At 45.2% G+C, this 288,358-nt stretch overlaps 5 protein-coding genes and 1 pseudogene across 6 annotated transcripts; 2 read left to right on the top strand and 4 right to left on the bottom strand.

Moving 5' to 3' along the window:
* Positions 1-18,769: 18,769 nt before the first annotated feature.
* LOC101539294 (olfactory receptor 2AT4) lies at positions 18,770-19,735 on the top strand. The gene has a single exon (XM_004620665.1). The coding sequence runs from the start codon at positions 18,770-18,772 to the stop codon at positions 19,733-19,735; it is 966 nt and encodes a 321-aa protein (XP_004620722.1).
* Positions 19,736-64,581: 44,846 nt separating this feature from the next.
* On the bottom strand, positions 64,582-82,209 carry NEU3 (neuraminidase 3). 2 transcript variants are annotated; one of them, XR_008627438.1, is made up of 4 exons: positions 81,972-82,209; positions 76,904-77,115; positions 68,911-70,418; positions 64,582-65,038 (listed from the first exon to the last, which is right to left on the bottom strand). XR_008627438.1 is itself a non-coding variant. In XM_055123336.1 (3 exons), exons 1-3 carry the CDS (start codon positions 81,994-81,996, stop codon positions 69,282-69,284), a joined length of 1,374 nt encoding a protein of 457 aa, XP_054979311.1. In that variant the 5' UTR covers positions 81,997-82,209; the 3' UTR covers positions 64,582-69,281. The 2 variants fall into 2 exon arrangements, 1 of the variants encoding a protein (XP_054979311.1); XM_055123336.1 differs by having other exon boundaries at positions 64,582-70,418.
* Positions 82,210-85,342: 3,133 nt separating this feature from the next.
* Positions 85,343-103,913, bottom strand: SPCS2 (signal peptidase complex subunit 2). Its single transcript, XM_055121976.1, has 5 exons — positions 103,755-103,913; positions 93,304-93,387; positions 92,109-92,268; positions 89,065-89,200; positions 85,343-86,207 (listed from the first exon to the last, which is right to left on the bottom strand). The coding sequence occupies exons 1-5, from the start codon at positions 103,848-103,850 to the stop codon at positions 86,021-86,023; spliced, it is 663 nt and encodes a 220-aa protein (XP_054977951.1). The 5' UTR covers positions 103,851-103,913; the 3' UTR covers positions 85,343-86,020.
* Positions 103,914-104,081: 168 nt separating this feature from the next.
* XRRA1 (X-ray radiation resistance associated 1) lies at positions 104,082-200,378 on the top strand. Its single transcript, XM_055121974.1, has 19 exons — positions 104,082-104,200; positions 107,378-107,445; positions 110,153-110,250; positions 114,872-115,056; positions 119,345-119,416; positions 122,698-122,770; positions 127,783-127,880; positions 131,926-132,059; positions 165,058-165,186; positions 166,014-166,231; positions 173,135-173,175; positions 175,460-175,585; positions 181,704-181,797; positions 182,377-182,492; positions 184,782-185,126; positions 196,240-196,414; positions 197,026-197,141; positions 197,312-197,417; positions 197,794-200,378. Exons 3-19 carry the CDS (start codon positions 110,157-110,159, stop codon positions 198,039-198,041), a joined length of 2,370 nt encoding a protein of 789 aa, XP_054977949.1. The 5' UTR covers positions 104,082-104,200; positions 107,378-107,445; positions 110,153-110,156; the 3' UTR covers positions 198,042-200,378.
* A 2,619-nt stretch (positions 200,379-202,997) lies between these two features.
* Positions 202,998-287,773, bottom strand: RNF169 (ring finger protein 169). The gene is made up of 6 exons (XM_055121975.1): positions 287,422-287,773; positions 251,818-251,891; positions 235,657-235,803; positions 228,099-228,217; positions 210,751-210,850; positions 202,998-209,746 (listed from the first exon to the last, which is right to left on the bottom strand). The coding sequence occupies exons 1-6, from the start codon at positions 287,771-287,773 to the stop codon at positions 208,754-208,756; spliced, it is 1,785 nt and encodes a 594-aa protein (XP_054977950.1). The 3' UTR covers positions 202,998-208,753.
* Positions 276,651-276,772, bottom strand: LOC129400713 (small nucleolar RNA SNORA51; annotated as a pseudogene).
* Positions 287,774-288,358: the final 585 nt, after the last annotated feature.

Here is a 288,358-nt window from a genome sequence, read left to right as displayed (position 1 = left end):
TCCAAGGGAGACACAGCCGCCGCCAGCTGATCCCAGACCTTGGGCCACTCCGTGAACCGCCCCGAGAGCTCAGCCTTGGTGGCTGTCCCTGCGTGTTCGAGGCCACTGCCCCAGGGGCCCCGCAGCTGGAAACAGGGCCGAGTGTGATTCCCCCTCCCGCTGCAGAACCACGCGAGTTGCTGCTGCGCGGAGGGGTCTGGAGGGCATGGCACTGTGTTGAGGGGGACAGATGCACTGTTATCTCTCTCCTTTGTGGGGCATCAATAACCATAGAAGGGGAATGAATGACAAAGGGCCGTGGAAGCAGAACCAGAGCCGAGCTTTAGTAGGAAGCAGGCAGTCCTGGGTAGGGTGTGGTGCTGGAATGCTGTTCGCATGAAACCCTATAAATATTGGGGGAAGAAGGGGGGAGGGAGAGGGGAGAAAGAGGGAGGGAGAGAGAGGGAGGGACAGAGGGCAGAGAGAAGGAGAGAGAAGGAGAGAGAGGGAGGGAGAGAGCAGGAGAGAGAGAGGGGGAGAGAGGGAGGGAAAGGGGCAGAGAGCAGGAGGGAGATAGAGTGAGAGGGATAGAGAGAGGGAGAAAGGGAGAAAGAGGGATAGGGAGAGATACACATAGGGAGAAAGAGGGTTAGGGAGAGGGGGTATAAGGAGAGAGAGACGGGGAAAGGATTTGGAGAGAGAAGGATAGGGAGATAGAGAAGGATAGGGAGAGAGAGGGAGAGAAAGGAAGAAAAGAGGAGAGAGAGGGATAGGGAGAGGAAGAGAGGGAAGGAGAGAGGGGGAGAGAGGAGAGAAAGGGAGGGGATAGGGAACGAAGGAGAGAGAAAGAGAGGGTGAGAGAGATAAGGAAGCGTGGGAGAGAGGTGAGAGGGGAGAGGGAGAAAGAAGTCCCCCCAAACCTTTGGCATTTAATAACTCAACAGCCCTTGTCATCTCCTGCAGACACCGGTATGTGACAGTTGGGCGCCTGCAGGCTTCACTGACACTGGCTTCAGTTGAAGAAATTGCTGGAACCCAAGCCCGGGTCCTGCCTGGGAGCCAGAAGCCCAAGGTCCTGGGCGGACGCCTCGACACTGCCACCCAGCGGCAGGGCGAGTCGGTGTCCGCCAACCCCAGCCCCTAAAGGAAGCGGCGTCGCCCCTCCAAGGCTACGCCAGGGCAAAGCTGCAGGGGACAGAAAAGGGCCGGGGGAAGTGCTTCGAAAGGCAAGAGGCATGGACTTGCCAGAAGTGACCCCTGAGGACGGTCTGATGTGGCCCCGCGCTTTTGTTTTCTTAAGTAAGAGCGAGGCGGCTGCAGATGCACAGCCCAAGAGCTAAGGTGTCTGTCTGGCTTGCACGCGCCTGCCGCAGCCGCGCCCCTGATGCACCTCCCCGGCACTCCGCAGGGCCCCTGCGCTTCGCTGGGGGTCATCCCGAGCACAGGAGTCAAAAATAGCCCCTGACTTCATCCGACTGTAGCCCCAAAGCCCCAAATTAAAAATAATTTTTTAAAAATTAAAGAAAGTAGAAGAGGGGCTGGAGAGGTAGCACAGCGGGTAAGGTATTTGCCTAGCATGTGCCCTCCCTGGGTTCCACACCCAATCCCCACCAGGAGTGATCCCTGAGCACAGAACGAGGAGTCCTGAGCACTTCAGGGTGTGGGCCAAACTTTCCCTCTCCCCTTGCTTTCCCCCTGCACAAAAAAAAAAAGGGGGAAAAAAAAAAGAAACCGAAAGGACCAAAGAATTTGTTGAAATATTATTGGAGGTTTTGCATTTTTTCAATAAATAAATATATATAACTAAATAAAACAGCTGAAGGGAGCAGGGGCTTGAGAGCCGCCACAGATTCTAGGAGGGCACTTACAGCTTCAGTTCAACTTTATAAACTATTTAAGATTACTTTTTGTACACACCATGAGGTGAGAACACAGTCTTACTTTTTTCCTATAAGGATATACGAAACACCATTTAGCATGTGTCCACCCACATCTGGTTCTTTTATTCAGATTGCTTATGGTCTTCCAGGTTCTTTGCATTTTCTTATAAATTTCACATCAGCTAAATTACAATAAACTCATATTCTACCACCCCAAATGGCCAATTTGATGGAGATTAAATTGATTCTATAGGACAAGCTGGGTTTATTTGACATCTATATAATAGTAAATATTGCAGTCCATAATAATATAGTCCCCCTTTAAAACTAATTTATTTTCTCAGCAGTGTTTTACAATTTTGAGGGTTGGTCTTGCATATTTTGTTAAATTTATATCCATAAATTTTATTCATAACTTTATATTGTGGTTTTGATGCCATGATATGTGTTCATTTAAAAAAATCTCTTTACCTATAGAAATAAAATTACTATTTTACATGGTGGGTATATATATTGTTATCTTGTCAAACTAATTTATTAATTTAGGTAGTTATTTTATATTTCTTAGGATTCTCAACCTATATGGCCACGTCATTTATGAACGATGGCTTGACTGTATATGTCTTTTATTCCTAGTTCTTGTCTTTTTGCACTGTCTGTGACCTTTAGCAGTGTTACATAAAAGGGAAAGAGATAGTGGAGAAGTTCTGGGTTTCAGAAAAAGGCATTTGGTTTTATACCACTAAATATGAAGTGAGCTGTGGATTTTTCAGAGCTTTTTTTTATCATCTTGAAGAAATTCTTTCATATCCTGTACTTTGCTAAGAGGATCATGAATCCTATTTTATAGGATATTTCAGGGAATATAGAATTTGAGGTTAGGGAACTTTTACTTTAAGCACCATAAAAATGTCAGCCCAGAGTCTGTTGCCACCACGTTTCCTCTTGGGCAGATAGTCATCAGTTCTATTGCTACATGCAAAGAAAAGCCGCTTTCTCTGACTTCCTTTAAAGTCACTTAACTAGAAAGTCACTTGACTATGATGTGACATGGAACTTCTTTTTGCTTTTTGGCCAGGGATTTGCTGAGCTTCATAAATCTGTGGATTGATTTTTATTCATCTTGGAAATCTCTCAGACATTATCTTAGTACAAATTGTTCCTGCAGCATTCTCTCTCAGGCTTCTGGGCAGTCGAATTGCAATCATGCCAGATCTTTGGAGCAAGTCCCACACTTTGTTATGTTCTTTAATTATTATTCATCTCTGGATGTGCCTTCCAGTTTGGGCATTCTATCTTACTATACCCATCCCCACAGTTCTGTGGGGATGAGGTAAGTGGATTTTGGCGTCCTGGGGACCACACCTGACAGCACTCAGGGGCTGCTTCGGGTTCTGTGTATGGGATCACTCCCAGGGGTGCTTAGGGGAACATGAATGTCAGGGATAAACTTAGGGATTATGCGTGCAAAGTACGGCCTCAGTTCTTTGAGTTATCTTGCAGCCCATATCCCCAAAGATCTTACTTTTTCGAGGAGGTGCTCCCAAAAGTTACTCAGGATGCAGGGGGATCCCAATGAGATTTCCAGCCTTCCAAGCCTTTGCTTCGATGCAAAGCCCTGTGGATATAGAACTGCTCATGCCTTGAAGTGCCTGGATTTCCTCAGGTCACCCTAGCAGTGCTAAGAGGGCCTTCCAGGCTGCCCCTGTGATGAACCACGTAGAGCTGGGGACCGAGATGGGGTTGCTAACATGCAAGGCTTAACCCTTCTACTGTCTCATCGGCTTCATTAAAAAATATATTCCCACCGTCTTGAAGTTCTCCGTTTCTTATATTTTACTTACCTTCCCTTCTATTTTTGAATATACAAATCATAGTTAACTTAAGGTCCCTGTGTGATAAGTATGATATCTCAGTCATCTGGGTCTGTTTCTAATCTTTTCCCCCTCCTTATTTGGTCACTGTCATCCCATTGCTCATCCTTCTTTGGTACTTTTTAAAACTTTGTTTCTTAATTTTTGACAGGTACTAGGTATTAAATATGAAAAAATTAGGGGGGGTTGTAGAATTAATACACCAAGTAAAGGACTTGCTTTGCATGTGGAAGTCTGAGGTTTGATCCCTGATATCACATATGACCCCACAATTGCCACCTGGAGTGATCCCTGAGCACAGATCCAGGAATAAACCTGAGCACAGCCCAAAAAGAGATGAACAAAAATTAAAAGCCTGGATAATGCCGTCCTCCTCACAAATGCGATATTGTTCTAGTAGGATGCCAATGGGTCATCCTCGTTGTGTCTTGGTTACATGACATGATACACCTCATCTAGTTCAATTCGGGTTTTAGGATTTAGTCCTTACTCTGAGGACCTGGCCTTTCTGGCCACACCCATTCATGTGGATAAAGTTTGAATTCCATTTCCAACTCTCCAACATCATACAACAGCTGAAATCTCTCTATAGCCTTGTTACTTCTCAGGGGCTGTATTCCTTAGGATTCTCCAAATCTCCCTCTGTGTATGCATGCATGCAAGTGGCTTGTTTGTGTGTCCCACATCAGATTTTGATGTCCTTTTCCACAATATTCTCCTCTCCAGGATTTATTCCTTAAATTCCAGTCTTAAATTTTCATAAATTTTCAACGCAAATTACTATCAGTATCTCCTTAGCCTACTAGGATTTTTTTTCTTAGTTGGGCTTTATTTGCCTACTTTGCAAATGAGAGATTTATACCCTTGGGTATAAATTTAAACCCTCAGGCGAAAAGCTGGAGTTCTGTGAAACTCATTTTTTCCCTTTTTTTAAAATTAAAGAACTGTGATTTACAAGCTATTGATAGTTGTGTTTTAGGCATCTATTTTAACACCAATCCCACCACCAACATCAACTTCCGTCCACCAGTGTTCCCATATTCCCTCCAACACCCACACAATCCCTGCCTGACAGTTTGACAGACACATTACAAAATGTAAATGGTTGCCGTTTAGAACTCATGTTTTCAATTGTGTTGAGTCTGTGTTTTGTATATATGGCTATTCAGCTATATCACTGGTATAACTGAAGCCATATTGCCTATTCACCCATTACTTCCAGTTCTCTTTTTCCCACCTTGCTTTCTTTCCTTCTCTGTCCTCCTCTCTAAACACTGGGATCAAAGGTGATCTAGGCATCCTCCTTTGGCTACATTTTTTTATTCAGTAGCAACTCATTTCTTTAGCTTTCTTTTCTCACAGATTTCAGTCCTTCATGGTTTCTCATTGTTTACTCTCTGAAGTCTTTGAAAAATTATACTACATATTTTGTCGTTTTTATGATTCTTTGGCTGAAAGATTAATCCCAAACAAGCTGTCTCTCATAAAACTTAAATGTCCTCTTTGAATTTTGAGGTAATATATACTATTGATAGGAGAACGAGAGTGCAGTTTGCAGGATTTTTAGAGTAAATCCAGGCATTTTTCTTTGGCTAACTAGTCTCCCGAGCAATATTGGCCATGAAACAAACCAAATACTTGACCAGGGATCCCTAAATGACTATCTCAGTCATGCTCTTAGGAGTTGGTATTATTTTGAAAAAACAGAATAGAAAAATTGGATGTGTACATAAAATAATCAAGTCTAACACTGTTCTATTCACCCAAGCAGATCCTGAAGACACAGTTGCATGAACGGGGGGTTCTGACACTCATGACAGAGTCTGGTCACCTTGACACCTTTCTGTCAACTCAAAGAGACTCATGGGACATTTTCTGTGATAAGCTCCATCAAGAAGAAAAATGATCACGCCTGGTTTATAAATAGTTCTTATAAAGATTCTGGGACCACCTAAAAAGAACTGTTGTAATACTAGAGTCCCACTCAGGAAGACTTCGAAGAATCCACAAAAAGGTAAACCTCTCAGTGGACAGTACCATTGGCAATGCATCTAGTCTTTCACCTAGCACCTTTATCTCACCTGGGAGAAAAAATGGCAAGAAGTCTATTAAAGTGTTTAATTTTTCTTACTTGTTTATAATATTTAAGTTGTATTATCACTCCATGGTCATGAAAAATTGATTGGAAAGAATCCACAGCTACAAGTCTGGTGAATCTATACTCAGAATCTAGCACTTATTCTTCTGATATTTTCCTTTTGATAAAGTTATGTCCATTGAAAATCCGTTCGGTAAAAAAATTCATAAATTTTTCATCAAGAAAATAACTGTATGGGTAGTGTATTTAATGGTACTTTACTAAAATGGACTTTTTATCTTGTTTTCCCCTCAGAGAGTTCTTCCCTCAGGTGCTTAAGATCAAATAGACTATTATCCTCAATATTTCAATCAGAGAGTTTTCTCTTCAGGGTATTCATACCCTGTAATTTTTCTACTCAGACATTTTTCAAGAAAAAAATTTTCCTTAAGGTTCTTAATACCGAGCACCCGATATATATTTTTATTTATAATTTGCTCCTCAGAGTTTTCATCTCAGATTATTTATATTCAGTGTATTTCTGATCTAAATTTTTTTCTGAATTTTTTTCATGTGAGTTTTCTCCTCAGGATTTTTATATCCCGAAGTAATTTCCTCCCAGAATTTGTTCCTCAGGTGATCTTCTCAGTTTCTTTATACCAAGTAAACATAATTTTCTAACTTAGATCTCAGAGTATTTTTCTCTTCAGGTTCTTTACACACATACACCAAAAAAAAAAAAACAAAAAAAAAACAAAAAAAAAACGCATCTACCTCAGGTTTTTCTCCCGGAAAATCCTTGGCGTTTTTTTCTCAATATTTAGACTCAAAATCAATTTTGCTCAGAATTTGATCATCAGAGAGTTTTCTCCTCACTTTATTTACAACCAATAGACATTTCCCCCCCATCAGAACCTGATATTTTACCCAGAATTACTTGAGATACTTTTTCTTCTATGATCTTTACACACAGCCGGTATTGTTCTCATATTTTTCTCCTCAGAAAATTTTCTTCTCAAGGTTCTGTTTTCTTTTTAAAATTAGTATTATAGTTTAAGTAGCATTTTTCCCACCTGTGTTAACATATAAGGTTTTGATGTACAAAGTTATTGCACCTTCACCACCCCAAAGTGCCCAAGACCCTTCATCATTATATCACTCGTACTTTACCTCTTCCTTCTCCCTACCACCTGCCTGATGAACTCAGTTTTGCAATCAAAAGCCAAGGAATTTTTCAATCAAAAATATTCAATGAATATTTTCCATTCCCTTATTTTATTTCTCTTTTCAACAGGTGTATGATATGATCCAGCATTTGTTCTTCTCTCTCTGACTTATTTCATGCAATGTGGTGCTTTCCCATTCCATTTGATGCAAAGGTTTCAACAAAGTCTTAGTGAACCAAATATTTCAAAAGAATCACAAGCCATAATCAAGTGGGATTTATTTCAGGGATGCAAGAATAGGTCAATACACAAAATGACTAACAAAATACCCATATCCACAAAAGAAAGGCTAAAAATCATATTACTATTTGAATAGATGCAGATAAAATGATTGCAAAATTAAACATTATTGAATAATTTCAAACCATAAATAATATATGAATAGAGAGAGCCTACCTCAAGACAATAATGGTCATATATATGTATATACATATATATATATATATGCACTGCAGAGCCTGGCAAGCTACCCGTGGCATACTCAATATGCCTATAACATTAACAATGATGGTCCTTATTCCCCTGACCATAAAAGAGCCCCCAATATGCCATCGGGCTACACTAGCATTCGACAGGGATGAATGGAGATGTTACCAATGCCCACTCGAACAAATCAATGAACAATGGGATGACAGTGACGACAGTGATGAGATATAGACATATATATAATATATCTAATATATATATATATATATAAAACAAACCCACAGTCATACTCAATGGTTTTATTTATTTATTTTTTTTTTACAGATTTATACACTTTTGTGCTTATACTTCCCTCATACAAAGTTTGGGAACCCATCCCTTCACCAGTGCCCATTCTCCACCACCCGTAAACCCAGTGTCCCTCCCACCCTCCCCAAACCCATCTCCCCCCCACCCCACCCTGCCACTGTGGCAAGGCATTCCCTTCTGTTTTCTCTCTCTAATTAGCTGTTGTGGTTTGCAATAAAGGTGTTGAGTGGCCGCTGTGCTCAGTCTCTAGCCCTCATTCAGCCCGCAACTCCCTTCCCCCACATGGCCTTCGACTACAATGTAGTTGGTGATCGCTTCTCTGAGTTGACCTTTCCCCGGAACGTGAGGCCAGCCTCGAAGCCATGGAGTCAACCTCCTGGTACTTATTTCTACAGTTCTTGGGTGTTAGTCTCCCACTCTGTTATTCTATATACCATAGATGAGTGCAATCTTTCTATGTCTGTCTCTCTCTTTCTGACTCATTTCACTCAGCATGAAACTTTTCATGCCCATCCACTTGACTACAAAATTCTTGACCTCCTTTTTTCTAACAGCTGCATAGTATTCCATTGTATAGATGTACCAAAGTTTCCTCAACCAGTCATCCGTTCTGGGGCATTCGGGTTTTTTCCAGATTCTGGCTATTGTAAACAGTGCTGCGATGAACATACATGTGCAGATGTTGTTTCGATTGTACTTTTTTGCCTCTCTGGGATATATTCCCAGCAGTGGTATTGCTGGGTCAAATGGGAATTCAATATCTAATTTTTTGACATACTCAATGGTTTTAAATCTAAAACTTTTCCCTCTGAGATCAGGCACAAGGAAGGAATATTTGTTTTCTCATAAGTATGCTGTTTAATATGAATTTGAAAGTCCTCACCAGAGCAATCAAGCAAGAAAAGAAATTATGTACAACCAAATTAGAAAAAATTTAACCTATCACTATTTGCAGATTACATATAGAATACCCTAAAATGCCACCAAAATGTCTTTAAACAATAAAACAATGCATCAAAGTAGCCGGATACAAAATCAATAGACAAAAATTTATTGCATTTCTATATGCAGACAGCAAACTAGAAAAGAAAGGAAACAGACAGCTCCTCTTAAAATAGTGTCCCAAAACATCAAGTCCCTATCAACTTAACAAAGGATGTGAATCATAGTGCCTAAAATTAAAAAACAATTTTTTTTCTTAAACCGAAAAAACAAAAGATGCAAAAGACTTATATATTGAAAGCCCTAAGTCACTACCGAGAAAAGCAAAACAGAGCACCAGGAAGTTAAAAGATATTCCATGCCTATTCTGTATGCACATCATCAGAATGATCGTCCCATCATGCCTCTGGCTAGACTCCACTGCTTCACAACTGAGCCCCACAGAGATGCCAAACTCCCAAAAATTTCAGGTACACTGAGTTTTTTTCTTTTGATTGAAAATTCGGGGCTTTCTCAGAGTCAGTGTAGGTGACCTTCCACCACCTCCTCATTTTTGGGGAAGCTCCCGAAACCACACCCGTGTTCCACCACCACAGCCAAGTAAGCTCACTGCCCAGGTAAATAGTCTAGATTTTCTGGAGCACATGGCCGCTACATCTCCAAACTACAACACTAACAACTCAGTAGGAGCACACCAGACTGGATGGGAATGTAAAGTAGAAACCAATTAAACTCGACTTACAAAAACATTAACACAGAAGTCTTACCTAACAACAAAAGTTTAGTAAATCCTCACGCAAAACCTTGATGTCCCCATGGTGAGATACAAGAAGTTTCACAAATTGTTGTTGACTGGAGCATTTTAAAAAATAATTTCATTAGCCGTTTAGTGGTAATGAACAATATAAATAAGTTATTGTCATCTTGCTATGGGAACAGGGTTGAGGGGTGGTAGGGAAAGTGAGGACAAAGATGGAGGGAAGGTGAGAGCGGTGGTGGGACTGGTGCTGGAATATTGAATGCCCAGAACAAATGTACCAGGAACAACTTTGTAAGTCATGATGTTTAAATGAAGTGTGTGTGTGAGGAGGGGGAAATGAACGATCATCCTACTAAAGCATTACACAGATTCAATGCAATTCGCATCATAATATCTATGACACTCTTCAAGGACTTGGAACAAATGCTTCTAACATTTGTATGGGATCATAAAATGCCTTGAGTAGCCAGAGCAATTCTGAGAAATAATGGATATGTGAAGCATTACATTTTCTGACTTTACTATAGAGACAGTGTAATAAAAACTGTGTGGTGCTGAAATGTAGACAGAGTCTCAGACCAATGACAAAGATTCAAGAGACTAGAGATAAAGCCTCAGGTCTATGAACAGTCAATCTCTGATTGTGTATGAAGTATAGTAAGAAAAGCCTCTTCCACAAATTGTTATTAGGAAAACTGGATAGCCACATGCGAAAAGCAACCAGGTGGATCACAGAGATCATACATCAGTTAAGGTACTTGCCTTGTACTTGGCAGACCTAGGTTTGACTTCGGGTACCACATAAAATGCCCTGAGAAGGAGTGATCCCTTATCCAACAGTCGGGAGTGAGTCCCAAACACAGATGGGTGTGACTCAACACCCCTCCCCAAAGCAACTGGATCCCCATCTTACACCATGCATAATAATTAATTTAAGCCAGATTTTAAACATTGAGATTGGATCAAATTCCAAAATATATCAAAGAAAACATGTATAGAACTTTTGAGGATATGGACCTGAGAAGTTTTTTTCAATGATGTCACTCCACTGGTAGGGACACAAACCTAAGAATAAACAAATGGGACTGCATTAAATTAAAAAGGGTTTTCATGGCAAAAGTAACTCAGGCTAAAAAATAAAAACACACCATACTGATATCTGCCTACTGCTCATCTGACAAAGATTCACTATCACTGTCATACAGTTGTTCATCGATTGGCTCGAGCAGACACCAGTAACGTCTCCTTTTTTTTTTCTTGAGACTTGTTGTTACTGTTTTTGGCATATTGAAGATGCCACGGGTGGTTTGCCAGGCTCTGCCATGGGGGCAAAATTCTCTCGGTAGCTTGCTGGGCTCTCCAAGAGGGGCGGAGGAATCGAACCTGGCTCGGCTGCATGCAAGGCAAACGCCCTACTGCTGTGCTATCGCTCCAGCCCCTGACAAAGGTATATGCTAGATATATATCAAAGATATATAGAGAAAGATATATAAAGCACATATAAAATTGAACAACAAAAATCACCCCTCCCCATCAAAAAATGGGGAGAAGAGATGAACAGAAACTTCTTCAAAGGAGACATACAGGTGGCAAAACGGTGTTTGAAAAAGTGTTCTTCATTGTTTATCATCAGGGAAATGCAAATCAAGACTACAGTGAGATACCTTCCCACACCAGTGAGACTGGCACACATCACAAAGAACAAAAACAACCAGTGCTGATATGAATGTGGAGGAAAAGGAACACTCATCCACTGCCAGAGGGAATGTTGACTAGTTAAACTTATATGGAAAACAAGATAGATACTTCCCCCCCAAAAAAAACCCTCAAACCTAAGAACTAAGTTTCCACATGATCTAACAATTACACTTCTTGGCATATGATCCATGGGCCCCAAAACTCTATTGTGAAAAGGTATTTGAGCTTCTGTGTTTGTTGCGCACTATTGACAATAGCCAAAATCTGTAAACAACCCAAGTGTCCAAAAATGGATGACTGAATGGAAAACAGTGGTACATATACACAGTGGAATACAAGTCAGATATAAGAAAAGAAGAAATTGTGCCACTGTGATGGGGTGGGAGCAGGGCGCACCGGGACAGGGTGCAAAAAAGTCGGTGCTCTGGTGGCGGATGTGGTGTTGGTATGTTTTTTTGCATAAAACCAGTGTCAATATCATAAACCATAGTGCCTAAAACAAAAAATTTTAAAGAAACCATACAGTTTTCTGTTACCTGGATATACCTGAAGAGTATCATGCTAAAAGAAGTCAGTCAAAGGAGAGACTCTCATGTGGTACATAAGGAAATATAGTATGGAAAGAGTAAATGGCCAAAGGCAACAGAATCTGAGAACTGTTCTACAGAACTGAGCTTACCACAGCTGTGGCACAGGCATAGGGGTGTGAGGAGGGATCTGAGACAATAGTGGGGGGGAAGTGGACACTCTGGTGGCAGTTGCAGTGTTGGCATATATGCATGAAGCCCCATTGTCAACAGTACTGTAAATCATAGCGCCTAAAATTTAAAATATAACAAACAACAAGGCAGAAAATATTTGAATGGGATTTTTTTGAATTGAGAATTACTGGCACCGAGTACATATGAAAAAGGGCTGATATCCAAAATGTATAAATACAGCACTTACTGATCTCAATAGCATCAAAACAAATAACCCCACCCCAAAATGGGGAGAGGAGATGCATAGACACTTCCTCAAAGAAGATATATGAATAATCAGTAGATATATTAAAAGTGTTTGTCATCATTTAATATTTGGAAAACATAAATGAAAATGGCTGCACCATTCTCATACCAGTGACACAAATAAGAAAAACTAGAAACAAACAGTGTTGGTAGAAATGTGGTGAAAAAATGTGGAGAAAACTCTCATTGACTATTAGTGGGAATGTCACCTTGTTCAGCCTCTATGGAAAACAGTTTAGAAACTTCTCAAAAAGTAAAAATAAAAGTCTAAGTCAAAGACTGGAAAACAATTTTTCAAGCAAAAAATTTCTTCCAAAAGGTCTGGGTGATACTAGTAATCCAACAACATAGATATCAGGCTGAAAAAGGTTGGAAAGAACCATGAAGGTCATTTCTTAATAATCAAGGGATATGTACATCAGGAAGAAAGTACACCCCTAAACATAATACGCACCCAACAAGTAGCCAGAAAAAATACCTAGTACAACTAACAGACTTCAAGGAACACAATAATAGTTGGAGATTTCAACACTGTCTTCTCATCTCTTGATAGACCAACAGGACTAAAACTCAGCAAGAAAATACTGGCTTTGAAGGAATAAGTGAAAGAAAGAGAGCACTGGTAGATACATACGGGGCTTTGCATCCCCCCCAAAGCTGGATACACATTCTTCTCCAGTGCACCTGGGACATTCTCCAGGACAGACCACGTGCTGGGCCACAAAACATACCTGCAGAAAATCAAGAAGATAGAAATTGTTTCAACTATTTTTTTAGGCCATGATGCACTGAAAATAGATGTTAATCACACATAGAAATAACACCTGTAAATGAAACAGTTCACTACGAAACAAGTGGGTTAGAGAGAAAATCAAATCAAAGAAGAAATCAAAAGATTCCTGGAAACAAACAAGAATGAGCACATGACCTACGAGAACTTGTGGGACCGGCAAAAGATGTGTTAAGAGGAAAGTTTATAGCTCTGCAAGCACTCATCAGGAAGGAAGAAAGGGCCCACATAAATAACTTTATTTTACAGCATAAGGTCTTAGAAAATGTAGCCAAGAAAAAGGAGCCCAAACCAGGCAGGAGGAACGAAATAATAAAACTTAGTGCAGAAATGAAAAGAAAATAGCACTAAACTTTTTCAGGGAGTGGGGCGTCAGTGCTGAACATTTACTTGTGGCTCTGTTCTCAGGGATCACTCCTGGCAGGGGTTGGGGGACCCTACAGAGTGCTGGGGATTGAATTTCAGTCACCTGAGAACAAGGAAAGTGCCCTATCTGCTGTGCTTTCTCTCTGGCCCTGTAAGAATAGAACTTTTATATGAATCAGTCATTCCACTTCTTGGTATCTTTGCCAAGAACACAAGAACATTAACTCTAAATGAGATATGACCACCTATGTTTATTGCAGTTCTAAGTATGGTACCCAGAAGAATATGGAAATAACCCAAATATCCAACCATGATTGGACAGATAAAGAAGTTATGTGATATATATAGAGATAATCACATATGAATCACATATTCTACATATGAATATGTAGAATAGAATACTATACAGCTATAAAAAAGATGAGATCTTGGGGCTGGAGTGATAGCACAGTGGGTAGGGCATTTGCCTTGCATGTGGCTGACCCGGGTTCGATTCCCAGCATTCCATATAGTCCCCTGAGCACCGCCAGGGGTAATTTCTGAGTGCAGAGCCAGGAGTGACCCCTGTGCATTGCTGGGTGTGACCCAAAAAGCAAAAAAAAAAGGTGAGATCTTACCATTTGCTTCAACTTGGATGAACCTATATAAGCTTATGAGAAATGGCCAATGGCTTTTCTAAGATATGAAAGGACTTAGAAAGAATAAGAATAGAGGATTATTGAAAAAGAGACCAGGACACAAATTCAGGAGACAGACCCGTAGAATAGGTATGAATTGTGAAAATATTTGTGTTCTGTACAACTCTTTTTCAAAGTATATTTCTGGTAGGAATAAAGCTCCCACTAAATCAGCAAGAGCTGGAAAAGCTAGGTGAACAAGATGATCCATGCCCTAACTTAAGTCAGACTCACAATGAGAATGAAAGCTACATCACTGGCATAAAGTGCTGAGCCCTTGAGGATGGTTAATGAGTTTCCTCTCATTATGAAAAAAATACAGGGACAAACTCTACCCTCATCCCATCCCCACCCCCAAGTTATATGCTCTAGGCGATGCCAAGTTGTTGATCTCTGAGGCATTGTGGGTGTAATGCCCCGTAGGAGCACCGTCTTGGTATCTGAGGAAAATGCCCCAGGAGGCCTGCTGAAAGGTGGCACTTGGGTTGAAGAAACCATGGCTCAGTCTCCAATAACCCTTTGCAGGGAGGCAGCACAGGAGACACCAGTGTGGACCGGCCCACCAGGTGAGCAGAGCTAAGGGTGAACCAAGGCAGAGTGAGCCAGGATGGGGACCCAGGGACAGGGAAGCAAGGGATCAAGAATACCGACTGGGTATGCAAAAATGGCAGCAGCCCAGGGTAAAGATTGGCTGGGGACCTTGGCCTGTGGATGCAGATGGGTCCTGGGAACAGCAAGGCAGGATTCAGAGAATCTGGGTAGGCTTTCCACAGGAAAGCCAGGCTGATGCCAACGGGAAAGATGGGAAACAGCTGGAGCTTTTCCATCAGCCAGACTCTGGGTAAGCTGTATCTTGGCATTCTCCATAAAGACTCACAATCACCCAGGGCACGTGACCTTTCCAGAGTCCACAGATAGAGACAGGAGGACAGGGCAGGGGAATCCCGTCTTTAGTGCTTACAGGCCCAAACATTTAACCACTACGGCCCGCCTGATGGAGTAAAGGGGAGATCCTGGCCTGCCACGGGAGCTCGTTAGGTGAGAAACCGGTTCCCTGCTCCTGAGGATCTGCGACCATGTGACACCCACTCCATCTTCAGACCTGGAGGGGACATTATGAAACAGGTTCTTTGCGTTAGAAACCACTCACTGCTCCTTTTCTCCAAGCGCCTCACCACACGGAGGAAACCAAGGCTCAGGGACCAGAGTCAGGCCAGCAGGGGCTGGGCTGGGGCTGGCATCGGGACGTGGGTGTCCAGGTGGGTGCAGCCTCTGCTCTCCCCATCACCAGCTGTGCCCAGGGTGGGCACTGTTTCTCGTTTTTCGGAAGTGGGGAGTGCAGGTGAGGAAGCGGGTGGCATGTTGGGGTGATAATGATGATTTTCCTCCTTGTCTGTCCCTCCCCCAGTCCTCTAGCTGTCACAGGGACTGGCCTCCATGAAGAGGCTGCAGGGCTGGTTATGACCCCTGGGAAACAGTAGTCCAGGGCTGCATTGCACACATGTAGTATGAAATTTGAAATAAAACAAGAATCCTAAGCTATAAAATAAACGCAAGCAGGAAGAGCCGTCCTTGGCGCTTCCCCATGATGGCTATTTGGAGGAGTTTGAAGTAGCTGATGTTCAATTCTTTCAGAAAACGTTTCCAGTGTGTTTGATCTGCAGAGACCCAGGATATGCACAGTCACCTGTGATAATCCAGCTCTAGCATGGGCCACTTCTCCCTCTGTCTGTCAGAGAAGGAAAGGGCTGGAGACAGCTTGACTCGTGACCAAAAGGTCCTCTGCCTCTGTCCCTCAAACCTTATTTGGCCTCATCCAGAACTGTCCTGCATAAATACCTCTCTGAGAGCAGAAATCTTCAGTTAGGGTTTTTTGTTCTTTTGTTTTCTTTTAAAGTTATACTTGGCAATGCTCAGGGCTTACTCCTGCCTCTGCCTCAAGGATAACTCCTGGTGGGGCTTGGGGGAACTCTAGAGGGTGCCAGGAATGGAGCCCAGGCTGGGTGCATGCAAGGCAAGTCCCCTACCCTCTGTGCCATCAATCCAGCCCAGAATTCCTATGAGGAAAAATCCTCTGAGAAAACTTGTAGGAATGAAGTTCAGTTATACTAAGACATATGCCTCTCAATTTTGCACAAAAGTTACTCTCTTCTGTTAGGTGCTAGGGACATATTTCAAAGGCAGGTTAACATGGTCAAGTGTCAGTTCTTAATATGGTACTCACCAAGTAGAGACTTAGATGAAATATCTACTATGTAGAATTGTCGGTGTTATTAATGAAAATGAAGGGAATTAGAAAACCTTTGCTGTTTTCTCTTCTGGACATAAAGTCCTGGATCCTTCAGAGGGCTGGAGTGATAGCACAAGGGGTAGGGCGCTTGCCTTGCACACAGCTGACCCGGGTTCGATACCTCCGCCCCTCTCGGAGAGCCTGGCAAGCTACCGAGAGTATCCCGTCCGCACGGCAGAGCCTGGCAAGCTACCCGTGGCATATTGGATATGCCAAAAACCAGTAACAACAAGTCTTACAATGGAGACGTTACTGGTGGCTGCTCGAGCAAATAGATGACAGTGACAGTTACAGTGACAGGATCCTTCAGTAGACAGGGACAAGGATAAAGGGTTGAGTAAACAAGAATTAGAATAAAGGACTCTGGGTTAGCCTTGTAACGAACCCCCACAACATCTGGGAAACCTTGATCTTTCTGGGTGCAGTCTCTCCTCTTTGGGGGATGTTGGCTTGCAGTTAAATACTAGAGCCTTTTCTCCCAACCTTTACGTTGGTCATTTTGTGTGTAAGAGGAAGTATGGGAAGGGAGAAAGGTTGGAGGCACTCTAGGGATCTCATGAGCAACCGCTCATGGAATCATCCACTCGCCGAAGCACCTGGAGCTCTCCCATGGGCCAGACTCCCGGGGAAGCTGTGTCTTGGCATTCTCCATAAAGTCTCACAATCACCCAGGGCACATGACCTTCCCAGGGTACACAGCCTGAGACAGGAGGACAGAGCAGGGAATCCTGTCTTTAGTGCTCACGGGTCCAGCATGAACTTGCTGGGAGTCTTAGGGACTTGTTCACACTGAAGGGTGAGCAGTATTTCTCCCAGGTCTGATCTCTTACTCTCTTGGTTTGTTTGCTTGTTTTTGGATTTTGTTAATTGGAGACCACTTCCTGTAGGATCAGAGAGCTACCAGAGCCGAGCTTGGGGGTTATATGTGTGGCCCCGCAGTAGAAGGAGGTTTTTTGTTTTGTTTTGTTTTGTTTTGTTTTGTTTTGCTTTTTGGGTCACACCTGGTGATGCTCAGGGGTTACTCCTGGCTCTGCACTCAGGAATCACTCCCGGCGGTGCTCAGGGAACCATATGGGATGCTGGGAATCGAATCCGAGTTGGCCCCGTGCAAGGCAAACGCCCTACCCACTGTGCTATCACTCTGGCCCCTAGAAGGAGCTCTTTACTTTTAGGTAGTAAACTGACTGCAAGTTAGTTTCCAGAAAATTCCTCTCTATCAACAACGCCCCCAAGCCTTCCCAGGTCACTTCTAATTAAGGAGTAGGGGGGCCTTCTGTGTTGTGGGTTTCAGAGGCCAAAAAGGAGCCCCATCAGAGCGAGCCCCAGCCCCTGCAGGGATGTGGGCCCAGTGGGGTAACCATCACATTGTCTTGGATTCTTTCTTGCTACCGAATGTGCAAAATCCCCTGGGCATTGGGACTCTAATAGGAAATGACTGACTCTTCCCACCAAAAGCATTTTTGGTGTGATGTGACACACTGGAAAGAGCTTCTAGCCCAGAGACAGGAGACAAGGGTCTCTGCTTAGAGGAGGCAACCATGGTGCCAAGTAAACCAGAGAAAGGAGCCATTTCTTGGTTAATAATTGATAGTGTGGGGGTGGGTGGTGTGTAAGCCTTGGAGAAATCAGCCCTCTCTAGCAATGTGATGACAAAGATGTCACTTGTGGAAACTTTAAGAAAAATTATTTAATTTTTAAAAAATTATTATTTTAGTGAATCACCATGATTCACCAGTTACAGACTTAAATTTTTGTGATTACATTTCAATCAAACAATGTCCGAGTACCCATCCCTCCATCAGTGCCTTTTTCTCCACCACCAATGTTCCGAGTGTTCCTCCCACCACCCCTATCCCTACCTTCCCACTGCCACTGTGACAGACACATTCCCTCTTACTCTCTGTCTGTCCTTTGGCTGTTATGGTTTGCAATATAGGCACTAAGTAGCCATCATGTTTGGTCCATTGTCTACTTTCAGCACGCACCTACTGTCTCGAGCAATCCCTCCAACCCTCATTTACTTATTTAAATTAAATGTTAAAAGAACATAGGGGCCTGGTTTAAGAAATCTGATTAGCGTGCATTCCCCACTGCCGCCTGAGATGTCCTGGGGCATGGGGAAGCCCACCCACAGGAATTCTTCCAGATCACCCGGCAATGGCCATGAAATCTGTACATGAGCCATTGCTGGGCCTTTTCCTCACTGCTAGCATTTCCACGCCTGAGGCTGGCAACCTTCTCTGTCTTGTTCAGTTTGCCTACCCAGCATATGTTATGAGCACTCGGTCCGTGCTTTGTTAAGAAAGGAAAGAAGGAGTTCTAGGATGAAATTAAGAAGACAAAGCCCAGTTTGGTTGCAAGTGAATGCCCTTATACTAATTATGTGGTGCCTATTGTGTGACTTCCATCCTGACTTGTTCTGTTCTCCAGGTATGCCTGGTCCCCAGATGTGCCCAGCCTAACTGATGATGGAGACAACAGCCTGTAATGAATCCAAAGACACCTCAACCACCTTCTATCTGGTGGGCCTCCCCTCTCTGCCTTCATCCTTCTATCTCCCTGTCTTCTTCATTTTCCTCTTCCTCTACCTGCTCATCCTGGTAGGCAATGCCCTCATCCTGGTGGCCGTGGTGGCAAAGCCCAGCCTCCACAAACCCATGTACTTCTTCCTGCTCAACCTCTCAGCCATGGACATTCTTTTTACCACGACTACTGTCCCCAAGATGCTGTCCCTTCTCTTGCTGGGGGACCGCTTTCTCAGCTTCCCTGCCTGCTTCCTGCAGATGTACCTCTTCCATAGCTTCCCCTGCTCTGAAGCCTTCATCCTGGTGGTCATGGCCTACGACCGCTATGTGGCTATCTGCCGCCCACTGCACTACCCTGTCCACATGACCCCCCACAACAACACTGCTCTGGCGGCCAGCGCCTGGCTCACAGCCCTCCTCCTGCCCATCCCCGCCGTGGTGCAGACCTCCCACATGGCTTTTGACAACATCACCCACGTCTACCACTGCTTCTGTGACCACCTGGCTGTGGTCCAAGCCTCCTGCTCAGACACCACACCACAGACCTTCATGGGCTTCTGCATTGCCATGACCGTGTCCTTCCTGCCCCTTCTCCTGGTGCTTCTCTCCTACGCCCGCATCCTGGCCTCAGTGCTTCGCATCAGCTCCCAAGAAGGACGCTCCAAAGCCTTCTCCACCTGCACCTCTCACCTCCTGGTGGTAGGCACCTACTACTCATCCATTGCTATCGCATACGTGGCCTACAGGGCTGACCTGCTGCTCGACTTCCACATCCTGGGCAACGTGGTGTATGCCATTCTCACGCCTGTCCTCAACCCACTCATCTACACCCTGAAGAACAAAGACGTCAAAGCAGCCATCACCAAAATGGCATGTCCCTGGGACCTGGGACCGTCTGGGAAACCCTGAATTATGGGTTTGGATGATTTGGTTTTGTTGTTGGGCTTCTACTTTTATATTAAAATTGGCTTATCTTTTATTTATATTGTTGGGGGGTGGTGAGGTTGGGGACACATCTGGCCATGATCAGGACTTACTCCTGGCTCTGTCCTCAGTGATCATCCTGGCAATACTCGGGGATCCCTGTGCTATCACTCAGGATGAATTCAGGATCAGCCATGTGCGAGTCAAATGCTTTACCCCATGTATTGTTTCTCGGGCCCTAACATTTTTTTTGAGAGAATTTCAAAAAGGTTAGAAATTCACCTTAATTGGGTTTAACTTAATCTACTCACTAATACAATAACAGTAGAGAGAAAAGGGAGTGAGTCAGAGTTACAACAGTGATTCTCAAAATACTGTCCCAGACATTCTCCCATAAACAGTACTTTTCTTTCCTTAGTTACAAAAGAGAATTTTCTATTCAAATTCTATGCTGTGAATACTTAATTTACAGGGCTGAATACAACTGTGGTCTTAGTTCCATTAATTCAATGGAAATAATTTTCACCTTTTTTTTACTTGGTTTGTCAATGCCAGGGGTGAAACCCAGGCCCACACACATGCAAGGCAGGTGTTCTGTCACCGAGCCACATTCCTGGTCCTAATTTAAGTAATTTTAAAAAATCACTAATTCTCAGAAAGTCGAAGTGTTTGACTTGGAAATTCTATCTTTTCCCGTGCATCTCATCTTCCAAAATTTCAAACCATGCCCAGGCCTACTGATGTGTTGATGTGAGCCTACCCATTGCTCTGCTAGGATAGAGTTTAGAAATCAGCTTCAAAGAAAACATCTAAAATGTCAACTATCTTAATCTTTGTTTCCTGAAAAGTCATTGAAACGACCAACAGTTCAACACCAACCGCTCAGGAAATTTGCCTTTGGTATTTAGGTCCAAACATTGATAATCATTGGGATCATGAAAGTATACAAGGGATTGGGGATGTGGCTCCATGCTAACCCTGCGTTCACCCGAGTACCACCAAGTGTGGTGTCTCACAACAATTTATCTTTTAAAAGGGCATGGGTTACCGTTCTAAGCATTTTAAGAAATAACAACAATTTTTCCTCCCCCCCCCCCGCAGGGAGCTTAGGTTTATTGAGTGACTCCCACCACAGTGCTCCCGAGGCACACCCAGTTCCAGCAGGCTCTTTCAATCCTCTGTGTTTATCTTTAACCTCAGCTTTGTCCTCTACTCCCCCTATCTGTTAATCACTTTTATCTCCAAATCAGACTCTGTGACTTGTGAAGTCAAATTCTTCTGAGGGCTCTGGATTTTGTAAATGTAAGTGAAATATTGCTTTTCTCTTTCCTTTATGTCCTTTATGTACTTTGCAGCAATGTCTTTTTTTTGTATAGACACAGGAATACAGTTAAAGCTATGCTTTTATAACTTGGGAGTTAACTGACTCCGAATAATATTTATTCCTGGGCATCTGTCATATTTACTTAAATGTGAGACTTAAGCCTCATTTGCCCTTTGTTCCTGACTCCCCAAAAGGGAGGTCCTGGTGAGAGACAAGGACAGACCCAGGGCATGCCACAAGCTACCCTGGCATTGAGAAGGGACAGGCTAAGCGCTACAAAAAGTATAATAACTTAAGTGCATGATCATGGAGCAAACTCTGTCATAACTCAAAAAAGAAGTAACTGAATAAGGTCCCTGCTACAGTTAGGGAAGACTAATCTGGCCTGAGGACTGTAGTTTGGGATATATAGTGAGATATTCCCAGGAAGAGTGGCCTTTTAGGCTTAATATCTCTTACTGTGTCCATACAAAATGACTAAAATGTTACTAAGAAGTAAACTTAAGATGACTGTTTAAATGAATACTAGCTAAGGAAAGGAGAAAGCAATAGACACTTAGATGGAATTCCACTCATGGGTGGATTTCCTAGCAGAAATCTAGAGTACTGAGCCCTTAGATGAGATTTTTCCTTGAGTATATCCTAGAAAAACTTCCCCTGAAGGAAGTTTCCATCTATTCATTGCTTATGAAATTGTTCAACCACACTTATGTGTAATTGATACCCCCAACCCTTCATGATTTCTCTATAACTAACACTGTGAGACTTGAATAAATGGCCACTGATTACCAATGGTCTGGTTGCCCCTGTTCCTTTGTCTGTCATCCTCAGCTGGCCGGTGACTGCCCACCCAGGAATGGTGACAGGCATGCTCTTTCTTTAGCTTATGTTTAGACCAGGGTTTCCCTTCCCAAGTCCATGTTGGCACCAAAGCGTTCCAGTCCACTCTCAGCAACACCATAGGATGGCCACTCATGCCAAATAGGAGCTAAGCAGAGAAGTGTGTCCTTACCCACAGCAGAATCTCTATACTTTAGAATACAGGGCCTCTCGGGCTCAGCAGACCATATGGGATGCTAGGGATTGAACCCATATCAGCAGCATGTAAGGAAATGCCTTACCCACTATATAATCACTCTGCCCCCAACATATCTTTTTTTTCTAACCCAAACTTAGTTTTTTAGCCAGTAAACATTAAAAAAAATTATTGTTCATTGTCATGTGTCTTGAGAAATATGAGATCACCGCCATTTATGAAGTATAAGTGATCTTTAGGCTTTATTTCTAATTTCTTCTCCTTTTTCTAAAATTTAAATATTAACTTATTTTAGATTAATATGTATCTTTTCTTCTAAAATGTAGAGAATGTTTCAAGTAACTTATTGCTTTGAAAAACAACATTTAGATATGGATGGAGTTACATTTTCTGAAATTATAAGGGGGCAAATTTCCAATAATTGTTGGCATGAGATAACTATATTTAATGACTTAAAAGTTATCAGAATATTTGGTCTTTCTCTCTTTACTATATTTCAAAACCCAAACTCTCAGTTTTTGTTTCACTACAAGAAATTCTAATTTCTATTACATTAAAAATAAATGGCTCCCTGCTTAAATTACTCTTTACTTCAAGGCCATATTTTAAAAAAATCTAAAGGCACTATGACTTCTTTTTGGAAAAGATACAACTTCATATATATATAAAAGGGTCTCTTATGATGCTAGAAACAATCTACAGTCACACATTGACTTTATGGTGTTACCTATTAGATTATCCAAATAATCTTTTACATGTCTTGTGTGAACTAATGACAGTAGAAGATTTTGCCATCTGTTTTCAGTCTAGCAAAATTTCTGTGTATTCCCTGTGGAAATGCAGCTATGTGAGTTTCAAAATCTGTCAGTGTTGAAAGATTTCTGCTTTTGCTTCTTTTTGGATACCTTGGAAAACATTAACTGTGAATATGAAAAGTATAAAATAAAACCACAGAATAGTCCTCTATAAAAAAAAAAAAGAATACAGGGCCTCTACTCTTTACCCCAAACAGTCCAAGATACTCTTCCTTTAGATTTCAATGACCGGCCCAGTCTCAAGTCCCTTTTCCTTTGCCAAACTTCCTCCGAAAGACTGCTCAGATTTGTCCAGGTGGGAATATATTGAATATATGTAGTGACAGATTATTATTATTATTATTATTTTATCTCTGGCTCATCACCAAAAGTCCTTTTTCTACTTCTAGGATTTTTTTTTGTAGTCTTTAAAAAAAACATTTTTTTATTTAGGGAATAACAATGAGGTAGAGAATTACAAAGCTGTTCATTATTGGTCTTCATCATATAATGTGATTTCAACACCCATCCCTCCACCAGTATAATTTCCTAGCACCGGTATCCACAGTTTCCCTCTCACCCCTCTCACCCGCCTTTATGGCAGGCACCACTCTTCTTTCTCTCTCTTTCTATTTCTCTCATTTTAGGCATTATGGTTTACAATACCAATGCTGAAAGGTTATTGTGTAGCACTGTAGCACTGTCATCCAGTTGTTCATCGATTTGCTCAAGCGGGCACCAGTAATGTCTCCATTGTAAGACTTGTTGTTACTGTTTTCGGCATATTGAATACGCCACGGGTAGCTTGCCAGGCTTGGCCATGCAGGTGGAATACTCTCGGCAGCTTGCTGGGCTCTTTGAGAGGGATGAAGAAATCCAACCCAGGTAGGCTGCGTGCAAGGCAAACGTCCTAACTGCTGTGCTATCACTCCAGTCCTCCAAAAATGAATTTGACTTAGATGTCATAAAAACTATACAGATCCTCAATCTTACTCCTGCTGTACATTGGCAATGGAGATTCTGCGATATAGACACACTTAAACATATACATAGGTACTTGACTAAAACTGAGAAATATTGAGCTATCACCTTACTGTATTTGTATGGGACTCATGCCTTTGAAAGAATAATAAAAGTTTGTTAGCAACCATGAAATGATTTTGTTTTTGTCTAGCTATGCCATGGCTCACAGGAAGGTAAAACTACCATAATAGTAAGTTCCCAAACCAAAACAAATTTTTAGTTTAATGACTTTCAGAAAAGCCTATAATTATTTATCGCTCTGAATAGTTAAGTTCTATGGTAAAAGTGTTTTTTTTTAAGTTTTTATTTTATTGAATCACCGTGAAAAAATATCAAAGCTTTCTGCTTTAAGTTTCAGTCATATAATGACTGAACCCCCATCCCTTCACCAGTGCACATGTTCCACCACCAAGAACCCCAAAATAGCCCCCTCCCACCCAGCCCCCACCTAAGTAGCTAATGATGTTCACTTTATTCTCTCTATACTTTGAATACATTCAATATTTCAATAGAGAACTCACTATTATTATTTGTAATTTTCCCCCAACAATCAGGCCTGCTGAAAAGGCCTCATTTAAATATTTCTTTTCATTGCTGAGAATGAAGACTATGAGCTTGTGCGGCCGCTGTTGCGGCCGTGTGGTTTTGGATTTCTGATATTTTAGCTCAGTTCACAGTCTAGATGCATTTCTGTAAGAAGCCGCTCTGGGAGCCAAAATGGGTTAGAAGACCTCTCGGATCACAATCTTTAGGATCAGAGGGTCCGTTTTGCGCTCGGCAGCTCTGGATCTTACCTGAGCTGAGGGCATGCCGGTAACGCCCCCTTCCCATGATCACCTATGAGCCACAAAACTGCAAAATTTATACCTCTGGGTTGGGAGTCTTAGAAGGTGGCTCTCACCACGTGGATGTTGCTGCCGCCGCCATTTTCCTCGCAGAAAAACAGGGTGAAGAGGAAAAATCCATCCCCAGGCAGCACAGAGTTATAGCACAACTCACAGTCTAGATGCATTTCTGTAAGAAGCCGCTCTCAGTGCCAAAATGGGTTAGAAGACCTCTTGGATCATAGTCTTTAGGAGCGAGCGTCCCTACTTCTAGGATTCAAGATTTTGTCAATGAAGTTACAAACTCAATCCACTTTCTCATTGCCTAAACACCCAAATGGATGGATAAATGGTTTTATGATGTCATTCAACATAGGAAACAATTTGCTCCTGGATTCAGCTTCCATCGGTCATAGAGTTCCTGTTCCAAATAGAAAGGAATTCTTGGGGTTGAATGATGTAAGGGGTCTGAGTTCCTTGCTTACTTTAGTTGAGTCTCCTGCTTTTATTTCTTGAAACCTTATCCAACCAGCAACACTTCTATTCCACGGCCCTTGAAACTGACATCTAGACCTCAATGGAACCCAAAATCTAAGTTAATTTTTTTCCTTAATTTTTATTCTCTTTTTAAAATTTTATTATTATAAATTTGTTCACAACAACTTATTAGATTCAATATTTCTACACCAATCCCACCACCATTACATCTTTGCATGTTATTTTACATTTTCCCACCACCAACAAAGCCTTTCCGAAAGGCAGATGCTAAATGATTTATTTTGCAATGTTTGTTATTAATAATCCACTAAAAATTATCCAAAAAGGTTTTCATAGAGGGAAGTGTGTAAAAATTGTTATATCTCACCTTGAAGACTTTAAAACTCTGTATGAGATCACTAACATGTTGTTACAGGTTGACCTTATGTGCTAAATATATATATGTATATATAATCAAGATTGGTTACCTTCTACTTTACACCCACCAAATGTGGTATGCTACTCTTGGTGGCATATATATTTATATATGCCATAAATATATATGTATATACATATATATATATGTTTAGCTTTTTGGGTCACACCCGGCTATGCACAGGGGTTACTCCTGGCTCATGCACTCATGGCTCATGCACTCAGAAATTACTCCTGGTGGTGCTCAGTGGACCATATGGGATGCCGGGAGTCAAACCCAGGTTGGCTGCGTGCAAGGCAAATGCCCTTTCTGCTGTGCTATCACTCCAGCCCTCAGTGGTATAAAGTATGAGATGTTGTATGGCTGCAAAAGTGACCACACACTCCAGGAATTCTAAAATTTTAAATAGAGTGCTGGAGCTGGAGTTAAATTTTAAACTAGATGGTGATTTTGGGGTCCAAACACATCTCTGCAGTGTGTTGCTCTCTTCCAAGATTTATTTGTGAGTCTCTGATCATTGCTATTAATGAGTTTATATGATTAGAGGCAGTTCCGGTCTAGGTTAATTTAATTGGTGGGGTTAAGGGCATGGTGTGTCATGCCTGAGGATCCTGGGATGCTATTCCAGAGGGAGCTCGGAGAACCATGTTGTACAAGGGATACAGCCAGGTCAAGGTCTATGTTTTGAACTCAAAGCTGCATTGCCTCTGAGTTCAATTATTAGGATTTAACCGAATGTGGTTGCACTGCTACTGAGTTCAATATGCTATTAGAATTAATCCTAAAGATGTACATTATTTTTGCACTTTACACCCCAACACCACTCAGTAAACTTCTGAAGTATACCCTTATTACTACAAATCTTCTCTTTTATGCACCTTCTCTTTAAAACTGTCTCATTTTCAGTTCAAGGGCTTCAGTTTCCTGAATCCCTGGAGAGGTCTCATACTTTCTTTTCTCTTCAGTTACTTTTGTAGGTGGAACCTTGAATGTTCCACATGGAGATTGACTGCAATGAGATGAAATCCTAGATTAATTCTATCCCTGCTCCTTACTCCCTTGTGACTCCTTCTGAGTTTTCTCATAAGTATACATGCAATAAAAACAATAACAATATTACTGCTTTTATTTTGGAGCACTCTGGGGGCCAGACCATCAGTTCTCAGGGCTTGCTCCTGGATCAGTGTTCAGGAATTACTCCTGGAGGGGTTTGAGGGTTTGAACCCGGGTCAGTCACATGAAAGGCAAATGCCCTACCCATGGTACTATCACTCTGGCCTAATATTACTGATTTTCACCTGGAGATTCACTTGCTCATTGTCTCTGTATTTCCCAAATTTTTAAAAAGTTTTAATTTTTATGCATCAAAGAGAGAAAAAAGCCAAAGCATAAAAAGAAAATACTTACAAAACATATAGCTGATAAGGGATTCCTGCAGAACATATAAAGTTCTACAACTTCAAAATAACCAAATAGCCCAACTTGAATCAAATGAGAAAAGAGATTTAGAATATTTAGAAATTTTTTTAAAGAAGATATACAAATGGTGAATAAGGACATAACAAAATGCTAAACCTATTTTAACTATCAGGGAAAACAAATTAAATAGCTATGAAAATAGCTATTATAAAAAACTGGTAAAATAAAAAGGACTGGTCAAAATATTGAAAAAATAAATGCACTTTAAAAAATGGCATTGCCTCTGTGAAAAAACAATGTGGTTAATCCTAATAAAATTTAATCTAGAATTCTCACTTGATTCATCAATTCCACTTTACGAGTTGAAAGCAGGCTCGCAAGATATATTTATGTACCTATGTTCAGAGAAACTTTATTCACTATTACCAAAAACCTTTAAAAAAATCCAAAACTAGAATCCACTGGCAATAGATGATAAAAAAAAGTTTTACATGTATAGTGAGTGCTCAGGGCTGACTCCTGGCTCTGTGCTCAGGGTTTATTCCTGGAGGACTTTGGGGATCATATGGGATTGAACCCAGGTAGGTTGCATGCAAGGCAAATGGCCTGCCCACTGTACTATAACTTTGGCCCCCTAATCTGCTTTTTATTGCTATTTTTGGGGATTGCTCCCAGCAGTGCTCGGACCATGTAGTGCCAGAGATCTAACCCAGGGCTCCTTCATACAAAGAACACGCTCCAGCCCAAAAGATGCTACTTTTGCCGTTCACACACTATAAGCACTGTAAACTAGTGTCCTGGATGTGGTCTATATAGTCTATTTTTTTCACATTTGTGCTGTCTTGGCTAATTTGACTATTTAAAATGGAATCCTTTCCATTTCAATTTACCAAAGAGCTCAAGAACTATCTAGGGTTCTAAAGCATAGGGTTGGTGGATATAGCTCATGTTTGAGGCCTTGGGTTCAATCACCAACAGTGAAAACAAAAATCCTTTTAGAGGACCTTGGCACAAAACATCTGATATGCCTGTTAAGAAAAGATCTATGTGCTCGGCAAGTGCACTCAAGTAGAAGTTGACCAGAAGTTCCCAATGTTGCCGAGGAATTTAATGGAACTCAACTATATACATCAAATAAGGTGTCTCTAAACAGAAATACACATAAAACAAGACTCACAAATGATCAGCAGATAAAAATGTGACTAGAACCTTGTGGGGAAGTATTTCCCCTAGAAAAGTGACTTAGTGTTGTGTTCTTCAATTCAGCATTCTCAGAGGTCTTATAGAATATAATGAACCACAAACAATGAGAATGGACTGTATTCTGATATTGTTTCCTGGAATGGTTTACGGGAAACCATTTATATTTCCCATGGCAATAGACTAAATATCTCCACATCCTCTTTGGTATTATCCAACTTTGTCCATTTTTAACATGTATTTGGCTACTGTGGCACCTTTGTAAGTCTGCACCATCAGTTACTAATGATTCATCACTGTTAACAACTAGTATTTTCATTTACATGAATGCAAATTTGAACATTTCTTCATTTCTTTGGTTTGTTTTCTTCAGGTTTCCTGAATTATTGCATTGCTTTCAGTACTTGCCATGCTTCTGTGGACATTATATGCAAAAATAAACTAATCAAAGTTTATAATATTTTCATTAGTTCTAAATTTTGATATAGGAATCATCAAAGATTATGCCCTTGTTTTATTTATCATTTTTCCTTATGAACACATATTTGAATATTTTAAACACATATATCTTTTTACCTGAGTTAGGATGACCTTTCTCCCTTTCCTGTTTTTCAGAGTTTTGATTTACTTATTTGTTTACATTTATTTCTTCATTAGAATTTTTCATTTAAATATGTTTGCAGGACCAGGGAGATAGTTAAGTAGGGTGGAGCATGTGGGAGACCCAAGTTCAATCCCCAGAACCAAATAGTTCCCAGAGCATTGCCAGGAGTAACCTCAGAGCACAGAGCTGGAAGTAGCGCCTGAGCACCACCAGTTGTGACCCCAGAATGAAGTAAATAAATTAAAAAGTGTTTGCAATGTAGGCTTTTTTTTTTTTTGCTTTTTGGGTCACACCCCGAGATGCACAGGGGTTACTCCTGGCTCTCTACTCCGGAATTACCCTTGGCGGTGCTCAGGGGACCATAAGTGATGCTGGGAATCAAACCTGTGTCGGCCGCGAGCAAGGCAAACACCCTACCCGCTGTGCTATTGCTCCAGCCCCAGCATAATTTTTTTTGAGACTGAATTCTAGTGTTTTTTTTTTTAATTCTAGTTGTATAATAGGAAAATAACACTAATTTCTAGTTAGAGGTCCCTACCAACAGCTCTTGTTTTACTGAACAGCAATTAAGCTGCTATTACTTCTCTGTACTCTTCATTGGGGCTGGAGTGATAGCACAGTGGTAGGGCATTCGCCTTTCACCCGGCTGACCCGTGTTCAATTCCTCCACCCCTCTCGGAGAGCCCGGCAAGCAACCGAGAGTATCCCGCCCGCACAGCAGAGCCTGGCAAGCTACCCGTGGCATACTGGATATGCCAAAAACAGTAACAATAAGTCTCACAATGAGAGACGTTACTGGTGCCTACTCGGACAAATTGATGAGCAACGGGATGACAGTGACAGTGACTCTTCATTGGACACCAAGCTTTGCGAGATTAGACTCTGGCTCTGCCTTTTCATATTTGTCCACCCAGAAACTGGAAGAGTCTGACACCCAGGGGAGACGTTGTCTCTTAGTTCTTGGCACACACAGAATCATTCAGCCTTCACTCTTCGCTGAACAGACCCCACATTGTACAGATAGGCTTACTCACACCAAACAGAAAACGCGTGTTTTCCAAGAACTCAGAAAAAAATCAAAGAAAAAACTGGAGCCACAGGCCATCACTCATGGCAGAGATCCATTTTAATTCCATTAAGCTCATCAATGCCTCTCCTCCTAACCTCATAGAGAAACAGATGGCTCCATAAGTAAAATGAGAGTCAAGGGTCAAATTTCTTCAAGGGCCAGAGACCTGAAAGGTCATTATTCATGGTGACACAAAATCTCTTCCATTGTTTTGCAATCTTGGACAGAAAAGTATTATGCTGCCTCTCTATTCACATGTGATATGATATTATATGTGGAAAATACATGCAAAACAATTGAGTGTTAATAAGTTAATTTGGCAAATTTGCAGACTGCAAGATCAACACACAAAGATCCTTGTATTGTATTTTTTTTTTTTGCTTTTTGGGTCACAACCGGCGATGCTCAGGGGTTACTCCTGGATTTGCACTCAAGAATTACTCCTGGCGGTGCTCGGGGGACCATATGGGATGCCGGGGATCGAACCCGGGTCGGCCGCGTGCAAGGCAAACGCCCTACCCGCTGTGCTATCGCTCCGGCCCCTGTATTTTTACACTACAGGAATGAAAACTGTGAAGAGGAACTAAGAAAACAACTCAATTTATAATAGCATTCAAAAGGGATGATGGGGCCAGAGTGTTAGTATGGAGGGAAGTGTACTTGCTCCTGAGCACAGAGCCAGGAAGTCCTGAGTACTGTATGTGTGATTCGGCACTCCCCCTCCCCAAAAATACAAAACAAAACATGTGTACCCTTCCAAAATTAATGAAACATTTACAAGTAAATATAATCAAAGCTGTGCAAGTTGTATACACGAAACAGGCACACCTAAATAAATGTAAAGACATTTCATGTTTATAGATTATAAAACTTAACATCATGAGAAGACTTTACCTCATAAAGCAATCTATCAGTTTGTTGAAATTCTACCAAAATTCCAATAGCTATTTTCCCCATAGTAGAAAATATAATCCTAAAATTTGTATACAGCTATGAGACCTTGAATAACAGGAACAATCTTGAAAATCAGAATTGGAGGTTTCACAGGATACAATTTCAAAATCTACTACTTATAGAAGAGCCTGGAAAGCTCCCTGTGGCATATTCGAAATGTCAAATACAGTAACAATAACAGGTCTCATTCCCCTAACCCTGAAAAGAGCCTCCAATTGTTTGGGAAAATGAGTAAAGAGAGGCTGTTAAAATCTCAGGGCTGGGACGAATGGAGACGTTACTGGCGCCGGCTCAAGTAAATCAATGAACAATGGGATGACAGTGATACAGTGAAACTATAATACTTACCTGTCAGGGAAGATATCATGATCCCAAAACCTACTACAAAGCTATAGTAATCAGTGAGGTACTGGGCAAAGGATGATGTGTAATTCGGGAGCCTCCCAAAAGCTTTGCTCAAGGGCCCTGAAAACCAGAGAGATTCTTGGTCAACCAAGCCAGTGGTTCTAAGTGAGGGTCTGAGAGGGTGGGCAGTGGTGTTTCGGCCCCACCATGCCAGGGACTGCCCAGGCTACAATGGTGGTATTTAGGGGCCTCCAGGGCTGCATTCAGTCATGATTGAAGACCATTTGGTCCTGGGGACTACTGGACTGGAGTTGGCCGCATGTAAGGTATGTGCGAACCTCTGTACTATCTCTCCATCCACTGGACATATAATTTAAAGACATTAACCTATGAAAAGTCACCTTCTGACAAGGGTGACCTTTTCAAAAATTTTTGTTTTGCTTGCTTTGGGGGCCACACATGGTGATGCTCAGGGATTACTCCTGGCTCTAACTCTGCACTCTTGGTGGTGCTTGGGAGACCATATAGGATGCTGGAAATGAAACCTTGGTACAAGGTAAATGTCCAACCCACTGTACTCTCTCTCCAGCCCCAAGTCAAGACCTTTTAGTGAGGAAAAATTGCCTTTTCAATAAGACGAAACAACTGGATAACCACTTGCTAATGGGTGAAATAGGGCACTTACATCAGAATATATATAAAAATAAATTTTAAATGTCTCAAGTACATAAATACAGTAATTTAAACACTTAGGAAAAACCCACAGGTAGAGTTTCATGATCTTGGGATTAGCTGTGGTTTCTTAATATGACACAAAAACAAAAACAATAAATATTCTGATTTCATCAAATTTATTTTGTGTTTCAAGGGACACCATTAAGAAGATAATAGACAACTTACTAAAGGAGAAAAATATTTGTCATTAATATATCTGATAATCGATTACTATCTTCAATCTATCAAGAACTCCTCTGACAAATAAAAAACAAAAGACTACAGCACAAATATAAAATAGGGCAAAGGACTTAAATAGACATTTCTCCAGAGAAGATATATTAGTGGACAATAAGTACATGAAAATATACTCAATAGTATTAGTCATTAGGAAAAAAATGTAAATCAATGAAAAAATCATTTTATATTCACAAGGAAGGGTATAATTTTAGCAAAAAGATAATAAGCAAAACCAATGTTGAGGAGAATTTGAAGAAACTGAAATCCTTGTATAGTTGCAGATGACAATATGAAAGGTGAGCTGCTGCAGAAAACAACTGAGTTTACCAACAAGTTCCCACAGAATCACAGCATGATGGGATAGACGTGGAGAAGGAACGGTCCCGTGAGTGCTGCTGGCATGAACACAGGCCTAACAACTGAGAGGGAGGCTGGAGAGATAGTACAAGGGTGGAGGGGATAGTACAAGGGGCTGACCACATGTGCCTGGCATATGGTCAGCCCCAGTGAGATCCCTGTCACCACTTGGCGCCCTGACCATCTCTGATGCAGCCCTGGAGCCTCCTAAGCACTGCTGGGTGTGACCCTGAAGGCCCCCAGCACTTCTATGTTGACCAAGGTAATCAGTCCCTGTGTGGCAGGACCTTCAAACTGAATCCCCAGACCAGTTGGCTGAGAATGGCTGGGGGGGGGGTGCTCCAGACACTCTGAGGACCACTTTAAAGGCCACGCACTAAACATACTCCCCCACCCAGTGTGTGTATGTGTGTGTGTGTGTGTGTGTGTGTGTGTGTTGAATGGAACACAGCATTTTGTGAAGGGGACTCTGAGAAAATTCACTGGAGAAAAGGGCTCAGAGGAACATATGGGTGCCAAGGATCAAATCCAGTTCTGCCATGTGCAAGGCAAATGTCCTACCCACCATATTATCTTTCCTACCTTCCAGAGAAAACTCGGGTCTAAGGAACACAGAACTACAAATAAGTTCAGAGTCAAGGAGTGTCTCCCCTACATGGAGGAGAGGAGATGCTGAGACTGAATGGGGAAAGGATGGGGAAGATAGTACCAGACATACGCCACCAACCTAGAGTGCTGAACGCAAAGGACGTGCAAAACACGAGCCTTATACCAGCACTCGCTTTTGAAAGTTGAAAGCACACCCAAGGTCTTACTGAACCCAACAAATGGGCTGCAGCTACAGGGTTGAACTGGACCAGCCATTACAGAGGAAACCAGGCCCAGTAGGGTTGAGTCCTGGTTCTTCCCAGACAGACCCACCGAGCTGCCAGGGTCCTGCTGGGCCCTCTGTACATTTTCACAGTTGTACATGGATAAAGAGTCTCTGAAGATGTTCAACCCAACAAAGGGTGCAGATACACCTCGCCTGACCGGGGAGCAGCCATTATCCAGAGGGGTCCTGACAGCAAAGCCAGTTTTGATTTCACTCCAACAGCGTTAAAACCAGCCCTGCCCCCAAGAGGGTTGCAGCCTCGGCCCCCACCAAACAAGCTGAAGTGTGTGCCATGAAATCTGACAGAATTGGAGCTTAGAGCCAAAGGAAGTTTCCTCATTGTGGGCACAGCAGGTTATCTCCAATATAAAGGCAGAGGATAGTGAATGAAAAGGTTCCAGACTTAATTTTGTCCAAAGAGACTGGGGACTGGCCTTGCCCAGCAGTGACCAGCCACAGTTGTACTCCTGCCATAGTTAGGAAGTTCCATTCTTTTTTTTTTCTTTCTTTTTGGGTCACACCTGATGATGCATAGTGGTTACTCCTGGCTCTGCAGTCAGGAATTACTCCTGGCGGAGCTCAGGGGACCATATGGGATGCTGGGAATCGAACCTGGGTCGACCTCATGCAAGGCAAACGCCCTACCCACTGTGCTATTGTTACAGCTCCAGGAAGTGCCATTCTTTAAGCTGCAACTTGGAGTTGCCATTTTAGAGGCTGAAGCAAGTATCAGATACCACAAAGGTAATCACCCATCAGATTGTAGTTTGGAGCAGCCAGTCCCAATCTAGAAATGGGAAATGCGGCTATCTCTCCATAACTGTGCAGGTTGAACTGGTACTGCCAATGCAGAAATAGCCCCATGGCAATAACAGCTCACTGGACACATGTGACCTCAGTATCCAGTGACAGTCCAAGTCAGTTGGACTGTGATTCCCCATCCACTGCCAAACACCAATAACTCTGAACTCTCTGCCAGAGTCCAGACATGCTAGACATAGTTGTTATATATAGCAGCTAAAGGTTATGGTGCCACAAATTCTTTTCTGTTTTCGGGTGCCACAACTCAGAGATAAAGACAGTGGTTTGATCTTGCAAGCATTAAAAAAAATCATTACAAGGCATTTATTGATGCCATAAATCATTAGAATTACAGGAACAAGCCTGATATTGACAACAGGGGCACCAGATTGCTGCTCGGGCCAGTTGGAACTTAAGAGTTTCATCCTGCAAAGCCCCAAAAATAATGCAAAAAAATGAAAGAGGTCAGTCACATCACCAGATGGGGACAGAAGACCAGGAGATTTCTCAACTACATCACTACATTCTACTCTGCCCAAGGATGACGTTGTCTTGTTCACTGAACTGAGGAAGTCATTGGAAGAGAGGATCAATAAGCTTGAAGTAAAGTTGATGGAAAAAAATGAAAGAACTCACTCAAACAGAAATAATGGCAATACAGAGTACAATAACAGAACTCAGCTTCGAAGTGGAAGAAGTCAAAATCACTAAATCACTGACCTTGAAAACATGACACGCAGCATCATTAGTAAATAAATAATATATGTAGTTAGATTTTGGGCTCCACCCAGCGATATTTAGGGGTTGCTCCTGGCTCTGCACTCAGGAATCACTCCTGGCAGTGCTCAGGAAGCCATGGATTGAACCTGAGTTGGTTGCATGCAAGGCCAGCATCTTATCTGCTGTATTGATTCTTCAGCCCCAGAATAAATATTTTTAAATGAAGAAAACTTAAGATATATAACTGAGATAAAATATATAAATTATAGGAATTCCAGAAGGGAAGGAAATAGAGACTGGGGAAGAGTGAATGGGGAAGAGATAATAGTTGAGAATTTCTCCAGGATGAGAAGGGGAACTTGCATACAGATTCAAGAGGTCCAAGGAGTGCCAAACAAAATCAACACCAAAAGAACAACATGTACTACACACTTTTTAATCAAAATGGAAGGAACTAAAGAGAGAGAGAGAGAGAGAGAGATTCCTTAGAGTGACAAGAGAGAAACAAAGCCTCATATACAAGGGAAACAACGTAAAATTCACCTGAAATTTATCAAATGAAATTACAGTCAAGAAGAAAATGGATGATATATTCAAAGTACCGGATGAAAGCACCTCCAATCAAGATCCTCTACCCTGCAAGTTTATCACTCAGATTTAAGGGAATGGCAAAAACATTCTCAGACAAACAACAATTAAGGCATTTGGTGCTTCTTCACCAGCTTTGCAGGGAGTCCAGAATGGCCTCCTATAAAAAGTAAACAAAAATGACAAAAATGATCAAAATCCTCTTAGGAAAATGGCAAAAGTATACTTCATATCGATAGTCTATCTAAATATCAATGTGCTAAACTGTTTTTTGTTGTTGACTTGGGGCCACACTCAGTAGTTCTCAGGACTTAACTCCTGACTCTGTGCTCAGGGATCACTCCTGGTGGTGCTCGGGGGATCATCAGGGGTGTTTGGAATTTAACCCAGGTTGGCTGTGAGCATGGCAAACACTGCGTCTACTGCACCATCTCTCCAGCCCCACAATGGACTAAAAGACAGCATGATTGGTAGGACCAGGAAACAATCCAACCTTCTGTTGCTTATAAGATGAACTATCATAATAATACAAGTAAAAGGTTTAAACACAATAAGAGATTGAAAAACAGTCACATTGGCTAATAGTAGACTAAAGCAATCAGGTCTGGCAATGCTTGATACCTAATAACATTCGAGTCAAAGAAGGTGATAAACGATAGGGATGATCATCCCACACTGGTAAGTGATTAGTGTCAAGAGTACATAGCTGTTTTCAGTATGTATTGATGAATAAAAGGGCAGCAAAGTTTATAAAGCAACTGCTAATAGATCTCAGGAGTTAAATTGATGGCAACAAAATAGTAGTGGAGACTTTACATCCCACCTTTGTCTTTAGGCAGATCAACCAAACAGAACATCAATACAGAAACAAAAGGCCTAAATGAGGAATTGGGAGACCTGGGATTAATAGAAATGTACAGGACCTTCTACCCCTAAGAACTGAATATACATTCTTCTCTGGTGCACATAGAACATTCTTTAGGATAAATCGCATGCTGGGGAATCATTAGAGTTCCCATAAGTCACAACAATGAAAATCACATCAAGTACATTTTCAGGTCATGATGCCATGAAGATAGATGTTGACCATAAAAAGAAATGTTGGAGAGAGAGGGAAGAAATGTTGAAAAAGTTCCAATCTTTGAAAACTGAACAACTTACTGTTAAATAATAATTGGGTGAGAGAGTAAATCAAAGAAGAAATCTAAATACTCCATGAGACAAATGAGAATGGAGACATAAACTATCAGAACCTCTGAGACACAGCAAAAGTAGCACTAAGTGTGAAGGTCACAGAAATACTGGCTTACATCAGCAAATAGGGAAAAGCTCAAGCAAATAACCTAACCTCACAGATTTAAAAAGAGACTGGTTCACTACTAAATTTCTGGGGAAATGCAAGCAAAACTTCATGAACACACTGGTCTCTGGCTGAAAACTCTGGGGTGCCTTGAGAGGTGGGTGCGCCAAGGCCCTGTCCTGCAGAGCCCTGGCAGTCACACTGACCCCACCATTGCCACCATGCCAGTGGCCCAACTCAGCCGTTCCACTAATAATCTCTCCATAGACGTTTGACTACAAAAATTTCAGCTACTTGGTACTCAGACTAAGAGCTCTGGGGACTTCTCAGAGTGGGGGCAGGCAGCCTCCCCTGCCCAGCCCTGTACTTAGGGAAACCCGGGCAGACACACCCACCTCCCACAGTTGCAGCCATGCCAATTCATTGGCCAGTTCAACAGATCATACAGCTTTTAGACGTCATTGCAAGACATCTCCAAATCCTATAGTATTGACATTCCACTAAGAGCACAACAAACTAGATGGAAAAGTAGCATAGAAGCCAACTAAATTCAAAAAACAAAAACAATAACACAGAAGGCTCAACTAGCAACTGACAACTTAATAATCCTCAAATAAGAACTTGACAAACCTGTGGTGAGATATAACGATGCTCACACATTTTCTTTTACTGAGTATTTTTGATAAGTTCACTAGTCATTTAGTTGTAACAAGCAATTTAAAATAAATTTTTGTGTGCGTGCTAAGGGGTCAGGCTTGAGGGTGGTTGGGAAAGTAGGGAAAATAGTAGAAGGAAGGTCACCCTGATGGAGGGAATGGTGTTGGAGCATTGAAAACCTGTAACAACTTTATTATGAACAACTTTGTAAGTCATGATGTTTAAATACAGAATTTTATTTAAAAAAAATAGAAAAAACAATAAATTCATCTTAAAGGGCAAAGATAATAAAAACCAGTGCAGAAATCAATGCTATAGAAATGAAGAAATTAATACAAAGAATATAATATAAAGAAATTAATAAAAATTGAACCAGAATTGTTTTTTTCAAAAGACAAACTAGATTGACAAAACTCTTAGCCAAAAAGAGTCCTCATGAAAAAAATAAGAGAGAAAACCCAAATAAATAATTCAGAGATGAAAGGATAAAAATTGTAACAGATACCCTAGAAGTGCAAAAGATCTTAAGAGGAAACTATGAACAATTCGGTGCCATTGAACTGGAAAACCCAGGGAAAAATGAATGCATTCTTTTTTAATTATTATTTTAATGAATAACTATGATGTGGGGAGAAAGGGACTCTCCTCCACTGCTGGTGGGAATATATTCTTAGACTCAGACAACCTCCCAAGACTCCCTCCCCGCCCTGGCAGCTGAAAACCTCCACGAACACTCTCCACAAGCTCAGGCCGAACCTCACTCATGAGTGAAGCTATTCCTGGACATCTCATACCTCACACCACTCATACTCCAAGAGTAGTGCACCACATTTGATGGAGTTTAAAGTAGGAGGCAACCAACCGTCGAGGGAAATATATTTTTACAGACATATATATGTAGGGCGTTTGCCTTGCACTCGGCCAATGCAGGTTCGATTCCTCCGCCCCTCTCGGAGAGCCTGGCAAGCTACCCATGACATATTCGAAATGCCAAAAACAGTAACAAGTCTCACAATGGAGACGTTACTGGTGCCTGCTCGAGCAAATCGATGAGCAGTGGGATGACAGTGATACAGTGACAGTGATATATATATCACACAAGGCTCAACCTTTACCAACATGTTAGTGATCTCTTATAGTAGGGCCTAATGGTCCCTGGGTGAAATACTACAGTCTTCACACACTTTCCTCTAAGAAACTTTTTTGGAACATTATTAGCAGTTTATTCATAACAAACAATACAAAATAAATTATTTCGGTTTTGCTTTGGGGCAGGGGTTGGGGTTCGGGATGGAAACATCCAAAATATGGTGGTGGGAAGGTATAATGGTGGTGGGATTGGTACTCAAATATTAAATGTAGTGAAATATTGTGAACTATTTTATAAAAATAAAATTAAAAATAGAAAAACAAAACAAACAAACAAAAAAACCTTACTGCCTAAAAAACAAACAAAAAAAAACAACCTTCCAAGACTGAATCTGAATTAGGGGGAATTAGAAAACATGAATAAACCAATTACAAGTAAGAAACTGAAACAGTAATTTAAAATTCTAAGGGGCCCGAAGGGGTTATACAAGATAGTTATGACCATATATAACAAATCCAATAATGTCATACTCCATAGCAAAAACTGAAGATATTTTTCCTAAGATCAGGCATAAGGCAAAAATATTCACTTGTTCCATTGTTATTTAATAAATTTTGGAAGTCCTCACCATAGTAATCAAGCAAGATAAAGAAATCAAATGTATAAAAGTTGGAAAAGAAGATAAATTATCAGTATTTTCAGCTTTCATCAGAATAAAAGATTCTGAAGACTTCATTAAAAACAATAATCAACAGGGAAAAGTATCAAGCTACAAAATGAATCCATGAAAGCATTTATTGCATTTTTATATGCAAACAACAATCTAAAAGAGAAATAAAGACAATTCCCTTAAATATAGTGTCACAAAACATCAAGTACTTAAGAATAAACAAAGATGTGAGAAGTAGTTACATACTGAAACCCATAAACCCTATTGTGAGAAGTAGAAAACAACACTTAGAAATACTTAAAATATTCCTACTGTCAAAAGACAAAATTTCTGCTTTTTTTTTCAGAGTCTGATAAATTAGAATAAAGTACAAAGAGCAAAAAAGAGTCCATGTTTACAGATTGGAAGAGTTAATATTGTCAAAATAACATCCAAACAAATCATTACACAGATTCATTGGAATCCCCATTAAAACTCTGATGGCGTAGGGCTAGAGAGATAGTACAGCAGACTGGATGCTTTCCTTGCATGCAGCCAACCCCACATGGTCCTTGGAGGTTGCCAGGGACACAAAACAAACAAAAATTCTCAGATGGCATCTTCAAGAAGTTGGAACAAGTGCTACTAACATTTGAAGAGAGCCATAAAGTATCCCAAACAGCCAAAGAAATTCTGAGAAATAAAGAGCATGGGAAGCATTGTCCTCTCTGACTTTAAAACATAATATAAAAGTATGGATATCATTGTGTGATACTGAAATAAAGGCAGACTCCCAGATCAATAGAATTGAGAGGAATTGATAGGCTCTTAAATATATGGACAGTTAAATCTATGAAAAAGGTGCTGAGTACATAAAGCAGAGCATGAAAGCCTCTTTAGCAAATAGTATTGGGAAAACTGGATAGCGACTGCAAAAAGTGAAACTGGATTCATACCTCATACCATGCCCAAAAGTTAACAAAATGGATTAAAGACCTCTAGTTGAGACTAGAATCCATAAAACACTCTGAGGAAAACATGTGAGGCAGAATTCTCCAGGATATGGATTCGAGGTATCTCTGTAGATATGATTCTGTTGGGGGAAAATAATAAATGAATTGTACTACATCAAACTAAAAGTTTTGGGATGGTAGAAGAAACAGGCTAAAATTTTTAAAAAATGGGAGAAAGTATTTGGACACAACAGAAAAACGGGCTAATCTCTAAAATATTTAAAGCATTCACAAACCTCAACAACAAAATTGCCCCATGAAAAAATGGGAAGAGAAGATGAACAAATGCTTCTCTGAAAAGAACATATGCCCAGCCCGTTGGCAAATGAAAAAGTGTTTACCCTCAGTTATTAATAAGGAAATGAAAATTAAAACAATATGAAGTATCCTCTCATCCCAGTGAGAATGGCGGATCTCAGAAAGACTGGAAACAACCAGTGTCAGCGGGGATGTGTTAAGAAGAAACCTCACTCACTGTTGGTGTGAGTTCATCTGGTTCAGTCTCTTGGAAAGCAGCTTGGAGACATCTCACGAGCATAAGGATAGAGCTTCCATGGGATCCAATAAGTCCACTTTTTGGCATCAACCTCAAGAATGCAGAAGCAGTTACTCTAAACACTGCATGCACACCTGTGATCGCAGCTCTAAGGACAGGAACTAGGATAACAACCCAAATGTCCAACAGATGAAAGGATAAAAAAAAAAGTCATGGATTAAAGCAATACAAAATAAATAATCTAGCATCTGCCTTTTGGGCAGGCTTGAGTGGCAGTGGGAAAATTTGAAATAATGGTGGTGGGAAGGTGTAATGGCAATGGGATTGGTGTTGAAATATTGAATGTAATCCATTATTGTGAACAACTTTATGGAAATAAGATTTAAAAAATATATATTGTGGTTTATATACACAGCATAATGCCATGCGGCTCTAAGAAAAAATGAAATCTTGCACTTGGTGCAGCTTGAATAGAACTGGAGGATATGGTGTTAAGTAAAATAAATCAGCCTGAGAAGTACAAATACCGAATGATCTCAAGTTTGTCAAGAGACAAACTTGAAATGACAAGAATAACGGGGCCAGAGCAATAGTACAGTGGGTAGGGCAGCTTGCCTTGCAAGAGACCTGGGTTTGATCCCCGGAATCCCATATGGGCCCCTCCAGGAGTGAATCCTGAGTGCAAAGCCAGGAGTAACCCCTGAGCACCAGGTGTTTGGCCTCCAAACCAAAAATAAATAAATAATAGTGAAGGATCTTGGGCACTTTGATGTTGGTAACTGAGAACATCCAAATCAGAAACATTCACATTATTATAACCATGTTCCTTAAATTATAACTTTTAAAAATTGCATCATGATTGCTTTCACTATTTGGAGAACATGCATAAAATAGTGCAAACATGTGTTCAAACAGAAATCAGCACGTGAGCATTCCTATCAGGCCTGTCAGAAGCATGAGCTGCTGTAGGACCAGGGAAGGGGACGTGGCCTGTCTGGGTTCCTGCCGAGATGTCCCAGAGGAGTGTGGCGGGGGCCATCATGGATGTGCAGACACGTGTGATGCAGCGGCTCTTGTGAGGGCCGCACCTGCAGAGGCCACCCAGGCCAGAGCCAGGACTGCACGGAGGCATCTGAGTGGACATGTCCTCAAGGAAGCCAGGTAGGGACAAACATGCCTGTCGTGTGGCTCAGCTGGCAGCAGAAACAGTCTCGCCTCCACCCCTTGCCAGCCCCAGAGGCGGGCTCTCCCGGGGCCTCGTTAGGCCCGTCCACACGCGCGTGTGCCACCTCCTCCCAAGGCTTCTCTTCCCTTGGAGAGTCTGCCAAGCTCTTGTCTTGTCTGGAACAAGTCACTGGGGACTTGTGAGGGGAGTGAGAAGAGGATGTGGGGCCCTGGATTCCTAGGGATTAATTAGGGCCTGACAAGGAGATCTACTTCCCCTCTGGAGGCCAATTAAGGAGCTGGAAGTTTGGGAGGTGGGAAGGGAAGGGGGAAGTGTGTGTTTGTATGTGTGTGTGTGTGTGGGGGGTACACTCTTGAGGCAGGCCTTAGCACCCTCTTTCAGCTTGGGTGCCTCTGATGCTTGGTACACCTCAGAGGGGCCTGGCTAAGCACAGGAAAAGTCCAAGGGTAAGGGTCACCACAGAGGCCTCTGGTGCTGCTGAGTAAGACGTGCCCAAATTGCCTCATCTCTGAAGTGTCGTCTGTGCTGAGCTTTGAGGGGACCGAGCCTTGGTTAAGCCTTTCCACTCATGGTTTCATGTTTGGAAGCATTTTGTTGAGATTTGCTTCCCATGCCTCACTAGTGGACCATGGAGATGACGTCACACCATCACAAACTGTGCCTGCCACCCCCTGCACCACCCCCACCCCCCACTGTCCCACGACCTGTAGGGAATTTTCATCAAAAAGGAAATATCATAGTCACAGGGAGTCACCACCCCTTTCTCCCCAGCTCTAGGCAACCACTAATCTATCTCCTATCCCTAGATATGCCCATTCTGGATATTTCATATAAATGGACTTGTAACTGTAAGTGATCTTTTGGAATTTGCCTACTGGACTTACCACAATGGTGTTAAGTTTCACATATACACCATATAACATACTCATCTAAGTGGATAATTAGACTGCTTTATTTAAGGCTATGGTACAGTACAATTTTTAAAACTTGTAGAAAAATACAGCCCCATTTTAAGTCTATAAATCAGTGGCATTAAATGACATAATATTGTGTGAGATCACTACTCTCTGTAGCCTTTTTCACGAACTCTTCCTTCTCCCTCTCTCTGACCCCTGGCAACCTTTAATGATCTTTTGGTCGCTATGAGATTGCTATTTTAGGGACCTCATAAAGTGAAGCTAATATTTTCTCTTTTGTGTCTGGCTTCCTTCACTTTTACTACTGTCATGGTTTCATCTATGCTGTGCCATATATCAGAATTTTCCCCAGACTAATATTTCAGTTTATGACACACATCACACCTTCTTGATCCATTCGCTTGTCAGTGGCTCTTCAGGTTTGCCATACCTGGGGTGCCACCCTGGCCAGATCCGGGCTGGGAAAATGAGTGGCACTAAAGGGAGGCAGAGGAGGTCTCTTTCCTGGTTCTAAGCTGGGCCTGTCTTGCGCCACGGCAATGTGTTATGTTTCTCACTGTTGTTCCGAAGTGGGGCCTGTGTTCAAATGAAATCAGGAGGGAGGACCTGAAGGTTTTCTTGCTACAGGATGTGTTGGAATCCTTTTCTCTAGTCAGGCCTTCACGCCCGGAGAAGGTTCTGGGCGTGGAACAGTTCCTGAACTTCTTGGACTGTAGAATGTTCTGGACTGCTGGGCATTGGTAGACGAGGTAGATTCTGTGCATCTGAAGACTTGCTCTGGGCAGACCTAGTGGTAGCTCCCAAGCGCTCAGTCTGAACAGGGCCGGGGCAGCGCCTTAGAGATTCTCCTCAGACCACAAGGCCAAGCAGACTGTGGACGTGTGGAAAGGTGAAATGTGAAGCACCACAGTGGCCTCCGTGTGGCCCGAGGCCCACTAGGCCAGTCTCCAGGGTCTCTGAAGTCTGGGCCAGCAGGTACTATGTGATTTTGCTCTTGAAAAGGCTGTGTCGGCTGAGACTCAGGTTCCATTTTGGCCGTTTACCTCTGACAAAGTGGTAAACAGCATCACAGGTGGAAGCGCTGCCTCAAAGAGTCACTCAGTGCGACCATTCCCAGTGTGTCTGCAGCAAATAGAATTGTCAAGATCAGAGGCTTTAGTCCTGAGTTAAGGTTCCCTGGAAGGCAGACAGTGACAACCTGGGGAGAGCCCCTGGTCCGGGCCAGTCCTTCTGAGCAGGACTCATGTCCCTGCAGGCCTGTGGACGGGACCCTGGAAACAGCTGAATGGGGCAGATGCATTCTTACGCCCTACTGGTCACACTCAGCCCCCGGGCCCACACTACCTCTCTGCATCCTTCTCTGTGTCTCCACACACAACCACTGCAGTTCTTTTGCTCTCCCTTCAAGAGGCCCTGTCTCCCAGGAGAAAGGGAGAGGCAAGGGCAAGGACCAAGCGTGTAAGATGCTGAGCAGAGGGCTCCAAAGGAGGGGCTCAGAGATAAGTCTCAATCAGAGTTGGAAGTCAGCCCCTTCCCAGGGTCCACGTTTCCTGCAGCGTCATGGAGCCATCAATGACTTGGACTTACAACTTGAACACTGGTGTCCGAGCAGGAGGAGACTCTCCTCCTAAGCCCAAGTCTATGTGACTGGGAACTGTCTGAGACCATAACCGAGACAAGCATCTCCCTCACCCTCCACATGCACAGGGATCAGCAACGAGAGGTGCTGGCTGAGGTCAGGCAGAGAGAGAGGTCTAATACTCTGGTTCCACGGGAGTCGAAGTCATCACTTTTTAGCTCTCAACATATAAAGGTTTGACAAAGGAGAAGGCGGAAGGAAGGAAGGAAGGAAGGAAGGAAGGAAGGAAGGAAGGAAGGAAGGAAGGAAGGAAGGAAGGAAGGAAGGAAGGAAGGAAGGAAGGAAGGAAGGAAGGAAGGAAGGAAGGAAGGGAATAAGGGAGGGTTTTTTTGGGGGGGTTGTTGGGCCCACACCCAGTGGTTTTCAGGGATTACTCCTGACCTCATGAGGTGCTGGAGCTCAGACCCAGGTTGGCTGTATGCAAGGCAAACTGCCGTAGCCACTGTATTATCATGCTGGTCTTTATCTTGCTTGTTTCACATCTGTGATACTTTTAGAACTCAAGTGGCTGGGCCAGACCCTTCTGGAAAACTTGCATTGTGAGTCCATCTGCAATAGAAGAAAGCCTCGGTCTGTCCTGGCACTCTGGGACCCCTAGCCTGGCTGCAAACTACTAACCTAGTTATTGCATGATGCAAATTCCCACGTGGATTACTAAAAAGCCTTCATCCCTGTGGACTGAGAAAGAGCATTCAGAGGAGCCAAGTGTAGTGAGATCTCTCTCTGACCACACACACAGACACAGACACACAGACACAGACACACACACACACACACACACACACACACACACACAGAGGAGTGGTGCAGGGACTAGGGCTCTGTGGGCCGTACTTTGCAAGATATTGCAGGCCGCCAGGCACAGTGCATTGTCCCATGGGGAGAGACTGGGAGTGTCCTTGTGTCTCGCTGTACCCTGAGCTCCTGCTGGGCAGGCAGCACCACACCTTTTGAGTGAACACAGTTCCACTCGGGGGCACCTGGCTCAGAGAGAGCCCCCCCACCCCGACCCTGTGCTGCTCTGGATGGCTCCGGGGAGTTCCAGGGTTTCGGGTTCTGGGTCCTGGTCCAGGCCTAATATCCAGAAGCCTCGGGGCAAATCCTACCCTCCTCTGTGTCTTAATCTCCCCATTCTCAGGATGGGATATTCGGATGGGTTTAGTAGACTCCTGAGATCCCCCCTAATACGTCCTGAGAAGGCCCTTGTGTGCTGGGAGGGGCCGGAAGCCACATCCTGGGATGGCTGAGCTCAGAGCTCTGTCTCTCTCCCGAAATTACATAGAACACAGAGGTATATGCTGCAGGGAAGCCTAATTCCACCTGTGACCTCCTCGGGCTTTAGCTTAGGGAGAGCAAGGCCTTCGGTCCGGGCATGAGCTGTCTGGGAGGTAGAGGGGCTCCCTGTCACCGGGGGCCAGGCAGGCATGAGGGAAGGAGTCTCCACAGCTCTCTGATGGTGTCACCCAAAAAGCTGGCTGGCTGGCCTGAGTCCCCTCCTCCACCTTCCCAATCCATAGACTTGGCCTGAGGTGGGGTGAAGGCCCTGCAGGCCCTTGGACAGAAGCAGCCATGCAGAAGGACAGAGGGTGGGCCTCAATCCTCAGGACTGAGCCTCTTCCCCTCCCCGCTCTGCACCTTGGGAGCGGGGCTAGGAAGGGCTGAAGCCTCCTCCAGCCTCCTAACCGGAGTGTCTGCCCACTGCCCAGGGAGAAGCCCTGGCCTTGGCCCAGGGAGGGGAAGGGCCAGGGAGAACAGGCTGCCAAAGACCCTGAGGAGGGTATGAGACGACCCGCTCCCCAGCGAGGTGGACAGGTCAGGCAGAACCCCTGATGCCAAGTGAAGGATCGGGACTGGGGCAGCAGCTGGGAGCTGAGTGATGAAGGGGCTGAGGAATGGAGGGGCTGAGGGATGGAGGGGTTGAGGGATGGAGGGGCTGAGGGATGGAGGGGCTGAGGGATGGAGGGGCTGAGGAATGGAGGGGCTGAGGGATGGAGGGGCTGAGGGATGGAGGGGCTGAGGGATGGAGGGGCTGAGGGATGGAGGGGCTGAGGGATGGAGGGTTGAGGGATGGAGGGGCTGAGGAATAGAGGGGCTAAGAGATGGAGGGTTAAGGGATGGAGGGTTGAGGGATGGAGGGTTGAAGGATGGAGGGGCTGATAAATGGGAGGGACTTATGAATGAAAGGGCTGATAAGGGAGAGGAGCTTAGAAAGGGGAGGGGCTGAGAGGAACTGGAAAGGGGCGGGGCACTGTGGAGGAGCAGGGCTTTGCAGGGGAGGAGCCATGAAGGGGAGTTGCTGGGGAGGGGAGGGCAGTGAAGAAGAGGAGGGCAGCCAGAGAGGCTTCTAAAAGGGTCCCAGAGCTGGGCTGTGAGACGGGAAGTTGGTTCTGCAGGCAGGGACTGGGGTCTGTGGGACTGGGAAGCACCAGAGGACGGGCTCTGGGCCTGCCTTGGCGCCTCCTTGTTGTAGCTCACATGCAGAAATCTCTGCCCTGGGGAAACTGAGTCCCACAGAAGGTCAAGGTCACACGACCACGGGTTGCCAGAGCTCGGGCACCTGCCTTCCCGCCTAGACTGTCTCTCACCAAGGGGAACAAATGAGAGGCGGGCAGGCGGGCTCCCAGCACCTGTGGCTGGGGTGCGGGGGGGTGCCCAGGCCGTCCCCAGAGTGCTGGTAGTGTTGTGACCAGGCGTTCGCTTCACCAAGCACATAGAGGGGCCTCGTCGGGAAAGCAAGGCTAACCAGACCCGGGGGTCTAGCCTCCGGAAGCACCTGGAACCGTAGACAAAGCTCAGGGGTCCTGGGGCATGTGTTTGTAGGGCTTTACTGCAGACTCAGCGTTACTTTGCTTCAGGTTCAAGGAACACCGGCGTCTTATCAGTCTGGCTGCAGGGACTTCCTAAAATCAGCATTTTCCTAGCGTGGAACAGGGAAGTTCATCCCGAGTGCAGACAGGGTGGGTATCCTGTTAAAAAAAAAACAACTTTCCATCCACAAGCAAAACCATCTCTTGAAAGTACATTCTATAAATGTAATAAAAACCAATAATACTAAATTTCCATTATAACAGCAGCACCTCTTATTCCTTTGCCTTTCCCGACAGGGACACTTGCAGGGCTGTTGTGACCCTCGCTGCTTTACCTGTCTTCACCTGTCTTCAAAACTACATGAAAGTCACGCACTCCTCTTTAGAAGGAGAAAGCAGGAAGCCCAGAGAGGTAAGCAGGCTCGCCTAAAGCCACACAGCATCTGAGTAGCTTAGATTCCCCCCAGCCCCAGGACTCTGTTGGAAATGGGACCCAGAGCACTGAAGTAAGGTCTGACGAAGGTACCATGAGTGGGGGTGAACAAGCAGGACCTTGAACTTCACACACACCCTGCCCTCTCTCATCCCTCAGCAGTGCCCTGAGGCAGTCAGTTCCTCCCTGCCCCCCTCAGCCCACGTTGTCCCCCATCTGTCTTGCCGGGGGCTGGGCCCGGGACAGCTCCAGGCTGCTTCCAGTTATGAGCCAATAAATATGAGATGTGCTTCTCAGAGCGGCAGCACGGGGGCTGCGAGCCCTCCCCCCAGCCTCTGCGCCAAGGAAGATTGGATTTCCTGGCGTTCATTTTTTATCTCCAGCCCATGTCTGATGGGGAGCCACAGGATGTGGGCAGCTGACGGTTGTGTCTGTTCCCCAGCTTAGCCAGAGCAGCTTGAAGAGGGGAGGGTCGCTGAGAGGAGGGCTTGGGGTTCGAGAGTTACCTTTTGCCCTCCTGTTTGGGAGGTTGCCCACCTCAAACTACCAGCTCGAGACGAAAGGCCAGAGGCAGAGGCAGAGTCCAGGCGGGAAGGGGAATGAGCTTGCCAGGAGGCTTGGCGAGTGCAGGAAGAGAGGGCTGGGGGTTCCTTTCATAGGACACACCCTGAGCAGGAAGGCCCCCGAGAGAGCCAGTCCCCCCCAATCACCCCGCTGACTTAGCCAAGTCTGAGGGCCACTCCAGGGGCATGGCGTGGGCACAAAGTAGAAGGCAGGCAGGAGTGAGCAGAGGAGGATAGGAGACAGCCAGGCTACGGCAGAGGGTCCAGAGCAGGCAGGCAGGGTAGCAAGTGTCTGGGGAGGGCAGCTAGGCCGGAGGGAGTGGGCAACAAGCAGAGAAGGACTTTCAGGTGTCGCGAAAGAATTCCATCTTAGAGCAATCTCTCCAGCCAGCCTGTCTTGGCAGCGCGGATTTTAGGAGAGTCAAGGCAGTGGGTTTGGGGAGGAAGAAGACCATTGCTAGATCACCACGGTAATAGTTCATCCAGAAATAGGCATCATCATCATCATCGTGATGACGAATGGTACCCTGATGGTTACTGTGGAACCTTAGCCCGTCTGTCAGGTGTCTACATCATTGCCTCTAACCTTCAGAGGAGGTGATTCCTCCCATTCGGCTGATAAGATGATGAAGTGTTGGGTGAATGACGAGTCGGTCAAAGTCAGACCGCCAATAAGTGACGGAGGCAGCGCTGGGACCCAGGGCCATCTAACCCAGTGTGCTTACTCTTTCTACTCTGCACTTCTGGGAAGAAGGCGCAATCCCGAGACAACCCAACAGGCACAGTCGCTCGTCAGATTTCCATGACTGTTTGGCACTGGGAAGCAAAGGACTGAGAGAATTCGAGGATGACCATGGGCTCTGGCCAGTGGACAGAGGCGAGGACCCAGGAAGAGGACAAAATATGGGTGCAGAGAATGGGTCTGGCTTGGGGCCAGCTGAACTAGAGATCGGCCAACTGGAGGGAATGGAGCCAAGCTCCAAGCTGCAGACAGATTTGGGATTTGCTGACAAACGGTAGTTATGTGACTTGCCGAGGTCTTTCAAGGGAATGAGCCCAAGGAAGGTGGACAGCCCGACTTTAGCAGGAATGCTATTGGGGAAATCGGAGGGCTGGGGAGATAGCTCAGGGCTTGGGAATGCAGGCCTGGGGGTGCACAGACCCAGGTTTAATCTCAAGCACTGCATACCACCCTTCCCAGTGCCCTAAGGAAAAATGCTCTGACACCAGACCCTGGTGTTGAATTGTCGGCCCATCTGGTTGGTTATCACCAGGATAATCAGTGTTCCCTGAACACTGCTTGGGAGCACCCCACCTCCAAGATAGATCATTTGGGTGCTGTGGTTCATCAGGAAGGACTGAATTGCTTTAGGGAGGCCAAGGAGAAAGTGACCTCATGCTACTGCAGAATGGCCAAGTATGGGGAAAACAGGAAATGAGGATCAGTGCTAGCTGGCTGTGGTGCAGCCAAGGGCTTCAAGCAAAGGGGTTCAAGGTCACGGAGAAGCTTGGCAAAGGAGTCCTGATGGGCACAGGGCTCCCGAGTGACCGAAAGGCAGGTTCACCTGTCATCGCCCTGAACTATCTCCCTGCATGAGGCTTGTGGGGCCCAGGGGGCATGTGAGTGACTCCGATCCAGTCTTGGCCCCAGATCCTGAGTCACACAAGGAAAGTGGAGACTTAGGAAGAGGGAGATGGGGAGATATTACAAGGGAAGAGATTCCTGATGAAGACTGAAAGAGAGTGAGGGTGGAAGGTAGCTGGGAAGTAACCGGGATGGAAAGGAGATTCATTCTGATGGTCTTCTAATAATAGGAGATTCAGGGAGAAGCCACCCCACCCCTACGAGTGTGAGTTCGAATGGGTGGAGAGGGAGAGCTGTGTGTGCCCGGCCAAACAGAACAGTCCCGGGTGGGGGCATGTCTGGGTCTGGCCCCCAAGGGCAGCCCTGCTGCTTTGCACTGAGGGACACGTCAGCTGGGTATAATACGGAGTGTGTGAGCACAAAAGCAAAACACACTGGAGCATGAAGACTCAAGCGTCCTCGCCAGCTGGCTTATACCAAAGGACAGTGTCCTTCGCTTCTCTTGTTCACGTCGACAAACTGTCAGTTGCAGATGGGACCGTGCTTACAATTCACACAGCTAGTTTCATGTTTGATGGATGGGATTTCTTTTTTTAAGTCTGCTGGTGAGGATAGGTTTCTTTCCTTGGGAAAGTGGATGCAGTCTCTGCATGCCTACGAAAGCTTCGGGAGAGTGTGGAAACCAGCTGGGTGAGGAGTGAAGGAGAGTCGATAGCGAGGAGATGTTCCAGAAAATGGTGAGGGAGGATGAGAGGCTGGGGGCGGGCTGGGATTGAGGATCCTGAATGCTAAGGAGCCAGGCAGAGGAGACTTGAGAAGAGGAGAGGGAAGGGCACAACCTGTTTAAGGTAGAAGCAGGCAGGACATGGACAGGACTCTGTGGCCATCCAGCACCGCAGCATTGTGGGTAAGTCTGTAGGCTGTGGGCCTGGCCTGGAAAGGATCCTGTGACTTTGGTGAAGGGACCAAAGTGAAGGCAGAGCCCAGAGACTCAGAGCAGGGCGATGCTTGTAATTCCACCAGGCCATGTCACACATCTGCTCAAAGCTGTGAGGGCCAGACACACACACACACAGAGAGAGAGAGAGAGAGAGAGAGAGAGAGAGAGAGAGAGAGAGAGAGAGAGAGAGAGAGAGAGAGAGAGAGACAGACAGACAGACAGACAGACAGACAGACAGACAGACAGAGGGAGGGAGAGAGAGAGCAGGGGGTACTCCCGCTTGCACGCAGCCAACCCCAGTTCCATCCACAGTGCCCCACAGGGTCCTCGAGCCTCACTGGGTATAGCCCTGAGCACAGTGCCAGGAACTGCTTCCGAGGGGCCAGTCACAGAAGCACAGCCATTTCCAGTTTGCAGTTGCAGAAACTGAGGCATCTCCCCAGGGCTAACCAGTGAGAGGCACATCGGGGACCCGCCTCAGGCTCAGGACTCCCAGTGTGAGCTGCCCTGCCCGGGGAAAGCTCCCGACCTGCTTTAGGGACAGCAGGCATCTAGGGACCCCCTCAGAACAGGAGGCCCACTGTGGGGGAGAGGTTGAGAGCACGGACTGTGTTTACCAATGGACTCTGCTATAGCATGTTTATTTTAATGTGCATCGGGAGGAAAGGTATCAAACCCACGTTTTCCTGATTTGTGGTACTTAAGGGACTGTGAAACTAGGTATACTTAGAAGAGATGAAAAATGACAGGCTGGAGAGATAGTATAGTGTGGAGGGTGCTTGCCTTGCAGGCTGCTGACCTGGGTTCCATCTCCTGAGACCCTCCAGGAGTGATCCTTGAGCACAAAGCCAGGAGGAAGCCCTGAACAAAGCCCCGTGTGCCTCCCCGCAAAAAAGAAGTGAACGTGCCAGAGTCAAGTTCGCATAACACCAATGTGGATTCAGCGAAAACCTGTAGGCTCCATGGGAACGGACCCTGGAAACCCCGGGGTGACACGGAGCAATGCTTCTGGGATTGGGGTCTGTCAGGGCCACCCCGCAGCTCTGGGTGAAGGCTATTGGTGGTGGTGGGTGACAGAGCGAGTACAGCCCTTCTGCCGAGAGCTCGCGTGGTCATGATCTGGCCCCTCCCCGAGGAGCAGCGGCCTTCAGCCTGGACGTTGGTGATAAGTCAGAGGCAGAGATCACAGCGGAGCCCGGCCACCCAGGGAACCGGCGGGTTAGATGGATGCCCAGGATCCAGGAGGAACCCCTGAGCACCGAGGGGTGCGGCCCCAAAGAGGAAAAGAGGAAAAAGAAAATGCTCCTCTCTGCGGGCTCAGTAGACACAGAGGATTGGAGTCGCCCCTGTGCTCGGGAACACACACAGATTGGTCTCTGCCGAATGCCCCAGCTCCGCTCAGGGCATCACTGTCACCCGCCCCAGCCCCCGGGGAAGCCGGAGTTATTAAGTGATGCTCACCAGCGGGTTTGAAGGACCCCGCCCTTCTCTTGAGGGTTCCAAGCTGCAGGAACAGGCCCGCGGCGAGTTGGGGGACACTGCCACCTGGTGGCGGGTGTTGGCAGTGCCGCGGAGCTAGCGCCCAAGCCTGGTCGCAGCAACTGAGCCTCAAGTTAAAAAAAATTTTATATTACTTTGGTTTTCTATTGGGGGGGTCACACCCAGCAATACTTAGGGGTGACTCCTGGCTCTGAACTCTGGAACTATTCCTGGCGGTGCTGGAGGGACCATATGGGATGCTAGGGATCGAACCCAGGTCCGTGCAAGGCAAGCACCCTCCCCGCTGTTCTCTCTCGAGCCCCAGCCACACTTTTCTCACCTGAGCTACGGAACGATGGTGATGGTTTCGTGGGTCCTCAGGGAGCAACTGGCAGGCCCTGAGTTGAGGTTCCACTCACCTGGGTCTCGTTTCTGCAGAGTTAGGGTCAAGGTCAGTCACCCAGGCAGCTGGCAAGGGGGTGCAACTGACTCTGGGAGCACCCCATCCATTCTGTCTGTCTGTGGGCGAGGGTCAGGGACTGTCCGAACCCAGATCTCAGCTCCTGGGGTGACGTAGTTCAGAAGTTGACCTCCATGCAGTTCTGGCGCTCTCGCTGGTGCCTGTCACAGAGGCGAGATGCAGAGGAGGCGGAAACGTCCCTTCACAATTCCGAGGTTCTCAGTATTTTCAAGAGTGAAAATATTGGATAATAAAGATGCTCAGAGTTGCAAAGTAGAGAAGTTCATTGCAAAGTAGAAAAGAAAAGAAGGGGGCTGGAGCAATAGCACAGCGGGTAGGGCGTTTGCCTTGCACGTGGCCAACCCGGATTTGATTCCCAGCATCCCATAGGGTCCCCTGAGCACCACCAGGAGTGATTCCTGAGTGCAAAGCCAGGAGTAAACCCTGAGCATCGCCAGGCATGACCCAAATAAAACAAAAATAAATAAATAAAATTTAAAAAAGGAAAAAAAGAAAAGAAGGTCCCCAAGTAGGTGTTAGGTGACTCCAACCCTGAGTTCAGCTGCTGACGGAGACACAGAGACAGATATTTCAAGGTTTGCTTCACACATCAAACTCTCATACAAGGAACTCGGCACTGAAGGTTCGCAAGCCAGGACGGCTGCCTAGACTTGAATCACGAATCATCTTCAAAGAGAGGTTTTAAAGCCTTGTGTCCTCTTGCCTATGCACCTGGGTGCATGCCTGTGTGTCTGGGTGGCCTCCACCCGGTGCACTCTCACAGCCTTGGGCAAGGAAGAGGAAGCGCAAAAGCACAGAGCAGTTAACACAACTTGTTATGTTTGTGTGAATCATCCTTGTTACCTGTGGTCAGATGTCTGGGCATTTACGTCCAGGCCATTGGGGTCTGTCATGTTTTTCTTACTAGGTTGTAAAATTCAGGACAGAGGCACCAAATGGAGTCGGGCTTTCTGTCTCACCAGCAAGGGGAAACTGAGGCTTCCTCTCTCAGGCGCCTCGGTACTGTCTTCTTTATGCAGGGCGGAATCTCTCTTTCCTGAGAGCAGCAGTGAGTAGTGGCAGATGGTGGTGATGGTATGGGGAGAGGGTCCCATAGTCTTTTCTAGCATCACATCCCTCCTTTGGGAAGGGAGGGGGACTCCCAAAAGTGCTCAAAGGCCCCGGGACCACACCTGGTGAAACTCAGCCAACAGGCCAGACAGTTGAATGCTTGGACCTAGTGAAGTGCTTACTCGGGCCCAGCAGTACTGGGGACTGCCAGGGCTCCACCCAGAGGTGCTGGGTGGAGGTGTGTGTGCAGTACTGGAGCTAGGACTGGGGATGCCGTGCATCACTCTGATCCTTCGAGCTCTCCCCACCCTCTCAGTTTCCTCGTGTCAGTAGCTGGGCCTCCTCGGAGCATCACTGTGGTTCTCTGGGACAGAAGAGGGAGACCTTGTGGCCCCCCAGTCTCAGTACACTCCACTTTCTGCTGGCCCCGTCCAGACCTGAGAACTGAAGCAAGCAGGGCAGGGGAGGGGCGTCTGGCTGCCTGTCCCTCGGCGTCACACTCTCAGTTCTGACTTCAACTTCAACCAACCAGCGGGCTCCAAGTCTCATCCTGACCTCACCTACCTAGAGTTGTTTTCTTGAAGGGGGATAAGAGGAAAGAGGAGGAGAGGCAGGAGGGGGAGCTATGAAGCAGCTAGTGTTCAATTAAAATGAGGCCCTTTACTCCTGCTCCAAGTTCCCTCCTGATTCCCTCGCATACTAATTTCCTACCATTCCGCTTTAGTCAATGAATGACAAAGCTCCTCAATGCCATTGGCCTTACCCTCTCTCCCTCTCAGTCTTTTCCCAGAAAGAAAGAGTTTACTAATCCTCCCGAAGCCAGAGGTCTTCTTTTGAGGGGAATCAAAAGACCCCATATTTAGATGCAGGGGAGGTAGAGGCTGGGCCCAGCTTGGCCTCTCTCGGACATTCTGAAGTGCAGAGCATGCCTGTACTTCAGCAAGCGGAAGAAGCCAGAGAAGCTGGATACACGCTTCCCAGGCCAAAAACCCGGGCAGCACCTCAGATACAGAAACTCAGGGTGCCCCTGGCCCCCTCTCGTCATCATCTCTCAAAGAGACGCCCTCAGCCACCTTGCAGGCAGGAAAATGGCTCAGTGACGCATCTCCAAGACTGGTCCAGGTGGAGGACTCCTCAGAGTGGGGGCGGACAGATTTCCCTCGTAGCCTGAAGGCACAGCAGCCCCCAGTCTCACCCGAAACCCTCTAACTTAGAAACAGCCCAGCTCCACAGCTCATCAGACTGCCAAGCCGCCAAACTGTTCCAGATCTATTTACACCTCAAAATCTGACAGTACTGTCAGCCTGGTAGGATCACAGCACACAGAAGCCCACGGAGCTCAGTGAATAATGCACAGGAGGCTCGGCTAGCACCAGCTGGCACAGGAGATGCTCAGGAAATGGCTTTGATAACACCACCGTGAGAGAACAGTCATTACACATTTTCTTTTACTAAACTATATATTTATTTGATGATTCTATCGGCCAACATGCAATATAAGGCAAATTATTTTGTGCCTGTTCTGGGCGACCGCTTGGGGGGGCGGTGGAAAATGGGGACACTGGTGAAGGGAAGGGCACAATGGTGATGGGATTGGTGCTGTAATATTTAATGACTGAAATAATTGTATTATGAACAACTTGGTAAATCATGGTGTTACTATATATATATCTATATATATACACACATATACATATATCATCATCATCATCATCATCATCATCATCCCGTTGATTGTTGAATTTCTCAAGTGGTCTCAGTAACGTCTCCATTCATCCTAGCCCTGAGATTTTAGAAGCCTCTCTTTACTCGTCCTTCCCAACGATGCTGCATTGGAGGCTTTTTCAGGGTCAGGGGAATGAGACCCAGCATTGTTACTGGTGGTTTTGGCATATGAATACACCACAGGGAGCTTGCCAGGCTCTCCCATGTGGGCAGGAAACTCTCAGTAGCCCGCTGGTTCTCCCAGAGGGAGAACTAGGCTATAAGATGTCTTCTGGGAGCTTGGTTTGGCCGTTGGTGGGATTACATGGTGCTGGGGGCAGTCCCTGGGTGTGACTGCCTAGCTACTGGAGAATGGGGAATCTGGGCAGAAGAGGCCCAGTCCCGATCCAAGATCCGAGCAGGCTTGGAGGTCTCAGCCCCAGGTCCCACACACCTGGGTTCCTCTGCCGGTACCTTCATGCGTGAGGCTCCTCCAAACGTGTGGAGAGGGGCCTTGAGCATGGCTGTGGCTGGGCTCTGGAGGTCTTCAGCCGCGGGGTCTTCCCCTGCTCGGGGCGGGGAGGGAAGCTGGAGCCCACCCCCTCTGAGGAGCCCCAGGGAAGACAGCCAGGCATGCGGGCCACAGACTCTCTATAATTTTTTTTATAATTTTTTAAAAGACACACCCTCTGTCTGGGTGATTGCTGCCTTAATCCGTAGCTTGGTGAGCACCACATTGACTGGACTTCATCCCCAAACTTGCCCTTGCCCAGACTCATTATCTACCCAAGTGTCCCATCATTTGCTCCTGGGATCCACCTCCCTCTCAGTGAACATAAGTGTGTGGGACACTACAAATCTGTCAGGACCCCTGGACCCATGCCTGTGACCTCCCACTGAAGGCTGAAGAGAGTCCCGGGACGGAGAGCAAGCCCTACCTTTTCACCCCAGCCCTGCTGTCCTGAGAGCTATAAGGGCACCTTTACCTTCCTGCCAAGGGACTGGTTTCTAGAAGGTGAAGGCCAGTGGCCACCCCAACCTGGGCCTCCAGGTTCCATTTCCCCCTTAAGTCTCACCTTCCTGTTGCCCCTTCACACTGGTCCATGGGATCCCTGCTCTGCCCATTCCAGGGGTCAGCCCACGGGTGCTCACCCAGCTGTAGCTGAGCCGGCGACACAGCCAGGGTGCCAACCAGCCTTGGCAGAGGACTTCAATAGCAGCCCAGGGGTTCCTCAGTGCTGGCCGGGCACTCTGCTCACATCACTGCCTCAAATGTGGGTCCATCTACCCCAGGCCAACAGGGATCATCCCCTGCAGTGCTGAGATGCCATCAGATCTGAATGGAAGGAGAGAGGGTAGCAGTATAGGCGTGCCACCCTCCGAAGCCCGGCCGCAGTTAGTGTGGAATAAGGCGAGTGAAGGAGTCAAATGTTCCCTCAAATGTTATACTTGCCCATAGAACTTGGCCTTAATCCAAATCCATGGCCAGGAAGCATCATTTTTATAATAAATTTTTTATTATAATAAAGTGATTTGGACTGGAGCGATAGCACAGTGGGTAGGGCGTTTGCCTTACACGCAGCCAACCCGGGTTTGATTACTCCATCCCTCTCAGAGAGCCTGGCAAGCTACTGAGAGTATCCCACCACACGACAGAGCCCGGCAAGCTACTCATGGTGTATTCAATATGCCAAAAACAGTAACAACAAGTCTCACCATGGAGATGTTACTGGTGCCCCTCGAGCAAATCGATGAACAACAGGATGACAGTGCTAACAGTCTGCTAACAAAGTGATTTATCAAGTTGTTCTAATACAGTGGTTTCAGGAATTAAAAACACCTGAAAGTAGGTAAAAAGGATATACCTGATAACCTTTAAGTATTTATATTGCAAACCATAATGCCCAAGAGGAGAGAGAGAGAGAGAGAATATCTGCCATAGAGGCAGGTAAGGGCTAGGGGGTGGTGGGAAATGTAAAGTGGTGAAAGGATGGTGTTGGAACATTATGTAACTGAGACCCAATCATGACCAGCTTTGTAATTTTTTTTTTTTTTTTTTTGCTTTTTGGGTCACACCCGGCGATGCACAGGGGTCACTCCTGGCTCATGCACTCAGGAATCACCCCTGGCGGTGCTCAGGGGACCATATGGGATGCTGGGATTCGAACCTGGGTCGGCCGCGTGCAAGGCAAACGCCCTACCCGCTGTGCTATCGCTCCAGCCCTGTAATTTTATCTCACTGTGATTCAATTAAAAAATTAATTAAAAAAGTATTCCAACATCAATCCCTCCACCAGTGTTCCCTTCCCTCCACCAATGTCCTCAGTCTCTCAGCCTCCCCCCTCCCCCGACTGCCCCCTTAGGAGGCACAAGGAAATTTACTCCATATGGTTGCATCATTCCATTTGGAATCAGAAAATCAGAAACTTTCACGCCAGACCCAGAGAGTAGCAGGAAAGGACTTGATAATTTTCTGATGCTTCTGACTGCTGAGAAATCCGGACCTGGAGACCCCAGGGGCGGGAGCTAAGGAGGCTGACAGCAGGAGACAGTGAGGGACACCTTCAACTTAAGGTCACACCCCAGAGGCAGATTGTCACCATCTGGACCAAGCTCTGGGTCGGGTTTCTTCTGCTTGATTGATGGGTATCGTGGAGCTCCACCCTCCCCACCCCTGGATCTCACATTTGACCTCAAACCAACAGGGGTTAGTAATTTCTCTTTGACAAGCTGGGTGCTGCTCTGTGCTGAGACTCGCTCTTTCTCTGGCAGACACAGACAAATCTCTCTCCTCTGAGACCTGCATTCCTGGCAGCCCGGATAACCACGGTCTCTGCGCCCATTGCCTCTCCAGTCCTGGTACACCATCTAGGCCCGATCTGTGGCTCTCACCTTTGCTGTCCAAGTCTCAGGAGAAATCTCAGGCCATCGGTATACCGTGGGAAACTGAACTTCTGACCCAAGCAAGAGACAGACAACCAGCACACGTGTTGGAGTGTGACAGTTGGTTTCTCGTGGTCCATGCGGTCATACCCTTCCTACCTCGTGAGGCCAGGAAGTGAGTGAGTCAGAGGAAAGTAAGGGATTGGGCGGAGAACTGATTACAGCGGAGAACTGCTCAGGCCCAGGCCCAGGCTTCTGGAACATCAGCACGGCTTGGCAGCTTGTTACTAATAATGCATGTTCTCAGGCTCCACACCAGACCTGATTCTTGGGACATTTGATTCTTGGGGAAGGAGGGAGGAAAAAATGTTTTCCAAGTGAGCTGGCCTCACATGCTAGGTGAAGAAGCAGCTCTGATAGAGAAGGGATCAACAAGCAAAGGGTGCTAGGTGGGTCAACTAGGGATGGGAAATGTGGGCTGAAAATAGACTATAGAACATGATGAACATGATGCCTGAACAAGATGCCTACTTAATACCTCTGTAGCAAACCACAACACCCAAAGAGAGAGAGAGAGAGCAAAAGGGAATGCCCTGCCACAGAGGCAGGGTGGGGTGAAGGGGACAGGGTGGGGGTGGTGGGAGGGATGCTGGGACACTGGTGGTGGAGAATGGGCACTGGTGGAGGGATGGGCACTCGATCATTGTATGACTGAAATGTAAGCATGAAAACCTGTAAGTCTGTAACTTTACCCCACAGCGACTCACTAATAAAAAAAAAAATGTTTTCCAAGTGATTCCTAGGCTCATCTCAGCCTGAAAAGTACTATCACAGTGTATGTGCCAGGCTAATAGAAGTACTATAAGAAAAAAAGAATCGTCACAATTCTGGCAACCCCCAAGTTTTAAATATCTATTATATGCCAGGAATTTCTTCACTTTTATCTAAGTTTCAATATATTCGCTCACACAATCCTGATAACCCCAGTGATCCTAGTTACATTTTCATTTTACAGATTGAGAAATTATAGCATAGCTCCTGGCCCAAGGCATTAATTATATCCTTTCCTAAGTTCAGTCTCCTTGTCAGTAGATCAGGGAACATAATGTCTTGCTTTTCTAGTTGTCGTGAACATTAAAATCAGTCTCTGGGGGCGAAAGCCATAGTACTGGGGTAAAGTGCTTACCCTGAGCGTGGGTAACGTGGGTTCAAACCCAGCACCCATATGATCCCTGCACCCTGCCAGTAGTGATTCCTGAGTGCAGAGCCAGGAGGAAGCCCTGAGCACTGTCGAGTGTGGCCCCCAAACCAAAATAAACAAATACATATTTTTAAAGATCAGTCTGTGGTGATCCTGTACCACGGGGGATCAGGTCAGAGCTGGCCACCGGGAGACCACAGGAGCGAAGGCAGGGGCAGAATTGTGCCAGCCTGACCCCAGGGCCTGCAGTCCCCTCTCACTGGGGAGTATGTCAGCTTCACCTGCTGTCAAGTTCTATGTTTACCCCTCTCGTTCTGATTCTATTCCTAGTTGATGACAGCGAAATCTATGTTTAGGATGACACTGGGCCTGGGAGGAAGCTGCTCTGAAGGGTGAGGGACTAGAGAATCGTTTCCAGCCAGAACCCCACAAACAGGAGGGAGAGGAGTGCATGTCTCTGGGATGTTTGAGAGGCTACTCTAGTGCAGTTTTCTCCCCAATGGTGGCAATACCCACCCCCTGGGGATACTGAAATGACGGTGGGGGTGGAAGCCGTGGGTGAAATTTCTATTTGCTAGGAGGAGGAGGATTTCCAGGAGAGGGCTGAATACGTTTATTTTTCTAAAAGTGGTACAGTAGGTCCAAGAAGTTTTGGGACCTCTATATCTAGTGCAGCTGACCATCGTATTGCCATAGGGGTCATCTTCACATGCCTCCAGCTACTGGACATTCTCCATGTTCGAAGGCCTTAAGAGGCATCACATCCACTGGAAGGCAAGCATCACCCAGTCCTTTGCTCTCTGACCAAAGTACAGGTGTGGAATCTGACTCCATCGCTTTGAGGCGTGGGGCTATGCGACCTCTCCCCCCAACTCTCCTTCTCTAAGACAGACTGCTGGCTTCAGTGCAGGGCCACCTCAGTGCACACAGGAGGGACCTTCCAAGGGTTACTCTTTCTTTCCTGTGCTTTCCGGGTTCCAGAGTGAGCACAGAGAACAAGTGACACCCCACACACCTTCCCACTTGGGACTGAGGTATCCTTCTCTCTATCCAGATTGGGTCATTCCCTATAGGAAAGGGACAAATGACCTGGGACAAAGGCAGAGGTGGAGTAAAAGCCACAAGACCTACCATTTGCGAGATAAGATTAGTGTGCAGCCTTCCTCGGTGGACCCCGTCTTCCTCCTCTGCCCTTCCTCAACCTCAGCATTCAAGAGTTACACAAATTAACAGGAGAGTTGATCCACAGATTTTCCGAGGAACGGTCAAAAGGGAGGCGCCTGCAGACGTTGGGGGAGGGAAGTAGGCACTCTGTGAGGAGTTTGGTGCTGAAATGACATACGTATGAAACCATCATGGCCTTTTTGCAACTTTTAATAAATACTTCAACCAATAAAAATATTTCTTAGAAGTCAAACATCATCAGGGCTGGAGCAATAGCACAGCGGGTAGGGTGTTTGCCTTGCATGTGGCCGACCTGGGTTCAATTCCCAGCATCCCATATGGTCCCCTGAGCACCGCCAAGGGTGACTCCTGAGTGCAGAGCCAGGAAGAAACCCCTGTGCATTGCCGGGTGTGACCCAAAAAGAAAAAAAAAAGAAGTCAAACATCATCAATGCTGATGTGTAATGGACCCCAAGGATTGAAAAGTGAGTCATCTACTTAGACTACACTGTACCACTTGCCCAATCCTTCTGAGGATTCACTAGCTCATCAGAGCCGCACAACAATCAGGTAACAGCTTCAAATCAGGTCAGGGCCAACTTTGGGTCAAGGGCCCTAAATGCCTGAGTCTTCAGCTCATGTCTTCTCTCCATTTCCCCAATGTCTCTTGGCACTGTGCCCTCTGGGTAATTCCCTCTAGGAGAATCAAACATCACTAGACTGTACTGAAAGTTAATTTCTTCTGCAATTCAGCTGCAGGTAATCCAGTAGGCTGGGACACCAACCAAGCTTTTCTGTAAGGATGAGTAGGCTCTTTGGGTTGCAAGAGATATAAATTCAATGGAAATTCATTTAAAAAACACCACTTGGGGGCCAGGGAGACTGTTTAACAGGTGAGCTCGGGCACTGCATGAGGCAGCCTGGGCTCGATCCCCAGTGCTCGATCTCCTGAGCAGCCCTGGAAGCAGCCTCCAAGCAGGAAGCATATCCGTCAGGTGTGTCCCCATACCTACTTCCCAAATTCAGCAACAGGAAGAAACAAAACTCAAGTTGGTGGGGCTTCTAAGTTTGGATCTTACCGTCAGGACTGTCTCTGCCAAGCTCATGCTTCCCAGCTTCTACTGACCCTAAGATAAAGTGACCGTGGCTGCAGGATCCAACATCCCAGTTAGTGGTCCCAGGAGAGAAGGGGTTTGTCTGAGTCATTTTCTTTTTGATCTATTACTAAATCCCCAGGAAGGTGGGGAGGCGAAATCTGAAAGTGACCCACATTCTAGAGAGGTTTAAGTCAGATTTTTTTTTTTTTTTTTTGCTTTTTGGGTCACACTCAACGATGCTCAGGGGTTACTCCTGGCAGTGCTCTGGGGACCATATGGGAATCTGGGTTGGCCACGTGCAAGGCAAATGCCCTACCTGCTGTGCTATCACTCCAGCCCCTTAAAAGTCAGATTTATCAAAAGGTGTAATGAGTATAATAATTGGGAAATCTGTGCCATTCACTCATTCATGCTTCATTGTAGAATAATAATATATTTTTACAGTCACTGGATATACTTAATAGTGATGTTTGTAAAGTTCAAAAGAATCAGCAATACACAATGTGTCAAGGCAATTTAATATTATTGTTGCTGTTGAAATGTTCAGGAAGTTTTGAGGGGCTGGATGTAAAGCACAGCCTTACCTGTGGCTGACCCAGGTTCAGTTTTCTGCACCACATAAGGTCACCCCACCCGGGCCCTGCCAGGAGTGATTCATGAGCAGAGTCAGGAGTAAGCCCCAAACACTGCCAGGTGTGACCCCAATAAAAGTTTTCAATGTTTTATTGGGTATGAGTTTAATAAATGAAGCACAAAGGATTGGTTAGTAGCACATATTCCAAAAGGCCCACAGAAAGCAAACAATCCAAAAAAAAGCAGATAACTAGATTTAAAAATTATATAACTATAATAAAGCTACTTTTAAGAGGTAAACGTTCAATTCTCTGAACTTTATTCTTTCATCATTATGGCTTTTTATCTTTATTGAATCACAGTGTGATATAGTTACAAAGTTGTTCATGATTTTCCATCCTACAATGTCCAACATCCATTCCTTTACCAGTGTACATTTCCCACAACCTGTCCCCAGTTTACCTCACCCCCACCTGCCTCTATGGCAGAAAATCTTCTCTCTCTCTCTTTCTCTCCTCTCCCTTTCCTCCCTCCCTTCCTCTCTTCCTCTTCCTCTCCCTCTTGTTATGGCTTTTTCAATAGTCACTTTGTCTTAAGCAGATCTGACCTTGACAATTTATGTTGAAACCATCTGTCAATTATCATTATTGCCCTGAGCACATCAGTGCAATGAAGGGAAAGGTAAATAGAACTCAGGTGGTTGTCACCTACTTCCCTGAGGTAAACACTCATTGCCTCATAATTTGACAATACTGTCAAGCTATTTTGTTAACTTTTTTTTTTTTTTAGTTAAAAAGATGAGACAGAGTGACAGAGGTTGGTTCTGGGCAATATGTCTCCACTGACATCTGGAGGGCAAATCTAGGCTCCCCATCCTTGAATTCAAGCAACCTGCATCCATCCTAGGGAAAGCCAGCTTCATTTCTTTCTGTAAAAACACAAAGAGGAACCGGAGCAATAGTACAGCAGGTGAGGTGCCGGTCTTGTATGCAACCGACCCAAGTCTGATGCCCGGCATGCCTTTTGGTTTCCTCAGCCCAAGTGATTCCTGAGCAGAGAGCCAGGAGTGACCCCTAAGCACCACTCAGGTATGCACCCCCCAATAAAACCACAAAGAGAGTTTTCTGAAAATAAACATTCTTATAAGAAGCAAGACAATGCCTGTTTGAACATTTCTTGAAAGAAACTCTGTACAAATGATGAGTCATCTCAGTTTCCTTAACCAAAAACATCAAATTCACGAAGTGTCCCAAGTTCTTCATTCCCCATTTCCAAGATTCATGGAGCCTTGTGGCGAGAGAGTGCCTCTCCAGCCCTAATTAGCATAGCTTCAAGTCACCCTCCTCGGAACATCAGGCATCCCAGAAGCTCCCCCGGGGCCTAGAGGAGTAGTAGTAAGAGAAAGTCCAAATCAGAGACACAAAGGAGATGTGAGGGAAGGGCTTGGGCTACGGTATTGGGACACTTGTGAAGGAACAAATTCAAGTAAGAGAAAAGTTTTCTGGACATAAGATGACCTGGAAGTGGTCGGAATGGAGAAGACTTGGTTAGGGTGCAGGTGCAGTGGGTCTGGGGGATTGCAACCTGCTCTTCTGTGGAGGAACTGCTTTGGCCCCCCCTCAATTGGTTCCAGGGGGCCCAAGGACTTGGACCCCTTTATCCATTCAGTTTACTTTACTGCTGCCAAGTGTATACCAGGCCACGCCCTGGGTGCAGAGGATAAAGAGAGAAATCAGACACAGTCCTTCCTACCTTCCAGGAATCAAGAAGGCAGACAGAAATGCAGAAAGCACATGTTTATATAGATATGTGGATTTATTTTTAAGAAAGCTATTGTGATTCGAGGTTAAAAAGGACAGAGATACGAGTCAGGCAGACTCAGCCTCCAAGGAGTTTGAAGCCTAACAGACACAGACAATACAACAGACCGTGCACTCTGGCGATCCTGGGAAAGGAGAGATGCTATCTGGCAAATAAGCAGTGAGAAGAGGCGCCCCACACCTAAAGACTGAGCAGCCAGCTCTGAGCTGCGTAGAAGGTCCCACATTGGGAGGCTGTATGACCTCACCCATTGCCCCTCTCTGATCCCCCCACTCCAAACCCCCACCCCTGTACATGAGAGGCAGAGCTCCTGGTCTCGTCTCTAAGGCTGTGGTTTTCTTCTAGATATCTTGAGACCTGGTGACCAGGAAAAACCAGTCCAAATACTGATGCAAAGAACAAGGACAGGACAAACTTGGTAGGGGCGGACTTCATGCAACCGTGTCTGCGGGCGTGTGCAGGCATCTGTCCCTGCCCAGGGCTCAGGGAACTGCTCCAGCCTGTTCATTTCTTCTTCACAGCGACCACCACCTACACCATCTCTCCCGGCTGAGACTCATTCTCTTCCGAATGGTGCCGGCACCCTTCTCTTCTGCTATTCCTTTTCTTCACAGCTGCCATCACCTTCCCCTTCCCCTCCGGGACTCTCACCACCTGAAGCCTGGATGCTCACCCACACGCCAATGAGGCAGAGGTCTTCTCTGGCTGTTGGCTTTGTGTGAAGATCAGTTACTTATTATTTTACCCAATAAGTGAAGGCCCTACAAACCAGGATAAAGGTAAATGCTAGTTAGTAGGCAATGGGAAACCACAAGTTATTTCCAACCAGGCAATGGCAATAAAAAGTAGTTTACATTATCCCTGGGCACTTGAGAAATATTTCAAGTATAAGGATGATTGAACGTTCCTAACTGGATAGTGGGAAGGTAACATGGGCAAATACAGAAGTGCAAAAGCAAATGTTAAAAGTCACTTTAGGCTCCCGGTTTTCTCCCTCTCCCAGGTCAGTCAATAGACCCAGACCGCCGTTTACCCCACGTCTGTGCCCCAGGCGTCCTCTCGGACCCTGAGCCACCCAACCTCCCAGAGCGTCATCCCATCCGCCCCCTCGCCATCCTCCAGGGCTGCTCAAGGTTTTCTCCCTCTCCTACGTTTGTGCCCCCCCCCCACCTGGCACCCCACCCACATCATTGTAGGGGCATGGCCTCCACAGAAGTGGGCGTAGCCTCTTTGGGGGCCAGCTGCCAGTCACGAGGCCGCAGTTATTTTCCCCTTTCCTGGCACTCTGGACTCACATCTTCATTTCCATCACCTAATTCTGTGGAGAATATTCTGACTATCTCAAACACATTAGGCCAATAGTCCAGTAGCCTATTCCTGTTGCACCATAATACTGGCATCACAAGAAGTTCTACAAATCCAATATAAAAGAACACATCCTCCGAAGCGTCACTAGAGACCTCACCTAAGCCACTGAGGAGCACCTGAGAGGAAGGTGAAACTCTAGAAAGGGGAAAAGGTGACTACCATCCATCGAGCTCACCCAGAACCCTTTCTTGCAATCAGAGAGGAATACTGATAGTGAAGTGGAAGGTCCCACCACCATACTACTACAAAAACATGAAGAAACAATGAAAATCCCCACCATGAGGAGAAGATGATGAAAAGGGTCCAGACGCCTCAACAAGCGTTACCCACAAATACGAGCCCTCTGATAAAGAATTCAGAGATGAAATGTTTAAGATGTTCAATGAACTCAAAGAAACGGTTCAACAGACATCCAGTAAATTGAAGGAGGACATGAAAGAAACAATGGAACGGACAGCCAAGAAAATACAGGAAGAAATGAGAGCAGAAATAAAAAAAGTTACAAAAAGAAGTGTCACAAATAAAGGATTCTGTAGATGAAATTAAAAACTCAGTGGGTGCCCTCAATAGTAGAATGGCTACAGTTGAAGACAGAATCAGCGAGCTTGAAGATGAGCTGCAGGAAGCTTAATAAAATGAAATGAAATGAAATGAAATGAAAAAAAATCAATGAAATGAACGCCCACCAAGAATACTTTATTCAGCTAAACTCTCACTCAAACTCAAAGGAACGGTACACTATTTCATGGATAAACAATAGCTCAGGAACTTCACAGACTAAAAACCAAACTTAAAAAAAGGACTAAAGGGGCTACTATAAGACAAGGAAAAAACCCTACAAGCACAACAAACCCTTACAGAAAGATGGCACAAAACCCCATGACAATAATCTCCCTCAATGTCAATGGTCTAAATGCACCAATTAAGAGACACAGAGCGGCAAAATGGATTTGGAAACTAAACCCAATTTTCTGCTACCTACAAGAAACACATCTGAACAGTCAGAGCAAACACAGACTCAAAGTCAAAGGATGAAAAACAATCCTGCAAGCAAACAATTCCCTCAAAAAATCCGGGGTGGCCATAGTAGTATCCAACAACATAGATTTCAGGTTGAAAAAGATTAGAAGGGACAGCGAAGGCCATTTTTTACTAACCAAGGGATATGTACAGCAGGAAGAAATCACACTCCTAAACGTGTACACAACTAATGAGGGACCAGCTAAATACTTAAAATAACTGCTAAAAGATTTTAACAAGGACATTGCTAGTAATACAATAGTAGTTGGAGACTTCAACACTGCCCTATCACTTCTAAATAGTTAAACAAGATTAAAACTCAGCAAGGAAACACTGGCTTTGAAGGAAGAGATAGAAGAGAGAGGGCAAATAGGTCTATAGAGGGCTTTGCAACCCAAAAAGAAAGAATACACATATTTTTTCAGTGCACACCGAATATTTTCCAAAAATGACATCTGCACTTGAATGTTCATTGCAGCACTGTTTACAATAGCCAGAATCTGGGAAAAAAACCCCAAGTGCCCAAGAACAGATGACTGGTTAAAGAAACTTTGGTACATCTACACAATGGAATACTATGCAGCTGTTAGAAAAGATGAAGTCATGAAATTTGCATAAGGGGATTAACATGAAGAGTATCATGTTAAGTGAAATGAGTCAGAAAGAGAGGGACAGACATAGAAAGATTGCACTCATCTGTGGAATATACAGTAACAGAATGGGAGACTTACACCCAAGAGTAGTAAAGATAAGTACCAGGAGGAGTACTCCACAGCTTAGAAGCCGGCTTCACATGCTGGGGGAAAAGGCAGCTCAGATAGAGAAAGGACCACCAAGTAAAGGTGCTAGGAGGGCCCACTTGAGATGGGAGATGCGGGCTGAAACATGATGGCTACTTAATACCTCTACTGCAAAACGCAACACCCAAAAGGAGAGAGAGAGCACAAAAGGGAATGCCCTGCCACAGAGGCGGGGGGTGGTGGGTGAGGACGGGGGTGGGGAGGTAGTGGGAGGGATGCTGGGACCGTTGATGGTAGAAAATGGGCACTGGTACTTTGATGGGTACTTGACCATTGTATGACTGAAACACAAGCATGAAAGTTTGTAAGTCTGTAACTGTACCTCACGGTGATTCACTAATAAAAAAAATTTTTTTTAAAGTCATTCTAAGCCATGGACTTCTGTCACATGCAGAAGTGGGGTCACATAAGCTCCACCTTCATTTTGGGGGACATAAGCTCTCTTTTCATTCTGTGGCTGTCCCCACTCTTGGGGGGAAACGAACAACTTCAAGCCTCTTGAGCCACCTGCCATGACAAAGAGGTGCTTTCCAGGGGCATCACTCAACATGAATTATATTTACCGACACTAAGTTAAGGCATGATCCTCCTTAACAGGGGCAAAACAAAACCCCCATATGTTTCCCACTGTATACCCAGCTACAGAAGAAATGGAGATAAAAGAGTCAGTGATCTCTCAGGCATCACGTAAGAACTCCAGGCCTAGCAGAGTTCAGCCCCCAAACCATTAAGATAGTGACCTCCCTACTTCATACTGATTTCAGAAAACTGGGGGTTGAGAGATTTTCCTAGAGGGTTGGGAAGCAGCTGAGGACAGCCAGGATAGTACCAGCAGCCTGAACAAGCTACAGAGATGCCAGGAAGACAGTGGCCGAAAGCTGCTGACAAACTTTCCCCTAGTCATGCTCATTTCTTGCATCTTCTCTCTTCCAGTCTCACAAACTGCGAGCAACCTGAGGCAGGGACAATGAACGTTTCGTCCAGTGTTTGAAAGTTCTAACCCATATCCTTTCCCCATCAGAAACTACCTTAGCAGGAGCGATAGGACAGTGGGAAGTGTGTATGCCTTGCATGAGGTCGATTCAGGTTCAATCCCCAGCACCCCATATGGTCCGTCAATCATCACCAGGAATGAGCCCTGAGTATCGCTGGGTATGGCCAAAGAAAAGTGACAAAACCCACCCACATTAATAGATGGCCCTTCAAGTCTGTCGCAGGAGAAATAGTGAGTTGCATTATTAAGAATCTCTGTCCCTAGCTTCTCCTTTTCTCCCAAGGCCATCATGCTTTCCTGGGGTAAGGAAAGGGTGAGCAAAGCTATAGAGCTTGAGAAGGTAGGTGACCTCATGATTTTGTTCTGTCTGGTTCTCTAGGATCCAGAGCCTGTGAAGCTCTGGACAGGATTAGAAGGATGTTGCATGTTAGGTGTGAACAACAGAACCAACCATTCAGGTCTTTCTTCAATGGTACACTTGGATGAGCTGCTGAGTCATTGGGAAGATGAGTCTTCTGATGTCCACTTGGAGATGAGGGTCCCAGGTGTAGGTGGCCTTGTTGACCTCGGAGCAGAAAGAGGAAAGCAAAGTCCTGAGGATATCCTGTCATCTCCCGAACGGACACTTGAGAGCTCAGAAGACATGTCCACAGTTCAGAGCCGGCTGGTGGCACAGTCAGGGCCACCTCGGGGCCTGCCACCCCCACTTGAGTGATGTTTTCCCTGCAGTAGCTATAACAAATTTTTTCCCTTCGCTTTTTGGAAAAGGAGAAGCCACAGCAGGAACAGAGCCAAAGTACTGATGTTGGTTCTCTGTGGGTGTCAGCAACCCCTGCTGCACTCATCTCCTTTCCCCGAGCCTTCCCCAGGTCCCCGCCAAGTTGGTGGGCTCTGAACCAGTGTGGGGATCCTGCCAGGGTCGATGCAGTGCTCTTGCATGTGACTCAGGATCTCTTGATCCGTGAACAGGCAAAACACAATCTGTTCACACTCCTGCTCTATCCCACACTCAAACAGACACCCAAATAAGCCCTCCTTCTCCACAGCAGCCAGATCAGAGTAGCCGCAGGGTCCCCAGTGCAGGACCCAGGGGTGGGACCAGCAGGCAGCCTCCAGAGGCGAGTGGTTGAGGAAGATGCCCAAGTTGACCCTCTGTTTCTTGCTGGTTGGGTGTGAGTACAAAAGCCATGATTCACTCCCTGCTTCCTGCTGCAGTCTCCGAGAGTTGTCAAGCTGAGGGTGTGGTGTCTTGGGAGGAGAGTCTTTGCCTCTCGGGGCCTGGTACCCACGTAGGAGCTCCCGGGGCTGGAAACTCACGACACTGCCTTGGCAGCCATGCGGGGGCTCCAAGAGCTGTTGGTTTAGGGCTGATCTCTGAAAGCATTCGCCGCTGTCCGTGCTGACTGCTTCTGCCCTGTACCTCTTGGGTGTCCGGGCACTGCAGTACAACACAGGGTGATCGGTTCTCCCTGTCACCTCTGCCACCTGGCACTCCCCTGAGACCAGGGGCTGAATGAGTCGGCCGTGGTGCCAGGTCGTGCCTAGATCATCACTGTAGATCATCAGGGAGTGAGGCTTGGAGGCACAGGGCAGCGGGAAGCCAAAGCAGCAGTGAGGGACATAGTAGGCATAGGCAGGGATGACCAGCCTCCCTGACTGCAGCTGGACACCGTGACCTGGGCCTACGGCAAATGTGGCCCAACGCTTCACCTCGGGCCCAATGACCTCCTCCGTCAGATCCCTCACCTCGCCCCACGAGCGGCCAGCATCCTCACTGCAGATAACACAGAGGCGGGCTGCGTTCCGGCCTGACACAATCTGATGCTTCTCAGTCACGTGATCCCGCACACAGATGAAGAAGAGGTACACGAGGCCATGCTTCTCCTCCCACACGGGACAGGGGTTCATGGTCCGATGCTGAGGTAACGTGGCTTCCATCAGAGGTGTCATGGGTCCCCACTAGACAAGAGGAAGAAAGAGAGAACAGAGGTGAGACTCTCGTGGGAAGATGTAAGTTTCATTTAACAGCATTAGCACTGGACACGAGGTCAGCTCAGGTCCTGCGAGAGCACCGGGCATCGTTGCCGGAAAGACTTAGGTGAGGAGAATTCCATGATGTCAGCCCAGGCTCCAAGGTAGAGGGAGGGAGTGAAGCAGAAGAAATGGCCATCAATTCAGGAGGGGATGAAAGCTAGGAAAGAAGCGAGGTGAGACCTGGCCTTCCAGGATCTTCTCACAAGGGAAGAGGCTCTTGAAGTGGCAGAAATGGCCACAACAGACGAAGGTCTGACCCTGGGCCAAACAGCCTACCACGTGCAGAGGGCAGTGTGAGCAGGCGCCCCACCAGGGGCAGGTATTGCATTAGTGACGACTGAAAGGCTATCAGATGCCTAAGGAACTCAAACAAGGACAACGGAAGAAAAACTCTACCTTCCTGACCAGAAATTAGACCTCGTAATCAGGAAGGTTCCTGATACAGAAGAACAGATCAATTGGTTGATTGACATTTCTCATCTTAGGTGTGCCCCAACAGGGCAAAATTGGTCTGGCATTACGCCGACAAAGAAGTTTTTAAGCATGAAGTGCGGTCTCAAACAAATGCAATATCCGCTTTCCATTCATTAGGAGTCAGTTACTTGCACAATATCACCCTGTGGGAGAGCCTTAAAGACTTCTATATAATCTATAATATAATATTTTCTCGGTTCAGTGGATTTTTCACCTGCACTTATCTCCACTTACTGACTGCTGCTCAATGGCCTATGTTTGTGACAACAGGTTGATTTTCAAAGGCCCTCTAGAGAGCACCGAGAACTATTTAGAAAAATAAATAAGTAAAATCATTGGCATTTCCTCAAGATCATAAACAGTCCTCAAAACTAGTCAACTGTGACGGCCAAAATTTTCAACTTGGAAAGTGGCAGTGCTGGGTGTTGTACCTGCCCTCCTCTCTGCCTGCAATGTTCTTCCTTACTTGGTCTAGATACTTAATTCATCCACCAACACCTAGCCCCAAAATCCTCATGAAACTCTCTCTCCTCCCCATCAAAGCAATTAAGTGACTTTCTCTTTGTAAATTAAATAAAAACAAATTTGTAACAGTTGTTACAATAGAAAAATTGCAATGTGGTATGTGAAGGGCTTCTTCCTAATATTAAGTCTTTTCTGGTAGAAATCAAATGATTGAGAATTCATCTCCACTGCCTCATCTTGAAAAGAGCTAAATATTTTTGTAAGATAGAACATAAGTAATTTTTTAAGCAGCAAGGCAGGAAGAACTCAGAGAGAAGGTGTTGAAGGGCTGGAGACTCATACTCTGCATGCAGGAGGCCTGGGCATGATCCCTGGCACTGCACTGACCCCGCACACTTCCAGGGAAGCAACTGCCAAGCATCATGCCAGGGTAGTTCCTGAGCGCTGTCAGATGTGGCTCACCAAAATAAAAATAAAAGGAAAATAAAAGCAAACACAAATATGAAAGTTATAGGCAAATAAAGGGAAATTTATACAAACATTCCTCTTTTCCTATTACCCAAGGGGAGGCAATTAAAACTATTTTATTAAGATCTCAAGGGTCACCTCTCATACCGGGTCCCCATAGGGTCCAGGAGGTCACACCCACAAACTGCCTCAGGCTGCTACTTAAGCTTCTTAAAGGCCATGATCCAGAGACACACAAAAGAATCTCTAAACCGAGCAGCTACTGCAGAGATGCCTTGGGACTTTGAGCCAGGCCGACTTCACTAGGGTGCCTCAGACGGGGGCAGGCGTTGTCCCTCCACCTGCCCCCAGAAAACCCCAGCAGTTGCCAACTTCCAGAACCCAATGAGAAGTGCAGGTACAGGAGTTCAGTGACTGAAAACTCCAGGCCTCAGGGGATAGGGGATGGGCCGGTCCCTCTCTTCCCCCCACCCCACACCCTGTCCCCATAGGACCCTGGAGGTCACACCTACAAACTGCCTCCAGATTTTACTTAAACTCCTTAACGGCCATGAACCAAGACACACAAAAGAATCTTGGAACCAAGCAGCTTGCTGCAGAGATTTCTTCAGACCTTAATTATCTAAAATTTTAGAATTCCAGGAGCACGTGGCCACTTTTGCAGCCACGCACAATCTTAGGCTATTCATAACAAGCGATACAAAAGACAGTGTGGGGGGAGATTGTCTGCCAGAGGGGCATGGGGAGGGGTGGGATGAGGGGAGGATACTGGGGACCTTGGTGGTAGAAGATGTGCACTGGTGGAGGGTTGGGTGATTGATCATTATGTGGCTGAAACTCAAACAGGAAAGCTTTGTAACTGTATCTCACGGTGACTAAAAAATAGTAATAATAAACATAATAAAATAAAATTAACATTCTGAATAATTTTTAAAAAAGTATTGTGGAATGCAGGCCCAATTCAATCAGCTTAAATAAATAGCAGTACTCCTATATTAAAAAAAAAGAAAAGGAAAGGAAAGGAAAGAAAAGAAAAAGAAAGATCTCAAGGGCCAGGAGATAGCTCAAAGGGCTAGTACACATGCTTTGCATTCTGGAGACCCAGTTCGGTCCCTGACGTCTCTGGTCCTGGAGTCCCCAGCTGGAAGCAGTCCCCCAGCCCCACGGGACGAACAAACTGAACAAAATCAAACTTCAAGTATGGAATCAGAGATACCAAGTTTAAACTCTGTCTTCATCAGTCATTGAGTAACCTTGGGTAGTTACCCCTAATTTTATTTTACCTCGATTCTTTCACTGGAGGATGTAATAACATGTAAAGAGGAAGAGTTATAAAGCTAGGCTGGGATAATATCTGATCAGACTTGTCACAAAGAAAGCAAATACAATCTTAATATATTTGAAAAATATTAGAAGCATAAGGAAATTTCCAGAAATTAAATAGAAATAGGCAAAGAGCAAGATCAGAAAACTCCCAACAGAGAAAAATTCAAAATATTCAGTGTCTTTTTGTGTCTCTTCTCCAGAGAAGTCCACGGTGTCTCTTAAACACTTACCTCTCTCCTCTCCTTTTTCCCTTTAGCCTTTATTTAGGGACTACCCATTTCCTAAATAAAACTACTTACTTTACTATCCTTCCCCTCCGGAAATTCTTTCCAGCAAGGAAAGATGACAAGCCTGGAGATGTGGCCAGAGGCTAGGACTGACTTTCCTCTCCTGCAAAGGGCAGTTCCTTTCTCCAGCTTGAGCCCTCATTTCTCCAAGAACTTGGGTGATGGGAAAAGTTGCCATGCCATGGGGATCACATAGCCTCAGGCATAGCTTGAGGGCTGCCTTGTGGGGCTGGTGCAGTGTTCCCAGGCCGTGGGGATCAAGCACTATGACACTGATACTATGCAGGGCTCCTGGCTGACCTCACCAAACCGAACTGTCCCAGGGAGGCCAAGGCAAGTCTAGCTGAGAGGCACTAGCATAGTTCCTCACTGTAAGGACAAATGTGAAAAAGATCTGAGGATTTTAGTTGTGTCATCAACCTAATATTATAACTGCATCACTATTAAGCAGCCACAGGAGTAAAACCTATATTAGAATGCAGTTAAAGGAATAAAGAGGGGATAACGCCTTTGATGAAACTGTCAATTCAGGGGCCAGAGAGATAATATATAGGGTAGGACTCTTGCCTTGCATGCAGCTGACCAGGGTTCAATCCATGGCATGCCTTATAGTTCCCTAGAAACTGAATGTAAAGCCAGTAGTAATCCCTGAGCACTAGCAGGTGTGGCCCCAAAACCAAAAAGAAAAGAAAGAAATTGTCGATCTAACCTTGCAGTTCTAAGCTCAATTTTGAGTACCATTCCTTGACAAAAGGACACAAGGTTCCAAAACAGATTTTAAAGGACTAGAAGCCAAATCAGGACAATCAGACCCAAGGAATCACTGACAGAATTAAACTGTTGAGAACAGGAAACAAAAGACAACATGAAAACATACTTTTTCAGAAAGAGGCTTCTGAAATGTGTTCGCTGAGGCACGAGAAGACCAAGGGAGAGTACAGACAAGTATAGACTGTCTCGTTCCTAAAAACAAGTTAAAAGCTATCATCACAGGATTAGATTCATCTGAGAATATTAGTCAGTCTAGGTTAGACAGTCAATAAATGGTAGGTCTTGTTTGAGTCCGAGTCCAAAGTCATTTTCTTAAGAGTACAGCGGGGAGGGCATTTGCCTTGCCTGTGGTCAATCTGGGTTTGATCCCTGAGCACCCCATATGGTCCCCCAAGCCCACCAGGAGTAATTACTGAATGCAGAGCCAGGAGTAACCCCTGAGCACTGCCAGGTGTGGTCTTCCAAAAAGAATACAAGCAAAGTCATGTTCTAAAAACATGGATATTAATAGCTACAAAAGGAATACAGATTTCTGTACTAGGATTAAAAAGTTGGGTTGATGATTCTTCTTATCTTAAGATTCTCCCATTGAGGGCATTTGCCTTGCATGCTGCCAACTGAGTTCGATCCCTGGCATCCCATATGGTCCCCTAAGCACTGCCAAGAGTAAATCCTGAGTGCAGAGCCTGGAATAAACCCTGAGCATAGCCAGGCTTTGCCAAAAAAGTGTGTGTGTGGGGGGAAACACCAAAAAGAATAAAGTAAGCAGAAAAACAAGCCAAAAAGAGAATGAGTAAGGTGGACATGCTTGGTGTGTGACTATTGGATGGGATGATCTGATAAAAACACTGAACAACCCAAGTACTTGTGATAGAAAGCAGATAATGACCATTCTGGAACAAACAAAGGAGCTGTAACTCTATGCCTCCAAGCTGCATTCCAAGCTAAGCTGCAGGATTGTCTACTTATTTATTTATTTATTTATTATGGTGCTGGTGAGGCAAGGGGGGTAGTGATATAAACAAAGGTTTAGTTCAAAGAAGTTATAGAGCAGGGACTGAACAGAACCAGAATTAGTCATTTCACAACAGGGAAATGTGAGCAAGTCATCAAAAATAGACATGAGTTGGGCCGGAGCGATAGTACAGCAGGGAGGGTATATGTCCTTGTGCGCGAACAACCTGGGGGTCTATCCCTGGCATCACATATGGTTCCCTGAGCACTGCCAGGAGTGATTCCTGAGTGCAGAATCAGGAGTAACCCCTGAGCATTGCTGGGTGTGACCCAAACATTAAAAAAAAAAAAAAAGAAAAATTGACGTTGAGTTGCTGGCAAGACCCACCGTTAGCAGAAAATCATTATTTGAAGTTTTTTGTTTTTAGTTAGGCCACACCTGGTGGTGCTCTGGGCTTACTCCTGGCTCTGCACTCAGGAATTACTTCTGGTAGGCTCAGGGGACCACATTAGGTACTTGGGATTGAACCCAGGTCAGTCACATGCAAAGCAACTGCCCTACTCACTGTACTAGCTCTCTAACCCAGAAAAGCATTTAACAGCAAGTGTCATATGATAAATTTAATTCCAGACCTACCATGGACGTAAGAGCTTCAATGATTAGAGCAGATTAGAATGGTTGCAGTCTCCTACCAGACACTGGGATGTGCTCAGTGTTGGAGCGACACAGACTCCTTGTGTATGAAACCCTAGGTTTGACTGTCCCAATCCCAATAAAGCATCTAATAGGAAAGATACTGATCCTCACTTTAGCCAGTTCTGGAAGCTAGAGGCCGGCAATGAGAAAAATCAGTATTTGAAATACCCCAGAACCATTCTATTATACTCCCTATTAAAAAATGCAGTAAAAGTGTATTACTTAAAGAGTCAAGGGTTCCAACCTTCAGTCCTGCCACTTATTAGCAAAGTGCTTGAGGTGAGTCACTTTGATATTCAACCAATTTCCTCCTGTAAAAGCGTGTACTGACAGGAGAAGCAGAAGCAGGAGGAGGTACTGGCAGTACTGTCAGCCCCCACATCCTCTGCTAAGAACAGTCTCCAAGGGGTGACCTCTGCCTTTGAGTATCACTTCCTTTTCTGGGTGACTTCTGAGAATCAAAGGACAGGGAGGGGCTGGAGTAGTAGCACAGTGGATTGGGCATTTGCCTTGCACACCACCAATCTGGGTTCGATCCTCAGCATCCCATATGGTCCCCCCAGCACTGCCCTGAGTAATTCCTGAGTGCAGAGCCAGGAGAAACCCTTGAGTATGACAGGGTGTGGCCCCAAATACAAAATAAACAAGAAGAATGAGAAGGAAAGCATACCCATGGGTCAGAGACCAGATTGGAGGCCTGACTCTAAATTTTATCTTGAGCTAGCAGTGAGATAGAAATATAAATATATAAATATGCCTATGCCTGTGCCTCAGTTTCCTCTGCAAAATGTGGCTGGCAGGTTTTTTGTTTGTTTTGATGTGTGAGTAGCTAAGAAAATCCAGTGAGTTCCTGATAAAAGCCCCCTCACCCCCAGCTTTTGCTCTTTTCCCAGCTCTCCCTAGGGCCCTCCCTCCCCTCAGGAGACAAGGCAAGATCCAGAAGCACCCTGGCCGGGCTGAGGCATTACCTGCACTGAGCGTCCCGTCCTCAGCCCTCGCCTCAGCACCAGGTGGAGCGCATCAACATCCTTGCTCGTGGACCGCTTCTCTGCAAAGGCCAGGAAGGTGTCTGCAGGGGCCACATAGAGCAGGGCAGGGATCCGGTAGGTGACCCCTTGCTTGTCTTCCTGCTGGAACAGAGGGCGGCTGAGGGGGCATGGCATCACTCCTTTCAGGGCATCTGCAAGGACAGGAGCAGCTAAACACAGGTCCCCACTCCCAGACAAGACAGCTGCACACACATTCTGCTCCGCCACTCCCCCTGGGACGACAGGGAGGCTAAATTCTGGTTTTAGAGGTAATGTCGCCCACTCAACAGCACTTGGAACACATGGACCCTCCAGCCCCATGCAAATCCTACATCAGTCTGTCTTCTGTAGATCTTTCCAGAGGGGAAAGACCCGCATGTGTTTCTGGCCAGGTGTCCAGGGTCTCACCCACCCAAAGACATTTGGATGGACTTAAACATAAGCTTCTTGGCTGGCCTTTTCAGGCCACTCGGGTAATAAATGTAAATCCAGGAGAGAGTTCAAAGGGCTTAAGGGAACTCGTGCCCGGCATGCAGAGGACCCAGATTTGATTCCTGATACCGCATGGTTTTCTGAGCACTAAGGGGGGCCTGTGGTGGCTCCCTGAGCACGATATGGTAGCCTTCAATTTACTAACAATAGACCCCAAACCACATGAAAGACTGTTTGTGATCCAGAATTTTCCATGACCTGGGAACCTTGCATATGTGAGGCCCTAGGTCCGATTTCCAGCACTGAAAAAAAAATCTCTAGAGCAGACTAGAGAGTGCTCAAAGGGTACAGTGCTCCTAAGTAGCACCCAGAACTATCCCCAAGCACCATGCTACAAGTAGATATGAAGTACCACTGGGTGTGGTACTTCATGTGTGTGTGTGTGTGCAATGTGTGTATGTATGTTTGTATAAAAGAAGCATGTGTGTGTTTATCTTATATATGTATATGTATCTTACATACATATATATATGTATATAATAAATTAAAAATAAAAGTCCAGGGACACTTATTTCTCTATGGGAAACTTGGGTAAGATGTAATCTTCTTAGGTTATTAATGTCAGTAGTAAGAACTGTGTCTTGTTAGGTCATCCTGTCAATGAGTATACAGCTGAGAGTTTATAAATTTTGCTAGAGATGACAATAACTTCATTCACAGCCATAACACTCAACTTCTAGGTAAACCCAATAAACAGGCAGGACAGTGGAAGTGAGGTTAAGAACAAAAGACTGCTTTTTGGTTTTAAGACACTTGGCAGCTTCTCTTTCTTGCATAATTCAACAATAAAGGACTTTGTTGTATTTTAACACATGGTTTTGTGAGTTAGCTTGCCCTACTGCTGAAAAATGGAAATCTACAGGTAAACATTTGATTTTTTGGGGGTGGGGAGAGGGGGCCATACCTGCTAGGGGCTGGCTGCTTCCTGCTCCCAGTAGGACTGGGGAGAACACACAGAGCCAGGTGCTGACCCAGGGCTGACTGCATGCCAGGCAAGTGCTTTACCTCCTTTACTCTCTTCCCAGCCCTCCAGAAAAGCAGGTATTCTACTTTTCAGAGGTGCAACAGAATCAATCCAGATGGAATAAAGTTCAGAATTCTTTTCCCTCTCACTGTCATCCATGTCCTACCTAATAAACTAATCGTAAAATTTATTAGGCTGTAAGAATGAATTCAGCCCTTAAGGACTTAGTTCATAAATATTTCAGGTGCCTACCAGGAGCCAGGTCATAAAGTAGGTGCTGAGGAGAACAGAAGAAAATCAAAAGTCCCTGTCACCAATAATCCACAACAAAAGCCAGGAAAACAGACATAGCCAGAGACAATGTGATGACGCACTAGTGCCACTTTAGAAGTAAACACAAGTGTGTGTCCAAACCAGAATCAGGCAGATAGAAGCAGTGCTATTGGGGGAGGTGATGTCTCATTCCCACAGTACTCTGCTTGGAAGAGCTTTCTTTCAGAGAGCCACAGATGCCCTCACCTCCTTGGTTCTGTTCCAACCTCCCACTATTGATGACAACTCCCTGACAGTCTATCAATGACTTCCTACTGGTGACAATTCCCAGCTACCTCTGCTGGCCCCCTGCTACCTCCTTTACCTGCTCTAGTCTCCAAATTCTCTTCTCATCCACCGAGTAGATGTTCCAGAGGTGCAGGGAGGTGTCTATTTTCTTCACTGCTCTTATCTCTGCACCTCATAATTGCCTCATAATTGTTAGGCTCGCAAATATCTGTTAATGATTGAGCAATCGAACTGGATCTTAAAAGGAGGAAGAATGGATTAAGAGGTGTGAGGAGTAAAAGGAGAAGGGTTAATGTGTTTGAAAAGTCTGACAGTGATAATAACATATATGATAATGACTATATGTCATGAGAGATAACTAGTGTCAATATGATTAGGATGGAATGTAAAGGCCTGGGCAGAGACAGGACTGAAGGGTTGCAGCACAGTCCAGGTTGAGAAAGGCTCCTTACCTTGCTAAGGAAGGCAGAGAGGGAGCCACTCGAGAGTTTATGAAGCACAGAGATGGTATGATCAAGTTCACATTTTTAATCAATCTTTCTGACAGTCTGTGGGCAAAGAACTGAAGGGAAAAATTATAATACTTTGGACCCTTCATGTTTTTCCCCTGCTTTTACTTGTTTCAGGATCACACCTGGCTGGCTGTGCTCAGGGCCTACTCCTGGCTCTGCACTCAGGAATCACTCCTAAAGGTGCTCAGGGGGATCGAACTAGGGACAGCCACATGCAAGGCAAATGCCCTACCCACTGTATTATTGCTCTGGTCCTCCTGTTTGATTTTTTTAAAAGATGATCTTCAGAGTATTTTGCAAGTTCATGTGGAGGCTATTTAAATATAAGTGGGGGTTACTTAAAATGCCAGTTTATTGGAATCTTCTGCATAGGTAACTATGTTATCTGCAAATAAGAGTTTTATTGCTTCTTTTCCAATCTGTTATGCCTTTTATTTCATTTTCTTGCTTCACTACAATGGCTAACACTTCCAGCATCATGCTTGGTTAGAAGTGAAGACAGGCAGTCTTGTCTTGCTCTCTATCTTGAAGGGATAAACATTCAACTTCACATCAGAAATTTTAAAGAAGTCTAAGTAGCTGCTAGAGGCCCCACACATAATATGAGCTCAATCAATTGGTGACAGTCTTAGTCTGTCCATTACTGCAGGTTCTAGTCTTATTCCTGGGAGCCTGTTGAGGGTAATGAAAAAAACAATCACCACTAAGAAATTCCTTGCTTAAAATGAAATCCCACTACACCTCTTGGAGAGATATAATCTAGACTTTCATAAACTAGCTTGTATTGTTTGAATTGGGAATTAATATTGCTTATCAGCCAACATGTACTTATCATCAACATCTAAATAGGATATCCCTGGATGACAGGGAAACAATGGAGCACAGGAGAGAGCGGGAAGAAGAACAAGGATAAAGAAAATGGGGGGAAGGGGAAGAACATGGGAGGAAAGGCCCAATTTGTCATATGAAACTGGACTCGCATCCCATCCCAACTTCTCGGCATGTGACCTTATGCTAGAGACTTCAATTCCCAGCTTGTAAAGGGGACAAAAAAATATCCCTCAGATAATCAGTATGGACTGGAGTGATAGCACAGTGGATAGGATGTTTGCCTTGCACACTGTCAACCTGGTGCAATTCCTCCATCCCTCTCAGAGAGCCCGACAAGCTACCGAGAGTAGCCTGCCAATACGGCAGAGCCTGGCAAGCTCCCAATGGTGTATTCGATATGCCAGAAACAGTAACAAGCTTCACAATGGATATATTACTGGTGCCCACTCCAGCAAATCGATGAACAATAGGACGACAGTGCTACAGTGCAGTGCTATGATCAATATGAAGAATGACTTTCAAGTGCCCTATGAACTTTAAAACACAATGTAAGTACAAGTGTCTTACAAATTCTGATGCCTTCCCAATTTCAGTTCCTGCCTTGCTATTGATTTCATGGCCAGAGATGCTGTCATTACCGTTCAGTACTAACCAAGCTGGCCCAGCTGCTGGCAGGAGCAGCACAGACAAGTGACTCTGGCACTGAATCCACAACCAGGTAAATCAGACATAGTTCCACCTGGAAACTTCTTTTTCAGCAGAGAATTCAAATTTCTGCTCTGTATCATCACCTTTTAATCTAGGTTCCAGTCCTTCTGGGAGAGTACAATGTTACATAGCTTTTGAAGTTCTTAGCTTTGATATTTGCAAGTCACTTTATCACTTTACTTTTGAGCCTTATATAGAGAGGGGACTAATATTAGAATTTCTTTTGAAGTGGGGGGCATACCCAGCTGTGTCCAGGGGTTACTCCTGGCTTTGCATTCAGGAATCACTCCTGGCCCTGCTCCAGGCACCAAATGGGATGCTGGGAATTAAACCCGGGTGGGTCTCAAGCAAAGCAAGCGCCCTACCCACTGTACTATCTGTCCGGCCTCTAATATCAGCTATGTTTCAGGCTATGGGAAGTGTTAGGTCCATGCTTCACCCACACCAGGGCCACAGACAGCCTCAAGGGCCGGCCTGTGGGGTTCCCATACCGCTTACTCTGAACCCTCCAGAAACACACAGTCGCCTGCGCACGCCACCGGTGGCTCCCACTTGGCTGGGGCTTGCCTGCGTGAACGTGATAAGGAGCTTCCATCGTGTGCCAAGCTTTCAGGGAGTGCAGAGGAGAAAAGCTCGGGCCCACAAAGGAGAGTAAATATACATCAAGCCTCCTGGCAAATCCGTGGCAAAAGCCCCAGAGGGCCCTAGATTCCACTCGGCGTCCTGCCACTCGCAGGAAACCGTCCCTGGAAGCGCTTTCCTAGTGGCAGCTCCCGGCACCTCTACACGGCCAGCGGTAAAGTTCAGGTGTGGCGTCAGATGCAGAATACAGGCTAAAGCAAACCCAAGTGCAGGCTCCTGCCCACCAGCGAGGCTGACTCAGGATTCCTAGGCTCCTGCCCACGTCCCGCGGTGTCCCCGCGGAGTCCCCGGCGCTCACCTGCCCTGGACCCGGGCTCCTCCATGGCCGGCACAGCTCTGGACAGAGTGGCAGGCTCTCTGCCCCGGGACGCCGAGGCCAGGGACAAACCCCCCGGGGCCAAGGCCGACTGCGGACGTCCACACAAACCACGCCGAGAGCGGGAGAGCCGGGCCACAGCCGCTCGGGGGAGGAACCGAAGGCGGCTACGAAGCGTGAAAACGGCTGCAGGTGCCGGTTGGGACCCGCCGTTGGAGCGGCGGAGTCAGCTCCACCCCCCTGGCGGGCCGCAGTCAGGCCCCGCCTCCAGAAATCCCCGCCCTTTTCAACCTCAAGCGAAGCTCCGCCTCCTTAATACCCCGCCTGCAGCCCCCAAGACGCCCCGCCCCTCCCCGCCCGCAGCCGAGGCTCCACCCCTGAGACGTCCCGCCCGCAGGCGGGGCCCCGCCTCCTAGACGCCCTGCCCCTTTCCCCACCCGCAACTGAAGCTCCGCCTCCTTAATGCCCCCCTTTTCCCCGCCCGCAACACCCAAGACGCCCCGCCCCTCTCCGCCCGCAGTCGAGGCTCCACCCCTGAGACGTCCCGCCCGCAGGCGGGGCCCCGCCTCCTAGACGCCCTGCCCCTTTTCCCGCCCGCAGCTGAGGCCCTGCCCGCTCCCCGCCACAGCTAAAAGCCCGCACCCGGGACGCCCCGCTGTGCCAGCAGCCGGGTGCCGGTTTCCGGGTTCGATCTCGTCTGCCTCTTCCTCTCCAATCAGTTCCAAATTCTGTCCAGGCCATGGGCCTATCGGGTTCCCAGCAGGAGCACAGCTTGCTGGCTTCGCGCCCCGTTTTCCTGGTCCTCTTACCCTTCTCTTTCGTCCGCACATTCTTTTCCATTTGTTTTCATACTATTGACCGGTATCACCGTATAAAACTTCCCCGGGGAGCCTATGAGCCAAGCTAAGGTTCCCGGTCTCAGAGGGGACAGCCAGAGCATTGGGCCACACACACTCTAAACTCTATTATATGGCACATCTGTGTGCATGGATAGTCTGAGAAAGTAGGAGTATTGTATTTAAGGGAATAGATAAAAGTGAAAACCAATGCCTGTGTTTAAATGTTTACAAGTCAATTGTCTCATCATGCTAATGAGAATGTTTGATGCCTGTGTCGTAAATAGTAAAATATAACGGCCTAAAAGCACCTTTCTCTAAAGGCGATGTGATGTTCGAACTGTGAAGTACATATGTAAAGGAAAAGTAAATGTTATTCGTTAGAGGTTTAAAAATAAAATTAGATGTCAACCCATGAGCCCATATTGATAGGTATAAATGGAAAAACAGGAAAGCTCTTCAATATAGTAAGATACCAATGAATAAATTTAGACTGTATGCCAACCACTTGAAAATAGTGTGGTTTATGTTGAATATCTCATTTCCTTTCAGGAATCTAGAATATTATTAAATGGGAGACAGGGGGTGGCCACATGACAAGCCCCTAATAAAAACTGCAGTTTGAGTCTCTAAGGTTCTGATGTAAACAGCAGATAGAGTAGGGAGTGAGTAGGAAGTGCGGCCTCAACCACACATCTTACTGTGATGTTATATGCATCACTTCAGAAGGAAAGGCCTAGAGAATATTGCTGTGCATGTTACAGGAGGATGTTACTGAAAAGGAACTGAACTAACCCAGTTTGTCCTAAGACAGACGAAATCCATTGTTGAGGCTTCAATAACCACCTCCCTTCATTTTACTCTTAAAAAACAAACCTGGCCTAGTAGAGATTTGGCATGCTAACAGGACATGCATCCCATGACTTAGATCTTAAAAACTTAGATCATTTGGGCTGGAGCAATAGCATAGCAGGTAGGGCATTTGCCTTGCATGCAGCCGACCCAGGTTTGATTCCCAGCATCCCATATGGCCCCCTGAGCACCACCAGGAGTAATTCCTGAGTGCAGAGCCAGGAGTAACCACTATGCATCGCCAGGTGTGACCCCCAAAAGCAAAAAAAAAAAAAAAAAAGCTCTAAGTCAGTCTCACTCACACACACACACACACACACACACACACACACACACACACACACAGAGTTACAAGTCATAATTAAAAGAAGAGAGCACCAGGAAATGAAAAAATATCCCATGTTCATGGGTTGGCTCATCTCAGAGATCACTCCTGGTGGGCTTAGGGGACTATGCTGGAGATCAAGATTCCTTGTATTGGCTGCATCAAGGAAAGTGCCCAACCTGCTGTGTCGGGTGTGGTCCGCAAAACAGAATTAACTAAAATGATTATCTGATTATATACTTTCCAATTACATAGTTGGCTTCCAGAATATGATTATTACCTGAAGAAGGTATGGGAGTGAGAAGGGCAATGAACTAGAAGATTGCAGAATCGCAAAACTTACCCAAGTGTTTACAGGAATAGACTACAAGGCTTTAATTTCTCCCAAAATCTATCTACAACCTACAAGGCCTGTGTGACAATATCTAGGATAAGTCTCACAGTAGAGAGAATGCAATAAGCATCATTCCTATAAGCTCACTATAGCTGTAGGTACTAGATGCAGCTGTAACGTGCTTCTGTAAGGCTACAGGAATAACATTCTTTAGGTCACAGGATATGGGCAAATAGTGCTTTTTTGACCACACAGGAAAAAGACTGTTCATAACACTGGAGCCAGACTACCCCAGTTTAAAGCCGAGTTCTATCAACTTGCTAAGTGATAAATTTGGGGAGACAGAGGGCGCACCTAGTGGTGCTCAAGGCTTACTCCTGCCAGGGCTATGTTAACTACATGGGGTGCTGCAGATTGAACCCAGGTCAGCCATATGCAAGATAGGAGCTCCGACTGCTGTCCTTTCTCAGGCCCTGCTACATGACAAATTTTTAACGTTCAGTGCCTCCGCTTCGTTTCCTCATCTATGAAATGAGGATAACAGCTCGGGATTGTTGTACACATTTGTGAGTTAATTCATGTAAAGAACCCAGAATACTACCTGGCACAAGTTGTTCTGTATTTTAATTGTTATCACTAGTAGCTATCATATTCTTACAAACAGTTTCTTAGGAGTCTTTGAACCATCATGTATCACTATCCTGTTGCTCATCAATTTGCTTGAGTGGGCACCAATAACGTCTCCATTGTGAGACTTGTTGTTACTGTTTTTGGCATATCGAATACACCATGGGTAGCTTGCCAGGCTCTGCCGTGCGGGCGAGATACTCTCAGTAGCTTGCTGGGCTCTCCAACAGGGACGGAGGAATCAAACCCAGGTTGGCCGCATGTAAGGCAAATGCCCTACCCGCTGTGCTATCGCTCATAAGAGAGCAAAAACCTCAAAGGAACCTTTGGTAATAAGACTTAAAAATTCACTGCTCCATTCTTTCATCGAGACTATGACTCCATTTTTTCACATCTTTTCTTTTATTGAAAAAAAGTTTAGAAAATGGCAGTTAATAAAGGGCACAAACAAATCAATAGGGATATTACTAGTGGAAAACAGACAATATAAAACTGAAAATGCCATTGGCTTCTTTAATTGGTTAAGAGCACAAAATCTAACAGGCAGAGATCTGTTTTAAACAAATTAAAAAGCTATGTTACTCCCACCCAGTTCTCCCCAAGTCAGATATACACACCCACAAAAACGGTGTGTGTGAAGGAAAGCTGTCATACACAAAAAGATGTGTCCTGAATTAAGGGAAACAGCTATTGAAATAGGAAGTAACACAATGAAACCAGCAAGAGATTGATTTTAAAAGTCAAGTCTTCAAATGTTGCATGGCACAAAGCTATAAAGTACTGCTACGTAATAAGGAAGAACTCTGTACAGCTTTAGCAAAAATGCTTTTCTAGAAAAGCAAATTAAAACAATGCAATCAGCAGACCAAGGAGGCTAGAGCTAGATAGCATAGCTAAATTTCTCATGTCTGGGCTAGAAAATCCTACTTATCCATAATGGTCTAAAAACTCAGGACAAACAGGGACTTTTTTTTTTTTTTAAACATTTCTTACTTTAACCATTTTATGTTCTGCTTTTCCCCCTCTCAGCCTGTAATTCAGCTGCTATAAGCATCGACTATTTTATTTTCCTTTCTGTGGCGAGACTGTCATGAAGCCTGGATATTTCAGGCTCGTACGCATCCATGACCAGTGTCCCGCTATGGTCAAAGAACTTAGCAATGGACTTGGTGAATTCAGCTTCTCGCTGCTGCTTTGTTCTCCCACTGATAAAGGTCAGCTTCAGGGTGTACTTGTCATCGAACCTATGCAAAGACAATAAATCAAAATCAAACGGCGATCCAGCCAGTAGTAACAGTGCACCAAATGTTTTCAAAGAACAAGATCAATTTGGTTACTGGTGATGCAGGGAACTCACAGCCCACTCTGTAAAAACAAAACCGGAAGCAAGCACTCCTACCAAGTTTCAAGATCTAGCTCAAAGGATTTGCCATATCTTCCTCAATTTGAATAACGAAACTTGGTGACCTTGTCATAATGCTTGATGCTCTCTTACCCATGGACCTCACAGTTGTGCTAAAACTTCTTTCCCATCTCTCCTGATTAGTTCCTGGTCAATACTGTATTTGGACAGCAACTATCCTGGGAAAGCTTCCCCCAAAGCAGTCCCCAAATGGACCAGATGTTTCTTTGTCTTTCAAGGCAACATCAATCAAGAGTATTCTCAAACACTGAATGCTTAGACTATTCCAGGTCTATTGATCAGACTGTTCTACTATCAATTTCCCATGACATCATCCACTGAAGTGCAGTTTATATATTTGAGTTCTTCACTAGACTGGGGGATTTTCTGGCGGAGGGGAGGACTGGGCCATGCCCATGCTCAGGGGCTATTCCTGATTTCTATTCAGGAGTGACCTCAGCAGTGCTGAGGAAACCAGATACAGTGCAAGGCGTGTACTTCACCTCCTATACTATCTCTCTGGCTCCACACTGGCAAATCCTTGAGTGTAAACATTTTGTCTTCTATGTTTTAACAAGATTAACACTTGTTAGGCAATTAAGCTTTTTTGCAATGAATGAAAAGGCCTTTGTTTTCCAGACGTTCTCTAGTCCCAGGCTGCTTAGTCCTTGTTCTGTGATCAGTCTGGTTTTACTATCAAGATCCTAACAAGATGTCAATGACCTTCCTACATGAACTTAAAGAAATTCCTCAGGTACATCAAGAGAGCCTTTACCATATCCATCTGGTTCAATAATGCTGCCCTCTGGCAGGCTGACATTCTTTTCCCAATACCAAGGGTTTCTTTCTGCATATAACTAGGAGATAGCCAATGAACTACCAGCTGGTATTATCATCAGAGAAAGCCCCAAATGCTGCCATATATGGCCCCAAACAACACAAAATTTAAAAGTATTAACAAGGAGAAAGTGACTCACCTGTCAAAAATTGTTGAAACTTAAAGTTCAATGAAGAAAGAAAAGTGAATAGAGGAGGAAAAAGAGGATAATGGAAGAAGGCAAGCAGAGAAAAGGTGAGACCAAGAGAAATAGGGAAAAGAAAACACTTAAAAAAAAACCATTTGGAGACATTACAGCACATCTGTATGTCAAAACTAATCATCCCACAGAAGAAAATATGAAGAAATGATAGGATCCAGTGGATAAATGGAAAGGACGCTTGAGATAGGACTTTGGAAGGGAGGTGGAATAAGATGAGCACTGTAAAACTGACCGCTTCTCTCACTACAAAAGCAGCTTACAGTGAAGATGGGGGAAAATGCAAGAGAAACAGGGGTAAAGCAGAAGGTCCGAAAACCCTCTTGGATAGCAGACAAGTAATACATGAACTTTTGAAATGCCAAGGAAGCTGGGAAAGAAGCAAACTAGAGAAAGGGACAGTGAAAATGAGGTAAAAGGACTATGGACCCCACCAAGGCTAAAAAACTGTTGAGACAAGAGAAACAGGGTCATGGAGACATAGGAGCTAATGAGGTTCATATCTTTGCCCTGTATACCTATATTCTGACTGGCTCAATTAACTGGCCACAAGGTCAAATAAAAAAAAAATCCCATTCCCATCAAAGTTCTTTCTATCTCAGTTTATCCTGTGAGCACTGCTGTGATAATGCAATCTCAGAGGTGCAGAGCTAGAAAAGCACTTTAAGATTATTCACAACCATGCCAACCGGTTCAGCCCTTTTGGAAAAAAGTACGAGTGATTCTCAAAAAATTAGATATTGAGCTCCCATTTGGCCCAGCAATACCACTTCTGGGAATATATCCTGGAGAGGCAAAAAAAGTATAGTAGAAATGACATCTGCACTTGAATGTTCATTGCAGCACTGTTTACAATAGTCAAAATCTGGAAAAAACCTGAATGCCCACGAACAGATGATTGGTTAAAGAAACTTTAGTACATCTACACAATGGAATATTATGCAGCTGTTAAAAAAGATGAAGTCGCGAAATTTGCATATAAGTGGATCAACAGTATCATGTTAAGTGAAATGAGTCAGAAAGAGAGGGATAGACATAAAAAGATTATGTTCACTTGTGGAATATAAAGTAACAGAATATGAGACTAACACCCAAGAATAGTAGAGATAAGGACCAGGAGGTTTGACCCATGGCTTGGAAGCTGGCTTCACATGCTATGGGAAAAGACAACTCAGATAGAGAAGGAACCACCAAGTAAAGGGTGTTTGGAGGACCCGCTCGGGTTGGGAGATGCATGCCAAATGTAGACTATAGATCGAACACAATGGCCACTCAATGTCTCTATTGCAAACCACAACACCCAAAAGGAGAGAGAGAACAAAAAGGAATGTCCTGGTACAGGGGCAGGGTGGGGTGGGAGGGGAAGGGGTGGGGTGGTAGGAGGGGTTCTGGGACCATTGATGGTGAAAAATGGGCACTGGTGGAGGTACTCGATCATTGTATGACTGAAACACAAGCACGAAAGTTTGTAAGTCTGTGATTGTACCTCTTGGTGATTCACTAATAAAAAATGTTTTTAAAAAATTATTCACACCCTCTTCTTCATTTTGCACGACTGGCAATATCAACCGTACAGAATAGTACATAACAGTCTTGTTGACAATGGCTCAATGCCCTGGTAAATCAACACTGAGATAGATGGACCTATAAAGGTACCCATACCTTTTGAGGCTAGAGGACAGCTGCCAAATATCATCAGGATCCATCCCTGTGGGATCTTTCCTGTGGGCCACGAGGAAGATGCTCTTCTCTTTATATGAGGTATAAATGGTCAGAATTCCCATCATCACAAAATAGGTTCAAATAAAGTTAAGGGAAAACGCACATGAACATATACATAAAAGAGAAATAACACAAACTGACAAGCCAGGGTCATACAAACTTTCCTAACCCCGGTCCTAAAGGAGAGTTCTGTTGTCCAATAAAAACACTAAAATTTAGCTACCTCATGTCATTCTTATATGTATGTATCAAGAGAAGCAAATTCTCTGGATAGTTCTCCAAAGAGTATCACAAAGAGGTACAGAGGGAAAATCAGCTTGTCTTTCTGTTCAAGGAAAATAGACAAGATCCTCATTTACCTACTTTGTCAAGACTTGCAGCTGATACTCACTTGACCATACTCACCAATTTTAACCCTTTTTTTCCCTTTTTGGGTCACACTCGGTGATGTTCAGGGGCTACTCCTGGCTCTGCACTCAACTATTCCTGGTGGTGCTCAGGAGACCATATAGGATGCTGGGGATCGAACCTGGGTCGGCCATGTGCAAGGCAAACACCCTACCCACTGTTCTATCACTTCGGCCCCAATTTTAAGGATCAGAATTAGATGGGGGGAAAAAGAGGTTTCATGTTAGTATACCACATGAATATCTCCCACATGCACACTGGCTTATTATTGTCTTTGGCTTTTGAAAATAACTACTACATTTTTTTTTTCTTTTTGGGTCATACCCGGCGATGCACAAGGGTCACTCCTGGCTCTGCACTCAGGAATTACCCCTGGTGGTACTCAGGGGACCATATGGGATGCTGGGAATCGAACTCGGGTTGGCTGCGTGCAAGGCAAATGCCCTACCTGCTGTGCTATCACTCCAGCCCCATCTTGAGTTCCTACCATGTGACATAAACTTCCTTACGAGGTTTGTGCACATCTGTCCTTGAAATGTTATAAAAGGGAGGGGCAGGAAAATAGAGTGCACAGTGTATGATTTCTGGAGTAAGGCAGACCAAGATCTGAATTCTGATTTTTCATTTGTTTCTGAGTCACACCCAGCAGCACTCAGGATTTACTCCTGGCTCTGCACTAAGGGATCACTCCTGGATGGCTTGGACAACCATCTGGAGTGCTGGGATTTGAACCCGGCCAACTGTGTGCCAAGGCAAGCACCTTACCTGCTGAGCTATCTCTCTTGGGCCCTTAAATTCTGGTCTGTAACTAATGTAACCTTGACAAAATCATTTCCTTTCCCAAGTCTTTAAGAGTCAACACTAAAATCATCACCACTGAAAACAACCATGACTTTTGGAAATACGTCTCTCATGTTCTATTACCTGTATAAGTGATTCTTCATTTTTGTTTTGGGGACATTCCTGGGGGTACTCAGGGCTGAACCCTGGCTTGGTGCTCAGGGATCAGTGGTGGGGTGATGCTCAGGGGAGCTATATGGTGCCAGAGAGCAAGCCAAGCTTTGTGCAAGGCAAGCATTAACCTTTGGTCCTCCATCTCTAGCACTAAAATGTTTTGTTTGAAGGAAACTAAATCCATCAAGGCAGTATTCTTATGAGGCCATATCTTGGCAATAACATTGCTCTCACAGTTCAGCGATCCCTGGAACTCCTGTGGGAACTGTCTCCAGAACTTATGGGATACTCCTTTGAATTACAATAACAAAAAAAGAAAAAAAACCCGCAATACTTTCCGTGATTATTGAGTCAAATATTACTGAATAGGGCTAGGATTAGGATTTAATTTAGTTATACCAGTTTAGGTGAGGACTGCTTTACTAAATAGCATGCTAATATACCTGCCCCTGGAGAAAATGTCCAAAGTGGAGTTTTCAGAAATATTTCAGGTAGCAACAACACTATTAAAAGAAGTAAACTGCCTACCAAAATTATGTTTTAATAACTAATACAATGCGGGCACACATTAATCACTCAAAAGCACTATGACTTTTAATAAGCTTTTGGCGGAACGACAGTACAGCAGGTAGGGCATTTGGCTTACAGACGGCAATCTGGGTTTGATCCCCCATATCCAATGGTCCTCTGAACACCGCCAGGAGTAATTCCTGAGTGCAGAGCCAGGAGTAACCCTTGAGCTTTGTCGGGTGTGACCCAAAAAACCAAATAAAAAATTTAAAAAAAATTTTAAAATAAGCTATTAAGCCTTTATAGTCTCGAATGAAAAGATACTCAATATGAAAGAAAGTGTAATACAGTAAAGGGAATGGCAGAGTGGGGAATGGGAACCGCCAGCAAACTGGAGCCATGAACATGTAGCAGTAAAATAATTTTTGTTTTTACTTCATTTTCTGAGAAATCACTGAGTAAATAACAAATATGATTCCATACTATTAAAAAAAGGAGGAAAGGAAACATTCCAGGCTGACTATATACCAAACACTTTATAAAACCTTTCACTCTGTTCTGAGTACGTATAATTCATACTGATGAACACTAAACAGCTTTCCAGAAAAATTAAGTTCGTATTAGTACAAGACGACCAAACACCCTTGATTTCAAAACCAGGTTCTCAACCTTCTCAACTGTACAGCCACACAAGCCATACCATTATCTCTTGCCTAGTCCTTTGCAAAACCACTCTCAACTCCAGGGAAATCTGAATTGCCAAGATCTGATGTTTTTCTAATATCCTTGAATCAATGCTCATAAATAGCCCGTCTAATAGGAAAAGTTCTGGGCTAGAAATAAGAGCTAAAGTCTATTACTGCATGTTCTGCTAGTAGGTGCTTAAACATGGATTATCATAGCCTCTGTACTAACATCTAAATACCAAATGCAAATAAACCAAAGAAATCCAAAACATCACTACATAAATTTATAGATGCCCACAGCTCATACTGTTCAAGTCTGTCATTAGTAGACTCCAAGATCAGTCTGGTTGGGTTTTTTTTTGGGTAGGGAGCACAGAAAATTAGCAGTAGTCACTAGAAAACAACCTGCACATAATAAAGGATATGATATAACGCACAAAGCCAAAACAGGTTTGGACTCTGGGAAGGGGTGCATATAATCCCAAATCAAAGCTACTATGGCAAAGAAACAAGAGATGGTACAGATGGTGAGGCGCCCGTCAATTAGACCAAAATTCTCCACATACTTGTACTTTTCCAGAAGTACCTAAGGAGAAGAAAAGAAATCAGTTCAATAAGAATGCTTCCCTCCAATTTCCTGCTTTTTTCCTTAATTTCTATGATAAAGCTAAAGAATTATGAAGTTTGCTCCAATCAAAATTTTACCACTAGGGCTGGAGTGATAGCACAGCGGGTAGGGCGTCTGCCTTGCACGCAGCCGACCCGGGTTCGATTCCCAGCATCCCACATGGTCCCCTGAGCACCACTAGGAGTAATTCCTGAGTGCAGAGCCAGGAGTGACCCCTGTGCATCGCCGGGTGTGACCCAAAAAGAAAAAAAAAATTACCACATAATCAAAAAGTACACCATTTACAAGGAACTCCAGGGGAAAAGATTATCTAGTTTTCACAATTTCTCCAAAGGAAGAGAAACATTCTTTGCTTTTTAAACTGAGAGACAGGGACCAGAATGATTGTACAGTGGGTAGGGCATCTGCCTTGCACAAGGCTGACAGTTTCGATCCCTGGCATCCAATATGGTCCCCAAGCACCACCAGAAGTAATTCCTGAGTGCAGAGCCACTGGGCATCAGCAGATGTGGCTCAAAAATCAAAAAATAAATAAAACTGAGAAACAATCAATAATGAAAGAATGTTCTACATTCCCTCAATCTTCTCAACTCCTAGAAAATTAAACTCAAAAACAATAGCTTATATCAGCTTTCTGTAATTACAAACAATGCACAGCTAACATTCCCTACTTTTACTCATTCATTACTTTTTTTTAATTTTGGGATCCCATTTCATGGTTCCCAGGAGACCATAGGATGAAAGGGATTGAACCCAAATCTCTAGCATGTAAAGCATGCATGCCAGTCTGATACCAGCCTGTTGAGCTATCTGTTCAGTACTAAATTTATATATTTTAACACACTGTAAGTTTTAGAAACTGCCATCTGGCTCAGTTGCTAACACTGAAAACTAAGGTCATTCCAAGTCACAGAAGAAAAAGATCCTGTAGCAGATGGGCCATCAGCTGTATAGGGGCTAATAGATCCCTCCAGAGTAAAAGCAACAAAGTACCTTTTTAGCAGAATCATCCAAAGAATTTTTCACAGCTGATCCATCCCATTTGTCAATTTTCACAGGCTTGTCATCAATCTTCCACTGTAAAACAAACAGAAGAGTAGAAGAGTTGTAACGTTGTGACACCTTACTCAAAGTAAACAAATGACTTTCTTAAGGGCATCCTCAAGAATACAGGACACTGATTCTATCTTTGATGCTGCACAGCTGAAAGTAACTTAGAAATGAGATGGAAGGAAACCAGGTCACATCAATAATACACTATGTTGAGACCTCTGCCGAGATGTGACCCCGGGGGCCGCACGCGCGTTCGGCTTCTCCACAGCTGCACGAGCGTGAATCCAGACCCAGCTGAACCAACTTCAACATGGACTGCTCCTTGCAGATTGTCTCCAGCCAGAGAACTAAGCCGAGACCCCATGCCTGCCCAGGAGGGGAAAGGTATTTCCCTCTCTCGCCTGTCCCTTCCCGGGGATGAAGGGCGTGGGGACCGCCACATTATGATGACCACAGATGGGGTTTACCAGCTTGCAATGATCCGGAAGAAATCTCCCTGGATTTAGTTGTTAAAGTACAGAAATCCAAAACCGCGCGGCCTCGCATCCTCATTTCCCTTCACAACAGGTCTGACTCTAGTGGGGTGCTCCTAATAATAATGGTGAGGTTTGTGTTGAAATATTGAATGTAACCAAAGTAAACAGAAAGTAAAGTGAAATTTATCAGTTACAAGGGGGGGGGGGCGGGATGGGAGGTGTACTGTGGTTTTTTTTTTTTTTGTCTTCGGTGGTGGGATATGGGCACTGGTGAAGGGATGGTTGTTTCAGCATTTTATGACTAAGACTTAAGCCTGAAATCATTGTAATTTTCCACATGGTGATTCAATAAAATAAAATTAGAAAAAAATAATACACTATGTTGATAAGTGAAAAACCTAATGAGCCCCAAAACACACATGGGCTGCAGCCTAAGTGTGAACTTGCAAATCCCACCCCCATTTACCCAAACAGGGATTACAGAAAGAAATGCAATGCACTTGTTCCTTCTTTCATTCTGTAACCACAAAACTCAGGAAGTACCCATTCATAAACATTCAGATATTAATAACCCTATAGGGGCCTTTGAACAAAGAGAGTACAGTGTGTTCGGCAACTGCTTTGTATGCAGCCCACCCAGGTTCGATGCCCAGCATCCCATACTGTCCCCTGAGCCCACCAGGAGCGATTCCTGGGTGCCGAACCAGGAATAATTTCTGAGTAATGCTGGGTGCCACTGTATCACAGTATCACTGTCATCCTTTTGTTCATCGATTTACTCAATCAGGCACCAGTAATGTCTCTATTCCTCCCAGCCCTGAGATTTTAGCAGCCTCTCCTTATTCGTCTTTTCAACAATTGGAGGATCTTTCAGGGTCAGGGGAATGAGACCTATCGTTACTGTTTTTAGCATTTTGAATACACCATGGGTAGCTTGCCAGGCTCTGCCCGTGCGGGCGGGATACAAAATCAAAAACAGGAAAAAATGAACCAAGAAAACAACAACAAAACCCCCACAAAAACAAAAGAATGAGAAGGGATCTCCTTTTTTTTTTTTAAATTTATTTATTTTTAGTTAGTGAATCACCGTGAGGGTACAGTTACAGATTTATACACTTTTGTGCTTATGCTTCCCTCATACAAAGTTTGGGAACCCATCTCTTCACCAGTGCCCATTCTCCACCACCAGTAAACCCAGCATCCCTCCCACCCTCCCCATTCCCATCTCCCCCAACCCCACCCTGCCACTGTGGCAGAGCATTCCCTTCTGTTCTCTCTCTCTAATTAGCTGTTGTGGTTTGCAATAAAGGTGTTGAGTGGCCACTGTGCTCAGTCTCTAGCCCTCATTCAGTCCGCAACACTCTTCCCCCGCATGGCCTTCGACTACATTATAGTTGGTGATCCCTTCTCTGAGTTGCCCTTTCCCCAGAATGTGAGGCCGGCCTCCAAACCATGGAGTCAACCTCTTGGTACTTATTTCTACAATTCTTGGGTGTTAGTCTCCCACTCTGTTATTCTATATACCACAGATGAGTGCAATCTTTCTATGTCTGTCTCTCTCTTTCTGACTCATTTCACTCAGCATGAAACTTTCCATGCTGATCCACTTATATGCAAAATTCATGATTTCCTTTTTTCTAACAGCTGCATAGTATTCCATTGTATAAATGTACCAAAGTTTCCTCAACCAGTCATCCGTTCTAGGGCATTCGGGTTTTTTCCAGATTCTGGCTATTGTAAACAGTGCTGCGATGAACATATAAGTGCAGATGTCGTTTCAACTATACTTTTTTGCCTCTCTGGGATATATTCCCAGCAGTGGTATTGCTGGGTCAAATGGGAGCTCAATATCTAATTTTTTGAGAATCGTCCATATTGTTTTCCAGAAGGGCTGAACCAGTCGGCATTCCCACCAGCAGTGTAGAAGGGTCCCTTTCTCCCCACATCCTCTCCAACAGCGGTTGCTTTTGTTCTTTTGGATGTGTGCTAGTCTCTGTGGTGTGAGGTGGTATCTCGTGGTTGTTTTGATCTGCATCTCTCTGATGATTAGTGATGTAGAGCACTTTTTCATGTGCCTTTTGGCCATTCGTATTTCTTCCTTGGTAAAGTTTCTGTTCATTTCGAGAAGGGATCTCCTTTAACACATCTTTGTTAGCTAAAAACTTTCACCCACAACTACTCACCTAAATCCAATGCTGTTTTTGGAAGTAACAATTTGAATAGAAATCTAAGTCCTTTATATGTGTTGAGACTGAAGAAAAAGTGCTTCAGCTTCCCTCCTCTCCAAAGGTTTCAAAAATCCCCATCACTGTGCTCATAAGAAGTGGTTCTCTGAAACTGCTGACAGATGCTCAAAATGATACAATACCCATCCAAAAAAACTGGCACCTGGGAATTAATTTTGTATTTCTGGGAATTTCCCCACACTTGCCTAAACAAGAAATAACATATAAGACCACTCACTGCAGCACACTTGTAACAATATCAAATTTGTAAGGAACTCAAAGGCTCATCTCCTGGGGCTGGTGGAAGACTCTAGTACAGCGGACAGCAGGAGTAAGGCAGGACAGGGATGGGGATGAGGTTTCTCAATGGATATTTACATTTCTAAACTGAAGTCATTATGCAGTAAAAAAAACTCTCAAATGCAAGTGATTGTATTGAATATAGCTTAAGATGAGCAGGATGCTAAAAATAATCTGAGAAACTTTCTTTCTAGAGAGAGCATAATGCCCAACTTATTTTGGTTTCAGAGTGTATCTTACTGAAGGACATGGAAGAAAGCTTCCCATTTATCATTTATATTGAGTACCAATTCAAAGATATAGCCTACAAAAAAATTTAAAAAACTAAACACCTACAAAAGGTAATTGAGGGAATTTTAAAGGTAGAAATATAATTCACTGAAAGTGATTCCCTTCACGTCTGGTTTTTTTTTTTTTTTTGGGGGGGGGGGAGACGGCCATACCCAGTGAGGCTCAGGGCTTAACTCAGGTGGGATTTGGTGGACTATATGGGGTACCAGGGATTGAATAAGAGTTGGTCATGTGCAAGGCAAAAGCCTCACCCATTGTACCATCTTTGCAGGCCCCTGAAGTTTTTTTCTTAAACTGTGGTTTAAGAAACCACAGTTGTATATGTGACACAAAAGATACACTGTTGAGAGGAAAATCTAAAATAAAACTGGTCATATTAAAAATCTCATGGGGTCAGAGTGACAGTATAGTGGGTATTTGCTTTACATGCAGCCAACATGGGTTCGATCAAAAGCATCCCATACCCCCAAGAACTGCCAGGAGTAACCCCTGAGCATCGCTGGTCTGGGCCAAACGCATCCTGCCAAATATGTAAAACACATCCTGCCAAATATGTAAAATCTAATCGTGGTCTATTCCCGCCCTCCACGGCAGCACCTCAGAAAAACAAGATTTTCTCCAAGAAAACGACTCATGGGGTCTGAAAGAATACAGGGGTTAAGGTGTATGTCTGGTGTGCAACTAATCCAAGCACCACAGGGCACCCTAAGCATTGCCTGGGGCAGTCCTGGAGGGCAAGCAGAGTGGGTCGCCTGGGTAATCCTGGCACTGCAAGGCAGAGTGGCACCACATCCTCAGGTGAGCGCTCACGATGAGCTTCTGGCCAGGCTGGTGAACTGCCAAAGGGGCGTTGGGGCATGCCCTGTGTCTCCGGGACAGAATGCACTGAGAAGTCTCCCGCACCCCTCCGAAGAAAAAAGGAAAATTACTGGTAACAGTATGTTGTAATACTGAACCTCACAGCCTCTAAGAAGTCTATAAATCAAACAGGAGGACTAAAATAAAAGTTTTTTTTTTTTGATTGAGAAAGACCTTTGTAGGCAACAAACTGGAAGGTCTGGAATACAATGGACTCATTTCTGGGTTATATCTATCTGGTTCCCAGAGACCACTCCTCAGATCTGTGCTCAGGAAATCAGGCAATGCAGGATCAAACAAGGTCTTTCCACATGCAAAGCAGGCGCCCTTTGAGTGATCTCTCTGGCCCTGTGACACCTAATTCCAAAATGGTAACCTGAACCACGAAAGAAAAAGCTTTTTAGCTAAACCACTTATTTATACCGAAATCTCATCTTTAAAACATGCACACACAAAAAAACTTATACAGACAGAATCCACAGCAAAATCTTACTTATTCATTACAAAACCGGGGGTCATTGCAAAAAGGAAAGCCTTATTCTCACAGCCACACATCACTACCTGCCCAGCCTGAAAGAATCTTGTACAGACAATTCCGAGGACAATTTCGTGGCTATTTCCAGGAATGAAGCACAGAAGCTATTACTGCATGTGCTGAAAGAACTCGGCTCTCACCCCAAAGCCTCGTACCTAAAATCAATCTTCAGTAAGCGGAACAGGAACATTTTCAGTGAACTACATAAACCACAAATTTATAATCTGATTTCTAAGAAGATGTATCACTCTTTTTGTCTGAATGATAACTTGAGCTTATTTTCAAGGTTAAGAGCATCTCACATACAACACAGAGATTCATCTAGAGAGGAGGCAGTACGTGCTTATTTTTTCTAATCTATTTTCCTTCATTCTCAAAAACCCCTCTTCAACCAAAATGGATGCTACTCTCTGTGTTCTCCACTGCTTTTCAGAGGAGCTTAGAAATTATCCCCCCACCCATACCTTTCCCTTTCATGACTCTTAGTGCCAAAATCTTTTGGGGGCTTGGGGGGGGGTACAGCAAAAGATAAGGCAAAGGATGGTTTCCTTCCTGTGGTATCTTGCAGGTTACAAAAAAATGCTCTGTGCAGAAAGGGGTTCACAGCCTGGGAGAACGCCACCCTTGGGAAAGGCTGCTTAAAATAATGGTCCTTGGCTGGCAGCTGGGAAGGCAGCTGGCAAAGTCTCCCACAACTTCACTGTGCTAAAAATGGTTCACTGTGTCCCAACTGTTTGTTAGCAATATGGTTTATGGGAGAACATAGGGTCTCCTTCCAGAAGCCTGGAATCTGGGAACCAACAATGCTAAGGGCACCTACCAGTCCCTTAAAAAGAGTGGGCATTGTGTTTCTACTGAGCCTGCAGTCAGTGTGTTAGAGCCAACAAAATTCTTTAGGGTTAGTTTACAAACACAGAGCTCATAAGAAAATGTCCCTTCCGAAGCGACAAATTTATTCTTGCCTTCATCTGAACTCACCTCAAGGACTATATTATTGTGCCCGTAAGTACACTATACTTTAAACCAAAACCAAAGAGAATTTAGACCAAATATAAGAGGTAGGTAAAATGCTTTTTGTCCTTATTCAATAAAATGAGCACTTATTTATGCAAGAGAGCATAGTATAATAGCTAATGGTTTATGTTTTAAAGTCAGATATGGTTTGATAAACACACATTTCCAAAATGAAATAAATGAAAGTTTATTTTGTGAAAAATGAGAAGCCCTGAACCCCCCAAGCACCACCAAGGGTGGCCCCAGAACCAAAATATAATAATAATATTGACAATAATAATAGAAACTAGGTTAGTTTTCATTACTGAGTTGTAGTATTTCTTACAGTGTCTAGATATATTATCAGATATGTGATTTGCAAATTATCTTCTCATTCTATGAATTTTTTTCATCTTAAAGTTTGTCATTTTGAAGTAAAAAAGCCTATTTTGGAATATTAAATTTTGGTTTGAAACTACAGTATGAAGGCCTAGTACCTTGCTAGTATGAATAGAAATGCACACAATTCCAGGAATGTCACAAAACTGCCCATCATTTTTGTCATAGCTAGGTCACAAGGCACACACAAGCCACTCAGAAGTCTGCAAGGCAAGACAGTCAAAGACAGATGGTCGGTCCAGCTAAGGATCATGAGGCTTTTCAGTCTCTCAGCCCACTGTTACATTAGTTAGTACGTGGTCTTCTCCAAATGTAAGAGTGGGTTCAGTGCTGGGAAAACCAGATCCTAGAACTGTTACTAACTCACTGTGTTGAAGCCAAGTTGCTTTATCTTTTGCTTGAGATTAAGTTCATTATCTATGAAGGAGGAAGCTGGAACAGCGAACTTCAAGGTCTCTTCATCATAAACATTTTAGAAAAGCATTGACTGATAAAGCAGAACATACATACAAATATACACAACCTTAAAATACCAGAAAGCACAACACCCTTTGTCTTAAAATATCAGAACCAAAAGGGATTTAAATTCATCTAAGACAATAGCTTTCAACCAGAAGTAACTATAAGTGCTGAGGAAACAAACACAGAGATATCCCCAGCTAGGTAGCTCTATTTCAAAACATGCAGTTGTCAGGGTCCCCACCTCCACAGAATCAAGTGACTTAGGCTCAGGATGAAGTCCAGAAATCTGTATTTTCAACTAAAACCCCAGGAAAAGTTGATGGAGAATCTTCCCAACATGTTATGAAAAAAACTGTTTAGGGCCAGAGTACAGCAGGTAGGGTGCTTGCCTTACATACAGCTGACCTAGGTTGATCCCCAGTACCCCAGATAGTCCCCTAAGCCCTGCCAGAAGCTATCGCTGAGTGAAGGAGTAGTCCCAGAGCACTGCCAGGTGTGGCCCAAAATAACCTGGGTGGGGGGAGGGAGTTTAAGAAACTGAAATGCTGAGTAAGCAGCCAGTCAGTAGTAGCACGCTGGGGGGCAGCCACACTCCACATCTGGGGAGACACTACAACTCTACGCCTAGGGGAACATGCAGTGCCAGGACTGAGCTCTCATCTCTTACACGCAAAGCCAGGAGTGAGTTTTTACCAGCACATGCTACTCTTATTCGAGAAAAAACAAAGAGATTTACTTACTTGCACAAGAATCTACATCTTTCAAGAGACGTAAGCCAAACCTCGTTTCAATGGCCTTGTATTCTCAACTGAGACAGAAATGCTATATTTTTAAATCACTGACACCAGTAAAGAGATGGGAATCCAAGAATGAGGCTAAGTAGTAAACAAGTCTAGATACAACATCTAGAAATGGCTTTTTTAAAAAAGTATATATACTGCAGGCCATCCATACCTGGCTAGACTTACTACTCCTGGAGCGAGGTACAGGGACCACACGGGGTGCCGGGATCAAACCTGGGTCACTGGCAAGGCAAGAGCTCTACTCACTATACTATCACTCTAACCCCGGTTTAACACAATTTAATAACCAAAGCAGTTTCAAAAATTCAGCCGGAAACAGATATTTAGGTTATAAGGTTAACAGCCTCTGAAAGCATGGTAAATAGCATATGTTAGTTTTTAAAAGCCAAAAAAAAAAAATCAAGCAATTATTTTTTTGCTACCAAGAACAAAACATTTTTTACTGTATTTTGACCAGATAGATAACATAGCAGTGATCTAAGTTATTTAGTATAGGAGGTTGGAAGATTGTATCTGCCCATCTATTTTTAAGAACTGTTTTACTCTTAAAGCCAGTTTCATACAACAAATTCATATCTGTTTAGGGAAAGCTAAAATTACATCTGCCTCTTTTTAATGCATTTTTTAAAGCAAATGAAACTACATCCACTGGAAATAAAGTTTCTAAAACTAGTCCCAAAGATAGACACAAATCAAATTAAACTGTAAGATTACATCTCTCATTCCCGAGAGCAGGAGGCTCTCGTCACTCAGCTCCCGCTCCAACGGAGAGTGACATGTATCCCAGTAACACGTATCTGCGGCAGAGCACCCTGTTTTCAGATCATCTGAGCCACATCCTCAAAGGCTGCCTCTGAAGACTGTAGTGGCAGACCTGACTTTTCCTCTACTAAAATCAATGCTACAAATACTTAAAAGATTTTTTTTTTTTTGTGCCAGACCTGGCAGTGCTCTGGGGTTACTCCTGGTTACTCCTGGCTCTGGACTCAGGAATTACTCCTGGCATTGGGGGGGGTGGGGGGAGGACCATATGGGATGCCATAGGGATAGATCGGTGCATGCAAGTGCCATGGTACTATCTCTCTGGCCATACAAATACTTATTTTGTGTTGTTCCCTGTAGAGAATTTAAGAACCCCTCGCGAAGAATTAACTGGTCAAGCTGGCTCCGGGCTGAGAAGCGTGCTCTAGAATAAGTTCAACCTCTTTATCCTAAACCGCGAAACCAGGATGGGGTAAGGCCTCACAGGAAGTCTTCTACTTTCTGCCTCTCCATATTCCGAGTCGTTTTCCTCGAGTCACTTGAGAGTCAAAAAACGATCACCAGTTTCCTAATCCTACCTAAAATGATCCAAGCCGTCTCTACTCCTCGCTACTGCTCTATTCAAGAGACATTCAGGCAACTCGCTGCAGAACTCGGCCCAACTCCGGGGTCCTGCCCGGGCTGCCCTCCTCCCCTCCCCTTCCCCAAAGGACTGGCTCCGTTCTCAGAGGTGAGGCCTGCTCCTGGCACTCGGCCTTCAGCAAACGGGTGCCAGGGCCCCTTCTACTCCTCACTCACACCCCAGTAACAGCACCTGTACGAAGACACCATGCAACTTTTCTATTGGCTCCTATACTCAAACTGTATGGGGTATATTTGTGTGTGTGTGTGTGTGTGTGTGTGTCCATTTTATTTTTTACTTATTTTTTCAAATTTTGAAAAAAAAAATTCTACAAAGCTATTCATGACTGGATTTCAGTCATACAGTATCCCAGCACCCATCCCTCCACCAGCACACATTTCCCAGCACCTGTGTTGTATGGGGCATACTGACATGTAGAATCTCGCTTGGTTCTCCCTAAAAGGCCAGCATTTCCCATGAAGGGAAGCTAAATGAGGGTACATGACAGGTCAGTGGCCATACAATTTCGAAGCAGCAGCTACTTTTAAGACAAAATGTTAGTGATGCCCAAATCCTGGTTCTTTCGATCAGGGCAGGGTGCTACAGACCACTGAGCAACACTGCCTTCCTTCCCAGCCGCCCAGCCGTGCCCGAAATTACTGCTGAGGAGCAAAGCGAAGAGAAAAAACAAAGAGAATGGCTGGGCTAGGAGAAGCATGGGTGGGAGGCAGGCTCCCGGCAGGAAGGCAGGGCTCCCAAGACCCTCGCCAACATTCTGGCGCAACCCGACGGTGTTCCAAATCTCAGCAGAGCCATGCAAAACCCAAGAGACCCGAGAAGAAAGGCCACGGTGCCCGCCTCTCCGGCCTTCAACGTGAGCGGGCGTCCAGTCTGAAAGCGCCTATCAGCGCCTATCAGCAAAGCAGAGCTGTTTCCAATTAAAAAGCGAGACATTGTGACTAATCACCACATTAACAAATAATGATAAAATTAAAAATAAGTAAAACATGTTCAACGTTTCTCATCAGACTCGTCCCCGGCCCTGCAACTGAGAGACGAAAGAACCTCGGGGGTACCAACGAAGGCTCCAATCAACCCCTTCCGCGGGCGCGCCAGCGGGCATCTGCAGAGTCCGAGCACGCCAACGGCGGCAGAGCCGGCGGGAGACTCCGGCTTCGAGGCAGAGACGGCCGTCGGGAAGCCGGGCACGGCGGGCAGGGCCACCCAGGGGCAGGGTATGCTCTGCTGGTCCCTTGCCCGCGCCCTGCCTGCTGGGGCGGCGGGGGCAGGGGCAGCGCGAGCGGGTACCCCTCGCAGGGAGCGGCGGGTGGACTGCCAGGGGGTCCGCGAGCAGGCTGGGAAGGGAGGCCAGTGCCCGGGGATCCTGACGAGGACTGGGGCAAACGCCCAGGCACATGGCGAGCGGGGGGGCAACGAGCGCTCTGGAGCCGCGGGCAGGCAAGACCAACACCGCTTCCGAGCGGAGCGCCCGTGCGGGACGCGGCTCCGCAGTGCCCGGGCCGAACGTCCGGCTGCGGCCACAGCCGCGGGAGCCGCGGGAGGATGGGGGGGGCGGAGACGGCTTGGGGGGCTCGCCGCCTCCCGGGGCGTTCCGAGGCCGTCCCGCACCCCCGAGCCCGGCCGGGGCGCACGCCGATTCCTCACCTTATCCAGCAAGCCCCCTCGGCTACTGCCGGTCCCGCAGCCACCGCCAGAGCCGCCGCCGCCAGACCGGCCGCCCTGTGCAGCCGCCGCCGCCATCTTCTCTGCCTCGGCGGTTCCCGGCCCTCCGACTTGGCGGAAGGCGATTGGCTGGAGAGGACGGCGTGACGCGCCGCGCGGAGCCCGGCGGGACCCGTAGTGGGCGGGCCGATGGGAGGGGGCAGCGGAAGTGGCCGCGGAGCTTGCCGGGACTTGTAGTACAGAGCAGTCGGTTGCCGAGAGACCGCCCGCCACCGCTTCGCGGTTACTAAGGGGCGGAGAAGACTGTGGCAGGCGCCACCGTGGAGCGGCTCAAAGAAAGTCGAGAGGATCGCAGGCGTGCGTCCCGCCTGGCCGGGACGTCGCTTCTGCGGACGCCTCGGAAGCGGCGGAAGCGACGCCGGAGACAGGTGCCGCCGGACACTGGGGTAGGGGTCCCCCAGCCCCGGAGAGAGCGAGCACTCCCGGGCGGCGGGAGCTGGTCCTCCCCGCTCCCCTAGACCGTTACCGCGCTTTCGGGCCGCGTGGTTCTCCCTGGTGATGGTCGATTCGTTGTCATGTTTCGGGACGATCGAGTGTCCGCTGGCTGCTGGACAGCGTCCAGCGTGCGTGTCCAGCCGTCCTCTCCCATCGGCCCCCGACAGGACAGCCCCGTCCAGGGCGGGAAGGCGCCTCCTGGCACCGCGTCTCTTGGATCGATTTGCCTGGCGGGTTCTGCTGCTCCGCTTTCAGAATGTAATCGCATTCTAGAGTTCACTCTTCCATCTTTTCTTCCCCTCGTTACTGACTGAGCATCAACGCTGGCCGGGGATGCGGGGCGCTCAGAGGAGCCGCGCTCTTTCCTCTCCTGGAGCGCTGAGCCAGCGACCTAGGCTTCCCGCGGCGCGTTGGCTTGTACCGCGGGGTGTTACAGAGCGGTACTTGTTCTTTGACACCCCCACCCCCACCCCCACCCCCACCCCCCACACAAATCCTTTTACGTGAACAAATCACTGAACCAATACTGGGTGCTTGCTCCGGAGTTCCGATCCCTGATGCTGTATCCTTGAGTAAATGGACAAAATGACTGTCTGGATGAAGCTGGCATCCATGTGTTACTGACGCTAAATAATATTATAGGAAACAATCCAAAGGCCCCTGTAACTTTTTGTTGTGCATGTTATCTTTTAAATTTTTTGTTTCCTTTTCCAAGCACTAGCATTAATGTCACCAGTTCTGGGAAGCCTTTCCTAATTATTCTTTCCTTCTCTCCCAACTGCATAGCATTGAGTTCATTTATGGTTCTATTTCATCCCAAAGATGTTCCACCTCTTGAAAGGGCTGGTGCCTGGAAGAGGTACTGAAGCCAGAGAAAGAGGCAGGGGCCAGAGACATAACACAGAGGACAGGGCCCGGGTACTTGCCTTGCACACAGCCAACCCAGGTTTGATTCCCTGGCACCTTATATAGACCCGGGACCCTGCCAGGAGTGATCCCTGAGTGCAGACCCAGGAGTAAGCACCCCAGAGGTTTGTTTTGTTTTTGTTTTTGTTTCAAAGATAGAGATAGGGAGAGGGGTAGGAGCCAGGCCTCGTCTTTGAATCGTCCCAGACTGGGGTTGTGAGTATGAAGAGTGGGGAGCAGATTGGAGAAGAGGTCATTATAATACAAGTGATAGAAACTGTCTCCTTCAAGAGGTGACCTGAGGCAGTGACACAGAGTGAGGAGGGAGTCACTGTGAGGAGGCTGAGATACAGGATTGCTCTTTGCATGAGCCAAAGAAGAGAAACAGAAGAGTGACAGGCAAAAAGAGAGAGCGAGAGGGAGGGAGGGAGGGAGGGAGGGAGGGAGGAAGGAAGGAAGGAAGGAAGGAAGGAAGGAAGGAAGGAAGAAGGAAGGAAGAAAGAGAGAAGAAAAGAAAGTAAAGGAAAGGAAAGAAGAAAGAAAGAAAGAAAGAAAGAAAGGAAGGAAGGAAGGAAGGAAGAAAGAAAGAAAGAAAGAAAGAAAGAAAGAAAGAAAGAAAGAAAGAAAGAAAGAAAGAAAGAAAGAAAGAAAGAAAGAAAAAGAAGAGAACTAAGCGAAAGTATGACGAGAAGAATCTCTTGCTCTTCTCCCTCCTTTTGGGCCTGGGAAGCTCTGCCGTCAGGTGGAGATGTGCCTGCTTCAAGTTTGAGATGAAGACTGGAAGGATTTAGATGAAGACTCTAAATTTGGAGGTTAAGAGTGTTTTTTTTACCTACTGTGAATAAAGCTTGGAGCTACTTTCTAGACAGTGACCCCTGGTGTTAGAGACTCTTCTTGGCTCATTTGTTATAAACCCACACTTGCTCTGCACTTCAGCATCCTTAGGTAAATATTTTTTATACTCCCTCGGACTATTGGTTTCTCTCCTTCTACACCAATATTCCTCGTAGAGAACTAGACTTCCTTTGCATTGATTTTTACTGCTCTCCCTCTCCCTCTTCCCTTTGATGTTATATGATTGTGCTGTGCCAACTGGCAGTTGATGCACCATTGCCTGACTGTTGTCCTTCGACAGTGTTCACTGTGGTGCCCGCCGTGACCCACCACTGGGTTGTGTTGCTCTCTGAGGTTTTCCCTCCTTTAGTGGTGGTGTCTGCACATGTGCTCACATTTCCTGGGGATCGTGCTTGCGTGTCTTTGCATGTCTTTTCTGCTGTGGCACTCTCCTGGCTGTGATATAGCTGGGAAATTATTTGCAGAGCCAGGGATCACTGCCAGGCTCAAGTAGCAGAGCTTCCAGGACCACGCTCAGTGCATGTGGGACCCCAGGATTTGAACGCAACATCTTACACTTGCAAGGTAGTTATTCTCAATCACTACATTATTCCTCCAGGCTGAGAACTTGGCTTTCTTTTCATTTTTTCTTTTTGCAGTCCTAGGGCCTTACACATGCGAGACAAATGCTTTGCTGCTAAGCTTCATCCTTAACTCTAGGGGTCTAGAATTTCTACTTGTATCTGGGTTGTATCTGGGTCTGTGTCCATCCCATGAATGTGAATGATTCATCCCTTGTGTTTTATGTCTAGCAAATATCTTTTACCAGATTGTTTCTTCTCTTTCAACTTTGTCTTTACTACTTTCACTGTGCATAAATGTATTTTGTATAGATGGTCATACCAACAGTCCTTTTTTATTTGAGATTTGCACATTTTACTTATGCATTTTAGCCCTACCTCATTTCCCTGAAATTGTTCTCCTACATTTCCATCAATGTCTTTTTCTATATATACCTTCATATGTAAATATATCCCTATAAGCATTTATGTCTTTATCTTGGAATTTTAGTTCTGTGATACTTTGTGGGTCCCATATGAGTATGTTTCGGAGCAGAGGATCATAGTAGGAGGAAAATTAATGAGAAAGTTCAAGAGCTCTTTTATAGAGGGAATGGCTCTTGCCTTGCACGCTGACAACCACAATTCAATCCCCGGCACCCATATGTTCCCCTGAGCCTCACCAGGAGTGATCCCTAAGCACAGAACAAAGAGTAAGCCCCGAGCACCACTTGATGCGACCCAAAAATAAAATAAAAGCAAGGAGCTGTGACTAGCAGGTTAAGAAGGAATATAATATCTACTTTACAGGTGAAAAAGAAAGTGAAGAAACAAAAAAAAAAGGAATTCAAGAAGTCCATATCAAAAACAAAGATCAAGTAAGTACTACAGTGACCAGAAGTTCTCAAATTATATAAAATACTGAAGCCTACAACAGTTTTTACCTCTAATATTTCCCTACCAGCTATTAACTCACTGCTTGGCCATTAACCTGTCTAGCAGATAGGTGTCACAAGAGAGATAATCTAAAAGACAAACTGATTAAATTATTATTTTTATATCCCCATCCAAACATATTCCTATTTCTCTTCCCAGCACATTTTTGTTGCTGTTGCTATGTTGACCTTAGGGATTACATAGGTAAATAATGTATCATATGCACTGTGGGAGGAGGGAAATTGGTAAGGAGAGCAAACTTTTTTTTTTGCCTTTGTTTTTTGGGGCCATATCCAGCGGTACTCAGGGCTTATTCCTGGCTCTGAATTTGGAGGTCACTCCTGACAGGGCTTGAAGGACCACATGGGGCCCTGAGGATTGAACCTGAGTTGGTCTTGCATGCCAGGTATGAATCCTACCCATTGGACTGTCTCTGCAGCCCCAGAGAGCAAGCTTTTTAACAAAATGATAAGTATTAGGAGGAGTATTAGGTATCATGGGTGCAATATAAGGGACTTCTAACACTTTTCATTGTAGCCAGTGATCTGGAAATTATCCCTGCTGTGTGTTGGACCAAAAAATATACCAACATCATTCATTCATTACACAGATAATTATGGAATCTTTTCTGTCCAGGTGCTATGTTAAGTTGTGAGAATAGAGGAGAGAACATCATAGATACCATTCTTCCTCTGGAGAAGCTTAGAGTCCAATTAGGGAGATCAGAAATATGTATAAAACCAGAAGGATCTGGAAACACCATCATGATCTTCCTATGTTTATTGGGTGTTTCCTATGGGTGTTCTAAGGATGGAAGAGAGATGGTGAATTGCATGGGCATTCAAACCTGAAGGTCCATAGACCAGATGAATGGAGCTTCTTAAGATTAATAATCTTAAGACATGGGAAGAACTCCAGCTGTAAAAGAGATACCAAACAAATGCTCCAGCAACAATGATCTTCCGTTGCAAAATTTAGTAAAGGTTTCATGGAAGGGATGCCCTCTGGACTGTGCCTAGAGAGAAGCCTTGTTTTCTCTCTGTAACTTCATTTAATTATGTGCATACATGTATGAGTATATGTGCATGTATGTGGATGCATGTGTGCACACATGCACATGTGTGTGTGCGCATGCGTGTGTGCGCACACGTGTGTCTGAACACTGCTGAATACTGCTAAGAATCAGAGTCAAGGCTTCTCACATTTGAAACTTAAGGTCTATTGCTGGGTTGCGTTACCAGTCCTCAATTAATTCTTACAATAATTCTCCAAGGTACAGGTTCAATTAAGTAAAAATAAAATTATTAAAAGGGTAGAGAGGGGGTTGGAGAGATGGTTCACAGCTGATAAGTTGCTTGCATTGTATGCAGTTGTCCCAGGTTTGATTCTTGTCACCACATATTGTCTACTAAGCCCCTCAGAAGTGATCCCTCAGCACTGCCAGGTATAAATTAACTCCCCCGAATTAACTCCCTGCACCTCCTGCACCACACACGCAAAGAGAAAAGAGAAAAGGTAACGCATTTATCATAGAATCCAGACTTCTCAAGAGGAAGGAGAGAGTCCCATGACATAGAAGGAAAAGAAATTATTTCCAGGAGGCCATAGAGATAGCATAGCAGGTATTTCCTTTGCATGTGGCTAACCCAGGTTCAGTCCCATGAACATCATATATGGTCCCCTGAACCCCACAGGAGGGATTCCTGAGTGCAGAACCAGAAGTAACACCTAGTCATAGCTGGATATGACCCCAAAACAAAACAAATAAAGAAGGTCCTAGCTTCAGGCTGGGCCATTGGTGATTCCAGAGTTAAATGTGCCAAGTCACTGGTCTTTATCCTCATTTTGTATGAGAGAAATCTGAGCTCAAAGAAGCACAAATGATTTGCCCAAAGTCGCATTGCTGAGTGAGATTATAAACCAGGTTGTGGACTAAAAGCATTGGGTGCATTGATTATACAGTGAAAGTTGGGATTTATTTCGTTCAAATCTCTATTTGCACACGCTCTTGTCTATCATGTGAGGCTTTCTTTCTCTGAACTCTGAAAACAAAGTTTCTGGGACCAGAGAGAAAGAGCAGGGCACTTTCCTTGTGTGTGGTGTTCTTGGATTCAACCCCTGGCATTCCATATTTTCCCCAGAGCCCATCCAGGAGTAATCCCTGAGTGCAGAATGAGGAGTAAGTCCTGAGCATTTCCTGTAAGGTCCCCAAACAAACAAACTTTCTGCTGAGCAATTCCTATAAAGCTTTCTAACTTGATCAGCAACTCCATCTATAAAGGTGTAACCACGCCCATTCTACAGATAGGACACTGGGGCACACAGGGGTAGAGTCACTTTCCAACCATTAAGTGTGAGACAATAGAGTCAGACTTGCAGCCAGGTCTGTCTGAGCCCACAGGTGGTGCTTTGCATGTGTTGCACTGAGTCGAATGAATTTGAACCCTAAATCCCAAGACATGTTTCTCTTCTGAAGCTGGACAGTAGGCAGGGGCGGGGGGGGGGGGGGCGGGGGCGGGGAGGCGGCGCACTTCAGGGGACAGGGGGCTTGTGTGTGCTAACAGCTTGGGGTCCAGAGCACTGTGTCGGGATGAGAGTGCAGCATGTCATTGCCTCACGTTTCTTCCCCTCTTCCCTTGCCTGGCTCAGGGAGATGGCCTCCTCAGGAATCTACAAGCTGGACGAAGGGAAGCCTTCCATGAGTAACAGCTTTCCGGCCAAACATCTGGTGCGACCCCTGGAGGAAGGTCAGGTGACTTCTCAAATTGATGCCCTTACTTCACTCCAGCTCCTGCTTTTGTATATCTTATATATCTCTTCGTCCCCTCATTAAACCTCCCCGCCTCCCCAGGGAAACTTCCAAGGGGAACCTATCGCCCTGAAACCTAGCCTAATGGTTCCTTCTATTCAAGAACTTTTTCCAAGCTCCTTTAGGGTTCAAGTCTAACATGCCCTCAGCCTCCGCAGCTTGGCCATATCTTTGTATGTGGTCTCTCCCTTCATACGCTCTTTCCAGACAGTTCTTCCCTCTCCCCAGAATGTTCTAACCCTCATTCCAGTGGTCCAAACTCCTCCCATCCCGCAAAGCTCATGTTTGCCCCACTTTTCCCAATAAACCATGCCTAGCTACCCCAGCCTCCACCTCCACCCGCCCCCCAACTCACTAGCTGTCCTCCTTTCTCTGTTGCTCATTTGATTAATAATAATAAAATGACTTCAACTTGACTCTGCTCCACGGAGTAATCACTCATCACATGGAGTAGAGCCTTAGAGAGGGAATACAACTAAGAAGTACGAGTTCACTAGATTTTATTTGTGATCTTGAAAGGGTCTGAAAAGGTAGAATTAATTTGATACTGTGTTGACTCTGGATTTTTCTGGCTACTCTATATGTGAAATCTTGGAGAGCATCTTCTTGGGTTGGCGCTCCCACTTCTCTAGCATGATGATAGTTTTTACATAGAGAACTTTTTGTTTCTTCAGTATTTTGTTCGGGACCACACCTGGCAGGGGTCAAGTCTTACACCTGACTCTGTGTTTGGAGATCACTCCTGGCAGGGTTTGGGGGACCATATGGGGTGCCAGAGATCAAACCTGGGTAGTTCGTGTGCAAAACAAGCTCCCTACTCATTGTACTATTTGTCTGGCCTCATAGAGACTTTCTTAAATCCATCTTCATGTTTAAAATCTTTCTAGGGAACTCTCAGCATGAGCTCATCATCATGTCATATTCACCACCATACCCCCCACACATACATAAGTGGATAGAGAGATATATAAGTACCTCTGTGTGTATCTTTGTGTATTAACATCTGTATGAATTATATGTGTGAAAATTTTTCTTGGCCTTGGAGAGCATACCTTCCACTTAGATCTGAGTTTCTAAATGCCATTCTCAAATTAAAGTAATCAGGGATTCTCTAAGAAAAAGTTGTCTCCAGGACTATTGCAGAAAAAACACAAATTGAGTTCAGAACAGCTGTGGTGATAGAAAGTGAAGGCTTAGAAAATTGATGGAGGGTGTTAAAAGGTCACAGAGCTCCCAATAGCCAATTAGGACTATCTGGGCAGCAAAATAAATCAAGGTTCACTGTAAGATAAAGGTGCATTTTAGCCATAAAAAAAATGTCCACAGTCCATAACACAGTTAAATAAACATCTGAATATATAAATAAGTGGAGAGTGAATAACTCCTCCTCAGAATAGAATTCCTTGGCCTGGAGTGATGGTAAAGCAATGCCTTGGGCAGGGCATTTGCCTTGTATGTTTGATTCTCAGCATGCCATATGGTCCCTCCAAGCAACCCCCAGGAGTCATTCCTGAGTGCAGACCAGGAGTAACCTCTGAGCATCACTGAGTGTGATGCAAAAACAAAAAATATATAATTCCTCTTAATAAATGAGGAAGAAATGAGAGAAATAGAGAATCACTAGTAAAACTTCAAAATAATAACTTTTGTGATGAGAAAATTCTCTGGCTCTTTATCAGTCAGAGTTATATAATGTATGCCAAGGGATTGGCTTCAGAATTAACAGGTTCTGAAATTTGAGGGACTTTATAGGCTAAAAATTGAGGGAAGAACTGTATGATCAGGCAAAGTATTTTCAGCCTTTGGGAAACCTCAGATTTTGCATTTAAGATCTTTTAGCTGCTGGTCAGACTCATGCAAGCTATCAAGAGGACACTTCAAGCCAAATGGGACTCGATATTAGTCAGAGCTGAGAAACACCACAGCACCACCTCCAGCAGAGTGTGAGGAGCCTGGCCGAGTTGACATATAAAGTTGCCTCTCACCAGTGCTAGAATCAGTATGTAAACACAGGATGAGAAACAGGATGCTTGCATAATTGTAAGGCATCCTGTTACTTACGAAGGGGTAACCTCTCAGGGAGACTCCAGGTAGACACTTTCTTGAGGGAATGATGAAAACTGCTATCATCAGTAATAAGAGAAATGCACACATGTACCCCTGCTGAGATGGACTGAATGGGATACAGCTTTGCTTCGGCATTTTGTCCAAGAGCAAAGCCTTAGCTCATAGTTTATGTTAAGGGATTTTTTATTTTTTGGTTTTGGTTTTGTGCCACACCCGTCTATGCTGAGGAGTTACGCCTGGATCTGCACTGAGGAATCACTCCTGGTGATGCTCAGGGGACCGTAGGGGCTGCTGGGGATTGTACCTAGGTTTGGCCACATGCACGGCAAATGCCCTACTTGTTGTATATAACTCTGCCCCCCCCCCCCACTAAGAGATATTCTTCAGGATTATTTTACAAAATAATTGACTTGTCCTCTTCAAAAATGTCAAGAACGCACAAAGCAGAAAAATCTGAAGAACTGTCTTAGATTTGGGGAGACTAGGAACCATAAAAACAAAATGAAATGTGAGGTTCTGGATTGGTTCCTGGATCAGAAAGAGGACATTAAAGAGAAAATTGGAGAAATTCAACAATGGCTCTGTATGAGTTACAGCTATTGTAGAGTGTTCATTTCTCTTTCATTTCATCATATTAGCAGTCTCTGAGGCTAACATTAAAGAAACTGGGTGAAGGCTATAGAATAACTGTACTTCTCCTCCTCCTCTTCCTCCTCCTCTACCTCTTCCTTCTTCTTCTTGTTATCATTATTATTATTATTATTATTATTATTATTATTATTATCTGGAAGCCTAAAATTATCTTGAGAAGCTATAGTTTGGAATAAAAAGCCCCTGGTACTAATGGCATCTTCCTACTAACTGCCCACCCATCCAACCTGTGCTCTTGAATCTGGTCCTCCAGACCGTTGCGGACCTGACTCTTGTCCTTGGCAGCCCTTTCTTGCCCCCCACCCCCCGCAAGTCATCTCTTGGCACACTCTAGACCTTCCTTTCTTATTGGGAGTTTGGATACCAACTCCAGCTGGTGCCTCCGAGATCCAGGACGATAGGACAGAGGGGAATGAATGTCCATGTCCCTTGAGTGTTGGACCCAGACCGGAAATGGGAAATGACTCACAGAGAGCAGATTTTCATCCAAGAAGCAGGAGAGATCAACCAGCACTCACCCCTGAAGCAGGGCCAGCGGGTTGTGCAGGCACGGGGCTGGGTGCAGGCTGGTTCCCATGACTCTGGCGTGCATGGTGCCAGTCCTTCATCCCTTTGGGTACTTTGTGGGCTGTTTTCTGTTCCTCCCCCAGTATGATTTTTTTGTTTGGTTTTTGGACCACATCTGGCATTGCTCAAGGGTTATTCCTGGCTCTGCACTCAGGGATCACTCCTGGCTCTGTGCTCAGAAATCACTGCTGGAGTCACTCGGGAACCATAAGGGGTGCTCAGGATTAAACCTGGGTTGGCCACAGGCAAGGCAAATGCCCTACCTGCTGTACTATCATTCTAGCACCAGACTGATCATTTTTTTTCTATTTACTAATGACTTTTCAATTTAATAGATCTAGTTCATGTCCTAAGCTGGTAGCTACCCCCTCTGGGCACCTGCAGGCCCCTTATACTATTGAATCCCTATGAGTCAGGGCTTCAGTCTTGCCCATCCTTGGATCTCCAGCTCCCAGCACAGAATTTATTCTCAGAAAATATATGAATGCATGATTGTAGACAGGGATTGAGGCTCGAGGTTTTGTCAGCAACACTCACCCTGTGGCAAGCTCTGCAGGCCTTGATGAAACAGTCAGGTAACCAACATCCACTCGCATGGAGCTTTCACCTCAGACAGCAAGACACAGTGAGCAAAGGAACAGAAAATATTATTAGAGGTTGTAGTGGATGCCTTGTACTACATTGTCAACATAGGAGAAAGCAAATTCTAGAACACTGAGCTCATTTTTTGCTATGTGGGCTTCCTGGCAAACCTAATATTCTTTGTGCTTCCACATATTTTCTCATTCTTGTAACAGCAAACATGCGTTTTAAAAATAGAATTATTTTCTGACCCTGAACTTCCAACACAGCCTTTCTTCCTATAATGATTAAACCCAGGCTGAGAGGTCTGAGAAGACAGAGCCTGTTGAGTTGATGTGGCACATTGGCCCTTACTCGAGAGGTGACAGAGGGGGCCTAACAAGCTGATACAGCAAAGAAGGATCCTCCCTGTGGGTAGGCGCAGGGGAAGGAAAGCTTCATCAAAGAACAGGGCATATGTGATCTGGGATCTTGAGAGATCCCCATTCAAATCTAGGGACAAAAACAAACACAGAGGAAGTCATCAGTCCGTTCTCTCTGGGTCTTCCGTTTTAATCTGTACGTGTGGGCAGAAACACAGCAGCACCGTGGTGTGTGCAAGGGAGCCAGGAGCAGAGGGTTGAGGGTTATGGGGAGTGATGCTATAACTGAGGGAGTTTTGCCCCTTCTCACTCTTCCCATCTCCTCAACAGGCCGAGGACACTGGGTTGTGGCTCGGAAATGCAACATCAAGAAGAAGCCCAAGCGAGTGCTTGAAGCACCAGCAGAAGAGCAGGAGAGCCAGAAGGTTTCTTTTGAGAACTTGGGAAAGAAAGGGGCTCGATGGGAAAACCGAGGAGAGAGTCTAGAGCGTCGAGTCCTGGATCGGGATTTTCTGGTGAGAAGCTGTGCACGGTGCTGTCCTTGGTGGCTGCAGCTAGTGATTATCCTTGACAGGGAGCGTGGGGGGAGAACTTGCGGTGTTCTCTCTGGTCCTGCTACCCCAAGCTTATCCCAGATTCTCAGAGCTGGCAGGTTAAATATAGTCATGGACGATATACAGCCAAAGTTTACTCTGTAAAACTTTCTTTTTTTTTTTTTTTGTTATTGAATCACTGTGAGATACAGTTACAAGCTTTCATGTTTGAGTTTCAATCATACAATGATAAAACACCCATCCCTCCACCAGCGCACATTCTCCACCACCAATGTCCCCAGTATATCCCCCCTTTCCAACCCTTCCCCTGCCTCCATGGCAGACAATTTCCCCTATACTTTCTCTCTACTTTGGGGCATTATGGTTTGTAATACAGATACTGAAAGGTTAGCATGTTTGGTCCTTTATCTACTTTCAGAACACATCTCCCATCCCAACCGATTCCTCCAACCATTGTTTACTTAGTGATCCCTTCTTGATTCCAGCTGCCTTCTCCCCCAGCTCATGAGGCAGGCTTCCAACTATGGGGCAATATTCCTGGCCCTTGTGTCAACTGCCCTTGGGTATCCATCTCATATTATGTTATTTTATATTCCACAAATGAGTGCAGTCCTTCTATGTCTGTCTCTCTCTTTCTGACTCAGTAAAACTTTCTTTAGATCCGTCTGTGTGATGGGTTTTCTCATCCTTCTTTGTTGCTGCCATTATGCAGATGGGAAAACTGAGGAATCCACAGGTGATTTGCTTTGGCCAAAGGCCAAGTTTGTAATTAGAACCCTGATATTCTCAGAATTAGAACTACTCAGTTTGGAATTCTGATCTACTGACCCTAGAACCTGTTTTTACATTACATCAGGCAAGACCTTTTGAGCTGAGTGGAAGAGGCAAAGGAGCAGGCTGAGGGGGAACCCACGCATTGCAAAGTCCATCTGGGCCCTAAATTGGATCCAAAGATTCCTGCTCCAGCCTAGGGAGATTTCGAGAGGAGGGCCAGAGATTTCTGTACTCCCTGACCTTTGTCCTTTGGCCTTCATGGCTGGCTGGAAACCAGGGAGCCAACCGTATAGTGCCCTGTTCCCGAGGAAGCCTTACAAAGAGCACTAGAGGAACTGTCCTGGAGGCCATCAGGTCATTTCCCATCTTCTCGGTGACTGTGCCAGGAAAGACACATTTTGTGAACCAATATTCCTGTGCAGTCCGGTTCTCAAGGCTCCTGAGGAAAAGTCGCTGTAGCCCAACTGTCCCGGGTTTGCTTGCAGTTCCCAGGAGATGGTGTCTGCAGAGAACAGAGGTTGTGCATCTCCTCTGGAGTCACTGGTATAAGCTTTTCCTCCCAGCTTCCTGTCTGCTTCCTCTCCTCAAGAAGTTCACGTCCTGGGGTTGAGGAAAATGGGAATATCGTAGGGAGGAGAGGCAGAAAGACTTTGCACAGGGCCCTCCCTTTCCCCATCTTCCAACAGCAGGTTGTGTGTTCATAGAGGTGGCGTATTACCCCTTCTGGATGCAGCAAGAGCTTCTAAGAGCAACCAGAACCTTACTGGCCTGTTTATCGGATGTTCTTCTGGCACCTTGTGTTGACCTATTGCACAGTATCTCACTCCAAGTCCCCTGTCCTCTTTTCTAATGTTTGCTGTGCATTCTCTGTGCTGGCATCAACTGTGTACATACTTACCAAGCCAGGGACCTGGGTGATCCTTCACGCCTCTCCCTCATCACCCCCACCACTGCCATCATTACCAAGCCCTGGGCTAAGTAGTTGACAAATCTGTCTTCTCATCTCTGGTTGTCATTACCTTAATCTAGGCTGTCATTATAGTTTGCTTAACTATTTCAGTAACTTTCTAACTAGCTTCAATTAGCTAGGAGGCTTTCATTTCACATAAAAAAAGAAGCTAGAAGCATTTGTATTTTAGACTAGCCTAACTTGCTGATTTAATATCTTCCAAGGCCTTGATCCCTCCTAGGAAGTTCCATTTTTCTGAAGCTTCTGTCATCATTGTATTAACTTGTTCTCTTTGGGCTGATTGGCTGCATGAGCCTAAGATGGCTGCAGAAGCTCCAGTCAACACATATGACATCCATAGTCATAAAGGGATTATCATAATATATGTATATTTCTAAAAATAAGAACTGTAACCAGACCTATATCCCAAGTCCAAAATAAGTGGTGAGAGTAACTTGACCTCTAAGACCTGTCCTTGGAACAAGAATTTGAGGACAATCGAAGCCTCTCTCTTTGAGTGAGTCTTGAAGAACTCTTATCAACATCAGGACTCTTTGACAGGGAAGGGGAAACGTGACTCTGAGAACATCAGCTAACAATGGCTGGTCCATTGGGGTCTTCCTTCTCCCTCTCATCTTCTCATCCTTTCTATATGTACTTATTGTTCCTAGAGGTTTTTATAAAATTGTAAATATCAGTTTGCTACTTGGCTTTTCATGTAAGTTGTGTGAAGGTACGACTGCTTCTGCCTCTTTATCATTATCTTTCCAATGCCTAGTTGTATACTTTAAGCATGATAGGCACTGTAAATAAATGACTGTCAGGAAAAAATTTTAAAAAACACGGAGATTTGATTAAATATAAATAGAGGCAGAGATTTTTGTCTTTTTCATTAAGTGGTAAGTAGGGATAGAGTAATATATTGTAATCAAAAGAGCACAGGAGGGACTGGAGCAATAGCACAGCAGGTAGGGTGTTTGCCTTGCACGCGGCTGACCCGGGTTCGATTCCCAGCATCCCATATGGTTCCCCGAGCACCACCAGGGGTAATTCCTGAGTGCAGAGCCAGGAGTAACCCCTGTGCATCGCAAAAAAAGCAAAAAAGCAAAAAAAAAAAAAAAGCACAGGATTTAGTGATCATGGGTGATCACTAAATTTAGTGATATTCACTATTTTGAATATCATAATTCATATTTTGAAAATCACAATTTAGTGATTTTCAAAATATGGGTAGGTCACTGCTGTGGGATTGAAGGCATGGCCTCTTCTAATCTTTCATTTCCTCTCTCACTCTCTCTGTCTTCTCTCTTTCTCTGTCTCTGTCTCTCTCTTCTTTGTCTCTGTCTCTGTCTCTCTCTCTCGGCTTTTGGCCCACACTGCAAGTTCTCACGGCTTATTCTTCTCATGACTTATTCTTGGCTCTGTACTTAGGGATCACTACTGGCAGTGCTTGGGGGACCAAATGAGATACCAAGGATCAAACCCAGGTTAGCTGCGTGGAAGGCAAACACACTCTATCCACTGTATTTTCACTCCGGCCTCTCTATTTCTCTCATTTCCAGAGTAGTAGGGGCAGGGAGAAAGCTCAGAGCTCAGGACCACATGCCTTGCATCCATGTGCAAGTACCCAAGTTTGATCTCCAGCATTATGCGGCTCCCTGAGCACCTGCAAGTATGACTCTAATAGCCCCAGTGGTGCTGAGACCACGTGTTGAACTGGCAGGCCTGGTTGACCCAAGGATCACCAGAAGCCACTTGTTGGCCCATTTGAGCATTGCTTGGGAAAGCCCCCACCATAAAAGAATAAATAGATAAATAGGGTGACAACCATATTCATATCACAGGGTATAGTTAGTTGGAAGTAGAAGATAATTTGTTGCTGTACTTAACACATTATATAGCCCATAAGTTCTACTCAGTATATATTTGGTGAGGCAATAACCCCAAAACTGAGTAAATGTAACAATGGTATATTACCCAATAAGATAAAAAAGAAAAGAAGATAAAGTCCCAGGGATGCTGTTTTTTTTTTTTTTTAGTCAACTATAAGAAGGTTAGCTCATTCAACAAAAGGAGGATGGATTCTACCCCAAAACACTATTATCTCCATCTTGTATCACTTGTCATCCCGTTGATCTACGATTTACTCGAGCGGGCACCAGTAACGTATCCATTTGTCCCTTTTGTGTGCTAGTGTAGCCCAATGATATCTGCTCACTCCAGGAATAGAAAGAGCCTTTCATTCAGGGTTTTGATGAAGAAGTCTGACCATCTCATTGGTGGGCAGCCACGCAGTCTTTTGACGTCCATGGAATCCAGTCGGTAACAGCTCTAGTCCCCATCTTACAATATGGGAAAAGGAGAGGCAGGTGGTAGAGACTGCAGCTTATTTCTGAGCAATTCCAGAGCCCCCCAGGACAGATTTCCTCTGGCTTCGGCCAATCCTCAGCAGGGCGTCACTGGGTGACTTGGCCAGCCGTGTGGGCTGTGTTGCATGTTGAGCCCTGACTCTGCCCTGTGTTCCAGCTGAAGCACCACTGTGTCTCGAAGCCTTCAGATCTGTGCACCATCAACGTGAGTGGGCTGAAGATTTCCAAGGTAAGCCCAGCCGGCAGGGGTGAGACTGGGTTGAGCCAGACCTGTGGGCGTATTCGATAGTGTCCACTAGTGTCCACTGCAGTGCTGAAGTCTTTGGGAACTGGAAATTTGGCTGGAAGGGAGTCACAGATGGTAAGGTAAGGACTGACTGGACGGAAATAATATGGGGACACCAAGTTACGTGTTACTTAAGGCGTTGCTAGTGTCCGCATAAGGTAGGAGGTAAGGAAAGTGACCTCATGAATCTGGGTTTGAATCGACCATAGAATTGTGTCACAGCATGATTTGTTGTGTGATGAAGAGGTCCCATCAAAAGAGCCTCAAGGAGAAACCTGTTTCAGCTGGGGTGACATGATTCTCCCCTTGTAGCCACCGTGGCTCATGAAATGAATCGTGGTTCTTTGTGGAGACTAACAAGTAGCTCACAGTCAGATTTGTGACCTTCACTTAGCCAATATAAATGCAGGGTATTAGGTCAGAAAACTTGGTTCTCTTGGCCTTCCACGGCATCTGACGGCAAACTATCTCAGCCGGTCCAGGGAGTTCTGGCCCAGCATGGCCATAGATATGGTCGAGCCCTCTGCTTCCTAACCGCCCGCTTCACTGCACTTAGCATTCATATTTTCCAAATTGAATTAGGTGGGGATGATAACTCAATTTACTCAGTTCCTTAGGAAGGCTTTCAGCTGGGGGCGGAGAGTTCCTCCCGAACAGGCCAGGACACTGATGATCCCCAGGGTTATTAATGTATAGTTTACATGTCATTGTGAGACAAAGCAGACCCTGGCAGGGAACTCTCTCAGTGTAACTTTGGAGGGCTCCAGCCAGACCTCAGTGTCTCCTTGCCCTGCACCCCCAGCTATGGACTAAATTCTTCCCTTAATCACCAGTTGACCCTCTCCTCCCTCCAGACATCTTTGTAGCCCCATCGGATTCTTTCCTATTCACTGGAGGACACAGCGGCGTCACTCACACCCACACCCCTCTAGAGCATCTTTTTTTTTTCTTTTTGGGTCACACCCAAAGGCGATGCACAGGGGTCACTCCTGGCTCTGCACTCAGCAATTACCTCTGGCGGTGCTCAGGGGATCGTATGGGATGCTGGGAATCAAACCCGGATCAGCCGTGTGCGAGGCAAATGCCCTACCTGCTGTGCTATCACTCCAGCCCTGCCTCTAGAGCATCTTGTCCAAAATGGTGGAAACGAAGGAGATAGACATGAGACAGACATGTATTTCCATAGACAAGGGCAGGCTGGGCTAGGTCAGTCAGTGACTGAGGGAAGCATGAGAGTACTGAGCACTAACCCAGCCAATGAGCCTCTCATGCACCATTACACCCAGGAAAGGCGCCTTCACAGGTGGGCTTAGCTGAGCTGAGCCCCAGTAACTAAGATCCTACATTATTTAACTGAGTTTTCATGCTGCTCTTTCTCCTCTAAGCAGTTGCTGAACATGAGGAGGTTGAAAGAATACTTAAAGGCATGTGTAGAATGTAGATCTACACATTGGGTAGATCTACACACCGGGTTTGATTCCTCTGTTCCTCTCGGAGAGCCCAGCAAGCTACCGAGAGTATCCCGCCCACACAGCAGAGCCTGGCTAGCTCCCCGTGGCATATTTGATATGCCAAAAACAGTAACAACAAGTCTCACAATGGAGATGTTACTGGTGCCTGCTCGAGCAAATCAATGAACAACGGGACGACAGTGCTACAGTAGAATGTAAATCAAGGTTAGCTCTTCGTTGTATGAAAAGGGGGCTCAGTCACCAGAGGCGGCACATTTTGGGGGGCAGTGGCATTCTGGTTGGGAGGGGTGAGTACCTTAAGGTCTAAATGGCTTATCCCAGGCCTCAAGAACTGAATTGATTCTGATGGAAGAAGTCCTTTGTAGAAAGGATGGCGTCTTACACAAGACACAAAAGACTTAAACCATAAAGAGAGTGTCTATAGAATTTAGTAAAAGGTTTTCGTGAAAGGTACCAAATCTAAATGTGAAGCTGTAGGCCTGGGGAAATGATTGCAACTCAGACAGCTAAAAGGAATCAGGACCCACAATGTGCTGACAAGCTCTCACAAACTAATTCATAGAAAATAATTAATAAATAAGCTGATACACATATATTAGATCATAGATGAGAAACCCCAAAGGCTAATAAGTTTAGGATGGCTTGTTCAGCCTCACAAGGAATCAGGAAAGATAGAAATGCAATGATTTAGCAGCCATCAGATGGCAAATAGAGTTTTTTTAAATAATGCTTTTTGCAAGGGGGACTGGAGCTGTAGTCCAATGGTAGTGCATTTGCCTTACATGTGGCCAACCCAGGTTTGATCCCAGGTAGTTCATATAGTACCCAAGGACTGCCAGGAGTAATTTCTGTATGCAGAGCCAGGAATAACCCCTGAGCATTGCTGGGTGTGACACAGTGATAAATAAAAATAATGCTTTTTGCAAGGATTTGAAGTAATAAGAATTATTACCCATGGTATTGGGGCTGTCAGTTGGCTTAGCTCTTTGGAGAGGAGGAGAGGTGCATTGCCTTCAGCCCAGCAGCAGATGTCATTAGAAATGGGAGGAGCGGGTGTATATACGAATGCTCACAGCATCGTTATTTGGAATAAATGAAAACTTGGAAACAGACGAAACGTGTATCCAAAGGAACCAATAACTGGTGGTATATGTAAACGATGGGATGCTGTGCAGCGATTCACATGAAGTGGAGCTACATATGTCACAATAACTAGGTCTCAGAAGCCAGTGTGGAGTGAAAAGGGCAGGCTGTGGAATGCTATCTACAGCATAATTGCTTCTGATGGAAAGGTTAACATAGGCAAATTACCTGTGATTTATGGGTATGCACATATGTATACATTCAAGTATAAAACAGTCCTGAGAATGGCCATCACTAACTCAGGACAGATGTTATCTGGGGAGAGGGTGAAGGATGATGGGAAGGAGTGGGTGGTTTTGTTACCTTTAAGGGATCATGTTTTATTTCTCAGAAATATTTGAAGCAAAGAGAGCAAAATGCTGGTTTGTTAGAGCTGGCAGAGTGGTCCCGCCCCAGTTTCATTTGTTCTGCTTTTCTGTCCACTTGAACTTGTGTGTAGCAAACAGGAAACAGAAAAGCCCTTCCAGCGAGCAGCTACTTTGGCACTCAGGGTGTGTCCTGGGTCGTGGGGGTCTTGGATCCTGGCTGCACCCCTGCAGCCTCTGCAGCTAACCTGCCTAGTTTTTGTTTGTTTGTTTACTTGTTTGTCTTTGAAATGTCTGCCCACAGGCTAAGGAAAAGGATTTCAAGCATTTTCAGTCCGTGATTTACATCAATGCCTCTGAAAACCACCTGCCTCTAGGTAAGCTTTTCCTTCCTTCTCCCAGTCCCTGTGGTTAGGGCTTGTCCACCCTGGGCTGACCCCACATCTTTCTTTTGTTGTGCACTGGCCTCAATTCCAGCCCAGACCTGGCACGACCTAATTAGAACATTTCTCGGTGAGCTGCTGCCTCTATAAATGGAGATAATTCCCTTCCTTTCTTCCTCCCCAAAGCAGGAAGCCTTGTAGGCTCAGATGAGATAGGTATATAAAAACGTTGCTAAGCCCTTAAGAGCGCCGGGCCCGCGGAGACCCTTCTTGTGTAGCCAGCGAGTCCACAGCGACCCCTGCTGGGCACGGGGACTATGCGCAGGCGTGGCTTTCCTCGTGGACTGCTGCTGACTGGAGAGAGAGCCCGGCCCGCCAGGGGTCCCCGCAGGAGACTTACCGTAAGGACTGTGAGAGAGGGAATCAGAAAAGTCCACACGAACAGAAAAATGAATTTCAACCAGGAGAGGGAGAGGAGGGCGGGGGGTTAGGAGAGGGAGAGAGGAGGCGTTTCTGGGCAGCGTTTTGGATTGTCCAGGGGCGAAGAGGTGAGGCTTGAACTAAGCCTGTGGCAATAAGGTGGAAATCACTGGACTTGTGGGAGTGTGGAGAGAGGGAGAGGCCAAGGCATTCCCGGGCGGGCGGGGAGGCCGGGTTAGGTTCCGGAAAGAGGGTGAGGGGAATGTGAGTGTGATGGGCTGGAGAGGGGATTGTGCCCGGCATGGCTGAGCCACTGCCCTGGAGGAAGTGGTAAGCAGGTTGGTCAGGGGCCTGGGTGTGAAGGACAAGGGCGAGTGCTCAGCCTCGCTGCTCAGTGAAACAGCGTCACAATGCGATGTTCTGCCTGAGCGTGTTGACCAGAATGAGAAGGATTTATGCTGGTCCGTGTTGGCAGAGCGAGGAGCTGGCACAGGTGTGACGAGGCAGTGCGGCATCTCTGAAAGGCAACTGGCGAGTCTCTAAAAGACTCATTGCCTTTGATTTACTAGTTCTGCTTTCGGGAACATATTCTCCAGGCACGCAGTTATACAGAGGTATTTGCTGGAAATGTCCTGATAGCGCTCACCAACAGTCTGTCAGTCTTGACTCTATTTTGATTGGCGGGGAGCTTCAATAATAGTTCAGTGGTTAAGATGCAATGGTTAGCATGTTCCTGATGGAGGTTGCGTCCCACGTGGTCTCCCAAACACTGCCAGGCACAACCCTGGAGGCTCCCAGACCCGCCAGGGGGTGGCTCTGGAGGCCCCAGCACTGCAGGGCCAGGCAGCATTGCTTCCTGGGGCTTGGCTGCCTGAGAATTGCCCATCGGGCCCCTAGACCAGTCGAGGACAGCTTGGGAGGCTCAAAGTAATCAGTAAGCTGGGGGCCCAGAGCCATAGTACAGTGGGTAGGGCATCTGCCCGGCATGCAGCCTCCCTGGGTTAGATACTCAGCATCCCTTATGGTCCTCTGAGCCCACCAGGAGTGATCCCTGAGCACAGATCCAGGAGTAAGCCCTGAGCACTGCCAGGCACAGCCCAAAAAACAGAAAGAAAAAAAAAGCAGTCAGCAAGCAAAAACCTTCTGGTTCACAAGACCACGAGGTATGGCACGTGACACCCTGTTCATTGAAGGGCACTAAGATACAGCACCCCAGCCGCACACATTGGTATATCCTCCTCAGCTGAGCCTTCTCAGAAGAGCGGTGGCCAGAGGTCAGCTCAGGTCGAGACAGACTCACTGGGAGGATGCAGCAGCCATCTGAGTTAGAAACCTTGTGCCCCAGGGTCAGAGAGATGCTAAGATGGGCTGGAGCATGTGCTTAGCATGGCCCGGATTCTATCCTCAGCACCACATGGTGCCCTGAGCACCACTAAGTGGCCTCCCCAACACACTGGGGTCTAGCCCCTTTCAGAAAAGAAAATCTCATTCCTCCTAAGAGTACCTTGTGACATGCCAGTGGTTTCTAGAGTTTTTAACAAACAATGTGTCCAATTGAAAAAGGCAGCACAAAGAGGGGAGCCCCAAATTCTGGTCCCTTCCCCTCAGATGTAATAGAGTTCATTTATTGAATCCTAGTTCAGGTAGAATTTGCCCACATGAAGTTATTTTTACCACAAGTAGTATTGCTTAGTAACCTCACGTCATTTGTCTTAGGTTCCCAGGAAAAGAGGGCCAGAAGGTTAATCCATGGGTAAATTAGTGTACAGAAGTAGAAAAGTGTTCTTTTAAGAATAATTGACTGGGGCTGGAGTAGTAGCACAGCGGGTAGGGCGTTTGCCTTGCACACGGCCGACCAGGGTTTGATTCCCAGCATCCCATATGGTCCCCCAGCACTAGCAGGAGTAATTCCTGAGTGCAGAACTAGGAGTAAACCCTGTGCGTCACTGGGTGTGACCCAAAAAGAAAAATAAAAGAATAATTGCCTGACCCAGGTTCCATCCCCGGCATCCCTTATGGTCCACCAGGCACCGCCAGGAATAATTCCTGAGCACAGAGCCAAGAGTAACCCCTGAGCACTGCTGGGTGTGGCCCCCAAACAAAACAAAACAAAACAAAACAGAAAGAATAATTGAATGGAAGTCAGTAAGGCTTTGGTTAAACAGAGATGCCTGTGCTATACAACATAGTTCAGACATTATGAAGATCTATATGATTTTGTTTTTGATTCGGGGGCACCTCCATCCAGCATTACTCAGAGCCTACTCCCAGCTCAGTGCTTGGGATGGGGCAGGGTGGGTTGGGGGGGTATTACACCGGAGTTTGGAATCTACGGCTCCGACAGGCAAAACATGTGCACCAGCCCTTAGAGCAGTCTTCCTGATCCAATTCTGTGTTCGGAATTGGGACAGTTTGTGCGAGTCCTCCCCGGCAGTGCTGGAGAGGCCCGGTAGTGCCAGGATTGAGGCTGGAACTCTGCATTCCAAAGACACGCTCCAGCCTTTGAGCTACCTCCCCAGCCCCCTCGGATTGTCTTTGTGTAAAACACAAAAATAAAAAGAAAGGGCGCGCAGGCGGCGAGGCAGTCGAAGGAAGGAAGAAGGCCAAACTGGTTGCTCGATCGGTTTATTTCATGTCCATCTCCATTCTCCTCTGATTCTCCTCCTGCTTCTTTCTCCCCCATCCTACTTCATTCTCTCTCTCTCTGCCTCTCTCCCGGCTCTCGGTCTCTCTCTCGATCTGTGGATCTGGCCCCCGTGGATTTGGCCCCCGTGGATCTGGCCCCCATGGATCTCGCCCCGTGGATCTGGCCCCGAACCCACTCTTACAGCCTAGTTAAATCTCCCCAGCATGAGGGGGTTGGGGCATACACATAGGTGTGGTCAGCAATAGGGTAAGGTTCTTTTCCCTCAGGGGATGCTTCTCCTAGGACTTAATTCTCTTTCAGCAGGAGGATCCACCCAAGGGCAGAGTCCCATGAATGTGTTTCTCTTCTCCTCAGCCAGCAAACATATAAGAATTCATAATATTAATTATTTTGTATGGACACAATAAGAGATGCATTAAAGCTTATAGAATTGCTCTCCTGGGGCCATCTCAATCTCAGACTACAGTGCTCAGGCCAGATCAGTCTTTCCTATCCCTGGCAGGGTCCCAGTCTCATAATTACTATTGGATCATGACAGCATTTGTCTATGATCAAGCTCTTAACTTACAGTTAAGAATTAGGCACTTTGGCCAGGCCCATCTCGATGCCAGGGTAGCACATAACTCACCGCTTGCCCTGGATCCTTCCCGTCCCACGTCGGGGACCCTACTTTGGGGTGATAGGAATTGAGGGCAACTGAGGCTTAAGTGGAGAAAGCAGATGCCCAGGAGGGAATAATATTCGAGGCCAATTAAGTCTTAAGTTATAAAAACATAATATTGTCTTCTTGTGTCTATACAAAAAAGACATAGCTTTAAAGTAAATTATTCAAAAGGCATAAAGAGGAGAGAAAGGCAATGTTATAATATTCAGTGTCCTAGGAAGTTCTGACCTTACCAATTAACAGAGTTTGATTAAGGGAAGAGCAGATAAACTGGTAGAAATGGTTACAGATAAAGGAATGGGAGTGACTCGGGAGCACTTTGATGGGTGTGACTGATAAACCTAAGCTCCTAGTGGCAAGGGGGAAAGGACAAACCAATGATATCCAACAGTCTTAAGGCATATAGTTAAGGGGAAAAGCAAATCACAATGTGTGTGGTATAATTCCTTTGTTAGGAAAAAAGAACTCTTGAGCATTACACATGCAACTTTTTCTTTTTTTCTGGGCCACGTCCAGGGTGCTCAGGACTTACTCCTGGTTCTGCACTCAGGGGTCATTCCTAGCTCGGGAGACCATATGTAATGATTGAACAAGGCTTGGCTGCATGCAAGGCAAACCCTCTGCCCTCTATACTATCATTCAACCCCTAGCAACTTTTAATAGTTACTCCAGAAGAATAAATATTGAGGAGATTTTTTTGGAGGGGTAGTAGTTTGTTTTGTTTTTATTATTTGCTTTTTGATTTTGGTGTCACACCTGGTGGTGCTAGGGCTTAGTCCTGGCTCATTGCTCAGGGATCACTCCTGGTAGGCTTGGAGGAACAAGTAAGGTACTGGGGATTAAACCTGGGTTTGCTTTATGTCAGGCAAGTGCCCTACCTATTGTACTATTGCTCCAGCCTCTAAGTACTGGGGCTTAAGGGAACATTTTTTGTGTTGCTTGGCTTTTGGGTGAATGTTTTACTTTTGTGATCAGAATAATAATCTTTAATAGGACTTTGGGATTTAAGAAATTTAGATTCAATTCTTGGCTCTCCTACCTACCAGCTCTTTTATTTCTAGAAAATCACTTAGCATGACTCAGTTTGCTCAGCTGCAGAGTGGGAGTAGCGATCCCTGTATTCCAGGGTTGTTAGAGATTTAGAAGCCTTATAGAAGCCCCTGGGATAGTGCCTGCTGCAACCCACACTGGGCGCCCCAGAGTGGACACTGTTAGTATCCTTTTCTTAAGACCTTCACAGATTTCAGAGTCTCCCTTTCTCTCTTACCCCTGTAGAGGCATTTCACACCTTTCCGACCTTAAAGGAATTGGAGCTCGCATTTAATGGCATCAAAACAGTCTACGTGAAATATGGAGACTTTAGGTTCTTGGAAGTAAGTTGGAGGTAGGGAGTGTTTGGTACCGTCTATTCTCCTGTAAGAAACGGGGGTGGAGTTCCCTGCTGATGGTCACTGTGGGAAGGGGCCCTCCGGGTCTTGCCAGCCACACCTTTGTGTCAGAGTTATCCTCTAAGGAGGGTTATGGACTTGGTGGTGGTGATGGTGGTGGTGGTGGCAGCAAAAAGACGATACATCTATTGCCAAGGTGCATGGTCCTGAAAATGAATGGCCCCAAGATCCCCATGAGGCAAAGTGGGTTTAAACTGTGGATTAGCAAAAGAAAGTTTGAATGGAGATCTGGATCCAGTGGGGGCTGAGGGGCCATGGAGGGCAAGTGGTAGACACAGAAGGGTGGATCAACTGAAGGCTAAGCACTCAGGGCTGGTTCCAGAGACCCATCCTGGTTGTCTGGGCAAGTCTGATTGGTTCCAGAGGGCTGGATCAGGCAGGATGCAGGTCTAGTTAACAGGCCCAGACATGAGTGTGAAATGAAATCATATTCCTGTAAATGTTGCAACAGACTCTTGGCCTATCTTCCTCCAGAGCTCTTCACCAAGGCACAGATTTGAAAAAATAAAATAACAAAACACCTGGCATCTGGCTAGGTTCACTCAATAGAAATGACCTCATCGCCACACACAACAGAGGTGATTCCAACTGAAACCTCAGCAAAGTGTCTGCATACATGAACCTTGGGCATGACCCCAAAGAATTAGTAACTTAAAACTTAATTTTTTACCTTGAGAAATCAAGGACTGGTGATTCTTTATGATAGCCCCCTGCCCTTCTTCTCCTCCCCACCCCCCCCCCCCCGCCACCTTGAAGGTGGGGACTGGTAGGGTTGGAGAAGAAAAGAGAGGGAGAAAGGAAGAGAGGAGAGGAGGGAGCAAGAGAGTTCCAAGATAATGCCCTTTAAATACCAGAATTTGAAAAAACTTCAAATGATTTGAGATGACAACTTTCATAAAATCCTGTGGTCTTGCATTTTTGAGGCTTGCTGGGGGTGAAACAGTGCTTTTTCTCAATGGGTTCAGGTCATTCCAGCCAAGTGGAGAACAACAGTGATTTAAGATGATTTGGGACAAGAGGGATCTTTCCCGGGAGGCAAAGGTCTCAAAGCTTAATAAGTAACAAGGGAGTAACTTTATAACAGGTGATGCATTTTGTGCTATTAAAAACTTTTTCTTAGCTGAATTTTGTGTAGAGAGCAGGAAACAGATTCCGAATGCTCCAGAGATGAAAGGAGGCATTTTCTGACTGGGAACTTATGGCAAATTTACATTTATTTGATTTTAGGGTTCCTTTCTTCCTTTCTTTCTTTCTTTCTTTCTTTCTTTCTTTCTTTCTTTCTTTCTTTCTTTCTTTCTTTCTTTCTTTCTTTCTTTCTTTCTTTCTTTCTTTTCTTTCTTTCCTTTCTTTCCTTCCTTCCTTCCTCTCTTTCCTTCTTTCTTTCTCTTTCCTTCTTTCTCTTTTTCCTTCCTTCTTTCTTTTCTTTCTTTCTCTCTTTCTTTCTTTCTTCCTTTCTTTCTTTCCTCCTTTCTTTCTTTCTCTTTCCTTCTTTCTTTCTCTCTTTCTTTTTCTCTCTTTCTTTCTTTCTCTCTTTCCTTCTTTCTTTCCTCCTTTCTTTCTCTCTTTCCTTCTTTCTTTCTCTCTCTTTCTCTCTTTCTCTCTCTTTCTTTCTTTCTTTCTTTCTTTCTTTCTTTCTTTCTTTCTTTCTTTCTTTCTTTCTTTCTTTCTTTCTTTCTTTCTTTCTTTCTTCTTTCTCTCTTTCCTTCTTTCTTTCTTTCTTTTTTTCTTTCTTTCCTTCTTTCCTTCTCTCTTTCTTTCTTTCCTTCTTTCTTTCTCTCTCTCTCTTTCTTTCTTTCTTTCGTTTTGTTTTTTCTTAAAATAATTACTTATTTGGACTTTTGTGTATTTTGTACCAGGCATTCTTGTCTTCCTCACCTAAAACTCCAGGAGAGGGAGACCCAGTCACAGGATCTGACTGACCCCAAATTACCAGTTTGTAGTCTCCAATTGTTATTAACTTTTAGGAGGCTTCGCTTCATCATTTGATAGTAATGGATGAAGATTTTTTAGTCCAACAGACCTAGCCTTACCTGAAGTAATTTATTTCTACGAAACAGCAGGCCAGGGCTGGAGAGATAGTGCAAGGAAGGTCCTCGCCTTACAGGTGGCTGACTCCAGTTTGATCCCTGGTGTCATATCTGGTTCCCTGAGCACTGCCAGGGGTCACTTATAAGCACAGAGCCAGGAATAGCCCCTGGACACTGCCAGGTATGTCCAGAAAATGAGAGAGAAAAAGAGCAAAGTCCAGAATGAGAGAGAGAGAAAGAGAGAGAGAGAGAGAGAGAGAGAGAGAGAGAGAGAGAGCGTGGGCAAGCAAAGTCAGTGTAGAATATAAATAAGAAGGGGAAAATATATCTCTCTTGGGAAGTCATTTGTTTTCATTTCTATATGATGTACAAGGACTCTCAAAGGAAAAGGCTAACCCTGTCAAGTACCTAGAATTTGCAGCCCACACTAGTGAATACTTGGATATGTAGTAAAACTTGGTGTGACTCAGCAGAGGGACTAGCTAGCTTAGGGACTCTTCTGTCCTTGTTTGCCAGGAAGGCTGCCACCTTGAGGAGAATTCTTCAAGTCAAGAAAAAGTTGACTGTGCCATATTTTTATATTCTGCAAAAGTTGGGGACCCTGCTGAAAAGAGGGAACCCTGCGAGAGTCAGGAGACCTGGTTCTTCATCTTGGTCCTGTCCCTGATATGTCATACTTTGGGGGCCAAGTAACTTAAAGTTCCCTTTAGGAAATTCTGGGCCAGCTGTGAAATTCCTGTGACTTTCAGCCTCTTCATACCTCTGAATTGTCAATTCTATGGAAAGCACATTTGGACCCAGTAGTCAACAGCTAGAACAGCCAGGACAAGGGTCAGCAAACTCTGTCTATGAGAGAGATTATTTTCTACATGGTAATCTATTTTTGGTTTTCTGATCCCTAACTAACCCTCCTGTCATACCCAGACACTCTGATGATGTGGAAGGAAATCGGGCATAGGTAGTATGCAAGCAAATGAGTCCAACTGCATTCTAAAACTGTGAATATGCTACAGTGCTCTCTTTTGTATTCGCCCATGTAAAAAAAAAAATCATTTTTAGCTGATGGACCATACAAAACAAGCTGCAAGCTGGACTCATCTTGTTGGCCTTTGCTTGCCAGGTCCCAGCTAGAACACTGGTGATATGGTTCAATATGGCAGGAAAGTGAGTGAGACACAGCCAAGAGTAGTGACAGATGAACCTGGAGAGGTAGCAGAAATGAGATTACAGAGCACTGGCCACCTTGTATAGTTTAGAGCTACAGTTAAATAAGCTGCTCTTTGGAGAGTGGATCGGAGGGAACAACTGTAAGAGATAGTAAGGAGGTAGAATTGATAGATCTGTTGATAGCCCACATATAGGTATGAGGGAGGGAATTTTTCCTACCCTTTTATTCAAGCTAGCTTTCTAAGTTTTCTTCCTTGAACTTTAATCCACAGAATCACAGGGGATTAGTGTGGAAGTGATAAACCCTCATCCCCCAGGGGAATTCCCCTATCCCCCCCCCCTAGAAAGTTGTTTTGTTTTTAGTCTTTTGGGTCACACTCATCGATGCTCAGGGCTTACTCCTAGCCCTGTGCTCAGGAATTACTCCTGCCTGTGCTCAGGGGATCATATAGGTTGCTGGGAATCAAATGCATGCAAGACACCCTACCCACTGTACTATTGTTCTTGTCTCCTCCCAAGAAAGTTTTTAAAAAGAAGAAGCTGGGGGCCAGAGAGATTATATAGAAGTCAAACTATTGCCTTGCATGTGGCTAACAGTACTTCAACCCTGGAGTTCTATCCCTGGTACCCCACATGCTCCCCTGACCGCTGCCTGGAGTGAGTCTTGAGCACTGACAGGTGTGGTCCCCAAAACAAAGTAGCTGACTGCCTGCGCGGGTACGGTGTCATGGTCACAAGCAGTGCCTCTGCCGGCATCTTTTCTCTTTGCACCACAGTTTCTGGACCTTTCCTTCAACAGCCTGACAGGGGAGGCGATCTGTGACCTGGGGATCCTGCCACACCTCCGCGTTCTGCTGCTCACGGGAAATGGGCTCACCTCCCTGCCTGCCAACCTGGCTGTCGCGGAACAGTAAGTTCTCCATCGCGTCCCCCAGGTTCCATCCCCGGCCTCTGTCTGGGGAAGACTGAGAGTCCAGGGAAGCAGGGCAGAGCAGCTCGCAGGGCTGTAAGCAGCGGGGATGCCACCCAGGCTCCCAGGAGAGGCTGATCAGGAGCAAGGTGCCAGCCTGGAGACCGAGTGGCCTCTGCTGGGGTTTCCTCACCTCTCCCTGGTGTTAGGGGACCTTCCCTGCCACTCAGGGGCCACTGGTAAATTGTGGCCAATGTTCCTGCCAGACTCTTCTCCTTCTAAGTCCCCCTAAATAACCTGCATGTTCCCATTCTGCCTCCTGGCTGGCTGGACTACTTGGTCCCTTCTCTTGTAAAAGTAACATAGTGACCCCAGAGTTTAGAAAGGAGACAGAGTGTTAAGAAATCAAGGGGGGGGGGCGGGGGCAAGAAGCAATGGTGAGCCGGCTTCAGGGCTTCAGTTATCCCAGAGATTGAGTGAGGGGTATAGTCATATATCTGAAGCACAAACTCAACAGAACTGAAAACATGAGATCTAAGCGGCTGCAACTACTGAAATGTGGTTTTTGTAATGTGCTTGACAAGGTGACAGGAGGGTAGGGTTGGGGTGGGGAGGGAATCCGGAAACACTGATGGAGGGAAGTTGATACTGGTGAAGGGATTGGTGTTGAATTATTATATGGCTAAAATGCAACTATTAGTAACCTTGTAAAGCATAGCTCTTTAACTTGAAATAACAATAATAAAACATTTTTTTAAAAAATAACACAGTGAAGGACTGGAGAGATAGTAGAGTGAGGCACTTGCCTTACATGTGGCTGACCTGGGTTCGATCCCTGGCACCCCATATGGTCAGGAGTGTTGCCAGGAGTGATCCCTGAGTATGGAGCCAGAAGTAAGCCCTGAGCACACCTAGTATGATCTGACCACCCCCAACCCCCACCCCATCCCTAAATAAAAGAAGAGTAACAGACTAATAATGTTTGCTCATGCCAGGACTTTTTTTTTTTGGTAGTTAGAGACTATTCTTCTCATAGCATTAGTTATATACAAATCATGAAGGGTGGGGCACACATAGGTGTGGTTGAACAGATGTAAAGCCCCTTCAAGGGAAGTTCTTCTAAAAGATTAACTCAAGGACAAAATCTCATCTGGGGTCAGCATTCTTGATTACTAGGAGATCCACTCAAGGGTGGGATTCTTCATCTATTAAGGGCAGAATTCTCCATCTCTTTTGTAAAAAAAAAAAAATAATGTAGAAGTACTGCTATTTGTTCAGCCATTGATTAAACTGATTAAATTGGGCATGAAGTCCACATTGCTTTTTTTTTTTATTTTATTGTATCACCATGAGATAGAGTTGCAAAGCTTTTATGTTTGAGATTCAGCCATATAATGATGGGACACCCATCCCTCCACCATGCACATTTTCCACCATCACTGTCCCCAGTATCCCCACCCCTGTATCGCCCCCATCCCAGTCCTCACCCTGCCTCTATGGCAGACAATTTCCCCAATACTCTCTCTCTAATTTTGGGCATTATGTTTTGCTCGAATTTTACCACCACCATTCATCTGCCAGGGGCAGATGCTAGATAATTTATTTTCCATTGCTCATTTTGAATATCATGAAAGCTCGTGTAGCTGGGATTGTGAATGTAAATTTCTAGATTGTAAATTGTTGGGTTCCGAAGACATCTCTGTATGGCACTAATCCATTTTGGGATTCAATTGGGAGTCTCTGGACCAGGGCTGTTGGTGTGCACCTGGAGGCAAATTGTGGGCATGACAGCCAGAGCTGGGTGGGCAGGACCAGGGGAGGGACAGCCTGGGTCCTCTGCTGCCATGTGGCCTGGGAATTTAGTCCTGGAACCCGCATACCTGGGCCTTGCTTGTGGAAGCTCTTGGTCACCAGGATTCCATCTGGAGTAGGCGGGGAGACTGCACCTGCTCCATCTGGGGTGCCCCAGTGAAACTGGCCCAGTATGGGACCCAGAGAGATCTCCGGCGCTGTGGTGTTTTCCAGGACTTGCTGCTGTGTCTCTGGACACAGAGCCAGGGCTGTTGGCGCGCTAAGATCCACATTACAAAATTTCCAGCAGGTATCTTGGTGAGGACCATCCTGAGACAGTGGAGTCAGCTGGAAATCCGGAGGTGATTTTGGATTGTGGAAGCAAGTGGCTGCCAGGGGCTCTGGTTGGGCGGGCACAAGCCAACCCACCCCCCTCCAATTTGCCCTGGTCTGTTCAGCCATGCACAAGTCTGAGCTTAACCATGGCTTTTTTTATTTTGCTTTTTGGGTCACACCCAGCCATGCACAGGGGTTACTCCTGGCTCTGCACTCAGGAATTACTCCTGGCGGTGTTCGGGGGACCATATGGGATGCTGGGATTTGAACCCGGGTTGGCCCTGTGCAAGGCAAAGACCCTATCCTCTGTGCTATCGCTCCAGCCCCTTAACTGTGGCTTTTGATTTCTTTCGAGATTTACTTAGGGGTCTCTGAAGCAAGGCCAGTAGTAGAGCTTACAGAGTGGCGCTGGAGTTGGTTCGTGAGGGTGACGGCCAGTGCTTCCATGTGTATTGGGAAGTAGGGGGAGGTAGCCCATCCCAGCTCTGAGAAAGCCTGGAGACTTCAGTCTCAAAACCTGCATATCAGAATTTTCAGCAGATTATATCTTGGTGAGGTCCATCCTGAGATGGTGGAGTCAGGCCAGGGGTATGGCGGCGATTTTGGATTGTGGAAGCAAGTGGCTGCTGGGGGCTCTGCTTGAGTGGGCCACATGGCCAACCTGCCCCCCTCCGATTTACCCCAGTCTGTCCAGTCATGCGCACGTCTGAGCTTATGTGCGGCTTTTGATCTTTTTTGAGATTTATCTATGGGTCTCTGAAATAAGGCAGATAAATGAGCTTGTATAAGCTGAGCCAGAGGTGCTTTGTGGGTGTGGTTCCCACATACCTAGCTTTTGGCCGTTTGATTTCTTGGTAAACTTGGTCCCAAGTTGTTGGGGTCTGGCCAAAGGTACAGCAGCAATTTTGGGGTAACAGGAAGCCTGAAGGCACCACAGGTACAGGTTGACCTGTTGGCGGCACCATACCCCCAGAATTCTCCATCTAAGGGCGTATTGGTTTCTCCTTTGCTTAGCTAGTAATCCATTTAAACAATCATATTGTATTTACTTCTTACTAATACTTCTAGTCATTTTGTATGAATACAGTAAGAGATATATTAAGCTTAAAGTGTGGCTCTTCCTGGGGAGCTCTCACTATATATCCCAGACCACAGTTAGTTTTTCCTAACCCAGCAGGGTCCTTATTCGGTTACTTCTTTTTGGGTAATGATAGAGTTTGTCCCATGACCATGCTCTTATTATACTTCTTATGGTGCTTAGCCTGTCCCTTTTCAATGCCAGGGTAGCTTACAGCTTGCCCTGGGTCCATCCAAGTCCCTCACAGGGACCCTCCTTTTGTGAGTGTTAGGAAGTAAGGGCAATTGAGGCTTAAGTCAAGTAAATATGATGGATGTCCAGCAGCAAATTTTATTTGCAGTCAATTAACTTGCATGTTATCGAAAGCATAGCATCATCAGTCTTCCTGTGTCTATACAAAAAGAACATTGCCAAACAATGCAAAGGACATACAGGAAAGAGAAAAGCAATATAGGATTAGAAGTGCCTGATGCAATTCGATATGCCTCAGGAGCACTGTGATGGGAGTAACTCAATAAACCTAAGCTTCCTGCGTGAGGAGCAAGGACAAGCTAATGTTATCCAACAGAACTTGAGAGGCCATACGGATCACACCCAGGTTGGCCTTTTGTAAGGCGAGAGAGCCCTGCCTGAGGTACTGTCTCTCTGGCCCCTCAGTTGTCAAGGGGGTTATTGATTTGTTGTTGTTGGATTTTGTGATTACTTTATCTGGCTTGGATATTTATTTAATGTATGGTGTGACTTTTTCCCATTCGGGGAGGGTATATTTTTATTTTATCCCAGTTTCTTTTGGCATGTAAGAACTTTTATTTATTTAAGATTTTATTATTGAATCACTGTGAGATAGATCTTTACAAACCTGTTCATAATTTGGTTTCAGTCATTCAGTGTTCTAACACCCATCCCTCCCAGCACATTCCCCTCCCCCCACCAGCCTGCCTCTATGGCAGGCATTTTTCTTCCCTCTCTCTCTCTCTCTCTCTCTCTCTCTCTCTCTCTCTCTCTCTCTCTCTCTCTCTCTCTCTCTCTCTCTCTCTCACACACACACACACACACACACACTCCTTTTGGGCATTGTGGTTTGCAGTAGAGATACTAAAAGGTTATTCAGTATATCCTTTTATCTCCTTTTAATACTCAGTTCAGCGTGATCATTCCCAGCTATTATTGTCATCCTGGTCCCTTCACTATCTCACCTACCCTCCGCCCCACACACACTGTGCTAGATTCCATCCATTGACCAGCCCTCCTGTAGGTCCTGTAGCACTGTCGTCCCATTGTTCATCGATTTGCTCAAGTGGGCACCAGTAACGTCTCCATTGTGAGACTTGTTTCTGTTTTTGGCATATTGAATACACTGTGGGTAGCTTGCAGGCTCTGCTGTACAGGCGGGATACTCTCGGTAGCTTGCTGGGCTCTCGGAAAGGGACAGAGGAATTTAACCAGGGTCGGCCATGTGCAAGGCAAATGCCCTACCCACTGTGCCATTGCTCCAGTCCAATAATTTATGTAAGAGAAGCAAAATTTAAACTAACATTACAGGACCAACATCACAGAAACGGAAGAAATAGACTAGCCCTCCTAGCTCCTGTTTTCCCTGGCCATGGGTGGATATGTCTTCTACTATATATAAGTGTTTTGACACTTTCTGAACACCTTAGCTTTTATGTATATTTTATATACCACAAATGAATACAGTCACCTTATATGTCCCTTTCTTTTTGACTTATTTCACTCAGCATGATACTCTCTATGTCCATTGATTTATAAGTAAATTTCATGGCTTCATTGTTCCTAATAGCTGAGTAGTATTCCATAGTGCGTGTGCCATAGTTTCTTTGTCCATTCGTCTGTTCTCAGGCACTCAGGCTGTTTCCAGATTCTGGCTATTGTGAATAGTGCTGCAATGAACACAGGGGTGCAGACGGTGTTTCTGCTGTGTGTTTTTGGGTCCCCAGGGTATTGTCCTAAGAGTGGTATTGCTGGGTCAAATAGGAGGTCAATTTCTAATTTTTTGAGTAATGTTCATATTGTTTTCCAAAAGGTTGGACCAGTCGGCATTCCCACCAACAATGAAGGAAAGTCCCTTTCTCCCCACATCACACCAGCACTGGTTGTTCTTATCCTTTTGCATGTGTGCCAGTCTCTGTGGTATGAGATTATATCTCACTGTCCTTTTGATTTGCATCTCCCTGATGATTAGTGATGAAGAGCATTTTTTCATGTGACTTTTGACCATTTGAATCTCTTCTTTGAGAAAGTTTCTGTTCATTTCTTCTCCCCCTTTTTTGGATGAGGTTGGATGATATTTTTCTTGCAAAGTTCAACCAGTGCCTTGTGTATCTTTGATATTAACCCCTTATCAGAAGGGTTTTTTGGCAAATAACCTTTCCCATGGCTATTTTTGTATCTGGGTCATTTTTTCTTTTGAGGTACAGAAGCTTCTTAGTTTAATGTAGTCCCATTTGTTTATCTTTGCTCTCACTTGCTTGGTCAGTGGTGTTTCATCTTTGAAGATAACTTTAGTTTCAATATCGTGGAGGGTTTTACCTACCTTTTCTTCCATGTACTTTATGGATTCAGGTCTGATGTTGAAATCTTCAATTTACTTTGATCTGATTTTTGTGCATGGTATTAGAGGTCTGAGTCCATTTTTTTCTTTTTTTGCATGAAGCTGTCCAGTTTTGCCAGCACCACTTGTTAAAGAGGCTTTCTTGCTCCACTTCACATTTCTTATCCCTTATCAAAGGTTAAATGATCATATATATGAGGGTGTGTATCAGGATATTCAGCCCTATTCCATTGGTCTTCAGGTCTGTTTTTATTCTAATACCATACTGTTTTAATTACCACTGCTTTGCAGTACAGTTTGAAGTTGGGGAAAGTGATGACTCCTATCTTCTTTTTTCCCAGGAAAATTGCTTTAGCTATTCATGGGGGTTTATTGTTCCATATGAATTGCTTTAGCTATTCATGGGGGTTTATTGTTCCATATGAATTTCAAAAGTGTTTTGTCTATTTCTTTGAAAAATGTCATGGGTATTCTTATAGGGACTGCATTGAATCTGTATAATGCTTTGGGAAGTATTGCCATTTTGACAATATTAATTCTCCCAATCCATGAGAAGCGTATGTGTCTCCATTTCCTTATGTCTTGTCTTATTTCATGAAGCAACATTCTGTAGTTTTCTTTGTACAGGTCCTTTACCTTCATAGTTAAATTGATTCCAAGGTACTTGATTTTCTGAGGCACAATTGTGAACAGGATTGTTTTTTAATATCACTTTCTTCTCTTTCATTATTTGAATATAGGAAAGCCACGGACTTTTGTCTATTGATTTTTTTCACTTGCCACTTTGCTATACAAATCTTTTGTTTCTAGGAGTTTTTTACTAGCTGCTTTAGGATTTTTCTAAGTATAGTATCATGTCATCTGCAAACAGTGAGAGCTTGACTTTTTCCTTTCCTATCTCTATGCTCTTAATGTCTTTTTCTTCCCTAACTGTTATGACAAGTACTTCCAGTACTATATTGAATAGAAGTGGCAAGAATGGGCATCCTTATTTTGTCCCTGATCTTAGAGGGAAGGCTTTTAGCTTTTCCCCATTGAGAATAAGACTTGTCATGGGCTTGTGGTAGATGGCTTTGACTATATTGAGGAAAGTTCCTCAATTCCCATCTTGTTGAGAGTTTTCATCATAAACAGTTGCTGAATCTTGTCAAATGCTTTCTCTGCATCTATTGATATGGTCATGTGGTTTTTAATCTTTTCTTTTGATGATGAATTGGACTGGAGCAATAGCACAGGGGGTAGGGCAATAGCAATAGCACAGCCTTGCATGTGGCTGACCCGGGTTTGATTCCTCTGTCCCTCTCAGAGAGCCCAGCAAGCTACCGAGAGTATCCCACCCACACGGCAGAGCCTGGCAAGCTACCCCTGGTGTATTTGATATGCCAAAAATAGTAACAAGTTTCACGATAGAGACATTACTGGTGCCTGCTTGAGCAAATCCATGAACAATAGGAAGACAGTGCTTTACAGTGACAGTGATATGATGAATTATGTTGATTGACTTGCTTAAACAATCCTTGCATCCCCAGGATGAATCCCACTTAGTCATGGTGTATGATTCTTTTGATGAGACATTGGATACTATTTACTAATATTTTGTTGAGGATCTTTGTATCTGTGTTCATCAGGGATATTGGCCTGTAATTTTCTTGTTTCATGTAATATCTCTGTCTGCTTTTGGTATTGGGGTGATATGTGCCTCATAGAAACTGGGAGTGTTTCTGTTTCTTCAATTTCCTGGAAAAGCTTGAAAAGGACTGACAATAGGTCCTCTATAAAGATTTGGAAGAATTCATTAGTGAATCCATCTGGACCTGGGCTTTTGTTTCTGGGAAGACTTCTGATTACCATTTCAATTTCCTTGATAGTGGTAGATCTTTTCAGGTATTCCAAATCTTCTTGGTTTAGCCTTGGCAGGTTATAGGAATCCAGGAATTTATCCATTTTTTCTAGGTTCTCTTGTTTCATGGCATATAGCTTCTCAAAGTAATCTCTGATGATCTTTTGAATTTCTATGGTTTCTATGGGGAATGTTCCCCTTTTCATTTCTGATTCAGTTTTTTTTAATTTAATTTTTTTTTGGGTCACACCTGGTGATGCACAGGGCTCATTCCTGGCTTTGCAGTCAGAAATTACTCCTGTTGGTGCTCAGGGTACCATATGGGATGCTGGGAATCAAACTCGGGTTGGCTGCATGCAAAGCAAACACCCTACCCGCTGTGTTATCACTCCGGCCCTCTCTAATTCAGTTTATTAGGATTCTCTCTCTCTCTATTTCTTTATGAAACTTGCTAGTGTTTTGTTGAGCTTGTTAATTTTTTTGAAGAACCAGCTCTTAGTTTCATTGATCTTTTGGATTGATTTTTATTTTTGGGATTCTAACTCGCTGACTTCTGCTCTAAGTTCAACTATTTCTTTCCTCCTGCCTTGCATGGGCTTCTTTTGTTGGTCACTTTCTAAGATCTTAAGTTATGATGTCAAGCTATTTATGTGGGCCCTTTCTTCCTTCCTGATAAATGCTTGCAGAGCTATGAATTTTCCTCTTTACACTACTCTAGCTGTGTTCCATAAGTCTGGTAGCTCATGTCTTCATTCTCATTTGTTTCCAAGAATCTTTTGATTTCTTCCTTGATTTCCTCTCTAACCCACTGATTGTTCAGCATGATCTGTTTAATTTTCACGTGTTTGATTTGATTCTCCACTTCTGTATGTGATTAACTTCTATTTTCAGTGCATTGCGATCTGATAAGATAGTTGATACAATGTTTATCTTCTTGATTTTATTGAGGTATGTTTTGTGTCCCAGCATGTGGTCTGTCTTGGAAAATGTTCCATGTGCATTGGAGAAGAACATGTATCAGGCTTTTGGGGAATGAAAAGCCCTGTATATATCTAACTATCCCTCTCTCTTCCATTTCTTCCTTCACAGCCAGTACTTCCTTGGTGAGTTTTAGTCTTGTTGATATATCAAGAGGTGATAAGGTGGTGTTGAAGTCTCTAACTACTACTGTGTTGCTGCCAGTATCCTCCTTGAAGTCTATTAGCAGACTTCAAAAAATTGTTTTATTTTATAAGGTAGTTCACAATATTTGATTACATTTAATATTCAAACACCAATCTCACCACCATTACACCTTCCCACTACCAAATTTGGGATGTTTCCATCCCAAGCCCCAGTCCCTGTCCCAAAGCACAACCAAAAGAATATATTTTGTATTGTCTGTTATGACAAACTGCTGAAAATGCTGCAAAAAAGTATCCATAGAGGAAACAGTGTGAAGATTGTTCTATTTTGGTAGGGGCTATTAAGACATTCTTTAGTGTAAAAAACTAAGGCTCACCGAGGGGCGCGTGCACTCGTGGGCTTTCTGGGTGGCTCTGTCTCACCGCCCGCGTTCGGTGCTCTGGAACTGCAGTGTGTGGACTGGATCGGGACGGCCGGTGGTCAAGGAAAGGCGAAGGAAGAACGAGGACCAAGCTAGTTGCTGATTAGTTACCATTTATTCAGTCTTCCATCTTTCTCATCTCCCACACTCCCAGCTCCGTCCTCTCTCTGGATCAACTGTCACCTCTCTCCATCTCCTCCCTTTTTCCTCTCTTGCCCTTGCCCTTAGGTTACACCCAGCCAGGTAGCAAAATCAACATAATAAAGCCCTTCCTGAGGGCTGTCAGGTTTAAAGGGAACATAACCTAGGGGCGTTTTAAAGCCCTTCCTGACTGCCAATAGGCAAAATACCTCTTAAGGGTTTTTTTCTCCTCTACCCATTCCAAACACTCATTAACATCTTAATACTAGTTATTTTTGCATGGACATAGCAAGAGATACAGGTTTGCAAGGCAGCTCTCCTAGCAACATCTTGCCACAGGCTCAGACCACAGCACTCAGGCCAGATTAATCATTCCTCACCCTAGCAGGGTCCGAATCTAGTTATCACTGTTTGGATCATGACAACATTTGTCCATGATCAAGCTCTTAACTTATAATTAAGCATTAGGCACTTTGGCCAGGCCCATCTCGATGCCAGGGTAGCATACAACTCACCGCTTGCCGTGGGTCCATCTCGTCCCTCGTCAGGACCCTGCTTTTGGGGGTGCTAGGAAGTAAGGGCAGCTTAGGCTTAGGTCAAGAGAACAGATGCCCTGGAGGAAAATATCATGTAGAGTGAAATGACTCCCGGGTTACAAAAGCATATAACATTTGCTAAGTCTTCCTGTGTCCATACAAAAAGGACTTGCTCTGAATAAACTCAAGAAGAAGAGAAAAATATTATTTACAAGTCAACAGAACACTAAGAAAGAAGCTACAAATAAACAAAGAGGAATAGGAGCATTGTAACGGGAGTAACCCAATAAACCTAAACTACCTGAGGCTATGTTATCCTACACTTTAGGACATCACTAACATGTCATTAAAGGTTGAGTGATGTGAGCTTTCATATATATATATCTGAAAATATGTATATATGCATATATATATTTCCCTCTATGATTTGTTGCCTACTATTTGAACCCCATCAAATGTGGTGTGGTCCTTAGGTAGAATGGGTAGGGAGTCTCTTTTTTTTTAAATTTTTTTTTTTAAGAATTTTATTTTATTGAATCACCATGTGGAAAATTACAATGCTTTCAGGCTTAAGTCTTAGTTATACAATGCTGAAACAACCATCCCTTCACCAGTGCCCATATCCCATCGCCAAAAAAAAAAAATACACAGTACACCTCCCATCCTGCCCCCCAATCCCCCCGCCTTGTAACTGATAAATTTCACTTTACTTTCTATTTACTTTGGTTACATTCAATATTTCAACACAAACCTCACTATTATTGTTAGGAGTAGCTCACTAGAGTCAGACCTGTTGTGAAGAGATATGAGGTTGCGCGGCCGCAGTAACAGCCACGCGGTTTTGAATTTCTGTACTTTAGCAACTAAGTCCAGGGAGATTTCTTCCAGATATTGGATCATTGCAAGCTTGTAAACCCCATCTGTGGTCGTCATAATATGGTGGACATTTTGCGAGGAGCTGCCCTTGCCGAAAAATTTAGCTGGCGTCTGGAGTCACGCTCGTGCAGCTGCGGAGAGGCCACACACACATGTAGTCCCCGGGATCACATCTTGGCGGCAGGTGGGGCTGGTGCCACCCACCTTCCCAAGAGCCCCCTCGCGTCCTATTGCTGCAGTTCGTAAATCCCATCTGTCATAATATGGTGGTCACCACGCCCTTCATCCCCGGCAAGGAAGAGGCGAGAGAGAGAGAAATACCTTTCCCCTCCTGGGCGGGCATGGGGCCACGGCTTAGTTCTCAGTCTGGAGACATTCTGCAAGGAGCTGCCCATGCCGAAAAATTTAGCTGGCTTCTGGAGTCACGCTCATGCAGCTGCGGAGAGGCCGCACACACGTGCGGCCCCCCGGGATCACATCTTGGCGGCAGCGGGAGTGTCTTATGATGTTTTTTTTTTTTTTTGCACAAATGTGTTTATTTTCGGCTGTATGGTCCAGGAATACATTCATTCGTACGTGAGGCTCGGCCCAAGCATGTGGGGACAGCCTTGAGCATGGCAGCGGTTGGGTTCTGGAGGGTTTTGGCTGCTGGATCTGGGTCTCTTGGGGTGGGGAGGGCTCTCACCCACCCCCCTCTGGGGTGCCCTAAATAGCAGATGTTTTAAGTATTTTGCTGGCTCCTCATTGGATGTGTATCTGTTTAGGCATGTAATTTATTCCTGATATACATATCCCTTGATTATTAAGAAGTGTCCTTCGCTGTCCCTACTAACTTTTTTCAGTCTGAAATCTATGTTGTCAGATACTAGTGTGGTCACTCCGACTCTTTTGAAGGAGTTGTTTGCTTGAAGAATTGTTTTCCATCCTTTGACTTTGAGTCTGTGTTTGCACTGACTGTTCAGATGTTTCTTTTTTTAAAAAAATTTAATTAATTTATTTATTTAAAGCTTTAAATTGAATCACTGTGAGATAGATACACAGTTACAAAGTTGTTCTTGATTGGGTTTCAGTCACACAATGAAATCAAACACCTATCTCTTTCTTGCAAACCATGTCCTCAGTTTCCCTCCCCCTGTTGACCTGAAGCCTGCCTCTATGGCAGACATTTTTCTTCTCTCTTTCATCCTCTCCTCTCTTTCTCTTTCTTCTCTGTCTCTTATTAGGCATCTTTTAGGCACTGATATTTGCAATACTGTTACTGAAAGGGCATCACGCATGTCACTTTTACTTCCTTTAGCACTTAACTCTTGTCCAGAATGATCATTTTATGCTGAGACCAAAATAGTGCATGCCACTTTCTGTGCAGATGTGTCTCTTGTAGGCAGCAAAATGCTGGATTCAGTTTTTAATTCATTTTTGCCACTCTGTGTCTCTTAATTGGTTGTTTAGACCATTGACATTGATAGAGATTATCGTCATGGGGTTTGGTGCCATATTTCTGTAGAAGCTTGTTGTGTTTGCAGGGTTTGTCTTGTCTTAACAGTAGCCCCTTCGGTCCTTCTATAAAGGTTGGTTTTGAGTCTATAAAGTTCCTGAGCTATTGTTTATCCGTGAAGTAGTGTTTTGTTCCTTCGAGTCTTAATGAGAGTCTTGCCAGATAAAGTATTCTTGGTGAGACACTCATTTTATTGAGGTTTTTTCACTATATCCCACCACTGTCCTTGGGTCCAGATGGTTTCATCTGATAAGTCTGCTGTAAATCTTGTAGAGTTCAACCAATGCCTTATATACCCTTGATATCAACCCCTTATCAGTTGGGTACTGGATGACTACCCAACTGTACAGTCAGAAATATACTTTTCCATTCTGTAGATTGTCTTTGTATTCTGGTCACTGTATCTTTTGCAGTGCAGAAGCTTCTTAGTTTAATATAGTCCCATTTGTTTATCTCTGTTTCCACTTGGTTGATCAGTTGCGTGTCATCTTTGAAGATACCTTTAGCTTCAATATCGTGGAGGGTTTTGCTGACCTTGTCTTCAGTGTACCTTATGGATTGTGGTCTGATGTTGAGGTCTTTAATCCATTTTTATCTGACTTTTGTGCATGGTGTTAGGTCGAGGTCTGAGACCATTCTTTTGCATGTGGTTGTCCAGTTATGCCAGCACCATTTGTTAAAGAGGCTTTCCTTGCTCCACTTCACATTTCTTGGTCCCTTATTAAAGATTGGATGATCATACATTTGGGGTTGTGTGTAGGAATATTCCACCCTGTTCTATTGGTCTGTGGCTCTGCCTTTGTTCCAGTACCACGCTGTTTTGTTACTGCTTTGCAGTAGAGTTTAAGGTTGGGGAGGGTGATGCCTCCCATCATCTTTTCCCCATGAATTGCTATTTGTGGGTACTTGTTCCATATGAATTTCATGATTGCTTGATCCATTTCTTGGAAGCCCGCCTCACATGCTGGGGGAAAGGCAGCTCACATAGAGAAGGGAACACCAACTAAAGTGTGGTTGGAGGACCCGCTCGAGATGGGTGAGGTGTGCTGAAAGTAGACTATAGATTGAACACGATGGCCACCCAATATCTCTGTTGCAAACCACAACACCCAAAAGAGAGAACAAAAGGGAATGCCCTGCCACAGAGGCAGGGAAGGGGAGGGGGCGAATGGGATAGGAAGATAGAGAGGGATACTGGGGTCATCGGTGGAGGAGAATGGGCACTGGTGGAGGGATGGGTACTCGAGCATTGTATGACTGAAACACAAGCACAAAAATACGTAAATCTGTAATTGTACCCTCACGGTGATGCCGCGCGACATTTTATCTCTTCATTCTCATCAGTGAAAACTTATTATCAAATATTTCCTTGTTAATAGAGCTGTATTCTTGGGGGATAAATTCCAACAAAAATAGTGAGTCTGTTTTGAAACTCTAACAACAATAGTGAGTTGTGTGTTGAAATCTGGAATGTAATCAAGGTAAAGAGAAAAGGAAGTGAAATTATCACTCACGCACGGGGTGGGGGGTTGGGGGGTGAGGTGTGGGATGTATACTGTTTTTTTTGTTTGTTTTTGTTTTTGTTTTTTTTGGTGGTGGAATATGGGCACTGGTGAAGGGATGGGTGTTTGAGCGTTGTATAACTGAGATATAAGCCTGAGAACTTTGTAACTTTCCACTTGGTGACTCAATAAAATAAATTAAAAAAAAGAAAAAGAAAAGAAAAATAAACTTCATATTTCATTATCATGAGTAGCCATATATATTATAAACACCAAGTTTCATACTTAGGCAAAATAACACATTGAGTAATTATAAAATTTTATTATATAAAAGAGCATGTCATGATTCTTCATAAAATAACACAGTATCAAAAAGTTGTCAGTTTTTAACCAAATTAAACTATAAATTCTATGCAATTTAACTACTACCCAAATATACTTTAATAGGACTATTTTGAAATCCTTATGAAATCCATGTTACCAAGAATGGTCAAGATAAATACACAGATGATAATAAAATAGAGAAAATTACAAGTCTGCTTGTTGTGGGCTAGAGGAAGTAGTATTCCTCACTGCATTTAAGAGGAAGTTGCAGGAATCATGACTCTTCACCTTAAATACTTTTCTTACCAAACCACTGAACAAAGATAAATGTGATGTGGATATGATAATATCATGCAATAAAGATTGTATTCACTTTACAATAAATAAATAAATAAATAAATTTTTAAAAGATTAAAAATAAAAAAGCATTTCTTTAAATATAAAAATTAATTAAGTAAACCATAGACCAAATTAATAGACTTTTTTATATATATATAAAAAAAAGTCTGCTGTAAATCTAAAGGCTGCTCCTTTTTCTTTTTTCCTGGTTTCTTGGGTCATATCTGGTGATGCACAGGGGTTACTCCTGGCTTTTCACTCAGGAATTATTTCTAACGGTGTTCTGGGAACCATATGGGATGGATGCTGGGAGTCAAACCCAGGTGGCCTGCATGCAAGGCAAATGCCCTACCTGCTGTGCTATCCCTCCAGCCCCAGGGATGCTCGTTTGTATGTGAATTTCTTCTTTGACTTGCTGCTTGCAGTATTGTGTCTCTGTGGCACTCATCATTCTGGTTATTATATATCTTGCAGTCTTTTTATAGGGTCTCTGTTAGCTTGTACCCTTTGGGCTTCTTGGATCTGGATGCCTGCACTTTCCAGCTCTGGGATCTTGTCAGCAACGATGTCTTTAACTGTTACTACCTCACTGGGGTTGCCTCCCTGTCCTTCTGGTACTGTGACGATTCTTATCTTGTTCCTCTGGAATTCACCACAGACATCTCTTACTCGCCCTTGTGCTATTTTGAGGTCTTTTTCCATCTTCTGTTGTTTCCTGCATGCTTTCTGCAGCTCGTCTTCAAGCTCACTGACTCTATCTTTGGCTGTTGTCACTCTACTTGTGTAAAACACAAAAATAAAAAGAAAAGGCACGCGCGGCGAGGCAGGTGAAGGAACGGACAGAGGCCAAATTGGTTGCTCGATCGGTTTATTTCATTCTCTCTCCCTGCCTCTCTCCCGGCTCTCGGTCTCTCTCTCTCGATCTGTGGATCTGGCCCCCGTGGATAGGGCCCCCCAACCCACTCTTACAGCCTAGTTAAATCTCCACAGCATGAGGGGGTTGGGGCATACACATAGGTGTGGTCAGCAATAGGGTAAGGTTCTTTTCCCTCAGGGGATGCTTCTCCTAGGACTTAATTCTCTTTCAGCAGGAGGATCCACCCAAGGGCAGAGTCCCATGAATGTGTTTCTCTTCTCCTCAGCCAGCAAACATATAAGAATTCATAATATTAATCATTTTGTATGGACACAATAAGAGATGCATTAAAGCTTATAGAATTGCTCTCCTGGGGCCATCTCAATCTCAGACTACAGTGCTCAGGCCAGATCAGTCTTTCCTATCCCTGGCAGGGTCCCAGTCTCATAATTACTATTGGATCATGACAGCATTTGTCTATGATCAAGCTCTTAACTTATAGTTAAGAATTAGGCACTTTGGCCAGGCCCATCTCGATGCCAGGGTAGCACATAACTCACCGCTTGCCCTGGATCCTTCCCGTCCCACGTCGGGGACCCTACTTTGGGGTGCTAGGAACTGAGGGCAACTGAGGCTTAAGTGGAGAAAGCAGATGCCCGGGAGGGAATAATATTAGAGGCCAATTAAGTCCTAAGTTATAAAAACATAATATTGTCTTCTTGTGTCTATACAAAAAAGACATAGCTTTAAAGTAAATTATTCAAAAGGCATAAGGAGGAGAGAAAGGCAATCTTACAATATTCAGTGTCCTAGGAAGTTCTGACCTTACCAATTAACAGAGTTTGATTAGAGGAAGAGCAGATAAACTGGTAGAAGTGGTTACAGATAAACAAAGGAATGGGAGTGACTTGGGAGCACTTTGATGGGTGTGACTGATAAACCTAAGCTCCTAGTGGCAAGGGGGAAAGGACAAACCAGTGATATCCAACACTACTATCACAGGCCCCACTGAGTTTTTAATTTTCATCTACCAAATTTTTTATTAGTGACATTTCTGTTTATGGTTCTCATTTCTGCTCTCATTTCTTCTTGTATTTTATTGGCTGACCGCTCCACTGTTTCTTTCATGTCCTCCTGTATTTTATTGGATGTCCGTTCCACTGTTTCTTTGAGCTCATTAAGCATCCTCACCATTTCATCTCTGGATTCTTTATCAGAGAGATTACATATGTGGGTATTCCGTCAGGCTTCAGGGCTCTTTTCTTCATCCACGCCTCCTGGTGGGGATCTGTGCTCTTTCTCCACGATGCTGTAGTAGTGAGGAGGTGGATCCCTCCAGTTCACTATCAGTGTCCCCCTCTCACTGCCAGGGAGGACTCTGATGAGCATTGTCGACAGTGATCTCCCCTTACCCCTTCATGGAATTACCTTCCTCTTTGGTGCTCCTGTGTGACTTCTGTGGGGCCTCTAGTGCTGATTTGGGTGACTTATTCTTTTCGGTTGGGTTTGTACAGATTCTTGTGTTCACCATTATTTTGGTGAGTTTGGGGGATATTTTTACTGGAGTAGGCTAGCAGACTATTAACCTAATGTGATTGGGGTGGGCAGGCTGCCCTCCTAAGACTTCAGTAGAGGAGACTAAGATATGGGTCCAGTGCACTCTGAAAGGGGAAATTAACTGGCCGCTGTGAATGACAGCTGCCCTGAAAACCACACCCCCTGCTGCCGCATACCTGTAGGGGGAGGGGTCCACCTTGGCACAGATTCTAAGGTGCAGTTCTGAGTCTCACTTCGGGTGATCTAGAACCACCCAGGTCCCTCTTTTCGCCTAGACCCCAGTGTGGGCACCTGTGGTTCTGCAGGGACCTTCCTGTCTGATGTCACTGTTCAACACGCTGCCCGCCAGACCCTTCTTGCCATGGTGCCTCTGCCAACCCACGTGGCCCTCTCAGTCACCCTGTGAGTAAGTGCTTTATCATCCTGGCTTACCCCAGGAGGACACTGAGCCGCTGATTACGGTTGCCCTGAGTCACAGAGCTAGTGAATGGCAATCCAAATTTGAGCCAGGCCTGTCCACTCCAGAGACTCTGCTTGGACCCTTTCCTTCTTTTGTTAGGTTAATTCTACACTTTTCTCCAAAAGGCTCAGACCCTCCCCCTTTCCCTGCCAGAAACTCCCCTTACTGCTCTAGCCCAGACCTCTGCCGTCCCCACAAAGCTTCTATAGAACTTAGTGTTCATCATTTCCTTAGGAGCAGACCACTTTTGACTGAAGAGTGTCCCAGAATACATATGTAACTATAATAGAGATGAATGGGGGGTGTACTTGGAGTCTCCCCAAGTGAGCTCTGGGAAGACAGGTGGTGTGTTGCCCATTTTTGATCTGTAGCACTGAGATGAGGATCCGGGTGCTTTTCACAGGGAGGTACACAGAAGGTGTCACCCAGAGTGAAGGCGAGAGACCCTGGGATGGGGGATGGGGGGGCATGGTTCCCTGCAAGTGTAATGGAGATTACCACACAGGGGCTGGCTCACTTGCTGCTCAAGGCTTGGGCATAGTAATGATGATCATTAGTGGTTTTATTAGTTATTTTATTCTCAAGCTCAATTCAAAGAAATGAAAAAGAGAGCGCATTGGTTCAGATGTCTAAAAATAGCAACAGTGAACAGGCCTGGTTCCTCTATGGCTTGATGCGGGCATCAGGGTGTTGTCAGGGCCCGGTGAGCCTCCAGTGATTTCAAGGGCCTGTGTGTGGCCTCTCTCCTCTCTCACCCGCATCTTCAGGCACTCACACACCTTATTGGCGTCAGTGTCGGCTTCATTTAGGCATTCTCTGTGGCAAGGCACACAGGAGCCAGTCTCAGGAACACAGTGATGCAGATGATGGGCATTGCTGATTTATTTTCAGGGGTGAGAAATCAGAGTTAGCACTCTAACAGTTTTGGTTTGTTGATTTGGAGCCACACCCGACAGTGCTCCCAAGTGGTTCTTAGGGTACTTGGCTGGTCCTGAGACCATGTAGGGCCAGGCCTGGAACCCAGGTCATCTCTGTGCAGGGCGTGCACTTCAGTCCTTTGTGCCTCTGTCTTTGCCTCGATTATTATTATTATTTTAAATATTACTTTAGGGGCCATGGTTTATGGTACTGATAACCTTAGGGTTTCACGAATAACAATTCCAGCATAGCACTCTGCACCAGAATGTCCCCTTCCCTCTGTCAATGTCCTAGTGGTGCCCTGCCCCCTCAGTTTCTTTCCTTCTCTGTCCTTCTCCTCCATATTCCCTGGGGTCGAGGCTGATCTAGACAGTACTGCCCCCCCCCCACCCACCCAGTTGTTCTATGTACCATGGATAATGGATTCTGTGTTCTTCCTTCTTTTTCTGTCGTATTCAATATGTCTTCCCAGTTCCACCCATGTTGCTACAAATTGCATGATTTCATTATTCCTTGCAGCTGCACAGTATTCTATTGTGTATATGTGCCAAATCTATATAATCCCTTCATCTGTTGTTGGATATCTAGGTTGATTCCATATCTTTAGCTTAGATTATTTCTGTTTGATTTTTGTTTGGAGGCCACACACGGTGAGGATCAGAGCTTTCTCCTGGCTCTGCACTCCAAAATGACTCCTGACAGTGCTCAGGGGACCATGTGGGATGCCGGGGATGTTGGATCCCCGACATCTGACAACTGAGTTGTCAGTTGGCCTCATGCAAGGCAGGTGCCTTAGCCACTCTATTATCACTCTGGTCCCAAGCTTAGATTATTTTTAAGAAAAAGCTGAAGCTAGATTCAGTCATAAATAAGCCTAAAAGAGATATATACTTTGGTCCTAAATAGCCCTTATATCTAAGAGATACACAATGAGTAGAATACCTTTCGTACACCTCCATAGCACCAGTAATAAATGGAGGGAATTGATTATAGAGATGACAAAGGGTTAGAAGAACAAAATGGAGAAGCAGGGTGGGGGAAGAAGGCAAAGGGAAGAAGGACTGATCACCAGAAATCAGAAGCCATCAAACTGCCTTCTGGGGGCCCACAGCCCACCCCTGCCTCTGTGCTTTGAGAGAGGTCATTTGTGTGATTCTGGATCTGCTGGAAACGGGCAGGCACCTCTGCTGACAGGCTCCATTAGTCACTAGTGGTATCTTTGCAGCATTGCTGCTGCCAGAAATGCTTTCAGAAACCAAATCAGAAAGGTGCTCCTGGGACCTTGGGATGGCTCAGTGGCAAAAACATCTGCCTTGTAAGCATGAGGTCATGAGTTCAGTCCCCCTGGACACCTGCATGCACCCATCACAGTCTTGTATTTCTGCCATCTGGGGCCCCTTTACACACACACACACACACACACACACACACAACATACACACACATACTCGCGCGCGCGCACACACACACACACACACACACACACACATACACACACACACTACAGGACATGCAGTATTTATAGCACCAGAGATAAAGTGTTCGGCCTAGTGATTGCAGCTAGAAATGAGCAAACACCGTGGCATGAGTGTGTCCTTCTCTCAGCAAGCACATGTGTGCACCACATAGATAAGGCAAACACCCCCCACACATGCAGGCCTGAGCTCCAGTTACCACAGCAACAGTAAAGGGGAAAGGTGGGCAAAAGACATGGTCCCTGGTCTGCCATTCTGGTCTCTCACCGGTGGCTTCCATTGGCTATTTCTATGATTTTTGTTTATTTGTTTGTGTTTGGGAGGCCATGCCCACAGAGCTCAGATATGACTCCTGGCTCTGAACTCAGAGTCACTCCTGGCAGGTTCAGGGGACCATATATGGTGCTGCGGATTGAACCTGATTGGAGGGTGCAAGGCACGTGCCCTACCTGCTGACCTGCTGCACTGTTGCTCCATTGGCAGGTTTTGTTTGTTTGTTTGTTTTGGTTTTCAAGGCCACACACAGCAGTGCTCAGGACTCACTTCCGGCTTGTGCTCAGGGATCATCACTCCTGGCAGTCCTGGGGGACCCTCTGGGGGGCTGAGGATCAAATCCATTCACTGTTTCTGGCTGGCACCTGTTAGAAAGTCAGTCTGGGCAATGTTGCCTCGTGGGTGACTCCAACCCCCAACACACAGTAGATCTGGCACAGCAGAAGGAGTAGAGGCTACAAGCAAGTCCGTGATGACCAGCACTGTCATCTTGGAGACATGCCGTCTCTCCTTCCCATATTGCATTTCTACCCAATAGCACTCCCAGTCTTGTCTCCCCTACAACAAAATCCTCTTTCCTATGAAGATCTGTTCACTTTCTGTAAAGAAAGGGAACTTTCCATGAGTCAATGTAGCCCGCTATGGTGAGGATCATTTTTCTCTCAAGTCCCAGTCCCACCTGGGTATTTTATAACCTAAAAATAAATTGCAAAACCATATACCCCTGCATTCTACACACATATTCATCTACACCTCCACCCTCCTCATATATATATACTTATATACAAACACATAGAACAAGCAAGGAAGAAAATTAACATGAAAATACTCATGTGCTACAATTGCCTTAACTGATCCAGAAGCCATGGAATATGTGTATGAATTCTTCTTCCCCTCCCTATTTATGTTCCCTTGGCCCATGGCCAGCACCACAGCTGCCCAGGGTTCTTTGGCTGATGTGAGATCCTGCGCGTCCACCCAGAAGAGTCTTGCGTCCATAAAGATGGCTTTGATTGGGTTGCTGCAGTCTTCCTTAGACTTCTGAAAACTAATAAAATACATCATGTTGCTTATAATAAAATTTGCCATCATAGCCATTTCCAAGCGCATAGTTCGGTGGCATTAAATACGCTCTTCTTATCATTCAGCTGTCCCTCCCCAACCACCCCCCAGCCAGAACTTTTCTCATCTTGTAAAAATTTCATTAGCTTTGAATAATGGAATGGACCTGACACTTCTAAGAGGAACATCAGCCAATTCCCTAGATTTCAGGTACACTCATTTTTGTCTTCAGGGTGTAGCAGCAACCAGATCCTCTTTTGATAACCAGTCACCCCGCCAATATCTTAAATAGCACTTTTCCTGCCTATTGGTTTAGTGCGGGGAGGGGGAGTGTGGGAGGGAGGGTGGAACATCCAGCCTGCACACTGTTGAGGCACAGTCTGAGCCTCGTCTGTGATAGGACAGACATGGATGCTTCTCGATGGCCATGGTTCACAGACGATGTTATAAATATAAATGTCCTTTGGCAGGAAAAGTGCCCTGCACCCCAGTTTAGTAGAATAAGGACCTCAAGTGGCCAGTGGAAATAGCAACTTCCAATTAAATGCCATCATTCTGTGTTCACTGTGGAACTATTCTGCCTGAGGAGCCTCAGAGTTACAGGAGTGAAGTTCAAAAAATAATACCAGTGGATTGTGGGGTAAATCACAAGAGAATCTGTTCTTATTTCCATTCATTAATTCTTATACTCTTATGCACTAGTCTTGAGAAAAACAGCAGTAATTGTCATTGGGTTATACAATACCCCATCCTACAAATCAATACCCCAGCCTCACAGGCTTAATCTCCTAACTAGTATAATAAATAAGTTGTCAGAAGCCCCTTGCTGGCCTTTTTCTTTTTCTTTTTGTGCCATATCCAGCAGTGCTCAGGAGTCATTCCTAACTCTGCACTTAGGAATCATTCCTGGAATGCTCAGAAGACCATATGGGATCCTGGGAATTAATTCCGGGTCAGCTGTGCTCAAAGCAAGCTCCCTACCTGCTGTACTATCTCTTAAACCCTGCGTTAGCAGTCTTTTGTGTGCGCTATTTCTGCACAATAAGTGTAAAAAATGTGCCATGGTGGAGGGGAAAAGATGGGTCCCAGATCTGTGAGCCTGAATTGCACCTTTTTTTTTTTTTTTTTGCTTTTTGTGTCACACCTGGCAATGCACAGGGGTTACTCCTGGCTCTGCACTCAGGAATCACCCCTGGCGGTGCTCAGAGGACCATATGGGATGCTGGGAATCGAACCCAGGTTGGCCGCGTGCAAGGCAAACGCCCTACCTGCTGTGCTATTGCTCCAGCCCCATGAATCGCACCTTTTTTGCATGAACTGTGCTTCAGGGTATGTGAAATGTACAGGATATTTGTGTGAGGTACCCAGGATAAAGGAATAAGGCATTCTGTAACCCCACTGATACAACATTGTGGTAAGGAAATGCAACTCTATAGTTAAAAAACAAATCATGTAAGGAGCTAAAGCACCGCTACTTCTAGGAAGGAGGTGTCCCCAGGAGTCAGTCTCCCAGCTGGGACCGGCCCTTCAACTCCTTCCCAGGCTGGGGCTCAGCAGGAGTGGAAGTGGGTATGCTTTAGGGAAGGAAGTATATTGCTTCCATCTCTGTCGCTAAGGCCTTCTCTCTGTCTCTCTCTGTCTCTCTGTCTCTCTCTGTCTCTCTCTTTCTCTCTGTCTCCCTGCCATTATGTGCCAAGGCCTTTTCACAAGCACCGGGGGCTCCAAGGAAAGAGACGTAAGAGGCGTAATGACACAGCACATGTCATTCTGTCCATGTCACCACTGAGTGTCCTCTGTCAGTGGCTAGGGCATGTTACCCTCACACTCTCCACCCATTCTGAGAGGCCCATTCATAAACAGTTTCCCTCAGACTTACATGGCAGTAACTTTATAGTATTTTTTCTGCCAGCTTTGACTAGTGAGTGAAACTGTCAGCCACTGCTCATGAATCAGCATAAGGCTTTCTTTCCTTCTGGGTCTCTCTCCAAGCGAGATGGATTGCTCTGAGTTTTCTCTCTCAGGTGCATTTCTCTTCCCCTCTTCCAGAGTCTTCTCCCAGGTGAAGGTATAACACAGCAAGTCTGTTTCTGGTTAGTGTCAGCATGTCACACACAGTCATTCATAAACACGGATGGAGTTTACCCTACATCCGATGCTCACGGGACCTCAGCTGAGGATTGATGGAGAGAGAGTTTAGTAAAGAAGAGGCATATTTGAAGTATATGTCATCTTTGCTCACACCATTTTCCTAGCCTGATCTCAGAGCTACACATTTCATTCATGCTAAGCAGAGACACTTGGTGTCCTGTGGTCACATTTCAGACCCTACAGTGGTTCCCTCGGAAGCCAGAAATTGTTCCTCCAAAGAAAAGGAGTCCTCTGTAGAGCAGACACACCTTTGTTCTAAAGTGATTTTATAACTGGTGTCCACAACAGGCTTCCCCCACATGCACCCGGGGCCATTTAATTTATCATCCCAACCAGGACATGATTGTGTAGGACTGAATTTAAAATAATCTATGATCATTTCTTCAAGGCTTGCCTTCTACACAAGCCAAATACACAAGCTAATCAGGGATGTCATAGGACTCATCATCCCTGGAGCCTTCTAGAAGGTCTTTACCACAGTGGAATTCCTGCAATTAACCTCAGGGATGCAGACTTCTCTTTTGGGGGGAGGGGAACACACCCAGCAACTCTTAGGGCTTACTCCTTGCTCTGAACTCAGGGATCGCTTCTGATAGGGCTTGGGGGACCCTATGGAGTGCCAGGGATTAAACCCAAGTCTGCCACAGGCAAGACAAGCATACTACCCTCTGCACTAGCTCTCAGGCTTCTGCAGTTTTTAAATTTTTTTGTATTCTCTTCTGACAGCAAATTTTCTAGAGATCCATTTGGCCCTTCCACTATATGAGCCCTCACATTGTCAGTGAACAAATGTGGTTATTCTGTCTGTTGCTTGGCCTATCTATTCTAATTATATATTTAGGAATTGGTGAGAACTACAAAATAGTTGTTGACCTCCCCGAGGCCTTTCATTGGTTAAAAGGGAGTACAGGAAGTCACTTTCATTTTAAGGACATTTGCTGGTCTTATTAAATCAGTAGGTGAGGCATCTATTGGGAGATTCTACAGAATCAATCAGCAGAAACTCCTGGTCTAAGGAGATGTACCCTCAGGATTGTGCGGACCAGTATGAACCCCAGCTCCTTCATTGGTCTTCAGGGGGTGGGAGGAGTACATTAGGGTAGTGGAGGGGGGCACCAGGAGCATCTGGAGAAGAGGGGACAGGAGGAGGACAGACTGGTCCTCTTGTAAACTGCAGCCCAAATCTGCGTCACCAGAGCCCAAATGAACAAAATATCTAGTTCATTTAATTTAGTGTAAAAATGGTTTCATACTGAGAATAACAAGGCACCTGGCCAAAATAAGTGGAAAGGTTTACCATGCAGCAGACTAAATAACAGAGACCAACGCTCCCCTGAGTGTAGACTAGAAAATCCAGACAATATATATATATATATCACAAGGAATCTTCTTTAAGGCATCTGGAAACTAACATGCTGTGAAAAATTGAGGGGAGAAGATTAGAAAGAAGGAAATGCAGATGTTCACACATCATTTGGAACCACTTTCCCCCCAAGACTCAGAAGTGGCAGAGGCTGAGGAACAGAGCCGAGAGTCCTTCACCCTCGCTAGGATACGGGCCAAAGCCATGCGGGGTCTTGTCAAAGGCAAGGGGGGACCTGCTTGAAAGGAACCCAGAGGACCAGTGTGAGTGGAGACTGTGGCTCTAGCACTGACCGAGCACTAGCTTCAGATGGCTTCAGTGTCCGGAACAGCAGAATGATCTGGAATTATTATATCTATACCTATATCTATCTATGCATCTGTCTTTTAGCAACAGTGAAAACTCCTCGAGATCCAGCAAGGACAAAGTGACTTAAACTACCCCAAGGAAAAGTCTTGAGCTTTCATCCTGTTTCCCGACTACTAATATTTAGATTAAAACCAATCCAGTTGTAGACATACATCACACAGAAGTCAGTTGCCTCTGTCCATAGCTTGGGGTCACTGTATTACTGTATCACTGTTATCCCGTTACTCATCGATTTCCTCGAGTGGGCACCAGTAACGTCTCCATTGTGAGACTCGTTGTTACTGTTTTTGGCATATCGAATACGCCACGGGGAGCTTGCCAGGCTCTGCCTTGTGGGAGAGATATTCTTGTAGCTTGCTGGGCTCTCTGAGAGGGGTGGAGGAATCGAACTCCGATTGGCCTTGTGCAAGGCAAACGCCCTACCCACTGTGCTATCACTCCAGGCCCAAATCTGAAAACTAATCAAAACTAATCAAAAATTTAAAATTAGGGCTGGGGGGTAAAGCAAATGCTTTGCAGGTGGGAAGCCTGAGTTGGATCTCTTGTACCTCACAGTCCCCAAAGCAGGGAGCTAGAAGTAGCCCCTGGGTATTGCTTGGTTGAGCCAACACTCCAAATAATCTTTTTTAAATTTTAAATTCTCTGCCTCACTTCTGTCTTCTGAAATATTTGCCTACATACCCTGTTTATGCTAAATGCATTACACAGTGGCCGTGCCAAGATCTCTTGCTCCTGAGTTCCTGGCCTGCGTGATGGGCCCTCCTCCTTCCCGGCAGGAACCCTTGGGACCAGCTTGAACTCTTCCTCCCTTCTCCCTACACATCCACTCAGATTTACTCGATGTTGTGAACTGTTCTTTCATCCTCTTTACTCAAACTTGGCCCTTGTCTGTTGCCCACCATGCCAAGGCTCAGCCTTTATCTTATCAGGGCCTCACGTGCCCTCCCATCATCCAGAACAGGAAATGTGAAATGCACGCCTGATTCTATCACTGCCCTGTCTCGCCTCATCTTTCAGCAGCTTCCCCAGGTTCTAAAGATAAACCCATTAGCCTTGAGCTCAGGTCTGTGTAACCCGACTCTGCCGGCTTCTCCCAGCTAAACCTCATCTATGCTGAACTGTTTGTCACTCCAATCCGGGCCTGATCGTACTATTAGATTGTTGTCTGTGAGTCAGGCCATTGTGCTGATGTGCATCTTAGATTGCTCTCCTCTTGGTTCTGTGACATCTGACACTTTGACTTTCTCATGAGGCCTGTTCCTTCCCCTCTGGGACCACACAAGTCATCTCTCTCAGGCTTGATGTTGGGGAGCAGAGGGAGATGGCCACCTCCCCTTTCCTAATCACTGTTCTACTAATACACGTAAAGAGGCATTCTCTTTTGAATAGGCACCTAGTTCAGGACCGGAGAGTCAGTACAGCGGGTAAGGAGCTCTCCTAGTACGCAGCTGACCAGGGCTTGATCCCCAGTACCACATGATTCTCCGAGCCCTGTCGGGAATGATCCCTCAGCAGAGAGCCAAGAGTAAGCCCTGAGCACCGACAGGCACATCCTGTGTTTGCATAATGGCCTCTCTGTCCCTTGTCACAGAATCTTGATCTTCCATCTGAACAGAAAGGCTGCTGGCCTTCCCCGTTTGCTGTAAGCCTGGGTCTGCTCTGGGGAACCATGGTTTTTGTTGTTGTTTGTTTTATTTTTTTGTTTGTTTTAAAATTTTTTTTATTTGATAAGTTAGTTCACAGTATTTGAGTGCACTTCATATTCAAACACCCACAACCATTACACCTTCCCACCACCAGATTCAGGATGTTTCCATCCCAAGCCCCAATTCCTGTCCCAAAACACAACCGAAAGAATATATTTTGTATTGTCTGTTATGAAGAACTGCTGAACATGCTTACAAAACAGTGTTCATATGGGAAACAGTGTGAAGATTGTTCTATTTTGGCAGGAGCCATTAAGACATTCTATAGGATATCACTAACATGTTGTTAAAGTTTGAGTGATGTGACTTTGAAAGTCTTTACGCCACAAAAAAGGAGAACCTAAAAGAAATGGATGGATTCCTTGATTCCTACAATCTCCCAAGACTGAAGAAAGAAGACCTGGAATACCTGAATAGACCCATCAATGTTAAGGAAATTGAAACGGTAATCAAAAACCTCCCCAAAAACAAAAGCCCAGGCCCAGATGGTTTCACTGGCGAATTCTTCCAAACATTTAAAGAAGACCTATTGCCTGTTTTCCTCAAACTTTTCCAGGAAATTGAAAAAACAGGAACTCTCCCAAACAGTTTCTATGAAGCACATATCTCCCTAATACCAAAAGCAAACAAAGACACCACTAAGAAAGAAAATTACAGACCAATTTCCCTGATGAACACCGATGCGAAGATCCTCAACAAAATACTAGCAAATAGGATCCAACAACTCATCAAAAAGATCATACATCACGACCAAGTGAGATTCATCCCAGGGATGCAAGGATGGTTTAACATTCGGAAATCAATCAACATAATCCAGCATATCAACAAAAGTAAAGATAAAAACCATATGATCATATCAATAGATGCAGAGAAAGCATTTGACAAGATCCAACATCCTTTCATGATGAAAACCCTCGCCAAAATGGGGTTTGGAGGAACTTTCCTCAAGATAGTCGAAGCCATCTATCACAAGCCTACGGCAAGCATTATCCTCAACGGGGAAAAACTAAGGGCCTTTCCTCTGAGATCAGGCACAAGACAAGGATGCCCACTCTCACCACTCCTCTTCAATATAGTACTGGAAGTACTTGCGATAGCTATTAGACAAGAAAAAGAGATTAAGGGCATCCAGATAGGAAGGGAAGAAATCAAACTCTCACTATTTGCAGACGACATGATACTATATCTAGAGAAGCCTAAAACCTCTACTAAGAAACTCTTAGAAACAATAGACTTATACAGTAAAGTTGCAGGCTACAAAATCAATACCCAAAAATCCATGGCCTTCATATATGCAAACAATGAGACAGAGGAAAGGGACATGAAAAAAGCAATCCCATTCACAATCGTGCCCCAGAAAATCAGGTACCTCGGAATCAGCTTAACCAAGGAAGTAAAAGACCTTTACAAAGAAAACTACATAACGCTACTCCATGAAATCAAAGAGGACATGAGGAAATGGAAACATATACCCTGCTCGTGGATAGGGAGAATCAATGTTGTCAAAATGGCAATACTCCCTAAAGCATTATACAGATTCAATGCGATCCCTATAAATATACCCATGACATTCTTCAAAGAAATGGATCAAGCAATCCTAAAATTCATATGGAATAACAAACGTCCAAGGATAGCTAAAACAATTCTTGGGAAAAAGATGATGGGAGGCATCACCATCCCCAACCTCAAACTTTACTACAAAGCAGTAACAATTAAAACAGCATGGTACTGGAACAAAGGCAGAGCCGTAGACCAATGGAACAGGGTGGAATATCCCTACACACAACCCCAAATGTATGACCATCTAATCTTTGATAAGGGAGCAAGAGATGTGAAGTGGAGCAAGGAAAGCCTCTTTAACAAATGGTGCTGGCACAACTGGACAACCACATGCAAAAAAATGGGTTTAGACCTTGACCTGACACCATGCACAAAAGTCAGATCAAAATGGATTAAAGACCTCAACATTAGACCACAAACCATAAGGTACATTGAAGACAAGGTCGGCGAAACCCTCCACGATATTGAAGATAAAGGTATCTTCAAAGGTGACACGGAACTAAGCAATCTATTAAAAACAGAGATCAACAAATGGGACTACATTAAACTAAAAAGCTTCTGCACCGCAAGAGATACAGTGACCAGAATACAAAGACTATCCACAGAATGGGAAAGGATATTTACACAATACCCATCAGATAAGGGGTTGATATCAATGGTATATAAAGCACTGGTTGAGCTCTACAAGAAGAAAACATCCAACCCCATCAAAAAATGGGGCAAAGAAATGAACAGAAACTTTACCAAGGAAGAAATACGAATGGCCAAAAGGCACATGAAAAAGTGCTCTACATCACTAATCATCAGAGAGATGCAGATCAAAACAACCATGAGATACCACCTCACACCACAGAGACTAGCACACATCCAAAAGAACAAAAGCAACCGCTGTTGGAGAGGATGTGGGGAGAAAGGGACCCTTCTTCACTGCTGGTGGGAATGCCGACTGGTTCAGCCCTTCTGGAAAACAATTTGGACGACTCTCAAAAAATTAGATATTGAATTCCCATATGACCCAGCAATACCACTGCTGGGAATATATCCCAGAGAGGCAAAAAAGTACAATCGAAACAACATCTGCACATGTATGTTCATCGCAGCACTGTTTACAATAGCCAGAATCTGGAAAAAACCCGAATGCCCCAGAACGGATGACTGGTTGAGGAAACTTTGGTACATCTATACAATGGAATACTATGCAGCTGTTAGAAAAAAGGAGGTCAAGAATTTTGTAGTTAAGTGGATGGGCATGAAAAGTTTCATGCTGAGTGAAATGAGTCAGAAAGAGAGAGACAGACATAGAAAGATTGCACTCATCTATGGTATATAGAATAACAGAGTGGGAGACTAACACCCAAGAACTGTAGAAATAAGTACCAGGAGGTTGACTCCATGGCTTCGAGGCTGGCCTCACGTTCCGGGGAAAGGTCAACTCAGAGAAGCGATCACCAACTACATTGTAGTCGAAGGCCATGTGGGGGAAGGGAGTTGCGGGCTGAATGAGGGCTAGAGACTGAGCACAGCGGCCACTCAACACCTTTATTGCAAACCACAACAGCTAATTAGAGAGAGAAAACAGAAGGGAATGCCTTGCCACAGTGGCAGGGTGGGGTGGGGGGGAGATGGGATTGGGGAGGGTGGGAGGGACACTGGGTTTACGGGTGGTGGAGAATGGGCACTGGTGAAGGGATGGGTTCCCAAACTTTGTATGAGGGAAGTATAAGCACAAAAGTGTATAAATCTGTAACTGTACCCTCACGGTGATTCTCTAATTAAAAATAAATAAATTAAAAAAAAAAGTTTGAGTGATGTGAGTTTTGGTATATATATCTGAAAATATGTATATATGCATATATATATTATACATATATATTTCCCTCTGATTTGTTGCCTACTCTCTGAACCCCATCAAACATGGTGTGGTAATTATGGAGAATGGATAGGGAGTGTCTTATGAAGTGTCTCACTGCCGCTTTTGCAGCCATGAGGTCTAGGAATATGTTCACTCATATGTGAGGCTTGGCCTGAGTGTGTGGGGAGCAGCCTGGAGCATGGCAGATGTTGGGTTGTGGGGGTCGGCTGCCAGGGTCCTTGGGGTGGGGAGGGCTCTCACCCGCCTCCCTCTGGGGCACCCAGAATGAAGCAGCCTGGTGCAGAGTTTGGTGGCCTGGCTATGGGGGCCTCATGTTATGCTTCCTTCCGGGATCTGGGTGGTGGCTGATGACCAGAACCATGTTTTTAACCCCACCCAAGCAGCACCATGTAAAATTAAATATATATATATATATATATATATATATATATATATATATATATATATATATGTTCTTTCAGCGCAGCGAAAGTCCAGAGTCTCTGAGCGCCAGCTAGCATTCACAGAGGAAGGCTGGCCGTGGCCGCACCAGAACCCAAGGCCCGAGCACTGCATCTCTTGCTCTTGCTCTTCCCAATTTGGGCCACAACACCCCATTCCTGATTCCAGGCACTCGAACACACTCTCGTCTTCTGAAAGAACAAGTTAAACTGGTCCTATTTTAGATGGGACTAATTCCTTCTGCCAAGAGAAGGTGTAATAAAAATAGCACCTCTGAACAGCTGGAAACCTCAGCCTCTCCGCTCCTGACAGACTCGCGGTCTCTTCAAAGTGCATTCTCCCCAGACAGCCGCGGAAGGGGCTCTCTGGGCAGGCTGCCGCCTCCCCCTGCCCTGCCGCTGTCCTCACCCCTACTGACTGCCCCTCTATTTTAAGACCTCTTTTCCAGCAGCCAACATGAAACTCTATTTTGTCATTAGTTTGACATATTTCGATGGCGAAGTAGTGCGACTTGTCACCAGAGACAGGACGGAGCCAGCCTAGCCATGATGGAGTCTGAGAGAAATTTGCTAAGGGCTTGTTCCGTAGCTGTTTCACTGGAGTCAAGAAAGACTGGCCCATTAATTATAAATCAGATCTTCCCTTCTCTAATGACTCAGAAATTTTTCAAATCCAAGTATCGGTTCTTTTAGGTGGAGGAAGAAAGTCGTTCATTGGCAGTAAAGATGAAGGACCAAAGGCTTTGTGCTTTTCTGGAGAGAGTTTCTAGCCGTTGGACTTGGAACCTCACACCTCCCACACTGCCAAGGTCCTTTCTGAAAGTGGAGCTTATCTCTGTCATTTTCAGTCAGGACTCTTATGACTGTCATCTACAGAAGTCCAGGCATATGACCGCAGAGAGATACACCCAAGAGGGCATTTATGCTGAGTGCTCGGGAGTCTCACAGCTCTGGAGGGCACAGCCTGCCCTGGAGCGTGTCTCTAGCCTGGGCACCCTGGCTGTGAGCGTCCCCATGTGTCGTTCTCTTGACTTGCCCATTTTCCTTTAGGTGAGAGCAGCCTGTGTCTCTCTGGGCCCTGTGAGGGGAAACATGATTTCCCCAGAACTTCTACATCTGTAATCCACAAAGAGAGGATTTCTCTCCCTCTTTTGCCCCCCCCCCCCTTAGTTGCCTCTCTGTTCTTTGTGGAATAGTTTATGCCTTCTCTTTTTGGAACCTTCTCCCTCTGAGTAAGTAACTCTAGCGAGCTCTGCACCTGCCTCCATGATAGCGTTGTTCCCTCTGTGGGGCCCCCCTGCGTGCCGACCTCTTTCCTCAGGATTGTAAGCACCTCAGGGGGTGAGGGGAGGTGTTCTTTCCACTTTGGAGTCAGTTCTCCTGGGAGGGTAACTGACTGACCTCTGCATCTCCTCTCTGAGATGAAGCGCTCCTGGCTCTGGGTGAGCTATTAACATGCCATCTGGACTTTTGAATGACTTTTGTCTACCTTTCCCAGTTCTTTCTCAACCCAGGTAAAAAGCTCCCACCCATTCACTCGTGGGGCTTGAAGCTAGGGAGAGAGGTGGGTGCTGCAAATGGCCTTTGGGAGCTGTTTGAGCTCTGCCACTTTGCCTCGGGGAGAGTGCAGGCAAGTCATTTTCCTGCTGGCCATGATTTTCCTCCACTGGCTGGCTACCACCTGTCCTCCGTGCTGTTCCAGGATGACCTATGTCAGGCCTCTCAGCCAGTGTGACCGGTTCTGGACTGCAGTGGGCTCCGGGGACATGTTGCTTCCTCCTATTTTGTGCACACCTCTTTGCTTGTACTGGTGTTTGGGGTTCACTGTCCCTGTATGTTTATCCTGCTGTCTGGAGGTTTGGAGTTGGAAAGAGGAATGAAAATCTGACTCAGGTCACTTGCTTCCCTGGGCTTGAAACGCATGACCTCATCCACCCGTAGATGTCCATGAAGTCACCTTAGTGTTGGTTGATGAGATATCACAGCTTTCCGGAAATTTCGTCTCAGTCTCAGAGCTGTGCCAGCGCCTGCGTCTCAGTCTCAGAGCTGTGCCAGCGCCTCACTGATGTACATGTAGTGCAAGAACTCACCGCAGCAGAGAGTCGCACCCGGGCCGGCTACCTTACCCGTCACAGCACAAAGCTGTGACCCAGGCCTTTGTCTCCAGATGTGCCGAGGCTTGTTGATCCTGGGAGCCTGCCCTGACCCCAAATTGTGCCGAGAGCTGTGGAATGATTGCACAGAGTGATTCCCCCGTCCGGTCCCACCTGGTTCATAGTAGTATTTTCCATGAGCGCTGCAGCGACCCGTCCTGCCCCATCCTGGACAGACTCAGGTCTGTCCGCAGATATATCTATCGACTCTCCAGGGAGCAGACTAGCCATGTGAGTGGAGTTGGGGGCCTGGGTCGGCTGGGGAGGAAATAATGTACCTGGCCCTTCTCTGCAGGGACCTCAGTGACAGTCCTTCTCTGGGCAGGCCCCTTGGTTGGACACCTGTTCCCCAGTGCTCCCTGGGGATGGCAGAGCCCTGGCTTACTACTCAGGGTCTTTGCACTTGCAGGGAGGCTTCCGTAACTTCGCTGACAAACAAGAGGTACATCCTGAGGTTCCCAGCGCTGGAGACACTAATGCTGGACGACAACAAACTCTCCAACCCCAACTGCTTTTCCAGCCTAGCCGGGCTCAGGAGGTAAGGCCACCAGCCTCTCTCCGGAGGGCCCCGCTAAGCCCCAGCTTTGCTCGCACACTCAGACCTACTCTAGAAGCCCAGAGGCCCCAACACTTACTTCTTCCCTGTGGCCATGGGTCAGTCTTTTCCTCCCTTTGAGCTCCAGCTCGGCATCCAAGCAGGGACTCAGGGATGACATTTTTGGTCACGTGATTTCAGATTGGAAGTTGCAAAGAGAGACGAGGGTCAAGGTCAGAGGAGGTATCAGTTTTAGATAGTACAGTGCTCAAGGGTTAACTCCTGGCTCTGTGCCCAGGGATCATTCCTGGCCTGCTCTGGGGGCCATATTTGATTGATATTGGGTTGAACTGGGGTAGGCCACATGCAAGGCAAGTGCCCTAACCACTGGACGATTGCAGGCCCTTAGATCATAGTCTGATTGAGATACGGGATGATCAATAACAGAAACAAATAAACAAACCCCGAGTCTGAAAGAGAGACCTGCTGCACTCTGCCTGTTTGGTAAAAGAAACTTTAGTCCTGGCATTAAATGCCTTGGTTCCCCAGAAAATTTACTTTGATTCGTTTACTGCACACTACTTTGTGCAAGGCCATTTAAAATAGAGTCTCATCCAACCTTCTTGAAAACCTCGAGAGTTACAAAAACGCCCCAGTTTACTGACAGGGATAGTGAGGCCCTTCGAGGCTAAGTCATTGGCCAGGATCACCTAAGGGGGGGCGGTAGGGGGGGACAGGTTCAAGCCGAATTCCGTGTTCTTGCCCTAAAGTTGTTTGCCCCTGAGGTATTGTTACTGCTGTGATCCTGTATTCACTTTCCTTCATTGAAGACTGAAGAAGTTAAGCCTAGAGCAAAACAGGATCTCCCGGATCCCGTACCTGCAGCAGGTCCAGATCCGCAGCAGCCCAGTGGACTGGGTGGACGTCAGGGGCAGTGCCCACAGTGGGTCCCAGTCCATGCTGCACTCCAAGTCGTGGAGGTACGAGGCTGAAGATGAGCAGCCAGATTACACTGTACTGCCCATGAAAAAAGATGTTGACAGGACAGGTGAGTGATGTCCCTCTCCCAGGACGGTAGCTCAGTGGTGGGAATCGACTTTAGCGTTATTTTGAGTCCTGGCTCCCTGGAGAGCTGCTGTCCTTAAACTGTGAAGCTGGTGGGCGGAGTCACATTAAAAAAAAATTAATTCCAGGGGTTGGAGCAATAGCACAGCGGGTAGGGTGTTTGCCTTGCACTCGGCCAACCCGTGTTCGATTCCCAGCATCCCATATGGTCCCCTGAGCACCACCAGGAGTAATTCCTGAGTGCAGAGCCAGGAGTAACCCCTGTGCATCGCCAGGTGTGACCCAAAAAACAAATAATAATAATAATAATAATAATAATAATAATAATAATTCTTCCAGTGATTCTCTGATGGGTCCTGCCTTCACAAACTGGTTTAAAGTGGGTTTAGTTGTTTGTTTTTTTCCCACTTCATCAAAACCAAGGAACTCAGAAGTAAGGTTTTCCAAAGATAGTTAAATTGAACTTTTTTCATTCTAACCTCTTTCCTTCCCTCCTTGGCCTGCTTGTCCTCTAAAACTGGTTCCCACTGAATCTCTAGCTCCACATCCACATGACTCCATTTAGAGGCAGGAAATGAAAGAAATGTCACCTTTTATCAACCAAAATACGTCTCATACTTGGGCCTATTCATAGAGACTATTTTTTTCAGTGGGCAGGATGGGGAAGTCAGGGGGTGGTTTGGGGCCACACCAAGTACTACTCACGACTTACTTCTGGCTCTGTGCTCAGGGATCACTCCTGGCAATGTTTGGGGGACCATATGTGATGCCAGGAGTCGAACCCAGGCCAGGCAGGTGCAAGGCAAGTGCCTTACCTGCTATACTATCTCTCTGGTCCAAGTGCTAAGTTTATTTTCATTTAAAATTTTTTTTCTTTGGGGGCCATACATGGTGGTGCTCAGGGGCTATTCCTAGCTCTGTGCTCGGAGCTTGCTCCGGGAGGTACTAGAAGACCACATGGAATGGGGGACTGAACACAGGCCTCTTGCGTGTGGAGCTACTGCTCGTATATATATATATATATATGAGAGAGAGATGTCCTTTAACCACTGTGCTATTACAAACAGAACATTCATAGTGTCCCTCATTATATCCTCCTAATCTCTTGTTTTTTTTAATTAATAGTTTATTTTTAATTAGTGAGTCAACGTGAGGGTACAGTTACAGATTTATACATTTTTGTGCTCATGTTTCTCCCTTACAAAGTTTGATAACCCATCCCTTCACCAGTGCCCATTCTCCACCACCAGTAAACCCAACATCCCTCCCCGCCTCCCCAGTCCCGTCTCCCCCCACCCCACCCTGCCACTATGGCAGGGTATTCCCTTTTGTTCTCTCTCTCTCTGATTAGGTGTTGTGGTTTGCAACAAAGGTGCTGAGTGGCCATTGTGTTCAGTCTCTAGTCTATATTCGGCCCGTATCATCTTTCCCCCACATGACCTCCAACCACATTTTACTTGGTGTTCCCTTCTCTGAGTTGCCCAGAATGAGAGAACAGCCTCCAAGCCATGGTGACAACCTCCTGGTACTTATTTCTACTATTCTTGGGTGTTAGTCTTATAGTCTATTATTCTATATTCCACAGATGAGTGCAATCTTTCTATGTCTGTCTCTCTCTTTCTGACTCATTTCACTTAGCATGATACTTTCCATGCTGATCCACTTATATGCAAACGTCATGACCTCATTCTTTCTAACAGCTGCATAGTATTCCATTGTATAGATGTACCAGAGTTTCTTCAACCAGTCATCTGTTCTAGGGCACTCGGGTTTTTTCCAGATTCTGGCTATTGTAAACAGTGCTGCGATGAACATATAAGTGCAGATGTCATTTCGACTATACTTTTTGGCTTTTCTGGGATATATTCCCAGCAGTGGTATTGCTGGGTCAAATGGGAGCTCAACCTCTAGTTTTTTGAGAATCGTCCATATTGTTTTCCAAAAGGGCTGAACTAGCCGACATTCCCACCAGCAGTGTAGAAGGGTCCCTTTCTCCCCACATCCTCTCCAACAGCGGTTGCTTTTGTTCTTTTGGATGTGTGGTGTGAAGTGGTATCTCATGGTTGTTTTGATCTGCATCTCTCTGATGATTAGTGATGTAGAGCACTTTTTCATGTGTCTTTTGGCCATTCGTATCTCTTCCTTGGTAAAGTTTCTGTTCATTTCTTCATTCCATTTTTTGATGGGGTTGGATGTTTTCTTCTTGTAGAGTTCAACCAGTGCTTTATATACCCTTGATATCAACCCCTTATCTGATGGGTATTGTGTAAATATCCTTTCCCATTCTGTAGATAGTCTTTGTATTCTGGTCGCTGTATCTTTTGCGGTGCAGAAGCTTTTTAGTTTAATGTAGTCCCATTTGTTGATCTCTGTTTTTACTAGATTGCTTAGTTCCGTGTCATCTTTGAAGATACCTTTATCTTCAATATCCTGGAGGGTTTTGCCTACCTTGTCTTCAATGTACCTTATGGTTTGTGGTCTGATGTTGAGGTCTTTAATCCGTTTTGATCTGACTTTTGTGCATGGTGTCAGATCGAGTTCTAAGCCCATTTTTTTGCATGTGGTTGTCCAGTTGTGCCAGCACCATTTGTTAAAGAGACTTTCCTTGCTCCACTTCACATCTCTTGCACCTTTATCAAAGATTAGATGATCATACATTTGGGGTTGTGTGTGGGGATATTCCACCCTGTTCCATTGGTCTGCAGTTCTGCTTTTGTTCCAGTACCATGCTGTTTTAATTGTTACCACTTTGTAGTAGAGTTTAAGGTTGGGGGGGGTGATGCCTCCCATCATCTTTTTCCCAAGAATTGTTTTAGCTATCCGTGGGCATTTATTGTTCCATATAAATTTCAGGATTGCTTGCTCCGTTTCTTTGAAGAATGCCATGGGTATCCCTATAGGGATTGCGTTAAATCTGTATAATGCTTTTGGGAGTATTGCCATTTTGACAATGTTTATTCTCCCTATCCATGAGCAGGGTATATTTTTCCATTTCCTCATGTCCTCTTTTATTTCATGAAGTAGCGTTTTATAGTTTTCTTTGTAGAGGTCCTTTACTTCTTTAGTTAAGCTGATTCCAAGGTATTTGATTTTCTGGGGCACAATTGTGAACGGGATTGCTTTTTTCATGTCCCTTTCCTGTGTCTCATTGTTTGCATATACCTCCTAATCTCTTGTTAGAATAACCAGCATTCTCACTAATGTTGCCACTGGTTGCCTTTTGCCTGATCTGAAATCCATGTTGTATAGAATCAGTCAGTGTGTGCTCTTTTGTGTCTGATTTATTTCTTTCAGCATGAAGTCTGTGAGGCTCTTTCATGTTGCACAGATCAGTAGATCCTTCTCTTGTTCTGACTTAAGCCCATTTGTACCTCAGTTTAAAAATATCTACTTTACATTGCTAAATATTTTAGTTATTTCTGGTTTAGGACTGTGATGGATAACACTGCTGTGAAGGTTTCTTTGTCTTTTGAAGGCTCTCATTTCTGTTGGGTCTGGGCAAGGCATGGAATAGATCAGTCATCAAGTATCAAAGTACATTTAGATTTAGCAGAGAGCTAAACATTTTGTGAGTGTGGTTGTACCAATTTTTTTTATTCCACTATTAATGTAAGATGTTTATTTTATTCTCTGGATCCCACATCTTCACTTTCAGTCTTTCAAATGTTTTCTATTTTGGAGGTTGGTATCTCTTTGCTGTTTTAATTTGCATTCATCAGTTATCATTTTGTATATTTATTGGTTGCTTTGGTATCCTTTTTGGAAGTGCCTATTAGTCTTTTATTTTTTGGTGCTGTTATTAATTTGAGTTTTTTTAATATATCCTGGACATAATATTTTGTCTATCTGTATATCACAAAATAAATTCTTTCCAGCCTATAGTTTATTATTATTGATAGTAAATGTTTATGAACAGAAACTCTTAAATGTAATGAGATGTAATTAATCAATCTTTTATTAATATTTTTTGTTTGTTTGGAGTGGCCACACTTATTCCTGGCTCAAGGATTACATCTTTTCTTATAGCTGAGTCATATTCCACATTTAACACAATTTCTTCATTCATTCATTTGCCGTTTAATATTTGGGTTGTCGCTAGATCTGTTATTGTGACTCATGCTATAGTGAGCAATAGGTGTGTGTGTGTCTCTTTTCAAATTAACGTTTTTGTGTTCCTCGCGTAGATGCCCAGGAGTGGAATCACAGGGTCATGTGGGAGCTCTGTTCTTATCCCCTTTAAAAATAAAAACAACACTTTGGTTTGCTAAACAACACTTTAGCATCACTACACCCAGTGATGTTCAGGGGTTATTCCTGGCTCTGCACTCAGGAATCACTCCTGGCCGTGCTCAGGGAACCTTATGAGATTCTGGGAACAAACCCAGATTGGCCAAATACAAGTCAGTTTCTCAGGCCCATTCTTTTTAAAGCTGTCTCCAGCCTGGTTCTTCTGAGGCCTCCCCAGATGACTTTCCACCGCCAGTGAATGAGGATCTGGACTCTGATTTCTCTCTTATCCTTCAGAATCTTGTATCTGCATGAACCTAAGTATAAAATTTGTCCACTTTTATTTTTTAGGGATTTGAAGGATTCATTCAGTCAAAGCCATGATTTTCTTCATCTTGGATAAAATGTCCCCCTTCTGCTTCTCTCTGTAGTAACTATCTGAAATTCCATCAGATACGGGAAGTTTGTGTCTCTCTTCTAGTCCTCTTTTCCATTCTACTATATAGTTCTCTGAGCTTTTTGGTAGATATTCTGAAAGTCAGCTTCATCTTCTACTTATGTATGACCTCTTATAGCTAACATATGGATTGTCTTGGTTTGGTAATATTTTACTTTTGTGTGAGACACTATTATATTTTAACTATAGAATATTAGTAAACATAACAAATCACGTTTCTTCAGATGTCCAATGAGGCTAAGAATAATCTTTCTTCTTGATTCCAGAGAACTTCAGTCTCATGGCTGGAGGGTCTAGTGTCTTTTTGTTTTGGGCCACACCAGCTGTGCTCAGGCCTTACTCCTGGATCTGTGCTCAGGGATCATTCCTGGCAGGCTCAGAAGATCACATGGGGTTCCAGGGGCTGAACCTGATTCAGCCACATGCAGAGCAAGTTCCCTACCCACTGCACTATCTCTCTGGTCCCTGGATGGTCCAGTTCTTGGAATACTTATGGTACTGTCTGAAAATACCAACAATGCTTGGTTATAAAGAACATTTTTCTAAGTTGTTCCATAGTGGGGCCTTTCTTGAAGCATTCTTATAATCTGGTTCGCAGCACCCGGTCATGTGTTTCTTCATTATGATCCTGAAGGTCTGGTCAGGGGGAGGATTTATGTGCTCATAAGAAATGTCTGTAGAAGGGTGGTCACATGCTATCATCCTCCCATTTGATGTCAAAGAAAACTCAGCTTTGCAGCGATAGTCACCTGGAAGAGAAAAAAACAAATTTTATGATAACAAGCATAATTCAAAAGTCCATTTTGAAGTGGAAATAAATGTTGCAACAAAACCTGTGCTTGATTGGTAAATCAAGAACACTTATGCATCTCTTGACAGCCATTCACTGAGGGCTGCCATGTTGCCTCCTGGTGATTATATTTTAAAATCACAAAATTTTTGATAGTTTATTTTCCATCATAATATGCTTTGGGGTCAGAAGTATAGCTTAGATGTAGACATATTATGCATGTATGATGCCCTGGGTTAGATTCACACACACACACACACACACACACACACACACACACACACACCTGTTTTTATTTTAAGAGTGAAGTAGTGTTTATATTCCTCAGAGAATCCAAATGATTCATTTTTGTTCACATTTTTTTTCAGTTCTAGTTCTCCTGTTTTTGATATTTCATATTTTTTATCCTGTTAATTTTCCTCAGCTATTTGGAGATCCTTGACTGTTCTTTTTGTTGAAAACTCCCCAATCAGAAACAGGTTCTGGTTTCTGAAACTGCTTCCTGCAAGTGTGGGGACAGTAGGCCAGGCCTCAGACAGGGTCCTAATGTTTGTCTTCTAGATATGGGGGCTCCCCAGATCCTGACAGTGTCGCTGTTTAGCACCCATGCTTGCAGCCATGGTCCTTCTTGCTCTGGACTCTTCCTGTGTTCTTTGCATAAACCTTGCCAAACTCCTTCCCAGACCAGCACCACAGACATTATTTACATCATGGGGTGCGCCCCCCTATTGTTGTTTCCTTCACTTTCGTGTACCCCCTGCTTGGCGAGGGGCTCCCACCAGCCAGAGAAAAGTGACTTGTCGGCACAGGATGGAGTTTCCGCACCGGCTCTGCTTTGGGGGCCCACCTCCACTACTGGTGGGCTCTGAGAGTGGCATCGCCCTCTAGCCTCGCATGCTGCTGCTCCTTCTCGCCAGCTGTTCAAATTCCCTGTCTTGAACACACTATTTCCACTAATATGGCAGAGGTCTTTTCTTACCCTCTGACAAAATCTTGTCTCTAATCATTTCTCTTGTTTAATCAGTTGGTTTGCCCTTTGACTTAACTCCTGACATCGCCCCTGCCCCAACCACCTGAAGAAGAGAAAGAGCTGGCGTGTTGCCAAGTCAGAAAGAAGGTCCCCAGTCAGGGCTCGGATGCAGTGAGGTGGAAGATAGCAGGAATAGTGCAAAGTGAGCTGGGCCAGATCATGCCAGGACCTCAAGCATGGTCAAAGGGGCTGGGTTTTATTCGGAGAGCAGAAGGCTAGCGGGTGTCCCAGTCAGCTCCTTCCCAGTTCACTGGGAGCTGACAGGCAGCGAGGCCCCATCTGGGAAAACCCCACTGTGCCCCAGTGGAGCGGCAGAGGGGGGCGGACCTGGCTCCAGCTCTCCAGGCTCTCACCAAGCTCCGTTCTGTTCCTCTCATTCCAGAGGTGGTGTTCACATCTTACCCTGGATTCTCAACCTCGGAGGTAAGCGTGACGATTTTATTTTATTTAGTTTCCCCTCTTTCAAAATTTTATTTGATTAAAACACCGTGAGTCACAGTTATTCATAATTAGGTTTTTGACCTACAATGTTCCATCACCAATCTCACCACCAAGGTCAGCTTCCCTCCACCTGTGTTCCAGGTTCCCTCTTACCACACCACCCCCGCCCCAGCCTACCGTCTTGACAGGCGCCCTTTAAATTTGGTTATTCAAGTTTGGGTCTCATGATTTCAGTGCTGTCGACTCAGGTTTGGATCGTTAGCTGCATCCTTCCGTAACAGCACCTGTGATGTCCCTGTGTCCCTTTGCCCCCTGTGTGGTTGCTCTCCTCTCTTCTCCCCTTCCCCTTCACCCAGGGGCTATCTAGGCACCCCGCCTTCTTAGAGCACCTGTTTTATCCTTGGGCCCTGGGATTAGCATGCTCCTCGTCATGAGCGAAAATAAGTTCTTGGAGCTGGGAGAGGCATCGCACTCCGTCCCCCTGAGGGCCCGTTCATGGTGTCAGGGTTGAGTGCCTGCTGCCTCTGAGTCCTTGTGTGCCTCTGCAGGTGACTGGACAGGCAGGCCCTGCCTCATAGGGCCCACAGGCTCACCCTTGTTTTCTCAGATGCTATTGAGTAATAATGATGTAATAATGGTGGCTGCCTCAAGTGAGGAAGAAAGGCTCTAGGGGCCAGGAAGAGAGCCCAGTGGTTAAGCACATGCCTGGTGGGTGCAGGATCCCTAGCATTGCTTGCCTCTCTGAACATCACCTGGTCTGTCCCCAGTGGTCCCCAAGTACCCCTGTCCTAAGCACCATTGACCTTGTAGCTGAGCTCTGCTGGGAGAGGCCTGGGCCTCTGAGTACTGCCGGTTATGGCCCTTATTATGCATATATTATTACATATTATATATTATTATATATATTATTGAATCATCCTGAGATACAGTTACAAAGCTTTCATGTTTGAGTTTCAGTAATACAATGATCAAACCATTCCCCCACCAGTGTACATTTTGGCGCCCTTACCCCATCAGTCCCAGTCAGGCCCTCCCAATGCCCTGAGTGTGAGTGTGAGCGTGACTGGCTTTTTACTCTGGGCTCCAGCCAGCGTATCCACTTCAGCTCACCAAGCCTTGCTCCAGGCAGGGAAGAGCCATGTGGGGAGACTGCCTTGCCAGCTGCCACACATTCCACTCCAGCCTCTCAGAGCTGACACAGGAACAGCGAGAGGGAACAGACCTAGGGTCCCAGAACACTGCCACTGGTTCTTGTTTTCATTTTGGGTCACACCTGGCGATGCTCAGGGGTTACTCCTGGCTCATGCACTCAGGAATTACCCCTGGTGGTGCTTGGGGGACCATATGGGATGCTCAGAGGGGCATATGGGATGCTGGGAATCGAACCCGGGTCGGCCATGTGCAAGGCAAATGCCCTACCTGCTGTACTGTCGCTCCGGCCCCTGCCACTGGTTCTTGATTAACGCTCCCCGTGATCAACCCGTATGGCTTCACACATTGAACGCCAGGGAGCATGTCCTTGAAGGGCCAAAGAGCAGTGCTCTGTAAATGCTCAAATGCTCATCGAGTGAAACCTAAGGGACTTGCTCAAGATTACACAGGGGTTAACACAACTTGGAATAGAATCTAGTTTCATCTAGTTGGATTAATATTATCCCAACTACCCTGTAAATCCCTTGTGTTCATCCCATCTAATTCAAGGAGTCAGAGAGAGCCAAGCTAAGGACATTGGGCAGATTTTCTCTTTTCTGCTTGATCAAATAGCTGACCCCAAGGTCAGTCTCACACTGACCCCTCAATAACTCAGTGGCACCTGCAGCCATGAGAATGCCTCTCTGCCTAACTCGTAGCCACTAGGAAAAGTGCCCATAACTATGCAGACACCCTGTGCCTTTGCCCTCTGGGAAAATGCTAGCTTGACTGTGGCAAGGAGCCCGTTTGGGAGAAACACTTGTCCAGTAGAGGTGGGCGCTTGTACATAGAACCACTGATATCTGTATCCCTGCCGTGTTAGCCTTTGGCATCAGAGGCCTGGGCTGGAACTTTGGGTGCTGGAGAATTAGCTCCCCTGTGTGGCCTCAGAGAACTTGGAAGCAGAACTCTGGACCCTTGGTGACTCCTGTGTGGCAGAGATGCCTCTTTCAGCCAGGCCTCTCGAAGGGGCGTTTTTCTCACCACCCTCCAGGATGGGTCTATGGGCCCTTGGCAGCATCTACACTTTTTACCACCATGGCACTTTGAGTTTAACTTGTGTTTCCCTTCAAAGACAGCCAAAGTATGTGCACTTCCTCCTATATTCGAGATTCTCCCTGTGAAGTCGCTGAAGGCCAGGAACCAAACACTGGCCCCGCCCTTCCCGGAGCTGAGGTATCTGAGCCTGGCCTACAACAAGGTGATTCTCCCTCTCTGTACCTAGCCTCTCCGGGGCAGAAAAGGGCGGGTGGGGTGCAGGTTGCTCTGTCCTGGAGGCCGATCGCCCCAGGTCCCAGCATCCCCGGCACACGGGCTCAGGACTTGTCTGGGTAGGGAAGGGGAGAGAGTGCAGGCCCGCCACTGGAGGCCACCCTTGCTGTCACGGCTGTTTATGCCACGTGGGTACACAGTCGGCAGCCATGTGCAGGAAGACCCAGCCTCTACCCTGCCCAGAAACCCGATCCTGGACAAATAGCCACAAGCAGAAGCTTTTCCCGGTTGTGGAGGGACACACTGTGCCGTGCAGTGGGTGACCGGCAGGAGGCACACTGGGGAAGTGACTGGGAGAGGTTTTGGCCAAGAATCAAATCAATGGGTTTCACCTGCTGAAGAGTGAAGGGCGAAATGTTCCAGTGGGAATAGCAGATAGCAAGTCCATGGAAGAGTTTCCACTTTCTCTTCCTGTATTTTTCCAAGATCTGCGTCTTGTTTTATTTTCTAAAATCCCCACTAGTTGAGTTCTGGTAAAGGATGAAATACTTAAGGTATTGGAATCTATACTTTTAGTCTTTTCTATATCTACTTTCTTTTTCTAAAATAAAAATGTGTATGGAATTCTGCTTCCTCTCCTGCTGAGGCAGGCCGTTGGGACAGCTGAGTTCCCCAAATGCCATCTTCTACGCACTTTGTCGGTTTAGCTCCCATATCCAGGTTTCTGAGCCATTGTGAACCTCGTGTGTGCTGTGATTAGGGATCCACTCTCAGTCATGCACATGGGTATTCAGCATCCTAACACCACTGGGAAGACTCTCCGTGGCCCGCTGAATGGGAGTCTCACCCTCTGGAGAAAATCAGTGACTTGGCTGCCTCTTCCATTCTTGAGATTTGGGAATTTGTGTATTTTTCTGTTTTTAATTTTTTTGTGACAGCACCATGACTGACAAAGTGTCCTATCTTTCTAGCCCCTCATTTAAGGGGTTTTTTTTTTGCAACTTAATTTAAATGTGGTAATTTTCAAAGTTGCTCATACAAGTCATTTGAGGCATTTAATGTTCCGACACCAATCACTGCACCACTGTGACCTTCCTGCCACCACTCCCAAGTTCCCCACCCACACCTCCCAGCACACCCCCTCAGCAGGCACAAAATATCACTGTATCACTGTCATCCTGTTGCTCGAGTGGGCACCAGTAACGTCTCCATTGTGAGATTTGTTGTTACAGTTTTTGGCACATTGAATATGCCACGGGTAGTTTGCCAGGTTCTACTGTGCGGATGGGATACTCTCAGTAGCTTGCCGGGCTCTCCGAGAGGGATGGAGGAATTGAACCTGGGTTGGCCGCATGCAAGGCAAACGCCCTACCTGCTGTGCTATCGCTCCAGCTGGCACAAAATAAAGTATTTTATATTGCTTGTTACAACATGCATCTCATGATGGCGTTACTAAAGTCATTATCTGAGCGTTTAGATGCTAGCTGGGCCTTCTATGTTAACTGTTTTCACTCACTGAGCTTAGGGGGCTGCTGCACAACCTTCCCATCTAAGTTACTGGGCTGTCAGTACTTTGAAATTTGGGAGAGTGGAACTGGAATAGTACAGCAGCTGGCATCTCACCTCGACGTCTTGCAGGCCAGTAGAAGTCTGGTGTGGGTGGGGATTTGTGCCTGCCAGTAGGGCTGGGGGTGGCGGGTTCTCAGCGCGAGACTTGGCCCCCCTCCAGAGAAGGCTCCAGAGATCTGGGCTCAGAGGCGGGGCTTACCTGGCTTGGCTTAGCTGTAGTGCTTCTTCGAGTTCAATGGTGGAACCAGGCCGTTTGGAAGTCAGGTGTGGGCGGGAGGCTGGGCCTTCCACAGGGTGGGGACTTGCCTCCATTTTTGAAGGATATTTTTCTTCATGACGGTTACCACCCAGCGTCTTCGGTGTCTTTGTAGGTATTACCAGTTGTTCTCTGCCAGATAGAGTCTTTCTAGTGTTGTGACTTTGTTTTGCTTATGTCTATATTCTCACCCTCTAGAACTGCGCCTGGAATATGATAGGTGCTCAGAGAGTTGGTGCAATCAATGAGTGATGCATCATCGTGTCGAAGAATCTGCAGAGCCACTGTGCTGGAATGAACGTTCAGTGTATTAATGTTACAAAATGTAAAGTCAACTTTGCCTTCAAACAGAAGGTTCACATTTAAAGTATTCACTCAAATCAAGTAATTTTTGTGTTAGAGTATAAAATCACTTTATTCCATCCTTAATATTTATTTCTTTCATCCATTTGACAGATTACAGGTTAGAGTCGCCTGAGCCCAATAAAATGGGGCAGACGTTTGAAGTAGTTACAGGAAATCATGTTTCCGTTCCTGCTGTTGGGAGTGGGTTTGCCCGATGGCCGAGCGCTCTGCGCCCTCTGCCAGGATCCTCACCCACAGCCTAGCAGGGAATTAACTGCACCGAGAGCATGAAAACGCGTGCTCTGCGCGCCCTGCAACGTGCTGCCAATTTTGGTTGTAACTGTTTTTTCTGCTGTGTTGAATTGTGGTTTGTTGTTGTTGTCTTGGGGGGTTCACACTCAGTGTGTGGGGCTGCTGCCCCGCTCTGTGCTTAGGGGCCATGGAAGTCTGGGATCAGACCCCACCTCCTGCAGCACAACCGCACTCACACAGCCCTGTGAGCGCATGCGCTCTCGCAGGCTCTCTCCATCTCTCTTTCTGTCTCTCTTTTCTCTTTCCCCCTCTCCCTCCCTCTTCTTTCCTCTCCCCCTCTCTCTTTCCCCCTCTCTCCCTCTCCCTCCCTCTCTCCCTCTCTCTTTTTCCCTCTCTTACCCCCTCTCCACCCCTCTCCCCCTCTTTCTCTCTCTTTGCCTCTCTTTCTCTCCTTTCTCTCTCTCTCTCCTTCTTCCTCTCTTTTCTGGCCCTTCCTCTGTTATTTTTAACCACCCGACTTGGGTGTATAGATAGAATTCTGCAGAGTTCTGCAGCTTAACAAATTACACCAAAATCCTACTTTGGGACAGGACTGCTGCTTTTTCTTTTTCCCTCTGAAACTTTATTGAACCATTACAAAGTTGTTCATATGTCTCAGGTATTCAGTCATGCTGCTGTAGCATCCGATTTGCACTTCAGAGACACACCAGCCCCACTGCCAATGTGCCCTCCCTTCCACCATTGTCCCCAGTTTCCCACCCCCCCCCGCCCTTAGCAGGCATGAAATAATTTACTGTGTATTGATTGTTACAACATGTGTCTCATAATGGCATTGCTAGTCATGGCCTGAGGATTTTCTGAGCTGTTCAGTGCAAGTTGAGCCTTCCGTGTTAGTATTTTTCCCTTGCGGAACTCAATGGACTTCTACTCAATTTCCCCATCTAATTTTCTGTGCTTTTCCTGGCTGTCAGCTCTGTGAAGCTTGGAGGTGTTGCTTCAGGAGCTTTGGTGCTGGGGCAGTCAGCTGCCGGCATCTCTCTGGCACCTCTCCGAGATGAGTCGTGAAGCTGGGCTATTTCTCTGGCAACAGTGGGAACCGGATGTGGGTGGGTGGATCACCAGGCCTCTGGCAGGTGGGTTCTAGGACTCCAGAGATCTGGGCCCGCGGGCAGCTGTGCCTGCCTGGAATAATTCAGCTCCCGGCATCTCTCCAAAATCAGTCATGAAACTTAGCTGTTTCTCTGGCCTTGGCCAGGACTGCCGCGGGAGCATCCCATTCGCACTTCAGAGACACTCTCCTTTAACCACCGGCGTGCAGTTATCTGTGCGTATTAGACTCTTTTGTAACCTCACCCCCCTTCCCTCCTCGTTAGTATCTTGGTAAGAAGTCAGCCAATATTGTCCCTCCAGGCCAGAAGTTAATGCAGTACTCTGTCGCCCTTTGCTCAATGCTGCCCTTGTAGCACTAAAGGAGAGGTGGGATGAAGACCATGTCTGTGTTCCCACAGAACATTATGGAACGAGGGAGTGGCCAGATTTGGCCCCTAAACTCTGTCTGCAGATCCTGGGTTTTTTTTTTTTTACAGCTTTTGAGCTAATAATTTTTACGTTTGTAAATGATTGGGGGCAAAAAAGAATGATGCTTCCTGACACGGTAAAATGATATGAAGTTCCAATTCTAGGGCCTGTGAGTGCAGTTTTGTTGGCATTGAGCCGCTGCACCTGTTGGTGAATGCTCTCAGACGGCTGTTGCGCTCCAGCAGCAAGGCGAAGTAGCAGTGGCACAGACTGCCAGGCTGGCACGGCTGAAAAGCACCTGGTGGTCTGTGGCCTCACAGGTTTTTCTGAGCTTTGGTCATGATGATGGGCTGTGAGTGTCCCTCCAGGCCTGTTCCCCATCCCCTCCCCCTAACTCTTCTCCTTCCCCCCCCTCTCTCCCCGGAGCAGCGGCTTCCTGAGCCAGGGCCCCCAGTGACCCCCAGGCTTGGTGCACGTCGACCCGCTCCTCTACTCCGTGGCACTGAGGCCACTGTCCGCCTGACGTCACTCCTGGCTCTGTAAAGACATCCCCAAAGCACACATCAGCAGTCTTTCTCTCAAGTGTGGTGATATTCCTCATGCTCTAGATCCTAGCAAAGGGCCCCACCATGCATCCAAGTCCTCAAGCCAAAGTCTGGTGATCATCCCTGATATCCTCTCTCTCCCGTCCCCCCTCACCACCCATACCTGATCCATCACCATGACCCTTGTCAAGTAGTAATCACTATTGCCAAGTCGTATCCAACGTGAGCTCTCATATTTGTAAAAAGATCTATCTTAGCAGTTCCCAAAGGATGAGAATCTTGAGCTTCCTTGGGCCTGGCCCCTGTTTGGTCTAAGTCCCATTCTGCCCCTCTGTGGCCTTTGGAATCTCCCGGCAGGCTTTTCTCCTTGCTATGAGGCCTCTCACGTGTCCTTCTTGCACGGATATTTCCTTCTCTCATTGGGGGCAGGAGCCCTTGCTGCAGCAGCAAACTGAGCTTTCTCTGTGACTTAGCACGGCAAAATGGACAGGCGCCTCTTTTGTTGGCAGAGAGCCGCCACACTTGCTTATGAATTACCTTATTGGCAGCCAGAAAGCAAATGATAGTGAGAACCACGTTGGGTTTCCCAATGTATGAGAGAGTTCTGGTTATAATATATATATGTATATATATTATATTTCATTATACACACATATATGTATACAACATATATATGTGTGTGTGTTATGGTTAATACAACACTATACCCATCTTGATTCAAGACTGAAATGAGCACTTGCTGTTGGAAAAGGCTTCCTACATGCGTTTTGGGGTTTTGTTTTGTTTGGATTGGGGGCAGAGCCAACAGTGCTCAGGGCCTACTCCTGGCTTTGCACTCGGGGAACACTCCTGGTGAACTTGGGCTACTACTATGGGGTGCTGGGGCTCAAACTCGGGTCTGCCCTGTGTGAGGCAAGTGCCTTACCCGCTGTACTGTCTCTCCGGCCCCCAGGTGACCTACACACTTGCCCAATGAAAGGTTGCTACAAACCTTCAGTTTGTTGTTTGAGGGTTTTGTTTTTGTTTTTAAAACAAAACAGTGAGTGAGTGGTGGCTGTATGTTTTGCTTGTACAAGATTCAAGCTGGCCAGCGAGTTTCCACACTCCCTTTCTGACTGTGGCTCTAGCGTCTCATAGGGATTTAGGGGGGCTTGGCTGGTTTCTTCCCCGTATGCCAGGAGGAGGGTTGAGTGGAGGAAGGATGAGGAGAGATGCAGGAGTTTTGATGGCCCCCGGGGCTGCCTCCCTCCCACTGTCCTGCTTAGTCCAGGCCAGACTGCCTGGCTCCGTCCCTGCAGCGACCAGGACCTGGCAGGGCCAGTGACAGGCTGCAGGAAGCAGGGAGCAGGGAGACGGCGCTGCAGAAGGGGACGGAGCGGAGAACTGTACCCTGATGGCAAGCAAAGGCTGCCGGTCCCCAGTCTGCGGGACAGGCCGCTGCACCCCGGCTGTGTGAGCTGTCGGCACCCACAGGCCCAGCCCGCGGTGTAGGCTCAGCCCCCGCGGGATTTCAGCCGCAAGGGGCCAGGTGGGACCCAGGGATGGAGGGAGGCGACAGTGCACCAGCTGAGGTGAGGATGGGGAGAATGGGGCAGGCCCGACCCTCGCTCCCTTCCTTGCAGATCAGCAAGGAAGACGCCATCCTGCCCGCGGCTCTCTTCCCGTCTCTCTGTGAGCTGGTCTTTCACAACAACCCGCTAGTGGCCCATACTCGAGGTAGAGGGCCTGCTCCCCCGCCCCCAGTGCCCAGGAAGCAGGGTGGGCACCCTCACCCCTGTTGCTGCCAGAGCCTGGGGCCCTGGGGAATGGAGAAACGGCAGCTTCCTGGTTTCCGGGCACAGAGGGGAAACTGAGGCTCAGAGAGGTTCATCATGGTGGCTCCGCAGGAGAGGGGGCACTGGAATGGACTCAGGGCTATCTCAGTCCCGGGGGAGGTCAGCCTCGCAGCCAGACCTGGCAAGACCCTCACTCCCACTGCCATCAAAGAGGGTGCGGGGCCTCCCTCCAGAGCATCCCACGTGCCGTGTCAGGAGGCTCCTGGGAGTCCGGGCCCTGCATGGACCCTGCATGGGCCTCCCCGGGGGGTTCTGACCCGGGACCACCTGCCTTTGTGGCCTTCACTTCTCTGGTCTTGTTCTTCCTCCCTCGGGCCTAGGGGTGGCCCCGTCCCTGGAGGGTGTGAGGTCCACACATTGACACATCCGGGGTTTGAACCCATTCTGGGCTCTGACCCAAGCAACAGAAAACGAGAGGGAACATCCCTCAACCGTGGCCTCGTTTCCCCCGTGGCTCCAGGCGCCCCTCCGTTGCTCAAAAGCTTCCTGCAGGAGCGTCTGGGGATCCACCTGGTTCGAAGGAAGGTAGTGAAGAGCAAGCACCGCATGACGATGCCCCGGAAGAAGTCGCGGAAGGTGAGGCGTCCCCGGGGAGGTGCGGGCAGGGCCAGGGCAGCCAGGTCCCACTCGGCTGGGAGCCAATGCTCCTTGCCTTGCTCCGTGACTATGGATGTACCCCGGAGCGACAGGGCAGTTAGAGTGGGAGAGGACCCCGAGGGCATCAAGCTTCCCCTGTTCCCCCAGTTTTACAGAGAAACCAAGGCCCTGAGGAGCTGGGGGGAATCAGATGGCTGAGTGCCAGCCTGCTCTGCACATGGCCGCTACATAGTGGTAGTTTCACTCTGTTTTGGTTTTTTTTTCCTTTTTGGGTCACACCCAGCGATGCACAGGGGTTACTCCTGGTTCTGCACTCAGGAATTACTCCTGGCGGTGCTCGGGGGACCATATGGGATGCTGGGAATTGAACCCGGGTCAGCCGCATGCAAGGCAAATGCTTTACCCGCCTGCTATCGCTCCAGCCCCAGGAGTTTCACTCTTGGATTCAAGGTTTTCCTCTGTTGAGAGAACTAGCCGAGACTTCAGGGCCAAAAGTCCCTCCCAGCCTCCCTCTCCCTCCTCGCGGCCCTGAGCACTTCGAATCCCCCTCCTGCCTGAATGGCCAGAAGGAGCAGCTCTCTCGGCCTCGCCCCTGACCCTGCCTGCTGAGCCTCCACCTGCCAGGACGTGGCATATCCCTGACCCCTCCCCTCTGTGCTCGGGGCTGGCCTGGCCATCCATTGCCCTTCCCAGAGGCCAGAGCACTTCCTGCCTGCCTGCCTCTGTCTGCCACGCACCCCCGAGACCTCAGGGCAGCAACGATGCTGGAAGCAAAACTCCAGACCTCAGGGCAGCAAAGCGTTTCCTTCCCCATTCTCCGGCTCTCTCTCCATCTGAGACCTGTGCTCAGTCGCCCAAGGACCCCGTTAGCCAGCTGGGAGGGGGCTGGCTGAGGGTGCAGACTGAGCACCCACTCCCTGCGCCCCCCAGAGCATCTCTGCTCAGCACTGTGCTGGTGCAGAGGAGCCCCCGGGCACAGAGGGATGCGACTGCGTGGAGAGCCACGGCGGGCAGCTGGGAACCCCAGGCTCCGGCTCCCAGGGAGAAGCAGGCCCAGTGGCGCAGCTCTGCCGTCCTGAGGATGGGAGCTGGGCTCGCTCCTGCCAGGCAGACGCCTCCCTCTGAGCGGCACCTGCTCCCATGTGGGGTGCCTCCAGGCCCCGGTGTGCAGAGGAGGATGGGGTGCGTGGCTCGGGGCCCCTGGCAGAGGCAGGGGCCTGGACAAGGAGAGGAAGTCAGAGACGCTGCCCCAGCCCCCTGCCCCACTCCTTGGCCGTCCCCAGCATGACCTAGGTGGACTCAGGGACAATAAATGCTCCTCTCCAGGGAGGTGAGCCCGGTGATCTCAGCTGCACCCGCAGGAGGCCCCACACCCTCGAGATGAGGCCACGCTGCCCCCTCCCGCAGGTGCAGATGATGGCGCTGGACTGGTGTTTCGGACATTGGGACTCGACAGAGCCCAGCAGGGTCCCTGGGCTGGCAGTGTGGCCGCTGCCAGGAGCCTTGTTCTCACACTGTCCGCTCACCTCTGGCTGTTGGCTCGCAGCCCCCAGGACGCGCCTGTGTGCTTGGCCCAGGCCACCAGGAGGACACAGACACTCACAAGGCCCAATGCCTTCTCCTAGACACAGTGCTCAGAATCTCCCCATGACACGGCATGACCTGTGAAAGGAAGGCTATGTGCGGGCCACGCACCTCTGACGTAGAGTAGAGCCCCCCGCCCCCTCCCCACACTCAGTGGCGTCAGACTAGGGAGGGCAGGAACTGAGCCCCGCTGAGGTGGAACACGGGAGGAGGGTGGCAGGATCTGTCCGTGAAGGAAGTTGGGTCCGACAGACCAATTCCCTGCACCTGACCCCCGAGGGAGAGACTGACTGGGTGCTTTAGAAGGTGCTGGAACCAGCATCCAGACCAGCCTGGCCCTCTGAACCCCCTGAAGGGCCCGGGCACTCTAGGGACAAGGGTGGAGGCTGGTGCCGGAGCAGGAATGAGAATTATTCAGCAGGAAGTGCTGGGGTGTCAGTGGAACAACCCGGAGCAGGGGTCTTGGAGCCGGTGATGTGGAAAGGCTGAAAACCATGCAGCTGCTGCTTTCGAGCAGTGGCTCACGGCCAGTCTGCGGAACAGGTGCCAGCGAGTAGGTGTTGAAAGGTGGAAGGGCGCCGCCCTCAGGCACGCAAGGGCCATCTCGCCGAAGCCCAGGTGCTATCTCTCTCTGTAGGAGAGATGGCGCTGAGGCCGCCCCCTCCTGCCCTTCTCCCCGGACAGGTGAAAACCCAGATCCCGAAGGTGCCGAAGCAGCAGGTGGTCCTCCATCACCAGGCCACGACGGACGGTTCCCCCTCTAAGGAGCTGCTGAGGCTACCGGAGGCGGGGCAGCCCGAGGAGCTGGGCAGGACCCGAAGCATCTCCCCGAAAGCAGAGATGCCCACCGAGGGTATGAGCATCTGCATGAGCCACCGGACCTTCGTGCCTCTGCCGCCCATCTGCTCCGACTCCACCGTGCAGAGTGAAGAGACCACGTCCCCCCAGAGTGACGCCGCCGGCCGCGCCAGCCCCGAGCACATCTCAGAGGACGACACCAAGAGCACCGAGTCCTTCTTCCTGACCCAGGTGCCGGGCCCCACCTCCCACAGACTGCACAAGCATAGAGCTGCCCTGTGGCTGGAGACTCCAGGGTCCATCCCCCCTGCCCCCTCCCCCCATCACCTGCAGCATTCTGGGAAATTCTCGGATCCAAGGCATGTTGGGGAGACACTCTGGGTGGGGAGGGGACTTGCTCAGTCATGGGCGTGGGGTGCAGGCATCAGGGCACTGGCCAGGAAGTATTCTGACCAGTTCTTTGGAAGGTTCATTAGCTGCTGCCTCTAGTGGCCTGCTCAAAGTCACCTCTCTTCCGACGCCACCTGTGAATCTGGGGAACAGGGGCCCCAGTCCAAGCTGCCCTCAATCCAATGGGGGGACCTAGACACAAGTGGTCAGGCAGTTCAGTGCTGAGACTGGGTAAAGCTCAGGGCTGGGAGCCATACAAGGGATGCTGCTGCCTCAGACCAGGAGGACTTCCTGGAGAGGTTCAAATGAGTTGATCTTTGAGGCTGAGTTCACAGGGAGCACTTGTAGACAGCAAAGGCATTCTGGGAAGAGCAAGTAGGATGAGCAGAGTTGAGAGGGAAGACATGAAGCTAATAAGAGCAGGCACCTCCACTGATTCAATGTCTGCACAGCAGAAGAATGACAAGCAGGGAAGGAAAGTGTGAGCCCAGAGGGCATGGCAGGGCCTCTGGAACTTGATGATTCTACCTCTCTCCCCATATCTGATCCTGCCCCTTCCATCTGCCCACCAACAGATCTTTTCAAAGTAAACTGCTGTCCAAACATTCTTTTTGTTTGTTTGGGGGGGCACACTCATCAATGTTCAAGGCTTACTCCTGCCTCTGCACTCAGGGATCATTCCTGGCAGGTTTGGGGGACCATACGGGATGCTGGCAATCAAACTTGGGTCATCTGCATGCATGGCAACTACCCTACCTTCTGTACTATCTCTGACTCCTCCTGTCCAAACATTCTCCCCGACAATTCCTATCTTTCTTTTCCCCTAGGAATGACTTACAGTGACCCACAAATTCATAGACTATAAAAAAGCATCAGTTTGAGCTACTATATCAGATCCTTTTTAGAACAGAGGAAAAACAATGAAAATAAAAAATCAATAAGTGAGAATATAATAAAAGGAAATATAGACAGGAAAGGAAGTGAGCCCAAGGTCTTTCTCTCACTCGTGTGCTCAGCACTAAGGACTCTTATTAGAGAGGTATATTCCCAAGATGCAATTCTGAGCTTCCTAGTAAGCACACAGTACAGTCAAATATGAGTCACCGAGACCAGAAAATGATCTTTTCCTTCTCTGATTTCCCAGGCTATGCCCTCAGAACAGTGTTGGCTAGAAGTGGCAAGAGCAAACACTATTGTTGTCACTCTGGATCTTAGAGGGAAAGCTTCCCGTCTTTCACCACTGAGTGATGGTTTCTCATAAATGTCCTCTATCGGGTTGAGGCGTTTTCTTTCTACTCATTTGTTGGGTGATTGTTTTATAAGATCATGAATGCGTACTTGATTTTGTTCAATCTTTTCCTATATTGATTTAGATGATCCAAGTGGGTTTGGTGCTTTATAGTTAGGGTATTAACTGACTTCCAGATGTGAAGCCTTATATACTGGGGATAAATCCCACGTTAATCATGGTTTGCTAGGGAGGAGTTTTGGAAGGAGCTTTGGGAGGAGTTTTGTGTTTGTATTCATAAGAGGGTAATAGGCTATAGTCATCCTTTTTTGTGGTACCTTTCTCTAGCTGGGTTCCAGGGTGCTTTGTCTCAGAGAATTAGTTGGAAAGGGTAGAGTTGTTCCTTCTTCTAGATTTTTTGGACGTTGGGGCCACACCAACGGTGTTCAGCACTTACTCCTGGCTCTGCACTCTAGGATTACCCCCAGTCATGCTCAGGGAACCATGGGTTGGCCAGGTGTCCACTGTACTATCTCTCCAGTGTCCCCTCTTCTAGATTTTGAAAAAGTGTGAAGAGTTGGTGTTTACACTTCCTGAAATATTAGGTGGAATTTTCTGCCTAAGTAGCACATCCTTGGATTAAAAACTTCTTTGTGGGGAGTGTTTGAAAGACGAATGCAGTCTCATTTCTTACAGGTGTACTTCTATTTTCTACTTCCTCCTTAGTCAGTCCTCAGTTTCCATAAAGGAAACTACTTCCGTCCATGAAATACAGGCTCCTTAAGAAGGTTTCTTACCGGGTCCTAAGGGAGGCTGAAAATGTGAGAGCAGACTGTTGGCTCAGACCCTGCAAACTCTCTGGCTTGCTCTCATGGCAAAGGAAAAGAAAATACAACTTGAGCCAAGTCACCTAAGCTTGGAGGCACTTGAAAGTGCTTATTGTGACTGGAGCCACAGTACAGCGGGTAGGGCATTGCCTTGCATGCGGCCAGCCCGGGTTCAGCCTCCAGCATCCCATTCTAGTCCTCACCAGGAGTGATCCCTGAGCACGGAACAGCATGGAACAAGGAGTAAGGCTGTTAATCGCGTTGTCGCAGTTTCCCTTTGCCAGCAAAGAGAGACGACACCGGTTGAGGGTCCTTCTGCAGCAGTTTATTGGAGATCTCCACACTTACACAAATGGGGGAGGAAGGCCCCGACCCTCAGAGCGATACCCTTTTTATAGAGAAGACCCCTCACTTCTGACGTGTTGCTCGCCAGTTGGCTGCCTTCCAATCACCCCATGGGGGGCGATGCCGGGGCCCGCGCTCTGGAGGTTATTTATTACCTAGGGCAGCCGGAGTCGGCGCCATCTTTACTTTGTTTTACCACCTAGGGCAGCCGGACGTCGGCGCCATCTTTGCTCCACGTGCTCTGGCTCCCTACAACTCCCCCTTATCTCTTTACTAAGGAGCCGGTCTCTGCGAGAAAGGGGGCGACGGACACCACTGCCTGTAAAAATATCAGGGACTGAGGTGGCCTCAACGGGTCCCTCTTCAGGATCCGATGAGGCTCCTCCTGTCCCGCCGTCCGCTTTTCCAGGCAGGGCAAAATTTCGACGGCGGCCCTATGCAAGCGGCTCGTCGCCCTGGGTCAGGGAGGAGAGAGACCCAGTGCAGTACCATCTAGTCTGACACCCTTCCCTGAGACCATTGCCGGTGCACCCAAACTCGTGCAATGGATCCACAGATCCCGAGTGTGCAGGGGCTACACTCAGCATAAAAAAAAAAAAGCACGGAGCAGCTTGATTTAAAGCGGCGATGCCTCCGGCGGGGGAACAGACCACCTAGGCTGAGCAACCATTGGGACTAAACGATCTAAAAAGACTAGGCGTCATCACCTACGCCAGCTTACACTCTGCCAAGATTCAATCAAAAACAAGGCACGGTATTATACGCAATCAAAAACAAGGCACGGTATTATACGCAATCAAAAACAAGGCACGGTATAATGCGGAGGTGCAGAGCAGAATGTTGTACAAATATCATTCAGAGTCTTCCCCTGGGTAGGCTTGCACCAGGCGGTGATAGTACACTTCCACCTTACGTGAGGTCATGGCATTCACCTGATCTTTAATAAACTGAGTTAGGCGTTGGAATGCCCAAGGACCAAAGGAGATCAGTAATAATGCTCCAACAAGGGGCCCCAAAAGGGGGAGGAGATAGGGCAACACACCCCCCCACGCCGACCAAAACGGGCGCTCATAAAACTCATGTCTCCTTTTTTCTAATTCTTCTTGGTGTTTTCTAACCCGGTCCCTCACTATACCCGACTTGTTGGCATAAAAACAGCATTTCTCCTGAAGTGTCAGGCAAATTCCCCCTTATTTATAAAAGTAGGCTTGGGCACGCACTGCCAAAACTGGGTTAGTCCGCCCCGAGCACTGGGCCGAGTGACGAGATATATAGTAAGAGTCCCTCAGTCCACGGTTTTCGTGTAGCTCGTTGGGGTCATTGAAGATTGTCCTCCCTGACAGTTGCACGGGGTCCCATACAGCTGTTGTAGGAGGCGTGTAGGGTGAGCCGGTCGGCCCAATCCGGCCTCCATGGGTTGCACAGTCAGCAGCAGGATCATCATTGCAAACCCGCAGGGTCGGCACCGGACGACGAGCCGCATGTTCTCTGTAAGAAGAAAAGAGAGAATCCCTCTCAGGGGTTCCCCCTGGAGCATTCTGCGGACTCGGAAATCTTTAAAAACTCTCACTCCTTATGACCCTGAGCTAAGTAGCTTAAATTTTTTTTTTTTTTTTTTTTTTTTGAAGTAACAGACTTTATTTAGAAGGTCTTAGGGAAGGAGGAAGAGATAAGTGGAAAAGGAGAAAGCAGTAGGAGTAACATGCTCAAGAAAGAACGCGGGCTCCTCCAAAGATAGAGAGAGCCTTGAATGGACTATTGGGCTGTTTTTTATAGGTTCTTTACAGCCTGCCCCCACCCACATGCGGTTTCTTTTCAAGTATACCAGGGAGGTTGAGAGTGGTGATAGCCTTCTTTGGGGAACCTCCTGGGGAGGGGTCTACTATCCTCAGAGTCTGCTGAAGGTCTTATCGGGTGCGGTTTCACAGGGGGGAGGGGTCTCAGGATTCTCTTCCCCGGAGACTTTGATGATCTAAGTTTCATTGCCAGGGGCCTTTCCCTATCTATCTGCCTACATCATATTCCCCCCTAGAGATTTCACCACCTTAAATCTTTAAGGGGAAAATGGCTGAAGGTCCATCTTCTGGAGCTGCTTCATGCTGACAAAGGGGCGCTGGCCCTGCCTGCACAAGGGGTGAAACCTCATGCTACCTTAGTTTTAGTGGGCCCCAGGCAATGAACTGGTTGGGATCCTGAAGTTATCTGAAAGAAGAGATCAGATCAATTAGACTGAGGGATGGCACTTTGAAATGATTAGACCCAGGAGATGTGGAAGGTCCTTTCTGACCTAGTAAGGACAAAATAGTTTGCTGTCTTAGAAAACATAAGAGTTAAAGCAACAGAAATCAAAGCAACGTAATGCCATACCCATTTCTATTATAAATACAATGAAAAAGGAATAACTGCTTCACCCATGGTTGATAGAAAATGACTTCTCATGTCCAGATTTTTCTAGTGGCATAGAAACACCAAGCTACTTCTCAGACTGGAAAAGCTATCCATCCACTAAAGCTATCAATTGGAACCAGTAGATATTTGTATCTTGAATATGAGCGTTTGATCATTTGCATGTCAATCTGCCAATCCTTTCCTCAGCAAGTTCCTTGAAGTTACAAGTGTTTGGAAAGGAGGCCCACAATTCATTAATGAAACAGAAAGCACAGTTCTGAGTTCCTTCCCATGAAAGATGGCTTTCACTAGTGTTGGAAGCTTAGTGTAACCCTTTATCTATCAATTTCCTTTTGAAAACATTGTTCCAATGCCTATTGTCCTCTTTTGCAGAGTATCTTAGATGAGTATTCTCTGGATGGGGTATTAATCCCTTGATGGAACGAGAATTAAGAGCTGTTAAAATTCTAGTTCTCTCCAAATGACTGTGTTCATAGAACTAAAAGTGAATACTTAGAACCAGTTTAAATGTCCACACTTGGCACTGTAGCCAATTGACAGGTTGGGGGAAAGCATTAATTCTGCACTTTGAGCTGAGGTTCCCCCCACTAAAGCTCTGGCTTCCAATACCCTGGTCAGACTAGTGACAGCATCTTCAACATTGAGTCCCAAAGACTAGGCTGCTTACTTTACAGTCAGCAAAACACATTATACCTGAATTACCCAAAAGGGATACCTTTTAGATCCAGATTAGAATACATTTACTAGATTACTCTGTAGAATTTGAATCTGATTCTTTAAAAAGCAAGTTACAGAAACATGGTTTTCTCTCCACCTTCATTTTAAAATTTGCCTGATGGCTTAACAAATCTGACTTGTTCTTTTGCATAAATACAGCAAGATTGGAGAACTCTCCATTTGGGGTACCCCATTATTTACTGAGAAGTCCTGGGGGTTGGCTAAAGACAGGAGGCATACCAATAACGGCATTAATCTTATGTGGCACGTCAGAGTTACCCAGGCCTGGCCATAAATGTCCCACGATGAACTGGATGGCTTCAGGTCTTCAGGTTGAACTGGAGGTGACCTTGAGCCTCATTTGCCATAGAGGCATCCTGGCAGAAAGGAGTCCCTCCCCTCCCTTCTTCAGGGCTGGGAGAGATCCTAGTTTCCAGGGTTTTTCTTGATGCTGAGAGTAGGCCAGGCCATGTCAGTCACATAGATTTCCGGATTCCTCATTCTCCATAGCAGTGATGATTTCCATTCTTTCCTTGAGCCGGCCTGCCTCTAGGGTCTCCCTGAGGTTTGTAGGGTACTTGAAACAGTACCTGTTAAATACATGCTCCTGTCATTTAAACCAATCCCTTGCTGTTTCCCTGGAAGAGGGTTTTGGGGCCCCATAACTGATTTTCCTGTCTGCATGAGGGGTGGACCCTATTACAGAGAGGAAAGACTTTTATCTGGATTTATGCAAACCAACATAGTGCCATGAAGCATCAAAACATACTGAAGGTACAAAAGAAGAGAAAAGCAAACATTTCACTTTACTCACAGTGAGATGCAACACACCCATTTGTTGTGGGTCCTAGTCAAAGGAGCTAAAATCTGTAGAGGAAAAGTGTACAATTTAACATCGTATTTAACCCATTCAATTCCATGTTGAAAACCTTGACTTCCCATTAATAAGAGCACTGTACTGGGAGTCCAGTGTACAGTTAAACATGTCTAATTCATTTAATCCCATTTAAAAAAAAACACTTGATTTTCCACAACTTTTGAAGAATTCAATAATCTAAGAGCACTGTAACAGGAGTTCCAGACAATCCATCCAATATCTTTTTCATAGATCCTACCAAAAACATACTAGAACAATTCTGCATGTGATTTACAGAGTTTCTTAAAACAGTGATCAGTTTCTTTCCTTTTTCCAACTGATGATATCTGCATCCATTATCTTTCTGACTTAAGACATACATCTATATTCTTTATAGTCCCACAAGTCTAAACTCTTATTTTTACTGAACTTAGTACAACATGATCTTCCAAGTTTGGGCACAAATTACCAATCATTTCATTTAACATGACAAAACTACTTTCAGTGTTATTTCAAAAGCATTAGGTCAGTTCTATAGATATTCAACAAATTTAAAGATGCTCACAACTAAAGTTCTTACAACATATTCATTGGGCAAAGGTTCACTCCACATAGAAATTAACCAGGAGACATCTTAGAATTCTGATTTCTAGGAAAACACAAATATAAAGATTAAAACACTCATAGATTACCATAAAACATTAAGGATCTCACACTTGCATACAAAGTTCTCTAGGTTCAGGATAAGGTTGGTACCGTAAAACCCAGACTAAGTCCTCAGGCCAATTCGGCCTGTTCTTTCTTCCTCAGATTTCCTTGTGACTTCCAGCTGAGGTCTGTTTGAGGTGGTTTGGGGTCTTTATCAGGAAAATGAAGTTTACTCCAGATGAAGCCAAGCCATAGCAGGACCCAGAGTACATTAGTAGGTGTTATCTGTTAAAATATAAGCATAGACTTTTTCTCCTACAAGGGGTTTCACACTATTTCTTTTTTGTGTGTTTGTCAGATTTTAATGCGAACATAAGAATCAATTGTTTTCCCAGACCCTTTCTCATTCACAAAGTTGCAAGGACCAGATACCTGGAAGAGTTAAGAAACCCGATTAGCAAGTCTTATTTGCTGGGCAAACCTGTAATTAGAATTCATTGTTGAGGGAGGGTCTGCATATCCAGTCCGACTGAGGCAGAGCCTGCTGAGCTGGAAAAGCAGGGGGATGGGTAGACCCAGGGAAAATCTTAAAAAAAAAAATCTCTCAAACTGACATCTAAGATTAACCCTTCATTACCCTGAGCTAAGTAGCTCTAAAAAGTTTTGTTACTGGAAATCTCAGAGATCTAATAAAACACAGGTACGATAAGTTTTTCAACCAATATTGCAACTCTAGAAAATAATATTTTAAACCTAAGCATTACTCTTTGAGCCTGTTTTCATATATCAGTTATTTCGTGGTCGCCACATTCTGATTAGAAATCTTTCTTTAAACCTGATCTAACAAGTTCCAAAGATACCTAAATCTTTTAAATTGCTGGACTACATATCACTCTGACTCCCTTGATTTTGTTTGCTCAGTTCTAAGAATTAATGACTTCAAACTAGCTCTAACACTCGAGTGTTCCACAGACAGACAGACAGACAGACAGACAGTCAGACAGACAGACAGACAATGAACTGACTAAAAAACACCACTACACATGCACACATTTGCAGTTGATCGATCGATCTGACCCTTCAAAAACGGCAGGGAGAAAAACTGATAGACAGAGAAAGGAAAGAGCAGTCCCCAGGGCAAATTGAGCCCTGTCGGCCGATTGGGAACATTGCTCCCCGTTTCTCTGTCTGACCAGCCAGTTTCCTGCTTGTTAAAAACGGGTCAAGAAAGCGCTTTTGTTGATATAAGCCGGCAAAACAATCCATGACAAAGTTGTTGAAACCTAAGTTGTCAGATGTTACAATTTTAAGATCAAGACTACTTCTGAGGTGGATAGACCACCTTAGCGACACTCTTTTTCATTCCTGATATTATTAAACACTCAACCACATGATCTTGCATTTTCCTGACTTCTCTGCTGATAATAATAAGCATAACTAAGAGAAATATAATGAGACAAATATACACACACACTAGAGGCACTCGCGCAAATCACACTCCTGCACTCATTCGGACCGGTCCTCTTTCATTCCGGTGCGCACCCAACGCAGTACATTCACACAGAAATTCTTAAACCTGCTAGTCTCATCTGCTTATGTAGTTCAGCAGAAAGTAACGATGTTTGGGATGCATGGGCTCCTTCCGTCCCCCGTGCGTACGGCGGGGGCGGGGGAGCCGAGGGTACGGGGCGCGGTAAGTGCGCTCTGCTGCTTCGGTTTCGATTACAGAGGTCAGGGGGGCGATAGCGTGCCGCTTCGTAGCGGTGTGCCGCTTTGTAGCGTGCCGCTTCCTGGTCTAGAATTTGCTCTTCTTCAGAGCTCGAAAGGGAGTCTTCTGAAGAGCTCTCTTTGGGTTTCAGGCTGGCTGCAGCCATATCCCCCCAAGGATAGATTTTCCTTGGCCCACCCGGCCTAGAGCAAGTTGTGTAAACTGTGGGGGGAGGTGTGGCCTCCTCCTCTCCCGCCTCATTCTCGCCCTCTCCGGGCGGTCTTTTTTCCTTTGTTGCAAGTACGCAAACTGTGGGGGGAGGTGTGGCCTCCTCCTCTCCCGTCTCATTCTCGCCCCCTCCGGGCGGTCCTTTTTCCTTTGTTACAAATGCGAGGGGTGAGGACTTTCCCCTCCCCCTTCCCTCGCCCTTGCCTCTATCATCGGGCAATTTTTTTCTCTTAATCCCGGGTACCCTTTCATGCGCGCTTAATCTTTCCGACCGCTCGGTTTCTGACAGACTATCCTGGACCTTTTCTAAAATTTGCCGAGTCTCACTGACGACCAGGGAACAAGCCTCATCCTCTAAACAGTTTTTGACCATCTTCCATATAGCCTTAGTGCCATTTCTTAACGTGCCCTTCTTATGTTCTGCATCTAGGTCCTTCCCTAGCTTGTTCCAACAACGGAGGGTAAGGGACCCGGAGACCGCATACCATGGAGCAACACGGTCTACTTCCTTAACAAAACTGTGCAGTGTCCGGCGGGCAATACGAATGTCCCTCTGACGGAGGAGATCGTTAAGCGTCTCCTGCACAGATTGCACGGTCCCCATGATGGTTGGGACCTTATTCCCGAGCCCTCAGTCCGCCAAGCACGGCTGCTTATCTACGTCAGGCTGACGTGCGGCGGCAGCGTCCCAACAGCAGAAGCAGAACAAAAGCACAATACTCAGAAAGAGGACAAGGAATGCTGCCACCCCCTAGGTCTCAGGCATACCTCTGGCAACGAAATCAGGCCGTAGTCTGCCTCTCCGAGCCACCCCTCGGTTTCTGACAGACTTATAGTCTGCCTCTCCGAGTCACCCCTCGGTCTCTGACAGACTTGTAGTCTGCCTCTCCGAGTCACCCCTCGGTTTCTGACAGACTTATAGTCTGCCTCTCCGAGTCACCCCTCGGTCTCTGACAGACTTGTAGTCTGCCTCTCCGAGTCACCCCTCGGTTTCTGACAGACTTATAGTCTGCCTCTCCGAGGCACCCCTCGGTTTCTGACAGACTTATAGTCTGCCTCTCCGAGGCACCCCTCGGTTTCTGACAGACTTATAGTCTGCCTCTCCGAGGCACCCCTCGGTTTCTGACAGACTTATAGTCTGCCTCTCCGAGGCATCCCGTGCTGCAGTTCTGAACCCTCCCTTCGGAACGAAGGGGCCTTCCCCAAGGTGCGAATGAAACTTACCCGGCGTCCCGGGTTTCGGCACCAGTTGTTAATCGCGTTGTCGCAGTTTCCCTTTGCCAGCAAAGAGAGACGACACCGGTTGAGGGTCCTTCTGCAGCAGTTTATTGGAGATCTCCACACTTACACAAATGGGGGAGGAAGGCCCCGACCCTCAGAGCGATACCCTTTTTATAGAGAAGACCCCTCACTTCTGACGTGTTGCTCGCCAGTTGGCTGCCTTCCAATCACCCCATGGGGGGCGATGCCGGGGCCCGCGCTCTGGAGGTTATTTATTACCTAGGGCAGCCGGAGTCGGCGCCATCTTTACTTTGTTTTACCACCTAGGGCAGCCGGACGTCGGCGCCATCTTTGCTCCACGTGCTCTGGCTCCCTACATAAGGCCCAAGCCTTGTCAGATGTGACCCCCAAACAAAGTGCTCACTGATGTGGGCCCCGTTTTCTACCCCAGCAGCCTCTCCCTCAGTGGGGTGCTCTGACCAGACCAGTGTTGGGCACCCCCACATCTCCCTGCTATCTCCCCTGTGCCCCGAGCCCATGCCCCTCCTTGCCCACCACCATCCTTTCTCACCGTGAGCAGCCCACCCCTCACCCCACCTCTGCCTGTGCCACCCCATGTTTTTCAAACTCAGGCTCAGGTGCCCCGAGCTGGGGCAGAAGGTTCCTGCTGCCTCACCCAGAACCACCCTCCAGGGGCCCGGGGCCGATGCAGCTGTGTGGTCCCGGCCTCCTCCTGGAGGGATGAAGGTGGTCCTCTTCCCGCACAGGTGAGCAGGCTGCCTTCCTCTATTCTCCGGAGGGGGACCTCAGAGAGCACCTCCCCCAAATCACCCCAAGAGCTAAAGACAAAGAAGGCTTCGTCTGCCTCCCTCCCCAGCAAGTACCGGGGCTACGAGGAGCTGCTTTCAGCCAAGTCGGATCCCACCTTCCCGGAGCCCAAGGGTGCGTGAGGAGAAGGGCAGGCGCCCGGGGACCTCTCCTCGCTTGCCGCCCCGCCAGGGGAGCGCTGCCCAGGTCTGGGAAGTCACTGCCAGATTCTGTAGGCTGGAGCCCCTGCGAGGGCTGCACCAATCTCCAGGAGGGACTGGGTTTGGAATTCCCTCCAGCCCAGAGAAGCCCCCGACACCCGGGTTCTGCCCGGGCTGCTCCTGCTGCCTCCGGCGTGGCCCTCAACGGGGCTGATGGAGTCATGTGGGGGCCCTTTCCGCACTCCCAGAGCCTTTCCCTTCCGTGTTTTTCTTGTTTGGGTCACACCCGCTCAGGGCTTACTCCTTGCTCTGCACTCAGGGATCCCTCCTGGTAGTGTGTGGGGGACTCTGGGGTGCTGGGGATCGAGGCAGGTTAGCCACGCACGAGGCAGACGCCCTCCCCGCGGGACTATGGCCCTGTCCTCCGCCGCTTTCCCTTTGCATCTGTGCTCAGAGAGGGGAAGCACCACCGGCAGTAGAAGTGCAGGCACTGGGTGGGAAGGGCCACTACTGCGCTGGAGGCGTGGGGGTGAACCAGGAGGCACACAGCGTGGCCTCGGTCACACAGCTTCGCCCCCCCTGCAGGCATCCAGAAGAACACGCAGGCGCTGCAGCGCATGCTGAAACACCCCGCCGTGTACCGCTCCAACAGGCCCAAGCTGGACCCCCTCCAGAAGCCCTTTGTCCCCAAGGAGAGAAAGGTAACCCCACTTTTGCCGCGGCCGGCCGGCCCCAGGGCACCCGGGCCATGAGCCCTACAAAAGGGTGCACGTTTCCCACACCTCCAGGGGCCCCGCCATCACTTAGAAAGGGGGAGTCCTGGGCAGCTTGAGCAGATGGGGTGACCCTCTCTCCCTCCACTTCCTGTCAGGCCCAGAGGGTCCCTTTGCCGCCCCCCCGGAAGACTCGGGCGCAGCTGCTGGATGAGCTCCTCATCCGCATGCGGGACCCCCGGAACATCACAGAAGCTCCACTAGGTACTGCTGGGCCCAAGATCTGCCCTCCCTGGGTGCAGGTGGGGAACCTGAGGCCCGGGGCGTGCAGGGCCTGCTGGCATCACAGCAGAGCAGGAAGCGTGCAGAAGGGCCCCTGCAGGTGGGCTTCCTAGGCCCAGTCTGGAGAGGCCGCTTGGGTTTTGTCTGTTTGTTTAATTGGGGGCCACACCCGGCAGTGCTCTGCGCTCAGGGTCACTCCTGGTGGGGCTTGGCGGACCATGCCGGGTCCGGTCGTGCAAGGCCAGCGCCCTTCCGGCTTTATGAGCTTGGAGAGTCGGCTCTGGGTTCCAACCCTCACCGTCCATCCCGGGGGGAGGGGCGCAGGCTGAGCACCCCGGGCGTCCGCCTGTCTCTGCAGGAGCGATCCTGCGGCGGCGCACGGAGCAGCGGCTGATGAACCAGAAGCAGTTCCAGGAGGCCAAGCGGCTGCTGAAGGAGTTCCGGGCCCGCTACCAGCGCCTGGTGCACACCTCGCTGCGCACCGTGTTCCAGAACAGCCAGCCGCAGGCCCGGCACGGGCTGGGCGACGGCCGCAAGTTCGGCCGCTTCCTCGAGTTCATGGATGAGTTCTGCCCAGAGGCCCCGGCCGGCGACACCAAAGGCTAAGCACTGCGCACCGGGCCGTGCGTGCTGCCCAGCCTGCGCCCCGACGCCCTCCTAGGGCTCCGCGCCCCCCCACCACCCCCCCCCGGCCGCCGCTGCTGCGGGCCCTGACCTCGCGGGAGCTCGCTGAGGCCTTGCTCGCTGGCCGTAGAGAGTGGGGAGCTCGCCAGGACCACCCTCCCCCGGCCAGGCGGGCCCTGGGCCTGGGCTAACGGCAATAAAGAGTGGGTGCCTAGCGCTAGAGTCCTTGTGTTTTTCTTGGTCTGGCTGCCGCCCCAGAACCCATCCCTGCCCAAAGCCTGTCCCCAGAGTCCGGCGGAGAACCTTTGGCAAAGGTGGGGGTAGGGGAGCGCAGTTGCTCCCACTTCCTGGGGAGCAGGGCAGGCCCGGGATTGGGTAGAAAACGGGGGTGGGTGGAACCAAGAAGTAGCTGGGTTCCAAGGGCGCCCGTTCTCAAGGGTGGCCGGGGGTGGGGGCCCAGTGTAGGCTCCAGACAAGGGGTGTCCAGGCCCCAGCAGGGCCGCTTTCCTGTTGGATGTCCCTCCCTGTGAGGGCAGGTGGGACGGGAGGGGGCGTTTCTCCGTGCTGCCGGGAATCAGTTAGCAGACGCCTGACTGTAGGGTCAGCCTACAGGGCAGCCCCATGCCTGTGTGAGGAACCGTCGACCCTGGGGCGGGGCTCAGGATGTGTCTGTGGGGGCGGGGCTGCTGTGACCTGGTGGCCTGGGTGTGGCAGGAAGATTATGGATCCTCAGCAAGGCACAGACCCCCACCACCTAGCGGCCACTTGGGTGAGCATAGAAATGGAAGTCCGTGGCCACAGTGATTGCCTGCTACTCTCCACAGCCCCCCAGACTCACGTGGCCTGCCCAGTGTCCCCACTTGTACCAAGGAGCTCGGCCCCCCAAGAAACATTGACTCTTGTGGGGACAGCTATTGGCAGTTCTTTTTCCGAGCAGACAAAATTGCTTGATAAGTTCCTTGGTCTTAGCTCTGCTGCTTTATGGCTCCGCGTGCACCTGCTCAGCCTAGGCCCACCATACCGCCACCCGAGGAGGAGCATCCTGGGAAAGTGGCCCCCGCCAGCTTTTGGCTGGTTTATTTTGAGCCACACCAGTTGGTGCTCAGCTGCTGTTGGTGGTGGTGCTTGGGGAGGCAGGCATGCCCGAATGGGTTCAGGGCCTCCCCCGGACAAAGCGTGCTCCCTGCCCGGCCCTTTGAGCTCTGTCCTCAGCCTCCATGGAGCTCTGACCCGCACACAAGTGTCACCAGAACTGCTTTCCCTTCTTATCTGGAAACTGCCCTGGTGTCTGATGCAGGATTCTCACATTCATCACCGGAGTTTCAGACCCGAGCTCCAGGCTGCCGGGATCCTGTGGAACTCGTTTTCCCTTCCTGGAGGCTGCTGACAGTGAGAGAGGGGCTGAAAACCCCCAGAGGGCTGGCCCAGGCCCCTCGCAGACCTCCAAATCACGGACACGTCAAAATCCCAGAAAGCAACTGAAAGGCTCCCCAGTGCCAGCAACTCTGCTGCTTCGCTGCTCGGTGGGGGACTCAGCCTCCCTCCGGGCCCTGTTTTAGCAACGGGTGGATTTCCCATTTGATGCTCCAGGGCCCAGGGGTTCTTCCCCTGCAGTTCTCAGCCCAGCAGACCAGAGGCGCACTGTGAGGGTCCTCGCCGCAAGGGATCCCCCAGGGTGTGCCTGGCCTGCTCCAGGGACGGGGACTGTGTGATGCTGGGATCACACTGACTCTGCCATGCCACATTCCCATCACTCCCCACTCCCTTTCCAGGTCTTACTGAGAAGACCTCGATAAAACTACAGAGACTTGACCAGCTTTTGTTTTGCCTCAGCTATGCCCTGGGACTCTCTTCCCACAGAATGGGGGTGTTCTTTCCCCATGATGCTCTATGACCCTCGGGGCCTGCATCCCTCCAAGATCTGATGGTACCCTGTCACGGGGTCAAAAAGTCAAGTGTACTGAATGAATGAATGAATGAATGAATGAATGAATGAATGGAATGGAAATAGGTCGGGCCAGCTGTCGGAATGCACACAGCGCTGGTTTAGGGCATTAGAAGCCAGTCCTGGCATGTTCCAACAGGCACTGTCCGGGCACTGCCTTAAAACCACCACATCTCTGGGCTGGCGTGTTGGCCTGGCATCCAGCTGACCCTGGCTGGACACCCAGTCTTCTGGGCACCTCCAGGACCCTAAGGTCTGTAAGGTATGCCCCCCTCCAAAATAAACAAAACCACTGTGTTCCTATCAAACAGAAACCCACTCTGGCCTGCACACCTTTGAGGTGGTGCTGCAGCCTGGACTCCCCATCTGCCCCGTGGAGGCCAACTGTGTCCCTGGAAACCAGTCACCGGACAAAATTTGTCCCATTTTCTCTCTAGCAGCCATTTGGCATTATATATATATATATATATATATATATATATATATATATATATGTTTGGTATGCCCAAAACAATAAGTCTCACAATGGAGATGTTACTGGTGCCCACTCGAGCAAATTGATGAACAACGGGACGACAGTGCTATTATTATTTTCAGTCACTTGGCTTTAGATGACCAGGTTTGGCTTATTTTTTCTCCCATTTTAAAATCCTATACCCTAGTCTCTGTGTCATCCAGGACAGTGTTAGACCTTTTTTACACTCCAGAGCAGCACCTGTCCCCGTGCTGGCAGTTCTCCCCGAGGTGGTGGGCCTGGGGTTTCCCACCTGGTCCTTTCACAGCAATGGGGTTTGCCATTGAGTTGTACTGGGGTTAAACACAGGACACGTTCAAGTCACTGTTTTCTGGGATTTGCACATTTGAAGAAAGGACCAGCTCCTTAATTTGGTAAGGCCTTAGACTAGATTTGTCAGATGCATGAATTCACGACTAATCACAGACACTTTTTGGATGGTGGCTGTGGTGCTGCAGCCAGCACTGTCTTTCCCTCTCTCCCAGCACCTCTGATCCATCTGCACTCATGCTGCCAGGTTGGTGTTCACCTGTCCCCGTCCCTCACTCGGAACCTGGCTGCAAGGAACCATCTCCCACCCCAGCTCTCGGGAGTGGCCGGCCCTGCTTGTTTCTCTCACCAGTAACCCAGTTCTCTCCCACAGCACACTGTAGCTCAAAACCTTTCCTGTCGCAGTAGGGTGCTCGCAGCTGACCTGGTTTGATCCTTGGCATCATTCGTGGTCCCCCAGGAGTAATCCCTGGGCACAGCCAGGTGTGGGCCCAAACCAAAAACCAACAGCCCCCCTGCCCAAACCAAACCTTCCTGCCTTGAGTTACTTCCCACCCCTCTAGAGGGAGGTAAAGGCAGCCTTTAAGTTGTCCAGCTCCATAGGTTTAGACAAGGAGATCTAACACAGAAAGAAATGGGATCCATTCCTTTAGCCAACGCTCTAGGAGAGAGCTGGGGGCACCAGCCTCTGGTGATTTGAGCCTAGGAAGCAAAAGAAGGCCGTAGGTGTTTCCAGGTTTTGGCTATTGTGAACCGTGCTGCAATTAATATAGAAGTGCAGATGGCATTTGTGCTGTGTGTTTTGGGGCGCCCATGTGGTAATTCCAAGAAGTAGTATTGTTGGGTTGTCTGGAAGCTCAATTTCTAGCTTTGAGGAATGCCCATATTGTTTACCAAAAAGGCTAATTAATTGGCATTCCCACTAACAATTAGCAATTTCTCCCAGCATCCATGCAGCTTTGGTTGCTGTTCTTTTTGATATGTGCCAGTCTCTGTGGGAACAACCGAGTGCCTGAGAACAGACGACTGGTTAAAGAAACTATGGTACATCTACACAATGGAATACTATGCAGTTGTTAGGAAAAATGAAGTTATGAAATCTGCTCATAAATGGATGGATGTGGAGAATATCATGCTGAAAGAGTCAGGAGGGGGATAGACACAATGATTGGACTCATTTGTGGGATTAAAAAAAAAAACATACTATGAGACTAATACTCAAGGACAGTAGGAACAAGGAGGATCGGTCCAAAGTTGGAAGCAAGTGCTGGGGGGGAAGGCAGTTAGTTGGGATAGAGAAGGGGCCACTACGGTCGCTCTGGATAAGAACTGCATACTGAAAATTGGTAAAGGAACAAACATGACAACCACTCAGTATCTGTATTGCAAAGCATAACGCCCAAGAGAGGGGTGGGAGAGAAAGAAGGGGAGAGGGTGGCAGAAGAGAAACTGGCGGGAAGCGGACATGGACAGTGGGAAATATACATTGGTGGAGAAATGGCTGTTGAAACTTGACCATGAAAAACTCTGTATCTCATGGTGATTTAATTTTTTTTTTTTTTTAAAAAGGGTTGTAGGTGGAGGTGGCCTCCAGGCCATAGATAACTTATCAAGGCTCCCATCTTGCATCCAGGCCTGAAGATCACTCTCCAAGGCCAACTCGGAAAGAATGAGAGCCCTGTGGAACCTTGTGTGTCACAAAGGTGCCAGGGACAGGAAGTTCGGTTCTTTTATCTCCACCTGGCTCCTAGATTCTTGCTAATATTTTTACCACCCTTCTTCTGAAGAGGCTCGCAGATGACTGGAGGTGTCCTCCAGTCAGGGGAGACTGGGAGATGACTGTTCTCCAAGATGAGAAACTGGCTTTAAGCACATTCAGGGAATCCCTGAGTCATGATTTCAAACAAAGATCTTTTGAAACATCAGATTTTGTGTCTAACCCTAATGTGTAAGGACTATGATTCTCTGTGCCTTGGGAGTATGAACTGTTGAATATGTAAGCTGGAAATAACTTCGAATTTAAAAGGCATAGTCATACACCCTGGCATGCAGACTTCAGTTCTTTCCATCGTTCTGAGTGCCAAAGAGAGACAAGCCAACATGAGGCATCTCCGGGGCAAAGACAGCACCAAACATTAGTGCCCATGCAGTGGCAGCCCAACTTTGGTTGTTCTGAGATGGATCTCCAAAGACTGACTAGAAACAGATAATTCATGAGTTAGTTTTACTGTATTTGCAACGTGGGCCTGTCCTCAAGCAGGCAAATAGACATTAAAGAATGCATTTTGGTACTGTTTAAACGACACACGATCCCAGTTGATTCTGGGCCATTTCCTATTGGCAGAAGAACCCTTGAGGGGGCATGCCCTGTTCTCAGTCCTCTTTGTCAAAATGTTTCTTGATGATGCCGAGACGAAGCAGTTGGGCAGGTATGATGGGGTTGGGGGCAGCCTACCAGGATCCAGGCCCTTTACCCACCCTAGTGGAGACAGCAATAGAACGAAACCTTCACACCAACACATCTGTCTCTGGCATGAAGGGGGGTGGAAGGCCCTGGGGACAAATGAGTGTGGAGAAAGACCACCTGGCTGCATTCCCACCATTTCCCCTCGTTCTCCTTTCTCATACTAGGACTCTCAATGCTCAGCTGTCAGCTTAGGGTTGACCCCACACATGGCCCTGAGGCCACTGGTGGCCCTGCTTGGAGGACAGGCAGGGCCCATCTGGAGGTTGTGCCCGCTGCAGCTGAGAATGGCTGATCTTGGCTGTACCCTGACTTTGTCCAGCTGGTTTTTGACTTACAACACCCCTCGCTGCCCCCACACTGCCAACGCATTAAGGAAGCATGTACTCACAAAGTGTGTGGTTTTTTTTTTTTCTTAGGAAAAAATACTGATAATACATAGAACAGTGTAACATTCAGCCTTGGCACTTTTCCCTCAGCCAAATGAAGGACCCCTGCATGTCTGCCATGTCCCTCCCTGCGGAACAGTCTTCTTCGGAGAGATGGTGTGGGGACATGCATTTCCAGATCTTTGGAGGAACATCTATTCAGCCCTTTCTACTCCCTACTAAGCCCTGCCCCCCACACACAAGAAAAGCAATCCTGCTTTGCTATGGTCACAAGAATTCATAGGCAGTTATGCTCAGTTATAAATTGAGGCCTAAAGTTTAACACTCTAAACAGGTGACCAACAGGCTGGCGGAGAAAGATTCCAGTCCTCTAGGGGTTGCAATTTTCAAAGAAAAACCGAGTTGGCTGGCTGGCAGTGGTACTTATAAATGTGGATACACCAATAAAAATCTGTCACTTCCCAAGAGTCTTTGTTTATTCACATGACATGTTTCCTCCAGGAATGTATTAAGGGGACATAGAGTTATTTTAATTATGTGGGAAAAAAATCAGGAAGAAAAGCCTGATTAAAAAAAAAAAAACACCCAGCAGCTCGCTGGAGATGCAGGACAGAGGTAAGGTGCTTGTGTTGCATGCAGCTGATCCAAGCTCAATCCCCAGCTCTGAACATGGTCCCCCACACCTCACCAGGAGTAAGCCCTGAGCACTGCTGGGTGTGGCCAAAATCCAAAAAATAATATAAAAAAAGTCCTCTTAAAACATTTAGGTTTCCCACTCATTAGCAAGCAGAATGTTGTGTTTGTATATATGTATATGTACATACAAAAGACTGAGTTTATTTGGACTGTTGAAAATCAGTCAAAAAGAGGGCACAGGGCATTGGAGGAACTCTTGTTCCTCAATTTTTGTTTTTGGTCGGGGGCACATGCGGGGTGCTCCTGGCTCTGAACTCAGGGGTCACTCCTGGCAGGTTCAGGGGACCATATGGGATGCCAGAGATCAAACCTGGTTCATCCTGGTGCGAGGCAAATGCCCTATGTGTTATACTACTGCTCTGGGCCCTTGTTCTTCGATTCTTAAAAAAAAGAGGGGCTGGGGCTAAGGTTCAAGAGGAAGAGCACATGCGGGCCTGCCTAAAACAAGGGGAAGAGGAAGTACCCGGGATGATTCCACGCCCACTCCAGCCGCAGCACTTTTATTATCTCCAGCCTTTAATTCTGTCCTTTCCCTCCCGAGGACCTCCCATCCCAATGCAAAATCAGGCAAGACAAAGACAGGAAGCCTATGCTGTACCACTTCTGTCTGGGAAGGTGTCTGGGGAGGAGGTGAGGCCACCAGGGGCTGACTAGGGGCCTTCTCATAACCTGTGAGGGAGCCGTGAACCTGCCTCGTGTCTTGGGACTCAGGCTAAAAGCAGCTCCGAGAGAGACGTTCTCGAACTACAGACACTGGAGAGAGTTTGTGTCTTCGGATGGCTGAGGAAATGGAAAGCAGGGTTGCACCCACACTCCCAAATACTGACAGGGTATCTAGAATGGTCAAGGCGCCTGCTGGGGCGTGGACATGTCCAGGAGGGGGACGGTCCGAGAGGCTCCCTAGGAAAGAACAGTCCTTAAGACCATTAACAAACTGGCCGCACATACATTCAAATACACCCCCTTGGACACGGGCTCAAGAGGGAGGCCTGTCCTTTTATTCTGTGTTTCTCTGTGGCCCAGCACAGGTTGGCACAAGTCCGAAGCTCAGGAAACGCCTGTCAAATGGAACGGGGAGGGCGGAGAGCGGGCCCGGGTGGGCGGGTCGCCAGGCAGGCAGGCGCAGCCACGGCTTCTTGGAGTAGCAGTTTGTTCATGTGGAATCACACAGCAATGAATCGAGCAGCTTTAATCTCTTAAGGGCATTTTTTTTTTCCCTTTAGGGAACGTGAACCCCAACAACCAAAAAGACACAGCGAGAAGGTATTCATCACCAGTGCGTCCTCCAGGCAAAGAACTGAAACTTTAAAGATAATTAAAAAAACAAACAAACAAACAAACAAACAACCCAAAATGAAGCCACTTGCGAAAAGTTTTCCCAGGAAGCCTCAATTGGAAGAGTTCATTTTTTAAAAAAGGAGGCAATTCTAGGAGAGAGGCTGGAGGCTGGTCCCTGATCTGACACGGCCCCAGCGAGACCCGGGAGACTTCTTCCAGCAGGTCCCCACTCGGCGAAACAAGGACAGAGCGTGACCCCCACCCCGTAAGAACCCACATTTCCCGGGTTACCTATCAGAATAACCTCCATCCTCCAACCTCGCATAATGTCCCCGTTAATCAGAAGAAACAAACCAAAACGACAATGCGTATACAAAAGGAACCAAGTTAGTAAAACAAAGGAAATAGGGGAAATTAGAGTCCACTGACTTCTGAAAACTATGTTGGCTTGGTGAAAGTGTTTCTCTCATTCTAGCTCACACCCCCTCATCATCCTGTTCGCCTTCCTTGCCTTTTTCTCCGAAGAATTCCTGTCACCAACTCCATTTGTGATCAACTTCACAAGCAACTGGAGAGGAAGATAGTCCAGAAAGAGAAACTTCTTTGTTTCAGGTATTAAGTATGGGAAGCATTTTAAAAGACATAATACTGCAGTGGTTTTCTCTTTCCTCCTCCAACATCTTAAAGATTAAGCTTTGTTCTTCTTCAGCCTGGATTTCTTTATCTGTACTTGAAAAACGACTGCTTAGCAAAAAATATGAAAACTACTGTCCGAACCATTCTAAGCGTCACCACGCAGGTGCCCGGGGAAGCCAGTAAGCTGAACCCAGCAGTGGGAATATTTGCGTAACAGGAGTAGCTTTCCACCCTGAACCTGAAGCTAAAGCCTGTTGCTACTGCTATTTCTTAAAATGAAAGTCTTACTTAGGGGAATATTTAAAATATATATCTTTGTCTATTAAAAATATTTCTCTTTCTTCCAAAGCCCCCAAATCAGCTCCAACTGAAAAGCGTTTTTAAAACTATTGGGAGAGATAGAAAAAGGTGGCGAGTGGAAAAATAAGCATCTTTGCTACTACCAATGAGACTAGCCTTCCAATAATATTTACCAAGATGAAAAAGGAATCTGTGAGGTGGCACGAATCAACGTTTCCCTCCCTGTCCGCCCCAGACCAGTGCCAGCTCTATGGTCTGGGCACTGAGAAGCCCCGAGCAGCCTGGAGGAATCTCAACTGAAATGGGGTGAATGGAAAGAGCTCCATGTATGATTTCTAACTGCACATGTGTGTGCCCCGACACCTAGAAGACAGAATACATACATTCAAGTGAGTGCCACGCTACCCAGGTGGTCACTGGGGGGGTTCCACTTATCCCCATGATGACTACAATGCTTACGACACCTCTGCAGTCCCTTTGAGACTTCCATTAGCTGGGACAAGGAAATGGCCTTTCTGGCTTTGCAGTTAACCACCTCCCTATGACTCCAACCCTCTAGATAACCACCTTTTCATCCAGAGGCATGGAATATCTTCTTAGTCCACATGGAAAAGTCCCTCTCCTATAACCCCCAAAGATGGAAGATTAGCCCAGAAGAAGAGGAGAGACAATCTCCTGAGAAGAATCAAAAGAAGGTGGCATTGGCAAATGCCTAGTGACCTTGATCATTGGGGCATCGTTCTGGATCGTAGCTTTTACCTTACTCAGAGGAGGTGGTTGGAGCAGATCTGAGAGCCCTTTCCAGTTCTAGTCTTTTAAGAATCTGTTTCTAGATATAACTAGACTTTTGGGGGCAGTTCTACCAACAGCAACATCATTGGGAAAACTCTGCAGAATCTGCTGGGGCCACTTAAAAGTGTAACAGACAATGGAATATAGAAGCACGGGGAGGTTTGTAAAAGTGCCAATCACGTGACTATAGTAACAGCTCACATGCACAGGGAGTGGCGGGCCTTCTTAGAGTCCCTAAAAATCAAGCCTGCATCCCTACTCTCAATGAGCCCAGACGGGCAGAAGCACCAAGCACCACGGGGATGCAAAAGACACACGGTGCCAGCTGCAACGGGAATAAGCCCCATGGTGCCAACTGCTATGGGGAGTAAGTCCCACAGGGCCGTGGGGCTGCGCCTGCCGACTGTATCCAGCTAGATGCCTGATTTCCATAGGACGGAGTTTCAGCAGGATTCTGGCCTGACTACTGGGCAAACTGATTTTGATCAACACTGCAGAGACCTCTTGGCCATGTGGAGAGCAAGTGTAACTGTCTCCTGGGGAGGAGCGCCCAGAAGATACCAGCTGAAGGGTGGGGAGAACTGTGTAGTGTGACTTCTTCCTGGCAGCGGCCTTACTGCATGTTTCACCCTATCGGCGTCCAGACCCAGCAGCTCTCCCTGCTCTCCCAGCTCTCCCAGCTCTCCCACACGGCCACCCTGGGCTGGCGGTCCATGATGGCAAGCTGTGTGTGTGAAAATCCATAGAACTCATGTTCGGGAGACTCAGCAGTCAGTGTGAGCTGGGCCACACAGTACCTGAGAGAACCCCAACACCTCACTGCAGTTTTATCACCCTAACACGGGGCTCACACACCGACAGGACAAGTCTCTTGGGAAGACCAAGACTGCCCTGGGAACTCTCACTAACCAGCGCTGTTTCCAAACGGGAATGGGAGTTGGCTAGGTGTACCTGTTTGTGGCAAGGGGGAGGAAGGGGGAAACATAACAACCTGTCATTCTGGGTCTGCTCAAGAATTACACCCGTCAGCTTCTTTGAAGAGGGACTTTTGCTTTTTTTTTAATCTGCAAGGCCGATCCCTGCTGGAAGAAGTCGGGAGGCCTGATCCGGTTGGGAAGGCAACCCCGCTTTCCTCTATGCTTCTAGCTCTGACCTCTGGGCTGGCGAGTCTCATCCCAGGCGGGTGCTGTCTGGTGGGACTCCGGAGGGAGTGGGGGAGGGGAGGAAGTGCTTCTGTCCCCTGGGGTTCCCTGGGCTAGAGCCCCGGGGGGCCCTCAGAACCCTGTGAGTGCTTCCTTGCCATGAAAAGAAACCCGAAGTGCGAAGACGTGGCTTTTCAGGGGAAATGATCAAGCCCAAGGTCCGTCTTTTTCCAAAGGGCAACAACACTCCAAAGAAGCAGGTGGGGCGCTACTTGGCCCCGGCCACGCTGGAACGCAGGAGGTACTGGTCGCCGCTGCCTTTGCGGCGACTCACGGTCCGCCTCTGGCTGTCGAAGAGGCGCTGCAGGCGCAGGGCCAGGCGCCGGTCCTCCTCCTCCTGCTGCAGCCGCTGTCCCCGGCGGCCGCGTGGGCGTTTCAGGGGCCCGTTCTGCTCCTCGGGCTTGGCCTTGGCGCGCCGCTTGCGGCCCCGGCGCGGTGGCTCGGCGGCCCCCAGCCCGTTGGGCAGGTCGAGGGGCGGCGCCGGCTGCTTCCTGGTTCTCGGGGTCCCGACGCCTCCGCCGCCGCTGGGGGGCCCGGCGCTGGCCGCCAGGACTTTCCTGGCCGTGCTGGGGCAGGTCTTGTGGAAGTGGGCCTCGGGGGTGGCTCGCTCCGGCGCCGGCGTCCCCAGGGGCGCCGGGGGGCGCGGGTTCGGGTCGCCTTCGGGTAGGGCCTGCCTGCCGGGCAGCCTGGCCGGGAGGGCCAGCGGGGGCTTCTCGGCGTTGACCGCTGGAGCGAGGCCCGGGCCCAGGACGACGTCCTCTGCCGGGGGCTCGGGCGCCAGGGACGTGAGGGTGGCTTTGCAAAGGGTCTTCTTGATCTGCCGCTCCTGGAAGATCTGCTCCCACTTCTTGAGGATGCGCGGGCTGGCCTCGTAGGACGTCTGCTTCTGCAGGCTCCGGCTGAGGTTGCGCGGCGTGGATTTGATGATGAGCGGGCTGAGCACGCGCCCGTCCGGGAGCCGCTTGGGCGGGGTGCAGGGCGAGCAGACGATCGGCTTGAAGTGGTTCAGCTCCTCCGAGATGCTGTCGTTGCTCTCGGGGCTGATGGAGCGCTCGGGCTTGTGCAGGGCCGCCACGGACGAGAGCGAGCTGAAGGGCAGGCGCTTCTCCAGGGCCAGGTCGGGCGCCGACAGGCAGCGGCTGTTCTGGGTGGACAGGAGGACGCCGATGATGGGGGTGGAGGCCAACGTCAGAGACGCGCCCTGCGGGGAGGAAGAAGAGTCTCCAGACACATACATTCGAGTTTCACAGTGCACGCTGGTAGGGGGGCGAGCAGGGGCCGGTAAGAAACTCGATGAAGGCGGCATGAGCAGTGACTCCCCGAGAATCACATCTGCTAAAGAATCACCTTTAGCAGAACTTCCTACACTCCAACTAATAAAGCTGAAAAATTTCTCTCTGTCTCTGTCTCTCTTTCTCTCTCTGTACACATGACCCATCTGGGACTTATAAAAAAGTCCCTCTAATAGCCTTTGTCCCACCCGCCTGTTACTAAATCTGAATCTCTGCTTTCACATGTGTTTGTAGAACTCTCTGGCATAACTCCTATGCTTTGAGAACTCTGGGGTCTTCTTGGAGTGGGGACGAACAGCCTGGCCCACTCCCTACTTCAGAAGCCACACCACTTCTCACAACCACAGCCAAGTAAATTCACTGCCCAATTACACATTCTGGAGCTCATTTGAGCAACACCTCCAAACACCACTATACTGACACTCCAGTAGGAGCCAAATTAGATGGGAATGTAAGGTGCCAACTATGTTCAGTAAACAAAAACATTAACACAGGTGCTCAACTCACAACAACATCCCAGCAAGGGCTTACTGTCCCCACAGTGAAATATATCAATTTCCACAAAGTTTCTTTTACTGAAGTATTTTTTCGATAGTTCCATTAACCGCTTGGTTGTAACAAGCATTATACAGTAAGTTATTTGGAACTGCTAAGGGCACAGGCAGGGGGGTGGTTGGGAAAATGCGGACCATGTTGGAGGGAAGATCACGCTGGTGCTGGGATTGGTGCTGGAATAATGAGTAGCTCGCAAACGCCCTTTTAAACCACAGTGTTTAAATAAAAGGGAAGAACAAGATAACTCTTCTGCTTAATTCCCATTCTGTCGCTCCTCCTTTGGAAACAGTGTCTGTGGGGACTGTGGCTGAGGAGGGGGGGATGGCAGTCCCACCCTAGAAGTCTGTCTAAGGCATACCTTGGCCTTCCTGGTGGGGGCGCCTCGGAGCCTGCTCTTGGCTCTGTCCTGAGCCGTATCACTGCAGCTCTGGCTCCTCTCCACCTTGGAATTAAGGTTCCTAAGGGCAGAATAAACGAAAGACAAATTGTGAGAAGAGAACCCACATGATAGCTTAAACAAAAAAGGCTTGCTTTTCTCCAAAACATGAGACATGATCTCCATGAGAGAGAATCTACTGGGGCAGCTAACAGGACAGTTTAAGGGCTGGAGAGAGAACACAGTGGTTAAGGCACATGCAGTCAATCCAGTTTGATCTCTGGCACCATGTATGGTTCCCTGAGCACCTCCAGGAGTAATTCCTGAGCACAGAGACAGGAGTAAACCCTGATACCATCAGGTATGGCTACCAATCTCCCAAAACATAAAACATAAAACACCAGAACAAATCCTGTCAAAAGAGAGTTTACAGGGGCCGGAGCGATAGCACAGCGGGTAGGGCGTTTGCCTTGCAAGCGGCCGACCCGGGTTCGATCCCCGGCATCCCTTATGGTCCCCCAAGCACTGCCAGGAGTGATTCCTGAGTGCAAAAGCCAGGAGTAACCCCTGAGCATCGCTGGGTGTGACCCAAAAAGCAAAAAAAAAAAGAGAGTTTACAAGAGAGGACATTGGTTTATACTCTGATTAAATAAGAAGACCAAGAGCTCATTTGCTCATCCTTAAATAGATGTAGGGGTACTTTAGCTCTCTTGATAAAGTAAATATATTGTTAAATCACCTCTAGAGTTAACATTTTTTTCTTTCATTAATCCCAAACCTCTCCTCAAGCAATATAAATTGATTTGAAACATCTAAGTACTTAAAAAAAAAGGCAAGTAGAAGTACACTAAATTTTTACATAGGGAATCAAAAATAAATATGGTCTCTCTCTTAATCTGGGCTTTTAAGAGGTCTAAATCTTAGTGATTAAAAGGCTTCAAGAACATGTGAGTTTTTTTGGTCTTTGTCTACATTATATTGACTTTACAAGCCAAATCAAAACCCTAAGTACCCGTTTTCTATGATTCATCTTCCTGTGTCAGAGGTGCAGTATGACTGTCAGCTCCTATGGACCAGAATTTATAGGATCCTCGATGATCATGTTACTCATCTCCGTTTCCCCACTCCAATGCATGCCAATTCAATGACTGCTCAGAATACAGTACTTTTCCAAATGCTTGCAACTAGTTTTGTGTTTTGACTTGCCTGGACAAGCATTTTACTACATGCCTTACAGTCACTGATATCACTGATACCTGTGTACTCACTGGGAATGCAGAGAAGAATATAGTCTAAATCCTCAAGGATGCAGAAAACATTCCATATAACTATTTAAAAAGACTACAGCAATCCAGGCATGCCTAAGACCTAGTAATGCCTACAAGGATGTCACTAATTTCCTGGAAGAAAGTGAGAAATGGGCTGGAGAAGCCTTTTCTGTGGTAAATGTATTCTGAAAGATAAAGAATTTGCCAAAAGTCAAGGTGGACAAGTCAAGGCCACCAAGATTATTGCCCCCTTCCCTCCACCATACACACCCTGTTATTTCCTCCAATGATCCTAACTTAGCTTTGCAATGTTAGGATCATACTTCCTCCTCCTCAACAGAAAAAGATTTACTTTTAAATTTTTACTATGTTGTGACTGGCTCAGCGGAAAAGAAAGGAAGTAATCAGGTCCGTTCCCACAGTGCTTTTCTTCCTCCATCTGGCGTGGAGCCCTGCCCTCCTCACCTACATGGCTTCTAGCCACTTCGCTCTTCAAAACCTTCGTCCTATATTTCAGAGCCACTGCCCCTTGCTCCAATCTCATGAACTAATTCGTGATTTAACAGGAATAAGGGACAGTGGTAGCCAAACTATTTCACATGTCAACCAAGAAACATAGAATCTAAACAAATGATGTAGGCATTGTACTACAAAGTGAGGGAAGTATTTTAGAATAGGTAGGAAATGTCAAAATACGTCCTGTAAAATAGAAGGGTAGCCACTTAGCACTGAGCTGGATTCATATTTTACTTAAGATTACTGAAACTCCTTTGCATTCCAGAACTCATACAAACTGTCCATATATTAACAGTAACAGCAGCAAACTAAGTGGCAGATTAAAATGCTGTGGTCATTAAAATATACATAAGTTAGGAGAAATGGACATAGATCTGTAAGACTATGTAAAAGACATATCTGACATAATTCCACTGCAGAAATAAGTAGTCACTTAGAGGAAAAGGTTTCTGATCAACAGAAAGAAAAAATTTCATAATTATTAGTAGTCAGATTATCTCACTGATTGCTTCTTCAGGAGCACTAAATTTCACATCAGTATTGATACTCAAGCTGAGGCTGGACCTGCATTTTAAAAGCCCAAACTTCCCTAATTAAGAATAAACATAATGCAGAGCTGGACAAATAGTACAGAGGTTAAAGAGCTTGCCTTGCACATGGCTGACCCTGGTTCCATCCCTGGCACCACACAGTCTCCCAAACATTGCCAGAGGTGACCCCAGAGCCCAGAACCAGAAGGATGCCCTGAGCAACACCAAGTGTGGCTGACTCTCCGCTACACCCACAAAGAATGAAGATAATTTTTTAAAAATCCATGTATCCATTTAGTATCAAGCTGCTGGCTATATCCCCAAGCTATCAGCTAGAGAAATGACAATTACCTGGGAACAATCTCTTCAGTATTTTGGTGAAAGAAAAAGGCCCAGGAAGGAAACTCATATTTGCAGCACATGAGCACACATCAAAGTACTTTCTGATTGTCAAAAATCTTTTTGGTAATCCTGGGTGTAGCTGAAACTGTCTTTTCACCTGGTTAGCAGACTGTACTATACATCCATTTGTGCAAAGAAGAGAGACAGTGATAAAAAGATCATCTTGACCCACAAGAATCCTCAGTCACTGAAATCCACCACATCATGAAACAAGTGCTGTGAGAGAGAGTAATGATTGCTCATCTCAACTTCCAAAGTATTTTCTTCTAAGACTCATACAGTTTCAGCTCCAGTTAGCGGATTCAAATCACTTTATATAAAACAATAGGGTCCAAGTTTAGTCATGTGCATGTTATCTAGTTATTCTAACACCGAGTGAAGAGACTATCCTTACTCTAAGGCCTCAGCCCTCTGATTAAAAATCAATTAACTTGGGGCTGGAGCAATAGCACAGCGGGTAGTGGGTAGGGTGTTTGCTTTGCACGTGGCTGATCCAAAAAGCAAATAAAATAAATCAATTAACTTTAGATGTATGCATTTATCTGGAATAATGCAATTTTAGATGTATGCATTATCAGGGGGACTCTCCATCCTATTCCACTGATCAATATACCAACCCCTATTTTCTTTTTTTTTCTTTTTTAATTTTTTAATTTTTATTTATTTATTTATTTATTTGCTTTTTTTTTTTTTTTGGGTCACACCTGGCAATGCACAGGGGTTACTCCTGGCTCATGCACTCAGGAATTACTCCTGGCAGTGCTCAGGGACCACATGGGATGCTGGGAATCGAACCCGGGTCAGCCGCATGCTAAGCAAACACCCTACCCGCTGTGCTATCCCTCCAGCCCCCAATTTTTTTTATTTTTAATTAGTGAATCACCGTGAGGGTACAGTTACAGATTTATACATTTTTGTGCTCATGTTTCCCCCATACAAAGTTCGAGAACCCATCCCTTCACCAGTGCCCATTCTCCACGACAAATAAACCCAGCGTCCCTCCCACCCTCCCCAGTCCCGTCTCCCCCCACCCCAAACTGCCACTGTGGCAGGGTATTCCCTTTCGTTCTCTCTCTCTGATTAGGTGTTGTGGTTTGCAATAAAGGTGTTGAGCGGCCATTGTGTTCAGTCTCTAGTCTATATTCGGCATGCGTCACCCCTCCCCCGCATGACCTCTGACCACATTTTACTTGGTGTTCCCTTCTCTGAGTTGCCCAGAATGAGAGACCAGCCTCCAAGCCATGGAGTCAACCTCCTAGTACTTATTTCTACTATTCTTGCCAACCCCTATTTTCTTATCATACTCATTTGATTGCTGTTGTTCTGCAGTATGCTTGGAAATTAAAACGTGTGAATCCTTTATTTTTGCTCTTTTTTAAAGGACTGTTTAAGCTATTTTATACTTTTGCAATTTCACATATGAATTTTAGTATGGGTCTGTTCATTTCTGCAAAAGCGGAGGTTGGAACTTAAATAGGCAATGAATCTTGAAAACAAACTGGGGAATCTCACCATCTTAACTTTAAGTCCCCAAATTCATGCACACAGGTATTATTTACTTCTTAAATTTCTTCGAACAATGTCTTCATTACTTTCAGCATAGAAGTAGCAAAGCTCTTTGACTAAATTTATTCATAACAATTCCATTTGTTATTGAGGCTTCTGGAAATGGAATCCTAATTATATTTTTTTGGATCATTCATGTGGTAATCTTATAATCAAAGAACTCTGTGCCCTATGACTAACATCTCTGTCTTTTTCCTACCTCCTCGGACCAAACATTCCTCTCTCTCTGGTTTTGTAGTTCATTTTTTAAAAATTCTACATGTAAGCAGCATCATTGTATTTCTTTACTTCACTTACAATAATGATCTCAATGACCATTGATGTTGTAGGTTTTCCTTCTCTTACAGCCAAATATATTGAGTATATATGACTGTGAGTATGTGTGCACATACATATACGTACCACATTTTATTTATTCATTCACCAATAGGTGGACAGTGAAGTTGGAATAATATTGCAGTGAGCATCGGAGTATAGATAACTCAGACCTTGCTTTCATTTCCTTTGAAAATTTAGCCAGATGTGGGGTCACTGAATTCTACAGTAGTTCTGTTATTATTTCCTTCCTTTTTTATTGAATCACCATGAAATAGACCATCACAAAGCTATTCATGATTTGGTTTCATTCATATAATGTTCCAACACCTTTTCCTCCACTGGTGTATATTTCCCACCACCAATGTCCCCAGTTTCCCTCCTACCAACCCCCTTCCACCCACCCCATCCCTCACCACCTGTCTTTATGGCAGGCAACTTTTTCCTTCTATCTCTCCTTTTGTGCATTATGGTTTGCAATACGGGTACTAAGAGGTCATTGTGTTTGTTCAGGACATGCAGTATTTTTATCAGGAAGGCATATCTGGTGTAGCTTTTTTAACTGGGTGGCAGGCAGGTCTGGGATGTGGACGTGATTGCCCAGGCTTCCAGAGGTATAGGGAGGTGGGGGGAGGTAGCCTATCCCAACACAGAATGTCTGGAGATTGATTTCAGTCACAAAGCCCGCATACCTAAATTTTCAGCAGGTTAATATCTTGGTAATATCTGTCCTAAGGTGGTGGAGTTTGGTTTGAGGGGCATGGCAGCAATTTTGGACTGTGGGAGCAAGTGGCTGCTGGGGCTGTTTGGGCAGGCACCAGGCTAACCCGCCCCTCTCCAATCTACCCTAGTCTGTTCAGCCATGCACGGGTCCAGTATTAACTGCAACTTTTGATCTCTTTCAAGGTTTATTTATGGGCCTTTGAAGCAAGGCTGATAAATGAGCTTGACTAGCCGAGCCGGAGGTGGCTATGGGCATGGCTCCAACACACCTAACCTGGTGGTTTAATTTCTCAGGAAATTTGGTCCTGAGTTGTTGGAGTCCAGACAGTGGTGATTTGGGGACATCAGAAGTCTGAAGGCACCATCAGGCTGCTGATGCACTCGCCCCACGAGTCCAGGCTGACCAGCTGCAGTGTCCCCACGGGGCCGAGGACTGGGGCCAGGGCTGCTATGGTTTGCAATCTGGGCACTCTGGGCGGGCTGTGCCACCAGTCCAGCAGAGCCTGACCAGGGGGCACATGCCTCCATCCTGGGTCTCCAGAGAGTTGGCGCTCAGGAGGATTTTCTCCATAATGTGCTGTGGGCAGCCCTGGCTGATCCAGGGAAGAAATGGTGGCAGCTGAGCCACGGGCACTTTGGCGGTTTTCAGTCTTGGCTTCTGGGCCCAGAATGGGCACCCTGCCCGTGGTAAGTTTCTGGGCTGCCCAGCCAACCAAGCTGGTCACTCATGAAGGAAACCTGGGGCACCACAGCAGTTCCAGGCTGGCCTCAAAAAGTGCCCTTTTAAAGAAGTGACACATTCACTGCTGTGAAATTATGGAGAGTTTCTGTGCTGTTGAGCCAGAGCTGACACTGGCACCATCCTGACTCCTCTGTTTTCTATTGTTTCCAGAAATCTTTGTCCCGTCTTCCATAGCAGATGCACCAGTTGACATTTCCACCAATGGCAAAAGGGTTCCCTTTCCTCCATATCCTCACCAACATGTTAGCTTGTATCTTCTTTTTTTTTTTTTTTTTTTTTGCTTTTTGGGTCACACCTGGTGATGCACAGGGGTTACTCCTGGCTCTGCACTCAGGAATTACCCCTGGCGGTGCTCAGGGGACCATATGGGGTGCTGGGAATCGAACCTGGGTTGGCCGCATGCAAGACAAACGCCCTACCCGCTGTGCTATCGCTCTAGCCCCAGCTTGTATCTTCTTGATGACAGTCATTCTAGTAGGTGTGAGGATCACTGTGATTCTAATTTGCAGCTCCCTGATGATAAATGGCATGGGAGAGACGGCAAGCTCCTTGTGGTATATTCATATGCCAAAACCAGTAACAATGATGGGTCTCATTCCCCTGACCCTGAAAGAGCCTCCAACACTGCACTATTGGGAAGGATGAGTAGAGAGAGGCTGCTAAAATTTCAGGGCTAGGACGAATGGAGATGTTACTGAGACCGCTCGAGAAAATCAACAGGATGATGATGATGATGATAAATGATGCCAAGCATTGTTTTGTGTGCCATTCCTGCACCTTATCTTATTGTTACAATGATCACAGGTGTGATTTAAAAAATTAATATTTTTGTTCGGCCCAATAGTATATTGTTCAGTTTTCAAATGTTAAAGCATTCCTTTCCCTTTCTCTTTTTTTTCTTTTTGGGTCACACCTGGTGATGCTCAAGGGTAAGTCCTGGCTCTGCACTCAGGAGTCAATCCTGGTGGTACTCAGGGGATCATATGGGATGCCAGGGATCCAACCCAAGTTGGTTGCATGTAAGACAAACTCCCTTGGCTTTCTTTTTAAAGTTAACTTATACCTTCATGGCCTTGTGATCTTAAGAATACTTGATGTCATTTCTAGTTTCATGACTTAATAAACATGTGAATTGCCCCACATCATGCAGGCCTACTGTGGGAATGATGATCCATGTTACTGAAGAAGAGTAATTCAGCTTTGGGGGGATGGGATGTCCTTTACTTAATCCCACTATCCCAAGACCTCATCTCAGAGCTACTGCTAGAAATAACGTGTATGTGAGGGGGGGGGTGGCCGGGGGGTGGGGGTGAGGGGGGCAAAAGTTTTAGGGAATTAAGGACGAAAGCTTATCTATCCCTCACAGTATCAAATAATTCCCCATGCTTAAGAAAGTAAAGAACTCCAAGCAGAAATACATCAGAAGCACTCATGGGTCAGGATATTGCAGACATGTTACACAATGGAAGAAGATAAAAATGCTTCTAAGAGACAATTTCCAAACAGTGCAAAACCTGATATGATGGAGATGTATATGAAAGCTCATCCCACTATATGTGAAAATCTAGTTTCTAAGACACTTAAGTTTAGTGCCTTTTGGTAGTACATCAAGATCCTCCACAAGCTGTATTACGGATTCACCACCAGGATCTCACTATTCTATAAGGAAGTGATCATTGATATAAAGAGAGGGGTTCGGCAGGGTGATACAATTTCACCGAAACTCTTCAGTGCCACCCTCGAGAAAGTCATGCGATGACTGGAATGGGAAGTAATGGGAGTGAAGACAGACGGTTGGCAACTACACCACCTCCGCTTTGCTGATGACACCACCAAATATTAGCCGACAACACAAATGTTGGCCGACTTCGACCACGAGTGTGGAAAGGTTGGACTGCAGCTGAATCTCACCAAAACAATGTTCATGGAAAACGAACTAGTCCCTGACGTTCCATTTGCTCTAAATGGAACGAACATCTCTGAATGCAGCAGCTATGTGTACCTGGGTTGAGAACTCAACATGAAAAAGACTTGGCGCCAGAACTGTGCAGGAGAAAGAGAGCATCGTGGAATGCATTCAAGAGTGTCAAAGAAGTGGTTAAGAGGATGAAGAACCTCCGGCTCACATCTTTTCGACTCCACCGTTCTACCTGGGCCCTACGAAAACAGGATGAGAATGCTATCAGGGTATCCCAAAGAGGAATCGAAAGAGCTATGCTTGGAGTATCACATATCACTCAAGTGAGAGAAGGAATCCGGAGTTCCGACCTCCACCGACGATCAAGAATCAGGGACGCTGTCTCGTTTGCCAAGGCATCAAAAATCAGATGGGCTGGACACGTAACACGATTTAGAGACGACCACTGGACTAGAGCTGTTACTGACTGGATTCCACGGGACGTCAAAAGACTGCATGGCCGCCCACCTACGAGATGGTAAGACTTCTTTGTCAAAACCCTGAATGAACAGTTCGAGGCTCTTCGTGTTCCTGGAGCGAGCAGATGCCATTGGGCTACACTAGCACGTGACAGGGACAAATGGAGATGTTACTGGCGCCTGCTCGAGCAAACTGATGAACAATGGGATGACAAGTGATACAAAAGTTTACTGCTTTGGGCCTGGAGCGATAGCACAGTGGGTAGGGCATTTGCCTTGCACGAGGCCGACCTGGGTTCAATTCCCAGCATCCCATATGGTCCCCTGAGCACAGCCAGGAGTAATTCCTGAGTGCAGAGCCAGGAGTAACCCCTGTGCATTGCTGGGTGTGACCCAAAAAGCAAAAAAAAAAAAAAAAGAAAAGAAAAGAAAAGAAAAGTTTACTGCCTTTTGGTAGAAAAACACTTCCTTTCAACGTTGGGAGGTACTCATAGATCCTCCCAGACCTTCTATACAGAGGCCGTGCTCTTTGCTCCTTGCGGCCTCTTGGGGAAGAATTCTTAAGCTTGCATGCCGTCTCTTGATCCTTCAACACACTAACGGAGCCTCTTCGCTTTTTCAGGTCTGTCCACGCTTGTGCTAATGCTCAAGTCTATGGTTTCTCCTTGGCCTGCAGATTCTTGCCAGTATTCTACATGTGCTCAGAAGCCATCTGCCAGCTTGCACTCTGCCACCAGCGGCACCACACCATTGGTTCCTAGGATATTTTTCTTTCGCAGGGGAGGAAGTCTGGGGACATAGCTGGCAGTGATGAGGAGGGATTCCCAGCACGGTGCATGAGGGTTACTCTGCTGCTTAGGAGGCCATGCAGTGCGAGGGCTAAAACCCAGGACTGCAGCATGCAAAGTACACACAGCAGGCTTTGGGCTGTCTCCCCTGCCTCCACCATACTTATTAATGGAAACTGTCACATTGGAGGATGTGCACCCCGGTAATGTCCTCTGAGAGTTCTAGCCACCATCACCACAGCCTCTTCCTTCCCTTTGGTAGTGGGTCCAATACTGCGAGGAAGAGAGGAGAGAAACGAGTCTCTTCTGCAATGCCTGCAGAATCAGGGACTCAGGGCACCCACTCACACTCTGACACTTGCTCTGCATGGGAAACCACAGCTGAAGCCCTTGACCCCAAAGCTCAGTGCCTTTTTAAGAATGAACTGACCCTTTTATCCTCATACAATGTCTCTCCCTGCCTCCTGTAACAATTACTGTCTCCGAGTCTATGTTGTTCAATACAAGTAAAGTATAGCTACTTGTAGTTCTCTTTTTTTTGGTCACTGTTTGCATAAAACATCTTTTTCTAACCTTTCACTTTCAACTTTCTTATGTATTTGATCCAAGGTGAGTTCAGAATATATTTGAATCATATTTTATTTATTTATTTTGGTTTGGGGGACACACATAGCAGCACTCCAGGCTAACCCCTGGCTCTGTGCTCAGGGATCACTTTCTCTTGGCAGTGCCTGGGGGTCCGTCAACACGCAGTACCAGGAATCAAGTCGGATCAGCTGCACGCAAAGCAAGTGCCGTAACCCCTGCACTTTCTCTCCAGTCCCTTGCATCCTATTTTAAAATTCATTCCACCAGTCCCTTTGAGTTTAGTTTACTTATACTTAAGGGTGATCTTCTGTTATTTTACTATTTGTTTTCTATACATCCTATACTTTACTTTCCTGTTTATCCATCACTGCCTTCTTTTGCTTTACACATTTTCATGTATAACAATTTTACTCCATCTGATTTCTTCTTTTTTTTGACTACAAAATATCACAAAAGTTTATTTTAGGTGTAACAGTTATGTTAAGGTCAACAAGTTTAATTCTTAACTACACTCAAGTCGTCGTCGTCGTCATCATCATCATCATCGTCATCATCATCATCATCGTCATCATCATCATCATCATTATCCCGTTGATAGTCGATTTTCTCGAGTGGTCTCAGTAACGTCTCCATTCGTCCTAGCCCTGAGATTTCAGAAGCCTCTCTTTACTCGTCCTTCAAAACGGTGCCCCATTGGAGGCTCTTTCAGGGTCAGGGGAATGAGACTCAGCATCATCATCATCATCATCATCGTCATCAGCATCATCATCATTATCCCGTTGATAGTCGATTTTCTCGAGTGGTTTCAGTAACGTCTCTATTCGTCCTAGCCCTGAGATTTCAGAAGCCTCTCTTTATTCGTCCTGCAAAACGGTGCCCCACTGGAGGCTCTTTCAGGGTCAGGGGAATGAGACTCAGCATTGTTACTGGTTTTGGCATATAAATACACCACAGGGAACTTGCCAGGCTCTCCCATGAGGGCAGGAAACTCTCAGTAGCTTGCCAGGTTCTCTGAGAGGGAGAACTAAGCTTTAAAATGTTGCATGGACACAAAGTGGCTGCGCTTCCGGGAACTTGGTTTTATAGTCTCTGGATGTTGGCCATTGATGGGATTACATGGCGCCAGGGGCAGTTTCTGGGAAGAGGCCCAGTCCCAATCCAAGCAGCCTTGGAGATCTCAGCCCCGGGTCCCGCACACCTGGGTACTTCTGCCAGTTCCTTCATGTGTGAGGCTCGTCCAAATGTGTGGAGAGGGGCCTTGAGCATGGCTGTGGCTGGGCTCCAGAGGTCTTCGGCTGCCGGGCTCTGCTTGGGGCGGGGAGGGAAACTCAACCTGCTCCCTCCTAGGGGCTCCAGTTAAGACGAGACTCTGCTGGGGGCACTCATGTAAACTGAGCTATTTAAGTATTTTGAAATTATTTCCTACAAAAGCTGTGGGAGCTTTACTTTTTCCCTGCACATGCCCTGGTTTTCCAACAGTTCTGAATTTGGAAGAATTTCAACTGACAAATAAAAGATTTAAGTGATATATCAAAACTTCTTTCCTCAAACACAGGCTAATATGAACAAATTATATACTGCATAGATTTCTCTGCAGGTTCTTTTCTTTAGAACCTATATGCAATTACCATACAGTATGATTTTTACCCAGCCTGTCTTATTTTTTTTACTATACACATTTATTTCCCTGGTGACTGAACTTCAGAATTACAATAAGCATCTTTATTTATTTGTGATGAATTTCAAATACCAGCTCAATTTCAATGAATAGCACTCAAAAACTCAATTCCTGTGTAACTATAATCTCTTAAGTTACTATTGTAACACTAGGAAGTTGTCACAAAAACCATTAATATAAAAATATCACAAAAACATGACATAATATGCATAAGTTACTGTTATTATTTTTTTCTAGAAGTGAGCAATTTTTTTTACAAGGATTACAGAAAGGCTCAGAAAACCTTAGCACACAGGGTTGGAATGATACTACAGCAGGTAGGATGTTTGCCTTGACGTGGCCGACCTGGGTTCAATTCCCAGCAATCCATATAGTCCCTCAAGCACCACCAGGAGTAATTCCTGAGTGCAAAGCCAGGAGTACCCTGTGCACTGCTGTGTGTGATGCAAAAAAAAAAGAAAGAAAGAAAGAAATCCTTAGCACATCAATTTCTCCCAATGTCCTACTTACTAGTTTGGTAGTGATGAATCTTTCAACACAGGAGAAAGTAATTAACTGTTTTCAGGTAAGTTAACAATTATAACATGGCCTCTCTGCTTACAGCTCATCTTCAGTAAGTTATTACTATTATTATACCATTGTGTTAGGATAAGAGGCTTCAAAATGCTGAGAAGGGTTGAGAACAGTGAGGATGACAGTGTTCTTTGGGGTGAAATGGTTCAAATAATAGGTTCAGTAAAGAACCAGGGAACACAACTCCTGCACACATCCATCTCTATATGCCCCAACTAACACAGTGCCTGAAATACAGTGAATATATTCAATTTCCCTCATATAAATATACAGGCGGGGCAGAAGACATGTGCAGGGCTTAAAGCACTTGTCTTGCTCTCACCTGGTCCCATTTCAATCCTTGGCACCTCTTACGGACCTCTTAGCATCACCAGGAATGATCCATGAGCATAGAGCTAGGAGTGAGCCCAGATACTGTTGAGTGTGGTCCAAATCCCTACCCTGAAATATATAGGAATGCCTCTGTCTTCCTTAAAGGCAGAAAGAAAATTTCAGCCTTAAGCAGGAATCTATTATTTAGCATTTGGCAGAAAAACTAGAAGACCAACACCGTGCTAAGTGTTTCAAATATATTGTATCTCATTGAATTGACAACGAAATCCTATGATGTATGGACAATTGTCTTCAATGTATAAAATATGAGCAAGGTGCTCTCTCCAGGGTGACCGAGCCAATACCAAGATTTAAAACTGTATTTAATGCTCTTTTGAACACAGCTGATCTCACATTAACTCTATTTTGACACAGATCAGACCCAGAATGCCTAGGGAAGATCTCTCTTCCAAACATATAATAAAGGCATAAACAAGAGAAAGCAGTATTATCTAAAAAGAAACTGGCTGAAAATTTCCACTGCCAAGAAAACCAGATGGTTTCTGGGATGTCTAGTTGGCTAAAAATATCCACAACCACAACCAGCCTGACTTAAAAACAAAGAAAATAAGGAGCAGCCAGTATCAACACGCAGCTGGAAAACGAGAAGACTGAATGCTTATGAAACTCTGCTCTGAGGGTTTTCGATGGCAACTCACAATATAAAGCACAATACTGCTCATGTTCTCAACAGTGCGCTCATCACGTTGTCCCTCACCTCCTAAGATTTTTAAGCCAACCCTCCTGATATAGCACAGCTAAGCCCCTCACACCAGGAAGCCAATGCTGGAGAAGTCCTCTTCCTCTCAATACCTAGGCTAAAAGACCCCTCTCCCTGCCCTCCACCTTGAAATGAAACAAGCAGCTTCTTTAGTTCTGGCTCTCCATGCATCCTCAAGATGAGTGAGATTTTGTTAAAATCCTACCCCTCCATATTTATGATCTGGGTCATCTGCCTGTGTACACTGTTATTCCTTTTTAATAGCTGTAATTTAATAGGTTCTAATATATTCACCTTAATAAGGCTCAGTACAATCAATGTTAGAACACTTCCATAACCTCCAGAGAGAAGCCTCGTAGACTTTGGCGATCACTCCAGAATCTTTCTCCTCCAGCTCTAAGCAACTACTGACTTCCCTTCTACCTCTACCTCGTTGTCACTTCTGAACATCCACTAGAATTCCTTTGTTGATGTACAGGCATGCTGGCTCCACAGATGTCAGTAGGGGCATGACACAGGAAGATTCAAGCCCCTGTCCAGTAAGCATTGACGCTGGCCAGCCTTCTTCTATAATCTCCATAACAACTTTACATCTTTTTGGGGCAAGGCAGAGTATAAATTATTAAATAAAAGGAGGCAATCTCCACAGCAAGCGGAGACCTTTTTAAGATCCAAGCACAGGACCTTTCATCCCAGGGTGGTGACAAGGCCTGGATAGGAAGAACAAAGGTCTGGAGCTGAGAGAGTAGTTCTGATTCCACCCTCTCGTTGGAGGCGACTGAGTGAGTGAAATGCTTGACCTCTTTGAATTCCATTTTTCTCAGCTATAAAATGGGTATAATCTGACAAATCTTGCAGGCTTACTGCGAGCATTAAATAAAATGAGATAGGTGAAGTCCTCGACATGGTAGGAAGCACTGAGCAAAGACTAGTTCCCTTGATGCATCTTCCCACCACTCTGGGGGCCTCCCTGAAAAACACCAGGATACTGCTGCCTTAAAAAGGCGGATGTATTACTTACCCCTCTTAAGCCTGCCATTCTCCTGACAGTTCCACCTAACTTTTCCTCAAGCTATCTTTTTCCCCAAACCATCTTCCACTACTTTGAACAAGATCTGTCCTCTTGATAATCAGGCTCATACACCTGATTTGCTTCTACTCCCTCTTCCCTTTGGCCCCACCTAATCAGAACAAGAGCAGATACACATCTGAGTGACAACCTCCTTGCTTCAAGCGCTTGCATTCCTCATGCCTATTATTTGATGAATTACCACAATAAAGTTTAACTTCTCAGATTTTAACTCAACATTCTAACTGCCTCCACCCCTTTATTTTTACGTGCTTGTCTCATTTCCTCAAGAAGCCTTTAAAACTGCTTTCAGTCATTTCTAGAAATTCTATTTAGAAGAATTTTAAGAAGACATTCAGTAAAGCCCTCACTTATTTGGTGCAAGTGAAAGCTTTAATTAACTATTAGTGAAAAGCTTTAAAATGACCTTATGTTAAAAACTCAGAAATGGCCTATGGTTAGCAACTATTACTTTTTTAAAAAGTTACATTTAAAAAGGCTTCTAGTACTTAACTAGCACGGCAAGTCCATTTTGCTCTGAATTTTCCCAATGAAATGGACTGAGTTACTGACAAGACTCAAAACCAGAATCTACTGATGGATTCCTTCCAAAACAGGCCTATACATCTTTAACTCTTTGCTCTGGGGCTTAAGAAAGAACTGTTTATACAGTAAAAAAGTAAAACAAATGCCAAACTTCTTTTATTTAATTATAGTTGTAAAACCTTTTTAATTGCTCACATATGAATTCTCTTTAGGAAAAGAAATAGGGAAAAGCTACACTTTTGTTGTTGTTTAACAAATAAGGGAAAAAATCCATTTAAAATACCCTAAGACTCTCTATCCCCAGCACTACATAAAACAAAAATAACAAGATATTCCAAACTATGAACAGTGCTAATTTTTATTATGGAAAAAATATTTTAAAAATTTTACTATTTTAGGTTTACAGTCACACTGTTGTATAAAAATCACTTTACTAATTATTGTTTTAACATATATACATATATGTGTGTACATATATATATACAGCATATATATATGTGTGTGCATATATATGCTACAGCTCATTGTTGGCACTAACAAGCTCATAGTGTTTTCCTAAATAGTATTTGGAAGATAGGGAAAGCCATCCCACTAATAAAAAACAAGGTGTGGACAGTCCCCAGGGTAAGACAAGTTTAGACAGATTGAAGGTGGCTGCAAACAAGCAGGAACCATCTTGCTAGGGCACAGCTGTGCAGTAAGGGACCTGCTGATTGTTTCTTACCCCATGGCCACCGCCAGGTGAATATCCCACCTAGCCTTTGTTCCTGAGGCATATGGTACAGGATGGTCCTCATGATGAGAACCAGGAGAAGGTAATTCCCGGCTAAATGAAAAGGCCAGACAGAACTGGCAACTCTGCTGCTTGGACAGTCACTGTGTTTGTCTCATTCTTTGTGACTGACTCCATGGGACATAGGTGAAGGCAACGGCCTAACCTGTCCAGGCCTGACTGGTTCAAAGGCGACAGGGAATCGGCTGCAGGAAGAAAAACAATATATGCTTAGCTAAGCAAAAAAGAGACTAAGGGATGCAATATACAGCAGTACGTAGCAGATTTCCCCAATTAAGGTTTCCATGACATTAACAATTTCCTATAAAAATTCAGCAAGTAAATTCAATTGTTTCAGTAACTCTACTAATAGTTGAAACCCAGACCACAAGTGAACGTTGGAAGAAAAGAATCTGAAGTCCAGAAAAGTGTAATACTGATCACAAACATGTCTTAACAGTAAGATGTTACTATTTTCCAATAAATTAGTCTCATTGTGGCTCAATGATAAAGGATAAAGCAAAAATGAGTAGAGGAGGGACTGGATCGATAGTAGAGTGGGTAGAATGTTTACCTTGCATGCAGCCAACTGGGTCCGACTCCCAGCATCCCATATTGTCCCTGGACCACCACCAGAGTAAGGCCTGAGTGTAAAGCCACACCTTGGCCATCACTGGGTGTGGCCCAAAAAACAAAACAAACCCCCCAAAAAAGAAGTGAGCTGAGGAGCAGAAAGATGCTATCTTACAACAAATATTACAGAGCCACACATAATCAAATGCACACTCCTCCATAAAGGCTTTCTCTTTTGCCCCGAAAGAAGAATTTTCTTAAGTTTCTTGCTAGCCATTTCTAAATAATGAGCTTAATATACTAATGAATGCTGTCCCCTTTGAAAGAATAAATAAGAGTGGAGATTAGAATTTCTCATAAGTAATTCACCTGCTAAATATCTACTCTAACTGGGGCAATAAGTTGCTGGCCTCATATTTGGATCTCCATGTTTTTTATTTTTTGTATATTTCATTTTGTTTTGTTTTTGGGGTTACACCTGGTGATGCTCAGGGGTTACTCCTGGTTCTGTACTCAGGAAGTACTCTAGGCGATGTTAGGGGATTCTGGGCATCAAACCTGGGTTCAAAGCATAAGAGGCAAGCACGCTACCCACTATACTATTGCTCTGGCCTGGGGGGGGGGGGTTCTTTTTGATTTCATCTTCTAAACTTTTACTTTTCTTTAAGAATTGGGGGTTGGGGCAGTCCTGACACACAGTACAGGAGAGAAGACGTTTGTCTTGCCTGTGGCTGTCAAAGTCTTCTTCCTGGCTTTGCATATGAGCACCCTGAGAGGTTACTCTTGAACACACAGCCAGGTGTAGCCCTGACCTCTGCCAAGGTAGCTCCAACCCTCTTCCCCGCCAAAAAAGGAATGCAGGTCAGGGCTCAGAGCGCGGAAGGGCAGACTCTGCATGGAAAGCCCGAGGTTTTATCACTAATATCACATAGTCCTCCTAGAAACACCCCCACAAGTAACCACCAAGCACAGCGGGTAAGACCCCAAACTCCCCACTCCCCCCCCAATTAAATAAAAAAATAATAATTCAAATCTGTATTTGTATTTGGAAGCTGTAATACAGCTGTAATCTGTATTTGGAAGCCCACTTGCACCACTTTCCCCCACTGCTACTCCCCCAAGTAGCTGAAACAAGTACTCTTGCACCCCAGTCCCTGTGGTCTCACACCCCAAATGAAAGAATCCTGACTGAATGTCGTATCAGTCTCTTACCCTGCCAGGAAAGCTAAGGAGTAGGAGTTGTTCTTGGAAACAAACGCAGAGCGATGTGTCTGTGTCATCTTGCCTCGGGAAGGTTCTTCGTTCTCTGAATCTGAGAGACGCGCAGGACACTGGCAGGAGACAAGCGAGACAATAGCGTCCATTTGGGGTTCCCATGGAGTCGCCTCCCTGGCCAACGCTGCAGATCTGTTAACACACCACTTCTCTCTGGCTCCTCTGTTTCCTCCAGCTCCCTGCCGCAGACCCCATCCTAGATACCCCCTACTGGTCTCAGACTCTCTATATGCTCCTTCTCCGAGCCCCACTATCAACCCAGCAGGAGACCTGAGTGCCATATGGGGCTCTTTCCTTCCTTGAGAGCCATCCTGAAGCCACAGGCTGGCTTTGACCACCCTAACTCTTCTACGCGTTGTATTTCACATGCCCTTCCACCAACTCTCTTACAGATGGCCAACTGCAGCGCAATGGGGCTCATCTGTATAGCACTGTAGAGCTCATAGGTAGATAAAACTAGAACTTAAATCAAGATTGCCTATCTCCAAATTGTCTCCATGCTACTCTCAAAATCTCTCATCCCACCTATACTCACCTCCATTACCTCTCCTTCGATTCTCATGGTCTTCTGGCTGCACTACTGTACAAATCTATATAAGGGCCTTGCTTTTTCCAACCTTTCTTCCCTCCCACCCCAGCCATATTATCAAGTACACAGAAAAAATCCTATCACTCTCCTGCTAAAGCGCTGATGACTTCAGGGTAAAAATGGAAACAGTCAGCATGAGACAACAACCTTCAGTAACTGGACCCAGTCCTCTTTCACAGCACTTCTGCCATAGTTCTCATGTAGGAAACTCTGCGCTTTAGCACAAGCCAACTACTTCTATTCTACACATGCACCATCACTGTCTCTGGAAGCACTCATTCTTTGGACAGGCTTTTCCCTTTGACTGAAATTCCCCTTCCGCATTCCCCACCTATACAACACTCACAGCACTTTCAGAGTCGTCTTTAATGCCACTTTTTCGGCAAGGGCTTTCAAATATCCTTAGCCAGTTTTTCCATGTAGTTGACATATATTCGAGTCTCTTTTATGAGTTTTTTCAACTTATGCTTCAAATTTCCTGTCCAGGTATCTTTCACATACAACATTCAGTGAAGATTTGCCTCAAGACTGAACAAGGTTTTCTTTCATGGTTAGCAGTTAATTATGCCAATTATAACTCTTGCGGGGGTGGGGTGGGGGGATATATCTTCTGTCTCAGACAATAAACTCTGTGAGAGCAAGAGGTCAATATCTAATAGTCTAATGACTATCAATTGAGCAATAATTAAATGACTGTCAAATTGAGAGTATCGGACAGAAGCATGGAAAGCATCTTATAGCCCAGAGTACCCTGCGTTCCTTAAGTGCTGTTGTTCTCCAGTATCTGCTGATGGGCACACAGACACAATGAGCTATGTTAACTGACGGTCAGCTCTTAAAACCTGAAGGATTATAATGAACATAGAAACCTTTGGATTTTATAGGGCATCAATCTCAAAGAACCTACCTGTACAAAGTACAACAGACAGGGGCTGGAGTGATAGCACAGCGGGTAGGGCATTTGCCTTGCATGCGGCCGACCCGGGTTCTAATCCCAGCATCCCATATGGTCCCCTGAACACCGCCAGGGGTAATTCCTGAGTGAAGAGCCAGGAGTAACCCCTGTGCATCACCAGGTGTGACCCAAAAACCAAAAAAAAAAAAAAAAAAAAAAACCACCAAAGTACAACAGACACTAAGAGAACAACATTAACACACGATCAATTTTTAAAGATAATCTCTGCTCAACTTGGTGAAAAAGAAAAATCTGACATCAACAGACTCAAATGAGGATCAATATGACACTTTCTATTTAGTTCTTTTGGCATAATAAAGTACTACATTAAAAATGCTCAAATTTAGCTCTGTTATTAGTCACCACTGACAATGTGCTAGTTTCTTTCTCTTTCTGAGTCTCAGTTTCCTCATCTAGAGTAAAGGTCACGCCATCTGTCTCATAGATTGTGATGCACCCAGTAGAATCAAACTGTACATTAAAAAACAAGTAGTAAGTACTTAAAATATTCCTTATCAATTTAAATACTAGCAATCATTTAAGAAAAATGAATTAGTTAAGTATACCACATTCCTTTTACTCATTAAAAAGTAAATTGACATTATTTTAAATAAGTAATTATTTAAATGGGAGCTCCCCTAGCCTCTGATTTTCTACTGTTGGAAAGCTGAGAAACATAAGACAGGAAAATACTTACTTCCCACTTTTAGTCCAGGCTAACAATAAGCTTATATATAACACTATGGATTACTAAAATGGCATAATACATACATCATGAAATTCCTGAGGTGATATGTAAATTAATGTACATTTAAACTTTAAAAGCATGCTAATATCCAGGTATTATCAAGAAAACATTAATAGCAAGGGTACAAAATAGTTTAGTGATTCTAGGTACTCTTGGTGGAAGCATAACTACATGCGTACATTTTGGAAATCTACTGGAGAAACCAGTATCAAAGGTCCTAACAGGACACTCCCTTTCACCTCGTCATTTACTTTTAGTAATATATTCTAAGGAATTTGTGAAACAAGTGTATTTCATCATAGTAATGGTTTAATAATGCAAAACAAAATATTTATTTAAAAAATAATTCTACAATGAAGAATATTGAGAGCACTAAATAATGATGCAAGAATTATTTATTGATAAGATAATCACAATATAATTTATTTTAAAAGATATGAGGGGGTCAGAGAAATAGTACAGCAGGTAGGGAGCTTGTCTTGCACCTGGTCAATTCAGATTTGATTACTGCATCCCATGTGGTCAGTCAAACCCCACCAAAGTGATCCCTGAGTGCAAAGCCAGGAATCAGCATTGAGCACTACTGGGTGTGCTCACCCCCAAAAAAGAAGTTAAAATGAACTTGTGACTCACATTTTCTGAAAAGAAAATAAGTAATACATGGTATGTGTATACATGTATGTGCTTCAAAAAGAAGTTTAGACAGGTATTAACCAAAATGTTTCTTGGGGTTGTAGAATAACAAGTAATATCACTACATGTTTTCCAATAATTCACATAAATATTAGCCAAATCATAATAAATCATAAATTAAAAGCACCATACCCCTTTTATTTTCATTCTGAAAACAATAACAGCAGATGGATAAACTTCTGCTTCTAGAATAAGTATTTTCTTTCCTTCATTTGAATTTACCTTGATAAATAAGAATCAAATACTTGGGGTGTTTAAGATAAAACAGGATATCTTAAAATAGTTTTGGTACATTTTTTATACTAAACAAATCTATAAACTTAGTAGAGACACACTAACACACAATGACCAAAATGTAAGGGAAAATAAGCAGCCCACGGCTGGAGCTACAAGTGCAGCAGAAGGTGTTTGCCTTGCATGCGGCCAACCTGGGTGCGTTCCCCAGCATCTCATATGGTCCCCTGAGCCCCACCACGAGCACAGAGCCAAGAGTGAGTCCTGAGCATCACTGGGCATGACCCAAGACCAAACCAAAAAAAAAAAAGTAAATTCTTAAAAGTTACAAAGTGGAGCCAATAAATTTTAAAAAATGATATCAAAATTTGAAATTCAAAAAATGCTTCTGTAAAGAGTAAACCAAAAGCAGAAAGAAATAAAAGCACAAAAATAACCTAGCCAAAGTTGTAAACTCGGTTTCACCTCTGATACCTACTGAAAAGGAAGACTTCTTTCTCTCAGGGATTTTTTTCCCTACTCTATGTTACTTGTCTTATATATGGTGAAGCTTTATCAATTTTGGTGAGTTAAAAGATAACCTCATTGACCTTCTGCTCACTACTCCGCCTTCCCGGGTGAGGCTTGCTTCTGGTTGACATCACTGGACCTATTCCAAATGGGAGGCAGAGCCCCTCCTTCCCAGGTGGTCCCAGCCCCAACACCTGGCCTACACTACAGTGAGGACCCGCACCATAGTTCATGATGTGCACAGTCATTCGGACTACTGTGCGACAGATCTATACAACAAATCCCATGCCACCCACAGTTATTTTTCCTGTCATTCTGTGAGGGCAGGTGAGAAAACAGAGTATAATCTCCAGCTTAATCCCTTAGCATCTTCAGGAGATTAACTACAAAGACTCACCCGCAGCACAGCAAGAACACTAGAAAACCAATGGGGAAAACATGCAGAAGCCCACCATGCTCAACGAGCAAAAATAGTATCACCGAAGACTCAAACAACACCAGTAAATCCTCAGTGTTTTTAGCAACACCAAGATGGGGATGTTCAATGAGCTCAAAGAAACGACAGCACAACAAAGCACAAGAACATATGAAGTCAAAATGGAAAAAAAAAATCACTGTCAAAAATAACAAAAGAATATGATAGATGACACCAAAAAAAGTCAATAGAAACAACAACAGAAAAAAGCTGAGCAAAAGATCAAGGAGCTCCAAGATGAGAAAGCGGAAAAAGCAGAAGGTGAAAAACAGTCTGGAAAAAAATATGAACAGTGTATCAGAGCACTATGAGATGAGGTTAAGGGGAACAATACAAGAATTATCACAGTCCCTGAGGAACCTGAAAGAAATGTGTTGAAGAAATATTATTTAAAGAAATCATCTATAAGAAATTCCTGGAGTTCAGGATTACAGGCACTTAGATCCAAGAAGCGTGAAGGGTTCCAGTGAAAATGGATCCAATCAGGAAAACTCTAAGATACATTATACTCAAAATGGCAAAATCCAAGGAGAAACAAAATACTGAAAGAATCAAGATCAAAAAGGGAACTTACTTATGAAGGAAAACCCATAAGATGTACAGCAGATCTATCAAATGAGACTCTATGAGCCAGAAGAATATGGAGAGATATCGAGAAAAGCAGTGAAATGAACAACTCACCAAAATGCTCTCCCCAGCTAGATTATCACTCAGATCTAAAGGAACTACACAGAGCTTCCTGGACAGGCAGCAGCTTAGGGAATTCACGGACTTGAAACTAGTTTTGCAAGAGGAGTTAAAAGGGCTCCTTTAAAAGGCACTTCCCACCATGTGGCACTGAGTATGGCACTCACTACTGGTGCATATGGTCGTCCTTTACTAGATTAAGAAAGACTGAAAACATAGCAATTACTCATCACAAATTGGCTTTTATTGATTTATTTTCTGATAATTTTATTTGCCATTCTTATAAGACTTTTTGGACAAGTAATATGAAATAAATTTATGATATGTCTGCCAAGGTGGGGGCGGGGTGGTAGCTTTATTTATGACAGAGAAGATGATTACCAGAATAAGATACAAATACAAAATAAAATTAAATGCAATATGTTTTAAATGCCAGAGTTGAAAACTTAGTTATGTAAATTATAGGCAGTATACTATATTGTATTAAATGATTTGAATTTATTTACATAGGTACATATGTAATATTAAGAGTGGTTTTGGGCAAACCACTCTTCTATATCTAAACCTCTTTCCTGTATGCCTGACCCTGTAGCTTAGCTGTAACCAAGGGAAATAGAAAATATAAGAATGAACATTACTTTCATGAATGCTCATCCAAAAAAAAAAGAGCTATGAATTATTTCCTTATTTTTTTAATGTATTGTGCTTCTGGAGCAACAGCACAGCGGGTAGGGAGTTTGTCTTGCATTCGACCAACCCGGGTTCGATTCCTCTGTCCGTCTCGGAGAGCCTGAGAGTATCCCGCCCACATGGCAGAGCCTGGCAAGCTCCCTGTGGCATATTCAATATGCCAAAAACAGTAACAAGTCTCACAATGGAAACATTACTGCTGCCGGCTTGAGCAAATCGGTGAACAATGGGAGGACAGTGCTACAGTGCTACTACATAGGTCAAAATTATATAGCAATTAATCATTATAAATGGACTTTTGTTAATTTATTTTCTGATAAGTCTATTTGCTATTTAAGTTTTGTTGGAACAAGCAATATAAGATAAATTTGATATATACCTGCCAAGGGGGCAAGTGTTGGGGGGGGGGGGCAGAGAACCTGGGGACACTGGTGGAGGGTAGGGGACACTGTTGGTGGAATTGGTGTTGGAACACTGTATGCCTAAAACAACTCTAGCATGAACAACTTTGTGAATAATGGTGTCTATAAAAATTTTAAAACAAAACCAAAACCAGGATATTTTATATTTTATTATATATAATAAAAGTGTAAAATGAGAAAAAAAGATAGCCTGAAATTCTAATATGTCTAAATTACAAAAATAATTTGAAAGATTGAAGTCTAAGAGATAATGAGCACATGCAATAAGCAACAGAAGAGGCCCAACGCAATCTGACTGGTGTACTAAAGAAAAAAACACTCAATTATAACTATTCATTTAAATATAATTGGTGCATCCTCCAAAACTGTCACCTTATTAAGTTAAATATACCACTTACAATCTTTTGCAGTGATTTGCCTTGTAAATAAGTAATAAAAAGAGTTCAGGCATGATTTGATCTAATTGGAAGTTTGAACATACTGCCCACTAAAGGTTAAGTTTATTAAACTAAGTATCTAACTTAATTTTGGGAATTTACCTTATATCTAAGCACTCTGATGTTTAGGGCACTATAAAGAATTAGGAGAAAAAAAAGTAAGATTTTATATTTAAGATGAAGGAAATATTAAGGATTTAAGATGGAAAAGATTAAGAAATGTTAAGATTTAAGAAAATTTAGGGGCTGGAGTGACAGCACAGTGGGTAGGGCGTTTGCCTTGCACATGGCTAACCTGGGTTCAATTCCCAGCATCCCATATGGTCCCCTGAGGATGGCCAGGAGTAATTCCTGAGTACATGAGCCAGGAGTAACCCCTGTGCATCGCTGGGTGTGACCCAAAAACCAAAAAAAAAAAAAAAAATAGTTGAGGTGCATTTGACATTTAAACTTAAGTGTCAAATAACCACATAAGTCAAGATGATAATATACATGTGTAAAATTCACTCCAAGTTATATACTAGATTTTTTTTCTCTCATTCAAGGTTTTCTAGTACTGTTGCCCTAATCTTCCCACACAAATCTCATGTTTCACTCAAAAATCACTTTCTCTAGCTCTCATGTGGATGCTAAGCTAGTTCTTCACTACTCTGAAGATGCAGACACTGATTTGTCACTGGGCTCACAGCTCTTTGGTATGAATTTTTCTGAGCCACATCATCTGGACCAATTGCTGATTTTAAGTCAGACATCCATGGGGCCGGGGGGAGAGAGAGAAGAAAGACGGAGAGGGAAAAAGAGACGGAGAGAAAAAGGAGAGAGAGAGAAAAGGAGAAAGGGAGAGCGAGGGAGGGAAAGAGAGAGAGAAAGAGAGGGAGGGAGAGAGAGAGAGAGATGACCTTGGTCAGAGAGACAGCTTGAAGGGCTGAACTTTTTTTACATGGGGAGGTCTGGATTCCATCCTTAGTACTGCACAGTTTCCCAAGCACCACAGGAGACTAGACCGAGTACCACCAGGTACAGCCCCCAGGCGAATGAGAGGGAAGTCCACTTACATGCTCCAAGTTCGTTTTCAGTGCTAATGGCTCCTCCCTTTTCTTCTGTTCCTCCATTTTCCTTTTCCCTGTTTCTGTGTCCTCTGGTAACAGCTTGTGGATTTGATCGTCAGAGGTTTTCTCCTCTTGTAACTTTTCTTCTCTCAGCTAAAAATACAAATCACACCAAATACAGAAGAGTTTAGGGAACCACAGATATAAAAACATCTTTAACTCAGCCACCCTTAGAACAAACAGAGCACATGGCGGGTTTTTTTTTGGTTTTTTTTTGTTTTTTTTTTTTTTGCTTTTTTGGGTCACACCCAGCGATGCTCAGGGGTTACTCCTGGTTTTGCACTCAGGAATTACTCCTGGCAGTGCTTGGGGGACCATATGGGATGCCGGGATTGAACCCGGGTCAGCCGTGTGCAAGGCAAACGCCCTACCCGCTGTGCTATCGCTCCAGCCCCCCACATGGCAGTTTTGAGACTGCTTTTCCTACTGGCTAGGTAGCTCTCTCCATTTTCAATTCATACTGCTTTTACCCAGCTGTTTCCAAACATATACATATAATAATTGTTACAGGGTCATGCATGTAGGAAAAAAATGGCTGAGACTGAAAATTTTCCTTATTCCTATGAAGAGAAGCTGGGCTAGGAAAGAATTGGTTAAGGCTAGATAAGACAAGTGGCAATAGAAAACCGACATTTCAGCTCCAGCATCCTACAATTTGTTATTATCCTATGTTCCTGAGTCTACATGGTCTACAAAGAAATTTAAGGTGGAGGAATGCATCTCAACTGATAACATGGTAATAAGAAAATCAGACAGACTGTGGGGTGAAAGTCGAGGCTTCAGACTTGGGCTCTTATTCCCCAGTTATGTAATACATTAAATGAACTACCACAGGCTTGCCTACAAAATAGGGATAATGCTCCTTACTTTGCAGATATTGCAAGGAGTAAATTAGGTGATAACAATAAAAAGTGCTTAGAATGTCTTCCTGTATATTGATAGGATACTAAAGAGTTTCCTTTCCTGATCTCTCATTCTTTTCTCAGTGCCCAGGTTATATACTTTTAAATTAAGGGCCTTACCCAGTTGTATGAGCATGGGAGTGGGGCCTGAGGGTTTAGTGCGCAGTGACAAGGACTCAACTCAGGGCCCTGCCAACCATATGGCTGGCCCCTGCACAGAATTCCAGTAAATTTTATTTGTTTATTTATGGTCTGGGGGGTTACAAACAGCAGTGTCTAAGGACTGCTCCTGGCTCAGTATTGGGTGGGTGAGGTTGATGGTTTCTCCCAGCAGAAGACTGTGTGGTGTGTAGTGCCGGGGACAAATCTGGGTCCCTCACAGCAAAGCACGTGCTCATCCCTTTACGCTCTCTGGCCCTTTAATCAAATGTAAATATCACATAGGTAGTAGCAATTATAGGCTATTAATAGACTTAATCATAGTTGCAAAAGAAAAGCTAAAGAACAAATAATTCTTACTGATTATTATAGAAAGTCAAAAACTAAGAAGAAATAATAACAAACAAAAACAAAGTTTTGGTTTTTTTCTTTCTAATTTCTATATATCTACTTCCTGTATGCCTGAACTAGTCTATAGCACAGAAATTAATTCAAGAGAGTATGAACATACAAGAGCATCACATACAAAGCTATGGCAGGAGGATATTCAAATGAAATGAAATAACCTACTCCCGACTGCAGAGTTTGGTCAAGAACACAAGAGGAAGAAAAGCAAGTCACTGCAAAGCCAGGGAGAGGCAAATTAGACTCAATGCTCACATGACAGATTCGTGCCTTCTGAGACCTGGGAGGAGAAATTACTGTTTAACAGCCGCACGAGCAACAGCCTGACCACGGGACACAAAGACGGACATTTTACTTTTAGAGGACAGAGATATACAAAGGAAAACAGATTTTTACCATCACAATAAATTGCTATTATTTAGTGCACACCATGTGACAGGTGCTATGCTAACCATTAACACACATGATCTCACTTAAGAGTTAAGTTGGGGGCTGGAACAATAGCACAGTGGTAGGGAGTTTGCCTTGCATGTGGCCAACTCAGTATCCCATATGTTCCCCCAGCACTGCCAGGAGTGATTCCTGAGTGCAGAGCTAGGAGCAATCCCTGAGCATCGCCAGGTGTAACCCAAAAAGAAAAAAAAAAAAGAGTTAAGTTGGGTAGGGTGTTTGATCTCACACATAGGCCCTGGAGCTAGAATTCAAATCCAGGCTTAGGTCAGAGGTTCTAAAGCAACATCCTCAAATGGGGATACTGTATCCCCCGACCCAGAATGATGGGGCAGAGGAGGAGAGGGTGGGAGTAGCCTCTGGTAGTACTGGGGTGCTTATTCTCTTTGTTTGCTTAAAGAAGTCAGATTTCCAAGATGGGTGCTGAGAGACCCAGCTGGAAATTGTTTTCTGTTTTTGTTTTCGGAACGGGGGCAGTGGCCAAATAAGTTTGGGAATATCTCTTGTAAACTAAGGATGATTTTGCCTCCCAGGGTCCATTTGGCAATATCTGGAGATGTTTCTAGCTATCACAACTGAGGGCATGGGGTATGGGTACTTAGGGCATCTAGTCGGTAAAGGCTAGGAATTGCTACAAAGTCCTCACACACTTACACACTATCTTGGAAAACTAGTATCAAATTTCCTGTTTATATATTTCAGTGTTACTTTAAGAGTTAATGGTGTACAGAGACTGGCACACACCCAAAAGAGCAAAAGCAACTGATGTTTGCGTGGATGTGGGGAGAAACGGACTCTTCTCACTGTTGGTGGGAATGCCGACTAGTCCAGCCTTTTTGGAAAATAATATAGATGTTTCTCAAAAAAACTAGAAATTGAGTTCCCATTTGACCCAGCAATACCACTTCTGGGAATAATTCCTGGGGACCCAAAACACACAGCAGAAACAGCATCTGCAATCCTACGTTCATATTCACCATAGCCAGAATCTGGAAACAACATGTGTGCCCAAGAACAGACGAATGGATAAAGAAAATATGGCACATCTAACAATGGAATACTACACAGCTGTTAGGAAAAATGAAGTCATGAAATTTGCCTATAAATGGATGGACAAGGAGAGTATCATGCTGAGTGAAATGAGTCAGGAGGAAAGGGATAAGACATAGAATGACTGCATTTATTTGTGATATGTAAAAAAATACATATATAGTAAAAGAATAATACCCATGGCCAGTGTAAATAGGGATTAGGAGGACTGGTCAATGGCTGGAACTAACCACAAGTGTGTGTGGGCTGAGGGTAGGTAAGATAGAGGAGAGACTACTATAACAATAATAGCTGGGAATGATCACACTGAACAAGATCTGAGGGTTAAAAGTAGGTAAGGAATATTCTTGATAACCTTTTAGTATCAATGTTGCAAACCACAATGCCCAAAAGGCAAGAGAAAGGGAGAGAGGGTGGAGAAAGAGAGACAGAGACAGAGAGCCTGCCAAAGAGCCAGGCAAGGGATGGGGGGGGGGGGTGGTGAGGGGAGGGAACCTAGGAACACTGGTGCTGGGAAATATACAATGGTGGAGGGATGGGTGCTGGAATACTGTATAACTGAAATTCAATCATGAACACTTTGTAATGCTCTAAAAAAACAAACAAATAAATAAATAAATAAACTTTAAAAAAAAGAGTTAATGGTGTTTATGTACTGTGTTCTACATGTTTTCCAATGTTATAAAATGTTTCCCTCTGCCTCCTAATGTTTACTATTGCTCTCAGTTTCTGACAATGTAGCACTGGCAAGAGGCATTGCAAAGTTGAGTCTCTGATAACAAAGCATTGTCTAACAAAGTTAAAAGATTTGCTTTCAGCCACTGAAACACCCGCATGTCCATTTGAGTCTCCACATGAATCATGTTTTCTTTATACTGGGTTCTGCAGAAATTAATTTTTGGGTCCTTTTTGGTGGTTATTTATAAAGACCCAAGAACTTGGCCTTTTGAAGAATACTTAGACTCAGGGAAAATGCTTCAGGGAGTGTTGGAAAATAGCCTATAAACTTGAAGAAATACCAAAAGCTGCCACTTAGTAAATTCTCTGTTCCAGGCGTATGCGTTTAGAACTTATCTTCTTTATTCCCCAAGGATGCTGTTTATATCTATAAATTACACTTTATAGACACAAAAATTAAAACCCACAGGTTATTTTCTGAAGTCACAGAGCTAATATTAAAGAGCCTGGACTTTAAAGCAAACCACTGACTTCATAGTCCAGGGTTTTCCAGTCTTAGCGCTGCTGCAGTTCAGACAAGATCACTCTTCGTTACAGGTGGGTGAACAGTTAAAAAAAAAAATGGTTTATGCATGAAAGCTTTAGTAGAGAGCAGGATTCACCGTCAGGGAAGAGTAACAAGGAAAGAGTACAAAGAAAGAATGGCATGACAGCCCCATCCTTGGGAACAGAAGACAACGTGAAGAACTGTGAAGCCTATCTCGACTGTCAGTCTGAAGGGAGAAAAAGGAAGGGGCCACCTCCTCGCTCCCACAGTCCTGCCCCCCCTTTACTCAAACACTGTGACTTACAAAGACTCGTTACAGCTTTCAGTACTCCAACTCAATCCCTCCAACACTGGCACCTCCCTCCACTACTGTCTCCGTTTTCCAACCACCCCGCAAGTCTGCCCCCGTTGCAGGCCCACAAGAATTTATTTTATATTGCTTGCTATTGTTATATAAAATAAAATTATTATTTTATATTGCTTTTTTGATCGAAAAATATTTCCAGAGAGGTTGATGTCTGCATTCCATTCCCACTCATTTACTCAGTTTACCAAGTTCCCTCCAGGTACCGTAGGGCACGGGTAGGGGCTAACAAGAGTTCAGGTCCCACCAAGCACAGCCGCCTGCTACTTGGGGAGGGGGCGCAGGGATAGATTTTTTAATGCTAATCACCAAAGAAAAATTTCAGACTTCTGCTGCACGTTAAACTCATTCTCCCACACATTACCAACCCTACCATGAGTTTCCCTGCCTTACAATAGTTCTACTTTGCCCCAGTACTTTTTTTTTGGCTTTTTGGGTCACACCTGGCTATGCACAGAGGTGACTCCTGGCTCATGCACTCAGGAATTATTCCTGGTGGTGTTCGGGGGACCATATGGGATGCTGGTAATTGAACCCGGGTTGGCCGAGTGCAAGGCAAATGCCCTACCTGCTGTGCTATTGCTCCAGCCCCTGTCCCAGTACTTTTGCTGGGAGTAAGGGGGTTTGTTGTTTATCTGCTTGTTGTGCAGTACCCGGGTTTGAACTCAGGGTCTCACACATGTAAGGTGAGTATTCTACCACTCAACCACATACCAGGCCCTTGCCCTAATTTTTATAAACTTTTAAAAAGCAGGGGCTGGAGTGATAGCACAGCGGGTAGGGCATTTGCCTTGCACGCGGCCGACCCGGGTTCGATTCCCAGCATCCCATGTGGTCCCCTGAGCACCGCCAGGAGTAATTCTTGAGTGCAAAGCCAGGAGTAAGCCCTGTGCATCGCCAGGTGTGACCCAAAAAGAAAAAAAAAACTTTTAAAAAGCAAACATTATGTACAGAAAGGTATACAAATCATGAATGTAAAACGTGACGTATGAAATACGCATATCCATGTAACCAACACCCAGGTGAAGGCACAGGACCAGAACCCTTCCTATCTACCCCACTCAGAAAGAACTAGACCCATATTCTGAGACCAAAAAGCCCATTACTTATTTCTGAATTTTCTGTAGGTGAAATCTCCCATGTGTACTGAATTTGTCTTCCTCCGGACAACTTTCTACCTGTGAGATTCACGCACTGAAGTGTAAGAGTGGTTTGCCCTTCTCATTGTCACATGGTCTTCCGCTGTTTATAACACAATTTAAATTAAAACAATTTAAGCATTCATTTTCGTTGAATACTTGAGTAGCTACTAATTTTTAGTTAAGTTATAAGGAAACTGTCATGAATATTCTTGACTATGAATCTTGAGACATGGACTACATACGCAGCATACTCTAGAGGAAATGGTTTAGTCACAAAGAATGGTTCCACTATACAGAAAGAGCCCACAGAATGGGAAAGAATATTTACCCAATACCCATCTGATAAGGGATTAATGTTCAGGATATACAAGACACTAGTAGAATTGTACAAGAAAAAAACCTCCAACCCCATCAAAAAATGGGGAGAAGAAATGAACAGAAGTTTCCTCAAAAAAAGAAATACAAATGGCCAAAAGGCACATGAAAAAATACTCCACATCGCTAGTCATCAGGGAGATGCAAATCAAAATAACAATGAGATATCATCTCACACCACAGAGACGGGCACACATTCAAAAGAACAAAAGCAACCGGTGATGGTGTGAATGTGGGGAAAAAGAGACACTCTCTCACTGTTGCTGGGAATGCCGACTGGTCCAGCCTTTCTGGAAAACAATAAGGACAGTCCTTCAAAAACTAGAAATTGAGCTTTCATATGACCCCGCAATACCACTTCTGAAAATATATCCCAAGGATGCAAAAAAAGCACAGTAGAAATGACATCTGTACCTATATGCTCATTGCAGCACTGTTCACAGTAGCCAAAATCTGGTAACAACCCGAGTGCCCTAGAACAGATGACTGGTTAAAGAAACTTTGGTACACCTATACAATGGAATACCGTACAGCTCTTTCCTTTCTCAGTCTATTAGTTTTTTCCTGCCATTCTTGAGGGGTCAGATTGATCGATCAAGTATATATTTGTGCACATGTGTGATGTTTATTGTCTGACTGTCTGTCTCTCTGTCTGTGGAACACTCAAGTATTAGAGCTAGTTTAAAGTCAGTAATTCTTAGACCTGGGCAAACAAAATCAAGGGAGGTCAGTGATATGGAGCCCAGCAATTTAAAAGATCTAGGTATCTTTGGAGCTTGCTAGATCAGGTCTAAACAAAGATTTCTAATCAGAATGTGGCGCCTACAAAGAAATTGAAATTTTCAATCTAGATTTCATATTGGAAGAACATTAATAGTTATTAACAGTTGAAATCCTCTTGAATTTCAGTAAGCTAAACATATCTATTGGACTTACATTCCTCACCCTCCACTTTTACAGGTTGTAGATTGGACCATGCCAGGACCCTGTATCTGGGCTAACAATTCCTTTCTTTTACCCCCTCCATGGGATTCATAGATGCCTCAGTTGCCGAATAAAGAAGAAACACCTTTTAATTTTTTCTCTAGGATACTCACTTGATCCTGTCTGCATTTGAGTGCCTTCCTGTCTCCCTCTTCACCTTCAGACTTGGATCCATACCAAGTCCCAAATTCATACTACCTCTGATCACTCGCAAAAAGATTTTTCTTTTCTGGTGATTGTGCATTATTTACCTGTCTCAATTCTTCCCTCTCAACCCAAGATTCTCCCCACAGTATAATTTTATTAAGGGCCAGATCACATATGGTTACCAGTGAACCTGACCAGAGAATGGCAATGCTCCCCCGATGAAGGGCTCCTGACTGAAGACCTGACATGACTGCTCCGGCGCTCCTGATGATTCCTTGGGCCCCTGATCACAGCTATCCTGGGACTCATTGCTGTAACCACCACTGATGCTGTTGCAGGAATAGCTCTTCAAACCTCGGTCCGGACACACAACTTCGTCAAAACATGGCAAAATGACTCTTACCACCTTTGGACAATGCAGGCTACTGTCAACCATGATGCTGAGCAACAATGGACACTCTACAGCAAGTGCTACTTTGGGTCCAGGGCCGGGTTAATATCTTCAGAGTAACAAATGAGATTTTCGAGTGTTTAAGGATCATTGGCTTGATTTGTAGGACCTCATCTTTTCCCAGTTCTTTACCACATTTAATTTAAAACAAAACAGGGGGAGATGTAGGGAGCCATTTTACCTTACTGATCTTAATCTGTCACTATTTGTTTATCACTAGCTAACCCCATGCCACACCTAGCAAAGGTTGCTACTCCTAATCTTACTGACTTTATCCTATCAGCATTTGTTTATCACTAGCTAATGCCCATGCCACACCCTGCATTTCTATTGGGGGTCCCGGCATGCATACTATACAACCTCCTCCTAGCAGGGAGGTATAAATACTGTAACTTGTGAGGGCCCCGCCCTGTCCAGCAGGTAGGACCCTTTGTGGGGCTGAGGAGGGGATGCAGCCGAATGAACAGACGCAGAGACAGAAGGAGGAGGAGAAAAGGAGAGAGAGCACTTTATTCACTGGCAGCTACAGCATTTTATACTTGCCTACTGGGAGGCAGGTAGTGGTATGCGTGCCCGGACCCCGTACAAACAGTAGTCAATCACAGATCGTGACATGTTCATCTATCATGTCAGGCACAGGTGCCAGCTAGTGGAATGGTAAGGTCAGTAAGGTCAGTAACGGCGACCTTGTTAGAGAAGTTTTAATTAGGCCCCTGTTTGAGAAGTGCCAGGCTCTTTAGGGGCTGGAGCGATAGCACAGCGGGTAGGGCGTTTGCCTTGCACGAGGCCGACCCGGGTTCGAATCCCAGCATCCCATATGGTCCCCTGAGGACCGCCAGGGGTGATTCCTGAGTGCATGAGCCAGGAGTGACCCCTGTGCATCGCCGGGTGTGACCCAAAAAGCAAAAAAAAAAAAAAAAAAAAAGAGAAGTGCCAGGCTCTGTCTTACTTGAAGATAAGAGCCAGGATTGAAATATGGCTTCTTACAGTAACTGCCATAGAATAAACGCCTTTTCCCCTCCTCTGGGCTCTGCGTCTGTTCATTCGGCTGCATCCCTTTCTCGGCCCCACGAAGGGTTCTTCCTGCTGAACAGAACAGACCTCCACATCGACTTCCACAGTATATTTTGAAGAAATAACTCAAACACTCCCAAAATTCATATGTAATAATAAAAGTTCTCCCACCCCTCAAGTAACCTAAATAATCTTTGGGGAAAAGAAGAAGGGAGGCATAACCTTCCCCAACTTCAAACTGTACTGCAACATGGTAGTAATTGAAACAGCATAGTATTAGAATAAAGACAGACCCTCAGATATAATAGAATAAAATATCCTGACACAGACCCTCAGGTATATGATCAGTTCATCTTCAATAAAGGAGCAAAAAAATATGAAGTGAAGCAAAAAAGCCTCTTCAACAAGTAGTGCTGGAAAAACTGGTAAATTACGTGGAAAAAAAATTAAACTCAGACTTCCTTCTAAAGCCATGGGCAAAGTCAAATCAAAATGGATTAAGGACCTCAATATCATACCTGAATCCATACAGGTACACAGAAGAAAATATAGGCAGAACTCTCCATGCATTGAAGCTAATGGCATCTCCAAAGATTGTAGGGAGCCATTTTACCTTACTGATCTTATCCTGTCACTATTTGTTTAATCACTAGCTAATCCCATGCCACACCTAGCAAAGGTTGCCACTCCTAATCTTACTGATTTTATCCTATCAGCATTTGTTTATTACTAGCTAAATCCCGTGCCACACCCTGCATTTCTGTTGGGGGTCCTGGCACCACCTCCTCCCAGCAGGGAGGTATAAATACTGTAACTGCCATAGAATAAATGCCTTTTCTCCCTCCTCCGGGCTCTGTGTCTGTTCTTTCGGCTGTGCCCTACGAAGGGTTCTTCCTGCTGAACAGAACGATACCTCCACATCAACTTCCACAAAAGATGAAAGACCAGTGACCAAGCAAGTGGAAGCAAAGATAAACAAATGAAATCACATTAAACTAAGAAGCTTCTACACCTCAAATGAAATGATGACCAGGATACAAAGACAGCCCACAGAATGGGGCAAATTATTTACTCAACACCTATTTGATAAGGGGTTGATATCAAAGTTATATAAGGCACAGGCAGAATTTTACAAGGAAAAAAAAAATCCAACCACATCAAAAAATGGGGAGAAGAGATGAAAAGAAACTTTCTCAAAGAAGAAATACAAATGGCCAAGGACACGTGAAAAAAATCTTTCCATCACCAATCATCAGGTAGATGTAAACCAAAATAACAATGAGATATCATCTCATACCTCAGAGACTGGCACACATCAAAAAGAACAAGAACAGCCATTGCTGGCACAGATTCGGGAGAAAGGGACTCCCCATTCACTGTTGCTAGGAATGCCAACTGCTCCAACCTTTTTGGAAAACAATAAATGACTTTCTTAAAACAAAACAAAACATATAAATTGAACTTCCATATGACCCAGCAATACTGTTCCTGAGAATATACCCTAGAGGTCCAAAAATGCAGTGCAGAAAAACCATCTGCATTCCTATGTTCACAGCAGCACTAGACACAACATCCAGAATCTGGAAACAACCTGAGTGCCCATGAACGTATGACTGCATAAAGAGACTCTAGTACACCCATACAGTGGAACACTATGCAGCCATGAGGAAAAATAAAGTCATGAAATTTCTTATACATGGATGGACAGAGAGAGTACCATGTTGACGGAAATGAGTTAGAGGGAGGGGGACAGACACAGAATGATCGCAGTATACACACAAATTTATTTTGTAAAAAAGTTTAACTGTATAGGGGCTGGAGCGATAGCACAGTGGGTAGGGCATTTGCCTTGCACGCAGCCGACCCAGGTTCAATTCCCAGTATCCCATATGGTCCCCTGAGCCCCGCCAGGGGTGGTTCCTGAGTGGAGAACCAGGAGTGACCCTTGTGCACAGCCAGGTGTGACCCAAAGAAAGCAAAAAAAAAAAAAAAAAAAAGTTTAACTGTATAATACCCAACTTAAATGTGATTCTTTAGAAGGATTTTTGGTAATTTTTCTTCTTCTTCTTCTTCTTCTTTTTTTTTTCATTTTTGGGCCACAGCCATCAATGCTCAGGGGCTGCTCCTGGCTCTGCACTCCAGGCTCTGCACTCGCAGTGCTTAGAGGACTCGCAGTGCATGTGGGATGCTGGGGATCAAACCTGGGTGGACTATGTGCAAGGAAAGCACTGTCCCCACTACATTATTGCTCCGGCCCCACCTCTCCTCTTTACATCTTTTTACAACCTGAACATTTTTTAAAAGCTTATGTTTTTTAAGCAAGGCGGAATTATTTTTTTAATTTACCAAAAGCTTCAGTGGCCAGATATCTAACAAAATATTTTATTTTCACTAGAAACAGGAAAGTTGCAACTGCTTCTAGAAAATTCCCTAGCTTGGCTAGTACTGAAATAACTGAAATTTTTTCGCTTTGTTGCTTTGGTTTTTGAGCTCTGTACGGTGGTGCCCAGGCTCACTCTCGGCTCAGCACTCAGGCTGAGCGCCAGGCACTGAGCCCCGGTCAGCTGTACACGCAAGCACTGCCCACTGTACTACCTCTCTGGTCCTAAAATAATTTTATTTTAAACCAATTATCTAAAACAAATACTACCCCAACATAGTATTAGTATAAAGTCTCTATTTAAACTATTTTCTAGAGCAAACAAACAACTGCCTACTATAGCACTCTTCTTTTCTCACTGTGATGCTCCACTCTCATGACAGAGGCCAGGAAAGACAGGCACTTGAAAAATAAACGGCTACACCACTTAACTGGAATCAGACATGGACACTGGCTTTCCCAACTGTGCTACTTACTTTGAAAAGACAGAGCTGCTCTTCTTCATCAGGTAACAGAAGGGTAAAAAAAACCTCATTTAAACATTTTTAGATTTTGAGTACCCCATAATACAAGCTTTGAAAGGCTTTTTTCCTTCTTAGTACAGTTCCTTTACCTGGTCTTAATAGTACAGAACCTTAAAGTTCTAGATATAGAACCCTGTTTTCTATTCTATTTCTATTTTCTAGCTCTAGAAAGGTATTATCAGCACATTCCAATAACAGGTATGTACTCAAAAATTAAATAACATTTCAGAGGAAAGAAGGAAAACGATACAAAAAGATAGAGAAAAAAGATTAAAAAAAAGTAGCAGAAAGAACTAGAAATCTTAATCCATCCAGCTATTATTCCAAATATAAGTCATTTCTCTTAAAAGATGTTTGAAATTAGATAATTAATTTAATTTACTCAGCAGTTGTTGAATATTCAATCTATTACAGTAGATGCAGTATAATTAAAGAGACTAAACAAACAGCTCTATCTAGAAGGACTTTACACTCTAGTAGGAAAACTTTAACCAGGCAAACAACTGAAGACTTCTGCAGTGTGAGAAAACATCTTTAAAACTTTCCAGGTAAGTACAAAGTTCTTTTAAAATTAAAAAAAAAATTTAAAGGTCCATTATAACTTTCAGCTTATGATATGCTACACTGCCAGATTTAAATAAAATTTAAAGTTTTAATAAAATATATGACATTTTCAGTTCCTGGCTGAAAGATAAGAGATTTTAAAGATTGAATTTTCAAAGAGAATTAGGTCCTAGAAGTTTACTTACCTTTAAAACATTCCCTTCACAAAAGTAGTGACTACCTTAATAGAGTGGTTATTCTCTTAGGTAACTCACTGACATATCTGATTAGTTTGCTTTTTAAGAACTAAAAAAGAACTGCATGTTTATTATTTGAATAATTAAGCCAAAAATGGGAAGAAATACTCCTTCAAAATGAAATAGTGAGGAGGGGGAAAAAAAGAAAATTGGTAGTTCGGTAAACCATTTCAAAGCAAGTCTAAACCACTCGTATGATCCACAGAACTACTGAAAGTAGTTCATCTTTCCTATTGCGGAAACCAAGTGCAATAAGCAGTCTGGAAAAAAAGCAAAAGGGTATTTTCTCCCTACCTACAACCTTTCATAGTCCAACAGTTGAATGAAGACAAACAAAATCATGCTGGAATATGTGTTCCCAAATTCTAACAATAAACAACTTTTTACCAGGCGGTTGAAGCATCTCACTAACAATATAAGCATAAGAAATAATGTTGCAAATAAAAGTTTAATCCAAACAATAGAATTTATAGATGAATAAATTATTTTGAACATAAAAATAAAAACCTAAGTCAGTCTTATATAGGATGGGAACATAAAAATAGATGAATACTGAAATGACTTCTCCCTAAAAATTCTTTGTTCATTTGAACATACATTTAATATGCTGGGAATACTTTTCTCGGAGTGAGACAGGGACTGGGGTGACAGTTCAGTGGGTAGGGTGCTGGCCTTGCACATGGCCGACTCAGGTTCAATCACAGGCATTTCATATGGCCCCTTGAGCACCATGGAGTGATTCCTGAATGCAGAGCAAGGAGTAAGCCCTGAGCATTGCTGTACGTGGCCCCAAAGCAAACAAATGAAAAAGAGTGAAACAAAACTCTTTCAGCTACATGTGATTTTCACCAGGTCTACCCACCGAGAACACCGAGAAACACTGGAAATGTCTAAGCAGAAAGACCAAGGAAGCCAAATTCCTGACGTCATGGAACTGCCCCCTCAGCCTGGGACTGTCTCACTCCAGTAATCTTGATGTTGAGAAAACGAAAACTCCTATTTTGTTTGAGCCTTATTTGGGAGTCTCTGTTATGCACAGTAAGTACAATTCCTAACTCCTCGGCCCATTAGAATTTATTTCCTACAGAGCAGCCAGAGATGATTTTAAAGCAGAAGTGAAATCTTACTAGGTGTCCATCATGCTTTAACTAAATGTTGCTGTTAATTTGGTCAATGAGGCCCTCAATCTGGCCCTTCTTTTCCTCCCAACTTACCTCCCACCAATCTGCATAGCATCTTTCACCTGCTATGCATACACTCAGCTTCTTTTCTGCCTGTCCTCCCGATAAAAAATAGACCTGAAGCAACAACCATCCTCTACACAATTCCCAGCACCTGGCACGCAGCATGACCACAGTAAATACTGGGTGAACAAATAAATACACATCATGATCTCATTTATACAGAGAGAGAAAGAGAGAGAGAGAGAGAGAGAGAGAGAGAGAGAGAGAGAGAGAGAGAGAGAGGAATCAAAATCAAACCCGGGTCGGCTGCGTGCATATTTCTTTATGATTTTTTATTTGTATAATATATGGCAGGAAGAATATTTAGATGTACATGGAATAGAAATCTATTAAGATGCATTCACATATCCATATAAATCCATTATATTCAAATATAATCTGATCCATCATGAAACTCAGAACCCAGAGCAACGACAATAACCGTAATACTCCTGCATAGAGGGGAGGACCAGAATGATTAAATAAACACCTTTGGAAAGGATTCAATTAAGGGAATAAAATTTCTTATTAAACTTTTAATAGCCCTCATAAAAGGTTTTACTGTCACTTAAAACAGTAAGAACACCATATAAAAAGTCTGTCAGTAGTATGTTATACATCAAATTAGCTACAATGAATTGTGAAGAATTAATTTCCACTTACTGTCCTTTGCTTGGTAGAAATTTTTAAAGTTCCCCCCTCCCCTATATATCTTTCCAGAGAGGTACACTTACACTATTTCATTTCAGAAAATATGCATTCGTAGGAAATCTGCATTCTCTGTTGGGGAGACCCCAACAGGCCGTGCTCAGGCCCACGTCGTGCCCGGACAGGACCTCAAAGCATGTGCTCGGTGGTGTAGCTGTCTCTCCAGGCTGTCTCAGAGATGCCTTTATCTATCACATCCCTCATCTAAGTATCTAATGTCTTTTAATAATTTTATAACTCAGGGGGCGGGGTAGGAACCTGGGGACACTGGTGGAGGGAAGTTGACGCTGTTGGTGGAACTGGCATAGGAACACTGTATCGCTGAAGCTCTCCTGTGAATAACTATGAACCATAGTGTCTTAATAAAAACAAAATAAACTGAAAATAGTCTTCTTGATCAACTGATGACAAAAATAGTTTAACAACGTTCTGAATCATATCTTATATGATTCATTAAAGCATGCAGTCCAATTGTTTTTAGTTAATGTACCAAGCTATGAAACATCACAAATCAGTTTAGAAACCACCACGGCAGTCTCCTGTGCCCATCTGGAGCCCCTTCCTCGCCCTGTCCTTCAATCAGCCACCAATCTATCTTGGTATGTTTATCTATTCTGGACATTTTCCATAAGCAGAATCATGCAATGTATGTTATCTTATTACATACTGGTTTGTTACACTCAACATTTTTTAAAAGTTCATGCATTAGTGGTTCATTTCTTTTTATTTCTGAGCAATATTCAATCACAAAACATGGATATGCTCTACTAGTGCCTCCTGACTTTATGACTTGAATTTCCATTTTGCAGGTTGTACAATGGATACTGGATGATTTGGGAACTGTAGAGGGGAAAGTTAACTATTATTTAACCCAAATGACATTGGTGAATATTTTTTTAGAACAAAGTTATTTATACAGAATGGGGTGTCCTGGGCTGGCAAACAACATATGTCATCAATGCCTCTTATTTTTGTTCGTTTGGTTTTGGGGTCACACCCAGCGATGCTCAGGGCTCTTGGCTGTGCATTCAGGAATTACTCCTGGCAGTGCTTGGGGGACCATATGGGATTCTGGGGATTGAACCCAGGTTGGCCTCGTGCAAGGCAAACACCCTATCCACTGTGCTATTGCTCCGGCCGCTCATCGGTGCCTCTTACAACCATTTTCTAGCTTTTTCTCCAATGAGAAATATAAAGTGACAGGTTTCTTTCTCTCTCAGGCATAAAAAACTCCTACTCTTACACCATCTTCTTTTCTTCTTTCCTCCTTTTTCTACTTTCCAACTCCTTGCAACTTTCAAACTAACACTTAAATGCCAATAATACCTTTCTTGGCGTCCAATTTTTGGAATCAGTGTGTACTTTGGCTCTACGAGTTACATTTTTATCTGTGAAAGGGGAGTTTCAAAAAGGATCCTGGGGCTGGAGAGATAGTTCCCTGCTTATGCTCTGCGTGCAGAAGACCCCAGAACAATTCCAAGCACTGGATGGTCTCCTGCCTACCACCAAAAGCAGCCCCCAAGCACCCAGCAGGAAGAAGCCTGAACACTGCTGGGTGTGGCCCCAAAACAACGACAACAAAACCCTAAATATAAATTTAAAAAAGAATTCTCAGTTAAGGATGAATTTCATTATAACTAGAGAATATGACCTTATGGTTTTAAGATAATGAACGGAAAGAGGAGCTCTGCATTGTAAAATGTAAAATTTTAAAACCTGAGTCAATCAAAATTGCTACCAAACATTCTTTAAAGTTATTCTTTCAAGTTATCTAAAGACAAATGTCGTCATGTGTGGACTCTACCTTTCTCAGGCTTTCGTATTCTTCACGGAGTTCCCCAGGCTTGCTTAATTTGATTGGTGCTCTGAATATAAACTCTGGAAGAAAGGAGAACAAAACACTTTTAGCAGGATTTTCTAGGAAGGAACCCAGACATTATTCTATGCTCTCCCCACAATGGACACTGCACAGAAATTCTGGACATCTTGATTTGAATATTTTTCCCCTCAGTTTTCATCTACTTATTAACCTGTATAAGTCAGACACAGTTGTAAGCACCGGGGAGAGGCAGTGACATTTAAGTCCTTGCTCTTACACAACTGGAGAAAAACAGACAATGAATAAGTGCATGTGCACAGTACAATGAGTAAGGTAATGCCATGTAGGAAAATAAGCACAGGAGGCAAAAAAGAATTATTTTATGTAGATTCTAAAAGCACCTCCCTATACCCTGCCATAGTGGCAGTTTGGGGTGGGGGGAGACGGGACTGGGGAGGGTGGGAGGGACGCTGGGTTTACTGGTGGTGGAGAATGGGCACTGGTGAAGGGATGGGTTCTCAAACTTTGTATGGGGGAAACATGAGCACAATAATGTATAAATCTGTAACTGTACCCTCACGGTGATTCACTAATTAAAAAAAAATAGAATTCTTAAAAAAATAAAAATAAAATAAAATAAAAGCACCTCCCTGTTAAAGGAACAGGTTAAGAGACTATTAGGAAAGAACTATATTTAAAATTCTGGGTTCAATATCACCAAGTAATATTTCAAATAAATTGAAGTTTTATTCATAGATACATTTTTTTTCCAATACAAGGTGTTTTCCTGTATATATTTAGCATATAACCTTATTTTCATCCTAAAAGCAGTTTTGATCAGTCAGACTCTTCAACATATCAAAGTTCTCCAAATACTTATCACAACTTTATCTTTCTGAAACACTGTATCTCTCCAACCTTGAGTATTCAGTCACTACACACATAACCCACATATTTTTTAAACTGTTAGGCTATTTTTTTCAGCTTAATTCTGCTTTGTGCCCTTCTCTATATGTAATTTTAAATCTGAGACATTGTGGTCCACTGAGGCACACAACACATGTTGATTACAAAAGCAGGTGATAAAAATTCATTAAGAACAGGAAAAAGGGCCAGAAAAATAGCTTAGGGGTCAGGAGTGTATACCCAGGATATGTAGGGACTCAAGTGTGATCCCCATTACAACACACTCACCCCCAGTACCACAGGGGGTATCCCTGAAGGCCCCCAAACCCCACCACAGGTTATTCTAGTGGTCTCCCATACCAACTGGGGTAGCCCTAGTAGCTCCCATATGTGGGGCCCTAACTGTGAAATGACTAGCCTCCTGGTGGGCTAAGTATGGCTGAGAAATACCCCCAAACTGTTGAGCACTGCTTAGGAAACCCTCCCCAAAAGACAGTAGTAAAAGGTAAATCCTAAATGTTTTATATATGCATATAAAACATACATATGTATATATACATACACATATATGTTATGTATATATATGTTATATATATTTATAAGGAAAGGCTAAAGTATAACCTTCTACTGACTTAAATGTACATACTTCTACACACCCTTTATGTATTTTAGAGATCCAAAGACAGCATTAATTCTAACGTATACTAATAATTGTACATCCATTTGAGGTGTGTATGTATTTGTTATGTAAAACAATGCCCCTCAAAAAGCTGACTTCAGTCCTCTTTGAGTTCTTTCAGCTATTTCAGACTCTTATTCAGTACACCTGAGAGTTTCAGACGGGCCTCCTTCAGAAACACTGATCTTATGACAGATGCAGAAAACAAGAACTTAAAACTCTACCAAGTAAATGACATCTGTCAGACCCTGCGCTTGGGAGGCAAACCTCAACTTTACCTGCTTAAAAGAAGCAGTAAGTCCTGACAACTATTATAATCCTATATCAAAAGCACCCTCTAAAAGAAATTTGGTCTTTTAAGAAAATTAAGTCCTTAAACAAAACAAAAAAATAGTTCATAATATCTATTTATGGAGAACTTATTATGTGTAAGACACTTCACATACATTTTATCATTGAATCTTCACGGGAACTTTTTAAGAATGATGCCCACTTTAAAATTATGAAAACAAGAATTTTATGACTTGCCCAAGTCACAGAACTAGTACAAGACAAAAGAAAGAGATAAGCATTAGTAGGAATAGAGGAAAATTAAAAGATTTAAAAGATTTGATATTTAAAATATTTGAAAAAAAGAAAATCATGAACTTGCACGAAGCTACAACAGCAAAAAATAGTAAGATTTAAAAAAATAGTAAGATTATGAAAATAAATTAAAACATTCTAAGTTATGGTAAGAAATTTTACCACACCACAACTAAAAATAGACAAAAGACAGACCAAATAATAAAAATAAAGAAAAAACTGAACAGTAAAATTATCAGCCATGTCTATTACATTCAAATATCCAATGAACAAACTATATATTCCTTAAAGCACACAAAGAACAAATAAAACTATACTAGGTCATAGGACCAGAACAACAGTACAGCAGGAGGGTACTTGCCTTGCACACAGACAAGCCAGGTTCAATCCCTGACATCCCCTATGGTCCCCCAAGCACCACCAGGAGAGTAATTCCTGAGTATGGAGCCAGGACTGTAAGCCCTAAGCCTAGCTGGGTGTGGCCCAAAAAACCAAAGCCAGAACCAAAACAAAACACACTAGGTCACAAGGAAGTGATACTTTTTTTCAAATAATTCATATTGTATAAATTGCTTTGGAATCCCTGTTGTCATTTTCAAAGACAAGTTTCCCAGACAGCAGGTTGATTATTCTGCATTACTTATGTTCTTTCTCAATAAATTTCCTTTCTGCTTGAATTTGTCAAAGTAGATTTTTGCTGATTCCAATTAACACCCCTGGTTCATTCTTTTTTTTTTTCCACATGGTACCATAAAATAACTACTATACCCATCCCTAGTAAAACTAATCAAAGGGAAAATAAGAGAGAAAACAAAGTAGAATTACGTATAAAATAGAGAGACCCAAAATACAGACTTCACACTTAAATATTTAGATTATTAAGATGAACATCTATAATAAAGGATCTTGCATATGTATCCCTTTATATGTTTGCAAGTATTTCCATAAACTACTGGAGTACAAAATAGGAGTCAGATACTAGGCACTTTGGGGGTGGGTGTGACTGAAGTAATGGAGTCTGATGTATGTGAGTATTGGTGAGATGAAGGCATTGTGGTTTGTTTTTTATTTATCTGCAGATATACTTTATAAAAAACATCAAAAGTACAGGCACATCCATGAACAGCGAAATTCCCTTTGAGGATTTTAAGGATCAGAGAAGGATATTCTTTTCAACCTCAAACTTCACATATCAGGTCAAACAGCATTCTATCTGGAATCTGACACAGCCTCGACTTATCTGAGAGTCAGAGGCCACTAGCAGGAGGCAGTTTTTACTTACCAAATTAGCGATCATACAGATTAGCATAATCTTAGATTATCATTTTTTCATTTTGGAAGTTCTCGCCACAGCAAGCAGACAAGAAAATGATAGCAAAGGGATCCAAACTGGAAAAGGAAAAAGTCAATCTACCACTATTTGCAGATAACATGATAATATACATTGGGAATTCTAAATTTAGACTCCATGAAAAATTCTTAGAAACAATAAACCAATACAGCATGGTAGCGGGTTACAAAAATCTGTTGCATGTCTGTATGGAAATAGTGAAGTAGAAGAAAATATAGAGCTATAAAAAAAATCTTACAATTTGCCATGATAAATTAAGGATAGAACTAGAGGGTACCCAGCTGAGTGAAGTCAGTCAGAAGGAAAGGGATAGATACAAATGAGCTCTCTCACATGTGGGACTTAAAGGTACACAGTAAGGGCCAAAGGCAGCAGGAGCAAGGAGTTGGTCTAGAGCACTGACCTGAGCTGGAGACAGAGGGGAGAAGGGGCAGAGGGTTGAAGGGAAGGAGCCTTTGGGATCTTAGTGGAAGGAAGCAGGGAATCTGGTCATCAGTGTAGTGTTGGAATGATGTATGTATGAGACCATCATTAACAATATTGTAAGTCACAATATCTCAATAAAGATTTAAGATTAATGATACTTAATGGTTTAAGAACAGGGAGCAATAGCACAGCAGGTAGGGCATTTGCCTTGCACGCGGCCGACCCGGGTTCAATTCCCAGCATCCCATATGGTCCTGGGTGCAGAGCCAGGAGTAACCCCTGTGCATCGCCAGGTGTGACCCAAAAAAGCCAAAAAAAAAAAAAAAGAACAGAGATATGGTGCCACCAACAGGTCAACCTGGATCTTCGGGGTGAGTGCATCAGCAGCCTGATGGTACCTTCAGGCTTCCTTGTAACCCAAAATTGCCATTGTGCCTTTGGCCAGACCCCAACAACTTGGGACCAAGTTTACCAAGAAATTAAATGGCCAGAAGTTAACTATGTGGGAGATGTGATCCCAGGGGCCGCACGTCTGTGCGGCCTCTCCGCAGCTGCACGAGCATGACTCCAGACGCCAGCTAAATATTTCGGCATGGGCAGCTCCTCACAGAATGTCTCCAGACTGAGAACTAAGTCGCGGCCTCATGCCCGCCCAGGCAGGGAAAGGTATTTCTCTCTCGCCTCTTCCTTGCCGGGGGTGAAGGGCGTGGTGACCGCCATATTATGACGACCACAGATGGGGTTTACAAGCTTGCAATGATCCAATATCTGGAAGAAATCTCCCTGGACTTAGTTGCTACAGTACAGAAATCCAAAACCGAGACCTTATGTCTCTTCACAGCAGGTCTGACTCTAGTGGGGTGCTCCTAACAATAATAGTGAGGTTTATGTTGAAATATTGAATGTAACCAAAGTTAATAGAAAGTAAAGTGAAATTTATCAGTTACAAGGCAGGGGGCGTGCAGGGGGGGGGTGGGATGGAAGGTGTACTGTGTTTTTTTTTGTTTTGTTTTTGGTGGTGGGATATGGGCACTGGTGAAGGAATGGTTGTTTCAGCATTGTATAACTGAGACTTAAGCCTGAAAGCATTGTAATTTTCCACATGGTGATTCAATAAAATAAAATTCTTAAAAAAAAAAAGAAGTTAACTATGTGGGAGCCACACCCACAAATCACCTCCAGTTCAGCTATACAAGCTCATTTATCCACCTTATTTCAGAGACCCAAAAATCAATCTCAAAAGAGATCAAAAGTCACAATTAATCTTGGACCCACACATGGCTGAACAGACAGGGGTAAATCAGAGAAGGGCGGGTTGAGAACTGAGCCCCAGGCAACCACTTGCTTCCACAATCCAAAATTGCTGCCATACCCCCAACCTGATTCTACCATTTCAGGATGGACCTAACTGAGATATAATCTGCTGAAAATTCTGATATGCGGGTTTTGTGACTGAAATCTCCAGGCTTTCTCGGGGTTGGGATGGGCTACCTCCCCACACCTCCCTATACTTCTGGAAATCTCGGCAGTCGCACGTACACCCCAAAGCTGCCCCCCAGTTAAAAAGCTATTCCAGCCTTACCATCCCAATAAAAAATACCTAATGCCCTCAACAAACACCATGACCTCTTAGCACCTGTGTTGCAAATCATGATGCACAAAAGGAAAAGAAGAGAGCAAAAAGAAAAGTGCCTCCCATAGACGCAAGTCACCAAACTAAAAGTACCATATAATTTCAAACAAAAAATAAACAGAATTCCCATTCTGGAAACTGGGTACAGGTTCACTGTTTTTGAGAACTGCATAATTAAGCAAAATATTCTTTTCTGCTGGGAGTCTGGGATTTTGGTACATGCTAGACAAAGGATGCCTATATGATTTTTTTTTTTGGGGGGAGGCAGGGGGAACCCTCTCAGCATCATATCTCTAACAAGACTGGCCACATTTCACATGTGCTGTCACAGGTGAGTGAGGAAGGTAGGTAAAAAGGATTCCTGGGGCAGCGGAGCTACTCTATGATATTCCAACGATGCACATGAACCATACACCGACCAAACCCACAGAATACACTAAGAGTGAGCCCTAAGTAACACTTTCAATACTGGTTTCAACACTAACATAGATATTTTCAAGTGTTTCAGTATCAGACAAACTATTATTTTCTTTACCTTACAGGGGAAAAAAACACTAGAACCTACTTTGAGGCGTCACTGAGATTCTGAATAGCTTGCATTTGTATCTGAATCCATTGGTTGAAGGTGTTTTCAGAATGCCTAGCCTCTGACTTAAGGCAAACAGGAAGAGAAACTCTGAAAATATGATGTCTTAAATATGACACATGCCTGTGGCCAGTGACCTAAGCCACGTATTGCACTCAGTCTAATGTGAACTGCAGGAGCAGTTGTACTTCCTTGAAGTCCTTCCTGAAAGTATCTTCTCTGGGATGGGGTGACAGGTCTAATACAGGCAACACATTACAAAGTAGCCACATTAATAATCACACCAAGCCTTCAGGAATGAAGTGTCATTGTCAAAACCACCACACTCAAGACAAAATTAGAAAAGAACCTCATTCAATTGTATTGGGAAGATGATATCCTAACAACTTTCAAATAAAATGGCAGTAGCTGGATGTTGTTGAGTTTTAACCCCTAAATGTTCAATGTTTGCTGATATAACAGAATGAGAAAGAGTTCTGTACTTGAGTCTCAAGGCTAAGGCCAAGATCAACCTAGATCCTATTTCTTTTTCTTTTAAGTATAACAGGTTTTATTTGAAAGTTTTGAGGGGGGGAATGAAGGGGAGGGAAAGACAGACAGACAGACAAAGAGAAAGACGAGAGAACATGCATTTCTCCAAAGTGGACAGGGAGCCCCAATGCACCTCCCAGCACTAGATATGAAAGTACACATCCCAAGAGGGGAGAGGCAGGGACACACATACTCCGGGGTGTACAGCAGCAACATTTAGGCACAGGCAACATGTGTGCTCGGGCAGCATATGCACTCAGCAGGGACATATGTGCTCAGGCAGCATATATGAACCAAAGTTCTAATCTGAATACTTCAGCTACTTCCCGAGCTGTTTGTCCCTGGGCAACTAAAAACAACTCTTTTCACACTCCATTATGTTAGTTTAGATGGTTTTATTGATTCAACACCATCCCATTGACAAAATAAACAAATGGGGTCACATCAAACTAAAAGGCATCTGCACTGTGAAAAAAACTATTACTAAAACAAAGAAAAGACATGTTACCGAATGGGAGAAAAAAGTCACGTACCACACGTTTAACAAATGAGTAATATTCAAGATACACAACGCATTCACAAAAATTAACAAGAGAAAGACATTAAAAATGTGTAAAAGGCCCACATCCCTGTATCTGTGGGAATCTCAGCAGATACTCCATACCGCAAAGCTGACACCCAGTTAAAACAATCAACTTCAGCTGCACCTTCCGGATAAAAATGCTGACCTTCCTGAAATCTCAAACTACAACACTGATAAACCAGTAGTAGTAGCAAAACAAATTGGAGAATGCAACCAATCTTGAAACATAAACACAGAAGGCTTAACCTGTAAACAACATTTTAGCAATCTCTTATACAAGGATTTAATCTCTCCATGATGAGATACAAAAATTTTTTGGTCCATGGCTGGAAGCCTGCCTCAAATCCTGGGGAAGAAGGCAGCTGGGAGAGAAGGGGCCAGTAGGACAATGAGTTAGAAATGATCACTCTGGGTAAGATCTGTGTGCTGAAAGTCAGTAAAGGAACAAACATGGTGACCTGTCAGTACCTGTATTGCAAACCATAACGCACAAAAGGAGAAAGAGAGAGAGAGAGAGAGAGAGAGAGAGAGAGAGAGAGAGAGAGAGAGAGAGAGAGAGAGAGAGAGAGAGAGAGAGAGAGAGAGAGAGAGAGAGAGAGAGAGAGAGAGAGAGAGAGAGAGAGAGAGAGAGAGAGAGAGAGAGAGAGAGAGAGAGAGACTGCCATAGAGGCAGGAAGGGTGAGGGTGGGGTGGCAGGATGGAAGTTGGAGATATTGGCCGTGGGGGTAGGGATGGCTCTTGAAACACTATGATTGAAACCCCTGAAACCCAAGCATGAACAGCTTTGTAACAGTGTATCTCATGGTGATTCAATAAAAAACATTATTATTTTTTTAATGTGGAGAAGGGCCTTTCAGCATAAATAGCCATCTTGCAGTAAATCACCAAAATGGCCAACACGAAGGGAGTGAGGGTGGCACACTATGTGTTCTTTAGACCATTTAGGAAACAAGGAGTTGTTCCTTTGGCCACGTACATGCGGACCTTCGTGGTGGAAGCAGACCTAAAGGGAACGGACACTGCTTGAAAGGAACGCCTCACAAACGTTACCATGGCAAAATCGGAAGTCTCCAATACTACCCAGTATGCTGTTAGCATTGTCGTTAACAAACTAGTCGAGGGCAATTCATGCCAGGAATTAATGTTCGTATTGAGCACTCCAAGAATCGAGACAGCTTCCTGAAACAGGTGAAGGAAAACCATCAGGAAAAGAAGGAAGCCAAAGAGAAAGGGACTTGGGTCCAACTGAAGCGCCAGCCTGCTCCACCCAGAGCAGCTCACTGTGAGAACCAAGGGGCTGTCCCCAAGAATTCATGGCACAAGAGGTGTTTGTTTGTTTTAAATATATATATATGTTTATTAATTGGGAGAAGAGCTTTAACCGATACTTCTCTGAAGAAGACATAGAGCTGGCCAACTTTATGTATTGGGGTGGAAGGGGCACACCCAGCACTCTTAGGACTTACTCCTGGCTCTGTGCTCAGGAATCACTCCTAGCAGGGCTTGGGGGACTATACGAGATGTTGGGGGTTGAACCTGGGTCTTATGCATGCAAAGCAAGTACCCTACCCAGTGTACTACCTCTCCAGCCTCAACAGCTGGCTGACTTGCACTTTTTTTGGCTTTTTGGGTCACACCTGGCGATGCACAGGGGTCACTCCTGGCTCTGCTCACGCAGGAATTACCCCAAGCCGTGCTCAGGGGACCATATGGGATGCTGGAATCAAACCCAGGTCGGCTGCGTGCAAAGCAAACGCCCTTGCTGTACTATCACTCCAGCCCTATGGCTGACTTACACTTTTTTTTTTCTTTTTGGGTCACACCCAGCGATGCTCAGGGGTTACTCCTGGCTTTGCACTCAGGAATTACTCCTGGCGGTGCTGGGGGACCATATGGGATGCCGGGGATCGAACCCGGGTCGGCCGCGTGCAAGGCAAATGCCCTACCCGCTGTGCTATTGCTCCAGCCCCTGACTTACACTTTTAAAAGCAAACAGAAAACCCTCAGCAACCTGATTATTAGGGAAATGTAAATCCAAACATCCAAGTGTCACCTTAACTAATGAGAATGTCTATATCAAAACAGTGAGAAACAAGTGCTGGTCTGTAGTGGAAAAGGAACCATCACTTACTGTTCGGCTGTTTCTATGGAAAACAGTATGGAGATTTCTCAAAAAACTAAAAATAGACTGCCTATTGCTTGCTGCTCTACCGTCCAGGTGAGTCTTGCCTTCCGCTGATATCACTGGGACTATTTGTGTTTTTTAATTTGGGAGTTTTTGTTTGTTTTTGGCTTTGGGGGCCACACCTGGTGATGCTCAGGGGTTACTTCTGGCTCTGCACTCAGAAATTACTCCTGGTGGTGTTTGGGGGACTATATGGGATGCCAGGGATCGAACTTGGGTCAGCGCATGCAAGGCAAATGCCCTCCCCACGGTACTATCGCCCTGGCCCCAAGTGGGCCTATCTGGAGACAGAACCCCTTTCTTCTGGGTGGGTCCCAGCAGCCTCCACACCTGACCTGCACTATATTAAGGACCCACACCACAGTTCCTGCCTGACCTTCTGCTTCCTGCTCTACCATTCCAGGAAAGGCAGAGAAGACAGAGAGCAACTTCCAGCTTAATCCCTCAGCACCTTCTAGAGGGATAACTGAAAGACTCAGGTCAGCAAGAACACTAGAAAACCATTGGGGAGAACATGCAGAAGCTCAATAAGCGGAAACAATATCATAGGAAACATAAACAACACCAGTAACGCCTCAGACTGTCTTTAGTGACACTATGATGAAGAGGTTCACCGAGTTCAAAGAAATGATAGCACAAGTAGTCAGCAATGTCACAAGAAAGTACAAGTTGAAATGAAAAAATAAAAACTGCCACAGTCAGAAAGGGCAGAAATGAAGAACATGAAAGGTGATAGAAAAGAGTCAATGGAAGCTTCGAATAGCAGAACAACAGAAGCAGAATAACAGAATATGAGGAGCTCCAAGACAGGAGTAGGAAACCTCTAGGAAAAAGCAGAAGGTGGAAAATAGTGTGAAAAAGAATGAATAGCACACCAGAGCAACATGGAATGAGTTCAAGAGGAACAATATAAGAATCACTAGAGTCCCTGAAGAACTGGAAGGCAAATGTGATAAACAATAGTTAAAGAAACCATCGACAGGGACTTTCCAGAATTGAGGATTACAGGCACCAAGATCCAAGAAGCCCAAAGGGTCCCAGTGAAGACAGACCCAATCAGGAAAATTCCAAGACACATTTTATTGGACACAAATAGAATGGCTGAATCCAAAGATAGAAACAGAATACTGAAAGGAGCAAGACAAAGAAAAGGAACTTACATGTGAAGGAAAGACCATAAGATGTACAGCAGATCTAGCAAATGAAACTCTACAACCCACAAGAACATGGAAGGATATAGTACAAGAACTTAACAAAATAAACACCTCACCAAGATCACTCTCGCCAGCTAGATTATCTTCCAGATCTGAAGGAACTATACGGAGCTTTATGGACAGGCAAGAGCCTAGGGAATTCATAGCCTTGAAACCAGTTTTGCAACAAACATTAAAAGAGTTCCTTTAAAGGATAGGAGAAACTTTCCACTGAACCAAGGTTGGTCACATGCACGGCAAACACCCTACCTGCTGTACTATCGCACTAAATTGCATTGAGTATGACACTCTACTAATGGTGCATATGGTTGCATACTACTAGATTAAGAAAGGTTAAAGTCATATAGCAATTAATCACAAATTGATTTTTATTGATTTATTTTTTGATATTTAACTATCTCAAGTACCGAATTAGTGGCATGGAAAAGTCAAACCCATAATAGTAGGGTTATAAAAAGCAATTAAACCCTAATAAAATTTAAAAAAAAAAACCCTAATCCCTTCAAAGGCATCCCCAAGGTAACAACTTTATCTTATGTCCAACAAATTCAAAATAAACCGGGGCTGGAGCAATAGCACAGCGGGTAGGGTGTTTGCCTTGCACGAAGCTGACCCGGGTTCAATTCCCAGCATCCCATGTGGTCCCCTGAGAACTGCCAGGAGTAATTCCTGAGTGCAAAGCCAGGAGTAACCCCTGTACATCACCAGGTGTTACCCAAAAAGGAAAAAAAAATCAAATTCAAAATAAACCATTATTTCACCCCATGAATTACTCGATTTAACATCAGACAGGCATGCTCATGGGAGAGCCTGGCAAGCTCCCTGTGGCGTATTCACATGCAAAAAACAGTAACAATGATGGGTCTCATTCTCATGACCCTGAAAGAGCCTCCAATGCGGCATTGTTGGGAAGGACGAGTAAAGAGAGGCTGCTAAAATCTCAGGGCTAGGACGAATGGAGACGTTACTGAGACTGCTTGAGAAATCAATGATCAACGGGATGATGATTTTTTGATAATCCTACTTGCCGTGCCTTAAGTTGCATTGAACCAAATAATATGAAATGAATTTGTTACATGCCTGCCAAGGGGGCAAGGGTGGGAGGGAACTTGGGGATATTGATGGAAGGAAGGGGACACTGGTGGTGGGATGAGTGTTGGACACTGTATGCCTGCAACAACTCTATTATGAACTCTATTGTGAGGAGAGAAGAGAGATGAAATTTTGGTAAAAATACATAATAGGATACTATTGAACTATAAGGATATTAGTATACTTGTATGTCATTTACCACTCCTAAATTATTTTAGGAGTGGTATCTCAGTAAACATTTTAGGGGGAAATTTTTTCAAAATAAAGTTTACACAAAGGAAAGATTAAAAATGAAAAATTAACTCAAACCCTTTCTAATGCCATGCACAAAAGTCAAACCAAAATTGATTAAAGACCCTGATATCAGACCTGAGTCTACAAAGTACAGGAGAACATAGGCAGGACTCTCCATGACACTGAGCTAGAAGCATCAACAACAACAACAACAAATTTAAATAAAACTACCATATAATCCAGTAACCCCACTAAGTATCTCTGCAAAGATGGCAAAATCACTACTTTAAAAAGATATAGGTACATTGATGTTTATTAGCGTTATTTATAATAGCGAAGATGTGTAAATAATGTACATATCCAGTAGTAGATGAGAGGATAGCAAAATTGTGGCACATATGCCCCAGCAATAGTAGAATGGGTAGGGCATTTGCCTCGCATGTGGCCAATCAGGATTAGATCCCTGGCATCCCATATATATGGTCCTGAGTTACCAGGAGTGATCCCTGAGCATATAGCCAGGAGTAAGCCCTGAGCAGCACTGGATGTGGCGGAAGGGAGGGAGGGAGGAGAAGAAGAGAGGAGAGGAAGAGGTGAGGAAGAGGGGAGGAGAGGGGAGGAGAGGGGAGGGGGATGAAACTGTGGCAGAACTACACCACAGAATACTACTGAACTGTAAGGGAAAAATCCAGCATTTTCTACAACATGGATGGAACTGACATGTGTCATGCTGAGGTCAGCAAGTCAGAAGAAGAAAAGCAAATACCAGATGATCTCATTTATTTATGGCATACAAAGAAATAAAACAAGGGAACAAAGAACATCCAATGAAAACTCACAATCTCTTATGATGAAACTAAGATTACCAAAGGGAGGAGTTCGAGAAAGGGTCCTTCCTATGGGCAGTGGTGGGCAGGTATTGATACTTCGGTGGTAGTCATGCTGTTGTAATGTTAACCCCCTAAAACACATAAATTAATGTTACTTAAAAATATTTTTCTTTTAATCTCTTTACACTTGAATTTGTTCATCTATAATTTGGTAATACAGCTATCTCAATATAGACAAGTTCAAAAACAATGAAATAATTTAAACAATTATTGTGCTAAATCACTTTGCACTGTACATGTATATGGTTATAATAGATGTTTCAAAGTAGTTGGCTGGAGGCTAACATTTTAACCACAAATATTATTTTGTTCTTGTTGTTGTTTTGTAATGGCAAGAATTGGTTCTAGGCTGGAGCAATAGTACAGCAGGTAGGGCATTTATGTTGCACACGGCCAATCTGGGTTTGACCTCCAGCACTCTATATGGTCCCCTGAGCCCACCAAGAGTGATTCTTGAGTGCAGAGCCAGGAATAATCCCTGAGCACAGCTGGGTGTGGCCAAAAACCAAACAAACAATGATTTACTTGGTATGATGTAAAAAAAAAAAATCTTTTTTAAAGAATTGGTTCTGTACCCCATGCAATTCGGTATGATTTAAAGGGTCATTTATGGGACACAAACTCTTGTATACCGCTTCAGCATCATCTCACTTTGTTCCTTATCTCATACTTTATATCTCATCAACAGCTTACAGTTATAGGGCCAAATAATGCCAATCCTGAAGCAAATTATACTACTTATACAACTTATATCCCCCAGCTTCTGCCTGAATGCCCTGACCTTCCTCTCATTCTCCACAGCCAACTTTATGCCAAGATGAAAAACAACTCGTACTTAAAATTCAGCACAGGGCCAGAGAAACAGTTCAAAAGCCAGTGCATATGATTTGCATGTGGGAGGTCCAGGTTTTGATTCCTGACATAGCATGAGCCCCCAAACATCACTGGGACCAAGCACAGAGGCATAGTCCCTGAGTCCCTGTCATGGGGTGACCCAAAACAATAACAACCACCAAAAACATCTCAATTGCTGCATATCCTAAGATAATATAATACAAAGCCTAAAGATAAACTTCAACAAAGTATTTGACACCCACATTACAAAAGACAAACTTCCATCTCTCCTGGCAATCGGCACCATTATGATGGCTGGCAGCTACAGAGTGCTTGCATTAGCACGACAGGCCCATTTCCAAGGGCTTTATAGTAATCCATTTAATCTCCGTGAAGAGCCGACAGGGAGATGCTGCGGTTATCACCATTTCACAGATGAGGAAACTGAAGCATGGTGTTCAGCTTTCCCAAAATAACACTGCTCTAAGTGAAAGAACGAAGTTACATTCAGGCAATCTGGCTCCAGGATCGTCCCAATGTGCTTCATTACTTCTTTAATATTTGGGGGAAGGAGCCCAGGCGCTGGGTCAAAGGAGAGGAGTGAATGAATGCAAGCACCCTTGGTTTAGTCTCCGGCACACTAAGATTCCTGAGCACCATGAGGGGAAGCTCCTGACCATTCTTTTTTTTTTTTTTTATTAGTTTATTTTTAATTAGAGAGTCATCGTGAGGGTACAGTTACAGATCCATACATCTTTGTGCTCATGTTCCCCCCATACAAAGTTCGATAACCCATCCCTTCACCAGTGCCCATTCTCCACCACCAGTAAACCCAACATCCCTCCCCCCCTCCCCAGTCCCGTCTCCCCCCACCCCACCCTGCCACTATGGCAGGGAATTCCCTTTTGTTCTCTCTCTCTGATTAGGTGTTGTGGTTTGCAATAAAGGTGTTGAGTGGCCATTGTGTTCAGACTCTAGTCTGTATTCGGCCCGTATCACCCTTCCCCCACATGACCTCCAACCACATTTTACTTGGTGGTCCCTTCCCTGAGTTACCCAGAATGAGAGACCAGCCTCCAAGCCATGGAGACAATCTCCTGGTACTTATTTCTACTATTCTTGGGCGTTAGTCTTATAGTCTATTATTCTATATTCCACAGATGAGTGCAATCTTTCTATGTCTGTCTCTCTCTTTCTGACTCATTTCACTTAGCATGGTACTTTCCATGTTGATCCACTTATATGCAAATGTCATGACCTCATTTTTTCTAACAGCTGCATAGTATTCCATTGTATAGATGTACCAGAGTTTCTTCAACCAGTCATCTGTTCTAGAGCACTCGGGTTTTTTCCAGATTCTGGCTATTGTAAACAGTGCTGCGGTGAACATAAGTGCATATGTCACTTCGACTATACTTTTTGGCTTTTCTGGGATATATTCCCAGCAGTGATATTGCTGGGTCAAATGGGAGCTCAACCTCTAGTTTTTTGAGAATCGTCCATACTGTTTTCCAAAAGGGCTGAACTAGCCAGCATTCCCACCAGCAGTGTAGAAGGGTCCCTTTCTCCCCACATCCTCTCCAACAGCGGTTGCTTTTGTTCTTTGGGATGTGTGCTAGTCTCTGTGGTGTGAGGTGGTATCTCATGGTTGTTTTGATCTGCATCTCTCTGACGATTAGTGATGTAGAGCACTTTTTCATGTGCCTACTCCTGACCATTCTTGGGTGTGGCCCCAAAGCCTACACAAGGGAAAATATATACAAGGGGAAGATAACTCTTATCTAACAAAGTGCACAGGTGAATGGCAGTTTATAGAAAAAAATCAAACAATCATTAAAATGTGGGCTGGAGGGATAGCACAGCGGGTAGGGCGTTTGCCTTGCACGCGGCCGACCTGGGTTCGAATCCCAGCATCCCATATGGTCCCCTGAGCACGGCCGGGGGTAATTCCTGAGTGCAGAGCCAGGAATAACCCCTGTGCATCGCCAGGTGTGACCCAAAAAGAAAAAAAAATCATTAAAATGTTCAATTTCGGGGGCTGGAGTAATAGTACAACGGGTAGGGCGTTTGCCTCACACGCGGTCAACCTGGGTTAGATCCCTGGCATCCCATATAGTTCCCCAGCACCGCCAGGTGTAATTCCTGAGTGCAGAGCCAGGAGTAACCCCTGAGCATCACTGGGTGTGATCCAAAAAGCAAAAAAAAAAAAAAAAAAGGTCAATTTCATTCTTATTTGAAGATACTATAAATGTTGTCAGATTAACAAAGATCACAAAGTCAGGCTGGAACATGGAGATCCTTTATGTTAAAGCTGTATCATATCTGTGCAGCAAGTGGATCTACAGGAATGTTCACTGCAGACCACTCATAATATTAAACACCAGCAACACCCTAAATGCCCTTCAACTCCAGACTGAATTAGTTATAGACAGCTTATAGTCTATAAACTGTCTTACTTATAGACAGCTCTTCTTATAGACAGCTCTTCATTCCTGCTCTGGTTGGTTTACTGGTCAATTTTGTTAGACTGCTACTCACTGTGGACTGGAGCGATAGCACAGCGGGTAAGGTGTTTGCCTTGCACACACCAACCCGGGTTCAATTTCTCCGTCCCTCTTGAAGAGCCCAGCAAGCTACCGAGAGTATCCTGCCCGAATGGCAGAGCCTGGCAAGTTACCCATGGCGTATTCGATATGCCAAAAACAGTAACAACAAGTCTCACAATGGAGACGTTACTGGTGCCCACTCAAGCAAATCAATGAACAACGAGAAGACAGTGCTACAATTCTACTCACTGTGTATGGAAAACTGCACAGATTCTGGAAGATGTTCTGTTCCTACAGAGGAGTCACAGGTGTTCTGACAAACAATTCGAATGAGGTCAGACCATCTCATAGCCCAGTCAGGACCTGAGCTAATTCAAGGCTAGCTATGGGCTAACTGAGTTTACAGCCCTTTAAGGCTCCAGCTCAGAGTGTGAAACATGATGACCTTCTTTGGAAGGTTTGGACTTTTTTCTTCACAATCACTGCTAAGGGAGTGCTTTACAAGATCTTAGTAGTTTTCCATGAGACCTCTCAGTCTTTTATGCAGCATAGATTAAGTAAGAAACAGCAAGTAACAGAAAAAAAGCTGGTCGAGATGGGTAGGGTAATGGGGTGGACCTGTGAGTAGGATGCCATGCTGTCTCTGGGATCTTGACTTCTCAAGTTACGAGTACCCTGCAATTCCGGTATTCCCAGCACCATACAGAAATCTCTTGCCTCATGGTACTGTACTGGCCCTTTGCCAACAGTCCACAAATGTCCTAAGTCCTGGTGTTACTGGCAACCTACCAATGATCCTCACGGGTTTTTTAAAAGCAGGCTTATTTTTCTCAGCAGGAGTTTTGGTTTGCAACAATCTACTCCATCACAGTCGGAAGCAAAATTTCCCTTCTTCATAAACAGTAGGAAAGACAAAACATTCACAATGAAACCACAAATCACTAGTAAAGGAGAGAATGAGAAGTAAAAAGAAAATGAAAGTCAAGACTATTCATTTGAAAAATCAAGAAAGGGATGCCAGGGCTGGAATGGTAGTATAGTGGGTAGGGCGTTTGCCTTCACGCAGCCGACCCAGGTTCAATTCCCAGCATCCCAAATGGCCATATGGTCTCCTGAGCACCTCCAGGAGTAATTCCTGTGTGCAAAGCCAGGAGTAACCCCTGTGCATCACCAGGTGTGACCCAAAAAGCGGGGAGAAAAAAGGGATGCCATAAAGGTAAGAAATGTGAGGTTCATATGTTAATGAACTGGACACTGAGTAGGTAAAAGACTAGAATGTCCAACATAATAAAACTACATACCTAAGTACTGCATCATAAAAAGGCAAGAAGTAGAACTGCAAAAGGAAGTAGAACTGCAAAAGGAAGACAATGAACTTACATTGTCTCCAATGAAACTGACAAGGAGCCCAGTAGGAGATATTTATGTGGTCTGCTGCCCCCTACTCAGAAACAGGATTACTTAGCACCAACCCTTTCCCACTTCCCCAAAGCCAGGAAACCCACACTTTAAGCAAATTTAAGCAAAGGAATAGAAAGTCATCATGTCCCACCCCCCCACCCCCCAACACACACACACTTCCCCAGGTAGTACCGGAGGTTATTTCCACACCTTCCCTCATCATTCCGAGGCCACCCAGAAGGAGGTGTCACCTCCTTTGGAAAACACTGATCTACAACAAAACATATGGAATACAGAGACACACAGGGAACAAGATTGGACTCAATGTTACCTGCTTATACTATCCACCAAACTTCTGAATCACTATTGCCACATAAAATAAGTCTGAAGGAAGAAATTTTAGTGCTAAGTCAAGCACACCACTTAGAAATAGTAAAACAGAAACATGGAGAGTGAACCACAAATGTGTTCAAAAACCAAGCAGTTACCATTTGAGACACTATTTCTAACTTACTCCTTTAACTCTTCAGGGTGTAGATGAGTCAGGAATCTCTTAAACTGACGCAACTGTTCATTTACCCACTTGCCCAAGCCAAGCCACAATTTACAAGAGGAAGTATAAAGTATGTTTACCTGGGAATAACTAAATGCATGAGGAAGAAGTTAAAAGCTACTAAAATACCCATTGCTACATTTAAGGCTGCTTACAACTCTATGAATTCCTATAACATTAGAGTACATTACGCTTTAGAATTATCCTTTAATAGAAAATGAATCAAATCAAACTGCCACACCTACATACCAAAAATCTACAGAAAGTAACTTTTGATCTAATAATACCTAAGAATCCTTTTAAATTTCTATACAGAAATATAGAAAAACATTTAAAGATTCTTATTGCATTGTTCTATCACTGTCACTGTATCACTGTCATCCCATTGCTCATCAATTAGCTCTAGCAGGCACCAGTAACGTCTCCACTGAAACTTGTTACTGTTTTGGGCATATTGAATACGCCATGGGTAGCTTACCAGGCTCTGCCGTGCAGGCGGGATACTCTTGGTAGCTTGCCGGGCATTCTGAGAGCTGGAGGAATCAAACCCAGGTCGGTCGCATGCAAGGCAAATGCCCTACCCGCTGTGCTATCACTCCAGCCCGCAAAAAAATAAAACTTATGCTAACTTAAAAGTTTGGTACTCAGGAGGATTACTCCACAGCTTGGAAGCTGGCCTCACATGCTGGGGGAAAAAAAACAGCTCAGATAGAGAAGGGACCACCAAGCAAAGGGTGCTAGGTGGGCCTGCTAGGAATGGGGATTACGAACTGAAAATAGACTATAGACTGAACATGATGCCTATAGCAAACCACAACACCCTAAAGGAGAGAGAGAGCAAAAGGGAATACCCTGCCACAGGATGGGGGTGGTGGGAGGGATGGTGGGACCACTGGTGGTGGAAAATGGGCACTGGTGGAGGGATGGGTACTCGATCATTGTATGACTGAAACGCAAGCATGAAAGTTTGTAAGTCTGTAACTTTATCTCATGGTGATTCACTAATTTAAATTTTTTTAAATTAAAAACAAAGTTTGGAACTGAGAGAATGGGCTCATTATGAATCATCTAAATAATATCTGCTATTATGTCATTAAAGATATATAGAATAGCACTGTCACACTGTCTTCCTGTTGTTCATCGATTTGCTCGAGCGGGCACCAGTAACGTCTCCATTGTGAGACTTGTTATTGTTTTTGGCATATAAATTTGCCACAAGGAGCTTGCCAGGCTCTGCCGTGCAGGTGGATACTCTCGGTAGCTTGCCGGGCTCTCTGAGAGGGATGGAGGAATTGAATCCAGGTCAGCTGCATACAAGGCAAACGCCCTACCCACTGTGCTAAAGGTATATAGAATTTTTGTTTTTAATATATTGCTTTAATGAGTTAGGAAAAAGAGATGGTTAGGAAACCATTTAGGACAATGGCAGATACAAGTCACCCAACTAAAAGTGCCATATAATTTCAAACAAAAAACTAAATAAACAGAAAAGGCATGGAAAAAGTGCTGTTATTAACAAGGTAGACTATATTAGTGATAACACATCAAATTATAATATGTGTATTAGAGTCATGAAAATTGTCATCGGATATTAGCAAGTTCAAGATGGGACTGGCAATGAGGAAGGGATATGCTGTGGGAACATACACACACACACACACACAAAAAAAAAAAAAAAAAAAAAAGACTGTTTTTCCAAATAACGAGGTACCTCATTTCATTGGGTTTCACTGATATTTGTACCAAACTGAAGATCTGTGACAATTCTGCATCCAGCAAGTTATCAACACCATTTGCCAACATCATTTGCTCACTTAACATTTCAGTGTGTAAACACTGTTTTCTAGACACAATCCTATTGCACTTACAGTGTAAACAACTTGTATAAATACTGGGAAAACAAAAAATTCATGCATCTGAATTTATAAGATATTAATTTTATTGCAGAGGTCTTGAATTAAACCTTCAGTATATCCAAGGAATGCCTATAGTCTATGAAAAATTCATGAAAAGATTTTTATACTATTAATCTTTAAATTATTCCCTTTTTCCTTTTTCTCCTTGTTTTAATGATAAAAAAAACTGGAAATCACTCATATATATAGTTAAGGACTACAGCACAATGGTTTGATTCATATATGTTGTGAAATGATTTGTACAATAGGTTAAGCTAATCTCATATAGAAGCAATTGTTTAAAAAGAAGACATCTTTTTCCTTGTCATGAAAAATTAGAATTTAGTCACTTAGCAACTTTTTTATACATCATACAGGAAAGTTCTACATTTCACAATACGTCACTAGCATGTATTTACCTTACAGCTGGCGGTTCCTACCCATTGCCCGCCCTCCTCTAGTTTCCTCCACCCGTCCTGTCTCTGGACACCACAAATATGATCTCTTTCTCTATGAGTTTTGTTTTGTTTGTACACTCCACAAATAAGATCATTATTTGTTTTTCCATGTCTGCTTAAACACAATGCCCTCATGGTCCAACCACATTGTAACTGGTAGGATTTCCTTATTTTTTAAGGCTGAACAATATTCCATTTAGAAATATTTACCACTTATTTGCATTTTGTGTATTTACCACAACTCTTTATCCATTTATCTAGCTACAAAGACTTAAGATTATCCCAATTCAGCGGTGCTCAGTGGCTATCCCTAGCTTGGTGACCATATGCAATGCCAGGATGAAAGGAAGGGGACATGTTAGCTGCATGCAAGCAAGCCCCTCGCACCGTAACCTCTCCCCACGTCTTGACTTGTGATCACCTGCTGCACTGACCATGCCAGTGCGGGCATCCCTGCGGGTTACTGCTTCCGTTGCCTTCAGACACACTCTGAGAACGCAATGCTGCATTTGGCAGTTCTATCTTTAAATTTGGGGGGTCTTGTGTACTGTTTTCCATAGTGGTTTATATCAGCCTTCCTTCCCAAGACACCACAAGGTCCCCATGATCCACACTAGGTCAGCACTGATCATTTCTTGGTAGTTTCACTACTTTTCCTAGGGAGACCGGGAGTGGGGGAGGGGGAGTTGGGCCACACTTGTCATGCTCGGGGCTCACTCCTGACTCTGTGCTCAGGGGTCACTCCAAGAGGTGTGCAGGGGGCCAGGAACTGAACTGGGCTCTGCTGCATGGCAGGCAAGCACACTGCCCCCTAGATTATCTTGGCCCCTAAAAAAATTTAAAACAAATTTAAAACGACCACAGAGATGATGCAATGACACAAAACAACACCCAAGTAAGTCTGACTAGCACGCATTGCAATAGGATCTACAGGAAGATGAGAACAGGGTTGGGAAGGAGAGTCAGGCTTTAAGAAGATGGGGTGGAACTGAGGCTAACTGGTAAAACTTGGGTAGGAAAAAGGTGGAGGAAGAATAATTCTTGTGAACAAAAAGGCAAAGTGTGATGGCACAGCTAATCTGCACAGTTAAAGGTGAAGGCAGTAAATTTCATGTCATGCTTCATACCACTTAGAAAAAATTAAGTGTGAAGGCTAGATAATGAAGTTATTGTAGAAAGTATTCTAGAGAAAACTTTCCAGAAAACGCCTAGAGTTGTAAAGGCCAGAAAAGCAGGCCAGATTCTAGCGAGCCCTCAACATCAGATTAAGGAATCTATAGTTCATCCTAAATGATCTACATGCTATCAGTATCACTACCACATTTAATTTTATTAATGTAAGCAGTCTATTGACAAATCATAGACCCTTCGTTACCCAGAGCACTTGGAGAGTAGGGTATTCTTTCCGTTTCCGTGGTAAGATTTGGGCAGAATCTACCTTGCATAAGGTATCAGAAAACTGCTTCTAGAATTCTACCATGAATTCTACCAAGCAACTCACTGGGGTTGCTTACTCAAGTAAACATGTTTTACTTCATATAGTAGTTACTAACCACATGACTATCTCTAATAAGCTCTAAAGGTGGAAAAACTGTGGGAGTTTCTTTACCTAGTGTGATATAAGACACAACTTCTCTAACCCTCAGTTTTCTCATTTCCCAAACAAATAATACATCTTCCTCAGAAGAATTGTTACAATGAGATAGCAGGACCTAATGTGTTGGGTTTAATGTAAGGTATATAACTAATAGTCATTAAATATTTGAATATTGGTTTTCTATAATTTAAAAAAATTCCATTTAACCGTATTAGGGTAAGAACTTTGTCAAAGTTTAAAGGAAAGTGTAAGGAATTCAAGAGGGGTGGTGGTGGCATCAGATTTTTTTTCCTTAGTGGGGCCAATGAATCGCATTTATTAACTACAACTAAAATTTAATGAGAATATTTAAATTCCAAGTTCTGCTTTGCTCCCTTAATTTAAAGGGTAAACCTTATTTGTGCCTTACTTTACAAATATGCCCGAGTGTGTGTGAGCTTGGGGTCCAACAGCACACACTCTCCGTTTGGTTTCTGTTACAATGGCTCAGCTCTGCTGTCAGAGCATGAAAGCAGACACAGACAAGATGAGCATGGTGTGTTCCAGTAAAACTTTAGTTACCAAAAAAAAAAAAAAAAAGCAAATAGACTTCAACCAGTCTGGTGGCCACTGTAAGGCAGCCCCTCATGCTATCCATTGCATGTTTGTGTCTGCCCAAATTTGTACACTGAAATCTAATTCCCAACGTGCTAATGTCTGAAGGGAGAAGAGGTCTTTAAGCTAATGTCTGAAGGGAGAAGAGGTCTTTAAGGTCTTTAAGCTAATGAGGACAGAGACCTCATAAGGACTGGATTCATATCCTTATAAAAGAGATCCCAGGAAACTCTCCGGACCTTTCTCCCAAGTGGTACCTATGAACAAGGAGGTAGGCTGCACCAGACAGGCCACCTATTGGAATACTGGTTTCTGACTATCAGCATCCAGAGCTGTGGGACACAGCTAAGTTTATAAGCCACCCAGATCATGGTGGTCTGTTACACAACTCAAACCCATACAACATGGGTTAAAGACAAGGTAAAAAACTAGAGATCAGCAAGGATTTGCAAAAGCAGTTACTAGACAAGAATAGAACCTAATCCTTGTTGAGGGATCCAAAAGCCCTACTGAACCCGGTAATGGCCCAAATAACAGCCACAACTGGGCAACACACATTGGATCAGGCCAGTCCAAGCAACAGGAAGTACACAATGAATGCAGGTATAATGTATGTCTCAGGAAGGCTTGGACTTCACATTCATTGGTTACCCGTGGTTGGATCTCAAGACTATGTAGATGTCCCTATCACTATCTACCACCAAGCCAGTGCAAAACCATGTGAAGGTGAAGAATCATTCATTATAGACAAAATGAAATTATATCACATTGTGAAAAGTGGGAGATTTGACACCACTGCAGTATTTAAATCTACACCTGCTGGCTTCATACCTACCAGTATTTAAACTTGCATAGTAAGTTTTATTAGCTGCCTACTACCTCCAAGATTTATAACCTGGGGCTGGAGCGATAGCACAGTGGGTAGGGTGTTTGCCTTGCACGAAGCCAACCTGGGTTCGATTCCCAGCATCCCATATGGTCCCCTGAGCATTGCCAGGAGTAATTTCTGAGTGCATGAGCCAGGAGTAACCCCTGTAACCACATCTCCAGGTGTGACCCAAAAAGTAAAAAGAAAAAAAAATATTTATAACCAGCACCTAATCTATCACCAGGCATATTTCCTATCATTCTCTCAATCCACCTTCCCTCCTCGCCCTTTATACATGCCCATTTCTCTTCTCAGAACGTTTTCACTCCTTTCCACTGTATGAAGATTACTCCAAAACCCTACTGAGAAGCTTTTCTTAATAAGCCAAAAAAAAAAAAAAAAAAAGCAAGTGAAGTCTGACTGAAACTATACAATCATGAACAAGTTTTCTCTTGTGAGACGGTAACCACCTCAATCACAACTTCACCCTGAATCCCTTTTCCTATCAAAGACAACTGCCACTACTTCTTCCCGCAGTTCCTCCAGTAACGTACAATGAGCAGGATTTTCTGTAATTCATGATGTGTGCATACATTCACATCCAATATAAAGTTTTGCTGGAACACATGCCTATTAATGGAAGTACCACCTGGCAAGGAATATATTACTTCAACTTAGATGGCTATACAAACATACATTCCCCCAGCAGAAAGTTTTCTCATTATCACATAATTAATCAATCATAAATTATACCAGACTAATGGTCTCTCGTTGATTTCATTTGCATTTCCCTGATTACTCATGATACTGAACACCATTCCATTACCACTGTTTGTTGGACTTTCAATTTTCCTCTTCTGTGAAACATCTACTCAAACCCATGTACATACATAAATATAAAAATATATATACCCCCCCTTAAGCAGGGCCATTTCCACCTCACAGCACAGCTGATGGGTGCAGACCTGGAGGCTCAGGCTCATCCCTAGATCATGGGGCTCGGCCATGGGAGCATCAGGCGCCAGCAATCTACCTCAGTGCCTCCAATGGCTGGGTGTGTGCCCTGCTCCCTGCACCATCTCACTGGCCCTCTCTCAGTATTCTGACATTGACCTTTTGCCAGTTACTTCACAGCAAGCATCTCTCTCTCCAATCTGCAGCTTATCTTTCCTGTTTCCCATGTCCCTACCCCACCTGTCACAATACAGACCTGGAAAAAGGCCTGGCTGAGCTGTCCGTGGGGCGGGTTTACTCTGCATACTCTCTACATACACAGCCTGCGGCAAGCACCAGGAGGCCCTTTATCTAATCTTACTGGACATTAGCTTTCATCATTGAGTGGTTGGTTTTAATGTGATCAAATTATCATTTTACCTTTAAGCTTATTTTTTCCATTTAAAAAAAAGGGAGGGAGTGGCTTAAAATACAAAGTTGTGATTTCATTTTTTTTTTTTTTTTGATGCTTGGTCCCCACAAGCATCACTGAGCCAGCATTGCAGTGGCCCCTGAGCACAGCCCCAGTACAACTTGGTATAGCCCCTATTTTTTTTTTTTTTTTGGCTTTTTGGGTCACACCCGGCGATGAACAGGGGTTACTCCTGGCTGTGCTCAGAGGACCATATAGGATGCTGGGAACTGAACCCAGGTCAGCTGAGTGCAAGGCAAACACCCTACCTGCTGTACTATCATTTTTTAAAATGTTGTATCACCAATGCTCTTAATAACCAAGGAAACAATACAACATAGAAAAACTCAAACCACTGCTCTTCAGGGGCTGGAGCAATAGCACAGCGGGTAGGATATTTGCCTTGCACGCAGCCGACCCGAACTCGGTTCCCAGCATCCCATATGGTCACCTGAGTACCACCAGGAGTAATTCCTGAGTATAAAGCCAGGAGTAACCCCTGTGTGTGTGACCCAAAAAGAAAAAAAAAAAAAAACCAACTCTGCTATTCAGTCAAATGTTATTTAGAAGACTTAGATCCAACATGGAAATCACAAAAAATTTGAATGGCTTCTTTTCCCTTAATAAACATGAGTGAGACGACAACTCTTTAAATTTCAGTGAAGGTTAAAATTCTAAGTGGTAGAAAAATAATAGTGCTACTCTTGGTTTAAAAAAAATTGCTTTTTTTTTTTTTAACACACACAGTTTCTTGGGCAAAAGAGCACAGCAGATCGGGCACTTGTCTTGCAAATGACCAACTCCAGTTTGACCCCGAAATGGTCCCCCAAGCACTGTCAGGAGTGATCCCCGAGTACAGAGGCAGGAGAAAATCCTAAGCACTGCCAAGAATGGCCCCAAACAAATAATCAGTGTATCTTAAGATGAACTTAATACCAGAATTCCAAATCTAGGCTGCCGCTTTCACAACCGTGCAACATTATATGCTCTTTGTTACCAACAGTAGAAAACATACAATCTAATGATGCCATTCCAACAGATCTGATTGTTGGGGGAAAAACTCCAAATAATGGTAGTGAGTTTCCTGTCAAAAATTGAATGTAACCAAAGTAAGAAGAGTAAAGTGATAATCATCTGCCGCACAGGCAGAGGGGGATTGGGAGGGGGGATATGCTGGGGTTATTGGTGGTGGGACCTGTGCACTGGTGGGGGGATGGGTGTTTGAGCATGGTATGACTGAGACTCAATCCTAAAAGCCCTGTAACTATTCTCACGGTGACTCAATTAAAAAATAAAATTTAAAAAAAAAAAAAGGAAGGAAGGAAAAGAGAACGAGGGAATAGAATATCAAATAATGGCAACCCCTTGACCTTGAATTGCAAACCTGAGATTACCAGGCACTTGGGGGAGGAGTGGGATAAAACAAGAGGTGAAGCTGGAAGTAGCACATGGATAGTGGTGGAAAGTCTTGTGGCACTTTGGTGGGATGAACTGCAATAACTGTAATAATAAACACTGTTCCCCCAACAACAACAACAACAACAAAAAGATGGGCTAAAGCAATAGTACAGCAGGTAGGGCGTTGCCTTGCATGCGGCCGACCAGGGTTCAATTCCCAGCATCCTATATGGTCCAGGAGCAATTCCTGAGTGCAAAGCCAGGAGTAACTCCTGAGCATCACCGGGTGTGACCCAAAAAGCAACAATAACAACGAAAAAATTTATGGGGTCGGGGACACAGCTCAAAGGGCTGCAGCAGGTGCTTTGCATTCAATCCCAATACCACATGATTCCCTCTGGGTATGATCTCCCCCAAAACAAGGTTTAATCTAATATAGTGCAAGCACTTAAACTTTCCTCTATTGTCTGGCCATTTTTTATGGACTCTGGCATAGTTTCTTGTTATTCAAGCCTAAGTATTTTCTGGTAGTAGCCCCTGAGCAGCACCAGGGCTCTTGATTTCATTCTTTCCCCAACATTATTTAAATGTCTTTGGTTTTTTTTTCCTTTTCTAACTTCCAAACATAGATTGGTGGGAGAAACTGGCAACAGTTCTGCCATAAATTTCTCCTTTCACTGTTTGAGGTCAGACAGCATGATTTATAAAGTTATCTTTGGTCTTTGTTGAAATGTCTTGTGCCTAATTATATACATGTTCCACATTTATTTAAAAGTATATAGTCTCTAAATTGGGCAAGTGTATGGCTCTGTGTATGTGCAGTACATCAAGTGATATATTGCAGTTTTTGGTACTCTTTAAATTTTTAATATGCATCTGAGTGGAAGCTTAAAGCATTTTCATCAATATCTCTAGTCTTCTAAACTATATTTAGAAACTTAAAACTCATCTTGATCACTTTCCCTCCCAGCTGACATCTCCAATTTCCCTAGTATTTTATATCTACCTTGGTTTTAGCCCCTAGAAATTAGTCATATTTATCTGTTTCATAGTTAATATTGGTTTATTCATTCTGACTTCTTATATCCTACTTTCTCTGAAGCTGTACTTTTCTGAGGTATATTTTTCAGAATGGTTCTTCAATAAGCAGTAAATTCTTATTTTTCTATCTGAAAATATTTATATTTTATCCTGTCCTCAACTTTGAATCCTTGAACTGAGTATGAAACTCAAATCTCTTTCAACACTTGGAAGATAATCTATTTTCCTCGGGCCTCTTGTTGATGAAGTGACATCTGCTCTTTGTCTGATGACTGCTCCCTTCTTTCTTTTCTGCTGTCTTTAAAGTGTCTTTGATGTTCTGCAGTTTTACTGTAGTGTATTTTAGTATGAGGTTTTGGGGTAGAGAGGGGTTCCATCTTGTTCTTTTTAATTCCACCAGGACCTTCTGAGTCTTACACTTTAGAATTCTTGTTATTTCTTATTAATTCCAAATAATTCTCGACATACCATCTCCTCAGATTCCATCATCTTCAAATCCCTCATTCTGTTTCTCCTTCTGGAATTATTGTTAGAAATTGGGTCTTCTTAGGGCTGGAGTAATAGTACAGCAAGTAGGATGTTTGCCTTGCATGCGGCCGACCTGGGTTCAATTCCCAGCATCCCATATGGTCCCCCAAGCACCGCCAGGAGTAATTCCTCAGTGCAGAGCCAGGAGTAACCCCTGAGCATCGCAGGGTGTGACCCAAAAAGAAAAAAAAAAGTTGGATTTTCTTCATCAGCCCTTCATTTCCTGTTACCTTTCTGTCATCTTACTCATTCTCAGACATCTCCTCATATCTGATTCCCAAACATTCATCTTTATCTCTATAACTATTACTTATTTACTGAGCTTTTCCTCAAATTTCAAACTCCATTTTTCAGCAAGAGTTGTTTTTTCAGAAGTGTCTGTTTTATGTCTTAAGTCTTTTTTTGGAAGGTCCACCCTTTAATGACTTTCATCACTTAAAATATAGTCACTCCATTAAATTATCTTTTGTCATTTTACTAGCCCCAGGTCTTAGAGCTATACTCCTCCTGCTAATAAGCATTGTCATTTATTTTACCACAATATCATTTTTTAATGACAAATTTAACCACTACTTAAATTTTTCCTGGCCATTGCAACTAAATTTCTAATTTTTAAAAAAAAATTTATTAGTGAATCACCGTGAGGTACAGTTACAAACTTATGAACTTTCATGTTTGCATTTGGTTTACACCCCTCCACCAGTGCCCATTCTCCTCCACCAGTGTTCCCAGTATCCCTCCCACCACCCCCACCCCAACACTCACCACCCCACCCTGCCTCTGCGGCAGGGCATTCCCTTTTGTTCTCTCTCCTGTTCAATGTTGTAGTTTGCAGTAGAGGTATTGAGTGGCCATCATGTTTGGTGTATAGTCTATTTTTGGTACGCAGCTTTCAACCAAGCACTGTCATTTTTAATGATCGGTTCATTTCAGATGGCTTCTTCTTTAAGAATCCCTTTAAGAATTCTTTAAGTATGAGAATGTCTTTTGTATACTTTGTTTCTTCAAGTGGCTGAGGCATCATCAGGTTGTAGCTACATTTCTATATTACAATCCAGGGGATGGAGCCAGAAAAATAGTACAATATACATGGCATGCGCCCACTGAATACTCTTGCACAAGTATCTTTCACTAAAGCCATTCCTGATCGATGTGAGCTGGGGCCTGGTCTTTGAAAGCAGCTAACACTGAGTCTATAAGTGATGTTATTGTATGTCAAGCATTATAATAACTCATTGGTCTTAACCAAAATCTTATGATTTTGTGATCCTTATTAGACCTACTTCTGAAATGAAATACAAGTTAAACAATGTGGTCAATGATACACAGCTACTAATGGCAAAACTGGAATTCAATCCAGGTAATCTGTCTCCTGATCCTGTTCTACTAACCTGCACTATTTATACCATATTTCCTTCTACAATCGGATCTTACAATTATTATTGCAATTATTATACATTTTCGTTGCATGTTTATCAATCTTTCCAACTACACTTTGAGACCAAAAACATAGTTTAATTCTATTTTAGTCCCACTGCCTAGCTCACAGAAGTCCTTCAATTTGTCAGTAAATTAATGAATGGCTGAAAGAAATATCCTCAGTCACTTTGGTCCAGTCCCTCTTTTTCTCTTGCCTGCATTAAAATAGTATGCTAGCAGGTCTCCCTTCCTCCAGCTTCTATTCGCAGCTTGCCTCCACACTCCAATCAATATTCTCTCTTATAATCACTTTATAGCAATGTCATCCACTACTTAAGAATCTTTAAGACAGGGCCTGGGGAGATAGTGTGACAGCTAAGGCACTTGCCTTACACATGGACAACTCTTATGTTCCCCCAAGTACCACTAGAAATGATCTCTGCGCATAAAGTCAGGAGTAAGCCCTAAGCATGGCTGGTGTCACCCAAAAACAAACAAAATCTTTAAGACAGATACTCTCCACTGTCTATAAACTCTTAAATTCTTCTAGCATGACACACAATGTCGTTAATGATACAACTTCTGCAATTTCTTTCCATTCCAGTCCCATAATCCATCTATATTTAACTTCTTGACAGTCCCTAAGTATGCCAAGAAACCTCATGCCTTTATCCATGTTGGTTCTTCTGCCTGGAATGGCCATCTCCTCCTCCCTCAACTCGAAAACTTCCACTTTTTTTTTCAATATACAGTTCAAATGTCTCCCCTACATTTCCTCCAAATGATCAGTTACCCCATTCCTAGACTCTCCTGACATCATGCATTTACCTCACATCCATTTTGCATTGTTATCTGAAAAGCTATTTCCCAAATCAGACTATGGGATCTTAAAGAACAGGAACCAGCTCCAGTCCACCATTTTTATTACATTATCTTACATTATGTGTGCCCCGAACATGCTCAATGACGTAGTAGAATGAAATCTGATAAATACCGTATAGCCTACACTCAAGTAAACTTAGATATGAATGAACACAAGGTAAACTATTCTGAAATTAACTATAAATCAGAGTGAAAATACAAACAAAAACACTGCTGCTTAACCTGTGAACTCTATAGGGTTGAGCTATTCCTTCCATGGTAAGTGATGTTTTGTTGGTGGAATATAAGGTGAGGTTAAAAAAAATAAAAAGAATACAAGATGAGGTCATCTCTTTGTGCACGCGCACGCGCGCGCGCACACACACACACACACTCACCCTGGGATGTAGCTCAGTGCTACAAAGTGTTACTTTTATGTAATGTCTAATGTTCAATCCCCGCACACACCCACCAACTCCACCTTCCTCCAAAAAAAGTTAAAAATAAAACCATAAACACAAGGCAAATGTTTCCTGCATTAGCACAACACAGCAGTTCCTGTATAACACTCTCAAATTCTGGAGTATGTGTCACTCAAGATAAAAGGGTGAGTCATTTTAGACATTTTGGAACAAATCCTAAGGAGGGGAATTCCTATCCCTTCATACTAAGATCACATGGCTTCATTATGTATTAGCCCTAATTGCAACTCAGGATGCACACAAAGCAAACATTGTCTGCCAACTGAGTAATAAACCAGAACCACTTGCTTTTCATAGAAAGAGGAAATTTTTTAAATCTATGTGTCAACCTTAACTGAACAGGGAAGTTGGGATGATGAGACTTCAATATTTTTTCCTTATTTTCTTTCCAGTGCCAAGGATCAAACCCAGGATCTTACACATGTGAAGCATACACTCTACACTGAGTCCTATCTATTCAATTTTGAAATATATTTTTAACACTACAAATAAAATGTTTTGATTGCCAACTTACAATCATATCACCCTCTTCTCACGATTCTTCAGAGAAGAAGTATTCTAAAATTATTTTGGTTTCAAGTTTAAAGGCAGTATAGTTTAGAATGATAGTTCTCTTTTCTAGACTAAGTTCTCTTTTCTAAAGACTAAATGAACTAATATTCATCAGTTAATCTGAGACTTAGGCGCTCAATAGGTAGTTGTAAATATAACTACTTATATCCACATGGTAAAAATATTTTTCAAAATCAATGAGTGAGGACTCTCTTTACATTTAAAATACCATACAATCAGCAGGCCTAGTAAGGTATTCAGATTTTTAAGCTTAAAGAAGTTATTCAGGGGCTGGAGCAATAGCACAGCCAACCCAGGTTCGATTCCCAGCATCCCAAATGGTCCCCTGAGAAATTACTCCAGGAGTAATTTCTGAGTGCACGAGCCAGGAGTAACCATTCTGTGTGACCCAAAAAAGCAAAAAAAAAAAAAAGGAAGTGATTCATCATCGATTTGCTCGAGCGGGCACCAGTAACATCTCCATTGTGAGGCTTGTTACTGTTTTTGGCATATCAAATACACCACAGGTAGCTTGCCAGGTTCTGCCATGTGGGCGGGATATTCTCGGTAGCTTGCCGGGCTCTCCAAGAGGGATGGAAGAATCGAACCCAGGTCGGCAAACCCCTACCTGCTGTGCTTCATTTGAAAGAGCATAAGTAAATGTATAGAAAACCGTTTCTGGAGCTGGAGCAATAGCACAGCGGGTACGGCATTTGCCTTGCACAAGGTCAATCCGGGTTCAATTCCCAGCATCCATTATGGTCCCCTGAGCACTGCCAGGGGTAATTCCTGAATGCAGAGCCAGGAGTAACCCCTGTGCATCGCCAGGTGTGACCCAAAAAGCAACAACAACAACAAAAAGTTTCTTTTTAGTTTTTTACATCATGTACTCTTAACAGTGAATAAGGTTATGTTTTAGATGTTTTAGCCTTTCTTAATGGGTTACCCTTTCATCCCACTTATCTGCTAATAACACATAGCTGACCTCTCCCTTCTGTTTTGCTTGGGGGCCACTCACGCCCCATACTGGGTTAACCCCTGGCTCTGTGCTCAGGGATCACTCCTAGCAGATAGGGGAACTAGTAAGGTGCTGGGAATCGAGCCTAGGTGGGCCAATTCCAGGGCAAGTGCCCTATCCACTGCAGTCTCTCTCTGACTCCTGGTCTCTCTGCTCTGGTTCTCTCTTCTGTAGAATGAGTGATATAGATTAAAACAATGATTAATGTTTTTTATTCTTGCTATTTTTGTTTTGGGGCCATACCCAGTAGTGCTCAGGGATTATCCTGGCTCAGCATTCAGGAATCACTCCTGGTGGTGCTTGGCGACCACATGGGGTACTAGAGATTGAACCTGGGCTGGCCATGTTCAGCAAAGCACCCTACCTGCTGTTATCTCTAAACCTCCTCTTTTTCGTTTTTTGCAACTCTTTGAGAGTCTGGTAAAATCTACAAGTCGCTTCTCCATTAAAATAGGCATGTATATAATGATATATACATACATATGGCACTGATTTTATAAGCAATCATTTATAATAGCCCCAAACTGTAAATGAATTTACTATCCAATAATATATGGTTAATTAAGTCTATATACATTTAATGAAATTTATTGCAAGTACAAGTAGTGAAGAAATCTATGTAAGGATAAGAAAAGACTTCTAACATGTAATTGTTATATAAAATAAGTTACAGAGCAGTGTGGAATAAACAACCTTCTGTGTAAGAAGATCAAAAATAAAATACTCAAATGTCCGTGTATAAGCATAAAAAAAACTTTGGTGGGAGTAGGAAATAAGAAAAGAACTAGGGGGAACTTTAAGCTGCACACTTTCTTACATTTTTGTCTGAAACATGTGAACACACTGCCCATTACCATTTTAAATAAAAAGTACAGTTTATAACCTCAAATAATGAGTCCAGGCATCTGCTGAAGCTAGAAGATAATTCCCAAACTCTAGCAATATTCTTCTATAAATCTTTAAGCAAGATTCAACAAGTACATTTAAGAGGAAGTAACTTTCCTTGTGGTCCTCATTTTATAAACTAAAATGTACCTGGTGACCCAGCAGATGCTAATGCGGAATCTCATTTCATGTCATTTTCCTCAGTCACGGACACTATCCAATTCAGGGGCCAAAGCCCTAGTGGAACTCAGCTGTGTGTGGGCTGCTGGCGCCACTTGGGCCACAGGGGGTAGTGGTGCTGGGGGGCGTGGGAGGTAGATCAGTGCTGAGGACCAACCTTAGGGCCTTGCACCTCCACCTCCATAGTCAAGCCCTCCACCTCAGGCGGGCAGTCTCTCCCTGACCCCAGTCATACACATGCACACGTTTTATGACAAACTTCTTTAAGAAAGAGATCACACAAGTCATTGAGCCATACTACTTCAGAAAGGTGGCCATGCTTTGGGAATGAAAGCAACCAACCATACAATCAGCTGGTCTAGTAAGGTATCCAGATCTTTAAACCAGAATCTCCAAATTGAAGCAAATTAGTTTATGAGATCGTCACTCGGCATCAACAACTTAGATGTTTAGGTTATAGACCTTATTCCCTAACTCGAGCAGGAATCAGAATTCCGTCCGTGTCCTAAACGAGTTACTTAACCTCTCTACACTCCACTGCTCCGCACACACAGAATAAAAAGTCAAGTACCAGGTAGGCGGGCAGGAGTTAAAGCGCTTGCCTTGCATGCAAGCAAGCCTGCTTAGATTCCGGGCACAGTCTAGGGTCCCCTGGGCACAGCGAGGATCCCTCGCACAGCCAGGCGTGACCCCCCCCCCATTTAAACAAATTAGTACCAGTCAAATATAGGGGGTTAGGGCATACGCTAGCGCCTCGGGGTTTGATCCCGGGCACCCACGGCCGCCCCAGTGTCGCCTGCCGCCTAGCGGGCCGGCTGGGTATCGCAGGGTACCCCCGGAACACCTCTCGGGAGGCACCCGTTCCCCCTGTTGACAGTACTTATCTGTAAGAATGTTGTAAACGGGGTCGGAGCCATAGCAGGGTGCTTGCCTTGCACGCAGCTGACCCGGGTTCGATCCCCGCAGCCCATGTGATTCCCCCAAGCACACCAAGAGTGATCCCTGAGTGCACTGCCAGGAGTAAGCCCTGAGCACCGCGGGGTGTGGCCCCAAAACCAAAGAGAGAAAGAGAAGGAGATAGAGAGCGAGGAAGAGTAAGGATCACGGTGAGCACGACGCAGAGACACAGACGGTTCCTTGGCAGTGGCGGGGTCCGCTGAACCGAAACCCCGCCCTCAGCACGCTGCCCGGGCTGCTGCGGGCAGACGCGGCCATGCCCCGTAGAACCAGGGCGTACACAGACGGGCCCCCCGCCCCCCCCCCCGTTACTTCTTAGAAATCTCCTCTTGGATCAGCACTTTTCTGCCCGAGAGCTGTCGCTGGAGTGTCGACTGGGGGCGTCGAGCAACAACCACCACTACCAAGTGCACCCCCCCTGCACCCGCGTCCCGTTAGAGGCGGGTTCTGTTTGGTGTTTCCCCACGGCCCCGTCCTCTGTCACAGCTCACCAGCGGCGTGGCGAGGCTGCAGGCGGGGAGCGAAGCAAAGAAGCTGACGGCAACGGTTCTGCAAGAGACTTTTAATTGCGGGGGGGGGGGGGGGGAGGAGCAGCAGAGCGGGCAGCAGCCCCCGCCCCCGCACGCCCATCCACCTCCGTCCAAACTTTCAGACCCCGTCCAAAGGGGACCTGGTTTGTTTGTTTCTGCCTTTGCTCTTCCTCTCGTCACAGTCGGGCGCTACAGGCGTGCGTGACCACAACACGCTCGGTGTAAACAGCTGGCACGGGCTGCTTCCCCTCTAGGTACCGGACTCGGCGCTCGGCAGGTATTTTCCACGATTTCGGCACGAACCGACACGTGAGCGCCTCCCCACCCACTCTCCCCCGGCGGCGGCACCGCTAGCCCGCTCCGCACCCTCACTCCACCCGGCCCGCCCAGCCCGGCCCGGCCCGGCCCCGGGGGCAGCCCCCGGCCCCCAGGGCCCGGCGACCACCCCCTCCGCCCGACTTTTTCCCCCACGCTAAAGCCAAGCCCTGCCTCTGATCCGCCCCGCAACCACCCCCTTCCCTGCGAAATCAAACTACGAATCCACCCCCGCCGCGCGCGCGCCCTCCCCGCGCGCCCCCAACTTGTCCGGGGACTGCCACGCCGCCTCCAAACTTCGGACTTACGTAAGGCGCGGGCGGCCCCGGGCCCCGCCTCCCCCCGCCGGGCCCCCGCGGAGACGGGGGACACCGCACCTGGCTCGGCGGGCTCGGCGCGCGGCTCCTGCTCCGGCCCGGGCCCCGCGGCGGCGGCGGCGCGCTCGGCCCGCGCCTCGGCCTGGCCGTCGCGGCGGGCCCGACGGCGGCAGCGCGGGCAGCCCGGGCCCGCGGCGGCGCGCTGGGCGCAGCCCCGGCACAGCGAGTGGCCGCACGGCAGGGCCGCCGCGCCCCGCGGGCTCCCGCGGCAGCCGGCGCAGCCCGGCTCCTCGGGCCGCGGCGACGCCCCGCTCGGGGCCGCCGCCGCCTCGTCCCAGCGGCCGCGCCGGCGCCGCCGCGCCAGCGCCGCCGCCGCCGCACAGCCGCGCGTACTCGGGCCCGCCGCCGCCATCTTGCTTCCCGTGCCAACCGAGGGGCGGGGGAGGCGGGGAGGGCGGGGGCGGGGCGCCCGCTGCATATTCATGAGGGGGCGGTGCCTAGGGCCCAGGAAGCGCTCTGCCCGCCGCTGATTGGCGGGAAGGGACGCCTCATTAATATGGAACGCAGCCTTTCTAGAGCTGGTCGTGGGCCGCGGCTCTCTGCAGTTTCCCTTGTTGAACCAAATCGAGTGGGGGGAGCGGGGGCGATTTATTTGGAAATGCTGCGCGATAACTGAACTTCACGAAGCAGTTAACACTCTTGCAAATACCCCCGATAACTGAGGTTGACGTGACTGGGGGTGGGGGGATGGAGGGAAAGTGGGAATGCGAATTGTCCAGACCCAGACCTGAGTGCTTCATTTCTGGAGAGAGAGGCTTAGCTGAGACCAGGCTTGCTGTGACCAGCAACGACTGCCCAAAATAACAGCTTCTCCTCCGTTATCATCTCATCTCCATATCCTCCCACTCCACATCCCTTCCTGAAACTCGCCTCTCTTCGCTGGCCAAATCATATTTTTCCTGGGTTTTGTTGTTGTTGTTGTTTGTTTGTTTGCTTG

This window comes from Sorex araneus, chromosome X, assembly GCF_027595985.1.
Source record: "Sorex araneus isolate mSorAra2 chromosome X, mSorAra2.pri, whole genome shotgun sequence".
Taxonomy (NCBI): domain Eukaryota; kingdom Metazoa; phylum Chordata; class Mammalia; order Eulipotyphla; family Soricidae; genus Sorex; species Sorex araneus.
Note: the sequence above shows the minus strand (reverse complement) of the source record. Positions and strands in the feature narration are given on the sequence as shown.

What these genes read in the sequence shown, in the direction of transcription:
- LOC101539294 (XM_004620665.1), top strand. Translation starts at nt 18,770, where the DNA reads ATGGAGACAACAGCCTGTAATGAATCCAAAGACACCTCAACCACCTTC.
- NEU3 (XM_055123336.1), bottom strand. Translation starts at nt 81,996, where the DNA reads ATGGAGGAGCCCGGGTCCAGGGCAG. An exon ending in GGAGCCCGGGTCCAGGGCAG is followed by an intron (nt 77,116 to 81,971) that starts GTGAGCGCCGGG and finishes CTGTCCTTGCAG; the next exon opens with ATGCCCTGAAAGGAGTGATG. An exon ending in GGACGGGACGCTCAGTGCAG is followed by an intron (nt 70,419 to 76,903) that starts GTAATGCCTCAG and finishes CCTCTTGTCTAG; the next exon opens with TGGGGACCCATGACACCTCT.
- SPCS2 (XM_055121976.1), bottom strand. Translation starts at nt 103,850, where the DNA reads ATGGCGGCGGCGGCTGCACAGGGCGGCCGGTCTGGCGGCGGCGGCTCT. An exon ending in TGGATGATTCTGCTAAAAAG is followed by an intron (nt 92,269 to 93,303) that starts GTACTTTGTTGC and finishes TCTTCTCCTTAG; the next exon opens with GTACTTCTGGAAAAGTACAA. An exon ending in TTTGGCTTTGTGCGTTATAT is followed by an intron (nt 89,201 to 92,108) that starts CATATCCTTTAT and finishes ACTTTATTTGAA; the next exon opens with CCTATTTTGTGATGATGGGA.
- XRRA1 (XM_055121974.1), top strand. Translation starts at nt 110,157, where the DNA reads ATGGCCTCCTCAGGAATCTACAAGCTGGACGAAGGGAAGCCTTCCATG. An exon ending in GAGACTTTAGGTTCTTGGAA is followed by an intron (nt 127,881 to 131,925) that starts GTAAGTTGGAGG and finishes TTTGCACCACAG; the next exon opens with TTTCTGGACCTTTCCTTCAA. An exon ending in CACCTTCCCGGAGCCCAAGG is followed by an intron (nt 196,415 to 197,025) that starts GTGCGTGAGGAG and finishes CCCCCCCTGCAG; the next exon opens with GCATCCAGAAGAACACGCAG.
- RNF169 (XM_055121975.1), bottom strand. Translation starts at nt 287,773, where the DNA reads ATGGCGGCGGCGGGCCCGAGTACGCGCGGCTGTGCGGCGGCGGCGGCG. An exon ending in CGCCGAGCCCGCCGAGCCAG is followed by an intron (nt 251,892 to 287,421) that starts GTGCGGTGTCCC and finishes CCTTTCTTCCAG; the next exon opens with AGTTTATATTCAGAGCACCA. An exon ending in AATACGAAAGCCTGAGAAAG is followed by an intron (nt 235,804 to 251,817) that starts GTAGAGTCCACA and finishes TTGTATTTTTAG; the next exon opens with CTGAGAGAAGAAAAGTTACA.